The following is a 218,772-nucleotide window of genomic DNA, read 5'->3' on the forward strand; positions in this document are numbered from 1 at the left end:
TAACCGATAAAAAAACATACCAAATCAAAGAAAACGACGTTATTTTATAGACATCAAAACAATATTATTTTAAAAATCGATCAGTTCAGTTAGTTCAATTCTTCCAACCAAAAAATAGAATCGAAAATCAAAAACCAAACTTTTGAGAAAATTAATCGAATTAAACCGATGTAAGAAAAAAATCGAATCAAACAGACAAGTTCAATCGATTCAGTTCGATTAGTTTGAGTAAACCAAACTTTTGTTCTCCCCTACCTAAAAAGTAAGGCCTCGTTTGTTCAATATAACATTTCACATTGGAAATTTACTTTTATATAAAATATTTCATATACATGCTATCTCTTTTTGGTGTTTCACCATACTAATGTTAATGAACAGTTAATTATTTTGTAATCGAAAACATATTTAATTAGATAGATAGATGCTTTCCAAAATCCACGACTGAGAGCAATAAGTATAAAATTTAAAATTCAAATTCAGAATTTAATTTTCCAAATTCATTTCTTGTCATCCTTCTATAGATTACTGTTGGTTTTGTGTTTCCTAATAAGGCCCAAGGCTGTGACGATTTTTCGGGTGGGTTTTATCTTCATAGGCTTTGGCCCAAGATTGAAGAACCAAAGTCCGTCACCACTTTTAGGCAGCCCATTTTAGAAGCCGAGTCACAAACCCTATTCCCACTTTAGAGGAGAAATAGGCCTTAACCCATTTGCTCAAGTGGGAGGGAAGCCCACTGTTCTGAGCCCAAAAGCCCAAGGCTTAAGCCTACATATAAAAGGCTGGTGTGCGGCCCATTTCTTTGATGTTTCTCTCTCTCTATCTCTGCTGAACCTTAGCTCATCTCTCTTTCTCTCTCTCTCTCTCTCTCTCTCTCTCTCTCGTATCTCCTTGCTTGGCCGATTGCTTCCTTCGTGGTTTCCTTTTGCTGCTGATCTTCGATGGCTCTATTTCCATGTCGATCCGATGCTTCTTTCCATGTTAAGAGACAACATTTGTCCTTGTTGATCTTGGTCGATTTGTTGGTGTCGCATGCCCTATTTAGGGGGTTTCGATCATCCATTCTCGGGAAGCATTTCTCTTTGCTTTGTGCTTTCTACCCTTTGTCTTTGTGACCGATCTATCTTATGTGGTAACCTACTGTGTGTGGCTTTGATCGTTTGGATGAGAGAAGGCTTCGTTTGTGTTCGATTGAGAGGTGTTGGGGCTTTTTAGGTTTTCGATTTGAGGACTGGTTTGAGGGTTTCGTTGTGGCTTGTGGTTCCTATTCGTTGGCGTTATCAAAATGGTGAACTGACTCTTCAGATTTAAGCCTTGAATCGATTTTATACAGGGAGTTTATACTTCGTGTTTATCTTCTTGTTGTTATTTTCAGTACTTTGTGTATTGTCAATATGTTTGATTAAATCTGGTTCGATGTTATTGCACTAACCTTTTCTGTTTTGAAGAGATTTTTTGCAACAATTACATTTTTTTTTATAAGGTAAAGGTTAATACACAGAGCAAAAATTTGACTTCCTATTGATACGTGTCGAATCCAACAAATAATAAATTCTTGTTCTTAAAAATGTAAATTGTAATAGTGACGAGCAATGTCATATGCACAGGTAAGGGCGAACCTAGGAATTTAGGTTGGGGGGCTGAAATTTAAAAAGTTAATGTAATAAAATTTTTATATAATCAAAAAGTTAGTACAATAAATTTTCATTAAACTTGTGCTTAATGAGAATTTGAAACAAAAAAATTCACCTACAACAAAGTCTACATCTATTATTGTTGATTCAAATATTCAATAACATATTCGCAATAACAAATTCCAAGCTTCCAGCCACACCAATTCCTAAGTTCCTAGCTAAATGCAGTAGTCAAATAGGTAAGCAGACGCAACAATCAAGCATAAACAACAAAATCACTTACTTAAAACTTGCTAAAAAAAGGCAGCGATTTCAACAACGAATCAAGCATAAACAAATAAAAATAAATATGGGCAAAAAATAGAAAAACTATCGAGATTTAACTGTCAATCGAGATAATCAAAGAATTGAAAGAAGAGAAAACATACCTGGGCTCGAATGAAACAAATCTGGATGTTTGGGGGGAAGGGTAAAACAAAGACCTGAATGGCTGAATCAGAGGCAAGAGTCAGGGTAGCAAGCAAGAGGGCGAGGCTGACTGGCTGAACGAGCATGAGGGCGAGGGCGAGTGAGACCAAGAGAGACTGAGAAAGGCAATTAGGCAGAGAGCGAGGGCGAGGCCGCGAGAGGCAGTGAAAGCCGGAGGGTGAGCGAGAGCAAGAGAGGCAGAGAGCGAGGGCGGGCGAGAGCGAGAGGAAGGGAAAGGCAGCGAGAGCCAGAGGGTGACCAAGAGCAAGAGAGGTAGAGAACGAGGGTGAGAGGCAGCAAGGGCGAACGAGAGCAAGAGGGGCTGAGCTCAAGCGAGAGCAAGAGGAAGCCAGCGAAAGCAAGTGAGAGCAAGAGAGAGCTAAAGAGCGAGGGCATGTGCGAGGGGATAAGCAAGAGAAGAGGAGGCAGAGAGCGAGAGACAGCGAGGGTGAGCCGTGAGCGAGAGGAAGGAGAAGAGAAGGGTAGGCTGAGGTGGGCTGGAGTGACTTTGGGCTGGGCTAATACTAAATAATCCAAAAAATTACTCTATAAATTTAATTTTTGTTGTGGGCTGCAATGGGCTGAAGCCCAGGGCAGCTCACACATAGATCCATCCCTGTGCACATGGATTGGTTAGATCTATTCCTTTAAAAACTTAAAATAAATGGAAGAAACAATTGGGGGTTTTAAATTTTGAAATTTAAACAATTAAAAACAAAATATTTTTCTAAATTAATAAGGCGAATCAAAATGTAAAAAGATTAAAGTAATCAATAGAGACGCTTCCGGTATAAGGGATTTATCCACCAATAGTTATGACACTGATCATTGATGCCAAAGTCACTAATTTTTCTTGAATATTTGACCTTAGAAAGAACAACAAACTCTGTTCATTCAATGTTTCCCTTACTTCTTAGTTAATTAAAACAAACTCTTCAATTAACCCTTACCTTCAAACAACCCTAGAACAAGCTTTCTAGAATTTAATTCAAAGGCATCATTAAACTTTGTGGAAACAAGACCAAATCTGAACAATAAACACACAAGCTCAGTTTATTTAATTCAACACATGTACTCCTTAGGAATTGAACGAAAACTTGTCCATAATCATCAATCCTAGTTGCTACTTATGCAAGAAATACCAAACAATTACGAATTTGGTATTCAAACTAGCAATTGATCATGCATCAAGAATTGAATAGCGGTAGCCTACGCAATCAAAACACACAATCATAAACATTAAAATCAGAAGATACATGAATATTCAAGAGAAAATCAGATTGCAAATAAACTCCAAAAGATCTCACAGTGTTCTTCACCATGGTTTCAAAATATCCTTCTACCGAAAAACCAAAGTTTAGCCACACATAAAGATAGAAAGAACACAAAAATAAGAGAAAATATGAAAAGAATGCTTCTTCCTCCTCTTGGATGTGCTTCTCTTCCTCTTTTTCTTCCTGAACGTCCTCCTATTCTCGAGCTTGGATCAAGATCTTAAAGAGCCCCCAACAAAGAATCCAAATTAGCCAAAGAATTAGGGCTTCCTAGACTCCCGTAACTTATGAGCCCGTTTTGGATCAAATAAAAAGTTTTTTGGTCTTCAGTCCCTTCTTAAGAATTGTAGTTTAGAATGTGTAGATGAATTTAGGCTTTTGAATCACTTGATTTGGACATCAAAAGCTCAAGTTATATCCTTTTAAATATTCAATATTCGTATAGAATTCTATTCTGATTAGGATTTGACCCAGCTTTTCGACCCTAACGTTGAAGCAATGTTGGAGGAGCAAACGAACTTGGATTTGGACAAATAATACCATTCTGGAAAGCCCAAGAAGTCTTCTACAAAAACTTTGAAGACTCATTCATGTTCTTGAATTCTTAATATGGTCAAAAATCTGAAAAAAGCTCAAAAGATCAAAATTTTAAAATCTGAAATTTTCTAAGTAAAAGCCCAATTTATTCTAACATATCCAAAATTATTTTAACCATAAAAATAAGTATAAATCAATACAATAAAGCATAAATCTCACCCAAAAGACTATATATAAGGGAAATAAATATATGAAATTATGCATTCATTGCCTACCTTTAAAGTCTAATATAAATAAATTATTACTTAATTTTCAAAAAGGGAAAATAGCAAAAGAAACTCAAATATTTTAGTGAATTCATAAATTTGTCTAAACGTTTTAATTTTGTCAATTATATCCCAATTAGTTCAATTAAATGTAATTTTATCCAACACTTAAAATTAATTTGGGAAGTGTGTGTCATTGTTGACCTAGTACGTCACCTATCATAAAAAATATAAGTGAGACCCATATGTACATATATGAAAAAAATAAAATTATACATGTGAATTCCACTCACATGTATATATGTGATTCCCACTCATATATATATATATATATATATTTAATGGCATGCCATATCAGCAATTACACATGCCTCTCAAATTAATGTTAGGTATTGAATAAAACTAGTGCACCACCCATGCGATGCACAGATATCACAAGAAAAAAAATAATCATTAAAGCGAAAGTTACATAATTTAGTAGTTATAACAAATTAACATCATAATAAAGAAATAGAAAATAAACAAAATAATCATGTTGCAATAATGAGAAATGAACAAATATACAACAAAATTAGTTATTCAATTATTCCGGAACATGTATGCCCCTTTTTGTCTAACTTTTTCTTATTTTTTGACATTTTGTATGCTTTTATTATGGTCTTTCTACTAACACATATGTGTGTCTTTAACAAAAGATTGTATCCAACGTCTATAGTATTCGTGACTTGTTAGAATGAAGTTAACGTCTACCATTTCTAACACACTATTTTCACTTTGATGCACAAAATAATAAAAATGTGGCATGTCTTATTATGAACTCTCAGTAGCAAGATAGTTGATTACTCAGTATAAATGGTGATTTCTCGATTCATTTTATTAATTATTTGATTGAAAATGTTTCTCGTTCATTATGATTTCAATATCGTGTATGTTATTAAACTATAGCTCAATTATGATAAATTCTTGTGCGATATGCTAGAAAGAATAATTTGTGCAGTGAAAAAAAAAAAAAAGAATATAGGTAAGAATGTAGGAATGTTAAACACTCACTATAAATTAGTGGATTAAAAAAAATATACAAATAAATAGAAGTGAAAGAACATAAAAAATAAGCAAATACATAAGTGTGAATCAGTTACAAAAAAAAAAAAAACTAAATAATAAAAGAAAAAAAAAACATGTATATCAAACAAATTGCCTAGATATAAATCCAGTAATGTCACGACCCGAAAACTGATATGTCATGACCGGCACTAATTCCTAGGCCCAGCGGCCCCAAAATGGACTAGTAAGCCTCTTCTCTAGCTCGATTTGAATAAAATAATATTACTGACAAGATATAGAACATGAATAAAATACTAATTCACCTTCCAACATAATATCTCAATATTCCATATACAGCAGCTGTACAAAATAAGAATATCTATCACACTGCTGTCAAAAATACATACCCGATCCCGTATCTCGGACCCTTGGCACAATTATATGCCAACAAAAATAAAAGATAAAACATCAGACTCTACAATACGTGTATGTCTCCACAGAGCATCCTATAATACATCCGGAATCAAAAGAGGGTATGATATCATACCAGAAGATTTGCTGGACCAATAATCAAAAGGAGAATTCCCTGAAAATATTTTTAATAAAACAAGGTGAGTCTTGTGGACTCGCGAGTATAAGGTATGTCATGCCCACTAGGAGAGTATACAATAAAATGCTAGGATGATCATCATGAGTATAATAACGTAATAACAGTATAAATAGTGGAGATATGAACCATAAGTTTAAATAATTTGAGGTTTCAAAGGAAAACATAGTGTAGGAAAAATAGGTGCCTAAAGACAACCCCCATAAGTTGTTCCCTACCCACCTAAGTCCCCTATACTTTTGTATGAGATGCATGCACTGATTTCTGAGGACACACTAGTAGAAACTGGCCTAACGCCTACATACACATGCACACAAGTATATATATCGGCACATACATCATCATCACACAATATCATCATAAAGGCCCACGTGATAGCAGTGCTGAAACATACTATCCGTGTCTCTCATGGCCTTGGCATGCTAAGCCTCACAGTACCATGATCTTTTCCTGCTGTGAGTCACCAGGGAATCTACTAGATAGTCCTCTAATAATAATGCAAATGATACCCTAATTTATGCACAAGTCATAATCATTTATCATTTCATGTGGTGCCTAAAATACACCATATTATTCAATATTTCACATTCTCAAAACAAGAAATCAATTAGGGTATCTTTCAGTTTATGTCTCTCCCAGTAGGATGAAAATATTTCATGCAAGTTAGAAACATTTAAGGGTATTTTTCTATGATCCGCATATAAAAATCATGTACGAGTTATGAATATAAAAATTTATACAAGTTTATAATATTTATGAATGAAACAGTATATACGTGCATAATATAAGGTAAACATAACATATCATGTCTATTCGCCTGGGAAACGATGACTCAAGTCCAAGTCTAGGGAGAAGACCGAACAAAATCCTGAGAATCTGAGCCTACAATAAATAGAATGGGGTGGTCACATTTAGGTAACAAGAGTAATGATGAAATGGAATTACCAAAAGCCCTAACCATTACCTAACATCTTGAATTGATTATTTAATACCTTGGCCCGTGCAATATTCAAATCTGGCATCATGGAATTCGTCGAGCTAAGCCATCGACTACGTCATCATGCCTCGCCTTACATGCTACGCGTAAATGTATAGTGGAACTACACACCCACTTATAGGCTGCAATAACATAATATATATATATATATTTATCCATAAACTAGTTTTCTTTTAATATAGATAATATATTTTTTTTTATCTAAATTCCTCCTTTATCAAAAATACATACATATATATATATTTATAACTAAATTGATAAATTTTCTTAAAAACTTAATAATTAATTAATAATTTAATAAATGGTTTAAAAGGAATAAATTGCAATATTCTAGCCTCAGATAAAAGGAATCCATCAGAAATCAAGATTCGAAATAAACCCATGTCATCATCATAGGCTAGCCTAGAATGCACTCGGGGTCAGTCTTACTCGGTCTCGAGTCATCTAATAGGGCTTCGTCCTTAGGACTCCGATCAACAAAATGACTCGCCAATCATATCGCCAATTCTAGGAGACCTAAAGAGAACCCAAATTAGACCAACCTCGATATCTTGAGTAAGACCAACCTAACCAAGTCATCCTAGGTCCACGGACAAGCGACAAAGGAGAACAAGCCAAGTGGGCTAGCCCAAGGGTTGCCACAACTGGGTCAGTCATGCCCAACACATTGGGCCATCCTAAAACCCAATCGGGCCCCGCCATCCTAGGCTAAAACCTAACCCGACATACCCAACCCCAAAAGCCCTCATTTCCTTTTTCCTTATATTTTATTTATTTTTTATTTTTATTTTATTTTATTTTATTTTCTTTCTTTTTCTTTTCTTTTTTCCTTGCCATCAAACTGCTGCCGCCGGCGACCAGCCAAAAATGGCCGACCAATATACCGATACGAAGCCCTCGCTACGAATAACAACATATATTAAAATGAAACCCATCGGACGGTCAGATCTTAATAGATTTGAAAATTAATTTTCGGCCGAAAATAGGGGCAAATCTGGCCGTCGCCGTTTGCCGGCCGCCGGCCATTTTTTCGACGATCAGAAACTACCCCGAGGTGCGCAACACTAAAGAGAGCAACATACCCAAAAATGAGAAAGATCGGACGGCTAGATCTTTGTAGATCTAAAGTCAAAGTCTCGGCTAAAATGGGACAAAACACTGCCAACATCGCCCGCCACCGTGGCCGGCGATTTCCGGCGATCCAAGACCGCCACCCAACTCCCTCAAGCAAACCGACCATCATATCCAAAAATCATAGAAATCCAACGGTTGGATCTTCGTAGATCTAACCTCAAACATTCGGCCAACAAACCCCATCGCGCCTCAACCCTCATTTCACGAAAACACAAGCAAAACAAAAAAAAAAAATGAAGACAAAACACTTACCTCCTTGAAGATTGGGGGCACTTTGATGGTGAAAACGAAGTCGGATCGTCGATCGAACGGTTTGATCGTTTGAAATCGAAGGAAATCCGAGAGGGAGCAAGAGAGAGAGAGAGAGAGAGAGAGAGAGAGAGAGAGAGAGAGAGATTTTTCTGATTTGGGGGGGGGGGCTGCCGAGCGCCTCCCCTTTTCTTTTTATATTTTATATTTTTCATTTTTTATTTAATTAATTATTATATATATAATTTAATTAAATTAATTCATTTTCTTTTTTTGAATCTTTACAAGTAATAACCAAAATATTTAGAAATAAAAAATTAGCAAACCAAGTTTACCTTGCATAAGAAATTATAACAAAAGCCAACAAATAAAATTCAATAGCAATTAACAAAACAACCTCAAAAGTTTTATAGGAATAGGTCATAACAAAAAAAAAAAAAAAATATTGTAATCTGAAACCAATCAAAAAAATTTGTTTTAGTTATCCTCCTTCTTGATCATCGATTGAATCTTCTTAGTTGCATTAGTCAACAAATTGCCAAGGAGAGTCCTTTTGGCAAAACACCCTTCATAGTTTTTCAATATATGTATAACTCACAACCCAACTTCAACAACATAGTAACTTTATCATTAGATGAAGAAATCTAGAATATAATGTCATTAATTAGTACTTATGTCATACATATTAGGAACCCCCAAACTTATTTTACAAATATAGATATTAAATTCTGAAAATTGATGAAGCACATTTTCCTCCTCAATTTCGATCTTTTCGATCTTTCAATAAAGATCAGATTCTTACTGTTGAGAATGGTGGGCATAACATGTTAGAACATGTTTTAGCACATAGTCATTCTTAACATATTGCAAACCTTAAAACCTTAAACACTATACTAACTTGACTTACTTCTAGCATACGCGTGCACTTAAAGATCAAATTAAGGTTAATTACCAACTTCATCACACTAAAAACTTCACTACGTTTACAAATAAAGTTAAAAAATAAAATCATAATATTTAAGTTATATATAAAATATAACATTTAAAATTATAAAAAATAAATTTAAATTAATTAAGCTATATATAAAATAAAGATAATTTAGATAATTAATTAATTATATAAATGATAATAATCAAATTTTCAAAGTTGATTATCTATATATGACTTCACATATTCTTCCTATCAATCAATTACCACATTCAATATTGGTCAAATTTTAAGAAAGCAACAAAAAAAAAAATAATGTTAAAAAATAAAATTATAACATTTAGTTATATATAAAATTATAACATTTAAAATTATAAAAAAATAAATTTAAATTAATTAAACTATATATAAAATAAAGATAATTTAAATAATTAATTAATTATATAAATGATAATAATCAAATTTTCAAAATTAATTATCCATACATGATTTCATATATTCTTCTTGACAATCAATTATCACATTTAAAATAGGTCAAATTTTTAAAAAATCAACAAAAAAAAGTTAAAAAATAAAATTATAACATTTAAGTTATATATAAAATTATAACATTTAAAATTAAAAAAATTAAATTAATTAAATTATATATATAATAAAGATAATTTAAATAATCAATTAATTATATAAATTATAATAATCAAATTTTCAAAATTGATTATCTATACATGATATCACATCTTCTTCCTGACAATTAATTACCACATTCAAGATAAGTCAAAATTTTTAGAAAGCAACAACAAAAAAAAAAAAAATAAAAACTAACTATTAACTGAATAACTTAATGTTAGGACGACTTTTGAAAAATTAAGCTGTTATACAAAATCTGTTCATATTAACATGACTTTACATATTGATTATCCATACATGATTTTATATATTCTTCCTGACAATTAATCACTATATTCAAGATAGGTCAAATTTTTAAGAAAGCAACAAAAAAAAAATTAAAAAAAAAATTATAATATTTAAGCTATATATAAAATTATAACATTTAAAATTATAAAAAAATAAATTTAAATTAATTAAACTATATATATATAAATAAAGATAATTTAAATAATCAATTAATTATAAAAATGATAATAATCAAAATTTTAAAATTAATTATTCATATGTGACTTCACATATTTCTCTTGCTAATAATAAAAATATAAAATATAATAAATTTTTCAAAAAAATATGACAACATATGATAAATATAAATAGCCTATACAAAATATTTTTATTTAAAATTATAAAAAATTAAATTTAAATTAATTAAACTATATATATAAAAAATAAAAATAAATTAAATAATCAATTAATTATATAAATGATAATAATCAAAATTTTAAAATTAATATAACATATTTTTCCTGCCAATAATAAAAATATAAAACATAATAAATTTTTCAAAAGAAATATGAGAACATATGATAAATATAAATAGCCTATACAAAATATTAATTTTGTCAAAATAACTTAAACGATTTATTTAAAAAATAAATTTAAATTAATTAAATTATATATATAATAAAGATAATTTAAATAATTAATTAATTATATAAATTATAATTATCAAATTTTCAAAATTAATTATTTATACATGATTTCACATATTTTTCCTGATAATTAATTACCACATTCAAGATATATAGGTCAAAATTTTTTGAAAGTAACAAAAAAAATAAAGTTAAAAAATAACTATTAATTGGAAAAGTTAATGCTAGAATGACTTCCAAAAAATTAAGTTGTTATACAAAATCTATTCACATTGGCAAACCAAAAACATGATTAAAATAATTAATTGATTGAAAACCAAAAGCTTGGTTAAACTAATTAAATAAATGATAATAATCAATTGAGTTATATATAAAATTATAGCATTTAAAAATTTTAAATTAAACTATAAAATTATATAAAACTATAACATTTAAAATTATAAAAAAATAAATAAATTAAACTATATATAAAATAAAGATAATTTAAATAATCAATTAATTATATAAATAATAATAATCAAATTTTCAAAATTAAAAAATAACTATTAATTAAAAATTTTAATGCTGGGATGACTTCCAAAGAATTAAACTATTACACAAAATCCGTTTATATTGACAAATCAAAAACACGGTTAAAACTAATTGGTTGCAAATAAGAAAATATGGTTAAACTAATTAAATAAATGATAATAATTAATTAATTTATATATAAAATTACAATATTTAAAATTATAATAAAATAAATTAAAATTAATTAAAATATTTATAAGATAAAGATAATTTAAATAATTAATTAATTATATAAATGATAATAATCAAATTTTTGAAATTGATTATTCATACATGACTTCACATCTTTCTCCTAACAATCAATTACCACGTTCAAAACAGGTCAAATTTTTAAGAAAGTAACAAAAAAATAAAGTTAAAAAATAAAATTATAACATTTAAAATTATTAAAATAAATTTAAATTAATTAAACTATATATAAAATAAAGATAATTTAAATAATCAATTAATTATATAAATGACAATAATAAATTTTTTGAAATTGATTATCAATACATGACTTTATATATTTCTCCTGGCAAACAATTACCACATTAAAATTTTTAAAAAAGTAACAAAAAAAATAAAGTTAAAAATTAAAATTACAATATTTAAATTATATATAAAATTATAACATTTAAAATTATAAAAAAATAAATTTAAATTAATTAAACTATATATAAAAATAAAAATAATTTAATTAATCAATTAATTATATAAATGATAATAATCAAATTTTCAAAATTAATTATCTATATATGACTTCAATATTGTAATAAGAGTAAATTATACTCAATATTAGAGGTTTCACCACCTATAATCTCATGTTATAAAAATTACATTGACCTCTACTTCATTAAATGAACGTTAAAAAGTTCGTGTAAGCATATAAGATTTCAGTAGTACTCAATGCAATTGATCGACACGAGATAATTTGTAACATCCCATATTTAGTGATAGGATGGATCAGAATAACTTATCCTAATGGACTTACGCGAACTTCACAGAGGGTTACCCATTCTTGAGCTTCCCCAGCTTAAGCATGCTTAACCCTAGAGTTCTTTGCCTACATTCAACTCAAAAGATATCCAACTAGTGTTATTTCTTCCTTACTTATTCTCGATATATATATATATTACCCTTCTCTGAGCTCTTGGAATATTACATTCTCCCCCCCTTGAGCACATGACGTTCTCATCATGCGACCTTACAACCAATTCCAGATCTTCCCCATTTTGTATGGCTGATGTGGGATTCGCCTAAGGTGCCTAACTACACCCCCTTAGAGACTTAGCATTCTCACTGAGGTTTGCCCCACCATCGCGCTCAGAGGCTTCGGGATCGACTCTGATATCACTTGTAACATCCTGTATCGAATGATAGGAAGGATTGGAACAACTAACCTTATGGGTCTACTGGAACTTCCTAGGGGGTCACCCATCCTTGAGCTTCCCCAGCTCAAGTACGCTTAACCCCAGAGTTTTTTTACCTACATTCAACCCAAAAGATATACAGCTAGTATTGTTTCATTTCTTACTTATTCTCGATATATACTACTTTTATCTAGACTCTTGGGGTATTACATAATTTGATTCAAATATGGTATAAATCATCAACATAATTTTTCAAATTTGTGGAGTATACATAGTCAATATAATTTTTAGAAACATAATAAATACTCCATGTGTTTATATCAAATCAAAGGGACGAAGGATATATCTACTTAAAAATTTAAAATAAAAATAAAAGGCAAAAATTAGACTTCCTACCTTTAAAGTGTAATATAAATACATTATCTCTTAATTTTTAAAAAGGGAAAATAGCAAAAAAATCAAAATCTTTTTTTGAATTTATAAATTTATCCAAACGTTTTAATTTTAATAATTGTATTCCAATTGGCAATTTGATACAATTTTATCTAACACTTGAAATCAATTTAGAATGTGTGTGCCATTGTTGATGTGACACACCATTTATAATAAAAAAATATAAATGAGATTCTTATATACACATATAATAAAATAAAAAATAAAATTTTACATATGGGTTCCACTCATATGCACCATTATAAAGAACTATGATCCTTTGATTCATACAGCACCGCTCCGTCCAGCCCATCCATTTTCTCCTAGACCCCATCTGGCGTAGCACTTCAGCCAGATATTCCCAACTTAACATTTATTAACTAATTTTAACTAATTTGAGAATTTATTTAACGTCACAACAGATTTTAGGGATGGAATTAGCTATCAATTTAAGTTTTTTTAATATTCAATTTTAACTCGGTCAGTGCATTTACTTAACATTTCGTAACTTTTGGGACTTTTTTCCAGCGAAATTTTGCCCCGGTTTCCTGGCAGTTTCCCATTCAATAATATCAGCCAATGTTCTGCTTTGCTTTGGTCGCACGCACCCCCACCCTCCTTATATTTCTCTCGTCTTTCCAGACGACTTCCATCTACTTCAGAGTTGACGATGCTCTTTAGTCTCTACCCGATCGTTCTGATGATAAATCCAAGTGGTAAGACTTTGATTGATCTCCAGTTTTCTCCAACACAGCCATTCTTCTCTGCTCCCTCTGTTCAATGACTACTACTACAAGAGCCAAAGAGCCCACCTCCTCCTCTTTCACTTCTCGGAGCAGCAGCAGCTATGACGTGTTCTTGAGCTTCAGAGGCGAGGACACTCGCTGGACCTTCGCCGACCACCTCTATACGGCTCTTAGGAACGCCGGATTTCGCACCTTCAGAGACGATGATGAAATCCAAAGAGGAGAAAGCATCATCGTTGAGCTGCAAAGGGCAATCGAAGAGTCGAGGGTTTCAATTGTTGTCTTGTCCAGAAACTACGCGTCTTCAACCTGGTGCCTCGATGAGCTTGAGATGATCCTCGGAAGACGACGAAGGAGGGACTCTGGGCACGTGGTTCTGCCGGTGTTCTACGGCGTGGATCCGTCGGAGGTCAGGAAACAAAAGGGAGTTTATGCGGAGGCATTTGCGAGGCATGAAGAGCGATTCAAGTTCGACGTGGGAGAGGGTGAAGCAGCAAAGGGGTGGAAGGAGAAATTGAAGTGGTGGAGGGAAGCGCTAGAGGAAGTTGCTGGTTTAGCAGGAATGCCAGATGGAATTGATAGGTAACCGTTTGCCTCCCACTTCTTTGTCCATAGTTGTGAATGGACTGTAATTTAATTACAATATTAATTAAATATTCTAAGGAGAAAAAATATATCAAAAAAAGTAAATTTGACTAATCATAATGGTAAAAATATTAATTGAAACAATTTGCCATTGTAAAATTTCTAATTTTTTTTAAAAATTTTAAAATTTAAGATCAATATCATTAAAATTGTAATATTACAATATCACGAATATAATTTTGGTAGTTTTTATATTGTAATATTATCAAATTAATTAGATCATAATAATTATAATATAGCAATATAAAATTATATAACTAGCAATATCATAAATGGTGTATTAATTAGATCATAACTATAATATAGCTAATTCCCCTACGGACACTGCTTGTGATGCAATGTCTTTACAAGAAGACATATTCTATTAGAAATAGAGTCCATTAACGTTCTAAAAGATAATGGATTCAAGTGTGAAACGTATCTTATTTTTGAAAAATGAAATTCCTTGTCATTTAATAGGGTTCTTTTGCCATCTGATTTCTTTGATTTATTTTATTTTTCCATTATTCTTTTCATATTTTGGCATCATCTTAATGGTATTAATTTTAAGTTCAAACGAATGCAGTTTTTCCGTGGACCATGATAATTTTCATAATGTGTTAGTGTAAGCACCCTCTCCCGGATATCCCAACCGCCCGATCAATCCGAACGAGAGCGCCTACATAAGAGAAGAGAAACAAACACAAGACAAAAATACCCTGGCATGTATACATACGACAAATACAACAGCGGAAGCAAAACAATATACATGCACGCCTACAAGTACCCTGCTGGAACAGCAGTCAAGGAGTATATGAGAATATACAGACACCTGTGCCAACGATAAAAGATACAAGGAACAACCGGGCACAGTCAAAAATGAGAGTCAAAAACTTCTAACAAAACATCAGAGAAAGCAGGGGTAGCTAACTGTACACCCTACTGACACGGCTGACTGCTAGGTGGTACGGTCCTCGCCCTCGACTTTAGCCTTACCCTTACCTGGAATGATGAAAAGCAAGGTGAGTCGCAAGACTCAGCAAGTTTATATAATAAGGAAGGCTGTAAACGAAACAGAAGAGGATATCATCCCAAATATAAACCCACATGTACACACAAGCCATGTGACGTAACAACACAACAGTGCACAATAATAAAACACATACCGGACCTCGGGCCCACATAAAACACCTGGCACCCGAGTCCCATACCAACCTGCCGCTGCCCTGGACGGTAACAACTACCTCCAGCAAACCTGTGCGCACTGTCCCAGGGCGGTACTCCCGTCACCCGTATCCCTGCCGGTACTCCCGACAGCCGAGCCATAGGCTCCCTCGAAACGGTACTCCCGTTCGAGAACTAATATCTACCAGTAACCATGCAATGCATATAAAATGCAAGGCGTAATGAGCATCAACGTGATACTAGGCGCCCATACATCCAGGCATCAGGCCATGCTCCGCCCACGTAGTAAATCACACGCGATGCATATTCCCGTGCTGGATGCAATCTAACCAATCTAAAATGTTCGTGATCAAGCATAACCAAATCATGATGATCCCATCATGCAGCCCGTACCCATGTGCATATCAAACCATGCAACAAAAATAAAATAATCAGGCATGCTATAATCACATAACGGTAGAGCTAGTCGGCAATGTCTGACACCGGTCAGCGGTCGGTGACCAGGAGAGATCATCTAACGGCCTAAAATAGACCGTACAACAGTCACACCGTCACCATACAACTAACCCTTGCCCCCACTGCCCAACCACTCTAGCCAATAAATAACCGGAAGTCAAATAATAATACCCGACAGCTAAGAACCTAGCCCCGGGTGAGTACGACACCATTCCCATAGGCTTGGGGGTGATACAAACCCCCGTAGACAACCAACGAATAATGCCCTCGAAACCAGGTTAATAAATTAAATTATTAAACACACCGTTTAAATTTCATAATCTATTAACAGTCAAATCCAATGAAGGGAGGTCAAATAAATTTATATCGAAAGAATCGACAATGAGGGTATAAAGAACTTGCCTTTCCGGAGATAGCCTTAAGCTCAATTTGACCAAACACGGTCAAAGTTATACAAATTGCAATATTCCATTTATTGACAAAATTAATAAAATTGGGCCCCAAATAAAATTTCAACCTCAGAAATTATTAATTACTAAGTTAATTACATACCTAGATAATTAAATCAGGGATTAAACGGGGTTTAATCTGATTTTTTGAAGCCCAATTTCTCAATTTTTTTCTTGTTCGCGAGCTGCTGCTTCTGCAATTTTTTTTACTGAAAAGGAAAGAAGAAAACGCCCGAAATCGGGCTCAATTTCGCGCAAAAAAGGGGGTAGGGGGCGGCGCCACGTGGCAGCGCTGGAGCGGCTGCTGGGGAGGCCACCGCCTCCTTCGAAACGACGTCGTTTCGACGTCCTTGGGCTGATTAAAAATCAGCCCAAAATCCACCCCTCGCGCACGTCTGCCCGCGGACTCGAAGCCGCGTCCACCGCCTGGCCGTCTCGCGCACGAACCGCCCGCGCCCACGCCCACATCTAACCTATATATAACTTAGGTTATATTTAATGTGATTTTTGCCCCTTTCCTTGAATCACGCCAGCAACCCCTATCTTCATTTAATTACACAATCACCCACTAAATTAATTACAGAAATACCCGAACTTTCTGAAAATCACACAAATTAATTTGTTTTAATTTTTTTCTTTTTCCAGAAATCCCTAAATAACAAAATTAGTTATCCTAACTTCTTATTTCCATAAAATCATATAATTAAATTTTTATTTAACCACAACCAATTATTTTACCATTTCTTTTAATTTAAATTACCCCAAAATTAATTTAATTTGTTAAATACGGGCGTTACAAATCCTCCCCCCCTAAAAAGAATTTCGTCCTCGAAATTCGTACCTGGCTAGGCAAACAACTGAGGATGAAGTCGCCTCATCTCCTCCTCTAGCTCCCAAGTAGCCTCCTCAGGGGTATGTCGCTGCCACTGGACCTTCACATAGGGAATCATACGGTTACGGAGCACTTTCTCTTTCTGATCCACAATGCTAGCAGGCAACTCGGCATATGACGCATCCTCTTGTACTACGAGCGGATGGTAATCGATAACATGTCCGGGATCTGCCACATACTTGCGAAGCATAGAAACATGAAAAACATCATGTACGTGGGCTAACTGAGGGGGTAAGGCTAACCGGTAAGCCAACGGTCCGATTCGCTCAAATATCTCAAACGGTCCCACATAACGAGGACTCAACTTGCCAGATACTCCAAAGCGTCGAACACCCCTAATCGGCATAACCCGAAGAAAAACATGATCACCCACCTCAAACTCCAAATCCCGGCGTCGTCTGTCAGCATAACTCTTCTGACGGTCCTGAGCTGCCTTCATCCTAGTCCGAATCAACTGGATCTTCTCTGATGTCTGCTCTACCAACTCCGGCCCAAGCAATGCTCGCTCCCCAATCTCGGTCCAGCAAAGCGGTGATCTACATGGTCGCCCGTACAACGCCTCAAATGGTGCCATCCCAATACTGGCCTGGAAGCTATTATTGTAGGCAAACTCCACTAACGACAAATGATCATCCCAGCTCCCATAGAAATCCAATACACAGGCGCGGAGCATATCTTCCAAAGTCCGTATGGTCCGCTCCGACTGCCCGTTAGTCTGAGGGTGGAAGGCTGTACTGAAAGTCAACTGAGTCCCCATAGCACTCTGCAACGCTTCCCAAAATCGTGAGGTAAATCGAGGATCCCTATCTGACACAATGCTAGCTGGGACTCCATGCAGTCTCACCACCTCGTCAATATATAACGTGGCCAGTCGATGAATAGGATAGGTTTTCTTGACAGGTAAGAAGTGCGCTGTTTTAGTCAATCGATCGATAATCACCCATATCGAATCGAATCCTCGAATAGATCGTGGCAATCCTGAGACAAAATCCATAGCTATGCGCTCCCATTTCCACTCCGGCACGGATAAAGGTCGTAACAATCCCGCGGGCCTCTGGTGCTCAGCTTTGACTTGCTGGCACACTAAACATCGGGATACAAACTCTGCTACGCTCCTCTTCATGCCACTCCACCAATATTGGCGTCGTAAACCCTGATACATCTTCGTCGCCCCAGGGTGGATAGTATAGGGAGAACGATGAGCTTCCTCTAGGATCCTCTGCCTGATATCACTGTCACTCGGCACACAAATCCGCCCACGGAACAATAGCAAGCCATCGTCCCTCTGGCTGTACCCCAATGGACCAAATCTCTCCATATCAGCCATAATCGCGCTAAGCTCCACATCCTGTCGCTGTCGATCGCGAATCTGACCCTCAAGATCCGAATGGATACTCATGGCAGCACAATAGAGTGTAAGATTATCTGATGCCACTGAGATAGTAAGATCACTCATCTGCTCCAATAAGAACCACTCCTGTACCATCATAGCTGCAGCTGATACTCCACGACGACTCAATGCATCTGCAACTACATTGGCTTTACCTGGATGATAGAGGATCTCGCAATCATAATCTTTAAGCAGCTCTAACCAACGGCGTTGTCTCATATTGAGTTCCCTCTGTGAAAAGAGGTACTTAAGGCTCTTGTGATCAGTGTAAATTTGAACTCTCTCACCAAAAAGATAATGCCTCCAAATCTTCAAGGCAAACACTACAGCCGCTAACTCCAGATCATGTGTAGGGTAATTCTCCTCGTGCCTCTTCAACTGTCTGGATGCATAAGAATTCACTCGGCCGTCCTGCATCAAAACACATCCCAACCCTGCATACGAGGCATCACTATATACAGTAAATAACTCACCACACCTGGGTATCGTCAGTACTAGCGCCGAAGTCAAACGCCGCTTCAACTCCTGGAAAGACCTCTCACAAGACTCGTCCCAAATAAATCTGACGCTTTTCCTCGTCAACTTCGTCATGGGTGATGCAAGCCGTGCAAAGCCTTTTATAAATCGTCGATAATAACCAGCAAGGACAAGAAAACTCCGAATCTCCGTCACTGTCATCGGTCTCGGCCAATCCATCACGGCTCTAGTCTTTTTTGGGTTTACCGAGATACCCTCACCTGAGACCACGTGTCCCAAGAAAACGACTCGGGTCTGCCAAAACTCACATTTCGAAAACTTGGCATATAACTGCTCCTCTCTGAGCTTCTGCAAAACCACGCTCAGATGTGCCTCGTGTATCTCAGGGCTCGGTGAGTAAATCAGGATGTCGTCAATGAAAACTATGACAAAAGAGTCCAAGTACTCCTTGAATACTCTGTTCATCAGATCCATAAATACTGCAGGTGCATTGGTCAGTCCAAATGGCATGACCACAAACTCGTAATGGCCGTAACGTGTACGAAATGCGGTCTTCGCAATATCCTCATCTCTGACTCGCACCTGATGATAACCTGACCGCAAATCTATTTTGGAAAACACTGATGCACCACGCAATTGATCTAGTAAATCATCCACACGGGGTAAGGGGTACTTATTCTTAATTGTTACCTGATTAAGCTGCCGGTAGTCTATACACAGTCGCATAGACCCATCTTTCTTACGCACAAATAATACTGGAGCCCCCCATGGCGATGTGCTCGGTCGAATAAACCCCATCTCCAAAAGATCTTGCAATTGCACCTTAAGTTCTTTTAATTCATTAGCAGCCATACGGTAAGGAGTCTTGGAAATAGGCTGTGTACCTGGCATCAGATCGACTGCAAAATCAATCTCTCGGTACGGTGGTAGTCCCGGTAACTTATCTGGGAACACATCTGGAAAGTCTCGCACCACAGGATAGGCAGCCAACTCCTTCTTCTCCCCAGCTATCACAGTCACAAATGCAAAATAGGCTTCACACCCACGTCGTATAAGCCTCTCGACGTGCATAACCGATATCATCGGTGTAGTCACCACGGGCTTCACACCCCGGTATGTAACAACTGGTCTCTCCGGGTGCTCAAATGAAATCACCTTCCGACGGCAATCAACTCGAGCATAGTGCCGTGAGAGCCAATCCATACCCAACAGTAAATCAAAATCCTGGATCGCCAAAACAATAAGATCCCCCAAAAATGCCTGGTCATGAATCCCTATCTCGCAATCCCTGACCATCTCACTCCCCAACAATACCATCCCTCCCAGTGTCGAAACAGATAAATCATAAGGTAAGGGGGTACACGGGATCGGGATCTTATGCAACAAATGGGGTACTATGAAAGAGTGGGTAGAACCTGTATCAAATAAAGCACGTACATCGTGACCATGAAGAGAAAGTATACCTTGTACCGTATCACTGCCCTCAGCTGCCTCGGCGGCTGTCACCGCAAACGCCTTCCCTTGCATCTGTACTCTCTCTGTGGGCCCTGGGCGATGTGCTGCTGGTAGGGGTAGTGGTGCTCCTGGACCCGGTGCCCTAGGTGTAAACTGTCTCTGAACTGGTCTGGGTCCCACACCTCCTGTCAGTGGCCCTCCAATCTGTGGTGGCTGGGTGCACACGTTCGAATGATGGCCCCTCTGTCCACAACGAAAGCAAATGACATCCTGCCCTGTGGTCGGTGTAGCTGGTGGGGCCGGTGTAGCCGGTCTGGGCCCCTGTGGACAGTCCCTCTTCAAATGTCCCGGCTGACCACAGCGATAACACACGTCCCGACGAACATCCGGGCACTGACCCTGGTGTCTCTGTCCGCACTACCGGCACTGTGGAAGCCCAAAACTCTTACTGCCCGCATCCCACTTCCTTTTCTTACTGCTACTCCCAGCACTCTTCATGACTGACTGATCTGATCGAGCTTCCAATCAGTCTCGCTCCACTGCGTGGGCTCGCTGTACAGCTGTAGGAAAGTCGGGTGCCTCGATACCAGCCATGGCGTGACGAATCTCTGGTCGTAGCCCCCTCTAAAATTTGCTGACTCTGCGAGACTCAGGGGTCACTAGCTCTGGAGCATAACGAGATAACGCCACAAAATCAGTCTCGTACTGTGTGACTGTCTTGCTTCCCTGCTGTAAGTCAACAAACTCGAACACCTTTTGTTCTCTGACCCAAGCCGGTATATAAGTCTCATTGAACGCCGCGACAAACTGTGTCCATGTCGGGCCCCCATCACCATATCGTTGTCTGGTGGTCTCCCACCATCGCTCGGCGTCTCCTCGCAACAGGAAGGTTCCCAGTCGAACTCTATGGGCCTCTGCACAGCCTATAGATCGTAAATGCTTCTCCACAGCCAATAGCCAATCCTCGGCCTCTGTCGTATCGGCGCCTCCACTAAACTCTGGTGGACGTAGGGCCATAAAGTCTTTAAGTAATGCGGCACCAGAACTATCCCCTGCTCCCGGTGCACCTGAATGTGACGCCTGGGCCGTAGCGGTCCTACCATCACGACTGCGCTCCTGACGTAACTGAGATGCCGCCAGTACGTCCACGGCCCGTAGAAGACCTGCCAATGTCTCCTGCACGTCCGGAGGCCCTGGCTGTCTCTCATCTCCTGTATCTGTCGCCTGTACCTCAGGAGTAGGAACAAGGTGCCCTCTACCTCGCATCGGTGGTCTACCACGACCTCGTCCACGACGTGCGTCCATAAGTCCTACATAACCAAAATCAATTAGAATGCATTTCGGAATTAGGGACACGACCTGACACTCTAACTCTACCTAACAGCCTTGGTGTACAGTTACTTGTCCCCCAAATTGACTCAATGACGCTCTGATACCAACATTGTAAGCACCCTCGCCCGGATATCCCAACCGCCCGATCAATCCGAACGAGAGCGCCTACATAAGAGAAGAGAAACAAACACAAGACAAAAATACCCTGGCATGCATACATACGACAAATACAACAGCGGAAGCAAAACAATATACATGCACTCCTACAAGTACCCTGCTGGAACAGCAGTCAAGGAGTATATGAGAATATACAGACACCTGTGCCAACAATAAAAGATACAAGGAACAACCGGGCACAGTCAAAAATGAGAGTCAAAAACTTCTAACAAAACATCAGAGAAAGCAGGGGCAGCTAACTGTACACCCTACCGACACGGCTGGCTGCTAGGTGGTACGGTCCTCGCCCTCGACTTTAGCCTTACCCTTACCTGGAATGATGGAAAGCAAGGTGAGTCGCAAGACTCAGCAAGTTTATATAATAAGGAAGGCTGTAAACGAAACAGAAGAGGATATCATCCCAAATATAAACCCACATGTACACACAAGCCATGTGACGCAACAACACAACAGTGCACAATAATAAAACACATACCGGACCTCGGGGCCCACATAAAACACCTGGCACCCAAGTCCCATACCAACCTGCCGCTGCCCTGGACGGTAACAACTACCTCCAGCAAACCTGTGCGCACTGTCCCAGGGCGGTACTCCCGTCACCCGTATCCCTGCCGGTACTCCCGACAGCCGAGCCATAGGCTCCCTCGAAACGGTACTCCCGTTCGAGAACTAATATCTACCAGTAACCATGCAATGCATATAAAATGCAAGGCGTAATGAGCATCAACGTGATACTAGGCGCCCATACATCCAGGCATCAGGCCATGCTCCGCCCACGTAGTAAATCACACGCGATGCATATGCCCGTGCTGGATGCAATCTAACCAATCGAAAATGTTCGTGATCAAGCATAACCAAATCATGATGATCCCATCATGCAGCCCGTACCCATGTGCATATCAAACCATGCAACAAAAATAAAATAATCAGGCATGCTATAATCACATAACGGTAGAGCTAGTCGACAATGTCTGACACCGGTCAGTGGTCGGTGACCAGGAGAGATCATCTAACGGCCTAAAATAGACCGTACAACAGTCACACCGTCACCATACAACTAACCCTTGCCCCCACTGCCCAACCACTCTAGCCAATAAATAACCGGAAGTCAAATAATAATACCCGACAGCTAAGAACCTAGCCCCGGGTGAGTACGACATCATTCCCATAGGCTTGGGGGTGATACAAACCCCCGTAGGCAACCAACGAATAATACCCTCGAAACCAGGTTAATAAATTAAATTATTAAACACACCGTTTAAATTCCATAATCTATTAACAGTCAAATCCAATGAAGGGAGGTCAAATAAATTTATATCGAAAGAATCGACAATGAGGGTATAAAGAACTTGCCTTTCCGGAGATAGCCTTAAGCTCAATTTGACCAAACGCGGTCAAAGTTATACAAACTGCAATATTCCATTTATTGACAAAATTAATAAAATTGGGCCCCAAATAAAATTTCAACCTCAGAAATTATTAATTACTAAGTTAATTACATACCTAGATAATTAAATCAGGGATTAAACGGGGTTTAATCTGATTTTTTGAAGCCCAATTTCTCAATTTTTTTCTTGTTCGCGAGCTGCTGCTTCTGCAATTTTTTTTACTGAAAGGAAAGAAGAAAACGCCCGAAATCGGGCTCAATTTCGCGCAAAAAAGGGGGCAGGGGGCGGCGCCACGTGGCAGCGCTGGAGCGGCTGCTGGGGAGGCCACCGTCTCCTTCGAAACGAAGTCGTTTCGACGTCCTTGGGCTGATTAAAAATCAGCCCAAAATCCACCCCTCGCGCACGCCTGCCCGCGGACTCGAAGCCGCGTCCACCGCCTGGCCGTCTCACGCACGAACCGCCCGCGCCCACGCTCACATCTAACCTATATATAACTTAGGTTATATTTAATGTGATTTTCTCCCCTTTCCTTGAATCACGCCAGCAACCCCTATCTTCATTTAATTACACAATCACCCACTAAATTAATTACAGAAATACCCGAACTTTCTGAAAATCACACAAATTAATTTGTTTTAATTTTTTTCTTTTTCCAGAAATCCCTAAATAACAAAATTAATTATCCTAACTTCTTATTTCCATAAAATCATATAATTAAATTTTTATTTAACCACAACCAATTATTTTACCATTTCTTTTAATTTAAATTACCCCAAAATTAATTTAATTTGTTAAATACGGGCGTTACAGTTAGTTTTTCGTAGAGAAAATTTTAATTTATTTATCAGATGCTTAGCGATTGATGAGCTATCACTTTCTGTATGGATTGCAAATTATAGGTACGAGTCAAAGCTTATCCAAAAAATTATCAAGGAAGTTGAAGACAAGCTAAGCCGGCCAAGAGTTTTGAATGTTGCCCCTTACCCCATTGGACTAGATTCCCGTGCTGAAAGCATTAATTTGTGGTTACAAGATGGAGGGCTTGATGTTAGACTTATTGCCATTTGTGGGATGGGTGGAATTGGCAAGACAACCATTGCTAAATTTGTGTACAACTTAAACTCCTCAAAATTTGAAGGTAGCAGCTTCCTAGCAAATGTAAGAGAAATTTCTGGACAACAAAACAGTTTAATTCGTTTACAAAGTCAACTTCTTTCAGATATTCTGAGCAGAAGAGAGGTAGAAATACGCAATGTTGATGAAGGGGTTCTTAAGATTAAAGAAGTTATTGGCCGTAAAAAAGTTCTTATAATTCTTGATGATGTTGATAAATGGGAACAATTAGATGCAGTCTTTGGAATTAAGGATTGGCTTTCTCCAGGTAGTAAATTGATCATAACTACTAGACATGAGCAATTAGTAAGAGCTCATGAGTGTTGGAAAGTACACAAGGTAGAAAAGTTGGATCACGACGAATCCCTACAGCTTTTCAGTTGGTATGCCTTTGGACAAAGCCATCCTATTGATGGTTATTTGATAGACTCAAAAAAGGCAGTGGATTATTGCGGAGGGATTCCATTGGCTGTTAAAATTTTGGGTCGTTTCCTATCTGGCACAAGTTTAGATGTGTGGAAAAGTCAACTACAAAAATTAATAGCAATTCCTCACAATGAAATCCTTGAAATACTCAAATTAAGTTACGACTCTTTACAAGATGACCACGACAAAAATTTATTCCTCGATATTGCTTGCTTCTTTGTCGGAGGGGACATAGACACCACAATTACAATCCTAAAGGGCTGTTATGATTTCGCATTGGCTGGAATTCAAAATCTTATTGATAGAAATATGTTAACCATTGAACATAATCGATTGGTGATGCATCAATGGATTCAGGAAATGGGAAGGGAAATTGTCCGGCAAAAATCACCTGAAGAGTTAGGAGAACGCAGCAGGCTCTGGAATCACAAGGATTCCTTGAGTGTCTTAAAGGGAAAAACTGTATGAATTAACTATACTTATTTATTTTGTACGTATTTGTGAAAAGATGCTATTTATTTATCAATGCTCCCCCTTCTTTTCTTTGTCAGGGCACAAGAAAAATCAGAGGCCTTGTTCTTGACATGCATTTCTTGAAGGAAGATGAGTCTGAGTGGAATAGCTTTGGGCCCAACAGCTGCTCTAAAAAGGGGAAGAGATTTCCCTTTAGTATCTTCTTTGGTTTCCCTTTGGGCATTGCCACAAAAAATTCAAATGTAGCTTTTTTGGAAGGTGATGCATTTTCAAGGATGTCCAATCTACAACTTCTACAGATTAGTCATGTACAATTATTTGGAAACTATGAAAATTTCCCCAAAGGATTGAGGTGGTTGCATTGGTCTCATTTCCCTTTACAAATGATACCCAATGATTTTCCTTTGGACAAGCTGGTTGCTCTTGAAATGCCTTATAGCTGCTTGAAAAAGGTTTTGAATGGAGCCAAGGTTTGTTTCCTATTTCCTTTTCTTTTTATTTCTTCTATTAATTTGTATTTTCATTAGATTTTTAATCAAATTATTAATATTTGTTCTCTCTTGTTGTTTTACAGTTCCTCCGATTACTAAAAATCCTTAATCTAAGTCATTCCCATTATTTTGTTGAGACTCCTGATTTCTCAAGATTGCCGAATCTCAAGAGACTTATACTTGAAAATTGTACTAGGTTGGTTAAGGTTGATGAATCGATTGGATGCCTAGAAAGACTTGTTTTCTTAAACTTGAGAAATTGTCAAAGCTTGAGGGAGCTTCCACAAACCTTTTATAAGCTAAAATCTCTGGCAACACTTGACCTTAGCGGTTGCTTAAATCTTGGAAATTTTTCAGCAGAGCTGGGTAATATGAATTCTTTGGCAGTGCTTCTACCAGATGGAACTGCAATAAATCCATTATTCTCTATCACTTGGAAGGTGAAAGCATGGCTTTTGTCTTCATGGCCTTGGCCACTAAATCCAAGAAGTCGGCCAGAATTTTCATGGGTTTCTTTTCCAGAGTCTTTGGTAGGTTTAAGTCTTGCAAATTGCAATCTGTCTGATGACAGTTTCCCTAGGGATTTTAGCAGCCTATCCTCATTGCGGAAGTTGAATTTGAGCGAGAATCCGATTCGTAGCCTCCCAAATTGCATTAGGGATCATTTTGGGCTCAAGAGTCTATGGTTACACTCATGCCCAAGGCTTTTGACACTTGACGGGCTGCCTAAAAGTTTAGAAGATGTGCAGGTTGATGGATGTAAATTATTGGAAAAAATAAGCTTTGACTCAGCAGATTTTACCGGAAAAATTTTAACTTATCGTCATTGCCGGAGGCTAGTTGAGATTTCTGGTTTATACAAGGTAAAACCCTTAGAAAGTGATGATGCAGAGCTAATTAACAATTTGGGCTTTTGTGACTTCTTCGAAGGCATGGGAAAATCATATATAGAGTTTTCATCAATCTCTGCATCACATGAAACGTGGATGTCTCCTCCCCTAGTGCGCGTTCTCTCTCTCTCTCTCTCTCTCTCTCTCTCTCTCTCATGGGGCTGTATATTACTGTTTAACTTATGTTGTTTTTTTGTATAGGGATTACACCAGCCTTGTACAATTTGCACTTATGTTCGTGGAAGCAAGATGCCTATCAGATTCAATCTTAAGAATGTAGGATCCTCAATATCTTTTACCGTGCCTTCCGATGCTAATTTCAGAACTCAAGGATTGTCTGTATGTTCTGTTTATGCTGAATCTAATGATTATCGGTTTGAAGAACAATACTTACGCACAATTATCAGTAATGCAACCAAACAAGTGAAATGGAGCTATTGCCCAGAACTTTTGGGTTTTCCACTAAATGAAGACGACGTGACGTGGTTAAGTTATTGGAAGTTAGAGGATCAGTTGGAAGGTGGAGATGAAGTGAATATTTCAGTTACAAGTGATCGTTATCATGAAGTTAAGGAGGTTGGGGTTTATATTGTGTACAAGGAGGAGGCAGAAGAAAAGAAGACCACACAATCTCTTAGTTTAGAAGTTCCCCAACAAATTCATCCATATGGGAATGTAGTTCCTGATTTTTGTAAAGGGGATTGTGAGGACTGCAAGAAGTTTCCAATGCCTAGAGATCCAGCAAGCACTAGATTCATTCTTCCTGCTGATCGTTGCTCTGAGGTTACGTTGAAAATGTGCACGGGCCCTGCAATTACCATTTGGCCACGTCTTGGTTTCATTTTTGATACAGGGCATTGATTTCATTTTTGAGACAGGGCATGACGGTAAAAAATGATTGTGATGGGCCCACTAAATAAATCATAAGTTTTTTTTTTCTTAAATACTATTTCATGTCTGTTTAGTTTAAGATGAAACTACTCTTACCATTGATGGAATTATTCTATCCTACCAATCAAATAATGATGGGAGAAAGTGGGCTTCACGTTCATGCTGCAGCTTGTGTATAATAAAGTGGGTAATTCGTTTATAATATATTAATAAATTTATTTATAATTTTATAAATATATTATTTGAACATAAATACATGCATATATTATATATACACGTCATATATATTATTTAAATAAAAAATATGTATATAAACATATCATCGTTATGTTAAATTTGATTGATTTGAGTAGAGTCTCCCATCTCCAAGAAAACTCATTTTGGCAGTCTCACTATCTCCTAGGTTTCTTTGCCTGTTCCGATCATTTCCTTTCCCTCCTTTCTCTTCCTTTTGTTGCCTGGTCCTTCCTCTTCTTCTCCAATAAAGAGATAGTCTGTCTGCACATGTTCTGTTCCTTTTGCACTGGGTAGGGACGATGATACTCCAACAATTACAGACTGTTGCTGCTATTGGGAAGAAACGAAAAGGAGACTAGTGACTCAATCATGGCCACCACTGCCTCGTCGATTGTCGACCACCTCTGCATCTTCCCTCTCCGCCGTTGCACACCACTCCTTCTAGTGTGTTTTTTGTTTTGATAAAGCTTGTCAACCGAATGTACGAACCAAGCTCAGGTTTGTCGAGTCGAGCTACCAACAATCTCATTTATAAGAAATTTTATATATTGTAAAAGGATATAATAAATTGTACACCCATAAAAAGCAGTTAAAATACAAGTACATCAAATGTCATTCCTCCTTGATAAACCTTGAGCTAATAATACTGATAGGTTGGCCTGGGCAGTTCTTGCCACTATATATTCTGGCTGTATATGCTTTAATAACTAAACCTTTCAAGAGGGAAACCGAATCCAACAAAATAAGGATTACTTCTTATCTTGATCAATTGAGCCAATGGCTGAGAAGAATTAGTACGTAATTAATGAATTACCAATGTAAGTATCAAAATCTGTCCTGCGGGCTTCGATGCTGTTTGAGACTTTGTGCTCGCTGTGCCACATCCCTCTGTATGTAGATCGCAGAAAAGGGAGGAATTAAACCATAATTCTGTTTCTAGCAAATGGATTCTACTCCTAGAACTGGATTAATTAGCTGATCATTATTCAGTATTCACCTGAATTTTCCATGCGAATTTAACCTCATTAATTGCTGATGTCCAAATAGATACTGAAGTCCAAGTGGTCTCTCACACGTTTATCATACCTACGTATTAATTATAATCTCTTTTAAAAATTTAATATTTTTTTATATTAAGAAAAATTATATGTAGTTTCTTTGGACTTGAAATAATTACAAAAAAATACCCACAAAATTTAAGAAAATACAGTGAACACCCTTGAGGTTTAATACTGCATTGTAATTTTTCGTTGTTGTTGTTAGTTATTCTCAGTTAAAATATTTTTAAATAACTGAAATGCCCTTATTGTTTTTATTGTGAATATATATATTGTCAGCTATATATCGTCCTCATATAGTGAATACCCTTGTTTTTATTGTCAGCTATTAAAAAGATGTGAGCAAACGCATAGAACCTCACTTGATTTTTACAGTTGTATGCACAATTGGTAATATAATTATTTCTAATACAATATCTTAGTTATTATATATATATATATATTTATTTTTATTAAAAATAAAAATATTCAATGACTATTTATATTTCATTAAAGCATTTAGTTTTGATGAACTGTTAATGTAAACAAAATAATTATAAAATCCTGCCAATTTTCACATATACCATTAGATTAATTCTTTTTCTACTAGTTTTGTGTGCAAACGATCGGTTCGGTTATCGAATTGATCGAAATTCATTAACTAATTAAACGAATTGAGAAATAAAATTGAATTGAACTGATCGATGAATCCAAAAAATTAAATTAACTCATAATCAAAAAAATTGAACACAAATTGTATAAACTGAACCGAAACTATTAAGCTGAATAAATGCCATAGAAATTGAAGAAAACCAAAGTAACCGATAAAAAAAAATACCAAATCAAAGAAAACGACATTATTTTATAGACATCAAAACAATATTATTTTAAAAATCGATCAGTTCAGTTAGTTCAATTCTTCCAACCAAAAAATAGAATCGAAAATCAAAAACCAAACTTTTGAGAAAATTAATCGAATTAAACCGATGTAAGAAAAAAATCGAATCGAACAGACAAGTTCAATCGATTCAGTTCGATTAGTTCGAGTAGACCAAACTTTTGCTCTCTCCTACCTAAAAAGTAAGGCCTCGTTTGTTCAATATAACATTTCACATTGGAAATTTACTTTTATATAAAATATTTCGTATACATGCTATCTCTTTTTGGTGTTTCACCATACTAATGTTAATGAACAGTTAATTATTTTGTAATCAAAAACATATTTAATTAGATAGATAGATGCTTTCCAAAATCCACGACTAAGAGCAATAAGTATAAAATTTAAAATTCAAATTCAGAATTTAATTTTTCAAATTCATTTCTTGTCGTCCTTCTATAGATTACTGTTGGTTTTGTGTTTCCTAATAAGGCCCAAGGCTGTGACGATTTTTCGGGTGGGTTTTATCTTCATAGGCTTCGGCCCAGGATTGAAGAACCAAAGTCCGTCACCACTTTTAGGCAGCCCATTTTAGAAGTCGGGCCACAAACCCTATTCCCACTTTAGAGGAGAAATGGGCCTTAGGCCATTTGCTCAAGTGGGAGAGAAGCCCACTATTCTGAGCCCAAAGGCCCAAGCCCTAAGCCCACATATAAAAGGCCGGTGTGCGGCCCATTTCTTTGGTGTTTCTCTCTCTCTATCTCTGCTAAACCTTAGCTCTTCTCTCTTTCTCTCTCTCACTCTCTTTCTCTCTCTCTCTCTCGTATCTCCTTGCTTGGCCAATTGCTTCCTTCGTGGTTTCCTTTTGCTACTGATCTTCGATGGCTCTATTTCCATGTCGATCCGATGCTTCTTTCCATGTTAAGAGACAGCATTTGTCCTTGTTGATCTTGGTCGATTTGTTGGTGTCGCATGCCCTGTTTAGGGGGTTTCGATCATCCATTCTCGGGAAGCATTTCTCTTTGCTTTGTGCTTTCTACCCTCTGTCTTTGTGACCGATCTACCTTCTGTGGTAACCTACTGTGTGTGGCTTTGATCGATTGGATGAGAGAAGGCTTTGTTTGTGTTCGACTGAGAGGTGTTGGGGCTTTCTGGGTTTTCGGTTTGAGGACTGGTTTGAGGGTTTCGTTGTGGCTTGTGGTTCCTATCCGTTGGCGTTATTAAAGTAGTGAACTGACTCTTCAGATCTGAGCCTTGAATCGATTTTATACAGGGAGTTTGTACTTCGTGTTTATCTTCTTGTTGTTGTTTTCAGTACTTTGTGTATTGTCGATATGTTTGATTAAATCTAGTTCGATGTTATTGCACTAACCTTTTCTGTTTTGAAGAGATTTTTTGCAACAATTACATTTTTTTTTTATAAGGTAAAGGTTAATACACAGAGCAAAAATTTGACTTCCTATTGATACGTGTCGAATCCAACAAATAATAAATTCTTATTCTTAAAAATGTAAATTGTAATAGTGACGAGCAATGTCGTATGCACAGGTAAGGGCGAATCTAAGAATTTAGGTTGGGGGGCTGAAATTTAAAAAGTTAATGTAATAAAATTTTTATATAATCAAAAAGTTAGTACAATAAATTTTCATTAAACTTGTGCTTAATGAGAATTTGAAACAAAAAAATTCACCTACAACAAAGTCTACATCTATTATTGTTGATTCAAATATTCAACAACAGATTCGCAATAACAAATTCCAAGCTTCCAGCCACACCAATTCCTAAGTTCCTAGCTAAATGCAGTAGTCAAATAGGTAAGCAGACGCAACAATCAAGCATAAACAACAAAATCACTTACTTAAAACTTGCTAAAAAAAGGCAGCGATTTCAACAACGAATCAAGCATAAACAAGTAAAAATAAATATGGGCGAAAAATAGAAAAACTATCGAGATTTAACTGTCAATCGAGATAATCAAAGAATTGAAAGAAGAGAAAACATACCTGGGCTCGAAAGGGTAAAACGAAGACCTGAATGGCTGAATCAGAGGCAGGGGTCAGGGTAGCAAGCAAGAGGGCGAGGGCGAGGGCAAGTGAGACCAAGAGAGACTGAGAAAGGAAATCAGGCAGAGAGCGAGGGCGAGGCCGCGAGAGGTAGCGAGGGCGAGTGAGACCAAGAGAGACTGAGAAAGGAAATCAGGCAGAGAGCGAGGGCGAGGCCGCGAGGGCGAGAGCAAGAGAAAGGCAGCGAGAGCAAGAGAGGCAGAGAGCGAGGGCGAGAGGCAGCGAGGGCAGGCGAGAGCGAGACCAAGGGAAAGATAGCGAGAGCTAGAGGGTGACCAAGAGCAAGAGAGGTAGAGAACGAGGGCGAGAGGCAGCAAGGGCGAACGAGAGCAAGAGGGGCCGAGCTCAAGCGAGAGCAAGAAGAAGCCAGCGAGGGCGAGTGAGAGCAAGAGAAAGGCAAAGAGCGAGGGCGTGTGCGAGGGGACAAGCAAGAGAAGAGGAGGCAGAAAGTGAGAGACAGCGAGGGTGAGCCGTGAGCGAGAGGAAGGAGAAGAGAAAGGTAGGCTGAGGTGGGCTGGAGTGACTCTGAGCTGGGCTAATACTAAATAATCCAAAAAATTACTCTATAAATTTAATTTTTGTTGTGGGCTGCAATGGGATGAAGCCCAGGGCAGCTCACACATAGATCCGTCCCTGTGCACAGGGATTGGTTAGATCTATTCATTTGAAAACTTAAAATAAATGGAAGAAACAATTGGGGGTTTTAAATTTTGAAATTGAAACAATTAAAAACAAAATATTTTTCTAAATTAATAAGGCAAATCAGAATGTAAAAAGATTAAAGTAATCAATAGAGACGCTTCCAGTATAAGGGATTTATCCACCAATAGTTATGACACTGATCATTGATGCCAAAGTCACTAATTTTTCTTGAATATTTGGCCTTAGAAAGAACAACAAACTCTGTTCATTCAATGTTTCCCTTACTTCTTAGTTAATTAAAACAAACTCTTCAATTAACCCTTACCTTCAAACAACCCTAGAACTAGCTTTCTAGAATTTAATTCAAAGGCATCATTAAATTTTGTGGAAACAAGACCAAATCTGAACAATAAACACACAAGCTCAGTTTATTTAATTCAACACATGTGCTCCTTAGGAATTGAACGAAAACTTGTCCATAATCATCAATCATAGTTGCTACTTATGCAAGAAATACCAAACAATTACGAATTTGGTATTCAAACTAGCAATTGATCATGCATCAAGAATTGAATAGCGGTAGCCTACGCAATCAAAACACACAATCATAAACATTAAAATCAGAAGATACATGAATATTCAAGAGAAAATCAGATTGCAAATAAACTCCAAAAGATCTCACAGTGTTCTTCACCATGGTTTCAAAATATCCTTCTTCCGAAAAACCAAAGTTTAGCCACACATAAAGATAGAAAGAACACAAAAATAAGAGAAAATATGAAAAGAATGCTTCTTCCTCCTCTTGGATGTGCTTCTCTTTCTCTTTTTCTTCCTGGACGTCCTCCTATTCTCGAGCTTGGATCAAGACCTTAAAGAGCCCCCAACAAAGAATCCAAATCAGTAAAAGAATTAGGGCTTCCTAGACTCCCGTAACTTATGAGCCCGTTTTGGATCAGATAAAAAGTTTTTTGGTCTTCAGTCCCTTCTTAAGAATTGTAGTTCAGAATGTGTAGATGAATTTAGGCTTTTGAATCACTTGAGTTGGACATCAAAAGCTCAAGTTATATCCTTTTAAATATTCAGTATTCGTATAGAATTCTATTCTGATTAGGATTTGACCCAACTTTTCGACCCTAACGTTGAAGCAATGTTAGAGGAGCAAACAAACTTGGATTTGGACAAATAATACCATTCTGGAAAGCCTAAGAAGTCTTCTACAAAAACTTTGAAGACTCATTCATGTTCTTGAATTCTAATATGGTCAAAAATCTGAAAAAAGCTCAAAAGATCAAAATTTTAAAATCTGAAATTTTCTAAGTAAAAGCCCAATTTATTCTAACATATCCAAAATTATTTTAACCATAAAAATAAGTATAAATCAATACAATAAAGCATAAATCTCACCCAAAAGACCATATATAAGGGAAATAAATATATGAAATTATGCACTCATTGCCTACCTTTAAAGTCTAATATAAATACATTATTACTTAATTTTCAAAAAGGGAAAATAACAAAAGAAACTCAAATATTTTAGTGAATTCATAAATTTGTCTAAACGTTTTAATTTTGTCAATTATATCCCAATTAGTTCAATTGAATGTAATTTTATCCAACACTTAAAATTAATTTGGAAAGTGTGTGTCATTGTTGACGTAGTACGTCACCTATCATAAAAAATATAAGTGAGACCCATATGTACATATATGAAAAAAATAAAATTATACATGTGAATTCCACTCACATGTATATATGTGATTCCCACTCATATATATATATATATATATATATTTAATGGCATGCCATGTCAGCAATTACACATGCCTCTCAAATTAATTTTAGGTATTGAATAAAACTAGTGCATCACTTATGCGATGCACGGATATCACAAGAAAAAAAAATAATCATTAAAGCGAAAGTTACATAATTTAGTAGTTATAACAAATTAACATCATAATAAAGAAATAGAAAATAAACAAAATAATCATGTTGCAATAATGAGAAATGAACAAATATACAACAAAATTAGTTATTCAATTATTCCGGAACATGTATGCCCCTTTTTGTCTGACTTTTTTTTTTTTTTTTTCTGACATTTTGTATGCTTTTATTATGGTCTTTCTACTAACACATATGTGTGTCTTTAACAAAAGATTGTATCCAACGTCTATAGTATTCGTGACTTATTAGAATGAAGTTAACGTCTACCATTTCTAACACATTATTTTCACTTTGATGCACAAAATAATAAAAATGTGGCATGTCTTATTATGAACTCTCAGTAGCAAGATAGTTGATTACTCAGTATAAATGGTGATTTCTCGATTCATTTTATTAATTATTTGATTGAAAATGTTTCTCATTCATTATGATTTCAATATCGTGTATGTTATTAAATTATAGCTCAATTATGATAAATTCTTATGCGATATGCTAGAAAGAATAATTTGTGCAGTAAAAAAAAAAAAAGAATATAGGTAAGAATGTAGGAATGTTAAACACCCACTATAAATTAGTGGATTAAAAAAAATATACAAATAAATAGGAGTGAAAGAACATAAAAAATGAGCAAATACATAAGTGTGAATCAGTTACAAAAAAAAAAACTAAATAATAAAAGAAAAAAAAACATGTAGATCAAACAAATTGCCTAGATATAAATCCAATAATAACCAAAATATTTAGAAATAAAAAATTAGCAAACCAAGTTTACCTTGCATAAGAAATTATAACAAAAGCCAACAAATAAAATTCAATAGCAATTAACAAAACAACCTCAAAAGTTTTATAGGAACAGGTCATAACAAAAAAAAATAAAAATTGTAATCTGAAACCAATCAAAAAAAATTTTTTTAGTTATCCTCCTTCTTGATCATCGATTGAATCTTCTTAGTTGCATTAGTCAACAAATTGCCAAGGAGAGTCCTTTTGGCAAAACACCCTTCATAGTTTTTCAATATATGTACAACTCACAACCCAACTTCAACAACATAGTAACTTTATCATTAGATGAAGAAATCTAGAATATAATGTCATTAATTAGTACTTATGTCATACATATTAGGAACCCCCAAACTTATTTTACAAATATAGATTCTAAATTCTGAAAATTGATAAAGCACATTTTCCTCCTCAATTTCGATCTTTCAATAAAGATCAGACTTTTACTGTTGAGAATGGTGGGCATAACACGTTAGAACATGTTTTAGCACATAGTCATTCTTAACATATTGCAAACTTTAAAACTTTAAACACTATACTAACTTGACTTACTTCTAGCATACGCGTGCACTTAAAGATCAAATTAAGATTAATTACCAACTTCATCACACTAAAAACTTCACTACGTTTACAAATAAAGTTAAAAAATAAAATTATAATATTTAAGTTATATATAAAATTATAACATTTAAAATTATAAAAAATAAATTTAAATTAATTAAGCTATATATAAAATAAAGATAATTTAAATAATTAATTAATTATATAAATGATAATAATCAAATTTTCAAAGTTGATTATCCATATATGACTTCAGATATTATTCCTATCAATCAATTACCACATTCAAGATTGGTCAAATTTTTAAGAAAGCAACAAAAAAAAAAATAATGTTAAAAAATAAAATTATAACATTTAGTTATATATAAAATTATAACATTTAAAATTATAAAAAAATAAATTTAAATTAATTAAACTATATATAAAATAAAGATAATTTAAATAATTAATTAATTATATAAATGATAATAATCAAATTTTCAAAATTGATTATCCATACATGATTTCACATATTCCTCCTGACAATTAATTACCACATTTAAAATAGGTCAAATTTTTAAAAAATCAACAAAAAAAAGTTAAAAAAATAAAATTATAACATTTAAGTTATATATAAAATTATAACATTTAAAATTAAAAAAAATTAAATTAATTAAATTATATATATAATAAAGATAATTTAAATAATCAATTAATTATATAAATTATAATAATCAAATTTTCAAAATTGATTATCTATACATGATTTCACATCTTCTTCCTGACAATTAATTACCACATTCAAGATAAGTCAAAATTTTTAGAAAGCAACAACAAAAAAAAAAAAAAATAAAAACTAACTATTAACTGAATAACTTAATGTTAGGACGACTTTTGAAAAATTAAGCTGTTATACAAAATCTGTTCATATTAACATGACTTTACATATTGATTATCCATACATAATTTTACATATTCCTCCTGACAATCAATCACTACATTCAAGATAGGTCAAATTTTTAAGAAAGCAACAAAAAAAAATTATTTTTTTTATAATATTTAAGCTATATATAAAATTATAACATTTAAAATTATAAAAAAATAAATTTAAATTAATTAAACTATATATAAAAAAATAAAGATAATTTAAATAATCAATTAATTATATAAATAATAATAATCAAAATTTTAAAATTAATTATTGACTTCACATATTCCTACTGTCAATAATAAAAATATAAAACATAATAATTTTTTCAAAAAAAATATGACTACATATGATAAATATAAATAGCCGATACAAAATATTAATTTTGTCAAAATAACTTAAACGACTAATTTAAAATAATCTAATTTTGCCTAAATAACTAATTTAACATAACCTACAAACTAATTATTTTTCAAAATTAAGTAATAACATAAACATATATAAAATTTGTACTTTTTTTGCATGGTTTTGAAACTAATTAAGAGTTTTAGAGTTTTGAGTGGTAGCTTTATTGAGAGAGAATGAGAGATAAATTATGGGAAATAAAATAAAAAATTTAATTTAATTTTTAAAAAAATTTACTTAGGAGTCGATATCAGATAGTATTACCTGATATCTCAAGATTTCTCCCGATTTAAAAAAGTTTTATTTTTTTGTAATTTATTTTAATTAAAATTTTATATTAATATTTAAAATAATAACATTTAAAATTAAAAAATAAATTTAAATTAATTAAATTATATATATATAATAAAGATAATTTAAATAATCAATTAATTATATAAATTATAATAATCAAATTTTCAAAATTGATTATCTATACATAATTTTACATCTTCTTCCTGACAATTAATTACCACATTCAAGATAAGTCAAAATTTTTAGAAAGCAACAAAAAAAAAAATTAAAAACTAACTATTAACTGAAAAACTTAAAGTTAGGACAACTTCTAAAAAATTAAACTGTTACACAAAATTTGTTCATATTAACATGACTTTACATATTGATTACCATATATGATTTTATATATTCTTCCCGATAATTAATCACTACATTCAAGATAGGTCAAATTTTTAAGAAAGCAAAAAAAATAAATAAATAAAAATATAATATTTAAGCTATATATAAAATTATAACATTTAAAATTATAAAAAAATAAATTTAAATTAATTAAACTATATATATATAAAATAAAGATAATTTAAATAATCAATTAATTATAAAAATGATAATAATCAAAATTTTAAAATTAATTATTCATATGTGACTTCACATATTTCTCTTGCTAATAATAAAAATATAAAATATAATAAATTTTTCAAAAAAATATGACAACATATGATAAATATAAATAGCCTATACAAAATATTTTTATTTAAAATTATAAAAAATTAAATTTAAATTATTAAACTATATATATAAAAAATAAAAATAATTTAAATAATCAATTAATTATATAAATGATAATAATCAAAATTTTAAAATTAATATAACATATTTTTCCTGCCAATAATAAAAATATAAAACATAATAAATTTTTCAAAAGAAATATGAGAACATATGATAAATATAAATAGCCTATACAAAATATTAATTTTGTCAAAATAACTTAAACGATTTATTTAAAAAATAAATTTAAATTAATTAAATTATATATATAATAAAGATAATTTAAATAATTAATTAATTATGTAAATTATAATTATCAAATTTTCAAAATTGATTATTTATACATGATTTCACATATTTTCCCTGACAATTAATTACCACATTCAAGATATATAAGTAGGGATGGCAATTGCAACCGAAACCGTGGGAAACCGAACCGAAACCGAACCGGTCAACGCGGTTAAAAACCGTTTGACTGGGTAATGGTTTGGTTCGGGAAAAAACCGAACACTGTTTCAATGGGTATGGTTTGGTTATGGTTTTCAATAAAACCAAACCAAAAACCAAACCGAATGGTGGGTAACCGAACCAAACCGAATATATATAATATATTATATATATAATATAATATACATAATATGTATATATAATATATATTATATACAACCCTGGCCACCCGAGCCTAGCCCATCACAGCCCAATTGCCTTGCTTGCAAACCCTTCTCCCCTTCTCTCCTCCTTCCTCTCTCAACCTCGCTCTCACTCTCTCTCACCCTCGTTGCTTCTCGCTCTTTGCCTCTCACTCGTCCGCACACCCTCGCCCTTGCTCTCTGCATCTTTATTGCTCTCGCTCGCCCTCGCTGGATCTCTCTTGCTCTCGCTAGGGTTCGGCCTCTACTTTCGCTTGCCCTCGATCTCTCTCACCCTTTCTGCCTCCTTTCTCTTGCTCCTCAACGCGAGCTCCCCAATCGCCCTCGCTCTCTGCATCTCTCTTGCTCTCACTCGCCCTCGCTAGATCTCTCTTGCTCTCGCTAGGGCTCGGCCCCTCTTGCTCTCTCTCACCCTCGCTGCCTCATCTCTCTTCATATTAATTTATTTTTTATATTTATAATTTTGTTAGATGGAGTTGGTTTATTCATTTCAAATGGATATGCATCAATTTACGAAAAATATATTAATATTGTTGATGAAGGTATTAACTTTCGTAGCTAATTTTTTTAGCTTAAATTATAATTTAATTATGCACATATTAATTTATTGATCTTAACAATTGTAGGTTTGGAAATGTGATTTTATATCTAATAAGTTTTGTAACTTTATGCAAGAATAAGGTAACTTTATTAGAATTTATCTTTATTTGTTGTAAATTATCAAAAAAATTTATGAATGCTATTTGTCTTTGTTTGTTGATATGGATTAAACTAAAAAAACTACGGTTAAACCGAAACCGAACCGAAACCAAATGGTTTGGTTATGGTTTTAAATTTTTAAAACCAAATGGGTAATGGTTTGATTTTGGTTTTAGTAATTTAAGTTTGGTTTGGTTATGGTTTTAGCAAAAACCGAAACCAAACCGAACAATTGCCAACCCTATATATAGGTCAAAATTTTTTGAAAGTAACAAAAAAAATAAAGTTAAAAAATAACTATTAATTGGAAAAGTTAATGCTAGAATGACTTTCAAAAAATTAAGTTATTATACAAAATCTGTTCACATTGTCAAACCAAAAAAATGATTAAAATAATTAATTGATTGAAAACCAAAAGCTTGGTTAAACTAATTAAATAAATGATAATAATCAATTGAGTTATATATAAAATTATAGCATTTAAAAATTTTAAATTAAACTAATTAAACTATAAAATTATATAAAACTATAACATTTAAAATTATAAAAAAAATAAATAAATTAAACTATATATAAAATAAAGATAATTTAAATAATCAATTAATTATATAAATAATAATAATCAAATTTTCAAAATTAAAAAATAACTATTAATTAAAAATTTTAATGCTGGGATGACTTCCAAAGAATTAAACTATTACACAAAATCCGTTTATATTGACAAATCAGAAACACGGTTAAAACTAATTGGTTGAAAATAAGAAAATATGGTTAAACTAATTAAATAAATGATAATAATTAATTAATTTATATATATAATAACAATATTTAAAATTATAATAAAATAAATTAAAATTAATTAAAATATTTATAAGATAAAGATAATTTACATAATTAATTAATTATATAAATGATAATAATCAAATTTTTGAAATTGATTATTCATACATGACTTCACATCTTTCTCCTAACAATCAATTACCACGTTCAAAATAGGTCAAATTTTTAAGAAAGTAACAAAAAAATAAAGTTAAAAAATAAAATTATTAAAATAAATTTAAATTAATTAAACTATATATAAAATAAAGATAATTTAAATAATCAATTAATTATATAAATGACAATAATAAAATTTTTGAAATTGATTATCAATACATGACTTTACATATTTCTCTGGCAAACAATTACCACATTAAAATTTTTAAAAACGTAACAAAAAAAATAAAGTTAAAAAATAAAATTATAATATTTAAATTATATATAAAATTATAATATTTAAAATTATAAAAAATAAATTTAAATTAATTAAACTATATATAAAAATAAAAATAATTTAAATAATCAATTAATTATATAAATGATAATAATCAAATTTTCAAAATTAATTATCTATATATGACTTCACATATTCCTACTGTCAATAATAAAAATATAAAACATAACAAATTTTTCAAAAGAAATATGACAATATATGATAAATATAAATAACCTATACAAAATATTAATTTTGTCAAAATAACTTAAACGACTTATTTAAAATAATCTAATTTTGCTTAAATAACTAATTTAACATAACCTACCAACTAATTGTTTTTCAAAATTAAGTAATAACATCAACATAAATAAAATTTGTACCTTTTTTGCATGGTTTTGAAACTAATTAAGGGTTTTAGAGTTTTGAATGGTGACTTTATTGAGAGAGAATGAGAGATAAATTATGGGAAATAAAATAAAAAATTAAATTTATTTTTTTAAAAAATTTACTTAGGAGTCAGTATCCGATGGTATTACCTGATATCTCAAGATTTCTCCCGATTTAAAAAGGTTTTATTTTTCTGTAATTTATTTTAATTAAAATTTTATATTAATATTTAAGAATTAATAATATAGATTAGATCTTGTCTCTTCATATACCATGCTTACACACTCTCCAAGCATTTTTCAGCTAAAAAAATTATCTACAAGTTCCAAGAACTACATGTTTTCTACAAATCTAGGCTTAATTAATGATCTACAAAAATTCTATTTCGGGTAAGAAAAAAATAAATAAAACATAATAAAATATCAAAAAAGAAACTGAAAATAGGCGGGAAAAGAATTTGACAGCTGTTTTGTTATAATATATATATAAATTGTAGTCCATTGAGTCAATTGGGACACAATTGCTAAAATGAAAACCTTTAGATAAATTTTTAAATTCATGAAAAAATTTCAATTTTTTTTTTGGTATTTTCCCTTATGAAAATTATTTTATGAAATAGAGAAAGACAAATTAGAAATAAAATATAAAAAAGACAACTCAATTCCCCACCCCCCTCCAAAAAGAAAAGATCCAAAATGTTTTCAAAAATAGATGTTGAATGTGTGTGTGTGATGTTTTGGAGGCATTCCACTTTGGCCAACCATAGAGACCCCCCAATATCATGTTCTAAGAAATGTGGTGTACCATGCCCCTTACTGTATTTTACAAGCCAGGCAATTATGGTATAGACTTATTTCTTCTATAGTTATTGGCTAAGTCATAGTCATGGTTGTACTTCATTTCTTGGATAATTCCAAAAGCTAACTCTTAGTTTTAAACTTTAATTTATCTCAGTAGTATACTTAATTGCATCAGCAGACTATTTATTTTGTAAATCAGGTTTTTTTAGCTTTAATAATTATAAGGGGTATTATGATATTGAGTTGCAGTAAAAGGCTTGTTAATGTAAGTAAGGCATATTCTGATACTCTTGGATCATTAGATTAGTTTGTAGGCACGTCTACTACAAAATTGCAAACCACAGATCTTAAAATGCATGTAGTTCTTAATGTGCAATCATTGCAATTAACCTTGTTGGTGTGTTAATCTACAAAATTGACTGCAAATTTATTTATACTTATGGTTTTATTAGTATTGTGGATGGATCAAATTTATTCTTCTTTTAACTTTTCCTTTCCTCTTTGCAAAATGTTTGAAATTCAACTATTATAAGTATAATTTCATATTTTATCATAAAAAAAACTAAAATAAAATTGATTTAAACAATAAATAACTATTCTTAAATAGTGACATAGCTTTGAGTTAAGGGGCAATGTAAAACCTTTGTTTTCACTCTATACAATAGTTTTGACAATAAAAATTAGATGAGTGGGTTCTGGTTGATGCATACAATCTATTTGTTCAAAAGTTGAATTATAGTTAAATGATGATTTCTATTTTCTTTATAAAATAGAAAAACAAAAATCATGATTTCTAGTCTCTGCCTTAGCAACATCTCTGGCTTTTCTATCCTTTTGTTTTTTAGGGTATGGTTTCCTCTATTTCATTCATAGTTTAGCTCTCTTCATTATATTATGTTTACTCAAGAGCCCTGTAGGAATTCTTTTGACAACTTTTTATACAGTACCTCCACATCATGTTGGCTATTCGTTTAATCTGATCCTTCAGAATTTCAAATGGTTCATTTCAATTTTAGAAATCAACCAGATCTTAGTATACTAGTGCTCATTCAGCACAGATGAAAACTCCATAAGGAAAATATATCCATAAGAAGTTTTCAATCCTACTTTGGTCACTTGGGGATATCTCATGGAGTAATAGACCGAGCCAAGAAAGATCCAAGAAAATTCCCAAAGCACCCACTCACCACATGTGACTTGGGTGCAAGTAGAAAAAGTTGGTGAAAAAAAAATGGTTGAGGGTTTCTATGCATGATTGACAAAACTTTCAAAATATGTAGTTTTGCACAGTTGGCCTTGCTAGAGTCCAAGCAAAATTCTTTGGTCAAAAATCTAAAATGACCTAAAAGCGGGATTTTAAAGTTTTGGCTTCAATCCAAATTGATTTGAGGAAGCCAAATAGTTGGAGGTTAGAATTGGGTTAAAGTGGTTAAAAGTGACTAAATGGGCACATAGAGCGAACTTAGCCTGGGAACCAAGTAATTATTTGTGGAAAAATCCCAAAATTACCACCAAAGAAGTTATGCAACAGTTGGGAAAAAAAAAAAAGGAATCCCAGCTAAAATTTCTAAGAATTTTTTGATGAACCAAAAATGGATGCAAAGGGACTGCTACACAGGTTCAGTGACCTGAAGGTCTGCGTTGATCCGAAAACATAGTGAGATCATCTAACAGGCCTTGAAAAATTCAGAAAAATACTGTACAATCTTATGATGCTCTTCTAGGCATGCAGGCCAAGGCCTAGTGGATGTTGGGTGGGACATTAGGGGACCTAGACATTTGAAAGGCAACCTTGCCCGAGGATCCTAATTTCATGGGAAATGAGCAGGAGTCTATGCACCAACCTGATCATCTATGCACATAGGTAGGTTCATCTTACACTCGGATTTCTACTCCCAAGCAAAGGAGCTGGGATGCACACATGAAAGGACTTTTGGCCTTACGGTTTTGCACTCAATGAGATCTAGGGGCTAGGTTAATTATAATGAATTATTAACTGAACCTCAAGTTGGGGTTCTAATATTGGAATGTGGTAAACGTTTTTAAATACATTATTCAACTATTTCTCTTAATTCGTAGGATTATCATATTTCCAACTCTGTAATTGTAGGTACGCATTCAACCTGCGTTTTTGGCATTCATTTGGTGGAGATATGCTTTTTGGTTGCAGGAGGACAGTAAAATATGGATTAACATAACATCTTAGAACATGTATTCCAAACTCTGGTACTGTTTTTGGTGATCTTTTAGGCAATGAAAAATGGAGTTTCCATTTGCTTTACACAATATTCTATACAGAATAGTGTACTAAAATTTCATTTCTGTAACCCAATGGATAGCTATGGCATTTTGGGACCCTAAATGTCCATTTGAAGGATGATATTTTAGCGGAGTGCATTGCTTGAAGATGTTTAGGGTTGTCTAGGAATATGAAGGCATGCATCCTTGAGTGTGTACTATCTATGACATTATGCTTTTATTGGAACTACGTACGCTTTTTATGCTTTAATACAAGTCCTGACCTAGGTACAGAAACTTCGATGGAGGTTCTTATAGGACCTAATAGAACATGGGCAGGGGACCATAAGAATTTTAAATGCTTTCTAATAACCAAAATGGCATCCATAAGAATTTTACTGGCAAGTGGGAACTTACAAAGAAGTTGCCTGGCCTCTAGCATTTGATTTTTGATTGCAGAAAAGCATGAGCCATCTGTGTGTGGATCTCTGTTTAAGTTTGTTTCCTTATATAGCTTTGTTGTGCTCTGTTCATGGCTTTTCTGCAATTGGAGGCTTGTTTCCTTCTGGTGGTTTTACTGCTATAGCAGCACCCACCACTTACTTGTCTCTGCCAATTCCATCTTTTTGGCTTCATGATCGGTTGGTTCTGGGTAAAATACATTTTTTCATATGTAGGTGGATGATACATAATGTCCTGCAAGTAGTTTGTTTGATTTGTGGTTATGATGCCAATTTGGTTTCTCCTTTTGAAGTTTCATCACTTTGTTCAATTGTTCGTCTCCTTTTGAAGTTTCATCACTTTGTTCAATTATTCGTTGTGTGCTATCCGCAGTTATACATAGCTGTTACGGAATTTCTCCTGTTTTAGGTAATCTAAAATTTTGGCAGGCAAATTACACCAAAGATCATAAAACTTTGGTACCTTTTTCTATTATGGTTACTAAACTTTAATTTTTTGCAATGTGATCACTAACTTTTGAAATTTTTTTTGCAATGTGGTCACATTTAAAATTTTCTGACTAGCTCTCACTAAACTTGGTGATGTGGCATTAATATGGCAAACACATGTTGCTTGCGCAATAGTTTCTAGTTTCCTATGAAATACTGGCACATGTCATTACACCCTCCATAAAACCCTTTCTCCTTCTCTCTGTCTCTCTAGGTTATCTCATTGCTCGCTCCTTCTCTTTTTCTATCATCGGTCATTGTTGTTGTAGTCATTGTCGTCGCCACTACCACTGCCTCCATCTCTTTCTTTTCTCTCTATGGGGTCTTCTCATTCTTGCCTATAGATTCTATCTTATTGTCATTCCCCATTGTTGCAGTTGTCGTCGAAGCCTCCATCACCGTTCGCCTCTAGCTCTGTCGCTGCCGCCATCACATAATATATATTACATATATATATATATATTTTATTTTTCCATTTTTTTGATTTTTTTATTTTTCAATTTGTTCGATTTGAACATCTATTTGGTTGGTTTAGTTTCATTTTTGACACAATGTTGGTCCTAGTAATTACTATTTTTAATATTATTATTGTAAGCACCCCCGCCCGGATATCCCAGCCACCCGGACTACCCGAACGGGAGCGCCTACGGGAGGAGAAAAGAATGAGACACCAGACAAAGGCCACCCCGGCATGCATACACAAAAAATAAGAACAGCGGAAGCAAAGGTCAAGACATGCATGCACTATGGGTACCCCGCTAACACAGCGGTCACAAGATAAATAAATAAACACAAACTCCTGTGCCGACATACACAAGACTCGAGAAAACACCCGGCACAGTACGAAATAATAGAGTAAATTCTACTTAGACATCAGAGTGGATAGGGATTGACGAGACTGCCTGTACACCACACCGACTCTGCCGCTAAAGCTGACTCCCTTGCTCGGACCTACGCTGCCACTACCTGGAATGATGGAAAGCAAGGTGAGTCGAGAGACTCAGCAAGCATAAGGAAGAAAAGGCTGAAGGCTACACAAAATCAGAAATCTCACCCCAGAATAAATCCCCAGGTACACACAAGCCATGAGACGCTACAACACAATAGCTCAATAGCATAATAAAAGCACATACCGGTCCTTGGGGCCCACATAAGACACTTGGCACCCAAGTCCCATACCAACCTGCCGCTGCCCTGAAAGGCAACAAATGTCTCCACAAACCTGCGCGCGCTGTCCCAGGCCGGTACTCCCGTCACCTGTATCCGTCGGTACTCCCGACAACCGAGCCATAGGCTCCCTCGGAACGGTACTCCCGTCCGAGAACTAAATACTATCAGTATCCATGCAATGCACATAGAAATGCAATGGCGTAGTGAGCATCAACGTGATACAAGGCGCCCATACATCCAGGCATCAGGCCATGCTCCGCCCACATAGTAAACCACACGCCATGCATATGCTCGCTGTGGATGCAACCTAACCAAACTAGAATGTCCGTGTCCAAGCATACTCAATAAATGAATATCCCAGCATGCATCCCGTACCCATGTGCATATCAAATCATGAACAGTAATACAATGTATCTAACCATGTAGTAAATCACATACCGACAGAGCTAGTCAGCAATGCCCGGCACCGGTCAACGGCCAGTGACTAAGGGTGTCCACCCGACGGTCCACATCAGGGCCGTACCATAGTCTACCCCAACGTCACCAACAATCGACCCCTGCCCCACTGCTCGATAGCTCTAACCGAACCATAAATAAATCTGAGAAAAACTGTAAGTAAACCCAATAAAATCGTAAATAAACCCTCACGTCTAGGAACCTAGTCCCCAAACTGGTTCAGCATCATTCCCGAAAGGAGTGGGGGCGGTACAAACCCCCGTAGGCTCACAACGGATAAAATTATAGAAGCCTCGAATTTAATTTAAATTAGAACAATGAATAATAATTTAACAAATAAGGTTAGGAGCCGAATTAAAGTAAGGGAGAGAATAAAGTACAGGAAATCACGGGGTGTTTCACGGGAATTAAAGATCAAGAAGAGGGGGTTAAGAGCTTGCCTTTACACGGCCGTTTCTTCTCTTTCTTGCACTCCCGCTGCGAAGTAAAACGTTCGCTGGCAATAAATAAAATCGCAGCTTAATTAAATAAATCTACCGTGTAATATAAATAATTTAACCGTCTAAAATCCCTCGTAAGCGCACCACAATTAATATCTCAACGAGTCTTATATTTATTTTAAATTAAATCACGCTAATAAAATCCTCGAAGTCAGCTTAATAAATTAAATTTAAATCAAACGACTCCAAATTCCATAATTAATAAACGAGTCGAAACAGACGAAGGGAAGGTATAAAATACGAGAAATCACAGGGTTTCTCACGGGAATTAAAGAATACGAGGAAAGGATTAGGATCTTGCCTGAAATCGGCTGATTCTGACCTCACTCGAGCTCCCGATACAAATTAAATCATTTCCTAACAAATAACACAATCGGGACCCAAATTAATTAATTTTAATCGCGAAAAATTTATAATTTAAACATAACATGCTTCTACTAATTTTTACCCACGTACCTGATCACTTTCCACGCCAAAATAATTCCAAAATTCATTTATTTTTCACTTATTTTTCTTTTCTTCCCTTTCTTCTTTTTCTTCTCCTTTTCTTCTTCTTCTTCTTCTCCTCCTCCGCGCCCACTGCTCCAGCACGCCTTTTCCTTCTTCTTCTTCTCTTCTTCTTTCCTTTCTTCTTCTTCTTCTTCCTCTTCTTCTTCTTCTCTTCTTTTTCCTTTCTCCTTCTTTTCTTCCAGCGGCCACTGCTGTTCATCATCTTCCCCACGCGCACACTGCAATCGGCCATGGCCGCCGCTGGTCGCTGCTGCTTCGCTCGGCCAGCTTCTCTCCCTCTCGAGCTCTTTCTCTCATGCTGCTCTCCTTCTCTCTCAAGCTCGATCTCTTCCTCTCGTGGCTTTTTCTTCACTCGGCCGCACCCCCTCCCCAATCTCCCAGCTCTCTCTCTCTCCTCTGTTTAATTTTTCAGAGAGTGGTACTGTGCAAAGCTTGGCCTCCAAGCTTACACGCACAGCCACTCGTTTAATCAAATTAATTGATTTAATTAATTAATTTAATTTAATTTAATTTAATCTTTTATTGATATTATTGTTATCATTATTATTATTATTATTTTTTTCAAAATTTTGGGATATTACAATTCTCCCCTCCTTATTAGAATTTCGTCCTCGAAATTCGCACTCAGTCCATGACCTCAAGATACACTCACAATTCTCTTGATATTACCCAATATCTCTTCCATGACATTCCATATCATCATTTTCCAGTTCCCACAAGTCCGAGTCTACTACGTCTTCCACTTGACTTAACGCACTAGCTCATCTCCCCAATCCATCACCTCACTTGGACCACGTTATAACACCTAATACTGTAATCAACTCAGGGAACATCATTAGTCATATTACCTAAACCACAAGGTTCGCCTATTGTAGTATCATAACCTCACTGTATACCCAAGCTATCCCGTGATCTCATCGCACCTCCATTTGGTACTATCTCAACCATATATCAACCTAAAGGAAAACTCAACCCTCAGAGATATTCAATCCCAATGATAAACTAACTCGCAACTCTAAGCTTAATGCAATTGCAGTTAACTTCAAATGCAATCAATAACGGTAGGAGTGGGGCCATCCTCGAGAAGCTAATATTCAATAACGTGACCTAGACCTGTCACGTACTTACGACGCATCGGAACACGGAAACGATACGACATCCTCAATCAAGGATTCAGCAGCAATATCCTTTAGTCTGACTCTTTCAACTGATTCTTAACCAGATACACAACATTTCCTCGGCAGTACTTTCTCCCACAATTGCCACGAATGCTCAGGGTCTCATCAATAAATATGGGTAGCCATTTAATCAGAACTATCAAAGGTTACACGTTCTCCCCTCAATACACCTCGAGATCTTAAATGTCGTCAAATCTCCCCTCCTTAAAGGAATCAACACACCCAATTTTGACTTATTCGGTGACCACCAACCCTCAATCTTATCCTCACTACTGATCTTAACTCCCGATAGCTAATTGAGTCGTACCTCATCTTGATCATATGTGGTTAAGCGTTCATCTGAATGGCATAACAAGCCATCTCATGTTTCTGTCGATGTACCACTTGACCAGCACTCTGAGGAGTCTCATCTCCTCACTCCGTCAATAACCAACCCTAGGGCATGTGGTCTGTGATTAGCACCGCGCGTACTCATAGCAACTACTATCCTTGCAGCAGAACCCAACAGTTACTTAGACCTGTATCCAATTTCGGCCTTGGCCATACACCTGGGTATCTCCCACAACAATAATCTTAGAGGGAATTTTCTTATTCCTAATTCACTTTATCACCAATGTTCTACGGCAGTGCAAAACGTCTATTACCACATTTGCTTAATCATATTTATTACAGAACCTCACAGCCTTAGTCATTTGCCACGCCAATCGCGACGTCACCTGAACTCCGCTCCACCTGTGAGAACTAAACACCTTCACCCTAGCCAGGTAGTAATGCCAAATCTCCAAACAGCATAACCACTGTAAACTCCAAGTTTATAAGTCCATAATAATCCCTCAATAAATTCCCATCACAGATCTCTCTACCCAACCTTCAGTTTTCCATCTCAATACACCCTATACACATCACGGTACCTACGGATCTACTATTCACCATCAGACTCCTATAGCACATTCCCATCCTTACACTCATAATTTATAGCCACATATTTGCATTGCAGCCCCCTAATAATCATACTAACTAGAACTCCCCTCATCACCCCTGGCAACCGAGGTAGCTTCCTCTGCCAGGTACGCTAAGTCCTCATTGCTAGCTATGCTAGAACTGGGTCCAACGGGTCCCTCTAGTGGCTATGACGACACCCTCACAGTGGCTTTGACTAACTAAGTGCCAGGTTGTGCTCCACTATTAGGCAAGTCCTATACCGGTCCCTAGGAAGACTCCCAAATGGCAACTTGTTACCTCACCGCTTCGGCAAAAATATCATAATGGGAACAAAGTCTCACATCATTCATCACTACTTTAGTCAGTCGCCTCCACATGTCCTTCATGTGCTCACAGGCGAACATGACTTGTCTCTCTAACAGTCCCCAAAAGATCTCGTGAATCGACTCTTGAAACAACTCGTCAAGCCAATACATATAACTCATGAGGTACTCCTTTTCGTCTAATCCGCCTCCCCATCCTGAAGCAAACTCCTACTCCCACTGACACCATAAACAATCCAATACTGAGAGCACATCCGAGTTGGGTAAGGGTACATTGGAAATCTAGGCCTTCGGGTCCTATTGGGAATACTCAAAATCTGCATACAACACTAAACATCCGACAACTTTATGAAGGCGAAATCACCATCTGACCCAAACACCTAGGGATAGGCACAAGTCCTAAATAAATCCATTCATACCATTTCACGGTCCCTTCCTAACGTGCATTTATCACCCTTGCACGAATATAAATTGGGACACGATCTCTTACACGAATCAGCAAAACACAACTAGGACACAGCCTAACCCTATTCGGTTCACCTAGACATCCCTAACTCTACCCGACAACCTTGGTGTACAGGAACTCGTCCCTCAAAACTGACTCAAACTATGCTCTGATACCAACATTGTAAGCACCCCCGCCCGGATATCCCAGCCACCCGGACTACCCGAACGGGAGCGCCTACGGGAGGAGAAAAGAATGAGACACCAGACAAAGGCCACCCCGGCATGCATACACAAAAAATAAGAACAGCGGAAGCAAAGGTCAAGACATGCATGCACTATGGGTACCCCGCTAACACAGCGGTCACAAGATAAATAAATAAACACAAACTCCTGTGCCGACATACACAAGACTCGAGAAAACACCCGGCACAGTACGAAATAATAGAGTAAATTCTACTTAGACATCAGAGTGGATAGGGATTGACGAGACTGCCTGTACACCACACCGACTCTGCCGCTAAAGCTGACTCCCTTGCTCGGACCTACGCTGCCACTACCTGGAATGATGGAAAGCAAGGTGAGTCGAGAGACTCAGCAAGCATAAGGAAGAAAAGGCTGAAGGCTACACAAAATCAGAAATCTCACCCCAGAATAAATCCCCAGGTACACACAAGCCATGAGACGCTACAACACAATAGCTCAATAGCATAATAAAAGCACATACCGGTCCTTGGGGCCCACATAAGACACTTGGCACCCAAGTCCCATACCAACCTGCCGCTGCCCTGAAAGGCAACAAATGTCTCCACAAACCTGCGCGCGCTGTCCCAGGCCGGTACTCCCGTCACCTGTATCCGTCGGTACTCCCGACAACCGAGCCATAGGCTCCCTCGGAACGGTACTCCCGTCCGAGAACTAAATACTATCAGTATCCATGCAATGCACATAGAAATGCAATGGCGTAGTGAGCATCAACGTGATACAAGGCGCCCATACATCCAGGCATCAGGCCATGCTCCGCCCACATAGTAAACCACACGCCATGCATATGCTCGCTGTGGATGCAACCTAACCAAACTAGAATGTCCGTGTCCAAGCATACTCAATAAATGAATATCCCAGCATGCATCCCGTACCCATGTGCATATCAAATCATGAACAGTAATACAATGTATCTAACCATGTAGTAAATCACATACCGACAGAGCTAGTCAGCAATGCCCGGCACCGGTCAACGGCCAGTGACTAAGGGTGTCCACCCGACGGTCCACATCAGGGCCGTACCATAGTCTACCCCAACGTCACCAACAATCGACCCCTGCCCCACTGCTCGATAGCTCTAACCGAACCATAAATAAATCTGAGAAAAACTGTAAGTAAACCCAATAAAATCGTAAATAAACCCTCACGTCTAGGAACCTAGTCCCCAAACTGGTTCAGCATCATTCCCGAAAGGAGTGGGGGCGGTACAAACCCCCGTAGGCTCACAACGGATAAAATTATAGAAGCCTCGAATTTAATTTAAATTAGAACAATGAATAATAATTTAACAAATAAGGTTAGGAGCCGAATTAAAGTAAGGGAGAGAATAAAGTACAGGAAATCACGGGGTGTTTCACGGGAATTAAAGATCAAGAAGAGGGGGTTAAGAGCTTGCCTTTACACGGCCGTTTCTTCTCTTTCTTGCACTCCCGCTGCGAAGTAAAACGTTCGCTGGCAATAAATAAAATCGCAGCTTAATTAAATAAATCTACCGTGTAATATAAATAATTTAACCGTCTAAAATCCCTCGTAAGCGCACCACAATTAATATCTCAACGAGTCTTATATTTATTTTAAATTAAATCACGCTAATAAAATCCTCGAAGTCAGCTTAATAAATTAAATTTAAATCAAACGACTCCAAATTCCATAATTAATAAACGAGTCGAAACAGACGAAGGGAAGGTATAAAATACGAGAAATCACAGGGTTTCTCACGGGAATTAAAGAATACGAGGAAAGGATTAGGATCTTGCCTGAAATCGGCTGATTCTGACCTCACTCGAGCTCCCGATACAAATTAAATCATTTCCTAACAAATAACACAATCGGGACCCAAATTAATTAATTTTAATCGCGAAAAATTTATAATTTAAACATAACATGCTTCTACTAATTTTTACCCACGTACCTGATCACTTTCCACGCCAAAATAATTCCAAAATTCATTTATTTTTCACTTATTTTTCTTTTCTTCCCTTTCTTCTTTTTCTTCTCCTTTTCTTCTTCTTCTTCTTCTCCTCCTCCGCGCCCACTGCTCCAGCACGCCTTTTCCTTCTTCTTCTTCTCTTCTTCTTTCCTTTCTTCTTCTTCTTCTTCCTCTTCTTCTTCTTCTCTTCTTTTTCCTTTCTCCTTCTTTTCTTCCAGCGGCCACTGCTGTTCATCATCTTCCCCACGCGCACACTGCAATCGGCCATGGCCGCCGCTGGTCGCTGCTGCTTCGCTCGGCCAGCTTCTCTCCCTCTCGAGCTCTTTCTCTCATGCTGCTCTCCTTCTCTCTCAAGCTCGATCTCTTCCTCTCGTGGCTTTTTCTTCACTCGGCCGCACCCCCTCCCCAATCTCCCAGCTCTCTCTCTCTCCTCTGTTTAATTTTTCAGAGAGTGGTACTGTGCAAAGCTTGGCCTCCAAGCTTACACGCACAGCCACTCGTTTAATCAAATTAATTGATTTAATTAATTAATTTAATTTAATTTAATTTAATCTTTTATTGATATTATTGTTATCATTATTATTATTATTATTTTTTTCAAAATTTTGGGATATTACAATTCTCCCCTCCTTATTAGAATTTCGTCCTCGAAATTCGCACTCAGTCCATGACCTCAAGATACACTCACAATTCTCTTGATATTACCCAATATCTCTTCCATGACATTCCATATCATCATTTTCCAGTTCCCACAAGTCCGAGTCTACTACGTCTTCCACTTGACTTAACGCACTAGCTCATCTCCCCAATCCATCACCTCACTTGGACCACGTTATAACACCTAATACTGTAATCAACTCAGGGAACATCATTAGTCATATTACCTAAACCACAAGGTTCGCCTATTGTAGTATCATAACCTCACTGTATACCCAAGCTATCCCGTGATCTCATCGCACCTCCATTTGGTACTATCTCAACCATATATCAACCTAAAGGAAAACTCAACCCTCAGAGATATTCAATCCCAATGATAAACTAACTCGCAACTCTAAGCTTAATGCAATTGCAGTTAACTTCAAATGCAATCAATAACGGTAGGAGTGGGGCCATCCTCGAGAAGCTAATATTCAATAACGTGACCTAGACCTGTCACGTACTTACGACGCATCGGAACACGGAAACGATACGACATCCTCAATCAAGGATTCAGCAGCAATATCCTTTAGTCTGACTCTTTCAACTGATTCTTAACCAGATACACAACATTTCCTCGGCAGTACTTTCTCCCACAATTGCCACGAATGCTCAGGGTCTCATCAATAAATATGGGTAGCCATTTAATCAGAACTATCAAAGGTTACACGTTCTCCCCTCAATACACCTCGAGATCTTAAATGTCGTCAAATCTCCCCTCCTTAAAGGAATCAACACACCCAATTTTGACTTATTCGGTGACCACCAACCCTCAATCTTATCCTCACTACTGATCTTAACTCCCGATAGCTAATTGAGTCGTACCTCATCTTGATCATATGTGGTTAAGCGTTCATCTGAATGGCATAACAAGCCATCTCATGTTTCTGTCGATGTACCACTTGACCAGCACTCTGAGGAGTCTCATCTCCTCACTCCGTCAATAACCAACCCTAGGGCATGTGGTCTGTGATTAGCACCGCGCGTACTCATAGCAACTACTATCCTTGCAGCAGAACCCAACAGTTACTTAGACCTGTATCCAATTTCGGCCTTGGCCATACACCTGGGTATCTCCCACAACAATAATCTTAGAGGGAATTTTCTTATTCCTAATTCACTTTATCACCAATGTTCTACGGCAGTGCAAAACGTCTATTACCACATTTGCTTAATCATATTTATTACAGAACCTCACAGCCTTAGTCATTTGCCACGCCAATCGCGACGTCACCTGAACTCCGCTCCACCTGTGAGAACTAAACACCTTCACCCTAGCCAGGTAGTAATGCCAAATCTCCAAACAGCATAACCACTGTAAACTCCAAGTTTATAAGTCCATAATAATCCCTCAATAAATTCCCATCACAGATCTCTCTACCCAACCTTCAGTTTTCCATCTCAATACACCCTATACACATCACGGTACCTACGGATCTACTATTCACCATCAGACTCCTATAGCACATTCCCATCCTTACACTCATAATTTATAGCCACATATTTGCATTGCAGCCCCCTAATAATCATACTAACTAGAACTCCCCTCATCACCCCTGGCAACCGAGGTAGCTTCCTCTGCCAGGTACGCTAAGTCCTCATTGCTAGCTATGCTAGAACTGGGTCCAACGGGTCCCTCTAGTGGCTATGACGACACCCTCACAGTGGCTTTGACTAACTAAGTGCCAGGTTGTGCTCCACTATTAGGCAAGTCCTATACCGGTCCCTAGGAAGACTCCCAAATGGCAACTTGTTACCTCACCGCTTCGGCAAAAATATCATAATGGGAACAAAGTCTCACATCATTCATCACTACTTTAGTCAGTCGCCTCCACATGTCCTTCATGTGCTCACAGGCGAACATGACTTGTCTCTCTAACAGTCCCCAAAAGATCTCGTGAATCGACTCTTGAAACAACTCGTCAAGCCAATACATATAACTCATGAGGTACTCCTTTTCGTCTAATCCGCCTCCCCATCCTGAAGCAAACTCCTACTCCCACTGACACCATAAACAATCCAATACTGAGAGCACATCCGAGTTGGGTAAGGGTACATTGGAAATCTAGGCCTTCGGGTCCTATTGGGAATACTCAAAATCTGCATACAACACTAAACATCCGACAACTTTATGAAGGCGAAATCACCATCTGACCCAAACACCTAGGGATAGGCACAAGTCCTAAATAAATCCATTCATACCATTTCACGGTCCCTTCCTAACGTGCATTTATCACCCTTGCACGAATATAAATTGGGACACGATCTCTTACACGAATCAGCAAAACACAACTAGGACACAGCCTAACCCTATTCGGTTCACCTAGACATCCCTAACTCTACCCGACAACCTTGGTGTACAGGAACTCGTCCCTCAAAACTGACTCAAACTATGCTCTGATACCAACATTGTAAGCACCCCCGCCCGGATATCCCAGCCACCCGGACTACCCGAACGGGAGCGCCTACGGGAGGAGAAAAGAATGAGACACCAGACAAAGGCCACCCCGGCATGCATACACAAAAAATAAGAACAGCGGAAGCAAAGGTCAAGACATGCATGCACTATGGGTACCCCGCTAACACAGCGGTCACAAGATAAATAAATAAACACAAACTCCTGTGCCGACATACACAAGACTCGAGAAAACACCCGGCACAGTACGAAATAATAGAGTAAATTCTACTTAGACATCAGAGTGGATAGGGATTGACGAGACTGCCTGTACACCACACCGACTCTGCCGCTAAAGCTGACTCCCTTGCTCGGACCTACGCTGCCACTACCTGGAATGATGGAAAGCAAGGTGAGTCGAGAGACTCAGCAAGCATAAGGAAGAAAAGGCTGAAGGCTACACAAAATCAGAAATCTCACCCCAGAATAAATCCCCAGGTACACACAAGCCATGAGACGCTACAACACAATAGCTCAATAGCATAATAAAAGCACATACCGGTCCTTGGGGCCCACATAAGACACTTGGCACCCAAGTCCCATACCAACCTGCCGCTGCCCTGAAAGGCAACAAATGTCTCCACAAACCTGCGCGCGCTGTCCCAGGCCGGTACTCCCGTCACCTGTATCCGTCGGTACTCCCGACAACCGAGCCATAGGCTCCCTCGGAACGGTACTCCCGTCCGAGAACTAAATACTATCAGTATCCATGCAATGCACATAGAAATGCAATGGCGTAGTGAGCATCAACGTGATACAAGGCGCCCATACATCCAGGCATCAGGCCATGCTCCGCCCACATAGTAAACCACACGCCATGCATATGCTCGCTGTGGATGCAACCTAACCAAACTAGAATGTCCGTGTCCAAGCATACTCAATAAATGAATATCCCAGCATGCATCCCGTACCCATGTGCATATCAAATCATGAACAGTAATACAATGTATCTAACCATGTAGTAAATCACATACCGACAGAGCTAGTCAGCAATGCCCGGCACCGGTCAACGGCCAGTGACTAAGGGTGTCCACCCGACGGTCCACATCAGGGCCGTACCATAGTCTACCCCAACGTCACCAACAATCGACCCCTGCCCCACTGCTCGATAGCTCTAACCGAACCATAAATAAATCTGAGAAAAACTGTAAGTAAACCCAATAAAATCGTAAATAAACCCTCACGTCTAGGAACCTAGTCCCCAAACTGGTTCAGCATCATTCCCGAAAGGAGTGGGGGCGGTACAAACCCCCGTAGGCTCACAACGGATAAAATTATAGAAGCCTCGAATTTAATTTAAATTAGAACAATGAATAATAATTTAACAAATAAGGTTAGGAGCCGAATTAAAGTAAGGGAGAGAATAAAGTACAGGAAATCACGGGGTGTTTCACGGGAATTAAAGATCAAGAAGAGGGGGTTAAGAGCTTGCCTTTACACGGCCGTTTCTTCTCTTTCTTGCACTCCCGCTGCGAAGTAAAACGTTCGCTGGCAATAAATAAAATCGCAGCTTAATTAAATAAATCTACCGTGTAATATAAATAATTTAACCGTCTAAAATCCCTCGTAAGCGCACCACAATTAATATCTCAACGAGTCTTATATTTATTTTAAATTAAATCACGCTAATAAAATCCTCGAAGTCAGCTTAATAAATTAAATTTAAATCAAACGACTCCAAATTCCATAATTAATAAACGAGTCGAAACAGACGAAGGGAAGGTATAAAATACGAGAAATCACAGGGTTTCTCACGGGAATTAAAGAATACGAGGAAAGGATTAGGATCTTGCCTGAAATCGGCTGATTCTGACCTCACTCGAGCTCCCGATACAAATTAAATCATTTCCTAACAAATAACACAATCGGGACCCAAATTAATTAATTTTAATCGCGAAAAATTTATAATTTAAACATAACATGCTTCTACTAATTTTTACCCACGTACCTGATCACTTTCCACGCCAAAATAATTCCAAAATTCATTTATTTTTCACTTATTTTTCTTTTCTTCCCTTTCTTCTTTTTCTTCTCCTTTTCTTCTTCTTCTTCTTCTCCTCCTCCGCGCCCACTGCTCCAGCACGCCTTTTCCTTCTTCTTCTTCTCTTCTTCTTTCCTTTCTTCTTCTTCTTCTTCCTCTTCTTCTTCTTCTCTTCTTTTTCCTTTCTCCTTCTTTTCTTCCAGCGGCCACTGCTGTTCATCATCTTCCCCACGCGCACACTGCAATCGGCCATGGCCGCCGCTGGTCGCTGCTGCTTCGCTCGGCCAGCTTCTCTCCCTCTCGAGCTCTTTCTCTCATGCTGCTCTCCTTCTCTCTCAAGCTCGATCTCTTCCTCTCGTGGCTTTTTCTTCACTCGGCCGCACCCCCTCCCCAATCTCCCAGCTCTCTCTCTCTCCTCTGTTTAATTTTTCAGAGAGTGGTACTGTGCAAAGCTTGGCCTCCAAGCTTACACGCACAGCCACTCGTTTAATCAAATTAATTGATTTAATTAATTAATTTAATTTAATTTAATTTAATCTTTTATTGATATTATTGTTATCATTATTATTATTATTATTTTTTTCAAAATTTTGGGATATTACAATTATTATTATTAAAAATTAATGTATATTTGTAAATTAACAGTCTCTTACACACAATTGAGTAATTTTTAATTGTTTTCTTTTTTTTATATACATTGATAATTAATTGTCTCACATTTTTATATTTACATATCACGTACATATACATTAATTACCATTATGTTATGTTTCTCACTTAAATCATCTAAACTGTTTAAACTGCTAAGTTATGATTCATATAGTTTCAAGCACCCATATTGTGGTTTGATTTAGAAAACATCTCCCAAATATCTCAAATGGACCATTGCACACCTTTAACCCCAATTTTTCACAAAATTCAAATGCAAAACTTTCCCACGTGAAAAATGGAGATTTGAAAAATGTAATTTTTCAAAAATTTTCTATAAATAATCTTTTATCTCATTTTTTAGCACAAGTTAAATTGAAAACAATAAAACATCTCTCTTTTTTTTTTTTTGAACATCTCATTTGTTTATAATTTTCTGAATTAAAAGTCAACATTTGAAAATGTTTTTTAAATTTTTATAAAAAACAAAAATTAGAAATAAAAAATAAAAAAATTATTTTCCTGGACCAATGAGCCTCAAAATGTCCATTTGAAGAAAGAGATATAATAATAGTAGTACATTGCATGTACTGTTTAAGTTGGAGGTTGAATGTACTTGGGAAGATAAAAATGAAATACGCGCACGCAAACCATAATGGGGAAGTTTATTATTAAATTATTAACTATAGTCTCTTTTAAAAATTTAATATTTTTTATATCAAGAAAAATTATGTAGTTTCTTTGAGGCTTGAAATAATTACAAAAATTATCCATGAAGTTTAAAAAAAATATAGCGAGTACTCTTGAAATTTAATATTATATTATAATTTTCCATCATTGTTTGTTAACCTCAATTAAAATATTTGTAAAAGACTAAAATATTCTTATATTTAAAAGGCTTCTATCTTTTCTCTCTTCCGACCCTTCTTTAGTAATATTGAATGATTATTGACAATCTTTGCCCTCTTTTTTTAAACGTGCCTTTTTTTTTTTTCTTTTCCCTTTTTGTAAAAATCGCCTTTGCCACAACCATTACAACTAAACCACTTATTTGCAAATGTTGCTCTTTCTTCCTCTTCTTCTTTTCTCTTTTTCATTTTTTTGTTATGATCGAACCATTTTCTACTCTATGAACCATTTATTTGAAACCCAAATAAAGGGAAAGGGTGGATTGAACGATTTGATTCAATCCTCTCATTTCGATTTAAATTGACATGAAATATTTCTCCCTTTTCCTATTTTCTTATTGCATATCTACCAGAAGGATGGGATTTGTGTTCATTGCAAATTTGCTTTATGTAAACTGGGTTCATTGTACTTCTGCAATGAACCCAATTGGGGTTTATTTTCCATCACCTCTATTTTTTCTCTCTCTAATGATGATTTTTGGCGGTTATTGGTTTTTCGGTTTTATTTTTGGCAGTTATTGGTTATCAATTTTACTCTAAACAAGTATAAATAAATAATCCACGTTTGTTTTTGGCGTCTATATCTAAATTTTTATATTTAAATTTTCATTTTTATTATCAGCTATTAAAAAGATGTGAGCAAACACACACAACCTTATATATTTCAAAATTACTTTTATATAAAATATTTGGTATACATGTTATCTCTTTTTGATGTTTCACCATATTAATGTTAATAAATAGTTAATTAATTTGTAATCACAAACATATTTTTAATTAGATAGATAGGTAGATAGATAGATGCTTTCCAAAATCCATGACTAAGAGCAATAGGCAATATATATTGTAATAAAAGTAAATTACACTTAATATTAAAGGTTTCACCACCTATAATCTCATGTTATAAAAATTACATTGACCTCTATTTCACTAAACGAACTTTAAGAAGTTCATGTAAGCATATAAGATTTCAGTAGTACTCAATGCAATTGATCGACACGAGATAATTTGATTCAAATATAGTATAAATCGTCAACATAATTTTTCAAATTTGTGGAGTATAAGTAGTCAATATAATTTTTAGAAACATAATAAATACTCCATGTGTTTATATCAAATGAAAGGGAAAGGATATATTTACTCAAAAATTTAAAATCAAAATAAAAGGAAAAAATTAGACTTCCTACCTTTAAAGTCTAATATAAATACATTATCTCTTAATTTTTAAAAAGGGAAAATAGCAAAAAATAGCCAAAAAAAAATCAAAATCTTTTTTCAAATTTGTAAATTTATCCAAACGTTTCAATTTTGATAATTGTATCCCAATTGGCTCAATTTGATACAATTTTATCTAACACCTGAAATCAATTTGGGAGATGTGTGTCATTAGTGATATGGCACACCACTTATAATAAAAAAAATATGAGTGGAACTTACATGTACACATATGAAAAAATAAAAAATAAAATTTTACATATAAGTTCTACTCATATATATACATGTGGGTCTCACTCAGTTTTTTATGACATGTGACATGCCATATCAACAATTGCACATGCGTCTCAAATTAATTTTAGGTGTTGAATAAAATTGCACCCAATTGAGATACAATTGCCAAAATTAAAACATTTGGATAAATTTACAAATTCATGAAAACGCTTAAATTTTTTTTATTATTTTCCCTTATGAAAATATTTTATGCTTAGTTATTTTATGAAATAGAGAAAGATAAATTAAAAATAAAATATAAGAAAGACAATTCAATCACCACCCCTCAAAAAAAAAAAAAAAAAGACTCACCCAAAATGTTTTCAAAAATAGTTGTTAAGTGTGCACACACGCGCGCGAGCAATGTTTTAGAGGCATCCCCTTTGACTGACCATAAAAACCTACCCCCCATACCATATTCCAAGAAATGTGGTGTATCACGCCTTTGTAGCGTGTTCTACGAATCAAGCAACTATGGCATAGACTATAGTTGTTGGCTAAGTTATAATCATGGTTGTACTTCATTTCTTGGATAATTTTAGAAGTCAACTTTTTTTAATTTATCTCAATTCTAAACTTAATTGTATCAGCAAAATTGTTTATTTTGTGGATCAAGTTTTTCCAGCTTTAGTAGCTATAAGAGGTATCATGATATTGAGTTGCAGTAGAGGGGTTGTTAATATAAGTAAGGGATTCTGATACTCTTGGATTGCTAGATTAGTTTATTGGCATGTCTACTGCAAACTACACATATTAAAATGCATCAAGTTGTTAATTTAATCATTGCAATTAACCTTGTTAACTATAAATTTATACTTAATAGTTTTATTAGTACCGTGGATGGATCAAGGTTATTCTTCTTTGAACTTTTCCTTTCCTCTTTGCAAAATGTTTGAAATTCAACTTTTATAAGTATAATTTCATATTTTATCCTAAGAAAAACTAAAATAAAATTGATTTAAATAATAAATAACTATTCTTAAATAGTGATACAGATTTGAGTTAAGGGACAATGTAAAATCTTTGTTTTCCCTAATATAGTTTTGACAATAGAGATTAGATGAATGGGTTCTGATTCATGCATACAATCTATTTGTTCAAAAGTTGGGTTATAGTTAAATGATAATTGATCCAAACATGAGTTGAACTCAAGCTATTCTAGACTATCTATTGTTGTCTAGGATAGATATTCCTTCACGTGGCTAATAAGACCTTCTACCTACCCACCCCCCTTGTCTCTCTAGCCATCTTGGACTCTTTCTCTAGGTAGGTGATTTACATTAACAAATCTCAATTAATGGGTTTGCTCATAACTAGTATCAATCTTATGGTTGTTTTATTTTTGGATAAAGATGGTTGAGATGGTTGGAGATTTAAAATTCATGTAACTAACCCACTTAATGAGATTTAGGCTTGATATTGTTGTTGTTAATGGTTTTTTGATTCCATGAAAGTGCCTATTATTTTGTTTGATGACCTCTACTTATAAAATATATGAATATAATATATTTTGCAAATATAATTTTATAATTAGATAATATATATATATATATACTAAATATATATATAATAACTAAACTTTTTCTCCAAGAACCCTCTTTCACTCTTTTCCATTGCCTTGTCACGTCGTCTATTACTCTGTTTTCCTCTTTCCTCTTCTTATACCGTGCTCATCTATTATTTTTCTTCTCTAGTAATTGCCTCGCTGCCGCTTCGCCTCTTACCATCGACCCTCTTGTTGTCTTGCCTTTTGTCATCGATTGTCGTTGCATCCTCATTTTCTGTCATCAGTGCACACTCTTTCTTTTCTCATTACAGACCATCTTGTTGTTGCCTCGCCACTTGCCTCTGCCTCGATTCTCGCCGCTTTGCCTCTCCCCAACTACACCTTAATTGAATTTAAAAAAAAAAAAATCAACTAGTACTCATTTTATACTTTTTAGCAAAATAATTTGTGTATTAATTTAAACATTTCAAAAATATGAGAGGATAATATATATTTTTTAAATATTGCTAAGAAGGTTGAAATCAACGGCCAACGTGGATCATCGCAGAATTATCGTGTTCGAAAACGGAGGGCCCATTCGCACGTGGTCGCACGTGGTCGAGAGCCCATTAAGTGCGTGCAAAGAGGCCTCGCACGAGTGTCTCCTGAGTCTTCTACGGTGTTTCATTTTCCCTCTGAATCTTGTCTTTATTTTATGTTGGGACATTCAGTGAAGGACATCGATACACTTTATTTCAATAAATATATATATATATACACACACAAATATCTTAAATACCGCTTAAAGAATATTATTTAAATTGGCAAGCTAATGGTTAAAAAATAATGGCTAATGTAATGATTAAAAAGTAATAAATATATTTTATTTTTAAGAAATAATATTTATTTTATCATATTTTTAATATTTAAATAATTTTATTAATTATTCATAAATGTATTATGTTTTAAACTATTTAGTTAGTATTTATTAATCAAGACATGAGATGAAAAAAGTAGAATATGAAAAGTATTTCAGACAAAAGTACTTTTCATTGTGTTTGTTAAATTTACCTATTAATTCTTAAAAAAGAAGTTACGTGACTTCTTATCTAAGTTTTTTTAGATAAATTTATCTCTCTCGCTCCAGATAAATTTATCTTAGTCCTTACAAATAAAAAAAATGACACGTATATTTTAGTGTATTTCAAAAAAATTAATAAACAGTTTTACAAAAATATTGGAATGTTTCTTAGTTTTATCTTGATCATTTCATATCTTGATTCGAAAAATATTCAAACATTATCTCGATACAACCTTATCTTATTAATTTTAATAAACACTACATAAATTTATCTGATAATATTTAGAAAGAAAGTCACATGACTTTTTTTTTTTTGGGAAATTATTTGAATAAATTTATCTCTTTTCGTCTAGATGAAATTATCTTAGACTTTGCAGATAAAAAAAAAAAAGAATCCATATATCCCCAAAGCATTCCAAAATATTAATAAATAATCTGATAAAAATTTTGAAATATTTTCCAAACTTTTCTTGATCATTCATATTTTAGTCCGAAAAATATTATAATCTTATCTTGATACAATTTTATATTATTAATTTTAACAAACGTTACCTAATAAATTAATAAAATTGTTTGGATGTTAAAAATAAAATATAATAAATGAACATTACTTAAAAATAAGGTGTAATACCTCATATCTGTGTGAAGTCACTGCATAATTTAGATGAATTTAAAATACCGAAAAGTGGGTTTAAAAGTAAAATAAATCGCCGAATTGACCGAAGGGAGTACCTCGGACCCTAGATAATTAAGAAAAATGGTATATCATCATCAAGTAATATAAGTTATGATTTTTGGTGATGAAAGAAATTGGATCAGGAACAGTTTTCGGTACAGCTATCGACCGGGCTGAGAAAACTGAATCGACGTAAGAGATATCCAAAAAGTCAACGGAGCGTGTCAAGAACTAATATTTTATGTATAGAACAACTCTTAAGTGATTTCGGGTTGAATCGAGTGGATTTAGGGTCAAAACGATTAATAGGGCCTAATTGTAATTTTCTAAATTTGCCCGAGGGAGGTCAAAACGGTAATTTTTTGGAAGTTTACAGGGAGAAATGAGAAGTATTAATCTTGAAGGTCTTAGTGATGGTGCTGAAAAGATCAGGGGCTTGAGGATAAGGACCAAAATGCAAAAGAAAATCTCAAGAGGGTCAAACTACAATTTTTAAAAATTTGCCAAAACATGACAGATCTGGCCTAGATTTTGGCCTGAAAATTCAGAGATTTGGGTAGCAAATCTAGTCAGGGCATAGCCAAGGACGGTCTAGAAGGCGTGTGGGAGAAGTTTTTCTGATAATTGGCCACGTGGGGGTCATTTTTGGCTTATAAATACCCAAGGGTTTTGGCTGAATTTGGAGCAGCAAATTGCTTAGTTTTGAGGGCGAATCGAGGGAAGTCAATAAGGGGATTTTGATCCTTGAGGCAAGGGGAGAAATTCTGGTAAGTTTCGTGAATTTTAGAGGTGATTTGAAGGTGTTTTGAGGGTGGCCGTAAAGTCGCGCACGGGGCTGGATCGGGACTGATTTTACCGAATTTGGAGGCCTTCCAGTGGTCGTTTCGGGCACTTAAGGGTACCATTGGGATCGAAGAAGGGAGAGGAGCAACCGGTGTCATTGCTTCAATTTTCCGGTGTGCCGTCGCCGGAGAAGATGACCGGAGGTATTTTCTGTATTTTTTAAATGCTGAAAATATAGAAAATTTGAGAAAAAAATAGAATTAAAGGAAATAAAATTCTGGAAAAATATCCATAAATTCAAGAAAAATTAATAGTTTATTTTGATGAATTTTTATCTTGTAAATTTCTTGAGGAGATAATTATTTTGGATTTTTGAAGCGAAAGGTAAATGGAAAATAAATATGAGGGATTTTAAAAACTTATGAAAAAATTAAAAAAGGATAAGGAATTTATTTCATGAGTTTTTGTGATTTTTCTTGAAATATATTCAAAGGAAATCAATGAGAAATAAATTTTCTCAAGGAAAAGTAATTATGAAAATTTGAGAAAATAGGAGAAAAATCTGAAAAATTTCCAAAAAAATCCATAGGCTTATAAATATTGTTTTATGAATTTTTGTGGAGAAAAATTTAGAAAAAATGCTTGAAGAGGTTTTTACTTGAAATTATTAAGAGAAAAATAATGAGAAAATTGGGAAAATAGATATTGATTTCCCTTTGAATGCATACGATGTCTAGGGTATCGTTGAGGCTCAAGGTTGAGTCATAGTACACCTGGCACGAGAATCGAGGCAATGCACAAGGATCGAGGCAATCCGAATACATTCAAGGTAAGTCGTTCTACCGGAAAAAAACTAGTTTGTGGCATGTGAATGGTTTACTGTGAGTTTTTCAATCCACATTAAATTTCGTACATATTAAATTTAGTACGCACGTATTAAATTTAGTACAGTAAATTGCATACATTGAGATGTTGATTTTATGTCATACATGTTATGATTTTTGGCATTGGCATATTGTGCGTTGCCCATGTGGGACGTGGGTTGTAATCCTGTGACGTAGCCCTCGAGTGATAGCTCTCGGGATGCGTGCCGAGGATTAATTGATAGAGTTGTAACCTGAGAGCTAATCATAAGAGTTGTGAGTTGACTGCATTTCTAATTAATCTTGAACATATTTTGATTAATATCTGTATTTCTCTTATAATACGTGGCAATACGTTCATCTTTATATTTTACTATTTAGATGAGTCTCAAAGAGTGTAGCAATGTCAATCGAGTTATGATGAGATCATACTAATGAGATCGAATGACTGATGCTTCATTCTTTAACTATTCCTGGTCATAGGACTATAGTGCGGGGCCTCTATAATATCGTCAAGACCAGTACACACTATGCATGCTCGTAAGGAGGGTAGTTAATCTCATTGACTACTTGTGTGGTAACACTAATGCAAGTGTATAGGTGCTCATTAGTGTATGAGTTCACTGAATGATCTAACTTGAGAACACCCAAATGGTAATTCTTACTAAATGTCAATTGGGAGTTCTATGTGGCGACAAGTGCTAGTAATCTCTTTTTCTAAGGTATCACAGTTATCTTGTATCAGGAGTGTCATGTTTTGATGCCACTGTACGGGGTCCAGTAAGATAAGTCCCTGATAGGGTGGTTATTAAATATGATCTGAATCATACAAAGGTAGGTGAGTACGCAAGATGGAATTTATCGACCTTAGTAAGATTTAAAAGGTATATGCCCTATGTAAATGATGAAGTCACAATTCGAGGAGTCGTTGGCCAACGCAGATAGTTGAGAATTAATAAGAGTTATTAATTAGATTATATGAGTTGTGGACTTAACATTTGTACACATAGTGTTGGTTATTAGAAGTTTGACATTTTACCATACTTCTAGACTATACTGGGGTATTATGATAGAGGGATCGAATAGCACTGAAACTTGTCACGGAAAGGTTCATTAGAAGTGCCATTTGCATTTCAATATGATATGGGGGCCATGATACATTGCTAGACGTCAATCTTGGTCTAAGGGCAAGATAATAATTTTACTCATGTGATGAAATAAATTAAGAATCATAATCAAAGAGTTTTATTAGGAGTAGGATTCTATAAATTGCCCTTTACCATTTCCATAGTGAACCTATAAGGTCACACACAAACAAAGAGGAGTTTCATGAAAATTTTAATGGGACCGAAAAATATTTTTGGGGCCTATAAGAATTCATGGATTTTTGGGGTGAGCTAGCATTCGCGGAAAAATCCATGAGATGTCGACAAAATGAGCAAAAAGTAAAATAAGATAAAAACCCACAATTGGGTTTGGGCCTTGGTCCAACATGTTTATAACATGTTTGGGTTTTCTTTAAATCCCTAGTTTGACTAGGTTTTGGGTTGGGCCTTGGCCCAACATGTTTATAATATGTTGGACCAATTATAAAAACCTAGTTTGACTAGGGTTTGAGAATGGCTCTCCATTTTTGTCTCCTAACCCCTTTGGTTTCCTAGAGAGAGAAACTTGGTTTTTGAGAAAAACCAACCATATCTCTAAGTGTTGGATTAGATTTTGCATACTTGATGCAAGGAGATCGAAGGGGCATGCTCATAGACATCAATTGAAGCTTCTCTTTGGTATGGATCACTTATAGAGGGTGGGTAACACCTTGTGGCACAAAGATTCATCCATTCTTCATCTGACAATCAAAAGGTTTGATTTTCGTTATATGTTTATATTCTTGAAGTAATTATATATTTGCAAACTAGATCCGTTTATTTTGGATTTCAAGATTAGCAAAAGACTTTGGTTGATCCAAATAATTTTTAATTTTCCGCTGCGTTTGGATCCAAGAAACCCAACATTAATGCTATGTGACCTACTTGGGACGGGGCTGAGACGGATTTCACCCTACGGTACTCAAGTGGCGGGGCTAAGAGTGGACACCATCCCAGGTTCCTTTGAGCAATAGCATTAATACCGAGGTGTCGTCAATTCTGGGGGATAGTGCTGATGTGATACTCTTAGGGCTAGGGTTGCGTTAGGTTTTGGAATGCTTTTGAGTAGGAGCGTAATGCCTAACAATGATAATGGAGTGATTCCTGGGTTCATATGTTAAGGTTGTCCCTCTTAAGCAGGATCGTGTTTGCCAATGGGTCAATGTGGTCGTGTCGCCTTTAGAGAGATTGCATTTTTTCCAGTTAGGATTAAGTGTTATGTGGAATTCTCTTAGACTGGGGCATGTCAGGATTTTATCGGTTTTATATATGATTTTGCTTATCCTCATGAAAATGTTTTTGAACTCTCACTTAGATGATTCAGCATCTAATTTGGACTATGTCCCTGAAATATTCAAACGTTCTAGGTGAAAGCAGCGGCGCCAAAGGAAAGGATGTCGTCGAGATGTAGCTGCCATGTTTAGTTTTCGTAGGTTTTTGTCTATATTTACGATGTTTAGAAGTTATGTAATATTTTGATATTTTCATGTGAAACATCGATTTGGTTATTTAATTGTAAAAGGAATTTGTCGGTTATATATCATCGAGGTTTCGATCTTTCTTTCGTTGATGTGATTGATAATACTTGTCTTAATCTATTAATTTTTAAATTTTGATATGCTGAGAAGATATAATTGTGATTGTCGGGAAATGATTATAATGAGGGTATGTATATCGAGAGACTTATGTTATGTGTATGATGTTGAAAAAAAAAAATTCTCAAAATCTGGAGGTAATGCTCGTTTTGGGAAGACAAGGCGTTACATAAGGTGTTTTTATTATTACATAACTATTACCATTAACAATATTGAAATATAATAAATATTTTTTACTTCAAATCATCTCTATTTATTATATATCATTTTTAATGTAATATCTTAAAATTTTGAGAGCATAATAATAGATAATTTTGAGTGTTAAAAATGATTTATTGAGAATTCGTGGTTTAAAGAATATATTTAAGGGTATTTAATTAATTATATTTATTTGTAAAAAAAGAAATTGAGAAACTTGCATCTAATATTATATTAAAAATAAATTCAAATAGAAAATTAGTAATATGGAGATGAAGAAGCTGCTCACACGTAATGCATGGGTATAAGCATATAACTAATATATATATATATATAAGTTATGATAGTAAAAAATATATTATATAATAGTAGAAAATAATTTCATTTAATATTATATTAATATGCTTTAAAAATTGGGAGCACGAGCGTGGGATGCAAGGCGGACTTCAACCACAATTTAATCCCCTTTAAATTTCACTTGCTTTGCAACTAAGTAAATAGGCTATTATTAGCCTTGGGGAATGAAATCAACAGCTGTTGGACAAGATTAATTGTGAATTATAAAAATTAAATTAAACAAATTAAAAAGGAATTTACATATAAAAGGGGTGTGGCCGTGAGCTTGGAAGGAAATTGAAGGAAGTTACTGCTAGAAGGTTAAAGGCAATCTGGGAGGGAAGCACGAAGAGAGAAATTGGAGAGAAGAACTGGGGAGAAAGAGGAGGCGCGCGCAGCTAGAAATGGATAGAAAAGTGAGGAAAATGAGAGAAAATTTTGAGATATTTAGTGTTTAAAATATTTAGGTAAATGGGTAAAGTTAGTATAAATGTTATATGTTCAGATTATAAAATTTATATGGTTAGATTATATAGTTTATGAGGTTAGATTTAATTAATTTAAGTTACAGTCTTATTAATGCAGCAAAATATTTTACTTCATAACGGGAGCACAAAAGAGGCCGAAATCCATCATTTTCGGGCAAGGTCCTAACCCTCTCCTCGCGCTATTTATTTCCCGTGAAAGTCTTTGATGTTTCTTGTACTCTAAATCCTCTCTCACCGTGAGTCGGTTCTATGCATAAATAATAATAATCCACGTAGTAACCACTTTATGACTTTTATTTTATTAATGAGTTTATTGTTAATGGGATAAGTTAAGTAAGGATGTCATGGTGTCTTTCATTTCAACTGTCACGGAGCTTCGTATCGCTCCGCTTTCCTTGTGAATGATGCCGTACCCGTTGGGTTAGGTTCTTAGAAAGGTTGTTTATGGTTTAATGGGGTTTTATTAATAATTTATTATGTATGTTGAGATGGCTTTATGTGAATTAAAAGTAATGAGAATGGTATTACGATGTTATGCGGTTATGTACATGAAGGGTTATGAGTTATGGAGAAACGTTATGTAAAGTTAAGCTAGGAAGATATAAAGTTAATAGTGTCGGTAAGTGTATCTAAGGGTATGGGTACAAAGCCATTGACCGTCGACCGTAGATCGTGGCAGTTGATGGCTGGATGTATGGGCGCCAGTCATCGGTTGTTACGATAAGCGCTAGACGGCCAGAAGAGCTGGTACTCCAGATTCCCGACTTGGTTTGTGCATTTCATGATGTGTGTGCTACAAGGGGCTTGGTTGCATTTACGTGGGGACATGCTTTGTGTATGATGGGATGTATAAGCATTTGCATGACCCGGTTGGTCTAAGAGCTAATTTGGGTATCCTATGTGAGCATATGCATTTAGAGCATGCTGCATGTGTGTATTCCTATGTGAGGTGTAACAGGGCCTAATGCTTGGTTTATGGGGGCCTTGTCATCACGTTTATGCTACAAAAGCCATTGCATTTCCTATGTGTTGCATTGCATAGTTTTATTGTTACTGTTATTCTGGACGGGAGTACCGTGTCAGATGTTTGGAGTACAGACTCATGTGAGGATGTAACGAGTATCAGGAAAAGACAAATGTTGAATGTTAGGAAAAGCCGACCATGTCAAGAAAAGACTAGTCTAAGAAAATGATGATATGGTAGCCTATGTTAGGCTGCAATAGGTTTGTATGCAGGACCTGAGTGCCAATGTGTGACTTATGTGGGCCTCTAGTTCATTATGTGTAGTTAACTTTATGTTATGCATGTAGAAGTAAGGTACATATGGATCATGACATGATATGGTTGCATTGACATGAATTGCATGGGGTGTCATGGGAAGAGTCTTACCTTAAACCTATAGCCTTCCTTTCTGGAGCTTGCTGAGTCTCACGGCTCATGTTGTTTTACATTATTCCAGGTAAGAGAGTGTCCCGAAATCGTAGGTGCGTTCAGCAAAGTTTGGGTCCAAACCATCGTGTCATGATAGCAAGTGTAGAGCTCTCCCGAAACTAGATCCTGGGTGTCATTGTACTTCTGTTAAGGTTAACCTTTACGTTTTTTTGAGATTGTCGTATGTTATGTAAGCCAGGTGGGCCCAAATGATGAATGGTTTTGTAAATATGTTTATGAGATGTTATAATAAAAAGAGATTATGATTTAAATAAGGGTTGTGTCATTGTTCGGTATCATTTTAGTAACGACCCTCTCACGGATCCTATATGCTAGCGGGGGCTCCAGGAGGCGGGCCGTTACATTTAACCTTTAAATAATTTTATTGATCGAAAATAAATATATCATGTTTTGAACCATTTAATCAATTAATAAAATTGCTTATAATTAATATTATCCTATTTAAATATAAGGTGATATGCTAAACCCTAGGCACCAATAAACATATTTTATTTTTAAACAATATATATTCATTATATTTTATTCTTAGGGGACGTTTGTTAAAATGAACAAGATAAGAGACATCAAGATAAGGTTGGAATGCATTCCGGATCAAGATGTGGAGTGATCAAGATAATGTTGGAAAGCATTCTAAAATTTCTATCAGTGTGTGTTAAATTTTTTAGAATTCACTAATAATTGTATTTTTTTTTATGTGTTTGTTAATGCATATGATAAGTACCAAGATAAGAGTTCTTTTACCAAAATATTCCTATTATTAAATTTATGATTAAAATACTATTTTATGATTAATATGAATTTTTAAAAAAATAAAAATTAAAAATAATATTTTATTTTCTAAATTCATGTTAAAAATAAATTTAAAAAGAGTTGAAAAGTAGAAATAATTATTATTAGAATTACAATAATTCTACCTAGATAATTAAAAATGGCCAAAATATATTTTCATAATAGATAATAAAATATAAAATTAAATAAAATAATTTAAAAATTGGTGAAAGGAATTATATTAGTTAATAATATATATAGAGAGAGAGAAATTTAAATTTTAAAAATCAATTAAATGAATAATGTCATTTAAAATTTAAAAATTGTCAAAACATATAATAATTTTAAAATGTATTAAATAATATTAATTATAAGACTTAAATAAATATTTTTTTAATAAATTTAAATCTTTAAAATGTATTAAGTGGCATTAACTATTCTACAAGGGACATATAAGTAATTGAATCTTATCTTGAAAGAACCAAATAAATTTATCCTAGGGGGGAGATCGGATAAATTTATTTTGAAAAGGGAAGATAAGAGTCATGTGAGGCTTTTTAAAAAATGGTCAAATAAATTTAACAAACACATTAGAAAAACCAAACATTAAGAATACTTCCCATATCTGATATTTTCTCTTTCTTATCTTGATTAACAAACACCCCCTTAACATTCAAACAATTTTATTGATTGATTAAAAAATTCAAAACATGATATATTTATTATTAATTAATAAAATTATTTAAATATAAAAAAAATACAATAAATGTACCTTATTGGAATAAGGTATATTTATTGATAGCATTACCCTTAAATTTGTTGGCATTCTCACTAACAAATTTAACAAATAATTATCACAAATTGACGTGACATACAAATTTCTAATAATTTTATTTAAAACTAATAATAAATATACTTATCACTATCGTATAATTATTATTATAAATTGGTACCAATCAAAGTCGGCTCAGCTAATTTAGGAGCTTTAGATGAAAAAATAAATAATACACCTTTTGCAGAAAATTCTATCTTTTCATTAAATTAAAAAAAATAATTAAACTTTAATCTATTACAAAATACTATAATTTCTTAATGAAAATAAATTTTTAACTAAAATATAATGTATGAGAAATTAAAAGAAATCAAGCAACTTAGTACAATAAATAAAAAAAATTAAAACTAATTTTTTCTTAAAACTCTAAGAAGGTGTGCAAGTCAAGCAAAAAGTTATCTATTCCTAATTCTCCTAAAGAAAGAAATAAAACAAAACATGAAGCTGATAACATTAAATGAAAGAAGGAAAAAGCCACATAATAGTCATTTGGATATTTCTTTGAGTCCTTCTTCATCGGCACTAATACTGTCGATTTTTTTTCTTTTTTTTGCCAACCCATTCAAGGTCAGTTTAAGGGGTTGCAGGTCGTATTCAATTACCAATTATGAAGCCTTCTTAAAAATAATGAAATTATTAAAATTTTATTTTTTATTTTTTAAATATAAATTACTAATTAAATTTTTTATTTTAAATTAAAAATAAAATATTTTTTAATTAATAATATAACCAAATTACTTAATCTTTTGCATAGTTAAATGTAAATAATATTTTATTAATTTTAATTTTAAATTTTTTTATTGAACTTATTGTTACATAAATGATTAATAATATTTTATAAGTTATTTATGTATTTAAAAAATATTTTTTTATAAAATTTAATATTAGGAGTGGTATTTTTATTTCTATAATTATAATTTCTTTTAAAATTTATAATTCTGAAAATAAATCTAAATCATTAATATTAGAGAACATATTTTAAAAAAATTAAGATTTAAATATTTTTTCTTAAAATTATCATCATTAATTAATTTTAACTTTTTTATATTATAAAAAATTAAAATTATTTATATAAATTTTATTTAAATTTATTTTAAAAAAAACATCATCACTAAACATGTAATATAATTCCAGTGGTAAATAGTTTTTTTTTTCGTTAATTTTAATTTTAATTTTAAGCAAGAATTACTCAGTAATCATAACTGAATTTCTGAAAAATAGTTGTCAACAACTGCAGCAGGCGAGCCTCATCATGTCTCTCTCATGTCACTTAAACGTAAATTCACCATGGAAGCTTGGCAGCAGTAGGGAAGGAATGGCTACTTAATCTGTGGCTCGTGTAAATATTTTAGGGCCCTAGGCACAGACAGGCCCATGGCTAGAGTCCACCAACAAGATCTGTGTGGCAGATCTTCCCGGGCTTGTCCGCCACTTGGACTGCATCCACATCCCCTGTTACGGTCAATTTGCTGTCCTTTGCGTTCATGTCAATTGATTCAGCTCCTGCAGAAATTAAAATATAATAAGAGAAAACGAATGCGATTTGGGAAATTAATTTGGCGTTTCGAGATATGAGTTTGGTCGTTTCGGATTCAAATTAATTTTTAGTTAATAAATTATTTTTGATAAAAATGTTTTAAGTTTTTATTTATATAATTTTGTATTTAGTTTAAAAAATTAATAAATTTTTAAAATTTAACAAAAAGATAAAAATAAACCTGTTGTAGAATAATATAAATAAAATTAATAAAAATATTAATTTTTAATAAAAATAAATTATAAATAATGTCCAACTCATAAAAATTTTATCATGCTGATAAATTATATATAATTATTAAAAAAATATATTAATTTAATATTTTATCCTTAAATTTAAATTTAATTATTAAAAATATTATATATATATATATATATATATTAAACGAAGGAGAAATGGAGGCGGCTGCAATGATGGAAAGTTGGGGATGGAGTTTATTAAAAAGGCAGTTAAAATAATTTATAAAATTAATAGTGTTTAACCTCTTAAATTTTAACAAATGCTTAACTAAATAAGTTGGTCCAAATGAGGTTATGAGCGGTTTTCGAGAGAGTGAGCCTCTAGGATCTTTGAGAGGCAGGACTTCACCTTAGGCTGTGAATACAAATGACATTAAAAAGTCACACAGGAGACTCTCCACACACGAACTTTTCAATGCCTAAGTAAAACAATAATATGAGAAAATGTGTAATGATATGTAGGAGGATGTACAGTGTATGTAGCATGAAGATGTTCTAGTGCCCTGGGGATATAAGTAGCGTCCGGATGGATTTTAGAGAGAGACTGAGTAGTGTTTCAAATGGTGCCAAAAAAGTCCGTTTGCTTTGGAGGTGACAGATATTTATAGATAAATAAGTGGGTCCCACAGTTGAGCCGAAAGAGCCCTCTAAGAAACATTATATGCATAGAGAAACTAGAGGGCTCGAAGACGTCTTTGGGGGAAAGTCCCAATGGTAGTCTCCAGATGGCCCTGAAGAGGGCTTTGAGGCCATTGGGTGGCTTTGGTTCTGAAGACCACGATGGGTGTCTACAAACTTGTGTGAAATGAGATTGGTTAGACTGTCTTGGGGACCCTTTGGGTGGCCCAGGAGATTATCATTTCGAAGACTCAAAAAAAGAACTCATCGAGAATAAACCTAAGATTTAAGAAAAATTTATAGCACCCCATAATAGGTAGTATACTGGTAAATTAGTTAGCACCGCTTTGATTAGGACTAGTCTACTTGTTAGGGACAAATGCCCTGCCTTCTACGAGGCTAGTTTCTTCTCAAATTTTGCCACCAAGTCTGCACAAGTGTAGTGAAACCTCCAGCTTACACCAAGAGAAAATCCTAGATACTTGATAGGAAACTCCTGATGTTTACATCTTAACTTGTTAGCTATTGAGAATATCCACTCATGGCCAGTGTTCAAATCGATCAATACACTTTTTGGAAATTTACTTTCAACTCAGAAATTAAAAGAAAGCATTTGAGGATTCTCTTGATGGTTCTTAAAAATTGCATGTCAAAATACCAAATTATCATCAGCGAATTGATGGTCAGTAATTTCCATTCAATTGCTACCGACCCCAACACCAACAGTAACACGAACACGCACCCTTAAAGACCTCCAAATTAGTTGCTTTCTTGAAAAGAACGGCGAGAGGGGACCCTGTTTTATTTTCCTACCCTTCCCATCAAGAAGAGGCTACCAGCTATTGCACCATTAGAAAAAACTATGATCCTTTGATCCATCCAACCTATCAATTCGCATAGCACTTCAGCCAGATATTTCCAACTTAACATTTATTAACTAATTTAACGTTACAGCAGATTTTAGGGAGGGAATTAGCTATCAATTTATGTTTCCTGGCAGTTTCCCATTCAATAATATCGTCCATGAAACTCTGCCCAGCTTTTGGTCGCGCTCTCTCTCTCTCCCCCCCCTAAATTTCTGTGTCTTCCCTGACGACTTCCATCTACTTCAGAGTTGATGATGCTCTCTAGTCTCTACCCGATCGTTCTGATGATGAATCCAAGAGGTAGACTTTGATTGATCTCCAGTTTTCTCCAGCAGATCCATTCTTCTCTGCTCCCTCTGTTCAATGACTACTACTACAAGAGCCAAAGAGCCCACCTCCTCCTCTTTCGCTTCTCGGAGCAGCGGCAGCTATGACGTGTTCTTGAGCTTCAGTGGCGAGGACACCCGCTGGACCTTCGCCGACCACCTCTATACGGCTCTTAGGAACGCCGGATTTCGCACCTTCAGAGACGATGATGAAATCCAAAGAGGAGAAAGCATCAACGTTGAGCTGCAAAGGGCAATCGAAGAGTCGAGGGTTTCAATTGTTGTCTTGTCCAGAAACTACGCGTCTTCGACCTGGTGCCTCGATGAGCTTGCGATGATCCTCGGAAGACGACGGAGGAGGGACTCTGGCCACGTGGTTCTGCCGGTGTTCTACGGCGTGGATCCGTCGGAGGTCAGGAAACAAAAGGGAGTTTATGCGGAGGCATTTGCGAGGTATGAAGAGCGATTCAAGTTCGAGGTGGGCGAGGGTGAAGCAGCAAAGGGGTGGAAGGAGAAATTGAAGGGGTGGAGGGAAGCGCTGCAGGAAGTTGCTGGTTTAGCAGGAATCCCAGATGGAGTTGATAGGTAACTGTTTGCGTCCCACTTCTTTGTCCATAGTTGTGAATGGACTGTAATTTAATTAGAATATTAATTAAATATTTTATGGAGCAAAAATATATCAAAAAAAGTAAATTTGACTAATCATAATAGTAAAAATATTAATTGAAACAATTTGCCATTGTAAAATTTCCAATTTTTTTTTAAAAAATTAAAATTTAAGATCAATATCATTAAAATTGTAATATTACAATATCATGAATATAATTTTGGTAGTTTTTATATTGTAATATTATCAAATTAATTAGATCATAACTATAATATAGCAATATAAAATTATATTACCAGCAATATCATAAATGGTGTATTTATTAGATCATAACTATACTATAGCTAATTCCCCTACGGACACTGCTTGTGATGCAATGTCTTTACAAGAAGACATATTCTATTAGAAATAGAGTCCATTAACGTTCTAAAAGATAATGGATTCAAGTGTGAAAACGTATCTTATTGTCATTTAATAGAGTTCTTTTGCCATCTGATTTCTTTGATTTATTTTATTTTTCCATTGTTCTTTTCATATTTTTGGCATCATCCTAATGATATTAATTTTAAGTTCAAACGAATGCAGTTTTTCCACGGACCATGATAATTTTCATAATATGTTAGTTTTTCGGAAAGAAAATTTTAATTTATTTAAGTTAACAGATGCTTAGCGATTGATGAGCTATCACTTTCTGTATGGATTGCAAACTATAGGTACGAGTCAAAGCTTATCCAAAAAATTATCAAGGAAGTTGAAGACAAGCTAAGCCGGCCAGGAGTTTTGAATGTTGCCCCTTACCCCATTGGACTAGATTCTCGTGCTGAAAGCATTAATTTGTGGTTACAAGATGGAGGGTTTGATGTTAGACTTATTGCCATTTGTGGGATGGGTGGAATTGGCAAGACAATCATTGCTAAATTTGTGTACAACTCAAACTCCTCAAAATTTGAAGGTAGCAGCTTCCTAGCAAATGTAAGAGAAATTTCTGGACAACAAAACGGTTTAATTCGTTTACAAAGTCAACTTCTTTCAGATATTCTAAGCAGAAGAGAGGTAGAAATACGCAATGTTGATGAAGGGATTCTTAAAATTAAAGAAGTTATTGGTTGTAAAAGAGTTCTTATAATTCTTGATGATGTTGATAAATGGGAACAATTAGATGCAGTCTTTGGAATGAAGGATTGGCTTTCTCCAGGTAGTAAATTGATCATAACTACTAGACATGAGCAATTAGTAAGAGCTCATGAGTGTTGGAAAGTACACAAGGTAGAAAAGTTGGATCACGACGAATCCCTACAGCTTTTCAGTTGGTATGCCTTTGGACAAAGCCATCCTATTGATGGTTATTTGATAGACTCAAAAAAGGCAGTGGATTATTGCGGAGGGATTCCATTGGCTGTTAAAATTTTGGGTCGTTTCCTATCTAGCACAAGTTTAGATGTGTGGAAAAGTCAACTACAAAAATTAATAGCAATTCCTCACAATGAAATCCTTGAAATACTCAAATTAAGTTACGACTCTTTACAAGATGACCACGACAAAAATTTATTTCTCGATATTGCTTGCTTCTTTGTCGGAGGGGACATAGACACCACAATTACAATCCTAAAGGACTGTTATGATTTCGCATTGGCCGGAATTCAAAATCTTATTGATAGAAATATGTTAACCATTGAACATAATCGGCTGGTGATGCATCAATTGATTCAGGAAATGGGAAGGGAAATTGTCCGGCAAAAATCACCTGAAGAGTTAGGAGAACGAAGCAGGCTCTGGAATCACAAGGATTCCTTGAGTGTCTTGAAGGGAAAAACTGTATGAATTAACTATACTTATTTATTTTGTACGTATTTGTGAAAAGATGCTATTTATTTATCAATGCTCCCCCCTCCTTTTCTTTGTCAGGGCACAAGAAAAATCAGAGGCCTTGTTCTTGACATGCATTTCTTGAAGGAAGATGAGTCTGAGTGGAATAGCTTTGGGCCCAACAGTTGCTCTAAAAAGGGGAATAGATTTCCCTTTAGTATCTTCTTTGGTTTCCCTTTGGGCATTGCCACAAAAAATTCAAATGTAGCTTTTTTGGAAGGTGATGCATTTTCAAGGATGTCCAATCTACAACTTCTACAGATTAGTCATGTACAATTATTTGGAAACTATGAAAATTTCCCCAAAGGATTGAGGTGGTTGCATTGGTCTCATTTCCCTTTACAAATGATACCCAATGATTTTCCTTTGGACAAGCTGGTTGCTCTTGAAATGCCTTATAGCTGCTTGAAAAAGGTTTTGAATGGAGCCAAGGTTTGTTTCCTATTTCCTTTTCTTTTTATTTCTTCTATTAATTTGTATTTTCATTAGATTTTTAATCAAATTATTAACATTTGTTCTCTCTTGTTGTTTTACAGTGCCTCCAATTATTAAAAATCCTTAATCTAAGTCATTCCCATTATTTTGTTGAGACTCCTGATTTCTCAAGATTGCCAAATCTCAAGAGACTTATACTTGAAAATTGTACTAGGTTGGTTAAGGTTGATGAATCGATTGGATGCCTGGAAAGACTTGTTTTCTTAAACTTGAGAAATTGTCAAAGCTTGAGGGAGCTTCCACAAACCTTTTATAAGCTAAAATCTCTGGCAACACTTGACCTTAGCGGTTGCTTTAATCTTGGAAATTTTTCAGCAGAGCTGGGTAATATGAATTCTTTGGCAGTGCTTCTACCAGATGGAACTGCAATAAATCCATTATTCTCTATCACTTGGAAGGTGAAAGCATGGCTTTTGTCTTCATGGCCTTGGCCACTAAATCCAAGAAGTCGGCCAGAATTTTCATGGGTTTCTTTTCCAGAGTCTTTGGCAGGTTTAAGTCTCGCAAATTGCAATTTGTCTGATGACAGTTTCCCTAGGGATTTTAGCAGCCTATCCTCATTGGGAAAGTTGAATTTGAGCGAGAATCCGATTCGTAGCCTCCCAAATTGCATTAGGGATCTTTTTGGGCTCAAGAGTCTATGGTTACACTCATGCCCGAGGCTTTTGACACTTGACGGGCTGCCTAAAAGTTTAGAAGATGTGCAGGTTGATGGATGTAAATTATTGGAAAAAATAAGCTTTGACTCAGCAGATTTTACGGGAAAAATTTTAACTTATCGTCATTGCCGGAGGCTAGTTGAGATTTCTGGCTTATACAAAGTAAAACCCTTAGAAAGTGATGATGCAGAGCTAATTAACAATTTGGGCTTTTGTGACTTCTTCGAAGGCATGGGAAAATCATATATAGAGTTTTCATCAATCTCTGCATCACATGAAACGTGGATGTCTCCTCCCCTAGTGCGCGTTCTCTCTCTCTCTCTCTCTCTCTATCATGGTGCTGTATATTACTGTTTAACTTATGTTGTTTTTTTGTATAGGGATTACACCAGCCTTGTACAATTTGCACTTATGTTCGTGGAAGCAAGATGCCTATCAGATTCAATCTTAAGAATGTAGGATCCTCAATATCTTTTACCGTGCCGTCCGATGCTAATTTCAGAACTCAAGGATTGTCTGTATGCTCTGTTTATGCTCAATTTAATGATTGTCGGTTTGAAGAACAATACCTAAGCACAATTATCAGTAATGCAACCAAACAAGTGAAATGGAGCTATTGCCCAGAACTTTTGGGTTTTCCACTAAATGAAGAGGACGTGATGTGGTTAAGTTATTGGAAGTTTGAGGATCAGTTGGAAGGTGGAGATGAAATGAATATTTCAGTTACAACAGGTGCTTGTTTTGAAGTGAAGGAGGTTGGGGTTCATATTGTGTACAAGGAGGCAGAAGAAAAGAAGAGCACACAATCTCTTAGTTTAGAGTTTCCCCAACAAATTCATCCATATGGGAATGAAGTTCCTGGTTTTTGTAAAGGGGATTGTGAGGACTGCAATAAGTTTCCAATGCCTGGAGATCCAGCAAGCACTAGATTCATTCTTCCTGCTGATCGTTGCTCTGAGGTTATGTTGAAAATGCGTTGCCCCGGGATTACCATTTGGCCACGTCTTGGTTTCATTTTTGATACAGGGCATTGATTTCATTTTTGAGACAGGGCATGACGGTAAAAAATGATTGTGATGGGCCCACTAAATAAATCATAAGTTTTTTTTTTCTTAAATACTATTTCATGTCTGTTTAGTTTAAGATGAAACTACTCTTACCATTGATGGAATTATTCTATCCTACCAATCAAATAATGATGGGAGAAAGTGGGCTTCACGTTCATGCTGCAGCTTGTGTATAATAAAGTGGGTAATTCGTTTATAATATATTAATAAATTTATTTATAATTTTATAAATATATTATTTGAACATAAATACATGCATATATTATATATACACGTCATATATATTATTTAAATAAAAAATATGTATATAAACATATCATCGTTATGTTAAATTTGATTGATTTGAGTAGAGTCTCCCATCTCCAAGAAAACTCATTTTGGCAGTCTCACTATCTCCTAGGTTTCTTTGCCTGTTCCGATCATTTCCTTTCCCTCCTTTCTCTTCCTTTTGTTGCCTGGTCCTTCCTCTTCTTCTCCAATAAAGAGATAGTCTGTCTGCACATGTTCTGTTCCTTTTGCACTGGGTAGGGACGATGATACTCCAACAATTACAGACTGTTGCTGCTATTGGGAAGAAACGAAAAGGAGACTAGTGACTCAATCATGGCCACCACTGCCTCGTCGATTGTCGACCACCTCTGCATCTTCCCTCTCCGCCGTTGCACACCACTCCTTCTAGTGTGTTTTTTGTTTTGATAAAGCTTGTCAACCGAATGTACGAACCAAGCTCAGGTTTGTCGAGTCGAGCTACCAACAATCTCATTTATAAGAAATTTTATATATTGTAAAAGGATATAATAAATTGTACACCCATAAAAAGCAGTTAAAATACAAGTATATCAAATGTCATTCCTCCTTGATAAATATATTCTGGCTGTATATGCTTTAATAACTAAACCTTTCAAGAGGGAAACCGAATCCAACAAAATAAGGATTACTTCTTATCTTGATCAATTGAGCCAATGGCTGAGAAGAATTAGTACGTAATTAATGAATTACCAATGTAAGTATCAATTAGCTGATCATTATTCAGTATTCACCTGAATTTTCCATGCGAATTCAACCTCATTAATTGCTGATGTCCAAATAGATACTGAAGTCCAAGTGGTCTCTCACACGTTTATCATACCTACGTATTAACTATAATCTCTTTTAAAAATTTAATATTTTTTTATATTAAGAAAAATTATATGTAGTTTCTTTGGACTTGAAATAATTACAAAAAAATACCCACAAAATTTAAGAAAATACAGTGAACACCCTTGAGGTTTAATACTACATTGTAATTTTTCGTTGTTGTTGTTAGTTATTCTCAGTTAAAATATTTTTAAATAACTGAAATGCCCTTATTGTTTTTATTGTGAATATATATATTGTCAGCTATATATCGTCCTCATATAGTGAATACCCTTGTTTTTATTGTCAGCTATTAAAAAGATGTGAGCAAACGCATAGAACCTCACTTGATTTTTACAGTTGTATGCACAATTGGTAATATAATTATTTCTAATACAATATCTTAGTTATTATATATATATATTTATTTATTTTTATTTTTATTTTTATTAAAAATAAAAATATTCAATGACTATTTATATTTCATTAAAGCATTTAGTTTTGATGAACTGTTAATGTAAACAAAATAATTATAAAATCCTGCCAATTTTCACATATACCATTAGATTAATTCTTTTTCTACTAGTTTTGTGTGCAAACGATCGGTTCAGTTATCGAATTGATTGAAATTCATTAACTAATTAAACGAATTGAGAAATAAAATTGAATTGAACTGATCGATGAATCCAAAAAATTAAATTAACTTATAATAAAAAAAATTGAACACAAATTGTATAAACTAAACCGAAACTATTAAGCTGAATAAATGCCACAGAAATTGAAGAAAACCAAAGTAACCGATAAAAAAACATACCAAATCAAAGAAAACGACGTTATTTTATAGACATCAAAACAATATTATTTTAAAAATCGATCAGTTCAGTTAGTTCAATTCTTCCAACCAAAAAATAGAATCGAAAATCAAAAACCAAACTTTTGAAAAAATTAATCGAATTAAACCGATATAAGAAAAAAATCGAATCGAACAGACAAGTTCAATCGATTCAGTTCGATTAGTTCGAGTAAACCAAACTTTTGCTCTCTCCTACCTAAAAAGTAAGGCCTCGTTTGTTCAATATAACATTTCACATTGGAAATTTACATTTATATAAAATATTTCGTATACATGTTATCTCTTTTTGGTGTTTCACCATACTAATGTTAATGAACAGTTAATTATTTTGTAATCGAAAACATATTTAATTAGATAGATAGATGCTTTCCAAAATTCACGACTGAGAGCAATAAGTATAAAATTTAAAATTCAAATTCAGAATTTAATTTTCCAAATTCATTTCTTGTCGTCCTTCTATAGATTACTATTGGTTTTGTGTTTCCTAATAAGGCCCAAGGCTGTGACGATTTTTCGGGTGAGTTTTATCTTCATAGGCTTCGGCCCAGGATTGAAGAACAAAAGTTCGTCACCACTTTTAGGCAGTCCATTTTAGAAGCCGGGCCACAAACCCTATTCCCACTTTAGAGGAGAAATGGGCCTTAGCCCATTTGCTCAAGTGGGAGGGAAGCCCACTGTTCTGAGCCCAAAAGCCCAAGCCCTAAGCCCACATATAAAAGGCGGGTGTGCGGCCCATTTCTTTGGTGTTTCTCTCTCTCTATCTCTGCTGAACCTTAGCTTTTTTCTCTCTCTCTCTCTCTCTCTCTCGTATCTCCTTGCTTGGCCGATTGCTTCCTTCGTGGTTTCCTTTTGCTGCTGATCTTCGATGGCTCTATTTCCATGTCGATCTGATGCTTCTTTCCATGTTAAGAGACAGCATTTGTCCTTGTTGATCTTGGTCGATTTGTTGGTGTCGCATGCCCTATTTAGGGGGTTTCAATCATCCATTATCGGGAAGCATTTCTCTTTGCTTTGTGTTTTCTACCCTCTGTCTTTGTGACCGATCTACCTTTTGTGGTAACCTACTGTGTGTGGCTTTGATTGATTGGATGAGAGAAGGCTTTGTTTGTGTTCGACTGAGAGGTGTTGGGGCTTTTTGGGTTTTCGGTTTGAGGACTGGTTTGAGGGTTTCGTTGTGGCTTGTGGTTCCTATTCGTTGGCGTTATCAAAGTGGTGAACTGACTCTTCAGATCTGATCCTTGAATCGATTTTATACAGGGAGTTTGTACTTCGTGTTTATCTTCTTGTTGTTGTTTTCAGTACTTTGTGTATTGTCGATATGTTTGATTAAATCTGGTTCGATGTTATTGCACTAACCTTTTCTGTTTTGAAGAGATTTTTTGCAACAATTACATTTTTTTTTATAAGGTAAAGGTTAATACACAGAGCAAAAATTTGACTTCCTATTGATACGTGTCGAATCCAACAAATAATAAATTCTTGTTCTTAAAAATGTAAATTGTAATAGTGACGAGCAATGTCGTATGCACAGGTAAGGGCAAATCTAGGAATTTAGGTTGGGGGGCTGAAATTTAAAAAGTTAATGTAATAAAATTTTTATATAATCAAAAAGTCAGTACAATAAATTTTCATTAAACTTGTGCTTAATGAGAATTTGAAACAAAAAAATTCACCTACAACAAAGTCTACATCTATTATTGTTGATTCAAATATTCAATAACAGATTCGCAATAACAAATTCCAAGCTTCCAGCCACACCAATTCCTAAGTTCGTAGCTAAATGCAGTAGTCAAATAGGTAAGCAGACGCAACAATCAAGCATAAACAACAAAATCACTTACTTAAAACTTGCTAAAAAAAGAAAGCGATTTCAACAACGAATCAAGCATAAACAAGTAAAAATAAATATGGGCGAAAAATAGAAAAACTATCGAGATTTAACTGTCAATCGAGATAATCAAAGAATTGAAAGAAGAGAAAACATACTTGGGCTCGAATGAAGCAAATATGGATGTTTGGGGGAAAGGGTAAAACGAAGACCTGAATGGCTGAATCAGAGGCAGGGGTCAGGGTAGCAAGCAAGAGGGCGAGGCTGACTGGCTGAACGAGCGTGAGGGCGAGGGCGAGTGAGACTAAGAGAGACTGAGAAAGGCAATCAGGCAGAGAGCGAGGGCGAGGCCGAGGCCGCGAGAGGCAGCGAGGGCGAGAGCAAGAGAAAGGCAGCGAGAGCCGGAGGGCGAGCGAGAGCAAGAGAGGCAGAGAGCGAGGGCAGGCGAGAGCGAGACCAAGGGAAAGGCAACGAGAGCCGGAGGGTGACCAAGAGCAAGAGAGGTAGAGAACGAGGGCGAGAGGCAGTAAGGGCGAACGAGAGCAAGAGGGGCCGAGCTTAAGCGAGAGCAAGAGGAAGCCAGCGAAGGCGAGTGAGAGCAAGAGAGAGGCAAAGAGCGAGGGCATGTGCGAGGGGACAAGCAAGAGAAGAGGAGGCAGAGAGCGAGAGACAGCGAGGGTGAGCCGTAAACGAGAGGAAGGAGAAGAGAAGGGTAGGCTGAGGTGGGCTGGAGTGACTTTGGGCTGGGCTAATACTAAATAATCCAAAAAATTACTCTATAAATTTAATTTTTGTTGTGGGCTGCAATGGGCTGAAGCCCAGGGCAGCTCACACATAGATCCGTCCCTGTACACAGGGATTGGTTAGATCTATTCCTTTGAAAACTTAAAATAAATGGAAAAAACAATTAGGGGTTTTAAATTTTGAAATTTAAACAATTAAAAACAAAATAATTTTCTAAATTAATAAGGTAAATCAGAATGTAAAAAGATTAAAGTAATCAATAGAGACGCTTCCGGTATAAGGAATTTATCCACCAATAGTTATGACACTGATCATTGATGCCAAAGTCACTAATTTTTCTTGAATATTTGGCCTTAGAAAGAACAACAAACTCTGTTCATTCAATGTTTCCCTTACTTCTTAGTTAATTAAAACAAACTCTTCAGTTAACCCTTACCTTCAAACAACCTTAGAACAAGTTTTCTAGAATTTAATTCAAAGGCATCATTAAACTTTGTGGAAACAAGACCAAATCTGAACAATAAACACACAAGCTCAGTTTATTTAATTCAACACATGTACTCCTTAGGAATTGAATGAAAACTTGTCCATAATCATCAATCATAGTTGCTACTTATGCAAGAAATACCAAACAATTACGAATTTGGTATTCAAACTAGCAATTGATCATGCATCAAGAATTGAATAACGGTAGCCTACGCAATCAAAACACACAATCATAAACATTAAAATCAGAAGATACATGAATATTCAAGAGAAAATCAGATTGAAAATAAACTCCAAAAGATCTCATAGTGTTCTTCACCATGGTTTCAAAATATCATTCTACCGAAAAACCAAAGTTTAGCCACATATAAAGATAGAAAGAACACAAAAATAAGAGAAAATATGAAAAGAATGCTTCTTCCTCCTCTTGGATGTGCTTCTCTTCCTCTTTTTCTTCCTGGACGTCCTCCCATTCTCGAGCTTGGATCAAGACCTTAAAGAGCCCCCAACAAAGAATCCAAATCAGCCAAAGAATTAGGGCTTCCTAGACTCCCGTAACTTATGAGCCTGTTTTGGATCAGATAAAAAGTTTTTTGGTCTCCAGTCCCTTCTTAAGAATTGTAGTTTAGAATGTGTAGATGAATTTAGGATTTTGAATCACTTGATTTGAACATCAAAAGCTCAAGTTATATCCTTTTAAATATTCAGTATTCGTATAGAATTCTATTCTGATTATGATTTGACCCAGCTTTTCAACCCTAACGTTGAAGCAATGTTGGAGGAGCAAACGAACTTAGATTTGGACAAATAATACCATTCTGGAAAGCCCAAGAAGTCTTCTACAAAAACTTTGAAGACTCATTCATGTTCTTGAATTCTAATATGGTCAAAAATCTGAAAAAAGCTCAAAAGATCAAAATTTTAAAATCTAAAATTTTCTAAGTAAAAGCCCAATTTATTCTAACATATCCAAAATTATTTTAACCATAAAAATAAGTATAAATCAATACAATAAAGCATAAATCTCACCCAAAAGACCATATATAAGAGAAATAAATATATGAAATTATGCACTCATTGCCTACCTTTAAAGTCTAATATAAATACATTATTACTTAATTTTCAAAAAGGGAAAATAGCAAAAGAAACTCAAATATTTTAGTGAATTCATAAATTTGTCTAAACGTTTTAATTTTTTCAATTATATTCCAATTAGTTCAATTGAATGTAATTTTATCCAACACTTAAAATTAATTTGGGAAGTGTGTGTCATTGTTGACGTAGTACGTCACCTATCATAAAAAATATAAGTGAGACCCATATGTATATATATGAAAAAAATAAAATTATACATGTGAATTCCACTCACATGTATATATGTGATTCCCACTCATATATATATATATATATATATATATTTAATGGCATGCCATGTCAACAATTACACATGCCTCTCAAATTAATTTTAGGTATTGAATAAAACTAGTGCATCACCCATGCGATGCACGGATATCACAAGAAAAAAAATAATCATTAAAGCGAAAGTTACATAATTTAGTAGTTATAACAAATTAACATCATAATAAAGAAATAGAAAATAAACAAAATAATCATGTTACAATAATGAGAAATGAAAAAATATACAACAAAATTAGTTATTCAATTATTCCGGAACATGTATGCCCCTTTTTGTCTGATTTTTTTTTTTATTTTTTGACATTTTGTATGCTTTTATTATGGTCTTTCTACTAACACATATGTGTGTCTTTAACAAAAGATTGTATCCAACGTCTATAGTATTCGTGACTTGTTAGAATGAAGTTAACGTCTACCATTTCTAACACACTATTTTCACTTTGATGCACAAAATAATAAAAATGTGGCATGTCTTATTATGAACTCTCAGTAGCAAGATAGTTGATTACTCAGTATAATTGATGATTTCTCGATTCATTTTATTAATTATTTGATTGAAAATGTTTCTCGTTCATTATGATTTCAATATCGTGTATGTTATTAAACTATAGCTCAATTATGATAAATTCTTGTGCGATATGCTAGAAAGAATAATTTGTGCAGTGAAAAAAAAAAAGAATATAGGTAAGAATGTAGGAATGTTAAACACTCACTATAAATTAGTGGATTAAAAAAAAATACAAATAAATAGAAGTGAAAGAACATAAAAAATGAGCAAATACATAAGTGTGAATCAGTTACAAAAAAAAAAAAAAACTAAATAATAAAAGAAAAAAAAACATGTATATCAAACAAATTGCCTGGATATAAATCCAGTAATAACCAAAATATTTAGAAATAAAAAATTAGCAAACCAAGTTTACCTTGCATAAGAAATTATAACAAAAGCCAACAAATAAAATTCAATAGCAATTAACAAAACAACCTCAAAAGTTTTATAGGAATAGGTCATAACAAAAAAAAAAAAAAAAACATTGTAATCTGAAACCAGTCAAAAATTTTTTTTTTAGTTATCCTCCTTCTTGATCATCGATTGAATCTTCTTAGTTGCATTAGTCAACAAATTGCCAAGGAGAGTCCTTTTGGCAAAACACCCTTCATAATTTTTCAATATATGTATAACTCACAACCCAACTTCAACAACATAGTAACTTTATCATTAGATAAAGAAATCTAGAATATAATGTCATTAATTAGTACTTATGTCATACATATTAGGAACCCTCAAACTTATTTTACAAATATAGATATTAAATTCTAAAAATTGATGAAGCACATTTTCCTCCTCAATTTCGATCTTTTCGATCTTTCAATAAAGATCAGACTCTTACTGTTGAAAATGGTGGGCATAACACGTTAGAACATGTTTTAGCACATAGTCATTCTTAACATATTGCAAGCCTTAAAACCTTAAACACTATACTAACTTGACTTACTTTTAGCATACGCGTGCACTTAAAGATCAAATTAAGGTTAATTACCAACTTCATCACACTAAAAACTTCACTACGTTTACAAATAAAGTTAAAAAATAAAATTATAATATTTAAGTTATATATAAAATTATAACATTTAAAATTATAAAAAATAAATTTAAATTAATTAAGCTATATATAAAATAAAGATAATTTAGATAATTAATTAATTATATAAATGATAATAATCAAATTTTCAAAGTTGATTATCCATATATGACTTCACATATTCTTCCTATCAATCAATTACCACATTCAAGATTGGTCAAATTTTTAAGAAAGCAACAAAAAAAAAATAATGTTAAAAAATAAAATTATAACATTTAAAATTATAAAAAAATAAATTTAAATTAATTAAACTACATATAAAATAAAGATAATTTAAATAATTAATTAATTATATAAATGATAATAATCAAATTTTCAAAATTGATTATCCATACATGATTTCACATATTCCTCCTGACAATCAATTACCACATTTAAAATAGGTCAAATTTTTAAAAAATCAACAAAAAAAAAGTTAAAAAATAAAATTATAACATTTAAGTTATATATAAAATTATAACATTTAAAATTAAAAAAATTAAATTAATTAAATTATATATATAATAAAGATAATTTAAATAATCAATTAATTATATAAATTATAATAATTAAATTTTCAAAATTGATTATCTATACATGATTTCACATCTTCTTCCTGACAATTAATTACCACATTCAAGATAAGTCAAAATTTTTAGAAAGCAACAACAAAAAAAATAAAAAATAAAAACTAACTATTAACTGAATAACTTAATGTTAGGACGACTTTTGAAAAATTAAGCTGTTATACAAAATTTGTTCATATTAACATGACTTTACATATTGATTATCCATACATAATTTTACATATTCCTCCTGACAATCAATCACTACATTCAAGATAGGTCAAATTTTTAAGAAAGCAACAAAAGAAAAGTTATTTTTTTTATAATATTTAAGCTATATATAAAATTATAACATTTAAAATTATAAAAAAAATAAATTTAAATTAATTAAACTATATATAAAAAAAATAAAGATAATTTAAATAATCAATTAATTATATAAATAATAATAATCAAATTTTTAAAATTAATTATTGACTTCACATATTCCTACTGTCAATAATAAAAATATAAAACATAATAATTTTTTCAAAAAAAATATGACTACATATGATAAATATAAATAGCCTATACAAAATATTAATTTTGTCAAAATAACTTAAACGATTAATTTAAAATAATTTAATTTTGCCTAAATAACTAATTTAACATAACCTACAAACTAATTATTTTTCAAAATTAAGTAATAACATAAACATATATAAAATTTGTACTTTTTTTGCATGGTTTTGAAACTAATTAAGGGTTTTAGAGTTTTGAGTGGTAACTTTATTGTAATGACCCGTTAGTGGGTCTAGGTGTTATGGGTATTTTAGTTTGCACATTAGAGTTGTTGCCTTTATTAATTAATTGTTAAAAATATTATATGAGTTGGTAATGGGGGTAAATTAATGAAAATAATATTTGGTGTGAAAAAGTCTCAAAGTTGTGAGCTAAATGGGTTTGGGCCTTATTTGAATTAGACCATTGATAAATAATTAAATCTTAAGTGTAAATGAATTGGGTTGAACCCAAATCTCAAGAAAAGTCCATTGGGCCTTAATTGGATTGGGCCATATATTTTGACTTGGGCTTGGGCTATATATTTTGACTTGGGCTTGGGCTATGGGCATAGAGAATGGTATCTTAATTAAAAAGAAAAAAAGATTAAGAAAATGATAAAATGACCAGAATGGGTAAGAGATGTGTGAATTGTGTGTGTTAGTATGAAGGGTAAATTAGAGAAAATTAAAAGGGAGATGGATTGAAAGGAGTTGGGAGACAAGTCTCCCACATTTTTTTTCCTCCTTTTCTTTCTTCTTACTTTCTTGTTCCCTTCTTCTTCTCCCTCTCCCGATTGTCTCTTCTTCCTCCATTGTTCTTCTTCATTGAAGCTTTAAGTGGAGACTATGGAATTTTCAATTTCAAGGGGTGTCTTCATCTCTTTGGATTGCAACCATCTAAGGCAAGTTCCCTTCCTTCTTGTTTCAAATTCAAGATCTTCTTCTTCTTCTTCTCCTTATGATTGTGTAAGTTTTTCTTCTCTTTTTTATCTTTTAATGCAAGTTCTTGAACCTTGTTTCCATCTTAGAAGGCTTGTTTCCTTCATTTTTAAGTTGTTGCTCTTAAATTCTTATTCTCGGATTCACTGACCATGTTATGTTCTTTGGTCTATAACTCCTTGTGTTTATATCCAAATTGAGATCCGTTTGTTGGGTTGTAAACTAGACATCTTAAGATCAATTTTAGACACAAGAATCGATTTTTTTGACTAAGATTTGATCATGTTATAGCCTTGTAAATCCCTGCTAAGATCTGGAAATTTTACTGCTTTCGAGTAAACTGACCTTGTTGTACTCTTTAGGGTATAACTCTCTGTGGTTATATCTGATTCAAGATCCGTTTGTTTCTATATAAACTAGACTTGATAATATTCATTTGGTAAATTTTTTAGAATTTTTGGCTATGTTTTGAGCCTACAGTATCCTTGTAAATTCTTGCCCAGAATCTGGAAATTTTCTGCTCTGTTTTTGAATAATCTGTTCTTGCTTCTGTTTTTGGGGTATAATGCTCTGTGGTTATATCCAAATTGTGATCCATTTATTTTTTATATAAAATATACTTCATGGGCTTCGATTCGGTATAAGATTTGAAATTTTTGGTTATGATTTGTACCCATAACAACCTTGTTGAATTCTATGTAGAATTCTGTAAATTACTGTTACAAATTCTGCCTTGTTTCGGTTTTTGTGGAATATCTCATTGTGGTTATTTCCGATTTCAAATCCAGTTGATGTTCCAGAAACTAGACTCATTAGGCTTTGATTTGGTATATCGTTTGTGGTATTTGACCAAATATTGAGCCCAGATTGGATTTTTGAAAATATGCTTGAAATCTGGAAATTTCTGAAATATGTTGTTATTCAACTCTTCCTATGTAGTCTATCCTTCCTACGTTTAAAATTATGATTTTTGTATAGTTCTTCCATTGTTTTTTTGAATTATTCTTGATAACCCTCATTGTTGGATAAAAGGGTTTTATTTTCCTTATTTCGATAAATCTTGCAATATTAATTCGTTTTCTTGTTGAACATTGCAAAAATCTAAATAGGGTTTTGTGTCACCCTACATTTCTTAAGGAATGACATTTATTCATTAGGGTCTAGTGTCATGCAAGATTTAGTGTTTCTTGCATGTATAAATTTTTATTCCTTGCAATTATTATTGGGGTAAAAATATACCGTAAATATTGGTTTGGGCATTTCTATAAGTATGAGTCAATAAATGTATTAAAATTTACCCTGTGATCATAAGATAGTGCACACTTTAATTTATGTAATTGTGCATGTTAAGCATGATTTGAGATTTTTCTTAATCATTGAGGATTGACATGAAATGGGGATATGCATATGTGATGCATGATTATACTGATTTGCGCACCTATTATTTTGCGCGACGGCTAAGTCCGTGGATGAGAAAGGATATCCTATGAGCGCTTGACGCGGGTGAGGTGGCCATCAACCCAGAAGGCGTGGCTCAAATTGTTATCATTTGTTGATGTATTTTCATGATGCATATATATTCATGAATGGATATATATATATATATATATATATATAGGCCGTGAGAGCCTTGAGAATTATGCAGAAAAATTCCCTACTATTGGTGCATATGCATGAGCATGGGAACAAGTGCATAATATATGTAATAATCACGGCATGGGAAATTAATGTAAACCGAGAACTTATGAGTCGCGTTATACTAATATCTCCTCATAGAGTTGTTTATTCTATCTTGATTATCCCTGCCTTTGATTCTATATCTCCATGCTTTATAAATACACTTGCTGAGCCTTGTGGCTCACCTTGTTTACTCTCATGTCATTCCAGGTACAAGTAGAGCAGTGGTTGAGGGCGAGCCCAGTGGGGCTAAAGCCCAGGGTTAGAAGTGTACAGAGACCTTCCAAATTAGATGGTCTATGTTAGCATTTGTGATGAGGGCAAGTGTGAGGAAATTTTATGTTGTAAAATTTGTTAGTGCCCTTGTATTTCATTTTGTTTAGACTATGGTCTAAGATGTTGTAAACCTTTATGTTAGCTTTCGCTGAGTTTATCTAAGGATAGTATTATGGTGTTGTATGTTATTGTTCTATATCACACTTGTGATGACCTCCTTTCGGATATCCTATGCTAGTGAGACTATCCGGTAGTGGGCCACTACATTTATTGAGAGAGAATAAGAGATAAATTATGGGAAATAAAATAAAAAATTTAATTTAATTTTTAAAAAAATTTACTTAGGAGTCGGTATCAGATAGTATTACCTGATATCTCAAGATTTCTCCCGATTTAAAAAAGTTTTATTTTTCTGTAATTTATTTTAATTAAAATTTTATATTAATATTTAAAATAATAACATTTAAAATTAAAAAATAAATTTAAATTAATTAAATTATATATATAATAAAGATAATTTAAATAATCAATTAATTATATAAATTATACTAATCAAATTTTCAAAATTGATTATCTATACATAATTTCACATCTTCTTCCTGACAATTAATTACCACATTCAAGATAAGTCAAAATTTTTAGAAAGCAACAAAAAAAAAATTAAAAACTAACTATTAACTGAAAAACTTAAAGCTAGGACAACTTCTAAAAAATTAAACTGTTACACAAAATCTGTTCATATTAACATGACTTTACATATTGATTACCATACATGATTTTATATATTCTTCCTGACAATTAATCACTACATTCAAGATAGATCAAATTTTTAAGAAAGCAACCAAAAAAAATTAAAAAATAAAATTATAATATTTAAGCTATATATAAAATTATAACATTTAAAATTATAAAAAAATAAATTTAAATTAATTAAACTATATATATAAAAAATAAAGATAATTTACATAATCAATTAATTATAAAAATGATAATAATCAAAATTTTAAAATTAATTATTCATATGTGACTTCACATATTTCTCTTGCTAATAATAAAAATATAAAATATAATAAATTTTTCAAAAAAATATGACAACATATGATAAATATAAATAGCCTATACAAAATATTTTTATTTAAAATTATAAAAAATTAAATTTAAATTAATTAAACTATATATATATAAAATAAAAATAATTTAAATAATCAATTAATTATATAAATGATAATAATCAAAATTTTAAAATTAATATAACATATTTTTCCTGCCAATAATAAAAATATAAAACATAATAAATTTTTCAAAAGAAATATGAGAACATATGATAAATATAAATAGCTTATACAAAATATTAATTTTGTCAAAATAACTTAAACAATTTATTTAAAAAATAAATTTAAATTAATTAAATTATATATATAATAAATATAATTTAAATAAATAATTAATTATATAAATTATAATTATCAAATTTTCAAAATTGATTATTTATACATGATTTCACATCTTTTCCTGACAATTAATTACCACATTCAAGATATATAGGTCAAAATTTTTTGAAAGTAACAAAAAAAATAAAGTTAAAAAATAACTATTAATTGGAAAAGTTAATGTTACAATGACTTCCAAAAACTTAAGTTGTTATACAAAATTTGTTCACATTGGCAAACCAAAAACATGATTAAAATAATTAATTGATTGAAAACCAAAAGCTTGGTTAAACTAATTAAATAAATGATAAGAATCAATTGAGTTATATATAAAATTATAGCATTTAAAAATTTTAAATTAAACTAATTAAACTATAAAATTATATAAAACTATAACATTTAAAATTATAAAAAAAATAAATAAATTAAACTATATATAAAATAAAGATAATTTAAATAATCAATTAATTATATAAATAATAATAATCAAATTTTCAAAATTAAAAAATAACTATTAATTAAAAATTTTAATGCTAGGATGACTTCTAAAGAATTAAACTATTACACAAAATCCGTTTATATTGACAAATCAAAAACACGGTTAAAACTAATTGGTTGAAAATAAGAAAATATGGTTAAACTAATTAAATAAATGATAATAATTAATTAATTTATATATATAATTACAATATTTAAAATTATAATAAAATAAATTAAAATTAATTAAAATATTTATAAGATAAAGATAATTTAAATAATTAATTAATTATATAAATGATAATAATCAAATTTTTGAAATTAATTATTCATACATGACTTCACATCTTTCTCCTAACAATCAATTACCACGTTCAAAAATAGGTCAAATTTTTAAGAAAGTAACAAAAAAATAAAGTTAAAAAATAAAATTATAACATTTAAAATTATTAAAATAAATTTAAATTAATTAAACTATATATAAAATAAAGATAATTTAAATAATCAATTAATTATATAAATGGCAATAATAAAATTTTTGAAATTGATTATCAATACATGACTTTACATATTTCTCCTGGCAAACAATTACCACATTAAAATTTTTAAAAAAGTAACAAAAAAATAAATTTAAAAAATAAAATTATAATATTTAAATTATATATAAAATTATAACATTTAAAATTATAAAAAATAAATTTAAATTAATTAAACTATATATAAAAATAAAAATAATTTAAATAATCAATTAATTATATAAATGATAATAATCAAATTTTTAAAATTAATTATCTATATATGATTTCACATATTCCTACTGTCAATAATAAAAATATAAAACATAACAAATTTTTCAAAAGAAATATAATAATATATGATAAATATAAATAACCTATACAAAATATTAATTTTGTCAAAATAACTTAAACGACTTATTTAAAATAATCTAATTTTGCTTAAATAACTAAATTAACATAACCTACCAACTAATTGTTTTTCAAAATTAAGTAATAACATAAACATAAATAAAATTTGTATTTTTTTTGCATGGTTTTGAAACTAATTAAGGGTTTTAGAGTTTTGAATGGTGACTTTATTGAGAGAGAATGAAAGATAAATTATGAGAAATAAAATAAAAAATTAAATTTATTTTTTAAAAAAATTTACTTAGGAGTCGGTATCCGATGGTATTACCTGATATCTCAAGATTTCTCCCGATTTAAAAAGGTTTTATTTTTCTGTAATTTATTTTAATTAAAATTTTATATTAATATTTAAGAATTAATAATATAGATTAGATCTTGTCTTTTCATATACCATGCTTACACACTCTCCAAGCATTTTTCAGCTAAAAAAATTATCTACAAGTTCCAAGAACTACATGTTTTCTACAAATCTAGGCTTAATTAATGATCTACAAAAATTCTATTTCGGGTAAGAAAAAAATAAATAAAACATAAAAAAATATAAAAAAAAACTAAAAATAGGCGGGAAAAGAATTTGGCGGCTGTTTTGTTATAATATATATATAGATATAGATTGTAGTCCATTGAGTCAATTGGGACACAATTGCTAAAATGAAAACCTTTAGATAAATTTTTAAATTCATGAAAAAATTTCAATTTTTTTTTTGGTATTTTCCCTTATGAAAATTATTTTATGAAATAGAGAAAGACAAATTAGAAATAAAATATAAAAAAGACAACTCAATTCCCCACCCCCCTCCAAAAAGAAAAGATCCAAAATGTTTTCAAAAATAGATGTTGAATGTGTGTGTGTGATGTTTTGGAGGCATTCCACTTTGGCCAACCATAGAGACCCCCCAATATCATGTTCTAAGAAATGTGGTGTACCATGCCCCTTACTGTATTTTACAAGCCAGGCAATTATGGTATAGACTTATTTCTTCTATAGTTATTGGCTAAGTCATAGTCATGGTTGTACTTCATTTCTTGGATAATTCCAAAAGCTAACTCTTAGTTTTAAACTTTAATTTATCTCAGTAGTATACTTAATTGCATCAGCAGACTATTTATTTTGTAAATCAGGTTTTTTTAGCTTTAATAATTATAAGGGGTATTATGATATTGAGTTGCAGTAAAAGGCTTGTTAATGTAAGTAAGGCATATTCTGATACTCTTGGATCATTAGATTAGTTTGTAGGCACGTCTACTACAAAATTGCAAACCACAGATCTTAAAATGCATGTAGTTCTTAATGTGCAATCATTGCAATTAACCTTGTTGGTGTGTTAATCTACAAAATTGACTGCAAATTTATTTATACTTATGGTTTTATTAGTATTGTGGATGGATCAAATTTATTCTTCTTTTAACTTTTCCTTTCCTCTTTGCAAAATGTTTGAAATTCAACTATTATAAGTATAATTTCATATTTTATCATAAAAAAAACTAAAATAAAATTGATTTAAACAATAAATAACTATTCTTAAATAGTGACATAGCTTTGAGTTAAGGGGCAATGTAAAACCTTTGTTTTCACTCTATACAATAGTTTTGACAATAAAAATTAGATGAGTGGGTTCTGGTTGATGCATACAATCTATTTGTTCAAAAGTTGAATTATAGTTAAATGATGATTTCTATTTTCTTTATAAAATAGAAAAACAAAAATCATGATTTCTAGTCTCTGCCTTAGCAACATCTCTGGCTTTTCTATCCTTTTGTTTTTTAGGGTATGGTTTCCTCTATTTCATTCATAGTTTAGCTCTCTTCATTATATTATGTTTACTCAAGAGCCCTGTAGGAATTCTTTTGACAACTTTTTATACAGTACCTCCACATCATGTTGGCTATTCGTTTAATCTGATCCTTCAGAATTTCAAATGGTTCATTTCAATTTTAGAAATCAACCAGATCTTAGTATACTAGTGCTCATTCAGCACAGATGAAAACTCCATAAGGAAAATATATCCATAAGAAGTTTTCAATCCTACTTTGGTCACTTGGGGATATCTCATGGAGTAATAGACCGAGCCAAGAAAGATCCAAGAAAATTCCCAAAGCACCCACTCACCACATGTGACTTGGGTGCAAGTAGAAAAAGTTGGTGAAAAAAAAATGGTTGAGGGTTTCTATGCATGATTGACAAAACTTTCAAAATATGTAGTTTTGCACAGTTGGCCTTGCTAGAGTCCAAGCAAAATTCTTTGGTCAAAAATCTAAAATGACCTAAAAGCGGGATTTTAAAGTTTTGGCTTCAATCCAAATTGATTTGAGGAAGCCAAATAGTTGGAGGTTAGAATTGGGTTAAAGTGGTTAAAAGTGACTAAATGGGCACATAGAGCGAACTTAGCCTGGGAACCAAGTAATTATTTGTGGAAAAATCCCAAAATTACCACCAAAGAAGTTATGCAACAGTTGGGAAAAAAAAAAAAGGAATCCCAGCTAAAATTTCTAAGAATTTTTTGATGAACCAAAAATGGATGCAAAGGGACTGCTACACAGGTTCAGTGACCTGAAGGTCTGCGTTGATCCGAAAACATAGTGAGATCATCTAACAGGCCTTGAAAAATTCAGAAAAATACTGTACAATCTTATGATGCTCTTCTAGGCATGCAGGCCAAGGCCTAGTGGATGTTGGGTGGGACATTAGGGGACCTAGACATTTGAAAGGCAACCTTGCCCGAGGATCCTAATTTCATGGGAAATGAGCAGGAGTCTATGCACCAACCTGATCATCTATGCACATAGGTAGGTTCATCTTACACTCGGATTTCTACTCCCAAGCAAAGGAGCTGGGATGCACACATGAAAGGACTTTTGGCCTTACGGTTTTGCACTCAATGAGATCTAGGGGCTAGGTTAATTATAATGAATTATTAACTGAACCTCAAGTTGGGGTTCTAATATTGGAATGTGGTAAACGTTTTTAAATACATTATTCAATTATTTCTCTTAATTCGTAGGATTATCATATTTCCAACTCTGTAATTGTAGGTACGCATTCAACCTGCGTTTTTGGCATTCATTTGGTGGAGATATGCTTTTTGGTTGCAGGAGGACAGTAAAATATGGATTAACATAACATCTTAGAACATGTATTCCAAACTCTGGTACTGTTTTTGGTGATCTTTTAGGCAATGAAAAATGGAGTTTCCATTTGCTTTACACAATATTCTATACAGAATAGTGTACTAAAATTTCATTTCTGTAACCCAATGGATAGCTATGGCCTTTTGGGACCCTAAATGTCCATTTGAAGGATGATATTTTAGCGGAGTGCATTGCTTGAAGATGTTTAGGGTTGTCTAGGAATATGAAGGCATGCATCCTTGAGTGTGTACTATCTATGACATTATGCTTTTATTGGAACTACGTACGCTTTTTATGCTTTAATACAAGTCCTGACCTAGGTACAGAAACTTCGATGGAGGTTCTTATAGGACCTAATAGAACATGGGCAGGGGACCATAAGAATTTTAAATGCTTTCTAATAACCAAAATGGCATCCATAAGAATTTTACTGGCAAGTGGGAACTTACAAAGAAGTTGCCTGGCCTCTAGCATTTGATTTTTGATTGCAGAAAAGCATGAGCCATCTGTGTGTGGATCTCTGTTTAAGTTTGTTTCCTTATATAGCTTTGTTGTGCTCTGTTCATGGCTTTTCTGCAATTGGAGGCTTGTTTCCTTCTGGTGGTTTTACTGCTATAGCAGCACCCACCACTTACTTGTCTCTGCCAATTCCATCTTTTTGGCTTCATGATCGGTTGGTTCTGGGTAAAATACATTTTTTCATATGTAGGTGGATGATACATAATGTCCTGCAAGTAGTTTGTTTGATTTGTGGTTATGATGCCAATTTGGTTTCTCCTTTTGAAGTTTCATCACTTTGTTCAATTGTTCGTCTCCTTTTGAAGTTTCATCACTTTGTTCAATTATTCGTTGTGTGCTATCCGCAGTTATACATAGCTGTTACGGAATTTCTCCTGTTTTAGGTAATCTAAAATTTTGGCAGGCAAATTACACCAAAGATCATAAAACTTTGGTACCTTTTTCTATTATGGTTACTAAACTTTAATTTTTTGCAATGTGATCACTAACTTTTGAAATTTTTTTTGCAATGTGGTCACATTTAAAATTTTCTGACTAGCTCTCACTAAACTTGGTGATGTGGCATTAATATGGCAAACACATGTTGCTTGCGCAATAGTTTCTAGTTTCCTATGAAATACTGGCACATGTCATTACACCCTCCATAAAACCCTTTCTCCTTCTCTCTGTCTCTCTAGGTTATCTCATTGCTCGCTCCTTCTCTTTTTCTATCATCGGTCATTGTTGTTGTAGTCATTGTCGTCGCCACTACCACTGCCTCCATCTCTTTCTTTTCTCTCTATGGGGTCTTCTCATTCTTGCCTATAGATTCTATCTTATTGTCATTCCCCATTGTTGCAGTTGTCGTCGAAGCCTCCATCACCGTTCGCCTCTAGCTCTGTCGCTGCCGCCATCACATAATATATATTACATATATATATATTTTATTTTTCCATTTTTTTGATTTTTTTATTTTTCAATTTGTTCGATTTGAACATCTATTTGGTTGGTTTAGTTTCATTTTTGACACAATGTTGGTCCTAGTAATTACTATTTTTAATATTATTATTATTATTAAAAATTAATGTATATTTGTAAATTAACAGTCTCTTACACACAATTGAGTAATTTTTAATTGTTTTCATTTTTTTATATACATTGGTAATTAATTGTCTCACATTTTTATATTTACATATCACGTACATATACATAAATTACCATTATGTTATGTTTCTCACTTAAATCATCTAAACTGTTTAAACTGCTAAGTTATGATTCATATAGTTTCAAGCACCCATATTGTGGTTTGATTTAGAAAACATCTCCCAGATATCTCAAATGGACCATTGCACACCTTTAACCCCAATTTTTCACAAAATTCAAATGCAAAACTTTCCCACGTGAAAAATGGAGATTTGAAAAATGTAATTTTTCAAAAATTTTCTATAAATCATCTTTTATCTCATTTTTTTAGCACAAGTTAAATTGAAAACAATAAAACATCTCTCTTTTTTTTTTTAACATCTCATTTGTTTATAATTTTCTGAATTAAAAGTCAACATTTGAAAATGTTTTTTAAATTTTTATAAAAAAACAAAAATTAGAAATAAAAAATAAAAAATTATTTTCCTGGACCAAGGAGCCTCTAAATGTCCATTTGAAGAAAGAGATATAATAATAGTAGTACATTGCATGTACTGTTTAAGTTGGAGGTTGAATGTACTTGGGAAGATAAAAATGAAATACGCGCACGCAAACCATAATGGGGAAGTTTATTATTAAATTATTAACTATAGTCTCTTTTAAAAATTTAATATTTTTTATATCAAGAAAAATTATATGTAGTTTCTTTGAGGCTTGAAATAATTACAAAAATTATCCATGAAGTTTAAAAAAAATATTGCGAGTAGTCTTAAATTTTAATATTATATTATAATTTTTCATCGGTATTTGTTAACCTCAGTTAAAATATTTGTAAATGATTGAAATATCCCTATATTTAAAAGACTTCCTTCTTTTCTCTCTTTCCACCCTTCTTTAGTGATATTAAATGATTATTGACTATCTTTGCCCTCTTTTTTAAACGTGCCTTCTTTTTTTTTTCTTTTTCCTTTTTGTACAAACCACCTTTGCCACAACCATTACAACTAAACCACTTATTTGCAAATGTTGCTCTTGTCCAATATGAGCTAACTCTTTCTTCTGCTTCTTCTTCTTCTTTTCTTTTTCTCGTTTTTTGTTATGATTGAACCATTTTCTACTCTATGAACCATTTATTTGAAAGCCAAATGAAGAGGAAGGGTGGATTGAATGATTTGATTCGAATCCTCTCATTTCGGGTTTAAATTGACATGAAATATTTCTCCTTTTTCCTATTTTCTTATTGCATATCTACCAGAAGGATGGGATTTGTGTTCATTGCAAATTTGCTTTATGTAAACTAGGTTCATTGTACTATGCAATGAACCCAATTGGAGTTTATCTTCCATCACTTCTATTTTCTCTCTCTCTAATGATAATTTTTGGCGGTTATTGGTTTTTTAGTTTTATTTTTTTTAAATTAAGAAAAAAAAGAGAGAATAAAGTGTAAAATATTTTTTTTTCTATTTTGTTTAATAACAATAAAGATTATTACTATTTTTCAAATGTGAGGTATGATTCTTACAACTTTGGCCAAACTTCAAAAGTACTTTTTAAAATTTATCCCTTTTATTATCAATTTTACTCTAAATAGGTATAAATAAACGATCCACGTTTGTTTTTGGTGTCTATTTCTAAATTTTTATATTTGATTTTTTATTTCAATAAAAAATTAAAAATTGAGCATGTCATTTGATTTTTATTATCAACTATTAAAAAGATGTGAGCAAACACACACAACCTTATATATTTCTAAATTACTTTTATATAGAATATTTCGTATATATGTTATCTCTTTTTGGTGTTTCACCATACTAACGTTAATAAATAGTTAATTAATTTGTAATCGCAAACATATATTTAACTAGATAGATAGGTAGATAGATAGATGCTTTCCAAAATCCGAGCAATAGGTATGGATGACATTTTGATGTTTCTAAGTTATAGGTTAATACGCAATATATATTGTAATAAGAGTAAATTACACTCAATATTAGAGGTTTCACCACCTATAATCTCATGTTATAAAAATTACATTGACATCTACTTCACTAAATGAACATTAAAAAGTTCGTGTAAGCATATAAGATTTCAGTAGTACCCAATGCAATTGACCGACACGAGATAATTTGTAACATCTCATATTGAGTGATAGAAAAGATTAGAACAAGTTAGTCTGATAGATCTACGTGAATTTTTTAGGGGGTCACCTATTCTTGAATTTTTCCAGCTTAAGCATGCTTAACCCTAGAGTTCTTTATCTACATTCAGCTCAAAAGATATCCAGCTGGTGTTGTTTCTTCTTTACTTATTCTCGATATATACTACCATTCTCTGAAGTCTTGGGGTATTACATTCTCCCCCTTGAGCACATGACGTTCTCGTCATGCGACCTTACAACCGATCCCAGATCTCCCCCATTTTGCATGGTCGATGTGGGATTCGCCTAAGGTGCCTAACTGCACCCCCTTAGGGACTTAGCGTTCTCGTTGAGGTTTACCCCACTATCGCGCTCAGAGGCTTGGGGATTGACTCTGATACCATCTGTAACATCCCGCATCGAGCGATAGGAAAGACCGGAACAACTTACCTTATGGGCCTACTCGAACTTTCTAGGGGGTCATCCATCCTTGAGCTTCCCCAGCTCAAATACGCTTAACCTCAGAGTTTTTTGCCTACATTTAATCCAAAAGATACTCAGCTGGTATTGTTTCTTTTCTTACTTATTCTCAATATATACTATTCTTCTCTAAACTCTTGGGATATTACATAATTTGATTCAAATATAGTATAGATCATCAACATAATTTTTCAAATTTGTGGAGTATACGTAGTCAATATAATTTTTAGAAACATAATAAATACTCCATGTGTTTATATCAAATGAAAGGGACGAAGGATATATTTACTTAAAAATTTAAAATAAAAATAAAAGGCAAAAATTAGACTTCTTACCTTTAAAGTCTAATATAAATATATTATCTCTTAATTTTTAAAAAGGGAAAATAGCAAAAAAATTGAAATCTTTTTCCCAATTTGTAAATTTATCCAAACATTTCAATTTTGGTAATTGTATTCTAATTGGCTCAATTTGGTATAATTTTATCTAACATTTAAAATCAATTTTGAAGATGTGTGCCATTGCTTATGTGGCACACCACCTATGATAAAAAAATATGAGTGGGACTCACACGTACACGTATAAAAAAAATAAAAAATACAATTTTACATATGTGTTCTACTCATATGTATACATATGGGTCTTACTTATATTTTTTTATGACATGTGACATGCCATATCAGCAATTGCAAATGCATCTCAAATTAAGTTTAGGTATTGGATAAAATTATACCCAATTGAGATACATTTACCAAAATTAAAACATTTGGATAAATTTACAAATTTAGGAAAAGGTTTATTTTTTTTTATTATTTTCCCTTATGAAAATATTTTATGCTTAGTTATTTTATGAAATAGAGAAAGACAAATTAAAAATAAAATATAAGAAAGACAACTCAATCACCACCCCCCTCAAAAAAAGAAAAAAGAAAAAAGAAAAAAAAGACAACACCCAAAAATAGTTGTTGAGTGTGCGTGCATGAGCGCGAGCTATGTTTTGGAGGCATCCCCTTTGGCCAACCATAAAAACTTACCCCCCATACCATGTTCCAAGAAATGTGGTGTATCGCGCCCTCATAGTGTGTTCTACTAACCAAGCAAGTATGGCATAGACTTATTTCTTCTATAGTTGTTGGCTAAGTTATAATATTGGTTGTACTTCATTTCTTGGATAATTCTAGAAGTCAATTCTCTCAGTTTCAAACTTTAATTTATCTCAATAGTAAACTTAATTATATACGCAAAATTGTTTATTTTGTGGATCAAGTTTTTCCAGCTTTAGTAGCTATAAGAGGTATCATGATATTGAGTTGCAGTAGAGGGGTTGTTAATGTAAGTAAGGCATTCTGATACTCTTGGATTGCTAGATTAGTTTGTTGGCATGTCTACTGCAAAACTGCAAACTACACATATTAAAATGCATCTAGTTGTTAATGCAATCATTGCAATTAACCTTGTTAACTATAAATTTATGCTTATAGTTTTTTTTGGTTAATGCACCATCATGAGTGCTCTCGCTGTTTGGCCCCACGATTTTAGCAGGAGAGGTAAATTAGGGAACCCAATAGATAGGTTTTGACCCCTAGCACAACTGCAAACGTGAAGACGGCAAGCATTTTTCATTTTTAGAATCGCTCATTATCTACTGAACTATCTTCTGATCAGGGCTCGAACACAAAACTTGGGGGCCCAAAGAACAATACCCCAACGATTCTTCCTTTGCCAGTTGATCTATGCCCTGGGGGCTATGCTTATAGTTTTATTAGTACAGTGGATAGATCAAGGTTATTCTTCTTTGAACTTTTCCTTTCCTTTTTGCAAAATGTTTGAAATTCAACTATTATAAGTATAATTTCATATTTTATCCTAAGAAAAACTAAGATAAAATTGATTTAAACAATAAATAACTATTCTTAAATAGTGACAAAACTTTGAGTTAAGGGACAATGTAAAATCTTTATTTTCCCTTATATAGTTTTGACAATAGAGATTAGATGAATGGGTTCTGATTCATGCATACAACCTATTTGTTCAAAAGTTGGATTATTGTTAAATGATAATTGACCCAAACATGAGTTGAACAATACAATCTATCTATTGTTGTCTAGGATATATATTTCTTCATGTGGTTAATAGGTAAAACCTTCTACCCACCCACCCCCTGTCTCTCTCGCCATCTTGGACTTTTCTCTAAGTAGGTGATTTACACTGACAAATCTCAATTAGCGAGTTTTCTCATAACTAGTATCAATCTTATGGTTTATTTTATTTTTGGATAAAGATAGTTGGAGATTTAGAATTCATGTAATTAACCTATTTAATGAGATTTGGACTTGTGATTATTGTTATTAATGGTTTTTTGATTCCATGGAAGTGCCTATTCTTTTGTTTGATGACCTCTACATATAAAATTTATGAATATAATATATTTTGCAAATATAATTTTATAATAATATTATTTTATAATTAAATAATATATGTATATATTAGATATATATATATAAGAACTAAACTTTTTCTCTAAGAACCCTCTTTCACTCTTTTCAATTGCCTTGTTGTGTCGTCTATTACTCTTCTTCCCCTCTTTCCTCTTGATTTACTGTGCTCGTCTATTACTTTTCTTCTCTAGCAATTGCCTCGTCGCCGCTTCGCCTCTCATCACCGACTTTCTTGTTGCCTTACCTCTCATCGTCAACCGCTGCTGCATCTTCCCTTTCGGTCATCAGTGTACACCCTTCTCTTTCTCGCTACAAACCATCTTGTCCCTGCCTCGTCACTTGCCTTTGCCTCGATTCTTGCCATTTTGCCTCTCATCATCTACACCTTAGCTGAATTTAAAAAAAAAATAAATCCACTAGTACTCATTTTATACTTTTTAGCGAAATAATTTGTGTATTAATCCAAACCTTTCAAAATTATGAGAGGATAATATATATTTTTTTAAATATTGCTAAGAAGGTTGAAATCAACGACCAACGTGGATCATTGCAAAAGTATCGTGTTCGAAAAGGAAGGCCCATTCGCATGTGGTCGAGAGGCCATTAAGTGTGTGCAAAGAGGCCTCGCACGAGTGTCTCTTAAGTCTTCTACGATGTTTCATTTCTTGTCTTTATTTTATGTTGGGACATTCATCGATACACTTTATTTCAATAAATATATATATATATATACACACAAATATCTTAAATACCGCTTAAAGAATATTATTTAAATTGGCAAGCTAATGGTTAAAAAATAATGGCTAATGTAATGATTAAATAGTAATAAATATATTTTATTTTTAAGTAATACTATTTATTTTATTCTTATTTTTAATATTTAAATAATTTTATTAATTACTCATAAATGTATTATGTTTTAAACTATTTAGTTAGTATTTGTTAATCATGACATGAGATAAAAAAAGTGGAATATGAAAAGCATTTTAAACAAAAGTACTTTTCATTGTATTTGTTAAATTTATCTGTCGACTTTTGAAAAAGAAGTTACGTGACTTCTTATCTAGGGTTTTTTAGATAAATTTATTTCTCTTGCTCTAGATAAATTTATCTTAGTCCTTACAAATAAAAAAAAATGACACGTATATTCTAGTGTATTTCAAAAAATTTAATAAAAATATTGAAATGCTTCATAATTTTATCTTGATCATTCCATATTTTGATTCGAAAAATATTCAAACATTATCTCGATACAGCCTTATCTTATTAATTTTAACAAAAGCTACCTAAATTTATCTGATAATATTTAGAAAGAAAGTCACGTGACTTTTTTTTCTGAAATTCTTTGAATAAATTTATCTCTTTTTGTCTTGATGAAATTATCTTAGACCTTGCAGATAAAAAAATAAAAAGAATCCATATATCCCCAAAGCATTGCAAAAAATTAATAAACAATCTGATAAAAATTTTGAAATGTTTCTCAAACTTTTCTTGACTGTTCCATATTTTAGTCCGAAAAACATTATAATCTTATCTTGATACAATCTTATATTATTAATTTTAATAAACGTTACCTAATAAATTAATAGAATTGTTTGGATGTTAAAAATAAAATGTAATAAATGAACATTACTTAAAAATAAGGTGTATTTATTATTACATAACTATTACCATTAACAATATTGAAATATAATAAATATTTTTTTATCTTCAAATAATCTCTATTTATTATATATCATTTTTAACCTTTAAATAATTTTACTTATCGAAAATAAATGTATCGTGTTTTGAACCATTTAATCAATTAATAAAATTGCTTATAATTAATATTATCCTATTTAAATATAAGGTGATATGCTAAACCCTAGGCACTAATAAATATATTTTATTTTTAAGCAATATATATTCATTATATTTTATTCTTACGGGGCATTTGTTAAAATGAACAAGATAAGAGGCATCAAGATAAGGTTGGAATGCATTCCGAATCAAAATATGGAATGATCAAAATAAGGCTGGAAAGTATTCCAAGATTTCTATCAGAGTATTAAAGTATTCCAAGATTTCTATCAGAGTATTTGTTAAATTTTTTGGAATTCACTGATAATTGTATTTTTTTTCTTTTTATGTGTTTGTTAATGCATATGATAAGTACCAAGATAAGAGTTCTTTTACCAAAATATCCCTATTATTAAATTTATGATTAAAATACTATTTTATGATTAATATGAATTGTCAAAAAATTACAAATTAAAAATAATATTTTATTTTCTAAATTCATGTTCAAAAATAAATTTAAAAAGAGTTGAAAAGTAGAAATAATTATTATTAGAATTACAAGAATTCCACCTAGATAATTAAAAATGGCCAAAACATATTTTCATAATAGATAATAAAATATAAAATAAAATAAAATAATTTAAAATTTGGTGAAATGAATTATATTAGTTAATAATATATATAGAGAGGGAGAAAGAGATTTAAATTTTAAAAATCAATGAAATGAATAATGTTATTTAAATTTTAAAAATTGTTAAAACATATAATAATTTTAAAATGTATTAAATAATATTAATTATAAGACTTAAATTAATAATTTTTTTAATAAATTTAAAATTTTTAAATGTATTAAGTGGCATTAACTATTCTACAAGGGGCATATAAGTAATTGAGTCTTATCTTAAAAGAGTCAAATAAATTTATCCTGGGGGAGGTCAGATAAATTTATCTTAAAGGGGGTGATAAGAGTCACGAGAGGTTTTTTCAAAAATAGTCAGATAAATTTAACAAACATATTGAAAAAATCAAACATTCGGAATACTTCATATATCTGACATTTTCTCCTTCTTATCTTGATTAGCAAATACTTCCTTAACATTCAAATAATTTTATTGGTTGATTAAAAAGTTCAAAACACGATATATTTATTATTAATTAATAAAATTATTTAGATATAAAAAGCAAGATACAATAAATGTACCTTATTGGAATAAGGTATATTTATTGATGGCATTACCCTTAAATCTGTTGCCATTCTCACTAACAAATTTAACAAATAATTATCACAAATTGACGTGACATACAAATTTCTAATAATTTTATTTAAAACTAATAATAAATATACTTATCACTATCGTATAATTATTATTATAAATTGGTACCAATCAAAGTCGGCTCAGCTAATTTAGGAGCTTTAGATGAAAAAATAAATAATACACCTTTTACAGAAAATTCTATCTTTTCATTAAATTAAAGAAAAACAATTAAAGTTTAATCTATTACAAAATACTATAATCTCTTAATGAGAATAAATTTTCAACTAAAATATAATATATGAGAGATTAAAAGAAACCAAACAACTTAGTATAATAAATAAAGAAAAAATAAAATTAATTTTTTCTTAAAACTTTAAGAAGATGTGCAAGTCAAGCAAAAGTTATCTATTCCTAATTCTCCTAAAGAAAGAAATAAAACAAAACATGAAGCTGATCACATTAAATGAAAGAAGGAAAAAGTCAGAGACTCGTCATTTGGATATTTCTTTGAGGTCCTTCTTCATCGGCACTAATACTGTTGATTTTTTCTCTTTTTTGGCCAACCCATTCAAGGTCAGTTCAAGGGGTTGGAGGTCGTATTCAATTATTAATTATGGAGCCTTCTTAAAAATAATGAAATTATTAAAATTTTATTTTTTTTATTTTTTAAAAATAAATTACTAATTAAATTTTTTTATTTTAAATTAAAAAATAAAATATTTTTTAACTAATAATATAACCAAATTACTTAATCTTTTGCATAGGCACAGACAGGCCTATGCCTAGAGCCCCCCAACAAGATCTCTGTGTGGCAGATCTTCCCGGGCTTGTCCGCCACTTGGAGTGCATCCATATCCCGTGTTACGGTTAATTTGCTGTCCTTTGCGTTCATGTCAATTGATTCAGCTGCTGCAGAAATTAAAATATAATAAGAGAAAACGGATGCGATTTGGAAAATTAATTTGGCGTTTCGAGATATGAGTTTGGTCGTTTCGGATTCAAATTAATTTTTAGTTAATAAATTATTTTGATAAAAATGTTTTAAGTTTTTATTTATATAATTTTGTATTTAATTTAAAAAATTAATAAATTTTTAAAATTTAACAAAAAGATAAAAATAAGATGTTGTAGAATAATATAAATAAAATTAATAAAAATATTAATTTTTAATAAAAATAAATTATAAAATAATATCTAACTCATAAAAATTTTATCATGCTAATAAATTATATATAATTATTAAAAAAATATATTAATTTAATATTTTATGTTTAAATTTAAATTTAATTATTAAAAATATTATATATATATATATATATATTAAATGGGGGAGAAATAGAGGCGACTGCAATGATGGAAAAGTTGGGGAGGAGTTTACTAAAAATGCAGTTAAAATAATTTATAAAATTAATAGCGTTTAACCTCTTAAATTTTAATAAATACTTAACTAAATAAGTTGGTCCAAATGAGGTTATGAATGGTTTTTGAGAGTGAGTCTTTAGGATCTTTGAGAGGCGGGGCTTCACCTTAGACTGTGAATACAAATGACATTAAAAAGCCATGCGGAGACTTCCCACACGAATTTTTCGATACCTAAGTCAAACAATAGTATGAGAAAATGTGTAATGGTATATAGGAGGATGTACAGTGTATGTAGCATGTAGATGTTCTAGTGCCCTGGGAATATAAGTAGCGTCCGGATGAATTTTAGAGAGAGATTGAGTAGTGTTTCAAATGGTGCCAAAAAAGTCCATTTGCCTTGAAGGCGACAGATATTTATAGATGAAAAAGTGGGTCCCAAAGTTGAGCCGAAAGAGTTCTCTAAGAAACATATATGCATAGAGAAACTAGAGGGCTCGAAGACGTCTTTGGGGAAAGTCCCAATGGTAGTCTCCATATGGCCTTGAAGAGGGCTTTGAGGCCATCGGGTGGCTTTGGTTCCGAAGACCACGATGGGTGTCTACAAACTTGTGTGAAATGAGATTGCTTAGACTGTCTTGGGGACCCTTTGGGTGGCCCAGGAGATTATCATTCGGAAGACTCTCAAAAAAAGAACTCATCGAGAATAAACCTAAGATTTAAGAAAAATTTATAGCACCCCGTAATAGGTAGTATACTGGAAAATTAGTTAGCATCGCTTTGATTAGGACTAGTCTACTTGTTAGGGGCAAATGCCTTGCCTTCTACGAGGATAGTTTCTTCTCAAATTTTGCCACCAAGTCTGCACAAGTGTAGTGAAACCTCCAGCTTACACCAAGAGAAAATCCTAGATACTTGATAGGAAACTCCTGATGTTTACATCTTAACTTGTTAGCTATTGAGAATATCCACTCATGGCCAGTGTTCAAATCGATCAATACACTTTTTGGAAATTTACTTTCAACTCAGAAATTAAATGAAAGCATTTGAGGATTCTTTTGATGGTTCTTAAAAATTGCATGTCAAAACACCAAATTGTCATCAGCGAATTGAAGGTCAGTAATTTCCATTCAATTGCTACCGACCCCAACACCAACAGTAACACGAACACGCACCCTTAAAGACCTCCAAATTAGTTGCTTTCTTGAAAAGAACGGCGAGAGGGGACCCTGTTTTATTTTCCTACCCTTCCCATCAAGAAGAAGCTACCAGCTATTGCACCATTAGAAAGAACTATGATCCTTTGATCCATCCAACCTATCAATTCGCATAGCACTTCAGCCAGATATTTCCAACTTAACATTTACTAACTAATTTAACGTTACAGCAGATTTTAGGGAGGGAATTAGCTATCAATTTATGTTTCCTGGCAGTTTCCCATTCAATAATATCGTCCATGAAATTCTGCCCCGCTTTTGGTCGCGCTCTCTCTCTCTCCCCTAAATTTCTGTGTCTTCCCTGACGACTTCCATCTACTTCAGAGTTGACGATGCTCTCTAGTCTCTACCCGATCGTTCTGATGATGAATCCAAGCGGTAGACTTTGATTGATCTCCAGTTTTCTCCAGCAAATCCATTCTTCTCTGCTCCCTCTGTTCAATGACTACTACTACAAGTGCCAAAGAGCCCACCTCCTCCTCTTTCGCTTCTCGGAGCAGCGGCAGCTATGACGTGTTCTTGAGCTTCAGTGGCGAGGACACCCGCTGGACCTTCGCTGACCACCTATATACGGCTCTTAGGAACGCCGGATTTCGCACCTTCAGAGACGATGATGAAATCCAAAGAGGAGAAAGCATCAACGTTGAGCTGCAAAGGGCAATCGAAGAGTCGAGGGTTTCAATTGTTGTCTTGTCCAGAAACTACGCGTCTTCGACCTGGTGCCTCGATGAGCTTGCGATGATCCTCGGAAGACGACGGAGGAGGGACTCTGGCCACGTGGTTCTGCCGGTGTTCTACGGCGTGGATCCGTCGGAGGTCAGGAAACAAAAGGGAGTTTATGCGGAGGCATTTGCGAGGTATGAAGAGCGATTCAAGTTCGAGGTGGGCGAGGGTGAAGCAGCAAAGGGGTGGAAGGAGAAATTGAAGGGGTGGAGGGAAGCGCTGCAGGAAGTTGCTGGTTTAGCAGGAATCCCAGATGGAGTTGATAGGTAACTGTTTGCGTCCCACTTCTTTGTCCATAGTTGTGAATGGACTGTAATTTAATTAGAATATTAATTAAATATTTTATGGAGCAAAAATATATCAAAAAAAGTAAATTTGACTAATCATAATAGTAAAAATATTAATTGAAACAATTTGCCATTGTAAAATTTCCAATTTTTTTTAAAAAATTAAAATTTAAGATCAATATCATTAAAATTGTAATATTACAATATCATGAATATAATTTTGGTAGTTTTTATATTGTAATATTATCAAATTAATTAGATCATAACTATAATATAGCAATATAAAATTATATTACCAGCAATATCATAAATGGTGTATTTATTAGATCATAACTATACTATAGCTAATTCCCCTACGGACACTGCTTGTGATGCAATGTCTTTACAAGAAGACATATTCTATTAGAAATAGAGTCCATTAACGTTCTAAAAGATAATGGATTCAAGTGTGAAAACGTATCTTATTGTCATTTAATAGAGTTCTTTTGCCATCTGATTTCTTTGATTTATTTTATTTTTCCATTGTTCTTTTCATATTTTTGGCATCATCCTAATGATATTAATTTTAAGTTCAAACGAATGCAGTTTTTCCACGGACCATGATAATTTTCATAATATGTTAGTTTTTCGAAAAGAAAATTTTAATTTATTTAAGTTAACAGATGCTTAGCGATTGATGAGCTATCACTTTCTGTATGGATTGCAAACTATAGGTACGAGTCAAAGCTTATCCAAAAAATTATCAAGGAAGTTGAAGACAAGCTAAGCCGGCCAAGAGTTTTGAATGTTGCCCCTTACCCCATTGGACTAGATTCTCGTGCTGAAAGCATTAATTTGTGGTTACAAGATGGAGGGTTTGATGTTAGACTTATTGCCATTTGTGGGATGGGTGGAATTGGCAAGACAACCATTGCTAAATTTGTGTACAACTCAAACTCCTCAAAATTTGAAGGTAGCAGCTTCCTAGCAAATGTAAGAGAAATTTCTGGACAACAAAATGGTTTAATTCGTTTACAAAGTCAACTTCTTTCAGATATTCTAAGCAGAAGAGAGGTAGAAATACGCAATGTTGATGAAGGGATTCTTAAAATTAAAGAAGTTATTGGTTGTAAAAGAGTTCTTATAATTCTTGATGATGTTGATAAATGGGAACAATTAGATGCAGTCTTTGGAATGAAGGATTGGCTTTCTCCAGGTAGTAAATTGATCATAACTACTAGACATGAGCAATTAGTAAGAGCTCATGAGTGTTGGAAAGTACACAAGGTAGAAAAGTTGGATCACGACGAATCCCTACAGCTTTTCAGTTGGTATGCCTTTGGACAAAGCCATCCTATTGATGGTTATTTGATAGACTCAAAAAAGGCAGTGGATTATTGCGGAGGGATTCCATTGGCTGTTAAAATTTTGGGTCGTTTCCTATCTAGCACAAGTTTAGATGTGTGGAAAAGTCAACTACAAAAATTAATAGCAATTCCTCACAATGAAATCCTTGAAATACTCAAATTAAGTTACGACTCTTTACAAGATGACCACGACAAAAATTTATTTCTCGATATTGCTTGCTTCTTTGTCGGAGGGGACATAGACACCACAATTACAATCCTAAAGGACTGTTATGATTTCGCATTGGCCGGAATTCAAAATCTTATTGATAGAAATATGTTAACCATTGAACATAATCGGCTGGTGATGCATCAATTGATTCAGGAAATGGGAAGGGAAATTGTCCGGCAAAAATCACCTGAAGAGTTAGGAGAACGCAGCAGGCTCTGGAATCACAAGGATTCCTTGAGTGTCTTGAAGGGAAAAACTGTATGAATTAACTATACTTATTTATTTTGTACGTATTTGTGAAAAGATGCTATTTATTTATCAATGCTCCCCCCTCCTTTTCTTTGTCAGGGCACAAGAAAAATCAGAGGCCTTGTTCTTGATATGCATTTCTTGAAGGAAGATGAGTCTGAGTGGAATAGCTTTGGGCCCAACAGCTGCTCTAAAAAGGGGAAGAGATTTCCCTTTAGTATCTTCTTTGGTTTCCCTTTGGGCATTGCCACAAAAAATTCAAATGTAGCTTTTTTGGAAGGTGATGCATTTTCAAGGATGTCCAATCTACAACTTCTACAGATTAGTCATGTACAATTATTTGGAAACTATGAAAATTTCCCCAAAGGATTGAGGTGGTTGCATTGGTCTCATTTCCCTTTACAAATGATACCCAATGATTTTCCTTTGGACAAGCTGGTTGCTCTTGAAATGCCTTATAGCTGCTTGAAAAAGGTTTTGAATGGAGCCAAGGTTTGTTTCCTATTTCCTTTTCTTTTTATTTCTTCTATTAATTTGTATTTTCATTAGATTTTTAATCAAATTATTAACATTTGTTCTCTCTTGTTGTTTTACAGTGCCTCCAATTATTAAAAATCCTTAATCTAAGTCATTCCCATTATTTTGTTGAGACTCCTGATTTCTCAAGATTGCCGAATCTCAAGAGACTTATATTTGAAAATTGTACTAGGTTGGTTAAGGTTGATGAATCGATTGGATGCCTAGAAAGACTTGTTTTCTTAAACTTGAGAAATTGTCAAAGCTTGAGGGAGCTTCCACAAACCTTTTATAAGCTAAAATCTCTGGCAACACTTGACCTTAGCGGTTGCTTAAATCTTGGAAATTTTTCAGCAGAGCTGGGTAATATGAATTCTTTGGCAGTGCTTCTACCAGATGGAACTGCAATAAATCCATTATTCTCTATCACTTGGAAGGTGAAAGCATGGCTTTTGTCTTCATGGCCTTGGCCACTAAATCCAAGAAGTCGACCAGAATTTTCATGGGTTTCTTTTCCAGAGTCTTTGGTAGGTTTAAGTCTTGCAAATTGCAATCTGTCTGATGACAGTTTCCCTAGGGATTTTAGCAGCCTATCCTCATTGCGGAAGTTGAATTTGAGCGAGAATCCGATTCGTAGCCTCCCAAATTGCATTAGGGATCATTTTGGGCTCAAGAGTCTATGGTTACACTCATGCCCAAGGCTTTTGACACTTGACGGGCTGCCTAAAAGTTTAGAAGATGTGCAGGTTGATGGATGTAAATTATTGGAAAAAATAAGCTTTGACTCAGCAGATTTTACCGGAAAAATTTTAACTTATCGTCATTGCCGGAGGCTAGTTGAGATTTCTGGCTTATACAAAGTAAAACCCTTAGAAAGTGATGATGCAGAGCTAATTAACAATTTGGGCTTTTGTGACTTCTTCGAAGGCATGGGAAAATCATATATAGAGTTTTCATCAATCTCTGCATCACATGAAACGTGGATGTCTCCTCCCCTAGTGCGTGTTCTCTCTCTCTCTCTCTCATGGGGCTGTATATTACTATTTAACTTATGTTGTTTTTTTGTATAGGGATTACACCAGCCTTGTACAATTTGCACTTATGTTCGTGGAAGCAAGATGCCTATCAGATTCAATCTTAAGAATGTAGGATCCTCAGTATCTTTTACCATGCCTTCCGATGCTAATTTCAGAACTCAAGGGTTGTCTGTATGTTCTGTTTATGCTCCATCTAATGATCTTCGGTTTGAAGAACAATGCTTACGCACAATTATCAGTAATGCAACCAAGCAAGTGAAATGGAGCTATTGCCCAGAACTTTTGGGTTTTCCACTAAATGAAGAGGACGACGTGACGTGGTTAAGTTATTGGAAGTTTGAGGATCAGCTGGAAGGTGGAGATGAAGTGAATATTTCAGTTACAAGTGCTTGTTTTCAAGTGAAGGAGGTTGGGGTTCATGTTGTGTATAAGGAGGAGGCAGAAGAAAAGAAGAGCACACAATCTCTTAGTTTAGAAGTTCTCCAACAAATTCATTCATATGGGAATGTAGTTCCTGGTTTTTGTAAAGGGGATTGTGAGGACTGCAAGAAGTTTCCAGTGCCTGGAGATCCAGCAAGCACTAGATTCGTTCTTCCTGCTGATGCTGATCGTTGCCCCGAGATTATGTTCAAAATTCCTTGCCCTGAGATTATGTTGAAAATGCGCACGGGCCCTACAATTATCATTTGGCCACGTCTTGATTTCATTTTTGAGACAGGGCATGACGGTAAAAAATTAGGAAAATGCTAGAGAGCTCGATGGGTTTATTGTCGGGCTTATCGAAAGGGGGCAGAAACACCATTTTGCCCCCACATCTTGCTCTCCCTCTCTCCCTCCCATGGATTCCCCCCTGCGCTCTGCGCCTCCCCTGCCTGCCATGGCCGTCGATCGTCTCTTTGCCTCGTCTCATTGCAGTCGCCCACCCTCGCCTTGCCGCCATCGCCACCTTATCTCGCCTCGCCGACAGTCGTTGCATCAAATAATGATGGGAGCAAGTGGGCCTCGCGTTCATGCTGGTGCTTGTGTATAATAAAGTGAGAAATTTGTTTATAATATATTAATAAATTTATTTATAATTTTATAAATATATTATTTGAATGTAAATACATACATATATTATATATATACACGTCATATATATTATTTAAATTAAAATATATATATACACATATCATCATTATATTAAGTTTGGTTGATTTGAGTAGTCTCCCATCTCCAAGAACCCATTCTGGCAGTCTCACTATCTCCTAGGTTTCTTGCCTGTTCCGTTCATTTCCGTTCATTTGGTGGAAATGTTGCTCAGATGGCTCTCTATGTATATCAGCTCGTCCAATCTATCAAACTGGCCATCCATCTCCAAAACACACACCTGAAAGACACAAAATCCAAGAATTCGGATCAAAAACTGAGAGGATTGATCCACCGACCGCGATGATCATATATAGTTTCCCCGCTTTTGTTGTGCTTCTTCGGGTAGTGGTGTACGTACCTCATGGCCGAAATATGTCTCAGGGCCGTAGAAGAACTTGATGCCCGGGTAGGAGCATGTCAGCTTCCTCCCGCAGGGTACCCAGGCGATGGTGGAGCCTTCGTCGAACAGGTAAACCGGGCTGAAAAGCTTCATCCCTTCTTTCATTATCAGCCTTACTCTCAAGAACTTGCCCTGATCATCGTCGGGGATGAGTCGAGTAGGCAGCACTTCGATCACTGCATCCGCGTATTGCTTCTGCGGATCTGCATCAGTAAGGCCCGTTTGATTTTGTTGTCAGCTCATTTCCAAATTCAGTTTTAGATTTTTGGGTCCAGTTTGCATTTTCAGTTCCTTTCGCTAAACTACTGATGCTAAATTTGGACTAAATAATATAATCGAGACTTCTCTAATAGTTAACTACTCATGCAAGAGTGGGTCGTGGCAATTATTGCCCAATCTATTGTCATTCCTCCTTGATAAACTGTGAGCTAATAATACTGATAGGTTGATTGGTCTGGTCAGTTCTTGCCACTCTATATATTCTGGCTATATATGCTTTAATACCTAAACCTTTCAAGAGGGAAACCGAATCCAACAAATAAGGATTACTTCTTAACTTAATCAATTGAGCCAATGGCTGAGAATAATTAGTACGTCATTAATGAATTACCAATGTAAGTATCAAAATCTGTCCTGCGGGCTTCGATGCTGGCTTTAATGCTTTCGAGACTGTGTCCTCGCTCTGCCACGTTCCTCTGTACGTAGATCGCAGAAAAGAGAGGAATAAAACCATAATTCTGTTTCTAGCAAATGGATCCTACTCCTAGAACTGGATTAATTAGCTGAGCATTATTCAGTGCTCACCTGAATTTTCCATGCGAATTTAACCTCATTGCTGATGTCCAAATAGATACTGAAGTCCAAGAGGTCTCTCACACGTTTATCATACCTACATATTCGACAAAATCAAGGTGATCATCACATCAAAACCAACATAGATTCTAAAGGAAAAAGCTATGAATAATTAATGTTAATTCTACAGTGAACACCCTTGAGATTTAATACTACAATGTAATTTTTCATTGTTGTTGTTGTTAGTTATTCTCAGTTAAAATATTTTTAAATAACTGAAATGCCCTTATTGTTTTTATTGTGAATATATATATTGTCAGCTATATATCGTCCTCATACAGTGAATACCCTTGTTTTATTGTCAGCTATTAAAAAGATGTGAGCAAACGCATAGAACCTCACTTGATTTTTACAGTTGTATGCACAATTGGTAATATAATTATTTCTAATATAATATCTTAGTTATTATATATATATATTTATTTTATTTTTATTAAAAATAAAAATATTCAATGACTATTTATATTTCATTATAGCATTTAGTTTTGATGAACTGTTAATGTAAACAAAATAACTATAAAATCCTGCCAATTTTCACATATACCATTAGATTAATTCTTTTTCTACTAGTTTTGTGTGCAAACGATCAGGTACAAACGATCAGGTCGGCTATCGAATTGGTCGAAATTCACTAACTAATTAAACGAATTGAGAAATAAAATTGAATCGAACTGATCGATGAATCCAAAAAATTAAATTAACCCATAATCGAAAAAATTGAACACAAATTATATAAACTGAACCGAAACTATTAAGCTGAATAAATGCCAAAGAAATTGAAGAAAACCAAAGTAACCGATAAAAAAACATACAAAATCAAAGAAAACGACGTTATTTTATAGACATCAAAACAACATTATTTTAAAATTCGATCAGTTCAGTTAGTTCAATTCTTCCAACCAAAAAATAGAATCGAAAATCAAAAATCAAACTTTTGAGAAAATTAATCAAATTGAACTGATGTAAGAAAAAAATCAAACCGAACAGACAAGTTCAATCGATTCAGTTCGATTAGTTCGATTAAACCAAACTTTTGCTCTCTCTTACCTAAAAAGTAAGGCCTCATTTGTTCAATATAACATTTCACATTAGAAATTTACTTTTATATAAAATATTTCGTATACATGCTATTTCTTTTTGGTGTTTCACCATACTAATGCTAATGAACAATTAATTATTTTGTAATCGAAAACATATTTAATTAGATAGATAGATGCTTTCCAAAATCCACGACTAAGAGCAATAAGTATAAAATTTAAAATTCAAATTCAGAATTTAATTTTTCAAATTCATGTCTTGTCGTCCTTCTATAGATTATTGTTGGTTTTGTGTTTCCTAATGAGGCCCAAGATTGTGACGATTTTTCGGGTGGATTTTATCTTCGTAGGCTTCGGCCCGAGATTGAAGAACCCAAGTCCATCACCAATTTTAGGCAACCCATTTTAGAAGTCGGGCCACAAGCCCTATTCCCACTTTAGAGGAGAAATGGGCCTTAGCCCATTTGCTCAAGTGGGAAAAAAGCCCACTGTTCTGAGCCCAAAAGCCCAAGTCCTAAGCCCACACATAAAAGGCCCGTGTGCGGCCCATTTCCTTGGTGTTTTTCTCTCTCTATCTCGGCTGAACCCTAGCTCTTCTCTCTCTCTCTCTCTCTCTCTCTCGTATCTCTGTGCTTGGTCAATTGCTTCCTTGGTGGTTTCCTTTTGCGGCTGATCTTCGATGGCTCTATTTCCATGTCGATCTGATGCTTCTTTCCATGTTGAGAGACAGCATTTGTCCTTGTTGATCTTGGCCAATTTGTTAGTGTCGCATACCCTATTTAGGGGGTTTCGATCATCCATTCTCGGGAAACATTTCTCTTTGCTTTGTGCTTTCTACCCTCTGTCTTTGTGACCGATCTACCTTCTGTGGTAACCTACTGTGTGTGGCTTTGATTGATTGGGTGAGATAAGGCATAGTTTGTGTTCGGCCGAGAGGCGTTGGGGCTTTCTGGGTTTTTGGTTTAAGGGCTGGTTTGAGGGTTTCGTTGTGGCTTGTGGTTCTTATTCGTTGACGTTACCAAAGTGGTGAATGGACTTTTCAAATCTGAGCCTTGAATCGATTTTATACAGGGAGTTTGTACTTTGTGTTCATTTTCTTGTTGCTGTTTTCAGTACTTTGTGTATTGTCGGTATGTTTGATTAAATCTGATTCGATGTTATTGCACTAACCTTTTCTGTTTTGAAGAGATTTTTCGCAACAATTACATTTTTTTTTATAAGGTAAAGGTTAATACACAAAGCAAAAATTTGACTTCCTATTGATGGGTGTCGAATCCAACAAATAATAAATTCTTGTTCTTAAAAATGTAAATTGTAATAGTGACGAGCAATGTCGTATGCACAGGCAGGGGCTGATCTAGGAATTTAGGTTGGGGGGCTGAAATTTAAAAAGTTAATGTAATAAAATTTTTATATAATCAAAAAGTCAGTACAATAAATTTTCATTAAACTTGTGCTTAATGAGATTTTAAAACAAAAAAATTCACCTACAACAGAGTTTACATCTATTATTGTCGATTCAAATATTCAATAACAGATTCGCAATAACAAATTCCAAGCTTCCAGCCACACCAATTCCTAAGTTCCTAGCTAAATGCAGTAGTCAAATAGGCAAGCAGACACAACAAATCAAGCATAAACAACAAAATCACTTACTTAAAACTTGCTGAAAAAAGGCAGCGATTTCAATAACAAATTAAGCATAAACAAGTAAAAAAAAAATATGGGCGAAAAATAGAAAAACTATCGAGATTTAGCTGTTAATCGAGAGAATCAAAGAATTGAAAGAAGAGAAAACATACCTGGGCTCGAATGAAGCAAATCTAGATGTTTGGGGGGAGAGGGTAAAACGAAAACCTGAATGGATGAATCAGAGGCAGGGGCCAGGGTAGCGAGCAAGAGGGCGAGGCCGACTGGCCGAACGAGCGTGGGGGTGAGGGCAAGCGAGACCAAGAGAGACTGAGAAAGGCAGTCAGGCAAAGAGCGAGGTGAGGCAGCGAAGGCGAACGAGAGCGAGACCAAGAGAAAGGCAACAAGAGCTGGAGGGTGAGTGAGAACAAGAGAGGCAGAGAGAGAGGGCGAGAGGTAGCGAGGGCGAGCAAGAGCGAGAGCAAAAGAAAGGCAACGAGAGTCGGAGGGCGAGCGAGAGCAAGAGAGGCAGAGAGTGAATGCGAGAGGTAGCGAGGGCGAGTGAGAGCAAGAAGGGCCGAGCTCAAGCGAGAGTAAGAAAAAGCCAGCGAGGGCAAGTAAGAGCAAGAGAGAGGCAAAGAGCGAGGGCATGAGGAGGGGACGAGCAAGAGAAAAGGAGGCAGAGAGCGAGGGTGAGTAAGAGGAAGGAGAAGAGAAGGGTGGGCTGAGGTGGGCTGGAGTGACTTTGGGCTGGACTAATACTAAATAATCCAAAAAATTACTCTATAAATTTAATTTTTGTTATAGGCTGCCCTGGTTGAAGCCCAGGATAGCTCACACATAGATTTGCCCCTGTGCACAGGAATTGGTTAGATCTATTCATTTGAAAACTTAAAATAAATAGAAGAAACAATTGGGGGTTTTAAATTTTGAAATTTAAACAATTAAAAACAAAATATTATTCTAAATTAATAAGAAAAATCAGAATGTAAAAAGATTAAAGTAATTAATAGAGACGCTTCTGGTATAAGGGATTTATCCACCAATAGTTATGACACTGATCATTGATGCCAAAGTCACTAATTTTTCTTAGATATTTGGCCTTAGAAAGAACAACAAACTCTGTTCATTCAATGTTTTCCTTACTTCTTAGTTAATTAAAACAAACTCTTCAATTAACCCTTACCTTCAAACAACCCTAGAACAAGCTTTCTAGAATTTAATTCAAATGCATCATTAAACTTTGTGGAAACAAGACCAAATCTGAACAATAAACACACAAGCTCAGTTTATTTAATTCAACACATGTACTCCTTAGGAATTGAACGAAAACTTGTCCATAATCATCAACCCTAGTTGCTACTTATGTAAGAAATACCAAACAATTACGAATTTGGTATTCAAACTAGCAATTGATCATGCGTCAAGAATTGAATAGCGGCTGCCTATGCAATCAAAACACACAATCATAAACATTAAAATCAGAAAATACATGAATATTTAAGAGAAAATCATATTGCAAATAAACTCCAAAAGATCTCACAGTGTTCTTTACCATGGTTTTAAAATATTCTTCTACCGAAAAACCAAAGTTTAGCCACACAAAAAGATAGAAAGAACACAAAAATAAGAGAAAATATGAAAATAATGCTTCTTCCTCATCTTGGATGTGCTTTTCTTCCTCTTTTCTTCCTGGACGTCTTCCTATTCTCGAGCTTGGATCAAGACCTTAAATAGCCCCCAACAAAAAAATCAAATCAGCCAAAGAATTAGGGCTTCCTAGACTCCCGTAACTTATGAGCCTGTTTTGGATCAGATAAAAAGTTTTTTGGTCTTCAGTCCCTTCTTAAGAATTGTAGTTCAAAATGTGTAGATGAATTTAGGCTTTTGAATCACTTGATTTGAACATCAAAAGCTCAAGTTATATCCTTTTAAAGATTCAGTATTCGTGTAAAATTCTATTCTGATTAGGATTTGGCCCAGCTTTTCGGCCCTAATGTTGAAGCAATGTTGGAGGAGCAAACGAACTTGGATTTGGACAAATAATACCATTCTGGAAAGCTCAAGAAGTCTTCTACAGAAAATTTGAAGACTCATTCATGTTCTTGAATTCTAATATGGTCAAAAATCTGAAAGAAGCCCAAAAGATCAAAATTTTAAAATCTTAAATTTTCTAAGTAAAAGCCCAATTTATTCTAACATATCCAAAATTATTTTAACCATAAAAATAAGCATAAATCAATACAATAAAGCATAAATCTCTCCCAAAAGACCATATATAAGGGAAATAAATATATGAAATTATGCACTCATCGCCTACCTTTAAAGTCTAATATAAATACATTTTTACTTAATTTTCAAAAAGGAGAAATAGCAAAAGAAACTCAAATATTTTAGTGAATTCATAAATTTGTCTAAACATTTTAATTTTGTCAATTATATCCCAATTAGTTCAATTAAATATAATTTTATCCAACACTTAAAATTAATTTGGGAAGTGTGTGTCATTGTTGACGTAGTATGTCACCTATCATAAAAAATATAAGTGAGACCCATATGTACATATATGAAAAAAATAAAAAAAAATAAAATTATACATGTGAATTCCGCTCGCATGTATATATATGATTCCCACTCATATATATATATATATTTATTTAATGGTAGGTGGTGTGCCATGTCAGCAATTACACATGCCTCCCAAATTAATTTTAGGTATTGAATAAAATTGTAGTCCATTGAGTCAATTGGGACACAATTGCTAAAATGAAAACCTTTAGATAAATTTTTAAATTCATGAAAAAATTTCAATTTTTTTTTTTTGTTATTTTCCCTTATGAAAATTATTTTATGAAATAGAGAAAGACAAATTAGAAATAAAATATAAAAAAAACAACTCAATTCCCCACCCCCCTCCAAAAAGAAAAGATCCAAAATGTTTTTAAAAATAGATGTTGAATGTGTGTGTGTGATGTTTTGGAGGCATTCCACTTTGGCCAACCATAGAGACCTTCCCCCAATATCATGTTCTAAGAAATGTGGTGTACCATGCCCCTATACTGCATTTTACAAGCCAGCCAATTATGGTATAGACTTATTTCTTCTATAGTTATTGGCTAAGTCATAGTCATGGTTGTACTTCATTTCTTGGATAATTCCAAAAGCTAACTCTTAGTTTTAAACTTTAATTTATCTCAGTAGTAAACTTAATTGCATCAGCAGACTATTTATTTTGTAGATCAGGTTTTTTTAGCTTTAATAGTTATAAGGGGTATCATGATATTGAGTTGCAGTGAAAGGGTTGTTAATGTAAGTAAGGCATATTCTGATACTCTTGGATCACTAGATTAGTTTGTAGGCATGTCTACTACAAAATTGCAAACCACACATCTTAAAATGCATGTAGTTGTTAATGTGCAATCATTGCAATTAACTTGCTGGTGTGTTAATCTACAAAATTGACTGCAAATTTATTTATACTTATGGTTTTATTAGTTTTGTGGATGGATCAAGTATATTCTTCTTTGAACTTTTCCTTTCCTCTTTGCAAAATGTTTAAAATTCAACTATTATAAGTATAATTTCATATTTTATCATAAAAAAAACTAAAATAAAATTGATTTAAACAATAAATAACTATTCTTAAATAGTGACATAGCTTTGAGTTAAGGGGCAATGTAAAACCTTTGTTTTCCCTCAATACAATAGTTTTGACAATAGAGATTAGATGAGCGGGTTCTGGTTTATGCATACAATTTATTTGTTCAAAAATTATAGTTAAATGATGATTTCTATTTTCTTTATAAAATAGAAAAACAAAAATCATGATTTCTAGTCTCTGCCTTAGCAACATCTCTGGCTTTTCTATCCTCTTGTTTTTTAGGGTATGGTTTCCTCTATTTCATTCATAGTTTAACTCTCTTCATTATATTATGTTTACTCAAGCGCTCTGTAGGAATTCTTTTGACAACTTTTTATACAGTACCTCCACATCATGTTGGCTATTCGTTTAATCTGATCCTTCAGAATTTCAAATGATTCATTTCAATTTTAGAAATCAACCAAATCTTAGTATACTAGTGCTCATTCAGCACAGATGAAAACTCCATAAGGAAAATATATCCATAAGAAGCTGCCAATCCTACTTTGGTCACTTGGGGATATCTCATGGAGTAATAGACCGAGCCAAGAAAGATCCAAGAAAATTCCCAAAGCACCCACTCACCACATGTGACTTGGGTGCAAGTAGAAAAAGTTGGGAAAAAAAAATGGTTGAGGGTTTCTATGCATGATTGACAAAACTTTCAAAATATGTAGTTTTGCAGAGTTGGCCTTGCTAGAGTCCAAGCAAAATTCTTTAGTCAAAAATCTAAAATGACCTAAAAGCGGGATTTTAGAGTTTTGGCTTCAATCCAAATTGATTTGATGAAGCCAAATAGTTGGAGGTTAGAATTGTGTTAAAGTGGTTAAAAGTGACTAAATGGGCACATAGAGCGAACTTAGCCTGGGAACCTAGTAATTATTTGTGGAAAAATCCCAAAATTACCACCAAAGAAGTTATGCAACAGTTAGGAAAAAAAAAAAAAAAGGAATCCCAGCTAAAATTTCTAAGAATCTTTTGATGAACCAAAAATGGATGCAAAGGGACTGCTACACAGGTTCAGTGACCTGAAGGCCTGTGTTGATCCGAACATAGTGAGATCATTTAACAGGCCTTGAAAAATTCAGAAAAATACTGTACAATCTTATGATGGTCTTCTAGGCATGCAGGCCAAGGCCTAGTGGATGTTGCGTGGGACATTAGGGGACCTAGACATTTGAAAGGCAACCTTGCCCGAGGATCCTAATTTCATGGGAAATGAGCAGGAGCCTATGCACCAGTCTGATCATCTATGCACATAGGTAGGTTCATCTTACACTCGGATTTCTACTCCCAAGCAAAGGAGCTGGGATGCACACATGAATGGATTTTTCCCCTTATGGTTTTGCACTCAATGAGATCTAGGGGCTAGGCTAATTATAATGAATTATTAACTGAACCTCAAGTTGGGGTTCTAATACTGGAATGTGGTAAACGTTTTTAAATATATTATTCAACTATTTCTCTTAATTCGTAGGATTATCATATTTCTAACTCTGTAATTGTGGGTACGCATTCAACCTGCATTTTTGGCATTCATTTGGTGGAGATATGCTTTTTGGTTGCAGAAGGACAGTAAAATATGGATTAACATAACATCTTAGAACATGTATTCCAAACTCTGGTACTGTTCTTGGTGATCTTTTAGGCAATGAAAAATGGAGTTTCCATTTGCTTTACACAATATTCTATACAGAGTAGTGTACTAAAATTTCATTTCTTTTAGGCATGCATCCTTGAGTGTGTACTATCTATGACATTATGCTTTTATTGGAACTACGTACGCTTTTTATGCTTTAATACAAGTCCTGACCTAAGTACAGAAACTTCGATGGAGGTTCTTATAGGACCTAATAGAACATGGGCAGGGGACCATAAGAATTTTAAATGCTTTCTAAAAACCAAAATGGCATCCATGATTGCGGATTTCCCCTTAATCTACGCATCCAAATACAATGGAACTCATGTGCAGTTTGAACCTGTAATTGATGATTACAAAAATAGTACTACTTACAGGCAATGACAAAGAAATAAATCTATTTGCTGCATTTATGTATATATGTTTTGACAATTCCTGAATCAATGCAAGTGCTGCATTAATTAATGTATAAGTATATTCACAATAACAGAATTAACTGAATGATTCATCAACGACTTGAAGCTGGAAAATTTCAACAACTATCTTGCTACCAAAACCTAATTGAAAATTTCAACATTGGGGTTAAAGTCTGGTGAAATTTAAATCTTCGTGACACCCCAGTGCTGCCTCAGACTATCTACTCTGAAACTGATTGTCTATTATAGCCGTTCTGCATCTTTCTCTATTCTCCTCCTCTTTCTAAAATCACGCAATTCACCTGCAGGTGATGGGTACAAGAGTATGCCCATCTCTCAGACCAATAACCTTCCATCAACTCTTCCTCATTTCAATCCCCTCTGCAATTCCAAAGAATTTTCCTTTCTTCTTCCGAACCACAAAATCTCCATTCACCTGCTTTGGTTCTTTAAAGTACTTCAAAAGACTAATGTGTCTAGAACTTTACCGTACTAGAGCAAGTTCTGGTGGATTGATCCTAAAGAACATCTCCACTTGGACAGTTCCAACATAATCCATGGATTCAGACAGTGGTTTTACTTTCACATGCCTTAGAAGAGTGAGCCACAATTCTCTTAAGTCCGAGAGCTGGGATGATGTTTTAAATGGGCAGTCTATTCGGCGTTTGATGTGTTGCATTTGGTCGTCAATCTTGCATTATACTGATGACGATCAAGGTTTTGCATAAGACACACTTGGAATTAAATTTTGGGGATGCTTTATGTATTCACCATTCTTATTGTTCTTGATTCTACTGTCCCAGTTGCTTCCCACAAGTTTGATGAAATCAAGTGCCATTACACCCATTACTTGCTCCATTTTTTCCATACAACCTTTCATTTAACTATCGAGGTCTCTTAATAAGCATAGCAGGGCTGCGCAAAATTCATTCTAGTCAATTCTATGATTCTGCTGAGAGAAATAACAATGAAATATTTCTGTGGTCGGCGCTCGTGGTATATAAATGCCTAGATTAGAATTATTTAACTGGCAAGTGGGAACTTACAAAGAAGTTGCCTGGCCTCTAGCATTTGATTTTTGATTGCAGAAAAGCATGAGCCATCTCTGTGTGGATCTCTGTTTAAGTTTGTTTCCTTATACAGCTTTGTTGTGCTTTGTTCATGGCTTTCCTGCAATTGGAGGCTTGTTTCCTTCTGGTGGTTTTACTGCTATAGCAACACCCACCACTTGCTTGTCTCTGCCAATTCCATCTTTTTGGCTTTATGATCGGTTGGTTCTGGGTAAAATACATTTTTTCATATGTAGGTGGATGATACATAATGTCATGCAAGTAGTTTGTTTGATTTGTGGTTATGATACCAATTTGGTTTCTCCTTTTAAAGTTTCATCACTTTGTTCAATTATTCGTTGTGTGCTATCCGCAGTTATATATAGCTGCTATGGAATTTCTCCAGTTTTAGGTAATCTACAATTTTGGCAGGCAAATCACACCAAAGATCATAAAACTTTGGTACCTTTTTCTATTATGGTTACTAAACTTTAATTTTTTGCAATGTGATCACTAACTTTTGAAATTTTTTTTACAATGTGGTCACATTTAAAATTTTTCGACTAGCTCTCACTAGATTTGGTGATGTGGCATTGATGTGGAAAACACATGTTGCTTGCGCAATAGTTTCTTATGAGATACTGCCATGTGTCATCACACCCTTCATAAAACCCTTTCTCCTTCTCTCTGTGTCTCTAGGTCATCTCATTGCTCGCTGCTTCTCCTTTTCTATCATCGGTCATTGCTGTTGCAGTCGTTGTTGTCGCCACTGCCACTGCCTCCATCTCTTTCTTTTCTCTCTCTGGGTCTTTTCATTCTTGCATACAGATTCTATCTTATTGTCATTCCCCGTTGTTGCAGTTGTCGTTGAAGCCTCCATCACCGTTTGCCTCTAGCTCTGTCGCTGCCGCCATCACATAATATATATTACATATATATCTTTTATTTTTCCATTTTTTCGATTTTTTTAGTTAGTTTGGTTTTTTTATTTTTCAATTTGTTTGATTTGAACATCTATTTGGTTGGTTTAGTTTCATTTTTGACACAATGTTGGTCTTTAGTTTGAGCAATTATTCAACCGAATGAATGCTCACCCTTAGTAATTACTATTTTAAATATTATATATTATTTTTAAAAATTAATGTATATTTGTAAATTAACAGTCTCTTACACACAATTGAGTAATTTTTAATTGTTTTCATTTTTTTATATACATTGGTAATTAATTGTCTCACATTTTTATATTTACATATCACGTACATATACATTAATTACCATTATGTTATGTTTCTCACTTAAATCATCTAAACTGTTTAAACTGCTAAGTTATGATTCATATAGTTTCAAGCACCCATATTGTGGTTTGATTTAGAAAACATCTCCCAAATATCTCAAATGGACCATTGCACACCTTTAACCCCAAATTTTCACAAAATTCAAATGCAAAACTTTCCCACGTGAAAAATGGAGATTTGAAAAATGTAATTTTTCAAAAATTTTCTATAAATCATCTTTTATCTCATTTTTTAGCACAAGTTAAATTGAAAACAATAAAACATCTCTCTTTTTTTCTAATCATCTCATTTGTTTATAATTTTCTGAATTAAAAGTCAACATTTGAAAATGTTTTTTAAATTGACATTTTATTTAAAAAATGAAGGGTTTATCTTCCATCACCTCTATTTTCTCTCTCTCTAATGATAATTTTTGGTGGTTATTGGTTTTTTGGTTTTATTTTTTTAAAATTAAGAAAAAAAAAAGAGAGAATAAAGTGTAAAATAATTTTTTTCTATTTTGTTTAATAACAATAAAGGTTATTACTATTTTTCAAAAGTACTTTTTAAAATTTATCCCTTTTATTATCAATTTTACTCTAAACAGGTATAAATAAACGATCCACGTTTGTTTTTGGTGTCTATTTCTAAATTTTTATATTTGATTTTTTATTTCAATAAAAAATTAAAAATTGAGCATGTCATTTGATTTTTATTATCAGCTATTAAAAAAATGTGAGCAAACACACACAACCTTATATATTTCTAAATTACTTTTATATAGAATATTTCGTATACATGTTATCTCTTTTTGGTGTTTCACCGTACTAATGTTAATGAATAGTTAATTAATTTGTAATCGCAAACATATATTTAACTAGATAGATAGATAGGTAGAGAGATAGATGCTTTCCAAAATTCGAGCAATAGGTATGGATTACATTTTGATGTTTCTAAGTTATAGGTTAATACGCAATATATATTGTAATAAGAGTAAATTACACTCAATATTAGAGGTTTCACCACCTATAATCTCATGTTATAAAAATTACATTGACCTCTACTTCACTAAACGAACGTTAAAAAGTTCGTGTAAGCATATAAGATTTCAGTAGTACTCAATGCAATTGATCGACACGAGATAATTTGTAACATCTCATATTGAGTGATAAGAAAGATCAGAATAATTTACTTTGATGGGTCTACGCAAGCTTTACAAAGGGTCACCCATTATTGAGCTTCCCCAGCTTAAGCATGCTTAACGCTGGAGTTCTTTGCCTACATTCAGCTCAAAAGATATCCAACTGGTGTTGTTTCTTCCTTACTTATTCTCGATATATATATTACCCTTCTCTAGGCTCTTGAGGTATTACATTATCCCCCCTTGAGCACATAACATTCTCGTCATGCAACCTTACAACCGATCCCAGATCTCCCCCATTTTGCATGGCTGATGTGGGATTTGCCTAAGGTGCCTAACTGCACCCCCTTAGGGACTTAACATTCTCACTGAGGTTTGCCTCACCATCACGCTTAGAGGCTTCGAGATCGACTATGATACCACCTGTAACATTCTGCATCGAATGATAGGAAAGATCGGAATAACTTACCTTATGGGCCTACTGGAATTTCCTAAGGGGTCACTCATTCTTGAGCTTCCTCAGCTCAAGTACGCTTAACCCCAGAGTTTTTTGCCTACATTCAACCTAAAAGATATATAGTTAGTATTGTTTCCTTCCTTACTTATTCTTGATATATACTACTCTTCTCTAGGCTCTTAGAATATTACATAATTTGATTCAAATATGGTATAAATCATCAACATAATTTTTCAAATTTGTGGAGTATACGTAGTCAATATAATTTTTAGAAACATAATAAATACTCCATGTGTTTATATCAAATCAAAGGGACGAAGGATATATTTACTTAAAAATTTAAAATAAAAATAAAAGGCAAAAATTAGACTTCCTACCTTTAAAGTCTAATATAAATATATTATCTCTTAATTTTTAAAAAGGGAAAATAGCAAAAAAATCAAAATCTTTTTTTGAATTTATAAATTTATCCAAACGTTTCAATTTTGATAATTATATTCCAATTAGCTCAATTTGATACAATTTTATCTAATACTTGAAATCAATTTAGAATGTGTGTGCCATTATTGATGTGACACACCACCTATAATAAAAAAATATAAATGAGATTCATATATACACATATAAAAAAATAAAAAATAAAATTTTACATATGGGTTCTACTCATATGCACCATTATAAAGAACTATGATCCTTTGATTCATACAGCACCGCTCCGTCCAGCCCATCCATTTTCTCCTAGACCCCATCTGGCGTAGCACTTCAGCCAGATATTCCCAACTTAACATTTATTAACTAATTTTAACTAATTTGAGAATTTATTTAACGTCACAACAGATTTTAGGGATGGAATTAGCTATCAATTTAAGTTTTTTTAATATTCAATTTTAACTCGGTCAGTGCATTTACTTAACATTTCGTAACTTTTGGGACTTTTTTCCAGCGAAATTTTGCCCCGGTTTCCTGGCAGTTTCCCATTCAATAATATCAGCCAATGTTCTGCTTTGCTTTGGTCGCACGCTCTCCCCCCCCCCCCCCCCCCTCCTTATATTTCTCTCGTCTTTCCAGACGACTTCCATCTACTTCAGAGTTGACGATGCTCTTTAGTCTCTACCCGATCGTTCTGATGATAAATCCAAGTGGTAGACTTTGATTGATCTCCAGTTTTCTCCAACACATTCATTCTTCTCTGCTCCCTCTGTTCAATGACTACTACTACAAGAGCCAAAGAGCCCACCTCCTCCTCTTTCACTTCTCGGAGCAGCAGCAGCTATGACGTGTTCTTGAGCTTCAGAGGCGAGGACACTCGCTGGACCTTCGCCGACCACCTCTATACGGCTCTTAGGAACGCCGGATTTCGCACCTTCAGAGACGATGATGAAATCCAAAGAGGAGAAAGCATCATCGTTGAGCTGCAAAGGGCAATCGAAGAGTCGAGGGTTTCAATTGTTGTCTTGTCCAGAAACTACGCGTCTTCAACCTGGTGCCTCGATGAGCTTGCGATGATCCTCGGAAGACGACGGAGGAGGGACTCTGGGCACGTGGTTCTGCCGGTGTTCTACGGCGTGGATCCGTCGGAGGTCAGGAAACAAAAGGGAGCTTATGCGGAGGCATTTGCGAGGCATGAAGAGCGATTCAAGTTCGACGTGGGAGAGGGTGAAGCAGCAAAGGGGTGGAAGGAGAAATTGAAGGGGTGGAGGGAAGCGCTAGAGGAAGTTGCTGGTTTAGCAGGAATGCCAGATGGAATTGATAGGTAACCGTTTGCCTCCCACTTCTTTGTCCATAGTTGTGAATGGACTGTAATTTAATTACAATATTAATTAAATATTCTAAGGAGAAAAAATATATCAAAAAAAGTAAATTTGACTAATCATAATGGTAAAAATATTAATTGAAACAATTTGCCATTGTAAAATTTCTAATTTTTTTTTAAAAATTTTAAAATTTAAGATCAATATCATTAAAATTGTAATATTACAATATCACGAATATAATTTTGGTAGTTTTTATATTGTAATATTATCAAATTAATTAGATCATAATTATAATATAGCAATATAAAATTATATTACCAGCAATATCATAAATGGTGTATTAATTAGATCATAACTATAATTCCCCTACGGACACTGCTTGTGATGCGATCATAGCTAATTATAACTCTATTCTATTAGAAATAGAGTCCATTAACGTTCTAAAAGATAATGGATTCAAGTGTGAAACGTATCTTATTTTTGAAAAATGAAATTCCTTGTCATTTAATAGGGTTCTTTTGCCATCTGATTTCTTTGATTTATTTTATTTTTCCATTATTCTTTTCATATTTTGGCATCATCTTAATGGTATTAATTTTAAGTTCAAACGAATGCAGTTTTTCCGTGGACCATGATAATTTTCATAATATGTTAGTTTTTCGTAGAGAAAATTTTAATTTATTTATCAGATGCTTAGCGATTGACGAGCTATCACTTTCTGTATGGATTGCAAACTATAGGTACGAGTCAAAGCTTATCCAAAAAATTATCAAGGAAGTTGAAGACAAGCTAAGCCGGCCAAGAGTTTTGAATGTTGCCCCTTACCCCATTGGACTAGATTCCCGTGCTGAAAGCATTAATTTGTGGTTACAAGATGGAGGGCTTGATGTTAGACTTATTGCCATTTGTGGGATGGGTGGAATTGGCAAGACAACCATTGCTAAATTTGTATACGAGTCAAACTCCTTAAAATTTGAAGGTAGCAGCTTCCTAGCAAATGTAAGAGAAATTTCTGGACAACAAAACGGTTTAATTCGTTTACAAAGTCAACTTCTTTCTGATATTCTGAGCAGAAGAGAGGTAGAAATACGCAATGTTGATGAAGGGGTTCTTAAGATTAAAGAAGTTATTGGTCGTAAAAGAGTTCTTATAATTCTTGATGATGTTGATAAATGGGAACAATTAGATGCAGTCTTTGGAATAAAGGATTGGCTTTCTCCAGGTAGTAAATTGATCATAACTACTAGACATGAACAATTACTAAGAGCTCATGAGTGTTGGAAAGTATACAAGGTAGAGAAGTTGGATCACGCTGAATCCCTACAACTTTTCAGTTGGTATGCCTTTGGACAAAGCCATCCTATTGATGGTTATTTGATAGACTCAAAAAAGGCAGTAGATTATTGCAGAGGACTTCCATTAGCTATTAAAATTTTGGGTCGTTCCCTATCTGGGACAAGTTTAGATGTGTGGAAAAGTCAACTACAAAAATTAATGGCAATTCCTCACAATGAAATCCTTGAAATACTCAAACTAAGTTATGACTCTTTACCAGACGACCACGACAAAAACTTATTCCTCGATATTGCTTGCTTCTTTGTTGGAGGGGACATAGACACCACAATTACAATCCTAAAGGGCTGTTATGATTTCGCATTGGCTGGAATTCAAAATCTTATTGATAGAAATATGTTCACCATTGAACATAATCGGCTGGTGATGCATCAATTGATTCAGGAAATGGGAAGGGAAATTGTCCGGCAAAAATCACCCGAAGAGTTGGGAGAACGTAGCAGGCTCTGGAATCACAAGGATTCCTTTAGTGTCTTGAAGGGAAAAACTGTATGAATTAACTATACTTATTTCTTTTGTACATATTTGTGAAAAGATTCTATTTATTTATCAATGCTCCCCCCTCCTCTTCTTTGTCAGGGCACAAGAAAAATCAGAGGTCTCGTTCTTGACATGCATTTCTTGAAGGAAGATGAGTCTGAGTGGAATAGCTTTGGGCCCAACAGCTGCTCTAAAAAGCGGAAGAGGTTTCCCTTTAGTATCTTGTCTGGTTTCCCTATGGGCATTACTACAAAAAATTCAAATGTAGCTTTTTTGGAAGGTGATGCATTTTCAGGGATGTCCAATCTACAACTTCTACAGATTAGTCATGTACAATTATTTGGAAACTATGAAAATTTTCCCAAAGGATTGAGGTGGTTGCATTGGTCTCATTTCCCTTTACAAATGATACCCAACGATTTTCCTTTGGACAAGCTGGTTGCTCTTGAAATGCCTTATAGTTGCTTGAAAATGGTTTTGAATGGAGCCAAGGTTTGTTTCCCATTTACTTTTCTTTTTATTTCTTCTATTAATTTGTATTTTCATTAGATTTTTAATCAAATTATTAACATTCGTTCTCTCTTCTTGTTTTACAGTGCCTCGTATCACTAAAAATCCTTAATCTAAGTCATTCCCATTTTCTTCTTGAGACTCCTGATTTCTCAAGGTTGTCGAATCTCGAAAGACTTATGCTTGAAAATTGTACTAGGTTGGTTAAGGTTGATGAATCGATTGGATGCCTAGAAAGACTTATTTTCTTAAACTTGAGAAATTGTCAAAGCTTGAGGGAGCTTCCACAAACCTTTTATAAGCTAAAATCTCTGGCAACACTTGACCTTAGCGGTTGCTTAAATCTTGGAAATTTTTCGGCAGAGCTGGGTAATATGAATTCTTTGGCAGTGCTTCTACCAGATGGAACTGCAATAAATCCATCATTCTCTATCTCTGGGAAGGTGAAAGGATGGCTTTTGTCTGCATGGCCTTGGCCACTAAATCCAAGAAGTCGGTCAGAATTTTCATTGGTTTCTTTTCCGCCGTCTTTGGTACGTTTATATCTTGCAGATTGCAATCTGTCTGATGACAGTTTCCCTAGGGATTTTAGCAGCCTATGCTCATTGCGGTGGTTGAATTTGAGCGAGAATCCAATTTGTAACCTACCAAATTGCATTAGGGATCTTTTTGGGCTCAAGAAGCTATGGTTAGAGTCATGCCCAAGGCTTTTGACACTTGACGGGCTGCCTCAAAGTTTAAAAGATTTGCGGGTTGATAAATGTGCATTGTTGGAAAAAATAAGCTTTGACTCAGCAGATTTTACCAGAAAAAGCATACTTTATTATAGTTGCCCGAGGCTAGTTGAGATTTCCGGCGTATTCAAAGTAAAACCCTTTGAAAGTGATGATGCAGAGCTAATTAACAATTTGGGCTTATGTGACTTGGAAGGCATGGGAAAATCATATGTAGAGTTTTCATCAAACTCTGCATCACATAGAACGTGGATGACTCCTCTCCCAGTGCGTTCTCTCTCTTTCTCTCTCTCGCTCTCTCTTTCATGGGACTGTATATTACTGTTTAACTTATGTTGTTTTTTTATATAGGGATTACACCAGCCTTGTACATTTTGCACTTATGTTCTTGGAAGCAAGATGCCTATCAGATTCAATCTTAAGAATGTAGGATCCTCAATATCTTTTACCATACCTTCCGATACTAATTTCAGAACTCAAGGGTTGTCTGTATGTTCTGTTCATGCATTTTCTGCGACTTTCGATGCTTCATTGTTTAATGATCTTTTGTGGGGAAAACAGTACTTTTGTACAATTATCAGTAATGCAACCAAGCAAGTGAAATGGAGCTATTGCCCAGAACTTTATGGCATTGGATTAGCTGGTGAGGACATGATGTGGTTAAGTTATTGGAAGTTAGAGGAGGATCAGTTGGAAGGTGGCGATGAAGTGAATATTTCAGTTACAAGAAGTGATCGTTATCATGAAGTGAAGGAGGTTGGGGTTCATATTGTGTACAAGGAGGAGGAGGCAGAAGGAAAGAAGAGCACACAATCTCTTAGTTTAGAAGTTCTCCAACAAATTCATCCCTATGGGAATGCAGTTCCTGGGGATTGCGAGGACTGCAAGAAGTTTCCAGTACCTGCAGATCTAGCAAGCACTAGATTCATTGTTCCTGCTGATCCGCTTTATCGGCCCGTGGTTATGTGGAAAATGAGCATGGATGATGCAAAATTCATTGCGCCCGAGTTTTTTGGGCTGGAGATTGAATAGGCCCCGATTTAGAGGTTGTAGATTGTGATGGGCCCACTAAATAAATCATGATTTTGAGAGAGAGGAAAGGATGGGGCAAGTGGGCCTCATTTACATGTAGCTGCTTGTGTATAATAAAGTTCTTTTGCTGCTGGTTGTTTTTCACTGCCCCACCCTCTCTTTCTTTCTTTGAAAATTGGAAGGTAACAATGCTTATAATTTGACCCTTTTTTTTTTTTTTTTGGTCTCTTTCTCTCATTCTCCCCTTGTTTTTTTTTTTTATTAGGTTCAATGGAAGTTTTTCTTTTACTTAGATTCAAACTCTTTTTTTCTTGAAATTTTTTTCTCTATTGTTTAGGTTTAATATAATTAAACTTGAGTTTCATAAACTCTTCTTTTCTCTCACTCCCTCCATGTTTTGGGTTTATTTTTTTCTTTATATTTTTTGTGTTCACAATGTATTGAACAGATAAGTTAATTTCAAATTAAACAAATCCTATTATAAATGTTTAATTTATTGAAAAAAAAATAATTTATAAATGACCCGAGTCATTTGTGAATATCTTAGTATTTGATTTAATAAAAGTTCGTCTAAATTTATTCGTTAAGATAAATGAATTAAATTTGAACTTAATTTTAAAATTTAATTCATAACGAATTAAGTTTAATCTTAATAAAGTTCGGTTCGTTATCTTGATTAGAGACTCATGAATAATTTTAATTAAAAATTTATTTATAATTTTTAAATATATTATTTAAATATAAATACATACACATATTGTATACATATACATGTCAAATATGTTATTTAAATAAATAAATATATATATATATATATACATATACACCTATCATGATTATATTAAATTTGATTGATTTGAGAACAGTCTTTCCATCCCGAAGGGCCCAGCATTATTCTTCTGGTAGTCCCACCATTTCCTAGGTTTCTTTGCCTGTTCAGTTCATCTCATTTCCCCCATTTCTCTTCCTTCTGCTGCCTATTCCTTCATCTTCTTCTCCATTAAAAAAAACAGTCTGTCTGCACATGTTTTGTTCCTCTTCATCTCTTTTCGGCACTGGGCAGGGACGATGATACTCCAACAATTGCAGACTGCTGCTGCTGGGAAGAAACGAAAAGGAGACTAGAGACTCAATCGCCGCCACCACTGCCTCGTCGACCACCGACCACCTCTACATCTTCCCCTTCCCCTTCCGCCGCTGCACACTCCTTATTCTAGTGTGTTTTTTGTTCTAATAAAACTTGTCAACCGAATTTACGAACCAAGCTCAGTTCATGTTAACTGAGGTTGAGCTCGAGCCTGAGCTTGAGCTCAGTTTTGTCGAGTTGAGCTACTACAATCCTATTTATAACAAATTTTATATATTGTAAAAGGATATTGTTATGAGTATTTTCTTGACCACCTTCTATGGGTTGGAAACGGTTTACAGGACTGACTCAATTTCTCGAAGCCCACAAGCCCAAGATCGAGCTTGTTAGAGGAAGGTCACATGCCGTTGGAACCTGAGCTTAGATTGCAGAACCACGCAAGTTCCCAACGACGATTTAAGTTCGCTAGACGAATTGTTTAGCTCGCATAAACAAGAAGACCACGGAATAACTAGAGAATAGTCGTGGACTAGACACCATTTTGGCTAGGTCGTTCGTGCCCAATCTAGCATTTCCCTCTCAACCCATCTCTTTGCCTATTCATGGTCCCATTCTGTCCCTATACTAGTTTGCAGCAATATCATTGCAATCTCTACTGAATATTCGCACGCCCGCCTCAAATTTCATCCTTATTAATAGTGGATTTCATTTACATTAGTGAGGGTCCCATTGATATCATACCACCACTTGAGAACCCTTACCGACGTCGAATATTTAGTCTCATTACCTACAAAAGCATGACGCATGTAGATAGGAAGATATCTTCTCCTATATGAGTCAACTCTCTTGAGAGCCAATGCATGTTTTGCTATCAGAATTATTAATACACTGTCTTATCCTTATTCTTTTACTCATTGGAATGTTGGAATGCTTGCAAGTGTTAATTGCTAGAACACTTACCAAACCATGCAAAATTCCTTGGTGCACTTTTTCTTCTTCCTTTTCGTGTTCATTCCTTTAGTTCGGGTAAATGAATTACGGTCGACAAATTTTCAACATTAATAGATATTGTACACCCATAAGAAGCAATTAAAATTTAAGAATTACACTTCACTCCTTGTAAATTACATTAATTCTCTGGAATGATTAAAAATTATATCAAACTATCCATGCTTTTTATACTAATTACCTTTACTGTTCAAAAATATATACATAATTCTTACCTCTAAAATTAGAATTTCATTACATGGAGTACACTTAAAATTTTATTAAATTACACTTTAACTTCTTAATAAATATTTGATCAAGGAGAGATTAGTAATATAATTTTTAAAATATAAACCTTAAATTTCAAAATAAACCTTAAATTGGGAATTCAGAATTTCAAATCCATTTCTCCTTTGCTTTATGTATACTACAAATCTTCACCAAGTTCCAATGTTACAATATCTTCACAAGAATAAATACCAGTTGAGTGTAATCTCAAAGAGAAAGAGAAGAAATCTGAAGGGGAAGTGAAATTCTAGGCGTTGGTGGCTTGTAATGGAGATGCAGCCGCCTTGCCGCCGGCGATGATCTGTTCGTAGAGATCTCTGATCTTCAATCCGATAATGGTTTGGAAGAGACCAGTTCCATTGTTACTGCCCGGAAAATCTGAATGTTTCAACATTTGTTGGGTAACTTCGCCGTAGAATTTGGTGGAAATGTTGCTCAGATGGCTCTCTATGTATATCAGCTCGTCCAATCTATCAAACTGGCCATCCATCTCCAAAACACACACCTGAAAGACACAAAATCCAATAATTCGGATCAAAAACTGAGAGGATTGATCCACCGACCGCGATGATCATATATAGTTTCCCCGCTTTTGTTGTGCTTCTTCGGGTAGTGGTGTACGTACCTCATGGCCGAAATATGTCTCAGGGCCGTAGAAGAACTTGATGCCCGGGTAGGAGCATGTCAGCTTCCTCCCGCAGGGTACCCAGGCGATGGTGGAGCCTTCGTCGAACAGGTAAACCGGGCTGAAAAGCTTCATCCCTTCTTTCATTATCAGCCTTACTCTCAAGAACTTGCCCTGATCATCGTCGGGGATGAGTCGAGTAGGCAGCACTTCGATCACTGCATCCGCGTATTGCTTCTGCGGATCTACATCAGTAAGGCCCGTTTGATTTTGTTGTCAGCTCATTTCCAAATTCAGTTTTAGATTTTTGGGTCCAGTTTGCATTTTCAGTTCCTTTCGCTAAACTACTGATGCTAAATTTGGACTAAATAATATAATCGAGACTTCTCTAATAGTTAACTACTCATGCAAGAGTGGGTCGTGGCAATTATTGCCCAATCTATTGTCATTCCTCCTTGATAAACTGTGAGCTAATAATACTGATAGGTTGATTGGTCTGGTCAGTTCTTGCCACTCTATATATTCTGGCTATATATGCTTTAATACCTAAACCTTTCAAGAGGGAAACCGAATCCAACAAATAAGGATTACTTCTTAACTTAATCAATTGAGCCAATGGCTGAGAATAATTAGTACGTCATTAATGAATTACCAATGTAAGTATCAAAATCTGTCCTGCGGGCTTCGATGCTGGCTTTAATGCTTTCGAGACTGTGTCCTCGCTCTGCCACGTCCCTCTGTACGTAGATCGCAGAAAAGAGAGGAATAAAACCATAATTCTGTTTCTAGCAAATGGATCCTACTCCTAGAACTGGATTAATTAGCTGAGCATTATTCAGTGCTCACCTGAATTTTCCATGCGAATTTAACCTCATTGCTGATGTCCAAATAGATACTGAAGTCCAAGAGGTCTCTCACACGTTTATCATACCTACATATTCGACAAAATCAAGGTGATCATCACATCAGAACCAACATAGGAAAAAGCTATAAATAATTAATGTTAATTCTACAATTCAATTAAGCTACAATCGAATTTATATTTAGGCCAATCCAAGGATTAATTGCTGGATCAGATGCCCTGGACAATTCTCAGTTCCTTAATTTACTGGCTTCATTTGAGCAGAAGATTAAAAAAATTAAGAACAAATTATAGTGATTGGATAAGAAAAGGAAGATCAATACCTCAAGAATGGAAGGAAGAAAGCAAAACATCTAGGACAATTTTTTTTTTTTATTTTGCTTATAATTGAAGATGAGGCCCTTATAGAACAAACCAAACTGGCCAAGACAGAAAATAACTAGGACAATTAAATAAAAAGATATTGCTATATAAACATTAATTAATTTTTGTAGAAAAAACCCATTTGAAATTATGCACCTGCCTTTGTCCCGTTACGTGAGCCACTAACATTAATATTATTTCGTCAATAATTTTCATCTATGATTATATGTTCATGCATGTTTGGGCAGATAAAAAGTTTTATGAAATTAACTAGTGACTGGAGAACATGCGAGACTGCTACAATTAGTTTGGTTTTATACAAAAAAATATGCAAAAATATCATTTTCTAAAAAAGAATTCACATAACACAGTGAATACTACATAGCCGCACACAGAATATAAGCTGTGACCTGTCAATAGAAAACAGGAATACTCAATGAAAAACAGAAGAAAGAAAGCAACTTTAAAATTGTCAACGAAGATATTAAACTATTTTTTTTTTAAATTGATAAAGATTTGTGCCTGACTTTTCATATTAGAAAAGCTCGTAAAAAATTAAAGTGTAGCCGGTGATTCAGAAGTTTGACCTCAATAGCAGAAGAGATCACTATATCCTCTGAGTGAGAGAGAGAGAGAGAGAGAGAGTAACCGGAACAAGCAGAAACTTATAATTTGACATGAATGCATGAATGAAAGAAAACTCACATTGGGTGCAGGCCTTCAATGACAAGGATCCTGGGGGGCTTGATAATCTCTGGAGCATCCAACAAACCAGTAACATGATTGTAAATCGGCTTCTCCACAGCTTTCCCCTCTTTCAGAGCCTTAATCTGCTCAAACATAAGATCAAAGTTATTGGCTCTCGGATGAAGCGCAGTCACCCCCTTCTCCTTCCTTCCATTCCTATCCAGCAAGTGGAAATCATCCAAACAAATCACAGTGGTCATGTCACTGATCAGCGTGTTGGAGTCCGGGTTCCCTCCCTTCGGCGGCTCAGCTGAGCCACCAAACACGCTCGTCAGTCGCCGCATGAACGTGCTCTTCCCGCACCCTGAATCCGCCGCCAAGCCGATCACCACCGTCTTCTCGTCCGCCGAGCATGTAATAGCACCACCTCTGTTGCCGCCGTAGAAAACCACCTTTTCCCCGCGAAATCCGAACTGGGTTTTCGTGGATCTAGAAAATGAACAAGGGGAGTTCAAGGATTGAACGGTGTATACAGTACAGACTGCCATTCTGTTTCTTTCTTTTTTTTCTCTCACTCTCTCTCTCCCTCTGTGTGGAGAGAAAGAAGGGGAGGGGACGGGTTTATTGGGGGAGCTCAGCTGGTTTTGGGAAGTGCAATGCGATGGGTTTTGAATTATCCAGGAAAAATTTCAGGCAGAAAAGTAAGGAAGAAGAAGGTGAGGTAATGGACGGGTACAGAAACAAATGGCGGTTCGTTCGGTTTTGGAAGGACGGTGAAGAAAACAGTTTGGGTCGGCGAGGTGGAGTGGAGGCTGATGCTTCGATACGCGTGGGATTCTGGGATCACCCCCTGTTTTGGACAAATGTGTAGCTGTAGGTGATTTTAAGGCAAAGGGGACACGAGTCGGCTCGAATCAGTGGGCTCGGGTTACAATTGTCACTTCGCTGCTCCTTTACATAATTACAAGTAATTTCAATCGATTTTAAGCTGTTAATTTAACAATAAAGAGCTAAAAAAACTTATTTTACCCTTATATGAGATAATTAATATGGGAATGAATGTTGAAGATGACGATATCTCATGCAGTTTCAATAGTTTGCTGCTGTGACACATGGCAACAGCTATGATACCTAGCCGCTATACAGTGACTGGTTGGAGATGACTGGAGGTGACATGGCAGCAATTATTTAATTTAATACGATAAAGTGACATCACAGTTCAAAAGTGACCGGGGATCAAGTTTTGTTAAATTTTCATATACAATACTCTCTGCCCTAAAAGAATTTCCAATGAAGGGAGTCAACGTTCTAAAACCAGCTGCAAGCAGCCCCAAATATTGCTATTGCAACGAAGTTGCGAGCATCATATAATGTATGGTCCGAATAGACCAAATGGCGTGGGAATTGTGGCCATTGGCCAAATTCTCGAGAAACAAACAGAAAAAGAAAACATTAAACAGCCAAGTGGGCATAGTTATTTAAGCCAAAGCAGCAGAAGTTAATCTGTCAGAGTCAAAACCAAGGGAGATTTCCATGGACTACCAAAATTGTGGGTACTTTCCAGTTGGAGGCAGTCCCACAGTAATTATTCTATTATAGATCTATTTGTTGGCTTCATTACTTCTTGGCTTGGAGATGGACGTAGGTACACGCCTATTATTATTATTATGGAGTTGTCAATTTGATTCATTATTTTTTTTTCTTTTTAAATTATGTATAGTTTTTGTCTTTTGATGAATGTTGATGCTTTTGACACAGGAATAATTAAAAAAAGGGATATTGCTTATAATATATATTGGGAAGACAATGACCCAAAGACATATAAAAGGAAAAAGGTCAAAAGAACATAATAATTTAAAGGAAAATTTCACTCACATTTTTGTAGCTTAGGTTTTTTCTTTAGATCTCTTATAATTAATTTTTAGTTTTTTTTATACTTTAAAATAGTGTTTGTTAATGAGTTGAAAATAGTGAAATATGTAAAATATTTTAGATAATGTGACTTTTTATCCGTTAAAAATCAAATAAACAGATCTCTATTTCTCTAAATAAATTTATCTAAAATTTTATAAATAAGAGAAAAAAATCCATATGCTCATTCATCTCATAAAACTCTCACACTTTCTTTATCTTCCTCTTCATATTCTTGTTTGTTGATCACCGTTACCTGTATCTTCTGTTGTGTCCACCACTATCTCTTGTGTTGTCCATAACAACTGTTGCATTGGTCACAATCTACTTCACCTACGTCGCCGCCTTTATCATTGTCTATTGCTTAAAACAACCTACTTCTTCATGTTTCACTAGCAACTATTAGTTTCTTATCACCACCCACTATTGCTCCACTACTCGTTCCCGGTTTCCTTCTTCAAATGTTAGTTTCCCCTTATTTCTGAATGTCCTTTGGCACACCATTATTTTATTTATTTATTTTGATAATGAGATAAATATTTTGATAAAAAATCTTTATCTCAATTCTTATTATATGTATTTTGTATTTTAAGAAACATATGAAAAGAAAATATGCATTTCTCAGTATATTTTAAAAAATTTAATAAATAATATAGAAATCTAAAAATACTTCTTAAGATTATTTGGACTATTTTATATCTTAGTCCAAAAATTATTTTAATTTTATTTTAATATTATCTTATTTTACTCATTTTAATAAATATTATCTACAAACATATAATAACATCTAATATATATCTTTTAATCGCATTTATTCTAATAAAGGCTTGTCTTAAAAGGGATAAAACGTCAATAGTGAAGAATCTATTATAAATTTGTGTGAATAATGAGAAATCTTTTATTTTGCAGGAATTTTTACGTTCCATCTCATTTCAGTATTAATTAAATTTTTATTTAAATACAACTGCTATTGTAAGAAGAATGAAAGTTGTAACATTCTCAATAGTGAGTTTCCCTCTTTTTGTGTCAACATGTCCCAAAATTTTTGGGTTTAATTGGTATTGTCTTACTATTAACAAGTATTAATTGCATTCTTCTAATTATTATTACATAGAGACTTGTTTTAAGATATAAATCTTGAGGTGGATAATATGTTTCAAAATTGAGATGGATTTTAAGATAGAAAATTATCTGTCTCAAATTTGAAATGAATTTTGATTAAATTTGAAATGAATTTTGAGACAAAATTGTTTTCTCAAATTTAATACAAATTCTGAGACATATAATATTCATCTCAAATTTATAGACAAATTTTGAGATGAAAAATTACCCGTATCAGATTTGAGATAAATAATACTTGTATTAAATTTGAGACGAATTTTGAGACAAAATTTTTTTTGTCTTAAATTTAAAATGAATTTGAAAAGGGATAATATCTATCTAAAATTTGTAAATTGATTTTGTCATGAAAAATTAGCTGTCTCAAATTTGAGCCGAATTTAAAATATTAATTTATAAAATTAATATTTTTATTTATAAATATAGAAATTAAATATAACCCAAAATTAAATATATTTATTTAATTTAAAATCTAAATCTTTATTTAAATTCTAACCATATAAATAAATATATTTATGTACATAAAATATAAAATTAAATATATATAAATGTAAACTAAATATATAAAAATTTAAAAATTAAAATATATATTAAATGTATAATAATTAACTATTAGTAATATTTATTAAATGTATATAAATGTATACAAAATGAAAAAAAAAGGGATAGGAGAGAGAAAGGGACATTTTTGCATTTTTAAAAAGATTAGGGTATGAATTATATTTTGTTTTTATGTGAAAAGTAAATTAAAATTGAATCGAATAGTATTTAAAAAACATATAAATACTATTTTTAGATTGAATAGATTATATAAATATTAAGAGTGAGTCAAGAAGAATGCATCAAATTTCAAAATCTTGGTATGTCACAATTAAAGGGTCCACTTATTGATACTATGTAAAGAGCAATTATTTTATGAAGCAACTAATTAGGAACATCAAATTTGTTGGCTCCACAGAGTTTGGAGAAGTGGTGGCACTTGTGGGTGAGAGTTTCATTACAAAAATTTAGACTTTTTGTGATAAATTAATTTGTTATAGTAAGCATGAAAATTGTCACAACATACTTATTATGACAAATTTAGTTTGTCATTACATTAGTCACACCATGCTCGTCTCATTAAGTATATTGTGACAAAAATGATTTTATTACAATATCATCTATATTATTGTGACAAATAATATTTTGTCACTTATACTAACTTATTATGATAAATTATTTTTTTATAAAAAAAAATATATATTTTTCATAATAAGTATTATTTAGTTAAAATAAATCAAAATTTTGATACAAGTCATATATTTTATCGTGACAAACTGTATCTTTTGACAAAAAAATATTTTGTAACAAATTAAAATGGTTACTAAATTATTTTTTCACAATTTGAATAGTGACAAAACTTATTTAATAATTTTTAATATGATAAAATAAATTTTATCATATATTAACTAATTTGACACTATATTTTAGTTGCACATTCTGTAATCACAAATAATTTTGTCAATTATTTAATATTATGACAAATATTTTTTGACAAAATATAAATAATAACGAAACGAGTATATAGATATTATTAATGGCACATGACATACAACATTAATAGATATAATTAATTTTTATGTACTAAAAAATATATAATTAATTTTCATACCTAATCAATAGTTAATAAAATTGAAGTTTGTACAAAATATTATATGATTTGCTTAATAATCAATTTTTTTCACTTTGATTAATCAATTTTCTTTTAAATGTTCTTTTAGGAGAATTTGTTTTTGAAAGTTATTCTAAATAATAAGTAACTTAAATTCATATTAGGAAGCCGACATGAAATTTAAAAATATAATATAAATAATTTGAAAGTTATTTTGAATTTAAATAAAAATATGAATCTAATTATACTCGATCAGTTTAAATAATTAAAATAAATAATTATTAATTATGCATTAAAATTAACATTTCATGTACTTATAAATCTACTATGCTTATATATATTTATCTAAATCTAAATGCTAAATTATATTTTTGATCATGAATAGTTAATTGATATTGAACAGATTTAATTAATATCATTAAATATTATAAATATTTTATGAGATTATTAATATTGCATAATAATTTAAAAATATTAAGCTATAAACACATATCATCTACTTTACATATTAATATTTAATTTATATTGTAAATATAAAATTTAAATTATGTTATTTTAATTATTTAAATTCATGATTAAGAAATTAAATTTAATTCACTATGATTGATAATTATAGTTATATATGTTCAAATTATTGGAATAGATATTATGACAGTGTAAAATAGGAAAAAAAATATAATTAGCTAAGTTTAAACTCATTTATTTTGCATCTTTCTCTCTTATTATGATTTTTTATATTTTTGAATTATGACTTGTACTATAAAAAAATGAGACATTAACGGCTAAAGACTAAAGACAATATTAAATTTCATAGTTAATATAATATTATTAATGATTAAATATAAATCTCTTTATTATAAGATAAATTTAAAGATAGGCTAAATAAGTCGACAATAATATACTATTTTTCTATTATTATTGATTAAAATTTTTACACATGAAATAATAGAAAAGAATTATTAAGATTTAACTAACAATTCATAATATAATTATATATTTTTTACAAATACACAAATATAATTATTAAACTAATATAATTGGACATTAATTATTTATTGATAATACAATATATTAAAAAATGATGAACATATTAAAATATAATTATATTTTTAAATAAATATTAATTTGATGAAATAATTTAAATTACTTTATTATCATATTTTAGATTATTATCATAAATTATTATTTAAATTATTTAATAATTATCATAATTTAAATTATTTTATCAGTTATAAATTATTTTATTTTTATCATAATAATAAATTATTTTATTTTTATTAAATAAATAATTATTAATATTATTTTTATAAATTATTTTATTTTTTATTTAACAACTAAATATTAAAAAAAAAACAAAAATAATGGTGGGAGAGGCCTCGCCTCTTTCCCTCCAGCAAATCCCCAAATTCTTAAATCCGCATTCCTTCGTCTCCAGCCTCTTCCTCTCTTTCGCACTCCCGCCTTCGTCTCCCTCTCTTATACTCCTGCCGTTGCCGCCTCCTCGCTGCCTCTACGTCACCGTCGCCTCCAGATCCATTGCCTACTGGTCGTCGCCTCCACTGCCTCAACGCCGCCGCCGCCTAGAGCTCCATTGCAGCCTCCTCGCTGCCTCCAGTTCCGTCGCTGATCAGGTTTCTCTCTCTGACACTACTGATTTTGTATTTTTTATATCCGATTTTGTGAGTAGGATGCCTAATTTTGGATTAGGGTTTTTTGATTTTTTGACTTCCATAATAGCCTCACGGTTAGCAGATTGTTGTCTTCAAATGATTGAAGTGGTAGGGAAAGGATGCCAGTTCCTATTGCTCAGTGAAATAAATTGCTTTTTATTTCTTAAAGCACTACTGATGCAACATTCTATTAAAAAAAAACTACAATACTCCCATGTTCAAATCCTTAATACCCTTTATAGAAGAAATTAAGCCCCAGACCCCCACACAAATCCTTTAGACCCTTTATATATTTTCAGATGGTAATACTGCTGATCCATTAGTTTTATGAATTGGCGTTTTCAAAGTGGTTGCTGAAGCTGAGGCTTGTAGGGGGGATGTCAGGGTCTCGGCCCTGACAAGATAATTCTCCTAGGGTGAGGGGAATTAGGTTAGGAATTGAAGAGAGAAAGAGAGAAGGGCAGAGAGAAACGAAAGAGAGAGAAGTCAACAGAGGGAAGTTGAGAGATAGGAAGGAATTTGAAAGTTGTCAAGTATTCCTCGGTGCCCCTTTTATTGAGAGGGAAAACCCCTTTACATAGGCCCATCCTCATTGGCAGTTACTCCTAACAATCGGTAGTTATTTCTTCAACCATCCCCAACCGTTTAACCTCCTAACTACAGCCTACAGGTTACTTTGTTACAACTGTACAACTGCAGCTAACAACCTATTGTTTTTTTGTTACAACTATTAGCTACGGTTACAACCTCCCCATACAACTGTTTAAACCCTCTAACCACCCTTAACCACCGTAGGGTCCTGACAGGGGAGTAGTTGTTCTGGTTGATAGCCTTAGTTGGAGTTCTTTTGTGTGTTTTCATGTTAGTCTTTCCTTGTTTATTTTGCCAAGTGATGTTGCTTAGAATATATGTGATGCATTATCGTTAGAGAGAACACAAGAACAATTAAAAACTAAACTCAGTCAATTCTCCCATTCAGTTATAAATCCTCCCTAATTAGGGAAGATATCAAAGATCAAAATGGTGTCCTAATTAGAATGGAAATTATAATGTTTAAAAAATAACATAGAAGTAAGTGAACTATACTAAAAACAAATATATTATTTTCTACATTTTTTCCCTAGAATAATGTCTTCCATAATGTTTCCTTTCCTGTCCTAGAATAATAATAAATAATATATTTTATTGCATTGAACTTCATAATATATATAGATCCTTGGGGATAAAATAAATCTCATAGCACAGAGAATTTGACCGAAGTTCCTCAAGTTTTGATGAGTGCTTCCCCATTGTTGATTGAAAGGATTGTCTAGAAGAAAGTTTAGTGTGTTTAAAGTTCTAGGTTTGCATGCACATACACTTAGGTATAGCTGAATTACATTTTGTGAGCTATCAAGTTTTACTTAGACTTATTCTGTAGATGTATGACCTAAAGTCTTGCTTACTGCTGTTCCTCCAATGATTGGGTAATAGCAATTCCACCTAGCGGGTTCCTTCAATATCCACTAAAATATATAGTTTCTTTGGTATCCTACTCCATCTATATAAATCTGTGAAGTCTCCGCGTTTGTTTTATGGCTAGTGAGCTGATTTTTTTTGCCACAGTACAAGTGCACTGCATAATTATATATTTGGATTGTAAATCACAATACTTGGGAGATAAAGTTTTATATAACTCATAAGCATCGAGTACTGTGCTTGTCTCACACACGGATGATGCATCTCCTATTTGAACTTCTGAACTTAGTTGGCAATTCAAGTTGTATGGCAAAAAAATATTCAGAATAACTAAACATGGTTAATTCAAATTTCTCTAAATAAAGTTATAATTAGGTAACACTGTTGTTAGAATCTTACGATTTACGATTCGAATCAAACGATTTGATTCGATTCATATAGAAATCGAGTCGAATCTATAGGGTGGATCTAAAATCCCTTAAAATCGTACGATTCACGATTCGAATCATATGATTTGACTCGATTCGTATAGAAATCGAGTCAAATTTATAAGGTGAATCGTAAATCCCTTAGAATCAACTATGAATCGGACGAATCGACCGTGAATCGCATGAATAGCACGATTCGTCTGATTTATCCAATTCGTGCGACTTCGTCTGCATGTGCGCTTTAATTAAATATTCGTTTAATTTGGCTATTTTTGAAAACAAAGAAGATGATGAAAATGATGATTCTCTTGAACTTAAAGATGAAGATGATTGATAACTAGTGAAGATTATAGACAATGGAGTTCATTAGTAACCTTATAGTTGTAGGTTTTTTTTTTTTCTAGTTTGTTATTTTGAAAGTGGTTTGGTTTGGTTTGGTGCAATTTAAATTTAAAGGCAACATAAATATACTTTTGTCTTTTGGTATAATTTTAAACTTAGCAAATATATTTAGAAGTTTATTTATCTATTTATATTTAAAAGAATTGATCATGGTGGGCACATTATTTATTTTTTATGGATATATATTATTTATAGTTGAAATTGAGAATGTGTACCGAATCTTACGATTCGATTCGATTCTCGATTCACGATTTATAAAATAAGGATTTCGATTCTCGATTAGAATCTCGATTTAACAACTATGTTAGGTAATACGATTTTATAGTATTCATAAAAATGTCATGATGTTAACTTGACTTGAAATTTTTGATGAAATGTAATTAGTTTTTCTTGATAGTTTGTATATATTGATATCATAATTTAATCACTGCTGATTTCTTATGAACTGTTTCTGCGACAGAGAGAAATTTTAGAGCACGGCTGTAGCAACAATTTCAGTGAAGCTGAAAAGGAGCAGATCCAAAAATCTAAGGTGGTGTTCTTTTTGTGTTTTAGTTTTGTGTTTTGAGTTTTGAATTCATTTTGAGTTTTGTGCTTTGAGTATCTGTTTTGAAATTTTTGAAAATGCGTCATTTTTGTTATTCTGAAAAATTATTTTTCAAAACAGAAAATTAGAAAACATGTTTATTTTGAAAATTTAAAAATAGTTTCTTTTTTTGTTATTATGATATTTAATTTAATAAATTTAATTTAAAATAAATAATAAATATTTATTAATAAATTATAAATTTGATTCAAATACTTTAAACTATAAAATAAAATTCAAAAAAAAAAAAAAAATCAACAACCTTAGAAATATCATTTAAAAAAATTAATACAAACAAAACATATCACATACTCAGTTTAATAAATAAAAAAAATCAAATAACACAAAAAAAATTAAATCAGGGAGCCGTAACCCATCTTCTTCATCTAGGGTTTTCTGTGGGGCCATCTTCTTCATTTAGGGTTTTCTGTGGGGGGGCGCTAGTCGCTATGGTGGTGGGGGGCGCTGGTCATGGTGGAGGCATTGGTCGCGATGGCGATGGGGGGTACTGGTCGCGGTGGCGGTGGGGGGCCAGGTCGATGACTGTGGTTGCGGTAGGGGCGCTGGTCGCGGTGGCGGTGGGGGCCAGGTCGATGACTGTGGTTGCGGTAGGGGGCGCTGGTCGCGGTGGCAGTGGAGTTGAAGGTCGACGGCGGTGGTGGTGGTTGTCGATGGCCAGACGAGGAGAGAGAGAGAGAGAGAGGAGTGGGTATGTGTAGGTGGGGGGAAGGGGGCTGTTTTCCGCATTTTGCATTTGTTTTTTGTTTTCAGTGTATTTTCATTGAAAACGCTCAAAACAACAATTTTTCCTTAACAAAATTTTTAGTTGTTTTCGAAAATACGTTTTTAAAAATAATAAAGAGAATGCATTTTCAGTGTTTTTAAAAATTAAAAATAGAAAACGGCCCGAAAATAGAAAATAGGATAGGCCCTAACATTCTCTATTTAAGCTTTTGAATTTATAGGAAACAGGAATTAACATGTATGGATATGTGTGTTTAACATTCATGGCAATTCATAGACCAAACTTATATATCAATCTTTTTGATGGTTTAGCTGATTTGGGTCTGTAGCTCGGGTATTTTTATGCTTTCCTGGTGAGTTGATGTTGTATCCTGTTCTGGTTTCACAAGATAGAGAAGATATTGCTTCGTACATGTTATTAGATTAGATTCGCACTGTTTCTGTTTTTTTTCATATCTTTTTATATATTCACATACCCTATAGGTATATGTTCCCCCCCCCCCCCCCCCCCCCCCCCCCCCCCCCCCCCCCCCCCCCTTTAAGGGAACCATTCTTCTTGTTTTCCTGTTTTTGTAGGTTATGGTTTTACCTTTCTCTTTTAAGTCTAGTATACAATTTATTGATGAGCTCTGTTTGGAACTTTTCTTTATTAATAAAAAAGTTAGCAATGAATGTTTAGTGATATAGAAGGTAAACCAGTTCTCATTAATCATACTATTATATATACTATAATTTTAACTTCTTTTCCATTTGATTTGACGGCCAATAAGACCAGTTTTATTCCAAGCGAAAGAAAAATTATAATTAATCCAAGGCAATTCCAAAACTAGATATGAGAATCCGTCTACAAATCTGATTATATGATTCATTTTTTTAACCTATCCCACACTTTGTTGCATTTCATAGTGTGACTGTAATAAGATAATAGCTTGACCCATAATATATGTTGCTTGATGTGAATCTGTCGTAGACCATGGATGTACTTGACCAAAGGACATGGATGTACAATAGATTGGCATCTTGTTAGGGAGGGCTAACAATTGAGTTTTGATATGGGGTTGAGAGTTTCATAGGTTGTGTATGTCGGCTACAGTTAATGTAAGACAATGAGAGCTTAAGGTGTCCGTGTGTTAAGTGTTGATGTAGAAAATTCTTAAAGGTTGCATCTTTATTAAAAGGGATTCATGGTCCATTACTATTAGTGGACATGCCATGGAGAAGGGGAGCCCCCCATGGAACCCTAGTTCTGAATAAAGGTTGTTGCACATAACAAAACATATTGGGTTTATAAGAATAATCCAAATGCATATAATGCAATGATCATGGATGTTGTAGGTCCTTCTATTAAAATTCATATTCTAGAGAACGAAGAATAAGACCCCAATGTAGATGCTCAAGGTGTCTATGAAATGTTGGTAAATGTAAGGACACTTATATATGATGGTTACACTACTCACATTGAACTTTTTACATTAAAGGAATCACTACAAAAATTCCATTAATTAGTGACGAAATTTTTTCGTCGCTAAATAATTAACTAAAATAAAAATAAAATAAAATTTATTTAGCGACGAGTAAACCCGTCACTAACTAATTTATAAAATAAAAAATAAAATAAAATTTATTTAGCGATAATTAAAAAAATTAAAAAAATAAAATGAAATTCATTTAGTGACGGAAAATCCGTCACTAAATAATTTGAAAAATAAAAAATAAAATAAAATTATTTAGCGACGGGATTACCCGTCACTAAATAATTAAAAAAATAAAAAATAAAAAATAAAATAAAATTTATTTAGTAACGTTGCTAAATAATTAAAAAATAAAAAATAAAATAAAATTTATTTAGTGACGGAAAATCCGTCACTAAATAATTTAAAAACTAAAAAGTAAAATGAAATTTATGTAGTGATGAGAAAACTGTCACTAAATAATTTAAAAATAAAAAATAAAATAAAATTATTTAGCGACGAGAAAACTCGTCGCTAAATAATTAAACAAAATAAAAAATAAAATAAATTTTATTTAACGATAATTAAAAAAATTAAAAAATAAAATAAAATTTATTTAGTGACGGGTTCTCTCGTCACTAAATAATTTAAAAAATAAAAAGTAAAATAAAATTTATGTAGTGATAGAAAAATGTCACTAAATAATTTAAAAATAAAAAATAAAATAAAATTATTTAGCAACGGGAAAACTCGTCGCTAAATAATTAAATAAAATAAAAAATAAAATAAACTTTATTTAATGATAATTAAAAAAATTAAAAAATAAAATGAAATTTATTTAGTGACGGGAGAACCCGTCACTAAATAATTTAAAAAATAAAAAGTAAAATGAAGTTTATGTAGTGACGGGAAAACTCGTCACTAAATAATTTAAAATAAAAAATAAAATAAAATTATTTAGCGACGGGACAACCTGTCGTTAAATAATTAAACAAAATAAAAAATAAAATAAACTTTATTTAATTATAATTAAAAAAATTAAAAAATAAAATGATATTTATTTAGTGATGGGAGAACCCGTCACTAAATAATTTAGAAAATAAAAAGAAAAATGAAATTTTTGTAGTGACGGGTTTTCTGTCACTAGATAATTTAAAAAAAAAATAAAATTATTTAGCGACGAGACACTCCATCGCTTAATAATTAACCAAAATAAAAAATAAAATAAATTTTATTTAGCGATAATTAAAAAAATTAAAAAATAAAATAAAATTTATTTAGTAACGGGACAACCTGTCACTAAATAATTGAAAAAAATAAAATAAAAAAAATTATTTAGCTACAGGAATGCCCATCGTTAAATTATTAAATAAAATAAAAAATAAAATTATTTAGCGATGGGACAATTAGTCGCTAAATAATTAAACAAAATAAAAAAGAAAATAAACTTTATTTAGTGATAATTAAAAAAAATTAAAAAATAAAATGAAATTTATTTAGTGACGGGCGACCCCGTCACTAAATAAATTAAAAAATAAAAAATAAAATGAAATTTCTGTAGTGATGGGTTTTTCCGTCACTAAATAATTTAAAAATATAAAATAAAATAAAATTATGTAGCAACAGGACAACTCGTCGCTAAATAATTAAACAAAATAAAAAATAAAATAAATTTTATTTAGTGATAATTAAAAAAATTAAAAAATAAAATGAAATTATTTAGCGACGGGACTACTCGTCGCTAAATAATTAAACAAAATAAAAAATAAAATAAAATTATTTAGCGACAAGAATACGCATCGCTAAAAATTTGAGAAAATAAAAATAAAATAAAATTTATTTCACAATAATTAAAAAATAAAAAATAAAATAAAATTTATTTAGTGATGAGAGTTCTCGTCACTAAATAATTTAAAAATAAAAAATAAAATGATATTATTTAGTGAAGAGTATCCAGAGTACCCGTCACTAATTAATTAAATAAAATAAAAATAAAATAAAATTTATTTAACAATAATTAAATAAATTAAAAAATAAAATAAAATTATTTAGCGATGGTGTAACCCGTTGCCAAATAATTAAACAAAATAAAAGATAAAATAAAATTATCGCTAAATATTTAAAATATTAAAAATAAAATAAAATTTATTTAGCGACTAAGCAAATCTGTCACTAAATAACCTAAAAAAATAAAATAAAATTATTTAGCGATGAAATTTTTTATATCTAAATAATTAAAAAAATAAAAAATAAAATAAAATTTATTTAGAGAGCAGTAGACCCATTGCTAAATTATTTAAAAAATTAAAATTAAAATTAAATTTATTTAACGACGAGTTAATCCATTGCTAAGTAATTTAAAAAATAAAATTAAAATAATATTAATTTAGTGATGGATATTTCACCACTAAATAATTAAAGAATAAAAATAAATTAAAATTATTTAGCAATGAAATATTTCTCTTCTAAATAATTATAAAAAATTAAATTATTTTAGAAATTTAAAAATTTAAATTATTTAAACAAATATAAATATAACTTCTATAATACACAAAAAAACATCTCGAGAGTGTCATTTGGATCATCATCCCTTGCTTAAGGCTAAACTTAAAGATCAAAACAAATTACTAACAATATTTAACTGAAAAATGGTCAAAACTATATTAATTTTAAGAAATGTTATAAGGTTACAACTTTTGTAGCTAAAAAATAAAAAATTAAATAAAATTAAAATTTTTATTAAATTTTTTACTAAATATATATAAATCTTTCCAAGTTAAGTTGAATATATATAAATCCTGAATATATATATAAATTAGAGCCAGTTAGCAAATTGGTATAAAATAATGCATTAGAAAATAAAAAATAATTTGTCAATTCGATTAGTTATATGATTCAAAATCTTATCCACTCTAGATAAAACAAGTGTAGAAGGAGATATAAACAACTCGCAACGTGAAGAAAATTTTCACAGTATTATTTATGTGGGCTGGGCTTGTCATCTAATCAAAATATTATTACGCAATAAAAAAATTATATATAATTAAATACAAGTTTTCATATAACAATTTTTTATTGAATGGTTTTATGGTCCAAATGAAACCATGCATCTTATAGAAAATTTTTACTCATCTGTTGATGTATTATTAATTTTTTTGATAATAAATTAATATTTGATAATACCAATTTTTTCACTCATCTGATGATTAATAGCATATAACACTTTTTTAATTTGATATGAGCATGCATGCTACGCACTATATATCTTATGTAAGTTATTTTTCTTATTGATTTTATTGTCACCTTTTTTGTTGGTTCAGGTAAATTCAATCATAGATCTAACAAGTATTATAAGTAAATATTTTTTTTGAAATAAGGATAAATTCTCTTTCACCTAAACAATAAACATTACAATAATTTTATAGATAGGGATTTAATACAAAAAATTTATCATAAAACATTTGGATCATATCATTATTTGAAAATATTTTTTTTATTATTTTGAAATTTAAATGAGATTGGAGAGATCAGTGGGATCATTCACATCCTAGAGGAAAAATATATACACAAACATGAAAAAAATTAAATTAATATGTTGATCAATGATCATATATGGACAAATGCATCCAAAATGACATAAAATTATTTAAGTAATTTTGATATATGCTCTCTATACAAATCAAGAAACATTTCTCAAAAAATATATAGAAATTCTTAGAAGAAATTTATTTTATCATTAGAATTGATGTTCCTATTTTTTGAGTAATGTCCATATTAAGATTATTTTTATTTGTAATAATCTATAATTCTATATGTATGAATCAATCGACCAAGATTTGTAAAGAACCTTAATATCAGCACAACCAGAGATTGTACAGTTGATAATACTTGACATGTTGTATCAAGTAAAAATGAAATAAAAAATCTAACAATTAATATTAAGTGCATTCAACATTTATAGTGCAAATTCAAAAACGTAAATAAGGGGCACTATATATCTTAATCAATGAGAGTATAATTTTTAATTTTTTATTTGATTTATTTGTGTATTTATATTTTATTTTTTTTTAAAATTAATTTATATTTTATGATTTTTTATATTTATATTTTATAAATAAAATATTTATTTTTATTAGTATTTATATTATTTTATGTTTGAATTTTTAAAAATAAAATAGTATATTTTAATATTTTAAAATTAAATATTAAAATAAATACCCCACCCCCCTCCCCACGTGTCCCCCTTCCCCTTCTCTCCCCCACCCCTCCCCTTCCCTGGCCTGCCCCCACGTGTCTCCCCCCACCCCTGTGCCCAACACCCCCTCTCCTTTCCTTGACATGTCACGCGTCCCCCCTCCCTCACGCTAAATTGAAATTCCCCCCTCCTCCTTTAAATCCTCCCCCTCCCAGCCCGGCCCCCCCCATGTGTCCCCCTTCCCTACCCTGTGCCCACCCCCTCACCTTTCCCTTCCCTCGCACTAAATTAAAATTCTCCCCTCCCTCGCGCTAAATTGAAATTCCCGCCCCCCCGTTAAATTCCCACCTCTTTCCCCTCCCCGTCCTCTGCACTCGCTTTCTACATCTCTCCCTCCTTCTCTCGCTCTCACGATAAAGCAGTATAGTTGAGCTCTTCCATTAAGGTATTTTTTTCTTTTTTATCTTTATGTTTTATTTATATCATTTTAATTGTTAAGTATATTTGAAATATTTCTAGGATAAAAAATATTTATGTTAGTTATAGATTGTTTCCTTTTAATTGATATGTCAATTTTATTTTAATGTCTTTGTTATTTATATTTATTGCATGTATGTTATTATTTATTTTATATTTATATAATTGTATATTTTGTATATATTATTGATAATTTATATAAAAAAATATTAAAAAACGTGTAAAAAAATTATTATGTGAATTTGTAAATGAAATATTAAGTAATTATAAAATATAAAATGAATATACAATTTTTTTAAAACATGTTGTACGTAGTTATTTATTAGATATATTATAATAATTTTAAATAAAAATATTAATATTTAAATTTTAACTAGTTTTTATATATATTTTAATATTAAAAATACAAATATGATGTTATAAATATTGTTAGTTAGGTATTTATTAAATACAAACTTTAAAATTGGAAATAAAAATATAATGTTATGTTTAAAAAATTTAGATAATATTTTTTTTCAAATAAATATTAATTATATATAAAATTTTAATAAATATATATTTTTTTATGAAAATTATTGTAATATTACAATAATTATATTTAATGTTATGAAAATAATTAGATTGATCTAATATTGTTAAAAAATTTGAATTAATGTTATAACAATTTCATTTAATGTCATAATTATTTAGTGTTATAGATTTAATATTAGTGGCTAATGATCTAGATAGTAACGATGTAATTAATGATTATGGTCTACAATACTCAAAAGATCCAAATGTATTAATGATAAAATATTAATGACTTTGTAGGTTTTGAGGATACTTTTATATTGGTCATATTATTATTAAATTTAAAATGAAAATTTCGTCGCATCGTAAGTGGATTGATAATAGGTGTAATCCAAGAAGGGGTGGGATTACTCGAGAATTTTATAATGGTGTTGAACGAGTTTATTCAATTTGCATCTATCCATGAAAGTTTTATAAGATTAGAAGAAAAGTTAAGGTGTCCGTGTATGAAATGCGAGTGTTTGAAGTTTAAATCAGTCAATGAGGTCAAAAGGGATCTTTGTAAACATGGGTTCATGAAGAATTATTATTACTGGACTCATCATGGTGAAAATGTGCCTGTAGTACGTCTACCAGTTGTTGAAAATGAATATTATAGAGGATAATTTTAGAGATCGATTCAATCCATATGAACAAATGGTAATGGATGCGGCAGGGCCATCGAGTGGGCCATATATAATGCAAGATATTGGAAGTGGAAGTGGGAGTGGTTATCAAACTTATACTGTAGATGAAGCACCGAATGAAAATGCACAAGCTCCATTGTATCCGAATTGTGAAGTAGAAAATAAACTTTCTGCTGTAGTTAGAATGCTAAGTATTAAATCTGATTATAACATGCCTGAAGGTTGTTATAATGAAGTCATGTAGTTTATGCATGAAACAATGCCAACTGATAATCGTGTGCTAACTGACCTTTATCATACCAAGAAATTGGTTTCCCAGCTGGGGCTTGGTTGTAAGAAGATTGATTGCTGTCCAAATGGGTGTACATTATATTATAAGAATGATGAATTCGAGATAAGTTGTAAGTTTTGCGGTCATCCTCGTTTTAAACCTGCAAGAAGTGGGAAGGGTAAATTTAAACAAATTTCTTATAAGAAAATGTGGTATTTGTCTCTTATTCAAAGATTACAGAGAATATATGCTTCCACAGTTATAGCTGCAAGCATGAGATGGCATCATGAAAGTCGAAGAGAGTCCGGTGTATTGTCCTACCCATCCGACGGGGAAGCATGGAAATATTTTGATCAGAAATATCCTAATTTCGCCGTTGATTCTAGAAATGTAAGGCTTGGTCTTTGTGCAGATGGGTTCACTCCATATAGTCAATCGGTTCGCCCGTATTTTTGTTGGCTAATCATTTTGACCTTATATAACTTACCTCCTGGAATGTGTTTGAAAAGAGAGTTTCTTTTTTTAACTGCAATTATTCGAGGTCCATCAAATCCAAAAAATAAGATAGATGTGTTTTTACAACCTCTAATTGATGAACTTAAATTATTGTGGTATGAAGGAGTTTTGACTTATGATATATCAACAAAAACCAATTTCATGATGAAGGCTGCTCTATTGTGGACTATCAATGATTTTCCTGCATATGGAATGTTATCTGGTTGGATGACATCTGGTAGATTAGCGTGTCCAATTTGTATGGAAAAAACTAAAGCTTTTACTCTCAAGTATGGTGGAAAGACGTCATATTTTGATTGTCACAGGCAATTTTTACCAATGAATCATGTATTTCGGTGAAATACAAGTGCATTTCGAAAAAATAGAGTTGGTAATTCTCCTCCACCACCTCGATTAACGGGAGATAGTATTTTTCAAAGAGTATGTAATTTTCCATCTATTTTGGAAATGCAAGATTGTGTTTTGCCTGGATATGGTGTGGAACATAATTGGACCAAACGAAGTATTTTTTGGGAATTACCGTATTGGAAAGATAATATGATTCGACATAACTTAGACGTGATGCACATTGAAAAAAATAATTTTGACAATCTTTTCAATACAGTAATGGATTTCAAGGGTAAAAGTAAAGATAATGTAAAAGCTAGAATGGATTTGAAAGAATATTGTCGGCGGAAGGAGCTTGAGTTAATAGACCGTGGTGGAGGTAAGTATTGGAAACCAAAGGCCCAATACACGTTCATAAGGGAGCAGAAATTAAGTGTTTTGAAATGAATAAAAGAACTGAAACTCCCTGATGGATATGCTTCCAGATTGGTAGATGTGTTGATATGAGAAACGCGAGGGTATTTGGGTTGAAAAGTCATGACTGTCATGTTCTCATGGAGCGATTATTTCCAACAGTATTTGCAGCATTACCAGATCGAATTTGAAATCCAGTTACTGAGTTATGTTAGTTTTTTAAAGATATTTGCTCAATAGTGTTGAAGATTGAACACTTAGATGTTATGGAGCAAAACATATCCATCATTTTGTGCAAATTAGAGCGTGTATTTCCTCCAGGATGGTTTAACTCAATGGAGCATCTGCCAATACACTTAGTTTACGAAGTAAAGGTGGGGGGACCAGTATAGTATAGATGGATGTATCCTTTCGAAAGGTAATCATGTATGACATTTTCATATGTTTATTTTAAAAAACTAAATTGTTCCGATATTGAGTTGATTATTGAATAATTTAGGTTTCTCAATACTTTAAATAAAAAGATTCGCAATAAAGCTCGTGTAGAAGGATCCATATGTGAAGCTTATTTAATTGATGAGACGTCAACGTTTGGTTCATATTATTTTGCACCTAACGTTCAATTCAAAAGGACAAGAGTCCCTCGAAATGATGATGGGGGAGATTCTTCATATCTATAAATTTCCATCTTCAATTTTTCAGACCGTGCTGCTGGTTCAATGAAAACTAGGTGGATGGATGTGAAAGAGTTTGAAGCTGTCAAATTATATGTCTTGCTGAATACTCCAGAGGTTGAACCTTATATCGAGTAAAAATTAGACAAATAAATGCTTTTATTTATAAGGTCATATGTGGTTCGTATTATTTGGTTGATATATAACTTGAATTTTTCAGCATGTACACCAACATTTTGCGTTAGCTATCTTCAAATATCACTGACGAAAAAATCGACAAAGAAATCAAGAAACATTTTCCTACGTGGTTCCATCATTATGTATGTTATTTCATATTAAATTATTTTTAAATTGAATTTTAGTTACATATATTATATAATTCAAATATTTTCTCAGGTGAATTCAAGTACTCAAGTTGTTAGAGATCCATTAATTTAGAATATAGGATGGGGACCAACTCCAAACGTGCGATACTGGCCAATGTATTTAGTAAATGGATATAAATTTCATAGTGTTGAGTGGAGTAATAGTAGGTCCACCGAAAATTTTGGTATTTGCGTGTCTGGTACAGGAGTTGGATTATCAAAGATCTACTATTATGGAAAAATTATAGATATTATTGAATTGGAATATGCAGACCTACCAATTAAAAGGGTAGTTCTATTCAAATGTGAATGGTACGATCCAAGTCCTCGATGAATCAAAATTCATGAAAAGTATGGTATTGTGGAGGTTCGATCGTCAAGAAGGTATAAAAAATATGATCTATTTATATTTGCCCAACAAGTTGAACAAGTGTATTACGCGTCATATCCTGACACATGTTGTGATAAACATGATTGGCTAGTTATTAAAACAAACGCACGAGGTACAATAACTGCTCTTGAGGCTGAGATGGAAGAATGTTTCCAAGAGTACGAGATATCAGAATTGCCTCAAGTAGATCTAACTGATGACCTAACAGGCACTTTACAAGATTTCGATGGAATAGTTGAAGAAATAGATGTCTCTAATGTCGCTCAATAGGAAAAAGATGATACTGAGTAAGAATTCATATCAGAAGACGACGAACAAGAGTTATTGTCTGATGACATAGATAGTGATAATGAGGGCAATCAGGGTGAAGATGAAGAAAATGAGAATGATGAAAATGATGATGATGATTGTTAATTCTATTGTGGACCATTTATGATTGTAGTAATGGAATTTATGGATTTGAATTTTGTGTTCATATTGTTATCTCACATTTTTTTTATTCAATTAAATAATTAAATTTTTAATTAACAAATTTTGTATAAAAATTAAAATTTTAATTTATATATTTAATTAAAATATTTCTTAATATAATTATATAAATTATAAAAATATATAAATTAAAAAATTTAACTCTGAACATTCGTAAATAGTAATATTTATGAAAATATTTATTTTTATATATAAATTTATTTAATTTAATTAAGCAAATTATTTTTTTAATTTTTACATTCTTACATGATTTAAAATAATTTAGTTTTAATTTTATTATTTTTATTATTATTTTTAATTTAATTTAATTTTAATATATAATTTTTATTTTGTAATTATTATTTTTTCAATTTTTAAATTCTTAAACAATTTAAAATAATTTACTTTTATTTAAATTTTAATATACATTTTTATTTTTTTAATTTAAAAAATAATTTAGTGACGGGTAGCACCCGTCATAGATTTTTGGAAAAATAATTTAATTTTAATTAAATTTTAATATATATTTTAATTTTTTTAATTTAATTAATAATTTTGTGACGAAATCCGTCGTTGATTATTTAATAAAATAATTTTATTTTATTTAAATTTTGATATATATATATATATTTTTTTAAAATAATTTAGTGACGCGTATCGTCTGTCACAGATTTTGAAAAAAATAATTTAATTTTATTTAAATTTTAATATATATTTTAATTTTTTTAAAAATAATTTAGTGACGGGCTTACCCGTCATAGATTTTTTAAAAATAATTTAATATTTATTTAAATTTTAATATATATTTTTTATTTTTTTATTTTAAAAAATTATTTAGTGACAAGAATTCCCGTCGCTGATCAGCGACGGATAAAGCCCGTCACAGATTTTCGAAAAATAATTTAATTTTTATTTAAATTTTAATATATTTTTTAATATATATTTTATATTTTTTATTCTAAAAATAATTTAGTGATGAAATACCGGTCGCTGATCAGCGACGGTAGCGCCTGTCACAAATTTTGGAAAAAATAATTTAATTTTATTTGAATTTTAATATATATTTTTATTTTAAAAAATTATTTAGTGACGGGAATCCCATCGCTGATTAGCAACAGATAATGCCCTTCACAGATTTTCGAAAAAATATTTTAATTTTTATTTAAATTTTAATATATATTTTAATAATAATATTTTTTATTTTTTATTCTAAAAATAATTTAGTGACGAGAATACCCGTCGTTGAGCAACGACGGGTAGCGCCCATCACAGCGAAAAAATAATTTAATTTAATTTTTATTTTATTAAAATTTTAATATATATTTTTATTTTTTATTGTAAATATAATTTAGTGACGGGAAGCCCCGTCGCTGATTTTTCGTCTCTAGCCTATGACGGGATTGCCCGTCATAGATTAGCAACGGAAAATCTGTCACAGATCAGTGACAGGGCTTTCCGTCACTAATTTCGTCACTAAAACTTCCGTCGCTAAATTGGTGGCTAAATTTCAGCGACGCCAGTTTTAGTGATGGATTTTTTCGGTTACTAAATCCGTCACTAAATTGTTTAGTGACAGATTTTCTTATTTTAGTGACGAATTTTCCCGTCACTAAATTTGATTTTTCTTGTAGTGAATATTGGAATATCCCACTATTTAAGACCAAGTCTAAAAAGGCCAAGAAAATAGGATCTCAAAAGTTGGAGGCACTATGTATACATATGGCTCCATACCTATGTCCGAGCACAAGAGAAGACTAGTAAATATTATATTTGATGTTTTATATTATTTTTATTTCCCTTAATTACTTTTTTAAAATAAGTATAGTTGCATGGACACCTTTATTTTTTCCTCTTTCAGACTATGAAACTTGGTCGTCTAGCCACATAGGCTAAGTGATTCCTCACCATTCACAAAAGAAAGAATAATTCGAGATTTGTTGATAAGAGGTTCGAGAAAACTTGTGTAAGTATACATTAGTTGTGTATTATAAATCTTACTATGCTTAATTGGTCTATTGATAATACAAATTATTCCATGTATTCATGATAATTATAGGTTGACTTTCAAATGCGACAACAAGAGGCATCATCACAACCATCAGTAGGTGGCCCATCGAAAGGTAGTGATGGTGAGCAGCTTTCGCAACTAAGCTATTGACGAGACATCCTTATGGTTGGAGGTTACAGGTGAGAAGAAAAGGGGTCCGTATGTATGTGATGGGGCCAGAAGCCTATGTCATCCCTGCTCATCGTTCTTACTAGGTACCATCACCATTGCCATCGTCGTTATTGTTCATGGACCAAATTCAACAAGTTATGAAGGAGGTGGTTAAAGAAGTTGTGGATCCAATAAACTAACATTTGTCGGTCTTGGAAGATAGAGGTCATACCTATCGTCACCGTCGTCGTCGTTAGCGTTCATGGACCAGATTCAACAAGTTATGATGGAGATAGTTAGAGAAGCTGTGGATCCCATAAACCAACGTTTATCAGTCTTGGAAGATAGAGCTCTAAGCCCTTCTTCATTGTTGTTGCACTAGAATCATTCGAATTATTAGGAGAATTTGTCATTGGCATGAATAGATTTTAGGTTGTAGTGTTTCCTAAATAGATTTATTCATAGACGATGTTACTTATTACTACTATATATTTATGCATGAATGGTGTTATTTATTGTGATGAATTATATTTTTGCATGGTTTTTAATTTAGTTTGATTGTTTTGTTATATTGGTGCATATATATACTGTGTCTATTAGGTTTAATTTTAAAAGTTTGAAGGAAATAAATTTTATTATTTTTAAATTAATTTAAATTTGATACGAATTTTATGTCTCAAAAAATAGAAAAAAAAATCATTTCAAAATCCGTTGCAATTTATAGAAAAAAAAAAAGTTGTCTCAAAATTCGTCATAATTCATGTTTTTAAATTTCTCCCAAAATTCATCTCAGATTTTTAGACGGATACACTCCATTTGAAAAGCTGTCTCAAAAGTCCACCGATGAAAAAGTCCATCCAAATATTTGTCTTAAAATTTAATCTCAAATTTCAAAAGAAAAAATTCATGTCTAAATTTGTCTGAAAATTTCATCTCAAAATTCATTTGAATATTTATCTTAATTTCATCCTAAAATTTGTCTCAAATTTTGGAATGAGTATTTATTAGATGACTCAAAATCCGTCTCAAATTGAAAATTCATCTCAAATTAACTATTTTTTTTCTTTTTGTAGCGACTAGTTACGGAGTGCGATGTCATCGACTTCCTCCTTTTGTTGCTTAGAGAAGCCATCTTCACCCAAGACATCCTATTTTGCAGCTTGAAATCTCGGAAGAGATAATACCAAGGATCATATTCGACAATCCGAAAAGATAATTGTGCCAACGACCTCACTTAACCCTTGAAAATTCAACATATATGAAGGATAAATTCTCAGTAGGGAGCTTTCTACGCGCACACATTCTCAAACCTACACAAGCACTTGAATGCTTGCCTTTTAACTCATCGAATACCAACTTGATCTTACATGTTATTTGAGAGGATAAAAACTCCACCTTTACAAGAATTTGACACTTGGTGCTACTCCAACAAGATCAAGGATCCATATTAACTGGCCAATTTTTTAATAGTATTATTATATGTAAAATTGAATTTGCTAGCATCCATAAATTAACTAAAGAAATTAACGATAAGCCCACAAAAATAACTCATAAATTAAACTTTCTGAGAAAAGTCGCACATCTTGCCAATGTCACGGGTTTGATAGTTATGGGGGTTAAAATCTGAGCCATCTTCTTCACATTGATTCATTCCCTTTTCTACTGTTCACCCAATCAGACCCTCTTATCTCTCCAACGCTTCTCAATGACTTCGTCAAATATCTTATGGAGCCTCCTATACGCTGCAGGCCTTATACGTCGCTTCAGTCCCTGCAAGTCAAGCCGCCGGAGCACCGGAATATAGTCGGAGACGTTGGGCTTCCCGGCGTTCTCCATGATCGTCCATACCAGGCCCTTGAACTCCTACTCCAAGCCAAAGTCTGGGTCGACCATGTCGATCAAGTTCAGAGTCGTCCTTGGTGTTGGAGATCAAGTTCAGAGTCGTCGCAAAAGCCGCCCGGCGGATGTCCACTGCAGCCGCCGAAATGGCGTGGCGCTTTATGTGGGAGACGAGTTCCTGGGCCTTTCGTTGGTGGAGGTGCTGGAGCTGGTCGAGCTCCTGGGCGTTGAACATCAGGGTGGCGCAGATGCGCGGCTGCACCAGGAAGCGGGGAGCCAGGCTATGGTGGCGTCGTGGTTGGACTGGGAGGCCGGAGAAGCTGTGGTCGTGGGTTTGGAGGATCGGCGGAGGTGACGGAGCCGAGTTTGAGGGTCATGATGGGCCCGTAGATTTTGGAGAGGTGGGCGAGGGCCCAGGCGGTGGAGGGAGCCTATCAGGGGAACACTGGCGGGACCCGGCGGCAGCTTCTTGGCGGAGGAGGGGCGGAGCAATGGGTTGAAGAAGAAGAACCAGAAAATTGAGATGCAGATGAGCAGAATGTACAGTTCCGTCTCTCTCTGAGAATCTGAGTTTGCCATTGCAAGGGCAGTTCTTGAACCAATTGATTTATGTATTGATTATCTATTTTATCAATATATAGATAATTTTAGTTTAGTTTAGAGATTATGAAGTTACTATTAGAGTGTAGAGATTGTGGGTCAAGCTTTTTTAAGTATAATTTTAGTTTAGCTTTTTATTTTATGTAAATTTAATTTTATTTAAATTATTAAATATAATATATTTAATTAATTCTTAATTTTAAAATCTAATATTTATGCATACGTTGTATAATAGAAATATACGTATATATTTTTTTCCTTTTTCATATATAGTAATTTTTTTATTTTAATAACATTATTATATTAAGAATATTTTAAAAATTAAGAGCAAATAAAACTATAATTCAATATTCATTCCAAACATAATTTATAAAGTTCAATTCAAATCTATATTTTAAGTTGTATTATTTCAAATCTAAAATTTTTTCAAATAACAATGATCGGAGAAGTGTCCAATTTGATTGCTGAATTATTTTGACAGTTCTCAACATCTATTAACAATATTAAAAATAAGAATTACAAATTTAATGAATTGAGCATTGCAATGTCTTGTATCTGTCCTATTCTAACCAATTGAAAATTCACTTAAATAAAATCGCAATGAAGTTGGGATAACATGTTCCCGAATGAATTTTTTAATCATAATTTGATAAGCATGTTGATTGAAATGTACCCTCTCTCAACTAATGAATTCACATAGGATTGAACAAATAAGTAGTTCTTGAGCATTTTGAAATTGTATTTCCCTCCAATGCCACAACATGCTTTTTGGATAGATGTGTCGTCAAATTCTATTGTCAGAATGAAATGAAAATAATTAGCTAGCCATCTTCCGAGTAATCTCAAATTCACAATGCCAATGAAGGGGATACTAACCAATATAGGAGGCCTTCATAAAAACCATTTGAAAATATTATAGTAATCTCCGTGTACAATGATAGTATTAAGAAATTATTATTTTAACTCTTCATCGCTTTCTTCAAGTGATTATTGTGGTAGATTGACAAGCCATTTAGTTGTTTCAAACAATGATACTTGTCATATGCTGTTGTGTTATTGGTCTCAAAAACAATAAGGTAGACCGGGAAATAACCTATTGAAAAATTATCAGGAACCAACACTACTCGAATAACTCCATATTGAATGACAGTGTAAACACACACACACATAAAAGACAATAAAAATTTGGAGAGGTAAAGAATGATTTGGACAAGTTTTAGAAAAAAACATAAATATAATAAGTTTTAGAAAAGTTTCTTACTCTAATAACATCAGTAATATAGCTTGTACGACGTTAGGTACAATATTCTTTATCTCTTCCATAGTTTTACCTCCCAATAAAGCATAATTATATATAATCATTACCTCTAATCTCTCCAACCATGAAAAGGAAATTTTTAAACATCTCCAAACAATCTATTAATTAAGATCACGAATGCGTAAATAAAAAATCTTTGGTTACAACAATTCATTATTTTTTTTGTATTAATAACAATGTATAATTTAATAAATCGTTTGACCTCTTTCGATATGACAAGTAGAGTTAAAATGTGAAGACATCCAACCAAGTTGTACATCATGTGAGCTACGCGTAACCATAGTTGAAATATATTTTTTTTGTTAGAAATTTCACAAGTAATGTTGTAGAGCCAAATTTACTTCATGTCCAAAGTCTCCACTTGTATTCATGTACGAGTCTAAGAGAGGTAAGCTTGCCATTATCGTTGCAAAAATTTTAGAGTATATGATTTGAGCAATGAATTGGGCAAGATATAAACAAAGTACCAAAAAATAAAAATAAAAATTGCATACCCTAATAGTCAATCATCAACAATCCATTTGAGCAACGTGAAATAAGTCTCCCATAAGAAAGGTTAGCAAATGATGTTCCAACACCAATTGTACTCTCACGAATTAGATTACTCGTGTCGGATATTGAATCTCCTAATTGGTATATTCGATCAAAGCGACACATTGACAATAGATTAGCATGAATTGGGTAAGAAGAAAGAAACGTGAAGGATGTGAATATTACTAGCAAAAGAGAGGTAACAAATGATTGAAAATTGACTGTCATAGCTCAAGAGATGAGGAGAAAATAGAAAAAAAATTTTTATTGTTGGAATAATGTGGCTAAAAAACTCCACCATAGAGTTTATTTATAGAGGATTATTTGAAATCCAAATTCAATTAGAATTATATATATTTTTAATTTTAATTATTTTAAATTATAATCCAAATTTCACTAAAATTATGTATATTTTCGATTCTAGTTATTTTAAATTATAATCCAAATATACATATGTTAATACAGAGTTTGTTTTCTTAATTGTAATTGGATTTGGAGAAGCTTCAAATTTAAAAAGAATAATAACTATATATATACACGCGCGCACTTAAACAATACATACTTGTAATGCTTTTTTAAAATTTCATAGTAAATGTCTATAAATTTATGTCAAAAAGTAAAAAATAAAATTTACATAATAATAAATATAAATCTCCAAGATTAATGAAGCTTAAATATGAGTTTATTTAATTCTCTAAACTAAAGTTGTGAATTTAGCCCCGACATTTTATGTGTTGGATTAGGCACAAAGGTGTGTTCTAAATGAATAATTCCAGCAAAGCCCAAGGACCCAAACTAGGCCGGACTCGGTTAATTCTTTTCTTTTTTGCTGAATGATTTTTTTACAAAATATTAATTTATATATTTAAATGTTTATAATCAAAGTTAAGTATATATAGTTGTAGCTTTTATCAGTTTAATAAATTAAATATATAATATTTGTAATTTGAAACCCTTAAACATTGAATTGTTCTACGAGATTGGGTGACGTCGTGATAAGTCTGGATGAGATAGAAGAACAGGATTTGGGTGATTTAAAAATCAATTTATTAAAAAGGTATAATCAATTTATTACGCAACTTACATAATTTATTCTTCTTTAATAAATTAGTAACAAACACCATGCATCATGGACCAGGGCCTTTCGTTCGATGATACTCAGAAGGGCGGAGCCAAAATTGGGTCTTAGTCGTGTTCGGGGGACGAGCTGGTGGCATGGGGCTATCGGGGTTTCGTCAAGTCGATTCGATTCATCCGGACTCTCGATCATCCAGGTTCAATTCGCATGGCGGCGGCTACTTCGGACTTGGTTATGAGGGCAGTCAACCCTACCTTCCGCGGTCTGGATTTGCCAAAGAAAAATTCCATCCATCAATGCTGCCATAGCTCATCGGGTTGGGCAGTGCAGTCGGGGCGAGTAAGGGGCTTGGATCATGGGCCTGGGTCTTTGGGTCGATGGGCAGGTCTGGCCGAGGAAGAGGATGACCGACAATTGGAAGTGCATGAAACTTCTCTGGCAGTGCGTCTTTTCGGTTGGTGTTCGAGCCAGTCCAGCGCATGAAGCTTCGATGCTGGCTGTGAAGAAGTCCAGCCACCATCATTTTGGCCTCGTCAGGCAGCAGTAATTTTGGCAGAAAGAAGGCTATTTTGATTGCATCAGGCTGATTCGGTATGCCTTGGCTACATTAGCGGGTTAGACAGATTGTCTAACTTTGTTGACTTTTGCTTACCTTCATTCTCCTATAAATAACTATGTTCTCTTCTTGTAATTGTATCCCAAGTTAGGGGATCAGTGAGGATCTAGAGAGAGTGAGATTGTTTGAGAGTTTTTGTAGAATTCTGGTTATAATTCTTTGTGAATTTATTCAGTGAGAAATAGATTCATTTTTCTCTTATTTTATTTCTTGATTCATTGTTTATTATTCTCTGGGTTTCCCAACAAGTGGTATCAGAACCAGGTTGAGCACTGGAGATAAGAATCTGAAGAACATAACCTTTGTTCTTAATATGCGATTTTTCAAAATTGTCAAATTGGTATTTTAATCATACCAGAAGATTTCTCGTGGCAAGATGAGCACGCTGAAATTTTCTGCCGGCCAAACGAACACTGGATGCGCCACCTGAAGATCGGAGAGAAGACTACTCTCGACACGCGCCGTGCCGTCTGGAGATTGAAGACAGCCCATGTGGCGCCACGTCATCCGGTCAACGCCACGCTAGCTGGTCAACCGCCACGTGGCCGCCATATCAGCACACAACTGAACTTTGGAAAAATTATAGGTTGGTCCCTGAAGTTTTTTGAAATTACAGTTTAACCCCAAGACTTTCAGAAATTACATTTTGACCCTTGAATTTTTTGAAAATTACAATTTAGACCCTGAACTTTTGAGAAATTGCACTTTAGCCCCTAAACTTTTTGAAATTACATTTGAGCCCCTGATTTGCTATAAATTAGAATTTGACCCTGTAAGAGTCAAATCTACCATTTTCGACCCTTCCAAACGCAACGGTGCACTCTGTTTTGGAAGATTCAACTTTGTTTTTTGAACAAGTTATTAAAAATGGAGGAGAGAACATCATCAGGAGCCATAATAAAGCTCACGTCCACCAACTACACACTGTGAGACCTTGGATGGAAGATCTTCTCAGTTATAGAGATTTGTACGATCCGCTGGAGTTATTGGGTGTAAACCTTGATCCTTCCAAGCCAGCAGAGTGGAAGAAATTAAACAGAAAAACAATCGATTAGATCCGGCAATGGATTGATCATAATGTCTTCCACCATGTCGCACAAGAGACAGATGCACATGCCCTCTGGAAGAAGCTAGAAGAGATGTACCAGGCCAAGACCGCTCGGAATAAAGCCCTGTTGATGAGGTGATTAGTCAATCTGAAGCTGAATAGTGGAACTTCAGTTGCCGAGCACACCAGTGAGTTCTAAAGCTTGGTAAACCAGTTGTCGTCTGTAGAGATGCTGCTTGGGGATGAAACACAAGCGCTCTTACTTCTCAGTTCTTTTCTTGACAGGTGGGAGACGCTAGTCGTCTCTCTCAGCAATTCGGCCCCAGAAGGAAAATTTATTATGACGATGGTTAAGGATGCCCTGTTCAACGAGGAGGCCAGAAGAAAAGACATGAGCACGAACCAAACTCATGCCCTTGTAACAAAAAATCGAGGAAGACAACAAGGAAGTAGTCGAGGCAAGTGGAGAGGAAAGAGCAAGAGTAGGGGCAAATCCACAGATGGAAGAAAGACTTTACAAGTGCTACCATTGTGGCATTGAGGGTCATTTGAAGAAGAACTGCCGAAAATTGCAACGAGAGCAGGGTCAAGGCAGTTCCCAGCCGAAGAAGAATGATGGAGATGCACTAGTCACTATCCATGGAGAGGTAGACTACTGTTCCATCCAAGATGAGACATGCCTTCATGTCTCAAAAGAAGACACAGAATGAGTGGTAGATACTGCAACATCTTACCACGTGACTCCCCACAAAGATTTCTTCACAACATACAAAACAGGTGATTTTGGAGCAGTGAAGATAGGAAATTCCAGTTCCTCTAAGATAGTTGGAATTGGTGATGTTCATATACGAACGAGCGTCGGGATCACAATCACCTTGAAGGATGTCAGACATGTGCCAGATCTTCGGCTGAATCTACTTTCTAGAGTAGCTCTTGACAAACAGGGCTATGGTAATTAGTTTAGCAATGGCATATGGAAGTTGATAAAAGGCGCTATGGTAGTTGCCCAAGGACATATTTGTAGCAAGTTGTATAAGACTCATGTGAAGATATGTACAGACAGCCTCAACATAGTTGAAACGAAGGCTTCTCAGAATCTATGGCACCAAAGACTTGGTCACATGAGTGAGAAGGGTTTGTCAACCCTAGAAAAGAAGGAGCTTATTACTGTTGCCAAAGGTACTGCTCCAGATCCTTGCAATCACTGTTTATTTGGCAAACAAAAAAGAGTATCTTTTAGTTACTTTTCAACGAGGAGATCAGAGTTGCTCAGTCTGGTATACTCTGATGTTTGCGGTCTCCTGGAAGCTGAATCATTAGGTGGAAACAAGTACTTTCTGACATTCATTGATGATACTTCTCGAAAAGTGTGGGTGTATTTCATCAAGACAAAGGACCAGGTATTTGATTACTTTAAACTGTTTCATACCATGATAGAGTGTGAAACAGGAAAGAAGTTGAAGTGCCTTCGATCAGATAATGGAAGCGAATACACTTCCAAGGAGTTCAATGTCTACTGCAAGAGATACGGCATCCGACATGAGAAGACGATCCCACGCACCCCACATCATAATGGCATTGCCAAGAAAATGAATCGGACCATTATGGAAAGAGTCAAAAGCATGCTCAGTATGGCTAAATTGCCAAAGCCATTCTGGGGAGAAGCAGTCAGAACCGCTTGTTACCTAATCAACAGATCATCATCAGCACCTATAACACCCCATATTTTTGTGAAATTGCCACGTATTTTAAGTGAGTTTAAAATATCGAAAAATATGCTTGAAATGACAACAAGTGCCTGAATCAGTTGCAGGGAGTGCCCTGGAGCTTAGATACCTAAGGACAAGGGTATATTTTTGACGAGCGTCTCGAGGCGAGATTTATGACGTTGAAAGAAATCAGATCAGAGACGATTTTTCGATTAAGCTAAGTTGTAGCCTAAAATAGTCGAATGATGGTAAGGAGCTTCGGGAAATCGTACATATCGAGTAATTTTGAGTTATTAATTTTGAGATTTTAAGTATCTCGATAAATTTGATGTTTGAGAGTGTAATTGTTATTAGGGAATTATCCAAACGAAATAAGCATAAAATTAAGAGCCTATGTGGTAAAATATTAAAGTTGAGGACTTGAAATAAAGGCCAAAATGTTATTTGGGAGAAGTTTGGGGTTTTAGCTTGGATTCCAAAAGTTAAATTCATTCTAGTTTTGGATTTCAAAAGCCATTCAAATATATCTTTGAGTCTTTGAAGTCCATGGCTTAGATTGTGACAAGTGGCATAATGTGATTGGTTGAAGAAATCTATAAAAAGGCACCATGGGTTATTCTCAAATCATTCCAAGCAAGTTTGAGAGTTGAGACAATCTAAGAGGAGGAGTTTTCTCTAGAGAGAGAGGAGAAAGTTTGGCAAGAAGGCGGGAAGAAATCAAAGGAGAAGCCGGGTAGAACGAGCCTCCTCGGAGTTACGAGCCTTCGCAGAAGTTCACCAAAATCAATCAGCAAAAAAGCGAGATAAGTCCCCTTTTTTTTTATAATCATGTAGAGGAGGAAGAGAGGGTCGCGTAGGTTCAAACGGGGGTCGAATCGGAGCTAAATGAGGGAGATATGGCTGAAATACGAAAACAACGCAATGTTGTCCGAAATCTGGTAGCAGCGCGTGACATACACGGGCTGGAAGTGGCTGCGCGTGAAGGCGAGTGAGCCACCTTCTTGTGGCACGTGAGGGTGCGTGAGGGGTCTATTTTCCTTCAAATTTTCAAGTTATGCCCTTACTTTAATATCCTTTCAGTCTATGTAAAAATATTTAAGGTTTGGTTTACCAAAACGCGTGTTTTCTGCAGAAACTTAGGCCGTTTGTTGTGAAATTATACAGTCCAAGAGATAAACCAATAAGGTGAAACTCCTATACTCCAAATCCTATTTTTTATTCTCTTATGAGAGACTTCTATTGCATGAAACGTGTTTCGTGAAGTTCTTATTCGTAAACTCTTATTATTTTCTTACGTGAAATTATGTTGCATATATGAAATGTATTTTTTTGAAAAATATATGCTATTGGCTTTTTAATTATTGCATTTAAAAAATTCATGTGGCCATACTGTTGTACCTATTTGTTGTTAGCCGAGGGCAAAAGTCGGATATCCCCCGAGAGGCGCTATGCGTGCGCCATTGAGAAAGCTCTCGTGGGGAAGACCGTGAGCCTAAGGAATAACGGATGTGGTGCTTGCATGAGTGCTATGAAGTCGGGCTAAAGTGACATGGTTAGGGACCTCCCGAAATGCGCTATGCGTGCGCCATTGAGAAAGCTCTCGTTGGAGGAGGCTAACGGGTTCATGAGGCACTTTAGAGAAGTTCTCCTTGTCTTCTCATACTTTTTATACCTGATCATGCATCGATATAAACTGTTTTTAGAGTTTCTCACTAGATGATTCATCTTCTAATTGGATTATGTCCTTGGAATATTCAAACATTCCAAGTTCGACGAGTGGCTCTAAGGCAAAGGAGGTAGCTGAAGAATAAGCTTAATTTACTACTGTTGTATATTTAGCATATTCTTGCTTATGTGCGAACCTATGTAATTTTAGATATGTTTAAGATGTTCAGTTATCATTTGCGAGAGATGTTGTAATACATTTTGTAGACGTCTTGAACAATTTTATGATAAAGCATTATGGTTGTGAACCATATCAGGTTCGATTTAGCTTCCGCATTTGAAATTTTAACGCTTGTCTTAGCTATTCAATTATTGGGTTTGTTAAGCTAAGAAGGTAAAAATTAGGGTTTTTGGGGATATTGTGTGATGTGTGACAACTATTGTGATATGAAAATTTTTTATATTCCCGAAATCCTAAGTTATAACACGCTCAAGAAAATTGGGGTGTTACAGCACCGCTGAATTTTGAAGTCCCCGAGAAAATATGGTCTGGTAAGAACTTCTTGTATTCTCACTTAAGAGTTTTTGGTTGCTTAGCATTTGCACATGTATCCAAGGAGCTTAGACAAAAGCTCGATGCAAGGACAACCCCATGTATCTTCATCGGCTATGGAAATGAGGAATTCAGATACAGGTTATGGGACCCAAAGGAGAAGAAGGTGATCAGAAGCAGGGACGTTGTGTTCCATGAAAGCCAGATGATAATAGACATTGAAAAGCCCACAATGTCTCAGAATCTAGACTCTAGTACCCATGAAGACATTTCAAGACCAGGACCAACACAATTTTCCAATGATGACAATTTGGTGCCTGAGGAAATGCCGGAAGCAGAAGATGAGGAGGAAGAAGCAGAGGGTGTTGAGCATGGGAGACACAATCCCCTCCACCAGAAGCTGTTGAACCGTCATAAGGATCAGATGATGGTGAACCTCCGAACCTAGAAGTTCGTAGATCTGAACGAGATCGGATTCCGTCGACGAGATATTCAAAATCCGAGTACATTTTGCTTACTGAAGATGGAGAACTAGAAAATTTTCAAGAAGCTATATCTCATAAGGATAAAGAAAAGTGGCTGTTTGCAATGCAGGATGAGATGGATTCTTTGCAGAAGAATCACACTTATGGGATAGTCAATCTTCCACACGGGAAAAAGGCTTTGAAAAATAAATGGGTGTTCAAGCTGAAGAAAGATGGCAGCGGAAAGGTGGTGAAGCACAAAGCTCAGTTGGTAGTCAAAGGATTCCAGCAGAAAAAAAAAGAATTGAGTTTGATGAGATTTTTTCACCAGTTATAAAAATGACTTCAATAAGAGTCATTCTTGGCTTGGTAGCCAAGTTGAACCTAAAGCTTGAACAGATGGATGTTAAGACAATATTTCTTCATGGAGATCTGAATGAAGAAATATACATGCAACAGCTAGAAGGTTTTGAGGTGTCAGGTAAGAACCTCGTTTGCAAGCTAAAGAAAAGCTTGTACGGTCTGAAGCAAGCACCAAGACAGTGGTATAAGAAGTTTGACTCTTGCATGGTGAGTCAAGGGTACAAGCGAACTGCTGCAGATCAGTGTGTGTATATTTAGAGATTTTCTGATGGGAACTTCGTTGCTCTTTTACTATATGTAAACGATATTTTGATCGTGGGACAAGATGCGACGAAAATCAGACAGCTGAAGAAGGAACTCTCCAAGTCCTTTGATATGAAGGACTTAAGATCGGCTCAACAGATTTTAGGAATGCAGATCGTTCGAGACAGGAAGAATATAAGATTATGGCTATCTCAAGAGAAGTACATTGAACGGGTGATCAAGAAGTTCAATATGCACAATGCCAAACCGGTAAGCATTCCATTAGCCAATCACTTCAAGTTAAGAAAGAGTTCGTGCCCCTCATCTAAGAGAAAGATCGAGGATATGTCATCAATACCATACTCTTCAGCAGTGGGAAATCTGATGTATGCAATGGTATGTACTCGACCAGATATTGCTCATGTAGTGGGTACAGTGAGTCGTTTTCTCTCTAACCCTGGAAAGGAACATTGGGAGGCAGTCAAATAGATTCTCAGGTACTTAAAAGGTACGTTGAAAACATGTCTTTGTTACGGGAGAGCTAATCTAATCTTGGAAGGTTATACGGATGCAGATATGGCAGGAGATCTTGATGGTAGAAAATCTACTTCGGGATTTCTCTACACTTTTGCAGGGGGAGTCGTGTCATGGCAATCAAGATTGCAGAGGTGTGTTGCTTTATCCACAATAGAAGCTGAGTACATTGTAGTAGCAGAAGCTGGAAAAGAGATGTTGTGGTTAAAGCATTTTCTCCAAGAATTTGGGATTATGCAAGAAGATTATAAGATATATTGTTATAGTTAAAGTGCTGTGGATTTGAGTAAGAACTCAATGTATCATTCCCGTACAAAGCACATTGACATTAACTATCATTGGATACGCGAAGTAATGGATCAACAGCTGTTGAGACTAGTGAAGATCCATACAAGTGAGAATCCAGCCGACATGTTAACTAAAGTGGTTACTCGAGAGAAGGTAGAGCTATGCAGAGACATAGCTGGGATGCTTGTCAGATGACAATAGATCCAGATGTGGCTAGAGAGGGAGAATTGAAGAAGTTCAGCCACCATCATTTTGGCCCTGTCAGGCAGTAGTGGGTTTAGCAGGAAGAAGGCTGTTTTGGCTGCATCAAGCTGGTTTGGCATGCCTTGGCTACATCAGGCGGGTTAGGCAGATTGCCTAACTTTGTTGACTTTTGCTTACCTTCATTCTCCTATAAATAACCATGCTCTCTTCTTGTAATTGTATCCCAAGTTAGAGGATTAGTAAGGATCCAGAGAGAGTGAGATCATTTGAGAGTTTTTGTAGAATTTTGGTTGTAATTCTTTGTGAATTTATTCAGTGAGAAATAGATTCATTTTTCTCTCATTTTATCTCTTGATTCATTGTTTATTATTCTCTGGGTTTCCCAACAGGCTGGCCGGTCACGTCCTACATCAAGATGCTAGCAACTCTCGGCTTCCTTTCCAATTAATCGACTGCGTGGCTGTAAATGGGCTGGTCGGGGGCAGGACCTTTGATCATGGGTCGAGTCATCTAGCTTTGTCTTGTGGTGTTAAGCCATCGTGGGCAAGTATTTTGGACTCCTTTGGTCCTCGTGTTCCTACACACCTTGAATAAAATGAATAATTATTAAGTAAAATTTTGTTTTTTAGTTTTGAGATAAATTTATGGATATTTACTATTAAATTCTTAAAAAATATTACAAATATGTATTGTTTGTGTGTGTGTATATATATATAGTTATTATTCTTTTTAAACTTGAAACTTCTCCAAATTCAATTACAATTAGAAAAACAAACTCTATATTAACCTATACCTACTTGGATTATTATAATTTAAAATAATCAAAATTGAAAATATACATAATTCTAGTGAAATTTAAATTATAATTTAAAATAACTAAAATTAAAAATATATTCAATTCTACTAGAATTTGGATTTCAAATAATCCTCTATAAATAGACCCTTTAGTGGAGTCTTTAACCACATTATTCCAACAATAAAAATTTATCTCTTTCCATCTTCTCTTGAGCTATAACACTTAGTTTTCAATCGTTTATTACCTCTTTCTTGCTATTAATGTTCGTGTATTTCACGTTTCTTCCTTCTTACCCACTTCATGCTAATCCATGTCAATGTGTCATTTTGATTGAATATACCAATTAGGAGATTCAATATATGATACAAGTAATTTGATTCGTGAGAGTATAATTGGTGCTAGAACACTGTTTGCTAAGCTTCTTTATGGGGAGACTTATTTCAAGAATGCAATCAGGCGTTGCTCGAATTGATTGTTGATGATTGACTATTTGAGTATGTAATTTCTTTATATATATATATATATACTTTGTTTTTATCTTGCTTAGTTCATTGCTCAAATCATATACTCTAAAATTTTTGCAGCGATGGTGTCAGGCTTATCTCTCCTAGACCCGTACATGAATACAAGTGGAGACTTTGAACATGGAATAAATTTTGTAGTTGCTGGCTCTATAGCATTACCTGTGGAATTTTTTATCCAAAACAAAAAAAAATATTTCAACTATGGTTATGCGTAGTTCACTCGATGTACAACTTGGTTGAATATTTGTACATTTTAACTTTACTTGTCATACCGAAAGAGGTCAGTGGCTTTGTTAAATTATACGTTGTTATTAATATAAAATTTATTAAATTATTGTAGGGAGAGATTTTTTATTTATGCATTGATAGTCTTATTTAACAGATTGTTTGGAGATGCTTAAGAGTTCCCTTTTTATGGTTGGAGAGATTAGAGGTAATGATTATAATTATGATTTAATGGGAGATAAAATTATAAAAGAGATGAAAGATATTGTACTTAATGTCGTACAAACCATTACTAGCACTCTTAGAGTAAGAAACTTTCCTAAAACTTTATATATTTATATTTTCTCTAAAGCTCATCGAAATCATTCTTTACTTAATTTCTCCAAATATAATTGTTTTTTTTTTTTTTTGTCTGTGCATTTTTAAACTGTGTGATTCAATATGAAGTTATTCTGAGTGATGGTTTTTAGTAATTTTTCAATATGTTATTTCCTAGTCTAGCTACCTTATTGTTTGTTCAAACTCATATGAATTCATCAATTGGGACGAGGAGTATTTAATGCAACATGTTTACCAAATTATGACCGAAGGCTTATCCGAGACATGTTACCCCAACTTAATTGTCATTTTATTTAAATAAATTTTGAATTAGTTAGAATATGATAGATGCAAGGTGTGACAATGCTTAAGTCATTAAATTTGTAATTCTTCATTTTAGTAATACTAATAGATGTTGAGAACTATAAAAAAATATTACAATTATAGATATTTTACATAAAAAAACCTAAGAATAATTAAATTAAATTTTTGGATTGTGTAATAGAACAAAGCTATTAAAGTATTATCAACCTTATCACCTTGACTTTAATGCACTTGAGAGAGCCAGAAAGGGTTCTATATAGTGAGTCCAGTTATTAACGACGGTTCTAGTCTTTTTCATATTTTCTATTTATATGTCATGAGGTTAGTTTTGTGATTTGGTCTTTACTTATTTATTTTGTGGTTGCTCGGGAGATGTCATAACATAAACTATAGATGTTATTTGTTGTGTTTAAAAAATAAAAATATCTACCTAAACAATATTTGTTGCTTTTAAAGTCATGAAGACAGACCCAAAAAACCTAAACCAAATAAAACAGATTTTTATCATTTTTTATAAAAAGCAAAAATTATTGAACCACGTGGCAGCAATTTGAATTAATCGAGCCTCTTGGAATTGACTATATACTAAAGGTTGGTTATAACTACTACATTTATTTATATTATTCAAGCCCTAACACCCATAAATAAAATAAGATAAAAACAAATAAGATAAAATAATCTTATAATAAATATATTTATAAAACATTTAATTATAATGTCACAGTTGATCCTCCGATTAAAGAAAATATCAAATGATAAGCAAAAGGAATCGGATTCGGATTGAAAGGAATCCGGAATTAATAATACTTTGTCCCTATTATAAGAAATTTTCATTAGAATTATATCTTCTTTAATAACGAATCTTGACACCTCTTTATTTCAAAAAAGAATATATATGCTTTAAATAGTAATGTGTGTATTATATATACACACAGGTATGCATATAAATTCATAGGCATACATACATATAAATACATACACATACAGGTGTGTGTATATATATATGTGAACATTAGAAAATAAATATAAAAATATTTTACATTAAAAAATATGTTAAAATGAAGGTAAATATATTTTTCCTTCCGTGGCGGCGGTGGCGATGGCGGTCGGTTGGACGACGTCAATGGCGTAATGGATCGTAATCGTAGCTATTAGTTTTATACTTTTAAAAACTAATATGTTAAAATGAAGGATAATTATACTTTTAAAAAAGAGGGCTTGACTCGGAGTCTCCTAGCTAAGGGTAACTTCACAAGAGGAGATATATATATATATATATATATATAGACTGCTCTTCCAATGGCAGACCCCTCAACATTGTAGCGTCATCTCAGATTCTCAGAGAGAGAGAGATGGAACTGTACATTCTGCTTATCTGCATCTCAATTTTCTGGTTCTTCTTCTTCAACCAATTGCTCCGCCGCTCCTCCTCCAAGAAGCTGCCACCGGGTCCGGCCGGTGTTCCCCTGATAGGCTCCCTCCACCGCCTCGGCCCTCGCCCAAACCAATCCCTCGCCGACCTCTCCAAAATCTACGGCCCCATCATGACCCTCAAACTTGGCTCCGTCACCACCATCGTCGCGTCCTCCGCCGACGCCGCCAAAGCCATCCTCCAAACCCACGACCACAGCTTCTCCGGCCGCCCAGTCCCAGCCTCCGTCGCCACCCAGCCCAACCCCGAAGCCACCATAGCCTGGGTCCCCGCCGACAACTCCTGGCGCAGCCGCCGCCGCATCTGCGCCACCCAGATGTTCAGCGCCCAGAAGCTCGACCAGCTCCAGCACCTCCGCCAACGAAAGGCCCAGGAACTCGTCTCCCACATAAAGCGCCACGCCGTTTCGGCGGCTCCAGTGGACATCGGCCGGGCGGCTTTTGCAACGACTCTAAACTTGATCTCCAACACCATTTTCTCTATCGACATGGTCGACCAGGACTTCGATTCGGCGAAGGAGTTCAAGGACCTGGTATGGACGATCATGGAGAACGCCGGGAAGCCCAACTTCTCCGACTATTTTCCGGTGCTCCGGCGGCTTGATTTGCAGGGACTGAAGCGGCGTATAAGGCCTGCGTATAGGAGGCTTCATGAGATATTTGACGAAGTCATTGAGAAGCGTTTGAGAGATAGAGGTTCTGATTTGGTGAATGACAGAAAAGGGGATTTCTTGGATGCTCTTCTGGATCAGTGTGAAGAAGATGGCTCAGATTTTAACCCTATAACTATCAAACCCGTGATATTGGTAAGATATGCGACTTTTCGAGGGAAAATTAATTATATGATTTATTTTTGTGGGCTTGTCGTTAATTTCTTTAGTTAATTTATAGATATTAGCAAATTCAATTTTACATATAATAATGCTATTAAATAATTGGCCAGTTAATATGGATCCTTGGTGTTGTTGGAGGAGCACCATGTATACTAAGTGTGTCAAATTTTTGTAAGGGTGGGTCTTTTGTCCTCTCAAATAACATCTAAGATCAAGTTAGTACTGGAAGAGTTAAAGGCGAGCACTAAAATACTTGTGTAGGTTAGAGAATATGAGTATGTGTGTAGAGAGTTACCTATTGAGAATTTAACCTATAGACTCTTGAAAAGGGCTCGGGTAGAGACCACGGAGGAAGCTAAAAGCCTATTTATTTGTGGAGAATGTCTTTTATTTATTATCTCTAATTTTTATTTTTGTTTTCATATTTCTATTTCTCCATAAATTTAAAAAAAAAAAAAGACATGTTTATTTCTATTAAATATGAAACTAGTATTAGACCTTAAGAAATGATAGAACGCGTTCAAAATCATGAAAAAGAAAAGGTGTAGAAATCGAGAACAAGGGGTGAGAGGTGAATGGTCAAGGTGTGCTGATGAGAAGAGGGAGTTGTCGTTATTGTAGTGGTAGAGGGTGGCAGGGTGGTTCCTAGTTAAGGGATGGGAGCAGCAAGGAAGAGGATAGTCTTAGTGGTAGAGGGTGCAATCTTAGTGTTATAAGTGGACATGTTTTCTAGGGGCTCAAATGCTTCCAGTCCTTGGCGAACATTGACGCTACTCTATGTCCCTCATTGAAGAGTCTAAGAGGATGATGGGAGCTTGAATGGGTTTATAGCCCAAGATTAGAGCCAGGTTGTTACTAACCTAACCCCGGAGACCATCTAGGTTACATTATGTAAGAATTTTGCCTAGGTATGTTTTCAAGTAAATGTTACTCAGCCTCCATTGATGATGAAGCTTAATTAGTAGCATTTGTTGTTTGTTCTTATAAAGCATCTCTCTCTTTGTTTCCTTCTCTAACAAGTTCGCGACTAGCTCCAAGAAAAGCAATGGAGCTTGACCTGGCTATTTTTGAAGATGAAAGAGATGGAAGAAAGAGAGCTTAAGTTGATTAGGGCCTAGTTTGAGGCCAATAAGGTCCCTATTCTCAAGAAGAAACGTGCGAGTGGAGTTACAAGAGAAGTTAAGGGTCGCTAAAGACGTACTAGCTGCTAAGGGGCACAAGCTTGGACAACTGAAGGTCGAACCGATATGTTGGAGCGTAAAGTTTAGACCTTTCAGCTTAGCCAAATTACTCTGATCGCTCAGATCGCTGACGCCATTACCTTTCCCAAAGTTTAAGACTTCCTTTGAGCTAAGTTGCAACAAGTCTAAAGAATGGAGTTCACCTAGCAAGGAAAGAGGTATCTAAAGCCTTCTTGGGTTTGGACCTCAACAGGCTGTGCGTTACCTAAGATGCAGGTGGAGAAATGTAGAGGCAAGCGACAGAGAAAGGAACAACAACCGAGAAGTACATTGCCAACAATCAAGATACCAAAGAGGTAAGGACCCTCGCTGAAGGAATAGATGGGGCCTTAGATAGCCACAAGGAAGAGCAACTAGAGGGAGAAGCTACTAAGAAAACAACGTAGATATAGCACTTTTTATTTCCCTGCTAGTTGATCTCCTTTCAATGGAAACCCTCTTTTAATTAATAAAATAGAAAGAATTATTTCAAGTATATCTAGTTCGATACTTGTCTTCTCATACTTTCTGTTTGTTACTACATTCAAGTTTCTATTGCTAGGTAGAAATACCTCCTAGGTAGGTAAATTTTAAATTTCCTATGCCTCAATGATCACCTGAGATGCGAAACATAGAATTTTCAACAAATGATGTTGTTAGGAAGGAGTACAAAGTACACCAGGCGTCAGACTCTTTCAAAGGTGGGGTTTATTTCTCCTACAATAACCTTTGACACTAAATTATACTAGGAAGGAGTTAAGACAAATACTAGAGTGCTTGTATAGGTTAGAGAATGTGTGTGTTGAGAGCTATCTATATATTGAGACTTAATTTATCATTTATATAGGTCGAATCCTCAATGATTAAACGAGATCTTCAACTTAATCAACCTTTAGAACAACCTTTATGAGGTATGAACAACTTTGTCAAGCTACAAAAGAAGAAAACTAGCCACTTGACACTCTTCAATTATCATATACTAAACTCTTCAATTATAACCAAAGGCCACTAACTTTATTTCACAATTAAATTGCAGGACTTGTTTATTGCTGCAAGCGATACATCTGCGATAACAACGGAATGGGCAATGGCGGAGCTTCTCCGGAAGCCAGATATTCTGGAAAGAACAAGAAATGAGATAATCGGAACCATCGGAGCCGACCATCAAATGCAAGAATCTGACATGGACCGTCTTCCATATCTCCAGGCAGTGGTGAAAGAGACGATGAGGCTCCACCCAGCCGCCCCCCTTCTCTTGCCCCACAAAGCAAGAAACGACGTCGAATTGCAGGGTTTCGTTGTGCCGAAGAACACTCAGGTGCTAGTGAACGTTTGGGCCATCGGAAGAGATCCCAAGCACTGGGAGGACCCTTCTTCGTTTTCGCCGGAGAGGTTCTTAAACTCTAGCTTGGACTATAAGGGCCGGGATTTTGAGTATATTCCATTTGGAGCTGGCCGAAGAATGTGCCCTGGCATGCCGCTGGCCATTCGGATGATCCATTTGATGTTGGCTTCGATTCTTCAGTCCTTCAACTGGAAGCTACCTCCAGGAACTACGCCGGAGAAGATGGATATGGAGGAGCAGTTTGGAGTTACATTGAAGAAAGCTGTTCCCGTCCTTGCCATCCCTGTGATAGAAACAAAACTTTGATTATTATATTCTGTAGTGAAGTATTTTTTCGTTTCTATAATATTTATTTACAATTCCCGTTTATTAAATATAATTCATTTTTTATATTTATTTATAGTAAAATTATACCATGTTAGATTTTAAAATTCAAATAAAAAATCATTTTAAATTTAAAATTATCTCAGGTCCAAAAGAACATATAAACAAAAAATTTGAATATGGATAACTTTACTTTTAAATAAATGTTCAAAAACGCTCTCTTAATTTGATCTTTATACTGGATGAGTTTTTTCAATTTTATTATATAATTATTTATTATTATTAGATAGTGGAACATATTTAAAATACAAACAAAAAGTAAAATTAATATTAATACCATTTGAAATTTCATGGAGAGTAAATAAGCCTATAATTTTGATTGTTCTCAACATCTTTATAGTACTAAAGAAGAAGAATGAAAAGTTTGATGAACTGAGCATTGCCATGTCTTGTACCTATCCTATTATAATTGATTTTAAATTCATCTTAATAAAGTAGCAATGAAGTTGGAGTAAAATGTATTGGATGAGTCTTTCAACCATAATTAGATAAGCATGTTACCTTAAATGCATTCCGTCCTAACTAATTCATGTGAGTTTAAGCAAATAGACATCTCAGGAGTTCCACAATCATTGAACAGATTGAAATTGTATTTACTTTTAATGTCACAACATGCTTTCTGAAAAGATGTGTCCTCAAATCTTATTGTCAAAATAAAATGAATATAATTAGCTAGCCGTCTTATGAGTAATCTCTAATTCACAATGAGTGATACTAATAAATATATGGGGCCTCCCTAAAGTCATTCAAAGTATTATAGTAATCTATGTATACAATGACAGTATTAGGGAGTTCTTTTTTAACTCTTCAATGACTTTTTTAAGTGAACAAGCTATTTAGTCTTTTCAAGCAATAATGCTCGTCTATGACTGTATTGTCATTAGTCTAAAAAACAATAATTAAGGTAGACTCGGAACAACTCCATATTAAAAAATTACCAAAAACCACTACTTGAACAGTTTCATATTGAATGACAGTCTACACACACAAAAAGATAATTATGTTCAAAGAGATTAGTAAAAAAAATAATTTGGATAAGCTTTAGAAACAATATGAATATAATAAGTTTTAGGAAAGTTTCTTGCTTTATTAGTGAATGATTTGTACGACATCAAGTACAATATCCTTCATCCCTTCCATAGTTTTACCTCTCAATAAAGCATAATTATAATCATTACCTCTAATCTCTCCAACTATGAAAAGGGAACTCTTTAACATCTCTAAACAATCTATTAATCAAGACTACTAAGGTGTAAATAAAAAATCTCTCGCCATAACAATTTAATAATTTCAATATTAATAATAAGGTATAATTTAGTAAAGTCACTAATTTCTTTTGTTATGACAAGTAGAATTAAAATATGCAGGCATCCAACCAAGTTGTACATCAAGTGAACTATCCGTAACCATAGTTGAAATATTTTTCCTGGGTAGAAATTCCACAAGCTTTGTTGTAAGGCCTACAATTGCAAAATTTACTCCATGTCCAATGTTTCCACTCGTATTCATGTACAAGTCTAGGAGAGGTAAGTTTATCACCATCGCTATAAAAATTTTAAAGTATATAATTCAAGTAATATTGAATTAAGTAAGATGAAAACTAAATGTAAGAAAAAAAAAATCGCTTACCCAAATAATTGATCATCGACAATCCATTTGAGTAATGTCCACTTGCATTCTTAAAATAAGTCTCACCATAAGAAAGCTTAGTAAACGGTGTTCCAACACCAATTGTACCTTCACAAATTAAATTACCCTTACCGGATATTGAACCTCCTAGTTAGTATATTCAATCAAAGCAAAACATTGTACCTTCATAAATTAAATTACTGGTATAAGATATTAAACCTCTTAGTTGGTATATTCGATCAAAGTGACACATTGACAATGAATTAGCGTAAATCGAGTAAGAAAGAAGAAACGTGAGGGACACGAATATTAGTAGCAAGAAAAAAGAATAAATAATTGAAAACTGGTTGTCATAGCTCAAAAAAATAGGAGAATAGAGAAGTTTTTTTGTTGTTGGAATAATGTGGTTAAAAATTCCATCAAAGGGTTTATTAATAGAGGATTATTTGAAATCCAAATTCTATTAGAATTGTATATATTTTTAATTTTGGTTATTTTAAATTATAATTAAAATTCCACTAGAATGATATATATATTTAATTTCAGTTATTTTAAATTATAATTCAATAGATTAATATAGAGCTTATTTTCTTTTTTGTAATTGATTTGAAGAAGCTTCAAGTTTAAAAAAGAATAATACACATATATATATCCACATAAACAATACATATATGTGATCCTTTTTAAGAATTTCATAGTAAATATCTGTAAATTTATCTTGAAACTAAAATATAAAATTTTACTTAATAAATATAAATCTTCAAGATTGCAACTTGAAAAATATGAATAAAATGAGCAAGAAATGAGTAAAAATAAAGAATTGTGATAAAAAATATTTAATATGTAACAATGCTTCAAAAGCTTGTGTATGACATGGGCCAATATCTATATTATAATAGTCTATATATATTATAAGTAATAATTAAAAAAGATCCAATCCAAAATAAACTATCATAAAAACAATTATGTAAATAATAATTTATATTTATTAAAAATAATTAGTGAAAGGACTCAACATTATAAATTAAAAAAAGAAGATAAATTTCACATATCATCCCTAAGGTTTAATGAAAATGTATATACCGTCCTCATATTTTTAAAAGTAGGACACACCTTATTTAACTTTTTAAACTATATACCAGTTAATCCTTTATCGTTAAATAACTATTGTCATCTTACTGAAATTTCCAAAATACCCCTTCAAAAGAATCTCACTTCTAATTTTACAAAAATTTTTGCACCATAGGCATTTAGAATTGATGGTTACAAGTTTGAAGGGCAAGATTAGGCCTTAAGTTGGGCATGCATGTACCATAGGCCCAACACAATCAGAACTAATGGGTTGATACTATAGATGGGTCTTGCCATTGTTATTGGCATAATACAACAGGTAAAATTTAGTAAATGAGAGAATTAGAGCATAGATTTATGGAAATTAATTATTTGTATTATTTATGTATACATATATATATATAGTTATTATTCTTTTTAAATTTAAAGATTCTCTAAATCTAATTATAATTAGAAAAATAAGTTCTATATTAACTTATATGTACTTGGATTATAATTTAAAATAACTAAAATAAAAATTATATATAATTCTAGTAGAATTTGAATTCCAAATAATTCCCTATAAATAAACCCTTTGGTGGAGTCTTTAACCACATTATTCCAATAACAAAAACTTCTCTATTCTCCTATCCTCTTGAGTTATAGCACCTAGTTTTCAATCATTTGTTTCATGTTTCCTACTACTAATATTTGTGTCCTTCACAATTTTTCTTTCTTATCCAGTTCATGCTAATCCACTCTCAATATGTCGTTTTGATTGAATATATCAATTAGAATATTTAATATCTGATAAGAGTAATTTAATTTGTGAGAGTATAATTGGTGTCAAAACGCTCTTTGTTAAGCTTCTTTATGGGGAGACTTATTTTAGGAATACAACGAGATGTTGATTGAATGAATTGTTGATGATCGATTATTTCAGTATATAATTCACTACAAGAATTCCGGGATTTAGTGACGGAATATTTCCGTCGCAAAATATATTTAGCGACGGATTAGCGACGGAAAATGTCCGTCGCTAAAGTCTGTGTCGCTAAATTTTCTTTGCAACGGATCCGTCGCTATTTTAGCGACATCTTAGCGACGGAAATATTTCCGTCGCTAAATGTATTTTTTTAAAAAAATTGCGACGGAATATTTCCGTCGCAATATTTTAAAAAAAAAAAATTTAAATTATTATTTTTTATTAGGGATGGAAAATTCCGTCGCTATTATTTTTAAAAAAAAATATTTAAAATATAGCGACGGAATATTCCGTCGCTAATTAAAAAAAAGAATTTTTTTATTTTTTTTTAAATGCTGCGACGGAAATATCCGTCGCAAATTTTTTTTAAAAAAGAAATTCTTCTTTTTAGCGACGGACTATTCCGTCGCTATATTTTAGAATTTTTTTATGAAATTTATAATATTTTAAATTTTTTATTGTATTAACTATATCGACGGAAATTTTTCGTCGCTATTAGTTTAGAATTTTTTATTCAATTAATATAGCGACGGAAGTTTCCGTCGCTAATATTTTTCAATTTTTTTTTAAAATTAATTATAGCGACGAAAAATTCCGTCGCTACGAATTTTTTTTAATTTTATTAAATTAATTATAGCGACGGAATTTTCCGTCACTGAAGTAAATTAAAAAAATTAAAAATATATTAAAAATTTATTGCGACGGAATTATTCCGTCGCAATATATTAATTTTTTTTTTAAATTTTAGCGACACAATTTTTTTCCGTCGCTAAAAGTTATACATTTTTTAATTTTATTTTAATTTAATTATTTAATTTTAAAATTTATTTATAATTATTTATTAAACAAATTATATAAAAATTCCAAAATTTATATTTATAATATAAAAATTAATATTCAAACAAAATACTAATAATTGTCTATTACATGCTAATATAATTGTCTGTTACATACCAATCGTTACATAAAAATTTTAATTTAATTATTTAATTTTGTATAAACTATTTATATTTATCATATGTTAAATTAGTTATTTATGTTACTAAATTAACACACATATCTATATACATCTATATAATAAAACAGAACGATTTTTGAATTGTCTCAAATAAATATACATTTTGATGGCTGAGATCAATTTCTCATACATTGATGGTTGAAATTAAAATTTTTGCCGCCCATTCACTCCTGTGTCTCTCTCTCTTCACTCCTAGGGCTCAAGGGTCCCCGATCGCCACTGGTTGGAGACTCCAATTTTTTTTAAATTTTTTAAAATTTAAATTTCAAAAAATAAATTATAATTTTTTTAATTTCTATATATCAATACTTAATTTTATTTAAAATTTTTGTAATTTTTTTATATCAAGGTCAAGGACTCTTTTTCAATTCTTTTAAATTTTGAATTTTTTTAGAAATTAATTTTTAAAGCATTTAAATATCAACGGTGTAAGTTTTTGAAATTTTTTGAAATATCATGTAAATTTTAAATAGAAAAACACCAACAGTGTAAGTATTAATTTATAAATATCTATTTTTTAAATCATTGATGATCGAAAATTATTTTTAGTGTAAAATTTTATTCATATAATAATGATATCAAAGTAAGAAACTTAATTAAAAATTTAATATTTGTATCTTTAGGTATTGAATTTTTTTATACATAAAGAAATATGAAATTAGTTAATCTATTATATTAAGTTACTTAAAGATGCAAAAATTTAAAAAGAATTTATTTATTTTTTTAATTTTAATTTTATTTTATTAATTTTATTTTTTATTTTAGGCACAATAATTTTTTTAATTAAAATAATATAAAAATCAAAAAATTCCCGACTACACATGATCAGGGAATCCAAGATTTGAGAACACAAAGGTTCCTGACCACTCACGGTCAGCAACTCAAGGTTCTTCAACCTCGAATCAAGGATCCCCCTCCCCATTGATGGCCGTGACCATGGCAACAGACAACGGTTGGTATGCATTGTTTGATATTTAATTTTTAATTTAATTTATTTAGATCGTAGAACATTACTTTATTATATAAATTTAGTATTTTTTTATTATAAAATATTAACAAGTATACAATAATTTTAATTTCTGTTTTTTGTTTAGTGTTTGTATTTTTTTTTGTAATATTAGTGAACATTATTATATTTTAATTTTAATATTATTTATACCGTGAATTTAGACACGGATATACACTAGTAATCAAATAACACACATAATCAAATAAACAAAATCAAATATACATTAACACACCCGTGCACGTGTATATCTATATAATACACTAAATTAATAATTTTAAAATATCAAATGAATAATCAAATACACAATTAGATACACACATACACATAATCAAATACACTAAATTAACACACATATCTATATACATAAACTAAACTAAATTAAATTAACACCAAATAAATTTACACTAAACTAAATTAACACACATATCTATATACATAATCAAATAACACACATAATCAAATATACATTAACACATACGGGCGCGCACGTATATCTATATAATATACTAAATTAATAATTTTAAAATATCAAATGTACACAAAACATAAAACACTATAAAAAATACACAAAATAATAGGATACACATAATAAAATGTACATAATGAATAATCAAATACACAATTAGATACACACATAAACATAATCAAATACACTAAATTAACACACATATCTTTATATATAAACTAAACTAAATTAAATTAACACTAAATTAAATTAACACCAAATACAGAAATGAAGCAAACACACATGTAAATCTATATATATATATATATATATACACAGAGAAAGAGGGGGGACCTTTTGGAAATGGGCAGCGGCGGCGTGGCGGGGGGCGACGGCGGTGTGCAGCAGGGACGCGACGAGTGATGCAGAAGCGGTGACGATTGTAACAGCCCACTTCTTCAGGGCGTGTTATGCCTTAGGAAATTTGGTTTATTTTTTTTTTTTATCTTTACATTATCCCGAAATTCCCTAAGACCTTATCTAGTGCGAGATATCTACACTAGAATTAAATACAAAGCGGAAGCTGAATCGAACCTGCTCATATAATAATAACTAGACATGACATTCATTACATAGTTAATTCATAAGCGTCTGACAATAAATACAATGTACATAATTCTTAGACTACTAACATAACATGGTACATTTACTCGCTTTTCGACGTCTCGCGTCACCACATATCACCAATCTCGAAATCATCTCTGCAAGTCCTGACTGGAACGTTGAATGTTCCAGGGGCGAACCCAAGTTAGATGATGAACCATCTAAGTAAGGGTACATAATGCTATGTCATGAGTGTATGCAATGTCTTTCATCGTAGGTGTCAACTGCACCCCTCATACTACCTACCATTTTAGCGGCCACCTCTTTCGAAGCCGGGGTGTATGGGTGCACCCTTGGTAAGGCAGCGGTGCCAGTTCGTACTCCCTACGGCCTCATATGCGTGTGATCGATGATATCAACGTGTATTTATGCATTTCATAGTCATGTATGCAGTCTACGTGATGGATACATATCAGGGCATGTCAATATGATGAAAACATTTTCGAGGAAGTACCACTTACTTTCTAGAGCTTATCGGGCTACCTCAAAATTCGTGACTTGCCTCGATTTGCGTGCCAACCTCAAAATTTGCACGAGTCTCTTCAACCTCAGCCTCAAAGTATCCTAATCACCATAATTATTTAAATAAATATTAAAACCTATTTTTCCATAATTTCTTGCATTTTCTTTAATTTTTTTTTCTCTATTTCTTCCTCTTTTTCCTCAATAATTAAATATTCCTAAAATATTTTCTCAAATCTTTCACTACGAAAATTCATAAAATAATATTTTTGAATTTCTGGAATTTTTAGGGAATTTTACTTACCTTGATTTAGCTTCTCCAGTTTTCTCGGTATGCGTGCCTTGATCTCGAAAAGCGTGCCTGAGCCGTTTTCTTGCCAAAATCTTTAGGATGTTATCGAAATATAATTTCCTATCTTTTGAGATTTTTCCGGGATTTTTTTCGACATTTTTCTCATTTTCTTTTCTTTTTCTTCCTTTTCTTTCTTTTTCTTTTCTTTTTCTCTTTTCCTTTTTTCTTTTTATTTCTTCCTTCCTTCTTCTTCAACCTCTCGCTCCCCTGCTCCCGCGCACTGCTCCCTTTTCTATTTTTTTTTCTCCTTTCTTCTTCTTCTTCTTCTTCTTCCTTCTCTTCTTCTTCTTCTTCTTCTTCCTTCCTTCTTCCTTCTCATTTTCTTCCTTCTTCTTCCTCTGTTTCTTCTCTCCTCCATGGCCGAACCAGCGCTGCCCTCGCGCCTCTGCTGCCCTCGCCGCGTATCGCGGCTGCCACCCCCAGGGGACTTCATCCGTCGCTGCTCTCGGATCAGCCACCATCGCCCGACAACATCACTCGCGTCGCCTCCCCAGCCTCCCGCGAACTCCCCATCGCGGCCTGCTGTGGCTGTGAGCTTCCGTGGGAGCTGCTCGCTTCGCCGGCCGCCTCCCTACGGCCTCCGCTGGCCTCGCCGATCGCACCATCTCCACTCGCTTTCAACCGAGCTGCCATGGTTGCTCGAGTTGCTGGAAACTCGCGGCCATGGCTGCCGCGAGTTGCCGCGGCTTGCTCCGCCTCTCTCTTGCTCTCTCCCTCTCTCTCTCTCTCTCTCTCTCTCGATTACTCACTGCTTGCTGCCCTCAATCGGCCAACTTCTTTGCCTATTTATAGGCAGCCATGGACGAACGCATATATATGCATATCTATATATTTGTACTTCGCATTTAATTCCTAAATCTCTCAAAATCGGCTGCCATATCCCTTAAATCCAGCTGCAATTCTCTTCCTCAATCCTTGCTGCCATAATCTCCTCATTTTGTGGCCAGAATCTCGGCCATTAAAGCTTCACAGAAGCTTGCCAGCACACGCGTGCATATGCCTATATATGGTTGTATATATATTATATATTACACTAATTTATAAGAAATTATTTTATTAAATTCTAATTTTCATCTTATATCAAATGGGCAATTCCGTAATTTCAATTATACCCTCAACATTGGATTAAATTGCATTTCTATACCAAAAACGCAAAATTAATAACTTCAAAGTTACTCGATTTAGACGATTTTGTCCCAGAGTCCTCACCGAGCTATCGTTTCCTCCTGAAACCACTGAAGGGTTGTTTGTTATGCAAAACCGGAGCTCCCCTAGGGTTCCGTTGATTTTTCAGGAGCCTCCTACAACGATTCAGTTTTACAGCCTAAATGGCAACTGTATTTTAGCTGTACCGAAAACTGTTCCCAATCCGATTTCTTTCAATACCATAAATCTTATCTCGGAACGCTTGTCGAGACCATATAATTTTCTTTAGACAATTTCACTCCGAGGCATTCCCTGCAGTTGATTCGGTACCTGAAATTGCTATAAAATCAATTTTTCGATATTCTAAACTCATCAAAATTACGTGGCATCCTCATACGAACATGGGCTATTACAATGATGGCGTGGGTGGGTTATACAGTTGTTATCATCCACACAGCATTATACATGTATGTATGTGCACAGGTTAATTCCTTCTCTCTCTGATTGAAGAAAATGAAATCCAAAATCAATGTTCAACAGGTGTTATAGACGCTGCTAACGGCTAGCTATGCCTATGGTTGTAAGGGAGAATGGAATAAATGGAGACTTACTAGAGTTGAACATTGATTCCAGAACCAATAATCTTGCCGTCTTCGTCTTCGTTTTGCCCCTAGATTGCTTGCTTGCTTCTATAACTATTTATATATATAAATATAAAAGCTCCAATTCCTCTAAATATATGCTTCCGAATGCACGCTAGCTACATCTATATATCTATAAAACCTCCAAATCTTATGGCTGATTATATATCCGCGAGAGTCTGCGATTAAAACAACAAGACTACTGGCCACCACCCGAGACGCTTGGGATCAACATAAACCAGAGAGAGAGAGAGAGGGAGAAGGGTAATACAGAGAGGGTAATGCAGAGAAGGGAGAAGAGGGAAAGAGGGAGAGAGCAGGGGGGGAGGGTTTTACGGGGGAAAGGGAAAGGAGGGGTTTATGGGGGGGAGTGAAAGAGGCGGGGAGTTCCCCGCCTCTTTCATTAATAAATTTTATTTATTAATAATTTATATATATAAATTTATGTAATATTAAAATTATTAAAATAATAATAATTATTATTTAATTAATAAAATTTATATTAATGTAAAATTATAATAATAAATAAAATTATTAAAATTATGATAATTATTAAATAATTTTATTAATAATTTATTATAATCATTTAAAATATCATAATAAAATAATTTAAATCATTGTATTTTAAATTAATATTAATTTAAAAAATATTTATATTATAAATCTAATAATTATAATAAATTAATTTGATATGTTATAAATACTATTTTAATAAAAAATTTATAAAAGATAAAAAAAATTCAAAAATATTGTAACAATATTCTTTATATATTTTGAATGTTGAGTAGTCTTTAATTTTTTAAAGAAGAAAATTTTGATTATTTTCTCTTTCATATATAAAGAATTTCCCTCATTATTAGGGGTACGTAAATAATCGGTTCAATTATCAAATTAATTAAAAATTAATAAATTGAATTGAGAAATTAAACTAAATTGACTTGACCGATTAAACCAAATAAATTAAATTAACTAACAATAGAAAAAACTAAATATAGACTACATAAACTAAACAGATTCAATAAACCAAACAAACATATAAAAAAATTAATTAAAATTGAATTAACCGATAAACCAAATAAGCTAAAAAATCGAACAAGCTGAAAAATTGTGTGATAGGCCAAAAATGACGTCATTTTATTACCATAAAAAAATCATTGTCTTAAAATCCAATCGATTAGATTATTTTTAACTAAAAAATATAATTGAAAACAAAAAACTAATTTTTTTTAAAAACATTAATTGAATAGAAGCAAATTTAAAAAAAAATGATAGTTCTTATTAATTGATTCAATTAATTCGATTATATCGAATTTTAATTAATTTAATTCAATAAAGTAGTAAAAACCAAAAATAAAATTAGAAATTAAAAAATAATACATTTTAAAAACTAACGATATATTGTCATACAAACAAAGAGGTTATATCGAATTTTAATTAATTTGATTCAATAAAGTAGTAAACAACAAAAATAAAATTAAAAATTTTAAAAATCATAAATATTTAAAACTAACGATATACTGTCATACAAAGAAAAAAGTGAAATGATGATCAACAAAACAACAAAGATATAATATTTAATAACATGAGGTAATTTGTTGCGACACCAACTAATGGTGCGAGGAAAAAGATAATGGTGATAACGACAAGTGATTGATAGTTGGTTGTTGACAAATAATAGTTAGTGGTTAACAAATACTGCCAAATAAGAGAGAGGGATATAGATTAGAATTTTTAAATTTATATAAAAATATATTTATTTTTTTCTTGTTCAACATTAATATTTTATACATAACACTTAAACTTCAAAAATAAAAATTAACCCCCTATAGTTTTTTTCTAGTATAACTATTAAGGGAGAAAACCATTATTCAATATCTTAGTCCGAAAACTATTTCGAACTTATCTTCATACTTACTTATCTTACTCATTTTAACAAGCGCTACATAAATATATTAAATAAATATTTTATTTTTTATTATTTATTGTGAATGACTTAATTATATATTTAATTGTTTTATTTTTATATAATTCTCCTAATTATAGAGAATAAGACATTGATAAGATAGCTTATAAACTCTTTTCTATATAATGTAATTCCTCGATATTGTTTTATTTTTATGCACATGAAATATATTAATTAATGTATTTGGAATTTAGTAATATTATGATTTTTAAATTTAATATATTTATCTAAATTTTTAATTTTTTTAATTAAATATACATTAATATATTTAATTTCTTATAGAATTTAATATTTATAAATTAAATAAATAAATAAATAAAAATTAAGTTTAGCGACAGATTAAAAGTTCCGTAATCAGCAACGAACTCGTACAATTCGTCACTAAATTTATTTATTTATTTATTTATTGTTATTTGATTTCGTATTAAATTTTAATTTTTTATTTTTAAAATTTGCGAAGAAAAAAAATTTCCGTCTCTATATTTCAAAAGCAAAAAAATTACAATTAAAATTTAATTTTTTAGCAATGGAAATAGTTTTGCATCACTAAAAGTAGTGACAGAATATTAAATCTGTTGCAAAATTTAATTTATTATTTTTTATTTTAAACTTTATGAACGGAATTTATTTCCGTCTCTAATATTTGCGACAGAAGATAAATTCCATCGGTAAAATTAATGATAGAAAATAAATTCCTTCTCTATCTAAAAATGTATTTTTTAATTTTTTTATTATTAAAACTATTATTAAAATAAATTCTTGCCTCTTGAATTTATTTATTTTTAATATTTTAATTATATAAAAAATAATATAACTTATAAAAATAATATTAATAATTATTTAATTAATAAAAATAATGTATTTTAAATAAGATTTTATTATTAAATAACTTAAATAAAATCTTACTGTAATTATCTAAAATGTGATAATAAAATAATTTAAATTATTATATTTTAAATTAATATTTATTTAAAATTAATTTGATATATTGAATTATTTATTAATAGTTTGTTATATAAAAAAATTAAATTTTCTATAAATAAAAATTATATTAAACAAAATCTACATAACATTTATAAATTTTTAGGGTAATTTTTGAATTTCATAAAAAAAATTAAAAAATAAAAATTAAAAACATCCACGGAACTTAGGATTCTCAATTATAGAATAGAACAATACTAATGGCAGAACCCATCTGATCAACACAGCGAGTTTCAGATTGTTGAATTTCATCTATAAGTCAGAGACAAAATTAGAGAGGACAAATGATAAAGAGATATATTTATTTTTTTCTTGATCCACATTAATGTTTTGTACATAATATTTATATTAGATAGTGACATATGATATTGTTATCAAGTATAAGACACAATGTCGTTTATATATTGGTCATATTTGTTGCAACTTGATTAAAGAAATTATAGTTTATAACTTAAAATAAGTTGTGAACTTATTTGTTGCAACTTCTCAGAAAAATGTAGAAGCTGGGGTACCTTATCTTTGAAAAAGCCAACTTCTACCCCTTCTAAAAGCTAGTAGAAGATATAAGTTATAATTCTACAAATTAAAACAAATAATACATTACCATTTTTTTTAAGCTAGAAGTTAAAAATTACAGCTTTTAAGCTGCAAAAAAACAAGCCCATTATTGTTTACATTTTGTACACAGTTAATAAATATTACAAATAATTAATTATTATACATTTAATTGATATAGTTAGAATTTAGCAATGTTATGATTTTTAATATTAATATATTTATTTAAATTTTATAAATTAATTTTTTAATATTCATCTCATGGTTAAATGTATATTAAATATTCATTCCAAATTTAAATATTTATAAATTAATTAAATAAAAAAATTAAAAATTAAAAATTAAAGATAGCGACAGAATATTGAATCCGTGGCTAAATCAGCGACGAATTTGAATAATCCGTTGCTAATTTTAATTTTTTAATTTAAAATTTTATTTTAATTATTTAAACTAATATTAAAATTAATTTTTTCTTTTAAAATATTGCGACAGAAATTTTTTTCCATCTCTAAAAATAGCGACAGAAACATATTCCGTCGCTATATAAAAATTTAATTTTTATTTTATTATTATTATTAAAATTTAACGACAGAAAGTTATATCCGTTGCTATTTTTAGCGACGGAAATATCGTTCCGTAGCTAAATTTTAATAATAAAAAATTTAAATTTAAAATTTTATTTTAATTATTTAAACTAATATTAAAATTAATTTTTTCTTTTAAAATATTGCGACGGAAATTTTTTTCCGTCGCTAAAAATAGCGACAGAAACAAATTCCGTCACTATATAAAAATTTAATTTTTATTTTTTTTATTATTATTAAAAGTTAACGACGGAAAGTTTTATCCGTTGCTATTTTTAGCGACAGAAATATCGTTCCGTCGCTAAATTTTAATAATAAAAAATTTAAATTTAAAATTTTATTTTAATTATTTAAACTAATATTAAAATTAATTTTTTCTTTTAAAATATTGCGATGGAAATTTTTTTCCGTCGCTAAAAATAGCGACAGAAACATATTCCATCGCTATATAAAAATTTAATTTTAATTTTTTTATTATTATTAAAATTTAGCAACGGAAAATTATTTCCGTCGCTAAAATTAGCGACGGATTATTTTTTCCGTCGCTAAAAAAATAATTTTTTTTATTTTTTTATTTTTGTAGCAACGGAAAAATATTCCGTCGCTAAAATCCGTTGCTAATTTTAAAAAAAAAAAAAAAAATTAATCCATCACAAATCCGTCGCTATTCCGTCGCAAAATAGCGACGGAAATGTCCGTCGCTAAAAATCCGTCGCTAAATCCCATTTTTCTTGTAGTGATTTTTTTATTTAAACTTAGTTTTTATTTGCTTAATTCATTGGTTAAATTATATACTCTAAAATTTTTGTGCAATAGGCTTACCTCTCATAGACCTATACGTGAAAACGAGTGGGAGACTTTGGACATGGAGTAAATTTTGCAATTGCAAGCTCTATAGCATTGCTTGTGAAATTTCTATCAAAAAAAAATATTTTAATTATCATTACGCGTAGTTCACTTAATGTACAATTTGGTTGGATGTCTGCACATTTTAACTCTACTTGTTATAACGAAAAGGGTTAGTAGCTTTACTAAATTATACCTTATTATTAATACAAAAATTATTGAATTGTTATAGTGAGAGATTTTTATTTACACATTGGTGGTCTTGATTAACAAATTATTTGGAGATGTTTAAGAATTCTCCTTTTATGGTTGAAAAATTTAGAGGTAATGATTATAATTATACTTTATTAGGAGACAAAACTATGAAAGAGATAAAAGGATAGTGTTCTTAATGTTGTACAAGCCATTACTCTTAAAGTTAAAAGCTTTCCTAAAACTTATTACATTTCTTTTTTTTTCTAAAACTTATCCAAATCATTCTTTAGTTAATCTCTTCAAATATAATCATCTTTTTTTTTTTTGTGTGTGTGTAGACTAACATTCAATATGGAGTTGGTTGAGTAGTGGTTCTCAATAATTTTTCAATAGGATATTTTTCAATTCACTTTACCATTTTTGAGATGAATGATAAGACAATTTATGACGAGCATCACTGTTTAAAATAACTAAATAACTTATTAATTTACTACAATAATCACTTAAAGAAAATCATTGAAAAGTTAAAATAAGAATTTCTTAATACTATCCTCATATACAGAGATTATTATAATATTTTTAAATAATTTTTCAAGAAGACTCCATATATTGGCTAATACCCGTTCATCGGCATTACGAATTAGAGATTACTCAATAAATAATTACCTAATTATATTTATTTCATTTTGATAATAGAATTTGATAACACATCTCTCCAAAAAGCATGTTAGTTGAAAAGAAATGCCAATACTTGTTGGATCATAAAAGGGTTTAATCGGATGTTAAAACTTTTTTTAATATATAATACAATATGCAACGAAAAAGGACTGAAAACAGCTTGTAAGACTCGAAGGTAGAAACCATGTACATATTAAAACCATTTATCCATAGAACAGTATACCTCAATGGATGAAATTGATGTTGGCTGTATTGTTGCTTTCGTTGCTCCACTCGACTTGAACCTGTCGACCTCCTAGTTGTGCTCCCACAAATCTCTTTTCACAAACAACACCTGTTATTGGCTGACCAAGCCTCCCCCACTTACATAAGGACCAAGTCGGTCCACTCGTAGGCAACCACAAAACCCTTTGTTAGACTCCTGTGCTAGTGAGGCCCGAATAAAGGTAACTAAGAGCTAGAATCGTTCTCAACAGTTAGTCCATTTCAAAAATATATAAACATACATCAAATATATTATATTATATAGATCTTATGTAAATCTAACATTATTACACTTCACTAACAAAAATTGTGCATGATAATTATGTATAATATAATATATATATATATATATATACATATCTCAGGCATATGGCCCATGTCCATTTTTTCTTCTCTGGCAGGCACAATTGATTGCGCCTGCAAGCTGCTCATTTTGTCTCTTCCAATTTTTGCCTTTCTCTCTCCAAGTGCAGATAATAGCTTAAAAGGCAATTGCGTGAAACCCACGAACCATTCTTTCAATTGCCTTTTTCTATTTTAACTTTTCAAAAGGCAATCAAATCCCCTATTTGATTTTGTTAATTATTAATTCTTATATATAATATATAATTTATATAACAATTATACAATTAATATTATACAAAAATTAATTACATCTATGTGTTAGCCATTTAAAATTACCATTAACTATTAATAGTAATTTAATTAATCATTAATTCTTAATAATAATAATTTAATCTCCATTAATTATTAATAGTATATAAGAACACTCTGCTAGCTCAAATTCATTAATCTGATGTTATGGTCATTTTTGGGTGTGAACTTTTAAATTTGTATTTATGTAAAAATCGAGATACATCAAATTTTTCAACGTCAATTAAATATTTTGATCTACAATGAAGATTTCTTCATCTTTTCAAAACATCTTAAAAAATCTTGAGTGACAACTAGTATTGTGTCAAGATGATCATATCAATAATAAAGTTAATATTTTTAGTAAACCTATTTGAATTTTCGATTACCGTGGCCTATAATTCTTCCATCAACTAACGTTCCGATTAAGTGAAAGCCATTGACTGATCAAACTCATAAGACTCGATAACTATACCAAGATCTAACATGGTGTGATCGAGATAACATAGCAGATCTCTTTCCGACATCAAAAACTCATTTCCAATTGTAAGTGCCTTGGCCAAGGTTTTTCCAATCACTAACCAACTAAGATCGCATAAGATATTTACCTCACACTAAAGGCTAATGGATTCCATCAATGATCATCTATCTCCATATACCACCAAATAGAGACCACACAGAAAATATTCCCACAATAATAAATCTCTGATACCAACGTACAAGACATTTATGTCATCTCCCATCTGAAAACCAATTACACAATTGATTGTTAATAACATATCATTAATCTTCTCAGTCATGTGATATGTTACATGCATTACATTCAATAGATGTTAAACTAGCACCTACCTATATATCTACTATCTACATCTCATGCAATATGACATGTATAAACTTACCATCCATTATCATTAGTATCTCATACTAATCAATGGTAGTAGCCTATGTATCAATCCATAATTGATTAATCATATTTCTCTTTTAAAAAATCTAAGGATCAGGAATTACTTTAAGAAATTTTATGTTATAAATCTTTATCATATATTCTTAACCGTTTAAGAATAAGATCATTAAGACATCTAAGAACTTATTTATATATAATTGGAGAAGTATAAATGAAGATCCAACCATTTACTAATATGTAAGATTATATTATTAGGCCCAACATATACATTAGATGTCATCTAAATTTAATATTAGGATACCAATAATTATGGCATTGATGAATACAATTTCAATTTAATCAAAAATTGTGTACCTCTTGAGGTGCCTATTTGTTCAAATCCACGTGAATTTATCAGTTGAGACCAATAATATGTTTATCCAATTATGGTTGGAAAGCTCATCTAGACATCTTACCCAACTTCATTGTTACTTTATTTAGATGAATTTCGAAATAATTAGAATATGATGGATACAAGACGTGGCAACTCTCAATTCACTAAATATTTCATTCTCTTTTTTAATATTGTTAATAGATGTTAAGAACCATTAAAGTTATACCCTCATTTACTCGTTATGAAATTTTAATTGATATTAATTTTAATTTTATTTTTTGTTTATATTTTAAATACGTTCTACTATCTAATAACAATAAATAATTATATAATAAAATTGTAAAAAAAAAAAAACTCATTGGTAAGAAGATTAAAGAGAGCATTTTTGAACATTTATTTAAAAGTAAAATTATCCATATATATATATATATATATATAATAATCAAAGTTTTGTTTCCATCACAGGAATGGCAAGGAGGGGAACAGCTTTCTTCAATGTAACTCCAAACTGCTGCTCCATATCCATCTTCTCCGGCATAGTTCCCGGAGGTAGCTTCCAGTTGAAGGACTGAAGAATCGAAGCCAACATCAAATGGACCATCCGAATAGCCAGCGGAATGCCAGGGCATATCCTCCGGCCAGCTCCGAAAGGAATATATTCAAAGTCCCGGCCTTTATAGTCCAAACCAGAGTTTAAGAACCTCTGCGGCGAAAACGAAGAAGGGTCCTCCCAGTGCTTGGCATCTCTTCCGATGGCCCACGCGTTCACCAGTACCTGAGTGTTCTTCGACACGACGAAGCCCAACAATTCAACATCGTTTCTTGCTTTGTGGGGCAAGAGAAGGGGGGCGGCTGGGTGGAGTCTCATCGTCTCTTTCACGACTGCCCGGAGATATGGAAGATTGTCTATGTCGGATTCCTGCATTTGCCGGTCGGTTCCGATGTTTGTGATGATCTCATTTCTTGCTCTTTCCAGAATATTTGGGTTTCGAAGAAGCTCCGCCATTGCCCATTCCGTTGTTATCGCAGATGTATCGCTTCCAGCAATAAACAAGTCCTACAATTTAATCAATTGCTTGAAATCATCATGAAGAAGATTTAATAGAGCTAATTAAGCCTCTTTACATACTTTTCAATAAAAATTAACAAAAATGAAATATCAAATAATTTATTATACTTTTACTCATTGTATTTTAAAAAACAATATCAAATAAATAACTTCTAAGAGGTGGATCAAATTGGTAATATATTTTGTGGGATTCCAATTATTTTAATCAGAGAAAAAGTTGGGATTGTTAAGTGAGTTAGAACTTTGATGTTAGCCAATTATATACTATAATAACTAATATTAATACAATAATTAGATTCACTCGAGTTTAAAAGTATAGTCATTTATTTGACCATAAATGTAGATAATTGTATTATAAAATTAGAAGATATAATCATATAGAAAAAAAAATCAAATTACATGTATTAGACCAATCATCTAAAATGAGGAGGATGTTAACTAGAGAATTATGGCATAGTTAAAATTAAAAAAAAAATGGTTCTAGACAGTATTATGTGATACTTAGATTTGGTAAAATTAGAAATAATATTTTATGAGAATTTATATGACTAATTTTGTTGCATATATGGGACAAAATATATGCAACAAAATTTTCAATTATAACAATAATGACATCCTAAATATTTTTTTTCCATCAATTGTAATATTAATTCTAAGTTTTCATTCATAATCTTATTTTTTATAAAATTTATATAACTAATTTCAAATTTAATTTTTTTTATCTTTCTTTTGTAATAAAGTTAAATTAGTTTTGTACTAAAAATAAGATAAAGTAAGATATGATTGACTTTTCAACTCAAGTGATCTAAAAAAAGGTTACCAAAAGCACAAAGATTAACAGTTGGATTTGGAGATCTGATTAATTACCAGTATCACGGGCTTGATTGTCGTGGAGTTAAAATTCGAGCCATCTTCTTCACACTGATCCAGAAGAGAGTCCAAGAAATCCCCTTTTTTGCCGTTCACCGGATCAAAACTTCTATCTCTCAAGCGCTTCTCAATAACTTCGTCAAATATTTCATGAAGCCTCTTATACGCAGGTCTTATACGCTGTTTCAGTCCCTGCAAGTCAAGCCGCCGGAGCACCGGAAAATAATCTGACAAGTTGGGCTTCCCGGCGTTCTCCATGATGGCCCAGACCAGGTCCTTGAACTCCTGCGCCGAATTGAAGTCAGGGCCGACCATGTCGATCGAGAAAATGGTGTTGGACATCAAGTTCAGAGTCGTCGCAAAAGCAGCCCGCCCAATGTCCACTGGAGCTTCCGAAACGGCGTGGCACTTTATGTGGGAGACGAGTTCCTGGACCTTCCGTTGGCGGAGGTGCTGGAGCTGGTCGAGCTTCTGGGCGTTGAACATCTGGGTGGCGCAGATGCGGCGGCGGCTGCGCCAGGAGTTGTCGGATGGGACCCAGGCTATGGTGGCGTCGGGGTTGGGCTGGGTGGCGACGGAGACAGGGACTGGGCGGCCGGAGAAGCTGTGGTCGTGTGTTTGGAGGATGGCTTTGGCGGCGTCCGCGGAGGACGCGACGATGGTGGTGACGGTGCCGAGTTTAAGGGTCATGATGGGCCCGTAGATTTTGGAGAGTTCGGCGAGGGTTTGGTTTGGGCGGGGGCCCAGGCGGTAGAGAGAGCCTATCAGGGGAAGTCCGGCGGGACCCGGCGGCAGCTTCTTAGCGGAGGAGCGGCGGAGCAATGGGTTGAAGAAGAAGAACCAGGAAATTGAGATGCAGATGAGCAAAATGTACAGTTCCATCTCCCCCTGTCACCGACAGTTGAGGCCACACTACTCTGCTCAATTACGTATAGCTATATTATATATATTATTATTTATAATCTGAATAATGAGAGCATATAATTAATTAAATTATATGACGTCAAAAGTTACATTAAAATAAGAGGACAGGGTGTCAGTGGCAGATGGTTGAGCTAACATATTGTCGTGTTTATGGCATACGGTTGAGCTAACATATTGTCGAGTTTATCAGTGAGTTGTTTGTTAAAATAAATAAGATAAAATGTATGAAGATAAGGTTAGAATACAATCTAAATTAAGATATAGAATGATTAAAATAAGACTTGAAAGTATTCTAAAATTTCTATCAAAATGTTTGTTAAATTTTTTAAAATTTAGTATTTTTTCTTTTTATGTGTTTGTTAATACATATGATAAGTAAAAAGATAAGAGTTTTTTTTATTAAAATATCCTTATTATTAAATTTATAGTTAAAATATTATTTTATGATTAATATGAATTGTTAAAAAAATAAAAATAAAAATTAATATTTTATTTTCTAAATTCATGTTCAAAAATAAATTTAAAAAGAATTGAAAAGTAGAAATAATTATTATTAGAATTATAATAATTCCACCTAAATAATTAAAAATGATCAAAACATATTTTTATAATAAAATATAAAATTAAATAAAATAATTTAAAAATTGGTGAAAGGAATTATATTAGTAAATAAATGTATTAAAATGTATAATAATTTAAAATTGTATTAAATAATATTAATATAAGACTTTAATAAATAAGTTCTTTTAATAAATTTAAATCTTTAAAATGCATTAAATGTCATTAACTATCCTATAAGGGGCATATAAGTAATTGAGTCTTATCTTGAAAGAACCAGATAAATTTATTCGATGGGGAGGTCAGATAAATTTATCTTGAAAGGGGGAGATAAGAAGTCACGTGAGACTTTGCCGAAAATGGTCAGATAAACTTAATAAACACGTTGAAAAGATCAAACATTCGAAATGCTTCCCATATCTGATATTTTCTCCCTTTTATCTTTATTAACAAACACCCACTAAAGAAGATATGAGATAGAAATGGTACAGTAGGAGGAATATTTTGAATTTTTAAATTTTTTAATATGTTTGTTAAATTTATTTTGTTAATATATAAAAAAATTTACATAAATTCTTATTTAATTTTTTATAAATAAATTTATTCAACTCTCTCTTAAATAAATTTATCTAATATTTTATAAATAAATATAAATTACACATATATCCTTATATAAAAACCTCACTCATTTCTTTTCACATGTTCTTCTTTTTTGTTATCGTTCATCCTATTTCTCCTTCAAGATTCTGTACATCTCCTTCATCGCCACTGTTCGTCCAACCACCAATCTTCCTCACCCTTCATCTTTTGGTCTTTCCTTGTCCATTCATTGCTTTTCTATCTTGGCTTCGTCGATCACTCTCTCTCTACAGTTACTTTCTTCTTACCCAGAAACATACTCAAACTTCACCAATACTCATCATAATAGGATAAATTTAACATACACTCACTAAACTTTAAAAATATAACTATTTACTCACTAAACTTTGCTCAACATTAACCATTCATCACCTATTACATCTTAGAAATGGAAAATGTCCATATAACTAACGAAATTTGAGAAAATTTAACAAACACTTTGTAACAGCCCAGCTACTCACGCGTGTTATGTCTTAGGGAATTTAGGAACTTATTTTTTTTTTCCACGCTACCTCACCCCAAAATTCCCTTAGACCTATCTAGTGGCTTGACGAAATAATTTATACACTAGAGATAAAGAAAATCTTATAAAATGGAAGCTGAAATCGAATCTGATCATAACATTTCATACATAGATAACTGAACATGGCACTTATTACAAAGTTGATACATAAGTTTCTAATTTAAAACGTACATAATACTTGAAATATTCATATTACAACATGGTACACTTGCTCATTTCTCGACGACTCACGTCGTTACACATCTTGAACTTCTATATTGTCACTGCAAGTCCCGACTGGAACATTGAATGTTCTAGGGGCAAACCCGAATTAGATGATGAACCATCTAAGTAAGGGTACAAGATGTTTTAATATGTGTGTATGCAATGTCTTACTCATCATAAGTGTCAACTGCACCCCTCATGCTACCTACCATTTTTACGGCCACATTTTTCGAAGCCGAGGTGTATGGGGGCACTCTTGGTATAGTAACGGTGTCAATTCATACTCCCTACAGCCACAATGCGTGTGATCAATGATATCAACGTATATTTATGCATTTCATAGTCATGTCATGTGTGGAGTCTACGTGATGGATAGATATCAGAGCATGTCAACATGATGAAAGCATTCCCAAAGATCGAGTTTAAACATAAACATTTATACTGTACTAAACTGGTAACAGTACACTTACTTTACACAACTAAGCTGCCTCGATAAGCGTGACGACCTCGATAAACATGCCGAGCGAGCTATTTCCCAATCCTCGAGCCCCAAGGATTCCTAAAATATTAAATTTATTTCTAGAATATTAATTCACTATCTTCACAAATTTCTACAACTTCTCTTTATTTTCTAAGTCTTATTTCCTCAAAATTTCATAATAAATATCTAAATCTTTATTTACCCAATTTTCCTTTACTAATATTTTTAAAACAACATTTCTAGTCTTCTGAAATTTTCTTGAAAATTTTCAATTTAAATTCCTATTTTTTTCTTATTTCCATAATAACAAAATTACTTAAATAAATAATTAATTTAGCATTTTCCAAATTTTTTTTTTCACAAAATAAGACATAAACGAAATTCTAGATTTTTTGAAAATTTTTGCAAAATTTTCTCTATTTTCTTTTATTTTTTATTTTTTTCTTTTCTTTTCTTTATTTTTCCTGTCGTGCGCCTTCAAGCCACGCGCCTTCTTCCCACTTGCGGGCACGTGCAGCCACGCGCTCGACTGATGCGTTTTCTCCAGCAGCTGTTTCGCCGCTGGCGACGCTCCGGCTTCTCCGAGCTTCGAAAAAGCTCTCACCCTCTTATTTTCGACCTTCTGAATCCAAAAATAGTTTTAAAACTTTGAAAAACCAACAAGAAGTACCTCAATTTTGCGATCGAAGGTACGGCTCCAACGGCTTGCATGATTTTTCGGCGAGCTCAATTCTCCTTCTCCGCTGCTCCGTTGGCCACCAAATGCTCCAGAAACCTTGGCCATGATGCAAGGACCAAAAACCCATTCCCAAAACTCTCAAACGCTGCCTCAAATGCCCGATCTATGAAGTAAACAAATTCTGATGAAGGCCTCGCTCGAACTCGGCTATTTATAGCCAAAACTCGATGTGTCTTGTCCCATAACGGCACCCACGTGTCCTAAAAGGCCATCCCAACGTCCTTTGAAGCATTAATAGCCTCCCTCACCTTTAGTAGCCACTTGCAGGCGCAACCAGAGCATGGTCGAGCGCCTGCTCCGATTTTGCCCAGATTTTCTAATTTTTTTTTATAATATATAATATACATACATACATACGAGTTTATAATATATAAATATACATACAATAGTACAAAATCCCAATTCCAATACAAAATTTTGATATTTTTACTATATACTTTATATAATTACAACATAAATAAATTTAACTGCTAAATTTATACATACCAACTAAAATTCTAATAATTTCTCTAGGGTCTAAAATGCAAAAATTATGATTACTATGATGTCTTAGGGTATTACACACTTACTGAACTTTAAAATGTAACTACTTACTCATTGAACTTTTGATTGTTATTACCTGTTCATTGAACTTTACTCAACGTCAACTATCCATCACTCGTTATATCATCGTCTAGTCTTGCAAATAGAAAAAGTCCAAGTGACTAACGGAATTCGAAATGGTCCAATCAAATTCTTATTTTCGGCCAACTCAACAGCACCATGTTTCTTTCTCTCTTTCTCTCCCTTGCTCCAGTAACAATAGTTGGCATGCAAGAGGCGAGGCAACCAAATGAGAGGTGGGGGTGAGGCAAGGCAACGAGACACCAAGTAGCAAGGCGACAACAGTGGCGAGAGGGTCTTGTTTCTCTCTCTCTTTATCTCTCTTATCTCAATCCCTTTCCCTTGTTTTCGCAGCGGAGGTTGGCGCACGAGAAGCGAGGTGGCGAGGCACCAGGCAACAAGGCAGCAGCGGTGAGAGGGTCGACAACAACCGCCATTGTTGGAGTTGAGTTGGCCAAAAATAAAGATTTGATTGGGCCACTTCAGATTCTGTTAGTCACATGGGCATTTTCCATTTACATGATCAAACGGTGATGTAATGGGTGATAAATAGTTGACATTGAGTAAAGTTCAATGAGTAGGTAATAACAATCAAAAGTTTACTAAGCGAGTAATTACATTTTTAAAATTCAGTGACTATTTGTTAAATTTTTTTGAATTCTATTAGTCACGTGGACATTTTTTTTATTTACAAGATGTAACTGGTAATTAATAGTTGACGTTGAGTAAAATTTAGTAAGTAGTTAGTAACAATCTAAAATTCAATAAGTAAGTAATTATATTTTTTAAATTTTAATGAGTATATGTTAAATTTATTCCATTGCAATACAATTATCTTCCAGTTTCACTCTCATCGAATCTATCCTCATCTTCAAGCTTCCAGAAGAATCTCCAATTTTCCCCAGGAAGGTGGTGGTAATTTGGTAACCGACCCACGAAATTAGGGTCGCAGATTGGAGGAATAAAAGAATAGCTCAAGTACACAGAATTCTAATTTGAGAACCTTAATATATCAATGCTACCACTTATGGTTGGACTGCTACGTACCCACCAGGTCATCATAAAGTGATATTTATTATATTTCTTTTGGTAAGTAATAATGTAATATTTTCAAAGGTGGACGTTGAGAGATGAATACTTATTTTGGATGAAGAACAAGATATATTTGATTAAAGTTAGGAAGAGTAGTGTGGGGCTAATGTAAGTATAATTGTTTCTTATGAGTTATGGATTTTGATTGAAGTTAGGCAGAGGCATGCTGTGCAGTGTAAGGCATAATGTAAGTAAAAATGTATCTTATGAGTAATAGATTTTGATTGAAGTTAGAAGTTACCGAGAGGCGTGTTGTTTTCAGTGTGAGGCTAATATAAATACAATTGTTTCTTATGAATAATTGATTTTGATTGAAGTTAGGCAGAGACATATTGTCTATAGTGCGAGGCTAATGTAAGTACAATTGTTGCGTATGAGTAATGGATTTTGATTGAAGTTAGGGAGAGGCATGCTACTTGTGGTGTAGGGCTAATGTAAGTACAATTGCATCTTATGAGTGATGCATTTTGATTGAAGTTAGCGAGAGGCACATTGTCTGTAGTGTGGGACAAATGTAAGTACAATAGTTTCTTATGAGTAACGGATTTTGATTGAAGTTAGGGAGAGGTGTACTCTCTATAGTGTGGGGGCAATGTAAATACAAGTGTTTCTTATAAGTAATGGATTTAGATTGGAAAGTTCATTAAAAGACAAATCTAAGAAAATAATGGATAAAAACAGAGATGAAAGGTTATCCAAGAGGGGTGAATTGAGTGTTTTGACTATTTTTACATATAATGAAAATATCTTAAAAAATAAATTATGCATTAAAGATATATATTTAAAGAAAAACATTTTCTTATAGGGCTATTAGCATTAAAAAAAATTATTCTTTTTTTGCGTTTTTACGATTTTATGCAAATGTTTCAATTTTGGCAATAAACGCTTGATTGGTTGTAATTTTAGCCACGACTCGAATCCAATTCGAGAGGCGCATTGGTTGACACACCTTGACAGATGTGAAAAAAAATAAAACATTTTGAATGAGCCTACATTGACACACGTGGAAAAAATAAAACACGTGGACCCATGTTGACATGCGTGGAACAAAATAAAAAAAAAAAGATAATTTTCAATGGGCCCACGTTGACACACATGAAAAAAATAAAAAAATAAAATAATATTAAATATATATATATATTTAACATATATATATACACAGAGAGAAGGAAATAGGCGAATGATGGGAACGACAACGAAAGGGGACGTTGATGGTGATGGCAGACGACGACGACGATGACTAATCTAAAAGCTAGAGGCAACGATAGATCTGGGCTTCCTCCTACTCATGGTGACAACGATCTATCTAGAAGCTGGATTGATGACCGATTTAGGCTTTCCCATGCTCACAACTACCTCACAAAAAGTGACCGATGGTCTTTTGCTCTTGCCGGGCGATGACGTCCTTTGTCAGTCGCCTTACCCTTGTTGTTAGTCGCTTAAGCCGGCCCCATTGACATCAACGATCGACCATCAAGTTTCTAGATTCTAGATCAGCCTCTATTGCTGCCTCCAGCTTCTCCAATTTAAAGAAACATATATTTTTAATCTTCATACTCTTTGATTAACCGAAACATCTGTTTTGAAATATATATATAACTATATGAGTATGAGGTTTTTTCAATATATAATATATAGAAGGATTTATAAAATAATTTGAAAATCATCTATAAACCAAGTTTATTGAAAATATATTTTTCAAACTAATTTTCTCCATAAATCAAATATAAATTTCTCAATAAGAGAAAAGAGCCACAAAATGCTCTTAAGACCTTGTTGAAAGAATGGTCTCCTGACTTATTAGGCAAATTCTACAAGCCCTATCATTTAGAAAACCAGGCACTCAGAGAAATTTAATCAAGGATTGGGCGAATCTTATAGGTCTCTTAGGATATAGCCATTCAAAAGGGGGGATGGGGTGAATTGAGTGTTAAAACTTTTGACAATTTACTTAATTAAAATTCTTGTTATTTAATTTTAAACAAATTAAATTTTTGTAATTATGTATATGTGAGTTTGAGATTAATGAATTGCAAGGCACAAGATATAGCAAGAATAAATAAATGAGGCACATGATAATTTATAGTGATTTAATGTCTCCACAAATACCTATTCTACTTTCCCAAGATCTGAACCATTTTAGGGGTTCCACTAATCTCATCAAGGTTTTCACTCTAACTCACCTTAGAAAATAGATACACTTTTAGATTACAACATGTTCTAGATAATAATTTATGCCAAGCTTTTCTCTCTAGCTCACATTGAAAACTAGATATACTCCTAAATTACGAGTTCTAAGAAAACCACCTCCAAGTTTTTTTCCCTAACTTACATTGGAAACTAAATATACTTCTTATTTTTAATGGTTATAGGAAACCAATACAATTTACAATAAGTTTAAATGTACAAATATTTATCTACAATTTGACACAAATGAATAAACAATTAAGCACGAATACACAAGGTAATGAAATATAAATAATTGAATTAGTGACCTCGGTTAGAGAAATTTGGATTTGTTGTAAAAGACTTAAAACACTTTTCTTCTCTTATCTTATGACTCTTCGATGGATATATAACAAAACGTTGGGAGCCTTGAATTGCTTGGATTTTTGCATGAGAGTGTTTGGGAGATTGTGGGTACTTTGGATGTACAATATATGCAAATTTTTTTTCTCTAAAATAAATTCGAGCCTATTTATAGGCATTTTAAAAAATACTATAGCGATCACTATAACAACGGTAAGATATTTTTATATAAAATTTTTAAACATTTTAAAATTACTTGAAAAATAATTTTAATGAAAACAATATTTTTGGTAATACATATATTATGAAAAAATATTTTATAAATTAATCAAAAATAATTTGATACTATAATTAATATATTTAAAAATATTCTTTTTGTTAATCATTAAATTACTATAGTCGACTAATCAAGGAAAGACAAGACTGGGACAACTCACCACTAAGTGATAAGGCAAGACAACCACACTTAGATAAGAGTTAGGAATTTTGGCACACTTAAAAACAAGTGATAAGAAAGAATTGAAGTCAATAGACTATCGGAATTGAAGCCAAAAGTTTATCAGTCATGTCTTCCTTTATATAAGAAAACCCATGACTTACATTGATTGTGCATAGGAATTATAGCGGTCATCTTGGAATCTTATATAATTTTAAATGTCTAGTTTTATGGGAAATTATGGAAAATGTAAAATAGTTACTACTAGTAGCGTAGGAAATATGAGAGCTTTTAATGATAGGCTTCTAGAAACAACTCTTTCTTTGAATTCCTCTTTTAGTGGTGGTGATCTAGCGTTCATTGGAGGGCTTCTATGTTCATGGAAGGAAACATCCCAATGGGCCTTGGGCAAGGGACATCATGGCAGGAAAGTCTCTGGACCCATACTTGAAGGGATCACTAATATGGTTGCACCCATAAAAATATAATTTTTATCATGTATCAAATATATGTAACGAAATATAATATACACGTCATATAAGATTTAAAAATTTGAATAATATATATATTCAATAATTGAATATAAATAATGTAATACCTCGAGAGTCCAGAAAAATTAGTATTAATCGAGAATAGTGTAAGGAAGGAAACAATATCAACTGGATACCTTTTGGGCTGAATATAGGCAAAAAACTCCAGGGTTAAGCGTGCTTAACTTGGGGAAATCCAAAGATGGGTGACCCCCCTGGGAAGTTCGCGAAGGCTCATTATGGTAAGTTGTTTCGGTCCTTCCTATCGCTCGATTTGGGATATTACAAGTTGTATCAGAGCCGATCCTCGAGCCTCTAAGCGAGATGGTGGAGCAAACCTCAGCGAAGATGCTGAGTCCCTGAGGGGGGTGCGTGTAGGCACCTTAGGTGAATCTCACATCGACCCTGCAAATAGGGGAGATCTGAGACCAGTTGTAAGGTCGCATAACGAGGATGTCATGTGTTCAAGGAGGGAGAATGTAATACCCCGAGAGCCCAAAGTAGTTAGTATATATTGAGGATAGTGTAAGGAAGGAAACAACACCAGCTGGATACCTTTTGGTCTGAATGCAGGCAAAGAACTCCAGGATTAAACGTGCTTGACCTAGGGAAATCCAAAGATGGGTGACCCCCCTGAGAAGTTCGCGTAGATCCATCAGAGTAAGTTGTTTCGGTCATTCCTATCGCTCGATCCGGAATATTACAAATAAATTCATACATGTTCGATATAAGTTTGGAATACAAAAACAATTTATATACTGAAACCATGTCCACTTCATGTTGTGGTGATCTTAGTCTGTTCACACCTAGTATGCAATAAGATACCATTTTGATTATCTCTTCCCATGTTAGACACAGAGGATTCTGTGCATCACCGATGCCCGTGTCTCAAAATTTTACGCGTAATAATTACACAAAATATTTATAGTAGCAAAAGAATTTAAGAGATAATTAAAGGAAGAAGAAGAAAATGATGAAGTAACATGCATGTGTGGGAGAGAGAGAAAGTAAACGCTCTGTCTTGGCTTTTTTTTAATTTAATCCCCCCCACTCATTTTCTTCTTCTTCTTCTTTTCCTAATTTAATTACATTCTAAAATTTTTCACCCCCTTCCCCTTAATAATTCTATAATCATTCAATTTTACTATGCACTATTACTATACACTATGCATTATTGGTAGGGGACTAAGGGTTAACTTTTGGCTAATCATTTTCAAAGACATTTCAAGTACACGATGTCGATATCAAACGCAACACTATGCAATTTTTTTTTAATGCACTATGAACTATTACTATATACTACTGGCTAACAATTAGATAGCAACGAAACCCTTTCGATATTGGTCAGCCTTTTAACCCATTACGAAAACTTCTCCAAATCCCGACGATGTTTCGAGAGTTCCTGAATAACGCGTAGTAGCAGTTTAGAACAATATAGGTGTAATATCCTAGTATTTTGAAAATAATAGTAATTAACTTTTGTATTTAAAATATTTCTTTTGACATCAATTAGAGATTATAATTAAAGAAATGCTAAATTAATGGGTTTAGAATTAGTGGGCTAACTTGAAAAATGAAATGTTAAGTAAATGGGTTTAGAGTTAGTAGGTTAAGTTAAAAAAAAGAAATGTTAGGTAAATGAGCTTAGAATTAGTGGGCTAAATTGAAAAAAAAAAACTAAATAAATGGGCTTATAGTTAATGGGTTAAGTTGAGAAATGAAATGTTAAGTAAATGGGCTTAGAGTTAGTAGGTTAAGAAAGTTGGCTTAAATTTATGGACTAAATGAAAGAATAATCCATTCAAAATAAGATTTAGTTGAAAAATAATTAAAGTAAAAAATAATTAAAGATAGTGGGTGAAATAATGGAGAAATATGGAGACAAAGTAGAGTGTGGACAAATAATCAAAGATAATGGGTGAATTAATGGAGAAATGTGGGAGACAAAATATGGTGTGAACAAATAATAAAAGATAATGGGTGAATTAATGGAGAAATATGGGAGACAAAATATGGTGTGGACAAATAATCAAAGATAAAGGATGAATTAATGGAGAAATGTGGGAGACAAAGTAGAGTGTAGCCAAATAATCAAAAATAATGGGTGAATTAATGGAGAAATGTGGAAGATAAAGTAGTGTATGGACAAATAATTAAAGATTATGAGTGAGATTTAGTGAAAAATAATTTTAAAAAATAATAAAATAATAAAAAATAGTGGATCACTACAATTATACTAAACTTAATTCAACCTCTATAAATAGAAGAAACTTGAAAGGTTTGAGCACTTGAATTAGAAAGAGAAAGGTTGTAAAAAAGAAAGAATTGAGAGTAAAAGAGAGATTTGAGAAAAAGAAAGAAAGAATATTGAGAAAAATACCAAAAATTTCTAGAAAAATCCTATAGGTTGGGTTTAGTAGTTCGTGTGAAAATTTGTGACAAAAGACGTTGTTGGATACGCAAACCGATGCTTCATCGCAATACAGAAGAATACCGAATCACTCCGTGGGAAGGTAAGTTATCTTCAAAAATTTCTTAAAAATTCCAGAAATATTAGAATAATATTCTAGAATTTTTAATGGTGAAATTGGAAGAGAAATGCATGATTAGTATTTATTATGGATTTTTGAGGCAATAGATGCTTGAAAATCAAAGGGAAAATGAGAAATAAATAGAATATGGATTTTAAAATTATGAAAAATTTTTGGGGCTTAGGAATATTATTTTAGGAATTATCGTGAAGAGAAATTGAGAAAATTTTATGAGAAGGTATTTATTTCATAATCTTGAGAAAATAATATGAGGAAATTGGAGAAATTAGAAAAATTAGAATATGATTTTCTTAAGTAATTATGATGTCAGGGTACGTCAAGATTCATAATTGAGTATAATTGGAAGTCTGACATGAATTTTGAAGCAAAATTACGCTAGGGGCAAAATTATCTTTTTACAAGGTAAGTGGTACTATTCAACTGGATTTAGTTTATGAAAATGACTTGTAAGTGATTTCACCAAAACTTGATTTTATGTAAATATTTTTATCATGTTGTCATGTCTTGATGTGAACATGTATTGATGACAAAGTATGCATATGAGCATGATGAGATTCACGGTCATACATTGCATGGTTTGAGATTTAGGTACTGGCGCTGTTGCTTTTGCCAAAGGTGCACCCATACACCCCGGTCTGACAGAGAGACTATAAAAATGGTGGTAATTTTAAGGTGCAGTTGACCTAAACATAAGAGTTATGATGTTATGTGCATTGCATTCATACATATGCATTATGATGTACTCTTACTTAGATGATTCATCATCTAATGTGAGCCTTGCCCCTGGAACATTCAAACGTTCCAGATGAGGTTTGCAGCGAAGACATAGAAGCAGATGAATTGTAAAGACGCAAGGCATTATGAAGTTAATTTTTATACATTTAGTTCCTGTATAAGGACCCGATCATGTATCAGTCGTGATATGTTATGTTTTCAAGTTATGTTTAGAAAAAAAAAATAAAAAACTAATGTCATGTTATGATAAAGGACTTAAGTACTATTGTCGAGTAATCTTGTGTTACTAATTTCGTTGAGACGATCATGTAATATTATTAATGTTTGAAGTATGTTAAGGTTCGATTCTTGCTTCCACTATTGATGATTACCTAGCCTAACATATATAGAGTAAGTAAGCTAATGATAGGCAGGTAGTAGGGAAATTTTGAAATTATATCATGATGAATTATTAAAAAAAAAAAAATAGTTAAAATTTCCTAGGTTATAACATGCTCGTGGTAGTGGGGTGTTACAATAGGTGGCAATGAAGTCTCACTTCAAATGAACCTATTACAGTTGATGATTATTGTGTGTTATAATCCTTCCATCACCTAACGTCCCGACTGAGCGAGAGCCATGGAGTGACAAAATCACAAACTCAGTAATTATGTGTCAAAGCTCATTAATGTGACTAGATGACACATTTGGAAACACCTTTATTGATTTTCAATCTGTCTTGGTCAAGAACTGTCTTGTCACATTAATAATAGATCACATAGGACGTTTACCCCCCATCAAATACCAACATGAGTGACAGATCTTATTCCCAACACCTATTTTCATACACCAACAATACGAAACCACATAGATGAATATTCCCACCTTTCAATTGAATGGTTTGACTCATTAGCAAATCTCGTCCGCACATTAATACACAAAACAACCATGCAGGTTCAAGTCTAAGGATCAACACATCATTGTAACCTGATGACTCAACCATTATCCACCATGCCATTTGGTTAGTCATCGACATCACATTTAGCTGATCGTTTCCCAATGACCACCCACAGGTCTACTAATGACATCTCATATCATATGGCACGTGACACACCATTCTCCCATCGGTATCCCCATACCGAACGAGGTAGTAACCTCTGTGCTAGTCCATACTCGATTAATTGGAGTCTCTGTCCAAAAAATCTAAGAGCTATGAATAGTTTAAGATATTCTATTACCAGATAATCCTGTCACATAGTCTTAACACCTTGAGAATAAGATTCTCAGAAAGAATATCTAGGAACTCATTCATATAATTGATTGAAAGAAATATGAATGAAGAAAACCTTATCTTTTATAGATTTATACAAAAATACAATTAATGCATTATAAACAAACCCGCTAGATGTCATCCAAATCTAGTATAAATGCACACAACACTAATATTTTTTTCTTAATTAGGGTTAGATTTTGGGGTGAGTAGTTTTGGAGATGGTTCGGGTTATTGGCCTTGGTATGTATCAACCCCTCTTGTTTGGAGAGGATTTGTCGTTAAATTCAATTTTTCATATTGCCACTAGTCAAAGTTTTCCATCCTAACCTCTTGGGGTAGCTCAAGTGGTTGGCCCATGGGATCCGGTGTTGGGTATGCCAAGGTTGTGTGTCCGAATCTTGGGCAATGCGATAAGTATCACTTTACTACATGAGGGGCCACGGGCATGGGTTTTTCACCCGATTTTACTTGGCCCGACTTGATTGCCCAGTTTGGGTCAATGCCTGTAGGTTATAGAAGGAAGGTGAGGGTCTCTACCAAAGGTAGATGTGGCAAATGGGCTGGACGGGCCGCCTCCCGCTTGGCTCACATATTTTGTGGGCAGGGCAGAATTTGGCCCGTGAGGGAAGCAAGTTGGGCTGGGCCGAGCTAGGCAATGCAAAATGGAGGCTGACCCATTTGCCATCTCTAGATGAAGGCTTATGTATTGGGGCTTTTTTCAATTTCTACATTAAAAAAAACGTTTGGTTTGTGGTGCTCGTTCTTTCTCTGATTCTAAGTCATTTGCTGAATCCATTTCTCCTTCAGAGCTTGAGTTGACTAGATGCGGTCTTAGTGGTGTTTTCCTTCACGATCGTGGCGTCTACTATTTCATAGTAGATAACAATTGTGCCATCTACTCCCTAAGTTCATCAAGTCCTTGTTAGAGGCCTTCAATTTGAGCCTACTCCACGGTCATATTTCTTTGTA

General features: G+C 33.2%; 6 protein-coding genes and 1 long non-coding RNA gene across 9 annotated transcripts; 5 read left to right on the plus strand and 2 right to left on the minus strand.

Annotated features, from left to right (window-relative positions):
* The first annotated feature begins 13,640 nt into the window (after positions 1-13,640).
* Positions 13,641-28,040, plus strand: LOC127813069 (disease resistance protein RUN1-like). The gene is made up of 5 exons (XM_052353799.1): positions 13,641-14,358; positions 24,501-24,759; positions 25,692-26,084; positions 26,189-27,106; positions 27,197-28,040. Exons 1-5 carry the CDS (start codon positions 13,811-13,813, stop codon positions 27,854-27,856), a joined length of 2,778 nt encoding a protein of 925 aa, XP_052209759.1. The 5' UTR covers positions 13,641-13,810; the 3' UTR covers positions 27,857-28,040.
* A 48,125-nt stretch (positions 28,041-76,165) lies between these two features.
* Positions 76,166-117,442, plus strand: LOC127813065 (disease resistance protein RUN1-like). Of its 2 annotated transcripts, none has more exons than XM_052353794.1 (5): positions 76,166-77,127; positions 113,294-114,395; positions 114,486-114,878; positions 114,983-115,900; positions 115,973-117,442. In XM_052353794.1, the coding sequence occupies exons 1-5, from the start codon at positions 76,580-76,582 to the stop codon at positions 116,687-116,689; spliced, it is 3,678 nt and encodes a 1,225-aa protein (XP_052209754.1). In that variant the 5' UTR covers positions 76,166-76,579; the 3' UTR covers positions 116,690-117,442. The 2 variants fall into 2 exon arrangements, with proteins under 2 accessions (XP_052209754.1, XP_052209753.1); XM_052353793.1 differs by lacking the exon at positions 76,166-77,127 and adding an exon at positions 111,603-112,559.
* LOC127813070 (phosphoribulokinase, chloroplastic-like) lies at positions 117,219-142,201 on the minus strand. 2 transcript variants are annotated; one of them, XM_052353802.1, is made up of 5 exons: positions 141,385-142,201; positions 140,301-140,385; positions 140,107-140,191; positions 117,429-117,673; positions 117,219-117,308 (listed from the first exon to the last, which is right to left on the minus strand). In XM_052353802.1, the coding sequence occupies exons 1-5, from the start codon at positions 141,912-141,914 to the stop codon at positions 117,219-117,221; spliced, it is 1,035 nt and encodes a 344-aa protein (XP_052209762.1). In that variant the 5' UTR covers positions 141,915-142,201. The 2 variants fall into 2 exon arrangements, with proteins under 2 accessions (XP_052209762.1, XP_052209761.1); XM_052353801.1 differs by lacking the exons at positions 117,219-117,308; positions 117,429-117,673 and adding exons at positions 138,928-139,334; positions 139,455-139,699.
* Positions 131,657-136,655, plus strand: LOC127813067 (disease resistance protein RPV1-like). The gene is made up of 5 exons (XM_052353796.1): positions 131,657-132,357; positions 133,099-134,200; positions 134,291-134,683; positions 134,788-135,702; positions 135,787-136,655. The coding sequence occupies exons 1-5, from the start codon at positions 131,810-131,812 to the stop codon at positions 136,465-136,467; spliced, it is 3,639 nt and encodes a 1,212-aa protein (XP_052209756.1). The 5' UTR covers positions 131,657-131,809; the 3' UTR covers positions 136,468-136,655.
* Positions 142,202-147,435: 5,234 nt separating the features above from the next.
* On the plus strand, positions 147,436-150,852 carry LOC127812563 (uncharacterized). Its single transcript, XR_008025947.1, has 2 exons — positions 147,436-147,678; positions 150,466-150,852. It is a non-coding gene; the product is annotated as an uncharacterized LOC127812563 (long non-coding RNA).
* A 29,914-nt stretch (positions 150,853-180,766) lies between these two features.
* LOC127813602 (geraniol 8-hydroxylase-like) lies at positions 180,767-184,686 on the plus strand. Its single transcript, XM_052354644.1, has 2 exons — positions 180,767-181,715; positions 183,999-184,686. Exons 1-2 carry the CDS (start codon positions 180,831-180,833, stop codon positions 184,611-184,613), a joined length of 1,500 nt encoding a protein of 499 aa, XP_052210604.1. The 5' UTR covers positions 180,767-180,830; the 3' UTR covers positions 184,614-184,686.
* A 17,674-nt stretch (positions 184,687-202,360) lies between these two features.
* Positions 202,361-204,907, minus strand: LOC127813604 (geraniol 8-hydroxylase-like). Its single transcript, XM_052354645.1, has 2 exons — positions 204,004-204,907; positions 202,361-203,124 (listed from the first exon to the last, which is right to left on the minus strand). Exons 1-2 carry the CDS (start codon positions 204,886-204,888, stop codon positions 202,510-202,512), a joined length of 1,500 nt encoding a protein of 499 aa, XP_052210605.1. The 5' UTR covers positions 204,889-204,907; the 3' UTR covers positions 202,361-202,509.
* Between the last annotated feature and the right edge of the window lie 13,865 nt (positions 204,908-218,772).

The sequence above is a fragment of the Diospyros lotus genome, chromosome 11 (genome assembly GCF_014633365.1).
Source record: "Diospyros lotus cultivar Yz01 chromosome 11, ASM1463336v1, whole genome shotgun sequence".
Classification (NCBI taxonomy): Eukaryota; Viridiplantae; Streptophyta; class Magnoliopsida; order Ericales; family Ebenaceae; genus Diospyros; species Diospyros lotus.

Bases quoted from the DNA above. Each gene is read 5' to 3' on its own strand.
- LOC127813069 (XM_052353799.1), top strand. From the start codon at position 13,811: ATGACTACTACTACAAGAGCCAAAGAGCCCACCTCCTCCTCTTTCACT. The intron at 24,760-25,691 runs GTAAGAGAAATT...TTTCTTTGTCAG, and splicing joins GTAGCAGCTTCCTAGCAAAT to GGCACAAGAAAAATCAGAGG. The intron at 27,107-27,196 runs GTGCGCGTTCTC...TTTTTTGTATAG, and splicing joins CGTGGATGTCTCCTCCCCTA to GGATTACACCAGCCTTGTAC.
- LOC127813065 (XM_052353794.1), top strand. From the start codon at position 76,580: ATGACTACTACTACAAGAGCCAAAGAGCCCACCTCCTCCTCTTTCGCT. The intron at 77,128-113,293 runs GTAACTGTTTGC...TGCAAACTATAG, and splicing joins ATCCCAGATGGAGTTGATAG to GTACGAGTCAAAGCTTATCC. The intron at 114,879-114,982 runs GTTTGTTTCCTA...GTTGTTTTACAG, and splicing joins AGGTTTTGAATGGAGCCAAG to TGCCTCCAATTATTAAAAAT.
- LOC127813067 (XM_052353796.1), top strand. From the start codon at position 131,810: ATGACTACTACTACAAGAGCCAAAGAGCCCACCTCCTCCTCTTTCACT. The intron at 132,358-133,098 runs GTAACCGTTTGC...TGCAAACTATAG, and splicing joins ATGCCAGATGGAATTGATAG to GTACGAGTCAAAGCTTATCC. The intron at 134,684-134,787 runs GTTTGTTTCCCA...CTTGTTTTACAG, and splicing joins TGGTTTTGAATGGAGCCAAG to TGCCTCGTATCACTAAAAAT.
- LOC127813070 (XM_052353801.1), bottom strand. From the start codon at position 141,914: ATGGCAGTCTGTACTGTATACACCGTTCAATCCTTGAACTCCCCTTGT. The intron at 140,386-141,384 runs GTGAGTTTTCTT...TCGAATATGTAG, and splicing joins ATTGAAGGCCTGCACCCAAT to GTATGATAAACGTGTGAGAG. The intron at 140,192-140,300 runs GTGAGCACTGAA...ATCTACGTACAG, and splicing joins AATTCGCATGGAAAATTCAG to AGGGACGTGGCAGAGCGAGG.
- LOC127813602 (XM_052354644.1), top strand. From the start codon at position 180,831: ATGGAACTGTACATTCTGCTTATCTGCATCTCAATTTTCTGGTTCTTC. The intron at 181,716-183,998 runs GTAAGATATGCG...ATTAAATTGCAG, and splicing joins CTATCAAACCCGTGATATTG to GACTTGTTTATTGCTGCAAG.
- LOC127813604 (XM_052354645.1), bottom strand. From the start codon at position 204,888: ATGGAACTGTACATTTTGCTCATCTGCATCTCAATTTCCTGGTTCTTC. The intron at 203,125-204,003 runs GTAATTAATCAG...ATTAAATTGTAG, and splicing joins CAATCAAGCCCGTGATACTG to GACTTGTTTATTGCTGGAAG.